Source organism: Dermacentor silvarum, chromosome 2, assembly GCF_013339745.2.
Source record: "Dermacentor silvarum isolate Dsil-2018 chromosome 2, BIME_Dsil_1.4, whole genome shotgun sequence".
Classification (NCBI taxonomy): domain Eukaryota; kingdom Metazoa; phylum Arthropoda; class Arachnida; order Ixodida; family Ixodidae; genus Dermacentor; species Dermacentor silvarum.
The window spans coordinates 245,831,613-246,119,970 of NC_051155.1; the positions used below are offsets into that span (position 1 = coordinate 245,831,613).

At 45.9% G+C, this 288,358-nt stretch overlaps 5 protein-coding genes across 6 annotated transcripts in view; 2 read left to right on the forward strand and 3 right to left on the reverse strand.

The window, feature by feature from the left end:
* Positions 1 to 495: 495 nt before the first annotated feature.
* Positions 496 to 124,436, reverse strand: LOC119440783 (uncharacterized). Its single transcript, XM_037705662.2, has 15 exons — positions 124,394 to 124,436; positions 122,331 to 122,971; positions 120,598 to 120,730; positions 98,218 to 98,358; positions 92,578 to 92,693; positions 84,733 to 84,898; positions 65,363 to 65,700; positions 44,194 to 44,487; positions 29,971 to 30,153; positions 27,956 to 28,201; positions 25,968 to 26,015; positions 23,058 to 23,123; positions 18,153 to 18,248; positions 8,610 to 8,694; positions 496 to 3,754 (listed from the first exon to the last, which is right to left on the reverse strand). Exons 1-15 carry the CDS (start codon positions 124,434 to 124,436, stop codon positions 3,636 to 3,638), a joined length of 2,715 nt encoding a protein of 904 aa, XP_037561590.1. The 3' UTR covers positions 496 to 3,635.
* Positions 124,437 to 148,289: 23,853 nt separating this feature from the next.
* Positions 148,290 to 190,541, reverse strand: LOC119443036 (exportin-2). Its single transcript, XM_037708162.2, has 2 exons — positions 190,536 to 190,541; positions 148,290 to 151,465 (listed from the first exon to the last, which is right to left on the reverse strand). The coding sequence occupies exon 2, from the start codon at positions 151,463 to 151,465 to the stop codon at positions 148,553 to 148,555; it is 2,913 nt and encodes a 970-aa protein (XP_037564090.1). The 5' UTR covers positions 190,536 to 190,541; the 3' UTR covers positions 148,290 to 148,552.
* On the forward strand, positions 151,718 to 216,747 carry LOC119443037 (integrator complex subunit 4-like). Its single transcript, XM_037708163.2, has 20 exons — positions 151,718 to 152,186; positions 152,258 to 152,407; positions 158,193 to 158,471; positions 163,379 to 163,537; positions 165,983 to 166,122; positions 166,806 to 166,926; positions 168,916 to 168,987; positions 173,961 to 174,135; positions 174,203 to 174,408; positions 179,279 to 179,421; positions 182,977 to 183,092; positions 183,174 to 183,307; positions 184,957 to 185,108; positions 187,128 to 187,221; positions 191,342 to 191,422; positions 195,278 to 195,462; positions 203,985 to 204,149; positions 207,764 to 207,932; positions 210,566 to 210,686; positions 216,537 to 216,747. The coding sequence occupies exons 1-20, from the start codon at positions 152,133 to 152,135 to the stop codon at positions 216,704 to 216,706; spliced, it is 2,886 nt and encodes a 961-aa protein (XP_037564091.1). The 5' UTR covers positions 151,718 to 152,132; the 3' UTR covers positions 216,707 to 216,747.
* A 2,005-nt stretch (positions 216,748 to 218,752) lies between these two features.
* LOC119443038 (putative lipoyltransferase 2, mitochondrial) lies at positions 218,753 to 220,193 on the reverse strand. The gene is made up of 2 exons (XM_037708165.2): positions 219,705 to 220,193; positions 218,753 to 218,999 (listed from the first exon to the last, which is right to left on the reverse strand). The coding sequence occupies exons 1-2, from the start codon at positions 220,168 to 220,170 to the stop codon at positions 218,773 to 218,775; spliced, it is 693 nt and encodes a 230-aa protein (XP_037564093.2). The 5' UTR covers positions 220,171 to 220,193; the 3' UTR covers positions 218,753 to 218,772.
* Positions 220,194 to 220,514: 321 nt separating this feature from the next.
* LOC119443039 (protein ECT2-like) overlaps positions 220,515 to 288,358 on the forward strand; it is a 72,980-nt gene continuing 5,136 nt past the window's right edge. Inside the window, exons 1-20 of one of the 2 annotated variants that reach the window (XM_037708166.2) lie at positions 220,515 to 220,818; positions 221,018 to 221,135; positions 221,221 to 221,309; positions 227,540 to 227,707; positions 236,811 to 236,900; positions 238,770 to 238,880; positions 239,194 to 239,295; positions 242,022 to 242,121; positions 244,324 to 244,445; positions 245,109 to 245,171; positions 246,793 to 247,030; positions 248,070 to 248,200; positions 255,586 to 255,888; positions 259,776 to 259,872; positions 262,240 to 262,321; positions 263,170 to 263,248; positions 264,525 to 264,804; positions 278,331 to 278,482; positions 280,002 to 280,084; positions 284,834 to 285,011. In XM_037708166.2, coding sequence (XP_037564094.1) covers positions 221,075 to 221,135; positions 221,221 to 221,309; positions 227,540 to 227,707; positions 236,811 to 236,900; positions 238,770 to 238,880; positions 239,194 to 239,295; positions 242,022 to 242,121; positions 244,324 to 244,445; positions 245,109 to 245,171; positions 246,793 to 247,030; positions 248,070 to 248,200; positions 255,586 to 255,888; positions 259,776 to 259,872; positions 262,240 to 262,321; positions 263,170 to 263,248; positions 264,525 to 264,804; positions 278,331 to 278,482; positions 280,002 to 280,084; positions 284,834 to 285,011 — 2,529 coding nt within the window. In that variant the 5' untranslated portion in view covers positions 220,515 to 220,818; positions 221,018 to 221,074. The remainder of the gene's footprint in view (positions 220,819 to 221,017; positions 221,136 to 221,220; positions 221,310 to 227,539; positions 227,708 to 236,810; positions 236,901 to 238,769; positions 238,881 to 239,193; positions 239,296 to 242,021; positions 242,122 to 244,323; positions 244,446 to 245,108; positions 245,172 to 246,792; positions 247,031 to 248,069; positions 248,201 to 255,585; positions 255,889 to 259,775; positions 259,873 to 262,239; positions 262,322 to 263,169; positions 263,249 to 264,524; positions 264,805 to 278,330; positions 278,483 to 280,001; positions 280,085 to 284,833; positions 285,012 to 288,358) is intronic. The other variant, XM_037708167.2, reaches the window with a different exon arrangement.

Sequence of the window (288,358 nt, forward strand, 5' to 3'; positions counted from 1 at the left end):
CGGTTACATTATAAGTGGTCTATACTGTATCATGAGCGGAGTACCACATGGACAACCGACAAAGCACGAAATGAAAATTGCACTGGAATAGTACATTATCCCGGCCCAGGTTGCATATAGTAACACAAGATTGTGTGTTAAAATGAGACGAGTTCTTTATGGGAGAAAAAAAAAATAACACCTTGACTGCTGTTAGACCAGCACGTAAAGCTACCTCAAGAAATGTGGTATTGGCACAGTCAAGTTGCGACCTTCACGTATTTGTTCGTATAATTTGCAAAAAAACTATAGTCACGCAAGACATTTATTTTCAGTGGCTTCTTGGAGACAACTGACTAATTTTGATGGGCACTGCATTCTTTAAATGCAGGTACAATACCTTTTCGAGCTGTTTTAGGCAAGCTAATGAGAGCAGTGAAAGACACCAAAAAGCACTGTGGCTATCATGTTCATTACTTATGATATAACAGTCAGGCAGCACAACAGGAGGAGAGCTCAATTACAAAGGCAACTTTATTTGTCTATGAGAAAAACAGCAAACTACACTGGAGCACAAGGGAGTGGAAAAAAGGAGGACGGCACGCCCTCGGCCAACTTCGTTGTGGCTGCCCAAAGCAGAGAGGCAAGCGTCTGGCTGCTGGCTCATTCCAGCTTGCTCTTGCAACAAAGTGGACATTCATCAGCATCAGAGGACACATTCACTCATCAAGCAAAAAAGTGCACGGGGCGCAAGCGCTTCCTAGACGGCCTGCCGAGGCAAAGCACCAAGGAAACATTTCCGAAGGCTGCTGCTGAGGCTGCGGCGGCGGTGGCGGCATGTTGAATTTGTAGACGACAAATTGCTATGCCATAACTGCATCTTCTTTTCTCTCTCATATATGTCGATATAATATATATATAATATATATATAATATATATATAAAAAGATATCACATTCTTTTTTTACACTCAACTAATAAAGTTAGAGGAAAGTTGTGTGCCTCAGACAAGGGGCATCGTGAAGAAGGGAAGTGCAGCCTGTGCCCCGACTAGACAGCCCTTCCAGGTGATGAAGCCTGAACACACGGTGGCAGGGCACTCGCCTATGTGTGGCGTCCTCCATCCAAAGTGCGGCCCCTTGAACACCACTCCACAAAAGTAGTACAACAACAGCCCGAGGATGCTACGAGGAAGTCCTCTGACCCAGCAAAACAGCACCGACAACCACATTATAGCAAAGAGTCGAGGGGACTGTACAGGTATATGACGAGTTTTCCTCACTGGCCTATGAGCCCAACAGCCAAACTACTGCCTGCTCACTTCTTTGAACAGGCTCCGAGACAAAACATGCAAGCCAGACGTGCACACACATATACCCAAAGGAGGAGAACTCAATAAAGCCTGCTACTGTGTAGTGAAGGAAATCTGCAACAATGGGGGTTAGCCAGGCGTAGCGATGACAAAGACTTCCTGCATATTACAAAAAAAGGCACTGTTTCACTGATGTTGCTTGGTTTTCCATTTCTTATACTTGATCTGGACTCGTCCGCTGACATTTTCGAGACTACTTTGACTGGCACGAGGCCCAAGTAGCCTCAAATCCTGTGGATGCGAGGGGCCAAAAGCGGATCAAACGGTGCCACGAAGTACACACTGCTAGTGAGGCTTTTGATTTGGACGTTTTGATTCCCAGGAAGAATGGACGACTGTTTTTCCCCTGAATAGGTGCCACACTGGGACGACCCTGTTCCTCGGCCAAATCAGGTTGCATCAGGCTAGGACAAAACTTGGTCCCATTTCGAGCTTCCCTTTCACGCCAGGCAAAACGCAGCCGTGGACAGCTGGACTGAATAAAGGATGGAATCCTGCCATTAGGTGTGCTGCTGCTCTTTGGGCGCCCAGAAAAATAAGTGCACTCATGCGGGACATTGAAATGTAGAAAGCAACAAACCTCCCTTCCCTGTGACAGCAACAACTTCACAGATTTCACAAGAGCATCTTGAAACAACTCTAAAATTTAAGAAAAGCACATACATAAACTGAAAACAATGATATGATAAAGAGTACACTTGCAATCATATAAACCTGTTACAAAAGAAAACAATATGGCACAGAACAGTAAAGTGTGTGTGTGTTTGCATAAAAATATAGGTGTACACAATATCTCTTTTGCTCGCATGCATATGCTATATATCAAGGACAATGAAGTTTCCATGCTACCAAGACGAAAATGAACAGTGAATGGGATACGCCTATGTACACAAGCAGTGCGATGAGAAGACCCCCACATAACAAGGACCGCTCCCACCCTGTCTATAGTATAGCACAGCTTTTCTGGTGTTACTGCTTGTGTGACCTTGTGGGCAAAGGCTAGGCCTGTTGCTTAGCATGGTCTCGGACCATGCCCAGTAGCACTGTCCTTAGATTAGCACCATCCCCGTGGGCAAAAAAGGCTGGAGGCCTCAGTCTAAGTAATGGCATTTAAGTCACCACCAAGGCCTGCTCAGAGAAGCAAGCCTTGTCGCCGCATGTCGAGACAAAAAAGAAAATTTGTTCAAAACGGAGTGTATTTGATCAGAGATGAAATAAATGCACCCATTCATGTTCTTGAGGCCAGCTACGGATGCAAAGGATGTTTTAATTCAACATGGTGTCTCTCTTGCACATTGTAGTCTCTAAGTTTTTTGCAAAGTGGTTAAAGGCCACAGCTGCATTCAGAAAGACCTTTTACCCCTATGGAAACAGTGTTCTCCATGCTACCGATGAAAGAGAGAATGGTGAACAAAATGCACAAGCTCTGTCAGAAGGTAGTCTGAACAGACAACAACCAAGTCTAACAAGGAAAGCAGCATACATAACAAATTTTGCTCCAAGAAGTTTCCTGTGCCTTGCTACTGCACAGACAGTGCATTTCAGAGATGTAATGTTTGCATAGGTGTGGGTTTGTCCACCCCTTCCTTGTTTCAAGCTTGTAAAGACTTTGGTCTTGGCATGTCAGTCACAAACAACAAAACTTGACAATAACGACAGCACTGTTCATCCTCGTTATTACTGAACCAGTGGTAAAAATTTTAGGCTATAAACAGCAGTAGCCTGTTAAGCAATGATCACTAAAACTACAATAAAAAAAAAACCTGCTTAGTAATTACTTGTATTTACACAACAAGATTTGTTAAGCGCATGATCTTGCAGTGGCCTATATAATCAAATATTCATCCACAATGAAAAATACATTGTTAAAATGTCTCATAAATTGTCTGCACTAAGGGTTCAAATAAGTGCTATAACAATTCATTAAAAATTTGTCAATTCATAGGACACTTTAAAAGCACGCTTGAAAACGGCCCTTCCTTAAAAGTTTGTCTCAAAACAAAACACTACATAAACACTTTACAGATATTACAAAAAATATAGATATATAATATATATATATATATATATTTATAAATGTGTATGTTCATGGTGGTGGTGGTGTGTGTATGTATGTCAAAAATCTGGAAAACAACAAACAAACAAAGGAAAAAAACTTGACAGAACAAATACTTTGCAGACTGGCATGTGTGCCACTTTCTTCCCCTGGGTTTTAAGAGTAGTCTTGTCAACACAGCGCCTCGAGCAACCAGGGGGGCCCCCAAGCCTGACTAGGGGGGCGCTGTCAGAGCGGGCTCAGGGACAGCGCCGGCACATGGTAGTACTTGCACAGAGGTCGTGCACAGCGACCCTTGGCAGCGTCGCGGCACACTGTCACCTTCCCTTCCACCACCTCGACAAACTCTGCAAGAGAGATGGGAGCTTTGCATTAATACTCCTGGTGTTGCTGAAAAAACAAGCCACTGCTGCCAAGCGCATTTCATCCAATATTATTAGTTTGACTTCTTGATCATGAATGTTCATGTTCTGTAGGTTTTTTTAGAATTATTTTTCCTATTATACAGTTTTAGTTTAGCGTATGCTATAAAATAGCGTGTCATCACTGCGCATGCGCAGAACGCTATCCGACCGATAGCGTATAGCGTACACACACTATTTCTCAGATATAGCGTTACCGTCTTTGCGTGGTTTGCGTAGTTTACGTAAAACATGGCGGCGGTCCCCGCTGCCCGCTTCGAATTGAATTTGGCGTGGCTTTTGTAGAATTCGCTTCGTTCGTAGCAAATGACTGCGTAAACGGCTTTCGCTTAGTCTCAAGCCGCTTCGACAACAGTGTATTATGGATAACCTTGTGGAGTTTTCGAGATCGCATCTTGTTTCGAACACGAAGCCTAACGAGGGAAACCTTCGAGATATGTCAGCGCCACCTGTCAGCGAAGTCGAGAGATAGGCGCGACGATGGCATATGGCCTCTGAGACCGGAAGATCTCGCCGGCCAACTAAAACTGTAATAAACGTGTGCTGTTTAGCGTACGCTGTACTACTATAGCGAATAGCGTACGCTATTAGTTGCGTACACTATACTAAAACTGTCTATTAATACTACAGTTGTTTGAGCTTTTCGCATCTGTTCATTCTGCATGAAAAATTCTCAGAATGCATATGTATTTCTCTGAGCTTATCAAGTGAGAAATGGCCTTGTATTTTGCATGTGCCGTATTTGCACTAATCTAACGCGCACCTTCTTTCCAAAAAATGGTTCCAATAATTGCCTGTGCGTTGCAATCGGATATGAAACTAAAACCACGTTTGCGCTATTGGCAACAGCCAACCATCAGAGCCATCGGAGTCATCATAAGATGGCGGCAGAGTATGTTTTCTTGAAGGTCGCTGTAGGTATTGGCCATGGGATCGAGCAGAGTCACTGCCTGGGCAACACTGGCTGAACGAGGATAGTGTAGACGGTGCATCGCATCATCTGCTAGCAGCTACTTGTTTACATGTGCACGTACAGCACACATATTCTTTAAGGTCCGTTTGTTCTGTAGTTGTTTCGCAGCTGTAAATGGTGATATGCACTTCTTTTACAATGTAGAGGCTCATTTGGCTTTGCACTGTAGCTTTTGCACTGCAATAATTAATTTTAATGACTGCACGAGTCGAGCGTGCAATGTGTAATTATCGTGCCTTCCGTTCATCACAATCATTTAAATTTTATTGCTGCATTGTGACTTAAGCACTTCACACCAGACATTTGGCGTTGATTTTAATTAAATAAAGTGGTCACTGCTATATCTGAAAGCAGTGCTTTAGGAATTCTTTGTAGTGATATGTTGATCATTCCGCAATCTTTGTGATACCATGACACATGAACGAGGCGGTGAGATATTACTCAGCAGAAGGAAAGAAAATCTTAAGCGCTCATACGATGTCACAGGCTACCATTGATTTTAGACGTATAATTGCATGACTACATGCTACAAAAGGGAAGCGGAAACAGGGTATTACAAGAGGATCACCTGTAACATTGCAGTCGCTAGGCACAGGATATCGTAAAACTGAGTTGCTGGCGGCTAATATAATGAACTCAGTGTGGTGTTGCTAGCTTGATGGTTGGTGGCAGCGATTATTTTCAAATATAACAAAAACAACGTAATGAGGTTGCCTCTTAAAATAAGTGAAAATTGTTCGCATCATTCTCATGCACGTAATAATTTAAAAACCTCCTTCATGCTAAAATGCTATGTTTTCCTGTTACCACGTTAAAAACATGCGAAGCCACATGGCAATCATGTCACAGCGCAGTCACTCTTAGTGGCGTACCTTGTTCAACTAAACTTAGTAACTATCTTGTATTTGACAGCTAATTGTAAAAAGAACTAAAGGTAGGCATACAAGTGGTGAAGTAGAGTCACAAGAACTAGCTACTTTCTTTAAGTTCATTGTACAGGAATACAGGCATCTTAATAACCAGTGCAAAAAAAAGCAGAAAGTTGAGTTGTGCAAATAGCAGCGAGAACAGAATGGGCAGAACGCAAGCCAAACACAGAGAAAAAGTAAACACACGCAAAAAGTACCATGGGTGTACCAAAAGAGCAACTGCGTTTTACGCTCCATTCACGTAGAGTAGGAATGTTCAGTGCATTTGGTGCGAAAATCTGACATTGAGGGCAACATATTATCACTTCACTGCAGTCGGCGCATTTTATTACCAAACAATTTGCCCAAATTATCCACAGTAAATCGCCGCCAACTACAACTGCCCAACCACACTAATGCACCGATGGTGCTGCCACCTATAGCCCGATCTCGCAGCCAATACTGTGGGTTCATTTTGTACCTGACTACGATCACTTTCAGAGATATCACTTCCGCAAGATTTCATGCGATTCGGCTCCGAATGTGTTGGCGTCTATGACCACCAGCGTTTCTGGCACTGTGCCAAGCTCACTATCTGTGCAGAGTACCACAAATGCTCTCGGCAGCACATTTCGACAAGTCTGATGCTGAGTCATGTAAAATCTCGTCAAAGTGATAGTAGTATCTCTAAAAGTGATCGCTTGAGGATACCACCTTGTTTGCTTGGTATCTGTGGCTAATGAAGCGCAAATGGCGATGACAACGTGCCGCTTTCTTTATGAAAGGTCAGTAACGAAAAAAATTCCCTTCCTGTGAAAATTCTGCTTATCTCGTTTTTTCTGATCACAAATGTGGGGACTTACTACGCTTTTATTTTAAAAATATGCTGCATATTACAATTAGGTGCGTGTTTCGAGTGCATTAAGCCCACGAAAATTGGGAGCACAATAAATTTGGGAGTGCATTAGAATTGTGCAAATACGGTATATGTGTTGATTTTATCATGTGCTTTGTCAGAGCAGTGTTTACCAGCAACTCAATTTTTATTCAAAAGAAAAAAGAAAAGTGACTGATTGATTGATTATTGATCGCAGTGGCTGCATTCTGGATGGAGGAGAGTCCAGAAGTGCCCATGTAGGATAAAGGGACACCAAAGAAAAGTATTAAATTAGTTTACACTTGCACAGCATTCTTTCAAAACTCTATTTACATTTCTTTGGCACAAACAGGTTAATTACTAGAGGGGAAAATTAAGGCCAAACTTTCCGTCTTTAAGTAGAAGTTAGTAAGATAGAAAATTGGGTGAGTTGGTGAAGCTTTATGATAGCTACAGTGCGACAGATGCAGACAAAAGGGATAGAAGGGGACACAATATGGAGCTGACTAACAACTGAAGTTTATTGGAATACAATACAGCCATTCTTGGTCATGTTGTTAGTCATGTGATGCGTGTTATATATTGGTTGTTTTCTTCCAATACACTTCCAATTGCATTCCAATAAACTTCAGTTGTTAGTCAGCGCCACATTGTGTCCCTTCTATACCTTTTGTCCACGTCTGTTGCACTGTAGCTACCATGTACAAGTTAGTGTGACGTTGCAGATTTCATAGCATTATCTGTGCAAGGAAATTAGACACAGCACAGAGTATTTGCTTAATTTTAAATGCAATGCAGTCCTTCTTAATAGACAGACACTTAAATAATCCTAAGCATACATTATCAAAACTAATTACATCATGAGGAGAGCTGCTTTGGGAACTTCAAAATGACATCTTTCGTTTGTGTATCCTTTCTGGATTACCAAACCTCCACTAACTGATTTGTTTAGAATTCCGGAAATGTAATCGATTAATATTACTCCATCTAATCAAAATTAGAGTAGTCTATAATCATCTAGTAAGTTGCCTCCAGTAGTCCAGATGTAGTGAGGGGAATTAAGGAAACCTCGGCAATCAATTTACATCGCAACTACTAGCACTGGTTTTGCTGACTATTGCAATGTCGTCACACATTGGGGTGACAGAATAAGGGGTCGAAGATAGCCAGCGCCACTAGGTCAACACCAGCCTACTTTTGCAGCCGACCTTCAAAAATGGCTGGAAGAGCAACAATACGACTTCCATCACCAAAATTAGTACTGTGACACATTATGGTATTAGGAAAGGCAAGCTACGACATTATATTTTATAAAACTTGCACCTTTGGTCTTTATTGAAAGTTATGACCTGTTTTTCATATTTGATGTTGCACAATTTGATGTAAGCAGTTTCTGAGAGATAATTATAAAAAGAATTAGGTCTTCTGTGCTGGCATTGAGAGTATTTCACCAAAAGGACAAACAGGTTGCTACACGTGGCAAAGACTATTAGGTACAAAACTACCAGGAAGTAGCACAATTTCAAGTATGCTACCAATATACACCTGAGCTGAAAGATCCATGTGCACTTGCAGTAGAGTTAAGGGTATCGGTAAGCAAAGACAAAATTAGAGAAACAGCCTTCCTCATGTGCACTATCTTAATGTCACTTTGCAAACAATGTAAGCTTTGAGAACCAGGCAGCATAGTCCTCCATATAAACATTGTTTAAAATGATTTGCTACAACACTGCCTTGGAACACCACTTGTATTCAAGAGGTTTTTTTTTTTTTTTGTATAGGACTTTTTGCTCATGTACTTTGCCAATTGCACTAGTGCAGCTGCAAGCACAGCTATGACAAAATGTAAGATAATAATTTCATTTCTGTGCTCATCTTTCTTTCCTACCAATGCTGAGCACTAATGTAGATAAAACCTAGTTTCGCTTGCAGCAAGAAATGCAGCAAGCTACTACCAGTAACACAGCTAAGGTGATTCAACAGGATCAACCAAACCCTGCTGTACATGCTTGGAAGGCTTACCTTCAACAAGGTGCACGTATCGACACTGGGGCCTCTTGCACTGCCCTGACTTAAAATCTCGGCACACCGGCAGGGTGTCCAGTAACTGGAACAAAAGCAAAAAAAGATAGTTTAGTCAAGTTTGTCATTTGACACAAGACAGCACATAAGTAAATATATTTGTGCCATGCAGTAAAGTACCAGGACCTTATAACCCCTAGCAGCACTAGCCATGTACACTCAGGTATGTGTGGAAATGGATGTGCCGGCAGGAGAGTCAAACTGCTGGTCTTAGTGCACAAAGAACTGCCCGCAGTTGAAATGAATGACAGCGTTAATCTATCAACTGGGAAGTATGAGTAAGTGGTGACTGCAAGATGGAAAAGGCATCTAAAAACATGCCATGGTTTTGTGGGTCATATGGGATGTTCCCTAAAGCACATTATTTAAGTCATTAATGACGATAAGTACATAACTGCTACTTATTTTGAATACTGAAAACTGTACTATGTTTTCAAAAGGCCAATATAAATGACTATCTGTGTTGTCTTTTTCATCTCCCTTGTGTCCAGGTCCTTTACACTTGCTTTTCAAAATCGCGATTCCTTGCCAACTTCTTCAGCTTTCTGCAGTGATAACTAGGTATAGCTCCAGCTATGTTCATTATGTGGCATGAAAGTGCCAACGAAAGCTCACAAGGAAAATATGTGCCAAAAGCCAGCAAGGCAGAGTCAATAATAAACCCACACGTTCTCATGCTACACCTAGGTGACTAATGCAATAGCATTGTGGTCCTCAATCATTTGATGACTGTCCACCGACATTCAATGAACTTCCTCTGTTCATAGTCACCATGAATTATCCCGATTTTAATCATATCCACTTCTTGACCAATTACGTCTACTCCTGCCCACTTCTTCCTCATGCTACCACCTCTCCCTTGCTCTTTTTTTCCTTCTCTCTTGTATCCTCTATATGCATAATGCTGGATTAAACAATGCCCGATTTCAATATACTAGTATGTTGTTTCTGTCTCGCTGAGTGCGATACTGTTTTCATGCTTCTATTCTTTTTTTTTTCTGCTGTTTTAGTAATTCATCACTTTGCTGTGCATTTTGCTACCAGTGAAATCAAAGCCTCCACCTTGAACAAAGCCTTCTTGGGGTATGGCATTTTGGTGAATGACAACGCTCTAGTGCAGTATTCCTATTTTGTTGATGTCAACCATATGCACGTGATTTCTCACTAGCCTGGGACCAAATGACAGAACATTGTGGGCATATTCCAACAAGCCCAGCGCACACCTCGTGTTTGTGTGATCAGCTGTCACAATTCAGAGCCAGTATTGTGCTCCTTCTCCACTCTCGCTTTCACCCCACCAGTAACTTCACCGCAAACATACTTCCTTATAAGGCTATGTTTTTATCTGTGCATTGCTATCATGTTAAAATTTTTACAAGGACACACTGCACTGGTATCAGAACCAGCTCATCGATGCCTCTGAGTACAGTGCCTCCGGGATCAGCCCAGGAGTATCATGTCAAAATTCAGAATGAAAACTGGCCACTGTCCTGCACAATGATATTACATTAGAAATTAATTCCCCAGGTAATGGGTGATGATGGCACACAAGTAGTAATGTGGTTAACTCAGAATATATGCACACCAAATCACTCCCACTGATACAAAACTCAGCTGAAAGATTTGAAATGTAAGTTCTCACTGGCTTGCCTTAAGGCTAAAGAAGAGAAAAATAACTAGGTTGAGAATGGTTCCTTTAGAATAGAACATACTTTTTCCTTACCAGAAAACAATTAGCTAATCAATGATGTCACAGAAAGCTGATGCAAGAAATTCAAGGCAGCGTCGCCACTAGTTTTTCTTTTTTTGCTTCTGCGTGGCCTACCAATACTCCACTCACAGCACCTGGTGTTGACACACGAGACTTCAGACAATCAGTGTGAGCACTAAGTATAACACGCTATCACAAGTAAAGCCTTTTCCTTTGGAAACTGAGCAATGAGTCCTGATTTGCTAAGTGGCCATTCGTGTGAGGAGTGATGATGATTTGTGTCTTTACTTATCACAAAATAACTGTATTGATTAGATGAGAGTAATGCGACGAGATTAGCGAGAGTAATGCACCCTCTGTCACAGCATGCAGTCTGTCGCACCCTTCCTACAGTTTTGGTGCAACTGAGAAGTTGATGATGCACCCACAGGCAGTTGTAAATTTGTTATTTCTGACAGCCTTATATACAAGCTTTATACAGGGGCAGGCTTGAAGCTTAAGAGAGTACCTCCTGTCTCACTAGTTTTCTTAAACCAACTTCTTTTAAAGCATGCCTGTCCAACGCAGGCAGTCTTTTCAATCAGTAGTGTAACAAACTTTCTGGCATGCAGCGCATGGATGTGATTGACAGGATGTTCACAGAATAAAATTGTCCGAGCACAATAATGTGGGCACATGCAAAGTGACTTGAGAGTAAGGTGAGCCTACTATGCGGTCCAGCATGATCGCCCAAGAAAGGCTGTGAGTACCTGACCATTGTCGTCACAGTACGCTACACTAGCAGCGTTAGGGGCAGCAGCAGCCACACCAGCGGATACCAGAGTGACAGAGGGCATCGTGGGTACTGGGGAGGGACCAGTGGTGGTGGTGGTGCACAGTGGTGGTGAGACAGGAGGGGGGCAGAGAGAAAGAGAGAAAGAGAGAGAGAGAGAGAGGAGCGGGTGCAGTTAGAGCCATGCATCCACAGCCAACAGTGCAGGTGTGTTCCTTGGCATCACATGGAGGAAGCAAACACAGCATAAATCTTTAACTCTTTTGTTACCGCAGGAAATGTAATTTTCTGCGCTTTTATGTCTGACAAAGTATACTGCAATATATAAATTATAGGCTGATCACTGGTGTTTTTAATGGATGCACAGCAGTAATGATTGCTCATACAATTTATGAACATTATTATGTGATATTTCAAAGTGTCTCAAGGAACTTGAATGAAAGTAATAATTTTCTATATTTAGTTAAGTACTGAGAGTAAAAAAAAAGTCTGAAATATAAAAAATGTGTGCCTGGCTTCCCAGTATAATAAACCCAAAAAGATTATTATGCAGATTTGTTGGCGTGAGTAGTAGCCATAGTGATGCCCATGCTAAGTGGGAAAGCAGTAGCTTCGCAAATGTGAGAACGGGCAAGTTCCTGTTCAGGGAGCATTTGTTTTTGCTCATTGCAACAGGCACATGGTTCCTGTTTTACAGCATCCTTTAGGATCGCCAAGCAATAGTTGTCACGCCAGGAAGCATGCGGAAGCCTCCTCAAACTTGATTATTGTGTTCGATCGACTTTTCTGGCCATCAAGTTGGTCTAGTTTGCATTCAGCTGGTGCTGGAGCCTCCACATGCATTGTTCAGTTCCTGAACAGTACTGTACAGTAATGAATAAGGGCACTTGAATAGGCAGTGTTCAAAATTTAAGAGCTTAGACAGCTAGTAAAGCTTCGGTCGAGGGTCGGTCTGTAATTGACTACGTGCTCTTGTGTAGGTGAAAACCATACAATAAGGGAAGGATTGCTCGTAATAATTTGTGCATACGCTGCCAAAGCGCTGATGGACAAAAGCAACTCAAGGGGGGTAAAATAAAGTTGCACTTGATATTACTCAAACACAATTATCAAAATAACATGCACCCATGAGCATCTACCGTTGTTTGAGACATCGTTAAAACAGCCTATATGTGATCAGAAAAATCAAGAAACCCGAGAGAAGCTTCTGCTCTTCACTGCTGCTGTCATTTAAAAATTATCTTGTTAAATCGACCGAAATGCAAATTTTGATTCTTTTTGTTGAACAAGTACTAGGAGCACCTAAGGCTAATCTGGATGATACCTCCAGTCAAAGTTCTTTTTTTTTTTCCAGACCCCCAATCAGCCAAAAATTGCCAAATCTGACAAATAGCTAAAGTTCAGTCATCATTTCAGGGAGCGCATGATCTTGCTAGTAGAAGAATCCTAACAGAAATGTATAACAATGCACATAAAAACTGTCGATCAATCTGATCGATTTCTATAGGTGTGGTAACGAAAGAGTTAATGCCAATGATGCTTCATGTAAGCACTTCTTGGGATTATAAATATAAACTTGCTGCCATACAGCTTGAACCGTGGGCACATTTGGCAATTTGTTAAATGTGCAAACTGAGCTATTGCTGCTATGTGCCACTAAGCATGCTTTTACATTATATATATATATATATATATATATATATATATATATATTAGATATGGAGGTGTGTGTATAAATTTAGGGTTTCCTGGTAACCGTTAAGACCACATTGAAAAAAAAGAACAATAGATTTATTGCGTGTTCAAATCTTGAAAATCGACACTAAGACTACCCATGCCAACATGGCAATTTGGAAACATATCTACATGCAACACATCTGGTATTTTAGGAGTACCTATAAAGAATATCCATAAACAATTTGAGATGATAACTTATGAGGAATGTGCAGTACTACTTGCAGAATTGCCAATTATCAAAGACCTATCCTTGATTCAAACACTACAGAAGAAAGAAAACATTCTGCTTGTCAGCAGCGACTAAGCATGAAAAAGCAGAAAGGAAGCCAGGAATACATGCAAGAACAGTGCAAAGATTAGCAGTCAGGCAACAGCAGTTCACATATATCGTTTTGTACTATTCTTAACTCCTTCCTTACAATGTTTTAAGTATCCAGAGTGCCAGCAAAGAAAAAGATTTGCGAACACAAAGATGTGCGAGGTCCCTTCAGTAACAGTGAACTGAACAACACCCCGCATCATTTGGGTAAATAATGGGTAGATGACTTGTCAGACATGTGCCCTTTGGTGAGACTGCTCAGTGGGACTTCCAGGTGGTGTAAATGGAAACCGTAGGTGGCTACAGCCACTAATTTTTGGGGGGTGGGAGCAGCACTAAGAGCTTAAGCTGGGTTGCATGCAGCACCTCACAAGTAACTAAGTGCTTAGCAAAAGCAGGACAAAACAGCGTGCTAGGCGACTACTCACACGAGACAGGCACGAAGGGCTGTTGCATCTGTAAAGCCAGGGCCTGCTGGTACGCTGTGGCACTGGGCTGGTACACAGGCACACCGCTCTTATCGAGGGCAGGGCGTTTTGTGTAAGGTACAAGACCGGGCAATGCCTGTGTGCAACAACACAAAAGACGGGCCGGGGGCAGGGGTCAGGTGCAGAAAATGCGCTGTGCCACAATGGCCGGGCGCGTGCACGCAGGTGAGCCAAGCACATAACAGAGTGCAACAAGGACTTGTGCACAGCCAGCGGCAAAGCCCATTATGCGCACACAGCTAGCTGGACAAGCGGGCCCCTGCCTGCAGCAAAGGCTTGTTTATTTGGACGCCCAGGTACGGTGCACTCGCCTGCGAATTCTTGTTTCAATCCAATCAAACATCACTACTAATCCCAGGAGACACCAATATTTTCTCGCCAAGCTGCTTTATGAGGCCAGTTTAGCCTATGTGAACAACTTAATATAACTTCAATGACTGTATCCAATTGTGCACTTATCAAACAAAATTGAGCTATAGCTATAAGACCCCATACACCAGAAAAGCCTGGGTCCAAATTTAGTAAAATTAATAACTCATGAATAGCCAACAAAGCATACAAGTTAGGCAACAAAACACACATCCACATCACTCTAGGCATCAGCAAGAAGCTACTAGTTGAATGAAGCCAGCAGTTCTCATTTACCTCCCAGTACTTTTTTTCCCTTTTTTTTATTTTTTAAATACAGCAAACAGCTTTCTTTGAAGAGATGTGACCCATGTCTGACTGCAAGTTGAAATGAATGTACAAGCCAGGCACATGATGTAGGTCTAAGTAAACCAAATAAGAGGTTGAGGCTGAGCTTGTTGGTTTTGATCAAGCATTTCTACAGGCAGAACTTGTAGAACATGGGCAGTGGCCGACTTGCAACATTTTATTGGAAGAAATTCAATATACAAAGCAATGAGATTGACAGTTTTCTCATGCCACAAGCAAGAGACAATAAGCAAGAGGATCAACTACAATGAAGACCACCAGAAGGCAGCGCTAGGGGGGCTGACCAGGAATATGTGGGCTGTTGAATGTAAATTGGAGGGCTGGGTAATATGGGCAAGCAAGAATAAAAAGTAGATATAAACAAGACAAAGGTTTTTTAGATAATAATAAAAGAGTGTGGCATTTAGCTCTTGAGTCTTTTTTACCATTAAGAAAACCAAAACATTGCTGACAAAAATGTAAGTAACCTTCTGCAACATTTTGAACGATATCATGGCTACATTTAAGCATCCTGATATAGAAAAAGGACCAATTCAGCCACAAAATTGTCGAAGCCTTTGCAATAGATAACCATTATGTGTCCTGCACATTTATTTTGTTAAGAAAAAAATGAGAAGACAGAGTTAAGTTGACACACCTTCGCTATCACTAACTCATCTTTCCAATTCATATCTGCACACTATTCTTACTTGCATTGCAACCCCCCCCCCCTTCTTTCGATATCACCAGCCCTCTGGTGCTGCCTCCTGGCGACCATAATAGCAGTCCATCCTCCTGCTTCGCATGCTTTTTTTTTTTTTGAAAGCTTGTCCTGAGCATACATCTTTTCAGAGGTACATAAGCACTTGAGTAACAAGGTTGTTAACTTGACACAGCACATCGTGCAGTAGCAGCAAACTTCTAGGACAGCAAATAATGACAAGCAAGAAACTGTTTCTAGACCACAGTGACCTTTTTAGCTACTGAGCTGTTGCCAATTTCACCTGCTTCAAGAACTTGTTTGTATAAAATTCCTTGAAGTGAGTATCCCTCTTGCATCCTTTCACCATCATAAGACTTGCAACGGGAGGCACGGAGACTGACGTGCAATACATTTTCGCAAACAGGAATAATTTTTCGTAAAACTTGACGCAACATTCTTAAAATGCAAGAGGGTTTCAACTTGCAACAGGCCTAGATTTGTAAACATTACGAAAAATTTGGGAGACTTGGCAGGTATGTAAGTGATGCAGTTTACGGTACTGTGATACCCATTTTCACTGTGAATTATGATATTGTTACTTCCAATTTCTGGCATTTTCATAAAATTCAGGACATGAATAAAGAACCTGTTCTTACCAGTTGGTAGATTTTAGTTTCTCTTTTAAATGCAACAAACCTAATTAAACTTAGTTCAATTGATGTGGAGCAAAGCTTGCGTATTAATAGAGACAATTCCAAGGCAATGTTTCCTCTCAACAACTTCGAGTAAAATGTTACAAGTCGGGCACTGTATCATCTACTTACTGATGCCTGTTCTACAAGTTCTGGCGGAGTGTAAAAAATTTGTTTGCTACAAACTGATGTACCTGGCATGTTTCCTGGCTACATTGTGGATGTTCCATTATAAGTTCCAAAGTTTTTCAAAACAGGTTTCATACTACTTTTTTAAAATACCCTGCCATATGGTCTTAACTATGAGCAAGTTAGGCACGCTGCTGCACTATATGAAGCTAGAAGTATTGCATGTAGTAAAAGATGTGCATGCACACATGTGTATGTTGCATGTGTGCATGTGCATGTGCCTGTGCATTTGAGTGCTCCAGTGGTACTGGGTAGTGTAGCCATAACATATATTGCATACACAATGCAAGCAGTACTTCAGGCACATCATAGGTATATCATAAGCCCCTACTGCAGATTGCCTCTAACAATTAGAAAAATCTTTCTGCTAAGTAATGTGCAAAAACATTCGCATGGGCACTTTTTACAAGCCTCCAACAAGGCTTTGATGCTTCACGGCACTGCTTTTACGCATAGATTAGCATGAACTTCAAATTTAATAAATGCTGCAAGCAGCTCTTCCCTCCCCCCCCCCCCCTCCCACTCCCCCTGAAAAAAAAAAGAAAACTGGGCAGACACCATTGTCAAGCAATAGCTTTCTTGCTGTATTAAATGTGTTGAGATGTCCATAGTTACCACGGAATTTTGTTTTGGTGTACGATGCCATTGTTGTATGCTCTGTATATTGTGGTTGCACAGTGGTTGAGCCTCACAGTGCAACCACACTCACGTGCGTGCGTGCACATGATTATGTGTGTGTGTATGTGCGTGTGCATGTGTGCACACAACACTCAGGCAGGTGCAACAATCTAGTGTTGACTCCACTGTGTGATGCTAACGATCACATCATGCTACCCGGCAACCTAATGGGTGTGCCAAGCAGGTGCTGTCTCCACTCCACTATGACTGTATCACTCGCACCATCAGACATGAACCGATCTTTCTCCTCCCTAGTGCATGTGCACTGCCTCATTTAGGTTCCCTTTTCTAATTTTTAAGTTCCCTTTTGTAAGGCCCAGTATCAATGCATACTGTGTTGTTATCACCAGAGAGATTAACAATGTCCTCATCAAATATCTACTACTTTAAATGAATTGGATTCACGCACTGATATTGCCGTCATTTATTCAGCTGAGACATGATCTACATGCTCCTACACAAACTCTGTGCAAGCTACATTGGAAACTACTTGCCTTTAACAGATAGCACAATGCAGCAAGGTTGCAGTGACAATCCTGGTTTGGGTTGGATGTTTCACAGCTAATAATTAAAAGAGTGGCACAAGGAAGGGCAAGGACATAGTTACAAAGGCACAGTTGAAGACGCGAACGTTTGTGAACTACAAATAATTTTATCTTCAGACAAAGGTGGAATACATGCAGGTCTTGCGTAAGATGAAATTACAAAAGCTGGAAAAGCAAGAAGCCATTTAAGGAGAACGAGGTGTACGGAAACAAAATAAATTCTTAAAGTTCGTCAACGAACTCGGTAGCTTATGAACACTAGCAATGGCAAACGCAGAAGGACTATCTAGCTACAGCAAAAAATACAGCACATCTGCATAACAGCTCAAACCACAGGATGAAAACTAAACATAATAATATGAATATCACTTTAAAACAATGTCTATACAATAAAGATGTAAATTCAAAGGAGATTGTAAGACAGTCTAGTATAGAAATAGTTCCTTTGATAAATATGTTCTAAAACTAGGACAAATTAAGATCTCTGTCTATCCATATCCTGTGACCTAGGAGACTGCAGCTTCGAGATCAGATCCAGGGACCTCAACCATGAAGTTTTAGTGTGTAATGTGGACACGATGGTTGCACTGACTGAACAGGACGCTAGCAATCTGCGCCTGAATGAATTCGTAGTGCGAGGTGCGGTGGTGGCACGTGACGCATCAATGCGCAGTTTCCAGGCACCTGAAGGTTGCACTAGAAGGCGCAAGAGGCATGAACCATACATGTGGCATGACACCTGCCCACATGTGCACAACACGGAATGATGACTGGCCTAAAAAAATATGCGACACCCTCGGGCCTATTATTCGTTGCTGCTCAAGAGGACATCTAAATGAAAAAAAGAGCACTTTGGCCACAAGAAGCCACAAGAGGCTTTGGACATATTGTGAGCAAGCACACTGCAGCTGATTATCATGCATGAGAAAATTGAAATAAATCTGATTACTTGCCACAATGTTAGGCCTAAACACCTCATAGACAGTCTGTTGGGTGTCAAACAAGTCTTGTGCAAGCAGATGTGGTAATGATGACTCAGGGCAGCAACACTGTGACAGAAGCATAGCAACCACATCATTTACAGTGGTCCTGATATTATCCTTCTAAATTTATTATTTTTTTAAAGGAGAGGAGGGAGGGGGAGGGATGGAGCAACATTTTGGTATAATGTTTATGCCTATAATTTGATGTCGCTTTTCATCCTGTGGTTTTGGCTTCCATACACATGTGCTGCTTTTATTATGGGTCAGCCTTCTGCATTTGTTGCTGCTTGTGTACACTAGTATCCAAGTTCAGTTGTGGCACATAAGCACCCACATTACCTCCTAGTCAGTTTCATTCTTAATTTTTTTTTTTTTTTTTTTCTGTTAGAGCTGCAGCATACTTACTGTATTTGAACCTGGTCTGAAAATTAAAGTGCTGGTACCCAGTGCTTGTGTGCGTGCCTTTACGACTGTGCATTTGTAACTGTGCCCTTGCTCTTCTTTGAGTCTTGTTTCCTAATTATTAGCAGCAACACTGCACAGACTGACTCCACTGTGTTCTGGTGTACCATTCTCACGTTCCATTACAAAGAGAAATACCAGACAATGAAGCTTGTTTAGAATGTAAACCTGAAAGTTAGCTACAGCTTTCACAGGCTTTGCCGAATTAAGCCGAGCAACTGCTCCTGTCAGAACGGGTAAGTGAAGGTTTGTCTTTTTCCTAAGTATTAAAAGGCTTCAGCATGCGTCTTTGGGCAAGACAATTGCCGGCCGAATACCTGCCCGTGCATTTGTCCTCTCATCAACCCAAACTATTCTTGCCACAAGAGCCATGCAAAGGAAGTCCTACATAGCCATTTTCATGGAAATGAACACATTCAAAATGTAACACAAGAAGGCAATACAAGCAGTAGAGAATTAAAAGTGCTGAAAGAATGCCACAAGGACAAAGACAGGATTCTCTCATCTAACCAGCCCGTGCAAGTACTTTTTTTCATACTTGGCTATTGATCTAACAACTTTTAGCTACTCATGATTCTGTATAAGCATACTGACCGGTTAACCTGGCATGGGCAATGTGCACGGTTAATGTGTATGATTGCCACATTTAAAGCTATGCCAATCATAAGTATGCATCAAAGCAACCTCCTGCTGACTGATGTGAAAGTGGTGCAACCCAACTATGTTAAAGGTTGTCAAGAATATGCACATGCATTAGTGTTTTGAGTGCAAAATTTGACCTCAAGTAGTTGTCATGTTTACACAACAAGCACCTCAAGGAAGAATGAACTTGATTTACAAGTCTTGCATTAGTGAGCTGCATGCCCCACAACAAATTGTGCCGTGTGTTCATTTGCCTCATGAACAGGCAGCTCAATGCGGGCACTATGACATCTACACTGATTTTAGCTTTTATCTGCACACAGTTATTCATAGGTATTAATAAGTTTCTCTCTTTGTGCCTTCACGTATATGCTGCATGAGCACAGCAGCCAGTGATGCCCAGTCAAAAAAAAAACAATTGACTCCAATAGGCTTATCCAATAGGAATCAACTGGAACCAATAAGAACCAATTAAAAATTCTTTACTTCCAACTGGTTACAATTGGGTCACAGGAGAAACTAATTGGAGTTGCCATTCAGAATGAACTGGACCCAATTGGAAAATCCCTAGTCCCAACTGGTTACGACTGAATCAAAGTGAAACCAACTGAGTCAATTGGACTTGCCAATTGGAAACAACCAGGCCCATTTGGGGCCAATTGGGAAAACCTCCAATTGGTTACGATTGAGTCAGTGATGCAGCCAATTGAGTTCAATTGGACTGGCCACTTTGAACGAACTAGGCCCACCTTACATTCCCAACAGTCTAACTGGACTACCAATAGCAATAAACTAGAATGTAACTAACTGGGAAATCATACTTCCAGTTTATGAACCCATTCAAAGAAACTGGAATGAGTTATAGCTATATATGCATGCAGTACTAAGGCTATAGCAAACCTGTTTCTGACAGCTGGAATTCTATTCAGGTTTGCCTTGTGGGGTATATATGTGTATTGGTATTGTCCATTGGTGCAATTTGTCATTCCAACCAATTGGTACCCATTGGGTACAATTGGTCACTCCAACAAAAGCCAATTTGTCACGTTCCAGTTGGTCCAATTACTATGTACTAATTTACGATTGGAAATTTTCCAACTGGTATCAATTGGAAATTTCCCAATTGGAGTCAATTGTTTTTCCTGACAGGGTGCCTTGGCAGGTGTCCTGCATGCATGCTACATGATATTACAAGATGTGCATGAAATGAAGCCGTGCTACATTCTATTTCATTGCTAAGCTGTTTCTCAACTGTTAATGGGCAAATATAAGTTCAAGACATTTTGATTATTAGCCAATATCCGATGCAGGCACAGCACTGGTTTGCTACCAGTGGAAAAAAAGGAAAAGACAAGCTATGACCAAAAATATTGTTTTTGAATTGAAAGGGGCCCCTAAAAGGAATATTAAGATAAGCTGTAGTTATAAATTGTGATTTTGCAATAGCAAAACAGCAACTCTTTCTATGAGACAAGGTTTGATAAGCCAGAATAGATGCAAAAACAAAAAGATGGGTGGCCACACCGCCCTGACTTTCCCAAACTAGCTTGCTGTGCGGTCAGGAGTTTTGACAGCACCTGCTCCGGTCTAGCCAATTTTTTATTGGAAAAGAAGTACTACATTCCATTCTATGGGAACCATAGATGGGAACCATTTTCCACCCTAGCTTTTATTGGGGGAAACTGCCAAAGTGCCAAAAATACTATTAAATTTATGATATCACATTGAAGTTCAAACACTGAGGTTCCGGCACACAATTCGAGAAAGGGAGGAATTTTTTTTTTTTTTGCCTTCATTTTTCTTTTTTGATAACCACCTTCATCAGCTGAGCTGATAAAATTAGGGTTTAGAAAGCATGCTTAACCAGTCTAAACTGATTTAGTGTTGTGTGTTAGTGTCCCTTTAAGTGTTCTAGTGATTTCTAACCACCAAATCAGAGGCATACAGAACAGTAGAATGCAACATACACACGGAAGAAATATGAGTGTAGAAGCTACACATAGCTTGCTCTGCATTTTCTTATGTGACTGGAAAACCTTGCACAAAGCGTAAATTTTGCATAAAGGAATGCTCATGATCCATAACAATGTTATGTTGTCATTTTCTCTATATTCCAAATCAGTAATTTACAAATGAGTTGCTGGTTGCTGATGATCTCAGTTCAAGTTAGCACTAGATGAAGCAGTGAGAACTGAAAGGCCTTTCTCTTCCCTGCTTACCAAAGAGTAAGGTCTGTTGTTATGCATTCATGCTGGCTTGATTCATGGAGCTCTCTTAATGGCACTGTTAGAACCACTTGTTATTTAATTCCAGAGAACTAGCATAAGAATATGAAAAAAACTTATAGCAATTATTAAAATAATGCAAGCATTTGATAGTCAGTTCAGCCAACATATCGAACCAAAACTAAGAGATGATAAAAAAGAGAACTACAACTGCCACTAACTTACACAGAGCAAGGCATGTCTGCAAAAAGGCAAAACCTGCGTGCACAGCGCCCTCACAACAACACAGTCACTCCAACATGGTTGAACACAACAACCGACACACTGTGTTCAGCTACTTGGCAGACACCTTTGAACTATACAATGGCACGTTTCTGCTGCCCCAGTGTACAGACTTGACCAGGTATAAGCTTAAGTCAGCGTCCTTATTATATGTACGATAGTGCAAGACAAGACAAGGACAAGAAAGGAAACCAGACAGGCGCCTGCTCTGTTTCCATCCTTGTCTTGTCTTGTGCTACCGTACTCATAATAAATCATTGCCAACTAGCCTGGTTGTCATGTCAGCATCCTCAGTGCCAAAAAAAAAAAAAAATTGAAAATGTTATGCCTACCATGGCAATAACCACCAACATTCACATTTTCCAATATTACAAGTTGCTCCTATCGTGCTCAGTGCAAGTGTCATTCACAGGACCAGCAGAAGCATGCCCCTGTCAATGTGCAAGTTACTGCAAGGTGTTCACCAGGCAGATGGCTCGCGTGTGGTTGCATCCAAAACCAAAGAGGGCGACAGAGGGAATGCAGTAGCAGCACACAATTTTGAAAAGGCACACTACTCAGTATGACAAGAAAACAGCCTACATCTTTGCAATGCAAATCAAGCATGAATTGCTAGTTAGCACAGACCTTCGTAAATGATAAACCTCTCTCAACAAGTGATTTGGAATAAGAGCTGCTAACACAGAATGGGAGCTGAGCAAGATCTAAGCATGTGTTTCTTATGATGGACTCCGATTTAAGTACAAGCACATGTAACTTAAGCAGATCTTCTGCTAATGCTTTGAGGTTGCCACAAAGCCTGCCTCAAGGTTTCCCAAAGCCTTGCTGCACTTCATTACACCACAGCTGATGGCTCTGAGCAAAAAGCTACAGCATCAAATATCTCATTTAGTATAGCTGCTTGATTTAAAGAAGCAAAACATGATGCCGATGAAACACTGTTCCCTTCGAGGCCCGGCCAGAAGGACAGTGTGCTGGGGAGGAGTCGAGCAGAATGCACCCAAGTGAGAGCAGCCAATGCAGCACACAGACACAATGCAAGTGGTGCCATGGGTTAATCACACACAACCCCAAGCCTGTGCGTGGGTGCATGGGCTGCAGCCGTGCAAGCAGCCCCTGGCACATGGGCCCATGCACGTTCTGCTGTCCCTTGTCGCCCTCTTTGGTCCTCGCAAACACGTCACAAAACCAGCCCTCCACATCATCTCTCTGTAGGAGAGGCCAAGAAAAGACACGCATGCAGAAGCTCTAAGGGGGAGAGTACCAGGACAACTTCATCTGCAGACTCTCGGGGACGCTTCTTGCTCGCGGAAGGATCTCCCAGGCCCGGCTAAATTAGTATGCAGAGGCAGATGGTTTTGTTTTTGGATGGCGGGTAGGCACAGCGCATGGCAGCAAGCAGCAATGCGTTGAAAAGGAACCAAAAATGAGGAAGGAAGGAGTAAAAAAAAAAAAGAAACAAAGAGAGCAATCATTAAAAGGTCGGCCAAAACAGCATTCTTGTTTGTACACGCACCCGCCCGCCGGCAGAGCACCCCTCCCCCTGCTGGCCGAGGTGGCACCCATGCCAGCCCAGGGACACGGCATGCAGGTACCGCATTTATGCACATCCAATGCCACCTCCCTGCTCTGGCCAACAATGTGTGCCCATCAAGATGCACAGAAGTTGGCATAACATATGCATAGATACGGTACAACACCAAAGAACAGCATCACTCCTACGAATGGCAAGCCTGACAGCTCGTACCGCTGTACAAGCCAAACATTGAGATCTTAGGTAACACTGGCCATTAGGACGGAACAAGGAGGAAAAAGAAGCAAGCATGAGCCTAACCAAAGTGGGCAATCAAAGCAAAACAGAACCTTTCATTTCAAGACATTGACAAAGTTAACAGCCCAAGATGCTCAAGGTTAGAGAACACTTGCTGGGTGTGCTAGACTGGTAGCAATGTAGTATCATGCTGTGGAACTGCTGCTGTGTCAGTGCAACTGGATCAAAATGCTCGACTGTTCAAAAGATTATAATATCCTTTTTTCTTTTTTACATGTCAGCGCAAAAAGCCAAAGGGCATGAAGCAGTTCCTAGGAAGAATGACATATCAATGCTGTGCCTTGTCATTTGTACTGTTTTGCTAAACAAGCTGTTCTGCCATTTAAGTGTCCTAACAAGACTGGCTTGTGTCCACATCACATCCTGCCAAACATACAGGCCTGGATTTCAACACTAGTACTGTTGCATGGCACAGAAAATGTCAGCTCACCTTATTGAGGTGCCAATACAAAGCAGTGCAGCTGGTATGAAGAAAAATGACATATCTTTGCCCAAATGCTTAAATAACAAAGGTGTATCATTTCTTGGTGCAGATAAGGCATACAGCATATCCAGCTTCCTCTGAACTTTCGAGCAATATTTTTGTGCAGCCTGTCATATGCACCCCTAGACAATTTCCACCCCAAGCAAGTGTGCATCTGAAACAACTTTTCACTTCTGTGCTGGAGTCATAAACCAGGAGTCCAGGGGAAGGCTTCAGTGCTACCCAAGGCTGGCTGGGACTTTAGAACAGCAATTGACAGAATCATGCCAGTGAAAGAAAGCTTTGTCTGCACAAAACATTCAGTGGGTCACAGCACTCAAGTGACAGCAGCCAAGGTGCAAAATAAGAAGTGCAAATGCAACAACAACAAAAACAATAAGGAAGCTGCCAATCAAGGGCATAACACGGCCCATTGCAAAAAGCATGCAGCTTGATGCTCCACCAGGCTGGCTTGTGTCTAGCTAATTCTGTGTGCCCCACCCCCAGGTAACTGAAAATTCAGCATGAAGTAAATGGCACCACTAGCTGAATTATCTGCAAGTCCTCCTGGCATCCAACTCAACAGTTTCCATGGAACATGAAATAGTGCCAGTAAAATTTATTATCTGTAATAACAGTACCATTATGTTGCCTGCATGAATGTCCTATGAAGGACAATACAACTGTCATAGTTGTCCTATGTGTTGGAAACGCAGCCAGGCCCAGGCTTACATTCTTGTAGGGTGATAATATTGTCTATGCAAATGCAGTAAACTAGAGATTTTGTTGCACAGTGCGATGAGTGTTCACAACCCTCAGCCCACTTGTCACAAAATGTGAAAGAAATTCAAAGTGTTCCTCCTTGCTCCGTCCTCTTCCACAAGGCAGAGTGGCAATCTCAAGAGCTCAAAACTAACACTTCACAGCATTCTTGCTGCGGCAGAAAATGTATGGCCTTCCACAAATAACCACAAACAAACTCATGAAACCAGGTGCAACACAGAATACTTATCATGACTGCAGGACAACCAATCACAAATATCTATTTGACATGTAAGAAATGTGACAGCTACTAAAGCGACAGCTCAAATGACCCGCAGATCAAATCCAGCACACTACACAACAGCACCACTTATTTATCTGTAACACTTTAGGTAGTCTTCCCTGTCAGGTGCTTTTATCAGCCTTGTGCCTCTAGCAAGCATGGCATCATCTCCCTGGTCCTTACATGCACCATAAGCTAAAAAAAGTAAAGCAGCAAGTTGTCGAGCACAAGCACAAGTAAAAGCAAGGGAGATTCTGTGCATGCAGTGACACTACTGTTACAACTAGATGGAAAGTTAATGGCACAGAATGCTCTAATGTGCTTGTGTTGTTAGTTACTTTAAAATTGAAGAAAACATCAAACACAAAAATGTGGTATTAATACATATCCTCTTGAAAAAATAAAACAAATCTTCAAACCTCCATTTCTGTGCAACACCCAGCTATGAGGTGCTTGCCTTTACTCTAGTCATAAATGCTACACACAAACACACAACACATACACACACACACACAGGCACACGCACACTTCTGTATACTTAATTCCATGTGCTTTCCCAAATTTTCACATTACCCTACAAGTACAGTTATGTTTCTGCCATTTTTCCTGATAAGTCTAATAAGAAGATGATGTCATGACGCAGGATGCGAAAAAAATTCTATCACCCCTTTGCTTATGCTGTCAAAATGCGCTGCACGTTTTTCATGCTGTGACCCAAGCTCAAGTGGTCATGTGTGTTTTGCCAAAGTGAACAGAGAGAGAAAGGCAGCAGTAGGCCACCACACAATTGGCATGCCATCATCAGACAGGGAAAAAAAAAGGAGGGCTCAAATACCTGAGTGTACATTTGTAATCCGACATCGGTGCTTCCTCCCTCTGTCGCCTGGTGTGACAAACAGGGTTGGTTTGCTTAGTGCCACTGGGCTCGCCAAGCACAAGGCACAGCACTGCCAGGAGGGCAAGGCCCCAAGGCAGCCCCATACCGCTGTGCCCAACTCTGCGGCACGTGCACACTTTCTAACAGTACGCATGCACGCATGGTCACCACCACAACAAAGCAGCCAAACACAAATCACAGCTTCTGGTGGACATTCCCAGCCCATCCAGCACAAAGAAACATCACAAGCATTTCACATGGGCCTGATGCTTTCTTGCCTGCTATGTCGCCCTGACAAGCTCCCAAAACTGCTTGAACCCAAACTACTATGTAACAAAGAGTGACAATTTGTTGTTAACTGCCGAGTAATTTTCCAACAGAAAAAGGATGAAACCAATGGATGCCTGTCACAGCGCATAGCACTAAGGAATCAACCACTACAACTCCCTCATGATTAATACCTCCTTTCAAGGAACTTAAGGCTGACCACAAGTTATTTTTACGACATACTAAGACACACAAAAGGTCTGGCACTACAAGATGAATACCCATAACAGGTCACAAAATTTAAATTTTAGCATTACAAGGTATTTACTAAAAGTGTGTCACTTCCTTCAAGAAGCAATATTCACATCCACCATGGCGACTCACGGGAGCAGTCAGGTGCAGGTGACAAGTGGGCCCTCCAGTATGTCATTCTTTGGATTAAAAAAAGCCAGAAGGGAATTGCAATGAAAACAGCTAGAGAGACCTGCATCTTAGTTGTGAGAATCTGCTTGCAGTGAGACCAATGATAGATTTTAGAAAAATCTGGAGGCATGGCATTTTTATTTCCTGGTACAAATTCCTACAGCTGAACAATATTTTACTTCGAACTGGCAGCAGAGAGCAAAATTGGCAATTTGAATGCATCTCACCACTGCAATTGCATACTTTTCATAGTTCTGATTTTTGGAGAGTTACCAAACCAAATTTTCACCATTTCAGCATAGTAACATAACTAGTAAAGAAATGTTTCCCTGTGGTTCCAAGTCCATTATAATGCTTAACTGATGCTTGCTCAGTTGCTTTGATGCAAAGCCTTACAGAAGTATGTAATAGCACTACACCTGAAACACTCAAGTAGCCTATTTGTCCAGTTTTTATATATATATATATATATATATATATATATATATATATGCTCCAATGACAGCTGTTGTTTGACTTCTCAGTCAGTGTCACCAAGTCACAAGGTATCTTGGGCCTGTTACAGGCCTGTGTGTTGATGCATAGAGTGCGCAAGGCGGCTCGCCAATAAGCCACGCAAGCAAGCTCCTCTGCCTAAGGGCCAATGCAAAGGCAGCGTTTGCCGTGCAATGTGCAAAGACCATAAGCGTCCTGGCGCAATGGCCTTGACAGCAAGCTGGCCAGCAGGCCAAACAAAGCAAGGTGCTGCCCCCATCCCTTGCCCAACAGAGAGATAGGAAAATGTCAATGCAGTTGCTGCAAACGGGCCTCCACACAGGAATGACAATTAAATTCTTTTTTCCACAAAGAACTCACTGTTTCGCAACTTAAATTGCACTGTTTTGTTTACTCATACTGACCAGTGGTAAGCAAGGACACACTTTTTAAGCACTAGCACATCAAAAGCATGACGTTTTAAGCAGAGAAAGGATAAAAGTGATGTGAACATGGCCTCTGCATTACAAAATGAACGCTTGAACATAAATTTCCTCTGATTTTATAGATATCCCTTCTCTTTTAAGGAAGCAAGCGCTGCCTTTAAATATTTTACCACAAGTTATTGAGGCAGATCTTGCATTTCTACAGCAAACGCTATCTTCACTGGTTTCTTAAAAAGCGGCTAAGCAAGGTCATCCCGACGATGTCATTCCTGCGACCCCTTGGAAGCTGGGAGGAAGGGTGTGGTGCCAGAGACAGAGACAGCCTGCAGTGCCTACCATAGCAGCGGCAGCAGCAGCGGCGGCAGCGCCAGCCCGGCTCTGCGTGGCCTTGAGCTGCGCCTGCAGGTGCGGGGGAGGGTGGAAGTAGCGGCACTGGTCCCGAGAGCAGCGGCCCTTGACGAAGTCCATGCACACGGTGACTGCCCCGTCCCCGCTGTCCACCGCCACGTGCTCGGGCGGGTGCCCAAAGCGGCACTCCGTCTCGGGCCGCTTGCACGTGCCACGCTGGAACTCCCGGCACACCTGCCCCATGGTTGCCGCGAGAGGAGGAGGAGAAAGCTCATTGGGGGGCCACCAATGCAAGAGGACACGACGTGTTGCTGCTGCTGCTGCTGCAAGGCGCAGATCTCTTCAGGGTGCGCTTTCTTCAACCTGAGCTATGCTACAGTCGGGGCCAAAGAGCAAAATGGGACTTAAGTAGCCCCTTTCTTAACTGCGGGTGTGCCGGGCTTTACAAACTGCTGCTCTGGCCTTCCAATCTAGCCCATAGGAAAGATAAAAAAAGATTACTGCACAAGTTGGGGCTGAATAACTAAGCCAGAGAGTTGCAACTTGTGAACCACAAGGTTTAATATACACGTTCATGAACTGCAGACATGCAATAGAAATAATGATCGCATCAACTTGTTGGTTTAGCTAGACCTTTAACAGTCTTTATATAATCAAAATAAATTTTAATGCAGCAGTTATTTTAAATTAGTAGTTGAATCACTGGGGCGAACTGGCTCCAGACTTGCAGATAACTTGCTCATTTCCTCATCTGCCGTTGCTCCTGCACTAGTGGCTCATTAGAGTTGAAGACTTGTAAAAGCAACAGGATGTGACGCTCGAGTCACAAGCTAAAAGCGACAGCCCTATTCCTCAGGCACGTTGTTCCCCGGAGACAGAACTGAAGCACACACAGGAGCACTTGGCATAAGAGCTGGCTACGTCTCCACTCCACAGAAGCAAAAGCAGCGGCAGCAGCAGCGTGCAAGAAAGCCATGCACAACCTTTCTAAGTGAGACAAGCACAGTGAACACCAGCAAGTGCACAGTAGCTGACAGAGAGCCTGGTCTGTCAGAATCATTTGGAAGTGCCAATGCCACATCTACTACTAGAGCACAAACGGACACCTACATTTTCTGTGCGCATATGGTACTTCACCACCCTTTTTCGACAGCAGCCAAGAGCACCGTGAAAGCCAAAGTGTATTGAAAGCTATATCTCCCTAAATATTCTTGATAGTTGCAACAATGACTGGTATTTGCTCTGCTTCTGACTCCGTTTTGCTAATGTCAAAGTGTGTACTTTAAGTTAAAGGCACTGTTGGAGAAAACCAACGAAGTAGGCAAGATTTATCAATTTTCTGTTGTGGTAATGCATAGTGCCTGGAAGCAATGAGTTGTCCTCCAAGATTTTCGTAAGGACTCCAAAAACCATGGCACAACAAGTGCACTCACCACATTACAAGTATGAACGCACTTGAGTCATCACATTGGCAGACTTCGCATGCTCTTATGCAGAACATGACGTTTCTCATTTGAGAAATACACTCCTTTTTCATGCAATGTCCCACTATAATTTTTTTCTGTACAGAAATATATACAGAATATTTTCTGGATCACGTGGTGGTGTTTTTAATTATCCCACTGCATGTGTGCAAGGCCAGTAAGTTTTTCATTCAACCATCACATTTACCATAACTGACAGATGAACTGCTTGCTGAAGCGCAATTGTGCAAAGCTAATGTAACTTGAACTGTATTATGCTTAGCCTGCATACCTTTGTTAATTTCACAACTGAGACAGTTACTTTTATTTGTTCAGGGCTCGCTACATTTCAGGATAACTATGCAATGGCCTATTAACACTCCTACAGCTCTTTCTTTTAAGGTTACATCAAATGTTAGCAACTGCTATATATGCAAACAGTTCATCTCATGGCTGCAGAGGACACCCACGATGATCACGCAGTGTGGAATGAAGTAGAGCCACAGTTGAGAATTGAACAGGACACCCATCACGTCTCACCTCAAGTCTATCAGTGCGCGCCACTTTTTGTGGGGACACTAGTGAAGCTGGCACAACGCTTAGAGGGGCCGTCACAGCGTCCGCAGTCATCATGCCAGGCAAAACAGGACTAGGCGTCAAGTAATGTCCAAATGAAGATGCTGTTGCCATTGTTGTCAGTGCAGGCATATATGGGCTGGTAGCCTATAATGAATAAAAAACAAAGCAGAAGATAGTGCTCTCAGTTACAGGCACTGCTGTCTAAATTTTTAATTAGGATGGAAACACTGATGAGAACATCATGCATGAGCCACTTTTAAGCACCACATTTACACAATGCCTGGCACTATACATCTACCAGTCATGCTTAAAGAATTTGTGAAGTCAGAGCCCTAAAATTACAAGTGCAAAACATTGCAATTTTACTAAGAACTCAGTCTTTCATTTAACAATTGTTCTGTTTGCTAAAGCCAGTGCAATGGCTTCTATGGAAGCATGGGCAATGATTTCTATGGAAGCATGGGAAGTGGGGCAAAGACTTCTATGGAAGCATGGGAAGTGATGGAGCAAAGCAACAATGCCAGCCCATCCTCCAATGTAAATGGTCTAAAATTTCATCACAAAAAAAAAAAAAAAACTCTTGGGAAATCTTAAAATAGCTCTCTAAAACATAAAGCAGCAGCTATGTGCAGTGTCAAACAAGAGGGTGTCATAGTTCGCTAGACCATCAAAAGTATGCAGATCGATTCAATATTTATTATATTCAAAAGAAAGGAACCCAACAATCCCATTGTAATGATGACTTACGAATCCCTTTGTTCTATATGTAGACATTGTGCCCCTCACATGGCACACTCATTCAAAAAGCAGGATGGCAATTGATTCCACACTAACAAAGACAATACCACTTTCTTCACACATCTCCAGATAACAAATATGATTTTTTTAGTTACAGCATATGCATCAAACAACACAAATATACAGCTTAACAAGTAAGAGAAGCGAGGCCTCTCATAGCTTATTCATCCAAACAAAAATTCTAAAATGCCACCAACGTAAGCCCTTCGTACATACTGCTTATGTTTGCAACATATGTGACGATATGATGCAACCAATGCACATAGATAGATCTTTTGTCTGGCCTCCTTGTGCTAACAGTCACACTAATCCACAGATCCTGGTCATCATTTCTTTTCCATGAGGACCCTATATGCAAATTCATTCAGTGTTTGAGCAATATCAACAAATTACCAAATGTGTTATAGTAAAATAACAGTAGCAAGCAGTCGGTAAGACAGAATGATGACCTAACTTCATTAGGCAAGCATCATTGAGAAAGCTTGCATACGTTAACAATTATGCATACTACCTCACTAGGTTTAAGCTCTAGAAAGCTTGTAGCCATCACTTCCATGTGTTGTTGCATAAAAAATCTAAGCTGATATCAATGACACATACTCTGCTACATCAATTGTTACTGAACTTTGTACCAACTTCATTTACAATCTGAGAAGAAAGTTGCTCATGAACTCTGCCATGGAAGAAAGCACTAGTCCACTCATGTGCCTCAGCCAAAGAAAAAAGTACTGTTGAAACGCAAGACCACTTTTTTGCCTCTGTAGAGTACGAGGGATCTTTTATCAGTTTTGTGGTTTATTTTCTTTCTTTCAGCAAACCTGTAGCATATACTTTTTCCCACCTTCATGTATGGAAAATGTCATACTAATGATGCAGTACATTAGGATAAAAAAGACCTATACTGGTCGGTCGCAGGTGCAGATAGTCACTCATAGAATACTATAATATAATAGATAGTAATAATAGATAGTAATAATAGATAGTAATAATAGATAGTAATAATAGATAGCGATTCATAGTCGTAGAACTTGGCAAACGAAAAAATTAACACCGCGCAGTAGATCAGATATTTTAATGTTTTTTTTTTCTGTTTTTTTTTTTGCTGGCCATGGACTGTTTTGCATTGAGCCCTATTTGCAAAGTGCACCGACTTCAAACCACATTAAACAAAAAACTGCGACCAGAGGGCACTGCACATGATTAAGCACATAAAGACCAATTAGATCTGAAGCATTAAATAGTAAAAGATAACATGCAAGAATGAAACACTGAGACTCGTGCAGGCAGTTACAGCAGACTCACAACAATGACTGACAAAAGAGCCAGCAATCAGCTACAGCATCATTATTAAGGTGCAGCTACACTTAACAGGTAGAGAGTTAAATGTCCTAATGTGATAAGGTGTCAATCCATCACAATTGGCCATAGAAGGTACTGGCCTCTTTCAAAATGAAACAAAGACGATTCTTTTTCAACTCTGGAAGGAAAACATATTGCAGCCTAAAATATCAAAACACACAGCTGCAACACCAGACAGCAGCTGTGTTTCAATGCCTCTTGGATACAGCATCTTGTTTAAGCACACTAGCATATGGTCCACGAAAAATGTCCCTACCTTTGTCCTTGCCGGCAACCAAAGGGGTGCAGTGCAGATCCCAAACGAGCAAGACTGCTAAAGGCCAGCACACATTTGACAAGCAAGCATGGCTCGAGCATTGTGAAGGCACACATTTTACTCTGACCGTGCAAGCACATGTTACGCAGAACATTAGTGGAAACCACAAGCACTGTATGCTGACCAAGCAAAAAACATGCTTTTCAAGGAAATCAAACATTACCAAAGAAAACAAATTGCAGAACAGGCAACAGGAGGGGAAGAAAAAAAAGGGGTCCCTCATATGCCTTTCTCAATAACTGCCTCCTTTGAGTACTCTCTTGATACTGCACTGTCCAAACCCAAGATTAACAGCAAATGTGGACAGAGTCATAATGAAAGCTGCCATGATATAAGCTTGACATAAAGCTGATGCGTGAAACCACTTTTTACCAGGCGCAGCTTTGTTCTTCCATGACAGAGGGCAACAACAAGGTGCTTAAATACTCATACAAAGAACCTAATTTCAAGCCAGATTATTACATGACGGATGTACAAAAAATACATTTCAGCAAGTCTTAGAAATGATGGTGCAAAAAGGTACCATATATTAGGTTTACTAACTTAAGTTTCTTTTATGCCACAGGCAGAAATGCCAAAGAGTTTCTTTGGCTATTACCTAACATACTGTATAGGTATTAGCATCCCTATGCAAATACCATCCTTATGCAAACACCATTGAAGCTCACTGCCTCAACAGTCATACAACATACACAGTAGAACCTCATTGATATGTTCCCCTTTTTCCTGGCTCTTGTACACTGAAGCATCAATTTTGTTAGGTTCCATAGGGTCATGTGCATTAGCTTCCTGTTACATTTCTCTTCCTGGTTGTTATGTCCAAAAAATACAATGGCGCAATATCGATGTGTCACTGTTCGTCAGCAGCGTCAATGCTAACTGCCCCATGTCGTCGCTGAAAACAGTCGGTTCGCAGAACTTGTTATGCGGTGCAGAATAATCGCCAACGCTGAGTTCAGATCATCGATGGTCGCTGATATCATCACTGCTCATGAAGTTGAAAGCCAAAAAAAGGTGGACGGAAGCACGAGGGGTTGCCCCGCATGCACGTTTGCGAACCTTGTGAAATTTCACTTCGATATAAAAAGCTGTGCGAAAACTGAAAAGGGGCTGCAAGTGCTTGAAAAGAAGCCGTTACCAAAGGTTTGACAAAAGCACCAGATGAAAACTACGAGCTTCATATAGCAAGCTCTATGGTTACGACCACTCCCAAAAGTGTAACATTCCATCTAATCGCCAGGCAGCAATAACAAGCTTTACTCAGCAGGTTTACAATAATTTGTTGGCGTCCTATTCAACCTCAAATAAGGTTTTGTGTGAGAGTAGCTCTTTGTGTCTCATCAGTAGTGCTGCCACAAGCGTTATCGGATGTTGCATTTTCCTGGATCATGTGTTAATTTTTCTTGGTTCTAACTAACGACCTTCAGTCATTAGTTAGTATGTCGGCCACAGCATTTTAACTTGACGAGATTCCTAAATGAAAGAAACTAGTGTAGCTTCACTATAATAAATGGTAGCTGCAATGGTACTGGATGACTTAGCAAACTTTTATTTCAGTTGTTGCCAGTTAAGACTAGTAAAAAAATACATCACCTGATTGTACAGTAAAACCTCATCATAACAAAGTTGAAGGGGGAGCCAGAATTGTTTCATTATATACATTACTACATGTACTGCAATATGAATCAATGAATTAAAAGAACCTGGCACTCTTTGGCCATACTTGGCCATTGTGCCACAAAATTCCATATATTATCAATTAAGAGAATATGTTTCACAGCAGATTTCGAGGATCGATATCTCAAAATAGGTGCTAATCTCAGGATTTATGCTAAAAAATGTACACAATTATGTACTGCCCGACCTTATGGCACAATCAAAATATGTGCCAGGTTAATAATTTAAAAGCTAAAAGTTATTTAATGAGAATTAATTAGCCATATGTAAAATGTAGTTCATTATACCAGCACTATTCACCAATTTAGCTGAAGTGGCACAGTTTCCATATTTGCCGCAGCCAATTTTTTAAAACGTGTTTTCCTTAAAATAGATCATGACGTACTATATGCTGTTGTGTGTAATAAGATGCTTCAGTTGCTAGTCCAGCGCTTGTACTGTTCCTTTGGTCCTTGAACTGTGTTGTGGTGGCTTTCCACGTGACTATATTATTTAACATCAGTTGGACTGCTGCCTTGGTCAACTTCCCAATAGAAACAATTCACTTCGGCCCGTTCCTGCAATCTCCAAGCAGTGCCAAGTGGAAACGGAGTAAACAAGCAGTTGAGCTCACTTGGACATTTTTACTAACATGGTTGTTGCTTTGGTAACCGATTCATATCAAAGACTATAAGAAAAAAAAAATGTGCACTAAAACCTGCCTTTAATTAATATGCACGTCATGCCACATGTTGAAACAGAAGTATGTATCAAAGAATGGTTCAGCTGAAATTTGCCAGTGAAGTCAAGAGTAAGGGTTAATTGCGAACAGTACTATATTCCATTGCCAGCGGCACCTTCTGTTACCACTGGAAGCAGGTGACATATGAAGCAAGGAATGAAGGCCATCACATTGTTACCGTGCATCAAACATGGAGAGAACAGGAACTCATGGTTGGTTGCACTGATCTTAAAACACACCATTTGCATCTACAAGGCAATAAATGCAAAAGTGTGCAAAAATAATTAAGAGTGCAGATACAAGTGCGTAGTGCCATAAGGAAAGTGCCCCAATTGCTGGTCGGCAAACCCCACTGGTGAGGAGTGAAAAAAACTTCCTTGTTACACAAAAGATTAGCACATCAAGCAAGATGCAATTAGCATGCCAGCTAACATTAAAAAATGGCTCACATACCTTATGCTGCACTGCCTGAATAAAACACTAAAAGCAACCTGTGTGACATTTTACAAATTGTTGCATGAGGGCTTCTGGCTACAGGTGCCAATGCAACAAGTCGTTTTAATTAAAGCACCCTTTTTCACGCCTTCTATGTTCCAAACTTAGCATTCACTTGAGCTCAGTACTCAAACAAACATTTCTTGTCTTGCCTCATTACACTAATGTGAAGATATGACCCTAGCCCTCATGTTCTGCTCCTGGGAATAACGAACTATGGCACCAAAGACTGGCACAAGTGCAGTTGGTCGATTTAGGTAATTTTTCCATGGAGCTCCTAAATATGCACAGGATAATGGCTACTCTTTGCTACAACTGAAGGCACACCTGAGCAGCAGAGCCCTGCCAATGTGCCAAGGTCAGGGTGCACCACACAAGCTTGGGACTGCACCAAGAAGGAAGGCATGCCCACCTCACTGTTTGTACACTGCACATGCTGTGAAACTCAATAGAGGTCGTGCACACGTTTAAATAAAAACACACAGCACAAGAGAGGAGAGTAGAAGTGTGGCAGACAGGGCTCAGCATGGAAAAAGGGCAACAGGGAAGCTCCTCCTCAATGCAGGAATTTGGCCCTACATACTAATTCCCCGTCAAGCTGGCTCAGACAATACAGTGGGAGCAATTTTGGTCGACTCTGCAAGCCAATATTTATATAAGTAATATAGCTTTTGCCATACATATGGGGTCAATTCATCTCCTGAATACCTACTGCCAGATTCATTGCACTTTCTTTTGGATTACACATATTTAGCACAATTAAAATGTTCTGACTGTTTTCCCACATTGCAACATAATACTACCAGAAGTTGCTTGTCTGTAGATAAAGCCATCATGGTCCCACTGCCCATTACTAAAATAAGTAAGTAAAAATAATCTTAAGGCATGCTTTTAACAATACATACATTATTGAATAATTGCCTTGAATAATAAAGACTACCTAAAACTCTAAAGCAGCATACAATCACTGCAGCATTTATCAGGAATTGTGCTATCCAAACAGTAATAAGCCCATCAACTACCTAGAATCAGAAAATTTACCTCCAATGAGTAACTTCACCGTACATGTTGCAATCACAAAATTTAAGAAAGACAGTTTTCAAGCCATGTTCATTTTTTAGAAACTGAAGTGAGCTTGCACGTTTCCAACAGCTAACTTAGTGCCTTCCACACATCTCATACTCGTAATCTGGGTCCCTGCTGAGGTGAGAAATGATGGAATACAGGAGGCCTTACATTATTTTATACATAGGTACTCAATATTACCAATGTAGAAATACTAAAAATGAACACACTTAAGGAGTGATGCATGCACCTCAGAGCTCAGTTTCATTAATAAAGCTTATTGAGTGTAATTTATGAATAATATAGAGTTTATTATATTTTCAAATATGATTTTAAATATATTAATTGGTTATATTTCTGTGCCCCTTGGAAGTGCAAACAGTAGGGTGTCTTTTGCAAGGTTTGGGTTTCAGATCAAGCTTTGGAGAGTTAAAAATAGCCTCTCTTGCTCCTTATAAACAGGTAATTGCAGAAAAGCTAAACATTTATTTCATTTCGGCTTCTTTATTTAGAGAAAAATTTATATTATCAACTATAGTTATTGAGTTATCGAGAACTGGTGATTGGTTTCCTAAAATGCACATGACCAAAACTGCTGTAAATTGCAATAAAGCCTAGATACTTGCATGCTGTGCATGAGCATGGAAAATATGACCGAGATTAGGTCACACTAAAAACAATCTTTGGGTGTAATTAGTAGTAAAAATAGCGCAAGATTTAAAAATGACAAAGACAAAGTTGAAAGTTTCTAAACATGCTCTATCACAGAGGATTAATTTGCATGAAATTTGGCCAAAAAGCAGACCATTCAGAATGCAGACAACATGCTTTTGCATGTCAGCCTTCCACATGTAGGAAGCACAGCCTTCGCGTGAACACTGGTGAAAAGTAGAGAATCAGCTGGTGCCGACTCAGCCTGGGCTAGTGCTCGCATGTTACACCAGTAAAGCTCATTGTCTGCCAAAACCTCATCAGTGAGCCTCATCAGTAGAGCGCATAAATGAAAAAATGAAGACCCTACAGCTACCATGCATAATTTTGCAATCAAAACTTAAAACATTACCTTAAAAAAGTTATATTTTCTGACCTGCATCTCCCCTTAATAAAAACAATAAGGCAAAAGAAACTAAACAATCACTGCTTCCTTTATATCGCACTTCCTTGAGAGGCACGCTCCTGAAATCGAGTTCACGTGCAACAGAAACAAAAGGGACCTCATCTCCTGTGGTGCAAAAACAAGGTGTCCTGGGGTTGTATTAGCTCCCATTTGCCAAGCCAAGTTGGTAGCTACATCCCGTGTTTGTGGACACTATCCATTCAGCCAGGTACATGTAGTCTTTCTTCCCATCACTTGCGTTGCGGCGCGTTCCAAGAGTTGGAAGTCTATTCTGTCCTCTGTACAATGGTTGAAGCTCTCCACTGAAGATTGGAACAATGCCTTTTTCTCTCTCTCGTAACTATTCTTCCTCTTTCACAGATGCTGTTTCACTTCTCAGGCCGTTCTGCATCTTTCTCATGGGGTTAGTGAACATGGCTATTCAAATTGCATGCAACTGCCAGCTTCTTTTTGTCCACCTACATGTTCCCCATGTGCCTCCCAGCACCAGCATGTCCCCAGTTGAAGCAGCTCAATGCTGCCCTCGCAACAAATTGATGCTGCAGCCAAGGCTGCCGGCCACGACACAGTCCTATTGGCTGTTGATTACGAGCATGGTGAAACTGTTGAGTGTAGGTGAAAAGGTGTAGGTGTAGGTGAAGCTATTTTTTTCTTCTTTTGTTTTCTTTCTTTTCCTTACTTTTTTTTCACCCCTGTCTTCTGAGCTGGGCAGGAATAACGAGTGCAGCATCGAACTGTGCACCAAAGCGGACGAGCGAATTCTCAAAATTCACAGGAGCTGGGACTTGCTTGTTAGACAGCTTGTTTAATTTAGCTATTTCTTCATTAGTGCCCCTCAGGGTCATCACAGAACCTTGAGTTTGGTTAGTCAAGGTTTTAAAATGTCTGGTCACAATGTGCATCTCATATATTGGCGGTCTGCTTCATTGTCCCAAAGTGTACGAGAAAGTCTTCTTCTGAGTAGATGAATTTGTAGAACAGCAATGTATTTCAGTGCACATTTTGGGGGACAAATATCTCATAACAGGTGTTCCCTTCAGTTACTAATATGAAGTCAATTAGCAAATCTTAGGTAGTTAATGAGCTTATTACTGATTATCAGATTTTCTTATGCCCACTGCAGTGATTGATGATTTGCAACCCTCTAAAAAAAAGAAAAGAAGACAGTTTCTTTAGGATTACTACACTGTCCTCATAAATTCTGACCAGCATTCGCTGAAACACCTGGTGCACATAAGGTTCTTCACATTTGGGTAAAGCCTAAGTTTCCCAGAATTTCTCAGTCTGAATGAGTGTCTCGGCAAATAAAGTTAAACTCAATTTCCACCCAAAATAGCTGCCTTTTTAATAGTGTTGTCCTGAACTTCTTTGATGGTCAAGCTGTGACAGCTCATTATGGCGCAGTGTCATACAAGTAGTTTCAATGATTGCCGACTGGTATCACTATCGAACTCTTATAGGGGAACTTAAGAAGCCATAGCTGCAGAACCTCACTAGTATTTATTTTGCCAGTTTGGTGCTGTGGTAAGTAACACGTGCAGCACAGTAGCAGATAGCTTCGACAGCCTTCAACATGGCACCAGGATAGTGCTTTCCAAATAGCATCTTAATGCTTATTGAAGGTTTTGGTAATCTAAGTATGTGCAGACATCTAACCATTGAAGCATGAACTGATTAGACAAACGGACAAGTATATGAGCAAAGCATTATTGGAGAAAGCATGTTTAGAAAATGTTTCACAGGAGCAACCAATCTCTCATTTGTTGCATGTGAAAAATAAGAAATATGACATTAAACAAACGAAGGATGATGCTTACCACTAGGCATTCTGAGGTAACGATAACCTAACAGAATCCGAGGTTTAGCACTTCCAGGAAGTTTATACTTCTCATTCATTATTGACTAAAGAAAATGTGACATTTTGTTTTATCCGCTTCTGCAAAAATGCAAAACCTGAAATTGATGAGCTGTTTTTATATATAAACGTCAACATTCAGTTGGCATCAGCATAGCACTTAGCTTTAATAATAACAAATGCTGTTGTTCAATTTATCAGTGAAAATCAATGCTGTGAACACCCCGGCAAACTTGAGAATCAGTTATACATATAGGCCAGGGTTACCTAAAGACTGTGCCTGGCAAAAGTGCATCTTGATCTTCACACCAGAGTCAAGACAATTAGCAATGAAAGCTGGTCATCAGAAGGTGCAGTGGTTCCAGAGGGCTCACCCACTCAAATAAAAAAAATGCTGCAGACAAGCAAGAGCACAAAATGGCAACATGCAAAGTTTGCTTTAGTACCGAAAAGTGCAACTTCGTTTCAGGAAAACAAATTCCTACACACAGAGGAGGAAGCCATGCCAGTAACAGAATGGTAATCAGTTGCACTAATGATGAAAAGGGCAGAAGGAGGAAAATGCTCAAGGCAAGGTGGTCACCAACTTCAGCTCTGTCATTCCATCACTCCTGGGCATCGTGTGGTATGCACACTGCTCTTCTCAGAAACTCAAATCGCTCTTTTATGCCCTAAGCATCAAGCATGACAGCATCAAGTGCTAGGTGCAAGTGACGGAGTTTAAACCCTTGCAACTGCTAGTGCGTGTGTGTGTGCGTGTGTGTGTGCGTGTGCTTCACAGTTAAAAGATGACACTGCAGAGGCAGCCTGCATCAATCTGCATTCCACTGTTGATCACTAGCAGCACCATTGTACCCTGTTTGTCTAAAGAAATGGCGCATGATTGCTGCGGTTAGTGTGGAAAAACTCCCCTCAGTAAACACACTGCAGTTGAGCGATCCCCATTATATTGCACGCTCAGAGAACTTGTGAAGCCACCAGAGTGAGTGATGGTTGTAGTGCACACTGTGCAATGATTTTAATTGGGCATCAACTCATAACAATATGTTAAAACACAAGTACATGTGACAAAAACAACATCCATACGTTTAAATGAATAAAACAATGAGCAATAATGGCCGCCCTGCTTTGATCAGATGAAATCAGTTACAAGTTAAAAAACAATGGAATCTATTTAGCATGAGGCAGCTAATAGGGGCATTGTGGGAAAATAGTGATGCTAACCTAGTAGCTTAGCCCCTGACAATTCTTTTCACATTGGCCTGAGGGAAGAACAATATTATTAGCAAACAAAAGTGATGTTTGCATGTATACGACAAAGTTACGACATTGTAATTAGGTGTCACTACTCGTGGTAAAGCCTCCCACCAACCAACCCCCCCCAGGAAAAAGAAGAAAGGACAAGAAAGGAAGAATGAAAAAATGAAGGGAGACGAGTAGTTAAAAAAGGTTGTTCCCCCACTGTCGCTCTTCTCTGGTGGCTTAGCCACTTGGATGACTTGACCCCATTTCCACCATGTGATCACACTTATCATATAGCATGCAAGGTTGCTAAAAGCCTGTCTTTTTTTAAGCAAGTGAAGGTCACAGATTAAGCATTCTTTTACTGTGAAGCTGCAAATATGACTTCCTCTGTGGGCTGCATTCTTTAAAAAAAAAAAAAATCTCCTTACCGATTTTTTTTTTTTTTTTTTGCATAACTTGGTTGAAACGATTATTCAGTCTAACTGACATTTCCTTGACATTTTAATATTGTTATAAGTGAGTTCAACCATACGCTTTCAATTTCCCACTTTTGTCAGATAGTTTGCGCAATATTTTGCATAAGACATGATGTTTTTTCGTGATGAAATTTTAGAACCTAGTCCCAAGCAAGCTTGAGTAGGTACCAAAACATTTTTGTTTCCTTGATACTAGTTGCAAAGCATATGCAACCATATCCCACCTTGCTTGTTGTCATGCAACACTTTGTGGTGAGTGTTCCTTCTGTCTGTTTTTCACGCTGTTTCACAAGTTGGTGTAGTCTTTCCGAGCCCATTCACTCTGTGTGCCTTACATGTGTGCAGTCACCAACTATTCTAGTAACATTTACTTATTTCTTTTATAATATCTGTTAAGTGTAAATTTGCAACAAATAAAAATTACTTATGTCAAAAGAGCAATACAAGGGAGCATGCAGACTGCAAGGGCATAAAACAGCATGAGGACTACAATGGGTCACTGGTACCACTATGTCAGTGAGAGTGATGGGATCTTAGCAGCATTAAGGGCATATTGCAGGCACATTACAGCAGTCTTGCCTGTATAGGTCTGGAGCTCTCTTTAGTTATGGTTCAAACATGAAAGCCAGCAACCCCACCTGTGTGAACCCTACCTCTCCCCTACAGAAATCTGTTTCCATGCTGAAGACATTGTTGCAAACAATGGGCTTTTCATAGTCTTGCAGATTGCAATCTCTGAGATTGAGTGATGCCAGGCACAAGCCATGGTCCATAGAAGTAGCACGAAGATGCTTAGGTTGCCAACATCTTGAATATTTTTTGCAGTGTGGAATCATATTTTTGATGGTAAGTGCCCCCTGAGGTCCCCAAGTGAAAACAAAATATTCGAAATACTAAAACTCCATTATAGCATTGGGCCTGCGCAAAACTTATGTCTTATGCAAATATTCCTGAGATTCTCCTAGCTCTAAGCAAAGTGTGCTCGCTAAAATACTGATTTCTTAGGTCAACATAAAAGTTGTAGTGTGAACCTGATGGCTGTCTCACGAGAAGGGAATGAGGAATGAAACAGACACATATTGCTCATACCTATAGAGCAAACAGGAAAGCATGGCATACATTTGTTAAGGTGCTAAACATTCCGCACATTTCGAACAGAAAGGTAATGATGACAACTTTTTGGGATATGGATATTCTGCTGCTAAACCTTTCTCCTAACATACACACAAAACAGTTTTAACCTCATAACTCATGGTGATAAGAACTATAAAAAAAATGAAAAGATAATGTCAGGACCTATGCAGATGTATGAAAGCAATAACCGGGTGCTTATCTGGTCACATCAAGCTACGATGGACATAGCACGGTGACTAGTACTAAAGATATCTGCTGCTCCATGACTATGTCCCAGTCTGTGCTTTCTATCTAGCAGATGATTTTGTATAAAACTGATCACCTAGCCAAAGATTACTTGTTCATAATTCTAAGAAGCACCCTCAAAGATACAAATAGTAAGTACTTCAGTGACTGAGCAGAAATTGTAATAAAAAAGTAATTTCACAGACACAACATAACTTTCATCACCTGAAGACCATCTTAAGTGACTGATGTCCACTGGCAAATGCTGACATGCGAACAGAGACAGGTTCTCAAGAAAGTTCAAGGATTCCATGAAGACTACTCCAGATGCGCACTACTGACAAGCATCTCTCAAAAGTTCGAGCAAGGTGTCAGGTGAGGCATCTAAGATAACCTGTCTGGGTGAAGCTGTACTCTTCATATCGATCAAGAACTGAACTTACAAACTCAAGTGAACACAATGACAACACCCTTATTCCAAGCATGCAACACCACTTCATTAATTGGCACGCAGGCTGAGAATGACTACAAATCTCTCAATATCGGATGTAATAATTATTGAATTAACTGAATTTAACTGAAAAATATAATCCTGGCAGCAGCAAATGCGAGATTTATTCAGCTATTGCTGGTCTAATCTTGATGCAAGTTCTTTATGCATAACCTTGTGTAAAGACTCATGTTCAGGAAGCCTCCGGAATTATTATAATTTGATCAAGAATTTCAAGACGTAAATGTGTGAGAACAATTACAGCAGTTTGAAGACTTTTCATCTCAGTGGCAAGGTAAAATTCATTCAAATCTCCTTTGCACAGTGACTGTCACCAGTAGGTCTAATACACTCAAATGTCAGCAAGAGGCTTTCAACAGCGGAGCTGTTCTTAGTCAAGCGTGCGCCGGCGATGATGGCCGCCGTCACGCAGGAGCAGAGCCGAAGAGGTCACGTGACCAGCAGAGGAGAGGCGCGCTAGGGGGACGAGGCGACCACCGCGAAGCTGTGCATTCGCGGCTGCTTGGCTGGCCGGAACGGCGCTACTTGCGGGGGATGGGACGCGTCAGCGTCCACGGGCGACGGTGTTCCTAGCGCGTTGCGGTAGATGGGACGCGATCGGCTTCCACAGGCGATGGTGTTCCTAACGCGTTGTGGTGGAGGGGACGCGTCGCGTCGGCTTCCACAGGCGACGGCGTTCCTAATGCATTGCGGGGGATGGGACGCAATCTGTCGAAACAGTGGAGATGTGGTCGTTCCTTCAGTCTAAAACAAAGATCACCACAGAGGAAAAAAAGAAACATACGTGACAATCGCAGAAACAGAACAACCACAGCTCCGCTGTTTCGACAGATTTCACTTCGTGGAACTGGCTGCCTTTTTATCTGCCCAGATCGCACAATGTTCACCTAGTTTCGATATCAACCCCTGCTAGCATAGTAAGTGCAATGAATAAATCCACTCCATGATGTTTACACTTATCAAGTGTATCTGGCAAGGTGTTAGAACATAACATTATAAAAAACGGGTTTGTTTGGTTTGTACTTTCCACCGAATCTGATATTAGCTGTCCTTAAGTAAAAGCACTCATATGGAAATCACTTTCCTACTTTCTTAAGTGACCTGCTGGCCACGAAAGACCACCTGTGTCACAGTGTGGTGACCACCCTGGCAGAGAGCATTTTCCTCAACGGGCGCACTGCGCTGGTTACCTTGGCTGAAGCGAGGGAGCCGTTGAAGAGCGCGTAGCTTTGCTGCTGTTGCTGCTGTTGCTGCTGCTGTTGCTGCTGCAGTTGCTGCTGCCTCTGCATGTGTCCCAGGTACCAGTAGGGACTTACCACGGCCGCCGTCGGAAGCTGTCCGGGAAGCATGGCCTGCAGTGGCATCTGTTGGAGCAGTGCGTTCTTCAATGCCAGGTGGTTGCGTCCATTGATCAACAGCTGGTCTTTCAGATGCTGTGGCGGGTGGAAATACTTGCACGGGGGCTTCTCTCGATTACAGCGACCCTGCAGGAAAAGTCGAACGGTGTCTACCACAATTTGCTGCCACGTGGCACACACAGGGATGTCGCATACGCAAGAAGTCCCTGAAACACTTCCTGCACTGCGAGGTTTTAAAAATGCTTTGCTCCATGCTTTGTGGCACTCCTGCTGCACTCAATTCCCTTCCCACGACATCCCAGTTTCACTGCTGTTGTTCAATGTGACACATGTTTTAAGACATTTTTGTTATGTGATAGCTGTCACATAACACTATTAGTGACTTAAATTGCTTGATAACAAAAACCAGTAAACGTAAATGATCACTGACAATAGTAAGGGCTGCAGATATAAGTGTCTATAAAAGAAGAAAAATGCTGACTGAACGCAAATAGTAAGCCCACACCATGTGCCGTTTTATTTATATAAAAGTTATACCCCCTGAGGACCATGAGAAAATGTGACCCTAGCAAAATTTAGAAGCATGAGAATTCCTTTACAAAATGTGGTGTTGCTAGATGTGCACAGAATGCAGTTTTTGGTGCTGCATGTTACTTCAAAAGTAATGTTAACCAGCTATGAGGCACGGGCACCATCCCGTTTCTTCTTCTAAAACATATCTGCATGCAACACAAATGTCAGTGCTCCAATTTCAACTGAAGCCATATCACATAAAATGGTTGAAGTGCATGAGCCAGTCTGAATACAGTGCTTTCTTCGCATGAACACAGCCGTGTGCTTATGAGGAATTGAGCTGTGAATACCTATGCAACTATGTCTGCACCTTCTCATCTATCAAAGACACAAGCTCCCAAGTCGAACACTATATCACTCAGTTCTGGGAATGAGGCGAGGGCTGTGAACTAGCACTGAATGTATTAACATTACGGTGTTGTGGCTTCATAAATAACACAGCAACTCATAAAAATTGCAGCAAGCATGAGAATGTTGTCATCTTGTGTGTGTTCAATAAAGGTCTAAACTTGCTAAAGTCTAGAAAGAAATACCAGCAAGCACCTGAGCATTTTAAGTAATTTACCATGATACTTCTTCCAAAGAATAAGTTCCAGTTTTGGTACCCAGAAGGTAGACCCTTCATGATACATAAGCCCGCTCCATTTCTGTTGATCACTGCGGCTTCCACATGCAAGCACAACCAGCAAAAACACATACTGCACTACTTTTTAATAAGAAACAATCATATCGACATCTGCAATTCTTGTTCCGGGTCATAATGCAAAAGAGCATTTGAGAACTTTAATATCAACTTTAAAAGGGTCTGGACTTGAGCTTGTTGGTACGGCTTCATTACAGTAAACAGCATGAAAAATAATGTTACAAGAGAGACTAGACAGGTGCTGTTAAAAAGCATCTGTCTAGTTTTATTATTACTAAACAGTGCCTGCCTAGTCCTTCTTTCTTGTCTCATTTTTCGTTCTGTTTCCCATAATGAATTTAGCATCAAATTAAACCATATTATCTTTGTTTCCCAACTTTCATACTTGCTAAGTGTCGCCCTATCATGTGTAAGAAGCATGTGGTATATGTGTCAGTGGAGGAGGCTGCAAAACATGATGTGACTGATGTGCTTAATATGCATATTTTTTATGTAGTGCAGCCTAAAAAAAAAAAAAAAGGCGGGGGGGGGGGCTGCAATCCAGGAATGGTCCTATACTATGTGGCGCGACAAATGTTAAGCCACATCACGTTCGCGAACGTTGGGGACTGCGACAAAAGCTAGCTCGCCGCAGCAGACCAAGGGCCGGCTGTCGCCACGGCAACTGCAACACAACGCAGCTTGTCACGTTCGCGGGGTTGGTCGCTCGCGCGGAACCGCTAGGAATCGCCGTCAATCGAGCCGCCATTTTGGCGATTGTCTTTCCACATGCGCTAAGCAACCAAGGGGGCAAAGGCGCGAGCGTTCAGTCAATTTTTTCAAAAGCGCCAATTCGAAACCGGTATGAGCATCCTTGGAAGACCGTTTCCCCGCGCAACAAAACTATTTCACCATTGTAGGAAACTGATTTTACCAAGGCGGCACGAGCCGTATGGCCAGTCCAGCGACTGTAGCGCCGCCGCTCGGGAGAGACGCGACGCACACCGCCGGCGTGTATCTGTGCCAACGCCTAGGAGCCGTTGATCTGTGCATTGGTATCGGGCCATTTGGAATTTGCCCTGTGCTTACAACGCAAAGCGCATAGCATGCGAAGCCCCAGGATAGCACCTCAGATTATAATAAATAAAGCAGGCGGCGCAGGATCTTCAGGGTAACCGTGGGGCAGCGGGGCAATCAAAGTTGGAACCGCTGAGAACCGTAGGTTGGGCTACAAGCTGTACAAAGACTTAATATAACCAACTACTAACTCTACGCTGTGGTTGGAAGCCGTGCCGCAAGGGCCGGAGCGTACCGGGGGTTGTGTTCGCATAGAACATCAGACACATCCAGCACGCGGAGGCCCGCGGCGAGCCCACGGGCCAGTCAAGTGGACTTTTTTTGCTCCTTTGATCCAAATGCGAACGGGCGCGTGCTTTTTGGCGTAAGACCTCAGAACACAAGAACTATAACGATGCCTGATCTGTGCGGCGCCGCTTCAGTCGCCGGCTGTTCTGAGAGCAGGTTGACTGAGGTGGGCAAATACGTGGTCAGTAAACATATCCAGCACGTGCCCAACAATTACAAAAAAAAAAATGTATCCCTCTCTCTTACAGGACCTGTGCGGCGCTATGAGTATCAGAAGTTGGCAGAGCGAGGCATCGGAAAGCCGCGGCGTGGCTGCTGCGTGTGTGGCCTACGTCTACACCTTCTTCACGCTTGAACAAAAACTACTGTTGTGCCAAACGTTTGCTTCAGTTCATACGCTACGGCGTCCGCGCAATTAGCGGTTTTCGCGTTTCGCGTTACAGCAGATCCTACAACTACAACTGGTTTCGCAAAGGGCACTTGCCTGAGAAGTATGGAGAACCAGAACAGATATCTCCTCGTGCACTGCTATCGGGCGTTACTGATGATGACAATGCACCTCTTGATGATGATGATGATGGTCTCAAGCCATGGCGCATACCCACTAGGAGGAATGGCCAATTAAGCGGCACAGGCAAAGTGCAATAATTTCGAGGTAAGGTTGTGGTACATGGCACCAAGCTTGATTCTTTTATGCCATTAGCATTCTCAGGTTACTTAACGCACTTTCGGTATCCACCTATGTCCGTCTCTAAAATTTTTCATCGGCCCACGACAACTTTAGTCACTGGGTAGACCATGGTCTAATGGGATCCAGCTGCTGTGCTGAGGGAACCGGGTTCGGAATTAACCATTGGATCAACTTGGGTCCAACTTGGGAAGTGACCCAAGTTGGTCCGACGCGATAGCCGGCGCAATATTATGCGCAGCTAACTCTCGCGCGGTATCAGTTGAAGTGAACATTCGAAGGTGCGCGCGGAAAATTTCCTTTCGAGAAGACGACGAACAAGAAGTCTAAAAAAGTCGTCTTCGTCTGTGGCGGTCCCTGGTGGTGAAGTTGATAGACAAGATTATTCCTTGAACCCCCCCGCGTATCCTGCCTTTCGATTATTACTCCTGACTTCATTTAAATCTAGAAGGGCGTGCTTAGTCTCGAAGGCCATGACTGGAGTTTTCGTAACAAGCGCCGACCAGACGCCGCGAGCTGTCAGATTACGGCCCTGCGCGAGCGCGAATGGTCCGCACCGAGTGCAGACGCCAACAAAGTGCCAGGCTGGGGGTCGATTTTTCGTCGCCTACTTTTATCTGCTATACGTGCTCTAAAGATAACAGCAAGAGGTCGCATTCACAAATACCTAATCAATGCTATCTAAAGAACTGATAGTGTCACTGATCTTCACTACATATAGTAGAGAGCAGAGGATGTTGTCGCGTGGCAGCACGACCGAAAAGTTTCTCTCCACTCTAGCCTAATCCACCAGGGCGACGGACCTCAAAAGGAGCAAAATATTTTGGAACCTTGAGCTAGACCGTCATCTCGGCAGAAAACTGCGGCAAACGCTGCTGCGATCCTTGAAGGCAAGATTCCGCTATCGCCTCGGACACATGAGTGGCCACGCGCACTCTCATTTACGTTTACCAATGTGATTTGTCCATGCGGTGTGCGGCGTGGCAAGTTCGAGGTCGAGAGGGAGATGAAATATTTACAGTTACAAGAGCACGAAACGAGACATCAGGGTGACATGGCCTTGCTGTAGTGTGAGAAAAGTATATACATACCAACTAGTAGGAGCTCAGTCGTTACTCTAAACGACTGAATCCTTCAAAGAGGGAACCGTGCCCACCGTAAAGCGATATACGATAGCTTACTGCTCTACCTAACCTAATTAGGCACGAGCTCGCCGGGAAAGCCATTTTTTATATATATATGTGTAATTTTTTTTTCCAAGTAATAAACGTCTCTCCAACTAGTAGGTGGTAGGAGCTTCCAAAATTTGTAAACGATCGCTGCAAGAAAATGGAAATGCGCCTTGAAACGCTCAGTCCCCTTATATGTTCACAGTGGTTTCAAAATTTCGTTAGTCAGGAAGCGTTTGGTAGAGGTTTAAGCAGACTGAGGAAGGACGTCGGAAACCGGGACGGCGTAGGAGCGCGGGTCGAAGGCGCAACGCGAGGCGAGTCTGACGTCATGCCGACTCGCGTGCGAGGGGGCTTTTGTGGTGGCGTGATCCATAAGGACACGCTCGGGTATAAAAGACGCGCCCTTGACCGCTCCTTGTTCATTATGGCTTCGACAAGAACCTCACGTTGGCAAATAAAAATCGAAAAACCCGCTAGTCGAGCTTTCAAGAATCGTTTGAAACCCACAGTTTTAACGCTAAAGGAAGTCACTAAATCCAGATTACGGTGATAAATATAATCGGCGCGTGAATTTTGTTGCATCTGCGTATACCATAACACGGAGAAAATGGGTAGGACGCTTAAGCTTCGCTTTTAAGAGTGGAACGCGATAGCATTCAAAGATCACTGACTGCTACACATGGTTCCCGACGACTGCAGCTTATGCAACCGTAATGGCTACTGGTAAACACTGGCGGCGAACGCTATGCACGTAGGTACAGTGCCTAGAATATACTTACAAGTATATTCCAGGAATCCAGGCACTGTAACGTAGGCAAGCTTTCTGGTGGAAACGCGGCCGCGGCCTCTTGCGTGGGCCGATTCCAGAGACAGTGCACAACCGCGCCAAAGAAATTACATCATTTTCAGGTTTCCGTATTTGTTTCACACTTTTAATATTTCAGTCTGAGAAGATTTAACATAAAAGGCATGCGCTGTGGGTGTTTTGTTTCATGACATTTGTTTGTGGATTGTCATTCTCAAAATTCCGAGGAATAGCTTTGCCATGAATGCAAGACAAGGTATAAGCAACGTTAATGATAGAATGGTGCGGCATACCTAAACGTGGTTGGCCGGTTTTCGCGGGCGCCAATGCCGACGCCGGATTTTCTGCGACAACTCTATCGCGTTAAAAATGGCACTGGAGATAAATTTATCTTTGTTCTTCGCATGTAAACTAGTAAACAATAAACATATACATTATTAAGCGTTCTTTCATGAGGGACAACTTCGACCGTATGTTACCGAATTCGCTTTACTTCCAGAACATTCTTCAAAACGGGGCAATACTTCGCGCGTCTTACACAACTTGGAGCTCAGCACCAAGTTGTCCAACGCACCACCTCCGTCAGCACCACCTCCGTCCAACGTACGATACTGCGTTACTTGTACACTGCGTTGGAGTACGCGGTTCATTTTCGTATACTATTTTGTCCAGTTTCGCGCGTGAATGCCTCGTTCTACGGTATCATGGCTGACGTGTTACACCAAAGACACGGCAAAGAGATCACACCCGTTGCAATATCAACTGGTAGCGTTTGTGCGCTATGTGTTTCGGCTAGTCTTTGCTTTAGACAGGTCAATCGCCTGTTCTAGTCGTGTAAACGCGTGCGAATTTCATCTACCTCCGAGGAAGTAACAACTACAAACGCTAACTCGATTCGCCCGTGAGTAGCACCCACAGCGTTACAATTACACAAAAATAAAAAAATATATATTGTGGACCTTTCTTACCAAGCTGTGCCGTCGCTCGTGCTAACACGTCATAAACGCGTCCGAATCTATCAATTTATATAGGTTTTCATCTCGGTAGCGCAATTTGCTTGGTTCGATCAATGCGACGTAGCGCAACCAAATTTGGGAGATCTGTGATGTAAATAGTCAACATATCTTTTTCTGGCATTATATTCAGCAAATAGCGCATTTTCAGAACTACAGTCACCTCCTTTACCCAAGTTAACCCAGCAAACTCCTAATCGTTTCCGACTGTACATGTTCAACTTTGTCAAAGGCTAGTTAACAATTACATAAAATGACAATGTGTTTATACAGCAGGAAAAGCCAAAGTTTAGAAATGCTTTCAATGGAAATATATACCTGGCAAAAGAAAATAAAGCACAAGCTTTTAAGATAGCCACATCAGCCAAATGACGCCGCTAAAAAGCGTGCCATCTCGAAGGGGAGCACAGACACGAGCGGCTATCAGCTGTTTTGTTGCCTGAGCACGTCACCACTGTCATGTTTGTTCTACACAGCTATAGTGGCTAGCACAGCTGCATTCTTTTAGATGCGACGCACTTATGTTCGGGGCTATGTCCCTTCCTGAATCCGTCGTGCGGCGTCCACACCCGCACTGCGCATCCTCCTCCCCTTCCTCTCCTTGTCTGATCTCCTCTCCTCTCGGCATTTCTCTCCTCTCCGGATTGCACAACGAATGTCAACACCTGCGACTCCGTGCGCGATAATGCGAAGCAGCTTAGGTTAGAGGCGCGACGGTAGGCGCCCCAGAGGCACCGGCAACAGTCACCAACGCCGCGCGCGTTCGGTGCGAACGCGGGCAAAACGCCGACGGCGTCGACAACAGCTCTGAGCGTTGCTGGTGCTGCTGCATGTCCAAGTTTATACAGCTGATAAAACTACCTTGAGTCGACCCCATGGCTGCTTCGCATACTACTCAGGGTTCCCCTACGGGAAGATGGTGTAACTTTTAGGGGCGAAGCTCCTTAGGGTGTGGGTCTGTCCCTCCTCTGTAGTAGTAGTAGTCGTCGTAGTAGGTAGCCACGTCTACTTTTATGAGAAAAAAAAATTCCGACAGTTGTGGCCGTAGCGGAATCGAACCAGGGACCCCCTCGCTTCTGAACGCGTGGCGCTAACCACTACGCCACGAAGCGCACATGGACAGACGCACCACGATGGCAATAAATACACAACATTAACGAAAGACTGCGCGTTTCTAACGCGTTTGTGCTAGCGCGTTACGGCCCGTGCAAGAAGCTGGTGTAAGACGCTGTGGCCTCTCCGCCTTACCCCCGTATTCATAAACGCTGATGGCGTCGGCAAACGCGGTGCACGTTCCGGCATGTGTAAACGGCTGCGTAAGACGCTGTGGCCTCTTCCCCTTAGAGTACTGCACGTTTCTAACGCGTTTGTGCTAGCGTCCCCTTAAGCGGGAGATGGTGCAATTATAATGAAGGGCGCTGTTATAAAATAGGAATGACGTCACATATGGCGCGTGTCATTGGTGGAAGTCAATCGTTCGATTTAGTGCGGCGAGACTGGGCGAATTACACGGAAGATTCACGGTTTACCGATGATTCCCTCCGGAGCTTCGCCCACTCATCATCATGCACCCCGTGGATATGCGGTGTTTTTTTTTTTTTTTTTTTTTTTTTTTTACAGCGTAGCTGTTAAGGGCTCACCTTTTCGTACCATCGTCGCGTCCGGCAATAGAAATAAACTCTCATTAGCCGTATGCTGTATGTGCGAGAGAAAGCGCGCGAGGGCGAGGGACGCGAGCTTTCACATAGAGCGAACGCACGGCGGAGAGCAAACGCGACTTGGCAGTGGAAGGGGAGTGGTGGGCGAGGATGGCATCGAGGCACCCTAGACTGTGCGTGTGCTTGTCCGCTCTCCCACTGCGGCGCATGCGCGCAGCCCTGCCGGCCTCTGCCGCCGACTCTCTTTGGGCTCTCGCCCGCCTCTCCCCAAACAGTGTCGACAACGGCGTTTAGCCGTTCGTCACGTAGCCAGCGTTTTGACAGCGGTTGTGTGCGGTCACACAAACAACGTTCAGAACTGTTCCCGACGGCGGCGGCGTTTTGCCCGCGTTCGCATTGAACGCGCGCGGTTTTGGTGACGTGTTTATGAAGAACGTGCCAACCTTTGCCATACACCCTATGACGGTGTACCGTAGCGACCCTTGTGGTCACTAAATAAATGAAAACCACCAGGTCATATATATTTCTCATTCTTTAATAGTTCAATAACCAATTACACCGTCACATCTTAATAGACACAATTCCCACCATAGTACAGCTTCACCGGTCTTCCATCTCTACCCAAGTGGAAGGGCTGACAGGTTTTTTTTTTTTTTTCTTCTTTTTTACATTAGGTGCTCCACAGAATGAACGAACGGCCAGCGATTCTGATTAGTGCTCATATGCAGCTGGACAGTCTCATCTCATGCGGTGAGCTCCGTCGGTAAAACATTTAACAAAAAAAAAAAAAAAAAAATAGCTCGGCTTCGCACAACTCCCCAACGACTTGTACCTGTGAAGCCGGTGGACGCTTTGAAACTATGTACGACGCTATGCAACGTATACGATACAACACTATACATCCATTGCCATCGACAGAACGACAAGCAAGAACGGAATTGTTTAAGTGGGACAGCAAGCACCTAGCTTTTATCTCTTCCGCTGCCCCCTAATGCACAGCGCAGACACTCCGATAGCTTTCACGAACACCGTTCCAGGATGCACGAGCTGATCCCAGAGTCAGTGCAACACCGGTGTAGGAGTGAATACCTAAAGACCGGCGACACTGTCGTACGTCTGGTCTTACATTTAATGAAAGCATACAATTAAGCAAGAGAAAGCACAGGGACAGTTATGTATGCTTAATTTAAATGTAGAAACACAAAGGAAAATGCAAATGAAAGTAGACGAAAGCACAAATTTACGCAAGTGGGAGCAAAACCCATACCTTAGGCATTAAGCATGCGGTGCTTTACAAAGTACACGGCACGTTAATTGTTACGTTTAACTGAAATGCACAAATAACAACCAAAACGGAAATGAAAGTGGACGAACGGACAGGTAACATATATGGCAGGTAAAGCGTGCAAATGGCAAGAGCGTGTCATTGCTATTGGCGAACAAGCGTTGCATCAGCGTTTGATACGAATCTTGTCGAACGCTGGGACAAGGCGATATTTTTTTTACAAGCATCGCAATGGAAGTTAGCAAGACTGTTTATTATGAAAAAAAAAAAAAATGCGAAAACAAATGCAACTCGCCGATCCTGCCCTCCCAGACTCATTAATCGTGCCTCTGAGGTATGACAAATTAACAAAAACAGGCGCAAGCAAAATTTTCAGAAACTATCGACGGCATCTTACATGCCTTGAAAGGCGTATTTGCTGAAAACCCTGAAATATTTGACAAGAACAAATATATTTCAAGCTAAGCTCATTGTAACTAGCCAAAACGGGGACATACTTATTGCTACTGGCGCACCTGTGAAGCATTGCATTTTTGGGCCAGTGCCTCGTGAAGGGCAGTGATATTCGCTTCGGACAGGTAGTGCAATTTCACAGTTACGACGGCAGTATAAAATGTATGATGAACTGTTGAATTTCTGACGGAAAAATTAGACGTGGATGCCCCTGCATCCAACCTTCGCCGATACCGCCATGTGCACCATTTTGTCGTTTTTCCACACATTTATTTTAAAGGTTTGCGTGGCGCGCTCTTGATTCGTGCTTTTGAACCGCTCATTTATCTATTGGCCAGCGCATGCGTTCCTGCACGGCCGCTGGATTTAAAAAAAAGAAAGAAAAAGGTGCGGCCTGCTGTGTCACGCTGGCTGCAATGGGATAGAATGTCTGCGCCGTAGTTGAATTCTCGGCCGCTTGGCTGGGCCGAACGGCGCTAGCTGACGGGGTTGGGACGCGTCAGCTTCCACGGGCGACGCCGTTCCGTATGCTTTTCTTTCTTTCTTTTTTATGTCCCCAGCTGGTGGCGCCGCGGCGGACGACACCGTTTTCGATGCACGCGGCAGGCATGTCATGACATGCTGCACAGTTGCCTATAAAGGGCCCCCCTTGATGGCCCAATACTACAGCTGTTACGCGGAAAACACTGTCGACCGTCTTACATAGAAAATTGTCGATCTTCATGGATGAACTTGCTTATGTATAGCCTTTTGCTAGCAACAGTGATATACGAACGTGATAACGGCGCGACTGTACGCCGGGATGTGCCAGGAGAAGCCGACAAGCGCGGCCCAAGCGGTAAGAAATTAATCCTTTTGTTCGTCAAGGCAATCGACATGTGGCTCGTGCTTTTCTACAAACGCCTGCTCTTGCCGCCACGCAATGAGGAACGTCGTTCCCCTGTTTGTCCACTGCTGATCACTTCATCTCCATCTTCCTTTGAACTCCTTTGTTTTGTTTGGATGGCGACAAAGGCGTTTCAAGGGCGTTTTTGACGTCGCTCTCCCGCTCGCGAGGATGAGGAATAGCCTTTGCGTCCAGGAGAAGACATGCATTTGCACACACAAGCGCTCTGCAGTCATTCAGCAACACGGGTCTTTTTCTTTTCTTTTTTTTTTTTTTTGATAGAATGTAGAGTGGATTGAACTGTGACATTGTAACGCAGCGGGACTGAGAATCCCGAGTCTGAGCAAGTAGTGCGGGTAAGTAAAATGGAAAACGGAGCCACGCGTAGATTTATCAACACAAATTTATTTATTTATTTATTTATTTATTTATTTATTTATTTATTTATTTATTTATTTATTTATTTATTTATTTATTTATTTATTTATTTATTTATTTATTTATTTATTTATTTATTTATTTATTTATTTATTTATTTATTTATTTATTTATTTATTTAATCACAGATCTATCAGGAGAGAGGTATGCGATCACGCTCCGCGGTGGCGGTGGTTGTGGTTCTTGAAGCTAGATAAGAACTGTCCATCAAGCCGGTGTAACGCAGGTGGCCGGCACAACACCTCCTCTCGACACTGACTGGAATGGAACGTGGGCACCCCTCCCTCTTTAAGCTGCCCAGCAGTTGGGTCATGTCACTGTCTTTACGACACTGAGGCAGTGACATGACCAAATGCAGCGTTCCGGGTCGCCCACTTCGTTGCCACACCGGGCACTTCATATATATATATATATATATATATATATATATATATATATATATCACGAGTCACACGGGCGGAGCAAGGACGGCTTTCGAGGCCGCCTACATGGTGACACACAGCTCAGCTGTAGCGGCACCGAAGATGTTTATGCATGAAGGAACGACAACGGTTCGCTCGCAGACGTACGTCATTCAACGTATACACCTAAACCATGCCTAAATATACATCGCACATTTTTTGCCACCTGCCGGAAGTTTTCGGTACCACACGTCGTCACCTCGGTCAGCTGACACGAACGAATTTTAGTCGCCTAAAGCTGCCCAAAGGCCGCGGAATGAGCTTGCGATGTAGTTCAGCTCGTAGACGACCTGTTCCGCCCGCTTGAGGACAAGCAGCCAAGGGTGCTGTGCGCCAAAAAGAATCCGAGATTGCGTCGCTTCCCGCCGTGAGATAACAAAAAACGAGGAAAAACATTAAATACAAGGTAAAACGGCGCACCGCGATCTCGGAGGCCACGCTAATCTGCGCTCACAGAAGTAGCGTTATCAACTTTTACAATGCCATATCAAAATACAATGCTTGTTACGTCGCTTCCTGAAGAGTTTCGCTCTCACGTCACGGCACTATCCTCTCTCTTCTCGATGTTCACCGCTGTGGAAGCCGTAAGCTGATATTTGTTACCATAATGATTTGTCGTTGATGGTAAGAGGGAAACAATCCGGTTCGATGTGAAGACGCTTATTTGAGACGATTTTTCGCCGTGTGTCGTTGTTTTTGCAACGAAAATTGCGTTCCGCCAAAGCGCGGCTCGGCATCGATCCCCGTCGCTATGGCAGCCAGTCGCGCGCGCCGCCAACCTGCAGCGCCTCCGCACGAGCAGTCCGCGCACGCAGTGCACCGCTGCTGACACCGGGCCAGTGTTTGCTCTGTTTCCGAGGCGAGCACGCTATGACGAGTGTTGCTCTGTGACGTCAAGGACACACGCTGATACATCTTCGGTATGAATGTGCTCACCTGTGCGTTATCCAACTATAGGGAATGCCCCAAATAACGCGAACACGGTGAAGCAAATTATTATATATATATATATAATACGGACAACCATTTCTCATTGAGTGAGCGCGTGAGCAAGGTACCACTTTGCCTTATCCGACGACCCTTTTCCCTCGCCAAAGATAATGCTCAGCTTTTGCTGCGGGCCAGGCTTACACAGCTCAGGACCACCGCGTGCCTGAGATGAAATCGCTGCGAAAGGTGTCACTGCGCAAAGGACGCAACACCAGTTGTGTGTGGCACAGAGTCGCACGATGAGCCATTCTGGTGGGAGAAAATGAGAACGCACGCTGTAGAACCAAACGTCAGAAAGGCGAAACACGCCATCTATGTATGGGAAGGAGGCCGTGAACAAGGGAAGAAGGCACCCCCCTGCAGTAAAGTCGCTTACTCGCAGCGCGCATTCGGCACGCTGCATTCGGCGCTCATCCACGTACGTGGTCGGCATAGCAGAGAGCTGCATTTCTCCGTGTTTGAGCAACACCTGGACCAGTATGACGTAACGATTCATTGGCTAGATTTGCTAGGTCCACCGCACGCGACCACCCGATCATGGTGATAACGTACGTAGGCCTTTGACGAAGTGCGGCAAGACAAAAATTGAATATGATTGCTACATTACCCCGCGCTGCTGTCATCACTGAGATCGGCAACTAAGCACGATGTCCGACTTCACAAAAAAAAAAAAAATCGCCGACGATTACGATACTCCATAATGCGAAATTTGAGCGCAGCTCTATAAGTGTTTTTATTTCGCGATATAGTGGCTGGCGCGTGCAATCTGTCTCCTGCGGCACGTTGCAAACAGAGAGAGGTGTGGCGCGACTGCCTCGCTAATCGGGAAATCGCGAGAGGCGGCACGTTGGTGACGCGTGGGCGCGATTCACAGCAGCCGCCGCAGGCACGCCTCCGCTCATGCAGCGCTTTGTTTCTATATATGGTTTCGGTGTCGTCATCGGTGCATAGACAACGCGCGCTACTCTGGCGCCATCTCGTAGTCATCGTCACCGAAGAGCCCGTCTTGCGCGGCACTACGCTTTCCTTATCACGCTTTCGCCATACCCTCATCCTCCGCAGTCCGCATTCCTCCTCGCGCTCCTTTCGCTATCGTCTTTTATGCCCCGCTGCGCTCCCCGTTGGCTCTTTCATCCTTCGCTGTGCTCGTTCGCTCGGTTACGAGGGACGCCGACGCTCGCCGCAGGAACGGGGGCGCCCTCTAAAGAAATGAAACAATGTTACAAAATACGGGCCCTGCATGTCAAAACGGCATCGACCACTCTGCTTAAACATTGTTTAGTGACCGTTCGTAGGACCGAGGCCTCACGCAGTGTTTTATGGAATATCAGACCGGCTGCAAAAGATAAAAGTAGAGGATTCTCCGCAGTATCGGGCGGGAGAAGTGGAGCGTCAGCCGTTTATGCTGTGTTGCAATTTTTTCGCCACTTCGAGAAGCTTGGGCAAAGCTGCTCCTCCACCGCCCATTCACTTCGTACAGACACCCACATGTCATTACATGCTGGTTTGGCACACATACACTCAGTTTCTTTAAGTATAGTTGGGGAATTCAATGTACTCACAATGTCACACACAGCGCCAGCGATAGGTACGCGGGGTGAACACAGGGCGAGTCTGGAATGCATCAGAAATTGAAAGGCTTCGACGTTTAATCGGTCGTCTGTCGTCATTTTGGAACGCTCTGTTGGCTTTCGCTCGCGATCTATATGGCGAGCGAGACTCCTTGGTCTGTTTTCGATCGCCAGCATCGGCTGGCTTCCACAAAACAAGTACGCTGTTTATCGGATTCGATTGCAGAAGCGAACGGATATAGTTTCAGTGTACCGTCGTTTCCGTCCGAGTGCAGTTATTTCCGACGCTTTTCGAAAAGAATCGCACGCAGCGCGCGGGAGCGCACGTGCTCACAAATACGTGTCTCTCCGTGGGCTAGCTCCTTTGGCTGGCTCCTTTGGCTGGCTCCTTTTATCTGCTCTGCGGTACAGCGTACTAGAATTCTAGTACACTGTATCTGCGGCAACAGTGGGCCTCTTCGATTATCCGTCTCTGACAGTCCCGGACTACCCGAGACGGTGCTTTCAGCCAATGAGCGTTGTTGCGTATGCAGTCTTTCGGACAGTCCGGGACTGTCAGGAACGGATAATCGAAGATGCCCAGTGTGTTCAGAACCCTAGAAAACTCTATGTCCTGCATTTTTCAGTCAAGTTAACAAAAAAAAAGTATTTCGTCGCATATTGTACTGTAGGCACACATTCTTGGTGTGTTCAGGTATGAAGAACGCGCGCAGGCGTCGAGCTCACGTATGGGCTTGTTGTTGTTGTTGTACTTAATAAGAATTCACTTGTCGAACACTCCAACTCTACATCAAAACTGGTGCCAGCTGGAGAGTTAAATACGAGTAGGTATTCGTGACGCCACACTGGTACAACGCTGAGTAAATCTAGCTCGAAATTCAATAATGGGATATTTGACCTTTCAGGTAATTAATCTCTTACAACGAAAAAAAAAATAGACCTTTGAGAGAATACTTTGTCAGACTGAAGTTTTTCTCTTTAGTGTCCGTTTATAAGTGCGCTCTATGTCTCTGGCTCGCCGGTCGAACCTTGGGACTAACGGAAGCAGGGCTGGTAGTGACGTCACCCCGGCCAGGTTCCTTTCCCGTGGGAAAGCCCAGTCAATCTCGAAGACGCTTCAAAGTAATTGGCGCGGGTTGGGTTACGGTCCCTGGAATATTGAATAATTCTAGGGACCATAGTTGGGTTGCCTCGCACCGTTTTGTTGAGTGAAGACGAGAGCGCTCTCTTCTGTCCCCCTTCGCTTACTCTGTTGCGCTGATCGTCAGGACAATCGAGTTATGCTTTACCAAGGAGCCCAAGCCGGCACCCCTCCCGACACAAATTCGTTTCGCAGGAGAAATGAGGAGAAGTACTCATCGAATGGACAGTGCGACGAGCAGATGCTGCGGCACAGCGAGATGCAATTAACACGTGCCCTAAATTAAAAGTTGATTTGTGAAACACAATCTGTGCCCTGCGTCTTTCCGCGCAAATAATGTCCGCCTCTTGCAGTAGTCTACCGGAAGAGGCCGACTTGGACTAAATAAATGTCACAGGCTATATATATATATATATATATATATATATATATATATATATATATATATATATATATATATATATGTGTGTGTGTGTGTGTGTGTGTGTGTGTGTGTGTGTGTGTGTGTGTGTGTGTGTGTGTGTGTGTGTGTGTGTGTGTGTGTGTGTGTGTGTGTGTGTGTGTGTGTGTGTGTGTGTGTGTGTGTGTGTGTGTGTGTGTGTGTGTGTGTGTGTGTGTGTGTGTGTGTGTGTGTGTGTGTGTGTGTGTGTGTGTGTGTGTGTGTGTGTGTGTGTGTGTGTGTGTGTGTGTGTGTGTGTGTGTGTGTGTGTGTGTGTGTGTGTGTGTGTGTGTGTGTGTGTGTGTGTGTGTGTGTGTGTGTGTGTGTGTGTGTGTGTGTGTGTGTGTGTGTGTGTGTGTGTGTGTGTGTGTGTGTGTGTGTGTGTGTGTGTGTGTGTGTGTGTGTGTGTGTGTGTGTGTGTGTGTGTGTGTGTGTGTGTGTGTGTGTGTGTGTGTGCGCGTGAAATAACAACAATAGGTCGGGTTGCACATTATTACGAAAGAGGCAACAAGAAATGTAATGAAGCTAGTTGCAAGCCGCTCGAATTATGTATGGTGCCAATGTCGTCAAGCGAATTCATTTCATGTTTTCTCACTGGTAAGAGTGAAGAACAGAGCCGCAGCAGGATCAACGGTAAGTAAAAGCGCGATGTTTGTCGTCTCGAAATATGCGACTTCACTATGCGAGGCGTTCCTTTACAGGATAGGTGTTCGCATCAACGAATACTAGACAAATAATTTTATCACGCAACTGTCGGATCATTAGATGCGTGGCCATAACGTTAGGACACAAACACTCACGATGGTGAAATTCTTTCTGAGATTCCAAACAATGTACTCCATGGGACGTCCCGAAAAGAACATGGCGACTCGGAAGTCCCACTTGGCTCGTTGTTCTGGGAGCGGAGGATGCGCCAATTGAGAAACCTTGACTTCACATCATTCGCCCTTGGCCGGCACGCAAGATGCCAATGTACATGGCCGATATTTCCGACGTGCCGCCACAAGATGCGCGTGCCAACGTTTAATGTGAATTGCCACACATTTCTGACTATTCATTGCTGGTAATTCCGAGAACAGTCGGAAGCTCGATTGTAGTCGCAAACACCTGCGACTGCTACAACTGCCATCGCGACTTTGGTGCTGCCTAACTACAGTCGACACAACGTAATTTAAAAATGCAAGAGAACATGCCTGCTTTCGTCCAGCATGCTCATGCGGCGGCGATCGCTATACAACGGTCGACGAGAGCGCTGCCGCAGCGCGAACGCCGGCTCGTCGTAAATGTGGCGCGACTGGGGCAGCGGGGACCCGACGCTGCTGGGCGCGGTCGGGCGGCCACGCCCGAGTAGGGGCGCGCCGTAATGAAAGTGCTGCTATTAACTGGGCGCCGCCATTGTGGCATCCCCCCTCGCGGCGCCATTGTCGCCCCCTCCCGGATTAGTGGCGTTGCGCTTTCGACGCAACTTCTTCCCGTCAGGACGAGGAGTTCATTGATACGCGAGCCATTCATTGGCCCCGCGTGAAGGAGAGCCGATGAATAGCCCCGCTCCGAACGGACAATCGCCGTCCGCGGGAAGCGTCGACGGAGCCCGTTGAGAACGGGTTCGCTCACGGTCAAGACACGGCGATGGGAACACGAGAGGAGGGGGCCGTCCTCTTGGAGCCGTCCGTTTCATGCACGAACGGCAAGCGCTGGACTGCCTGCGCTTCTTCCGATACTGAAGCCGAGCCGCAACGTTTGGCGAGCCGCGTTTTTTGGATAAGAACAGCGATGTGGGCAGTGCTTCGCGCTGCAAAAATCACGCCACGAACCACGTTTTGTTTGCACACATCGCCCAGTCTGTAGGGCCGCCACTTACAGTGTGGAACGCGGTAGCACTGTTTCTTCGGCCGCGTCAGTCACCCCTTGAAGAGCGGACCGAGCCGGTCCCGAAACGTCCTTCAGGAGAAAAGCGAGTCGGCTGCTCGCGTGAATGGCGACGCTTTCGTGTGGGCTGGCTTCTCGCCGGCCTCTACGTGATGTCGCGTCCACTCTGTTTCCGCTGTCTCCGATAACGTGCGAACAACCTTCCGCATTTAGCTGCCACTTTCAAAAGGCGGCGATAGGACGCAGCAACCGCCGGCAATTCGATGCTAGATATCCGCCTACGGTCAATATCCCCGTCACAAACATCTGCAGTTATCTGTGTTGTAAGCATGGAATCAAGTTCATCAAGCAAACCGTGGGACACAAATGAAAGACACCATAGGGTATTGTAGGAGACATTGGAGGAAGTAGGGAAACAGTGCGCGATTTTTTATTCTCTTACTGCTAGCCCGGCAGCATTCAAATCTCGCGACGAAGGTCGCTCTTCGAAGTCTGCTTTGCATAACAGTACATTTGAAATGAGTATAGTAGAACTGCATTCCGCTCTCTCTGTCAACTTCTTGTTAAACAGCGCGAAAGGACACAAAGGACGACAAAAAAGGCGAGACGAAAACATGCGCTGGCCTTCATCCCGCCTTTTTTTTCTTTCCCCATCTCGTTTCGCGCTGTTTTAACAAGCACCAACTATAGCCCGGTCTCGTACCTTACTGTCAAGCTGAGGCCGGTAAACTCGTTCTAGCTGGCCCTCTTGCGTGATTCGTCGCGATGTGTCGATGTCTAGATATAGGTGCTCTCAGTAGATAGGCATCATCGATTAGGTGCTCGATTATTGGCGACTATGATCTATTACGCGCAGGTTCGTCAAGCTCGCTACTACATTCGCCCGTAGACTGAAGTATTCCATCCATTTTGTGCATCGGCGATTACATTTGTTTTCGCATTCCGCATTCAAAGTGTATATTTCACGTCATTCGCTCACCTTAAAATTTTAGGACCATGTGAAGGCTTCCTCAATATCCGGAAGTCAATTACATTTCTGTCATCTAAATTTCCTCTTAATATCTTAGAAAATTTCATTTAACATCCCGACACATAAAGCCATCGCCATTACATAACCTCGCAAACATTTGGTCGCGATGAGTTTAACACGCTGGAAGAGCGACGGTTTTACAGAAAGGTCATTTATTTGCGCAGTTGCTGTAACTAAGCCGGTGGTTTTGTTAATTCGGCAGTTTGATGAACCTATGCCAACAACAGCAAAATATTCTCCCTGCTCTGTTTCGAAATACGGCACCGAAGTGGAAGCTAGCTACGATCAGCGTGGGCCAATCAGGAGCACGTTAACAGTCCACATGTTTCTTCGCGTCAGAACAACCAGGCACTTTATGCCACGGACCCATGTCTATTTCTCTCTCCCTTGCCCCACCCCCAACCCATCTTTCTTCTGTGCCAACAGGCGGCAATAAATGCTTGTCGTCGGGGCAGCTATAGCTTTAAATAACGTGGTGTTGCTGGGCCAGTTGGCTCATACTTGCACGTTTAAACAAGCGCACACTTAGCACAAAGTTTCTTTCGTTATTGTGCAAAGTAAAGTTCTTTAGCTGGCCTTTCGCCGGATCGCCTGCTTGTGTGTCCGTGAGTTCACTAGCTCTGATAAACTTCTGCAGCGGCAACTCTTAAAAAAGACACCAGAGAGGTATGTATCAAGTTAATCCTTATTGGTGAATTACGCTTCTAGCAATACCGAGGCGATCACTCATGGCGTCGGACGAGGCTCGGTAAGAGCGAAAAGAAACGCAGGATGGGTGGCAACACCAACCTCAAGTTTCGACACCAGGTTGCCTGGCGTCATGGATTTTCAGAGAGTCTGTTCGGGTATAGTTATCTGTAAAGCCAAACTACATTGCATTTTAGAGAGATAAAGACAGAGAGGTTAACCACAGTAACTATACGGTTGGCTACTCTGCACTGCGGGAGGGAGTAAGGAGCAGAAAGGACAAAGAGAAAAGAAGATATGAAACTAATCTGTTCGCACAAGCACGAGGAAGGCGACTAACGACTACACTCTTTCATACACCCCCATGTTTTGCACACAAACAAATTAGGTTTTGTCGACAAATAACTTTCTTATTTAAACATAACCGAAAAGAAATATTTAAGATGATTGATGCATACGCGTCCTGGCGTGCCGGCCGGCGCGCCTAGCTCTAAAATGGGCTTGGTTTAAGAGCAAGACTAAATGGGTTACACTGTTCTTCCGAGACTTCATTCGCATTTATACGGCCATGAAATTACGGTGACTTGCAGAGCAAAGAAAGGTTTCCCACGAGCCGATCGATACGTGATGTCACCGATATCGAAGCATATTCAGAGGCTGATTTCGTGCACAAAAGCCCAATATAGCTGGGGCTGGTTACCATGCGACCCTCGTTCATCGATAAACTCAAAATCCAGGAGGGGCCTAGTGCAACAACATTCTGTCGCCAGATATATTTTCTTTTCTGGCTTATCAAAACACGGTAAAGACTCAATCACAAGCACGCGATTTCCGAGCGAAACGTTTTGCCGTCGCGGAGGGCAACTCGTCGCTTCTCCGGTTTCTGGCTGGCCAGCCAGAAAACTTCGCTTGTCGCCCGGAAGCCAGCGCGGCGGCTTCCGGATTGCGCAATAACATGGCATTAGCCTCCGCCGTGACAGCAGGTAGTAAGCGGTAAAATCAGCCTTCGCTTTTTTTTTTTTTTTTTTCCATCTCACAGTGAGGACGAAGTATAGGCAAGGTGTTGTCGTTTTTATTAAAATCATTGTTTGTTTAGGCACTGATAGGCCTGAGATGCGACCGAAAGCCGAGAAAGTGCTTTGATTTCTGATGTCACGCTTACGACGTGGAACGCATTCTTACAGGCGATGACGGCATATTTAGACTCTGGTTGAAATTTTATTAGGATGACAATAAACATTTGTCGCTATATTTTTTTTTCGCGATGTCGCGTCCATGTGGTTGCCGCGCGCCGCGACGCGACAGGATCTGCCTGTCGCTTGAATGTGGCGTTGAGTTTTGGTATTCAAGACGTGTAAAGTGGCGGAGACGAAGCGGGAAACGCAGGTGGTCGAAAACGACTGGCGTTCAGCCGCGCGCCAAGCAAGGAGGCGTTGTCGCGGGACCCGCATTATTTTGAAACAATGAGTGGGAGTTGGCTGCCGCCATTTCCTGCGCGCTCGCCTCGTAATGAGCGGACATCCTCGTCGCCAGCACGCGACAACGCGCTCAAGGGCGGCGGCCGGTTGCGCAAGTCGCGGGCGTCTGCGGGCGGCAACCGGATCAAGATGGCGCTCGTCGGCCAGTGGCTGCCGGACCAGGGTTTCCCGAAATACGAAAAGCGCCTCCCGGTCGAGCCAAAAAAGAGGCTTGGCTCGAGCAAGACTAAACAAGCTTGGGGCGCAAGAAAAAGGCGGCTCCCTCCCGGAATAGCAACCTCCTCCGCAGGCGACTCGGTGACACACCGCCGGGCTAAAAATGTATCCGCCGCCGCGCGCGCTCCCCGCGATACAGCGATCCGTTTTCTTTGGCTCACCTTGATGGAGTCGTAGCAGGCGATCACGCGTCCGTTCTGCACCTCCACGTTGGGCGGAGGGTGGGCGAACTTGCACTCGGCATCTTGGCGCGAGCACTTGTTCCGCTGGTACTCGCGGCACACCTCGAGCTGGAGCCACCGCGAGTCCTTGGCCGCCACCAGGCTGGACGGGGTGGCCAGCACGAGCGACGAGGCCTGCGGCGGCTGCTGCACAACGGCGGCGGCCGTCGGGCTCGGCGGACTGGGCGGCGTCGCCACGACGGCGGCTGGCGGTGCCACGGGGCCCAGGGCTGCTCGGTCGGCCGCTGCTGCTGCTGCTACGGTTGCTGCTACGGCTGCTGCGAGCCAAAAGAAACGTGTGCTTCTGCTAAGAGCGACGCGTGTGCGAATGCTTTATGCTAAACACTTATGACTCAACTGATTGAGGTAGCAACATGAATGCTATCAGCCGAGTCAGCGTTGTAATTAATTATGGCGACCTCCAGTGTTTCCCGTAATGTTTATAGAAAACTGGATCATTTCCACTAACGTCTGTGGAAATGTATTTTTCTAACTCAAACATGGTGCACTCTTTACTGCCGCCGCATAAGTGCCGCCATCTTTGAGCACGTGACTGGGCTTATATTCAGCGTCTTCTGGCAATTATCATTTCCAATAGCAGATTACGCACAGACGAATTCAGAAAAGCGCCGTTCTTGCTTTCTGGCTGCTATATTATTCGGCTTGTGACGGTCGAAAACGTTACTGCTAGTGATAATTTAAACAAGGACTGATTTTGGCCCGATGGCGGTGGGTAGGCACGTGTGAGTCCTCTGATGAAGCGATACCCAATCGCGCCTGCTTCACATATTTCATCGTAACAGCAGATAGCTCTTACCCCATCAGGACTTTGCAGTCTGTCGTGACCACAGGGTTTCATAAAGGAATTACTCGAGGGAACTGTGGTGCTAGTGCCTACGGGAGCTGCAAGCGGCCAGTTCATGCCAGCATGGGAATGATGCATAGCCCATGGATTAGCCTAAACTTCGTCCTTCTAGCTTTAAATGACTTTGCAAAGTGATCATTTGTAAGCAAGTGCTGCGTTATAAATAATTAAATAAACATTGTTAAAATTGTCCGACGGCAGGATTCGAGCACAGGATCTCTAGCACAGAAGCCTGATATTGAAACCACTACGCCACGGATGCATGTTCAAGCAGGACCATTGCAATTAGCAGCAGTTCGTGCTTGCAGGACCTTATTACCCTCAGCATTAAAAAAAAAGTCGCAGTTTCGCCCGAAAGGCGAAGTATCAATTGCGATAGCAAATTAGTAGAGAGCTATATATTCGCCTACTATCTGAATATATGAATATATGGTGTCAGCGCGCACAAGCAAACATGAATAGATCACACTCGATGATCGCAGACAACCACTGTCAAAACGCTGGCGTGAGCAAGCGCCACTGCAGCAGCGAGCGAAGGTTCGTGCGATCTTTCGCTTCAACGGAAACTGAGCGGCGAAAGCAGAGCGCATACAAAGGTAGGAGCCGTGTGGAGATCGCTTTTAAGATACGGTGCGCACGACAGCCCATAGCCGCGCAAAGTACAAGTACGCAGTTGCTGGCAGTGTACAAGCCGCACCCCTTCCCTCCCGCGCTGCCTTCCCGTTTTCCTCCTTTCGCGTGGGAGATTCAGTCGCCAGTTCCCCTTGCGCCCGGTCGCTAGATACGAATTTTGTGCCGCAGCTAAACGTCGCCTCCCCTCCCTCCCTCACATCCCCCCAAGGCCTTTCGCGTGACGGAAGACGTCGCGTTTGCTCTTCGCCAGCGTTCGCTCTCCATGAAAGCGCGCGGCGACGTTATCGCCCTTGGACTTTATACGGAACCTCACGGCGACGGCAGACATCCTCTTGGAGTGTCCAATTATAACAAGTATAAATTGCTTTGAAATGTTGACCAATTCAGGCACAGATAAAGGGTAATACAAACGAAGCCACAAGAACATCTGAAGCCCCAAGCACGAAGATTAGACAAATCCATGCATTTCCCATGGTGGCTGAACGATCGCAGCGCCAGAGTTCCCTCTAGTGGTTATTGCAAGAAACTGTATGGTCGTGACAGAGGTTAGGTGCACAGATTTTCATACAATAATTATTTTAGGAAACTCTATGGTTGTGTGCGACCAATACCAGGCCCCGGACACTGGGGGCAGCTTCGTATCCTCGCCAGTGATGGCGCCGCGGTCGTACATTGTTTCATGCCGACCACCAAGAGCGCTGCTTGCGTTAAAAACGTACGCTGCTGCCTCTACCGAGCCTCGTGAACATTTGTTACACAAAATTTAATCAAATATGAAATAAAAAGAACCAAGAATTAGCGCTTCATAACTTGGCGAATATGGAGCCACTACACAAAGCGGCGATCGCGAGCAGAAACAAGCCGCGTTCATATACGAGACAGTACTGGCTGTATTGTTTGTTTTTTGTTTAGCATAAACTGTGTTCTTGCCGAGTGCGGCTTCATGGCCCCTTTTTTTCTTCATCATGTTTGAATCGGAAGTGCGGCAGGCGTCATTTACTCGTGCTCTCATTGTTTTGTAAGAACGCAAGCGAAACAAAACTAGCCGCCGCGCTGCACAAGCGAGTGAATACCGAGAACATCTCCAGGTAAGATAAGACGTTGCTTAAGGCTCGAGTTTCACTTCGTGCAGGCTGCAGTGTACCATTTCTATTGCTTCAGTAGCTACGCCGCTGCTGCATTGAAAATAAATTGCACTGAGCTCTAGCAAACAATTTTGATACGCCTATGGCTATGAGAACGTTTATTTAATGACGGGAATTGTGTCTGTATTTATTGAGTGAAGAAGAGTAAAAAAAAAAAAATCGTGGGGGCCGCAGCATTCATATGGGGATGGATTACCAGCGAAGTTTTTAGGCTGCATAGATGGGCTGCATACATTATAAACAAGCGCCGCACCTCCCATGCATCTGCCGCAACCGCTGCTGCAGCCTCGCCAGCACCTCCGACGCGCGTGACGTTATAGCCACAGAAGCGTAGGCCACGTGCACAGGCGCCATCGCCACACTCTTTCCCCCTGCTCGTCTCCATTGCTGCAGCGCTGTCATATCACACTCTTCCCCCTCTCCCCACGAACGCACGTGGCGTTATAACCAGGGAAGCGCAGACCACGTGCGCAATCGCCTCCATTCCTGTCCAATCGTATCGTATCTATTCCTGTCTACGATACGGACGCAAGCCGCCCAGGGTAGTACCCCCTCTGGGAGCGCGTGCAGGGGATGTATACGGGGGCTAGAGGTAGTGTTCCCAATACGGCGATCGCAAGTGATCGCACAGCGATCAACATGCACAAAGCACTGATTTCAGCTATAGAACACGGGCACATGCTCGGTGAGTGATATAACTCATTCCGGTAATTTGTAGCTGCTGCCACACGTGGTTGCATTTCCGGCGCTTGTTGCGTGTCGTTAACGACATACGAGACGTTTACCTTTCGTATACATATCTCCTATGTGCTCCGAATGTTACATCGAACAAAACAACCCTTATTTCTGTGTTTTGTATATTCAGTGCGTTGTGAATAAATGCATAAAAAATGCTGTGAAATGACAGCATAACCGCGCATTGTTCCTGTTTGACAAAGCACGCAAATGTATGAAAACAAAACTTGTACGACTTTCTGGTGTTTCTATGAGACTGTCCACTTAATACATTTCTTTACACCACATTTTGCTTTTGAAAAATGTAAGATTGAAGTGTTCCAGATTATTTGTCACGCTATAGGGATCGAAACGAGGCCCTACATCCCATGGGACGTGTCGTGGGCTATAGCCGACATCTATCTACACGACCGTCCAGAATAGAAAGCAAGAAAAGCACTGATTTCTTTATTCTCCCGAGCGCGAGCCTCGAGGAGCCCGAGCATGGCGCAGGAGCGTGGCCAAGTGGGGCTGCAACCGAGGAAGACGAAGGAGACCCCAAGACAAAATGAAAAAAAAAAAAAAAAAAAACACAGAAGTCTACCGCTGGAAACACCGGACGGGTGCCCACATCTAAACCGTTTTCGAGGGGAGGGTGGTGATCTTAGATAGATAGATAGATAGATAGATAGATAGATAGATAGATAGATAGATAGATAGATATAGATAGATAGATAGATAGATAGATAGATAGATAGATAGATAGATAGATAGATAGATAGATAGATAGATAGATAGATAGATAGATAGATAGAGCGACCGCGCGGCAAGGCATTTCTCTCAAACACGCTTGATGAAGAAGAGTCCGAGCAGCCAACGCCGTACACAAGACAACCTGCGGCCATGCATGATGGTCTGCCCAATTAGTTGAACAGTTCGAATAGTATTAATAACGAGAACTGTAACATCACAAGTTCCAAAAGTCTAGAGCGAAGTTAGATGAGAGACTAAATTCTTTTCTCTAGCGTTTTTCTTATTATTATTATTATTATTATTATTATTATTATTATTATTATTATTATTATTATTATTATTATTATTATTATTATTGTTGTTGTTGTTGTTGTTGTTGTTGTTAAATTTCTCGGTTCTGCGGAAATTCCGGCAAGTATTAATAATAGGGCGTCGCTACGTGCTACGTGTTCGCACGTCTGGATTGTAGCGCTCTTACGTGTGCACATGTGTTCGACGAACGATGGCCGCGTGTTGGCCGCAACCCAAGCAGACAGAAGGGTTTCAATCGGCTCCCGGCGCTGCCCCATCGCTTATCAACTGCGACCGTAGTAGCTTTCTAATCTTCGCTGAGAAGATGCTGGCGTGGCTGTCTCGTTCACACTGGATGCTACCGGCTCATGCAGGCACGGCATACTGGTCTCTTTCTTTGAGAACACGTTCCAACGCGCTACATTTTAGACACGCAAACGCGTAGTGACTGAGAAGTACTTAAGAACGTCATTTTCGAAATCATTGCTGACCTTTCTCAATTCCTTCCTCCACCCCCTCCCCTTAAAAAGAAGAAAGTAATCCATCAAAAAAAAAAAAAGTAAGCAACAGCAGTAGTTAAGGATAGCATCAACTCGCCCAAAAACAAGCTTTGGTAAACATCGTGTAAATCTAATTCGCATTTGCGTGGATAGGCGGGATTAGCGCATAACCACTATGAGGGATACCCATAAACACACTCAACTTCAAAATAAGCTAAGTCGTACCTTTTTCTTTTTTTTTTTTTTGGGGGGGGGGGGGGGGGGGGCTCAAAAGAAAGATATTTTATATAATCAGACAACTAAGCGCCCTACAAAGATATTCTGAGCAATCCAAGGCGACTGCGAACACGTCCGTGAATTTATAAATGTTTGGCGTGAGGCATCTGGAACACATGTGAATCGCAAGTCTAGCACACTTACTCGACGAAGGCTTTTCGCGTCTGTTACTGTATAGGAAAATGGTTACCGTATCTGCAGAATCTTAAGGCACATGGGCGCAGTATATATTCCACTAGAATTGATAGATGACGATGTAGTGACCTGGCATATAAGCGCCGCCAGCGGTTCGTCCCGCTACGAGCAGCAACCAACGAGGCCCTTAGCAGTATAGAGTAATTCATCGCACTGGAGCGCTCAGTACTGTTGCGACGCTGCTTTCGGGCGTCTAAGCGTCATAAACTCCCTTTTATTGCTGTCAGGTTACATAGAAACCTTGGTCTCTCTCACCCGCTGTGGTGGCGCATTTGCTTTGGCGTTGCGCCGCTATGCCCGAGATCGAACCGCGAGATCGAAATGCAAAAACGCCCGTGTACAGTGCATTGGGTGCACGTTAAAGAACCCCGGGTGGTCAAAATTAATCCAGTGTCCTCTGCTACGGCAAGCCTATGAGGCACGCTGTAGCGGTTGGTTTAACTACGTTTGGTTTTGGCTTGGTATAGCTTGGTTTTGGCACGTAAAACCCATAATTTAATTTTTAATTTAGCGCTGGTCTCGACAGTAGCCATCTCATTGCCGAACTGAAAAGGCTATCTGCTGACCTAGCCACAACCGAAAATCAAGGCTTAAGAAGTAAGCGCTGGAGGGCCATTATTAAAATCTATGCAATCCGAGGTATTCATATTACGTTATTCTGAAGCTATCACTTGATCCCAAATAAATACAGCGAGCCATTCCGCTTTATGAAAAAATTAAAGGCACGGCTTCAGTACCAGGGTCATTAGCAATAATGAAAGTTGCTTTTGTAAGACGCAAGTTTGTGGCAGTCACCCCCTTCTTGCTTCTACTCAAAACTCTCTCTGCCGGTTCCAAGCGCTACATGCTTGATGACGCGTCTCAAACGGCGAAGGAACTAGTACCCTAGCAGCAGCTTATTCCGCACAATGGTTTTTATCGCCGCTGCCGAGCAATACCTATGTCACGCATTTTCCTTTCTGTAAATCCCGGCCGCGGCGGCCGCATTTCGATGGGGGCGAAATGCAAAAACGCCCGTGTACCGTGCATTGGGGGCACGTTAAAGATCCCCTCCCCTGGTGGTCAAAATTAATCCGGACACTGCGGCGTGTCTCATAATCAAATCGTGGTTTTAAACCCCAGAATTCAATTTCCTTTCTGTACTAACTTGCACTGTTTCATTCCAAAACTGCAACACGTGTCCGATCTTGTACTGTCATCCAACTCAACTTATTCAGTCAATCGATGAAGCGTGGCTCAGTAACGATCTCTGGGAAGTGACAGATGACTTGCCAATTGAAGCGCCAACTTTTCTAAAGGATCAGGCCGACGAGCAGGCGTCTATTCCTGTCAGTTATTATTCATGTCGCAATCGTTCTTTGTCGTGAACAATCGATGCTCTTGGGCGTCTGCTGCCTCGTTTCAGACTTGCAGCTCAGACTTTGCTGCATTTCCAGCACTGCAACGTCGATCCTAATGTAACAATAAGCCAAACAGAAGTCAGAAGATTTCTCGTTGCTTGTTTCACTGTTAACCAACACACTTCAATTCTTATCGAAACCAACACGTGCCACAGAAGGCGCTGCCATCAATTTGGATTGAATACTACTGTCCCACAGTTTGCCATCCATTACTATTCCTAGGAGAATCGGCAACAATAAGGCTGTCCATACTTCCTTTAACATTGCACGCAAAAATATAAAAATAATAATTAAAAAAGGACAATTTATTCGACGATTTTATAAGTAACAATTTATACAACTTGTTTTACTAATTCGAGGTCATCTTTTCCATCCACACAAAGCCTCCGAGATTTAGAGAGAGAGAGAGAGAGAGCAACTCTAGAAAGCCGCAAAAAAAGCCCCTCGTTCACCAAAGATGCGAAAACACAAAGAAATGCTTGTATAACAAAGTGCAGGACAAACAACAGTTATTCACGGGAACGCGAATACACAAGGCAACATCTTGTTCTGTAGTGCGATGGCCTACCAAGAATCCTAACGAACGAACAGTCCAAGAAAATTCCGGCAGGTGATAAATGCTCAGAAAGCGTGCAGTGTCGCACTCAACAACGAGAAATGTGAAACACTCGACGATAACGAGTGTGCCGCTGACCTCTTGCTTCAGGGTTTTCACCAAAGAAGCAAGCGCGCCCCTTCTTGTTTCAATTACCAGTACAAGAAGTATTATGCCAGCCGTAGTTGCGGATGACATTTCATCGTTAACAAAAAAATCTTAAGCTCACATCTTGAGCTAGCGTAGATAACTCCCACAACTGCTTTAATTATACTAAATATATAACCGCGGTATTACTTATATTTTCGCAATCACTTTTCGCTCGCAACATACCACATGACTGAAAGGCGGGAAAGGTTGCACCAGAATTATCCACTTAATTATTACCCCATCAAACAAACGTGGCCAGCAAGATCGCGGAACATGCCATCTATACGGAAATCAAGAAGTTTCGTGACTCAAGCAAGTACGCTTTTCTTTCTTTTTTCATTTGCCCAAGCACTGGTTTCGCAAAAGCTTCTCCTCCGATACTTAGCTGGTGATCTTGGCACAAATATTAGCGGAGAGAAGTTCGCATGGTGCTGCTTCCTTGCGATTGACGTCACGGCAAGAATGACGCTCGCTCTCTGCCGCTGCGGTCGCTCGCTCCGGTTGGAGTGGAGTAGGCGTGCGAGCCGTGCTTCCCGAAGTATGTGTCGGCTGCTTGATGCAGTCACGCTTAAACTGCACTTTGATTTTCTAAACCGCGTGACTCGCGACATTTGCATCTCGGATGTCGCAAGCTAGGTAGAGTTAATGAAGGGGCTTACTGATCTTGGCCACAGAGGCGCGTCACGTCTGCCGATTAATTTTCTTGAGAAAAAGAACATTTGTAAATTCAGCATGTAAGAATTTTGTACGATGTTTTGCTCAAAACATTCCTCTTATTACTTGGCCAATGCTAAGCAACCTTACGACGAAGTATTACAGGACAGGTGCTCTGCTATCCTTCCTTCTATGCACTTTGTTTGTGGTGCTTGCTTTACGACAGATCGTTGTCGGGTCGCCCAATTTTGTCACCCAAATAACGTCGCATTACAAGCAAGCCAGGCGGCAAAACCACGCCGCCATCTTGCTTAGCCAGCGTTTGCTTTGGTCTGTATTCCGAGATCTTAACGGGGAGTGTAACGCAGGAAAAGGTGCCTCTTGAAGGTGGGGGTGAACAGTCGCTAGGCTAGACGCGCGTCCTCGCTCAACGCCAGCAGCATGTCAGACTTCGTGTATCTCATTCCCCCGTTCACTCGAAAAGAGGGACGGACTGCCAGCGAAATAGAAAGCGCCCGTTCAGTCACCAAGGCGCGATCGATTGCACCACTGGCGAGCCCGCTGTGGCCGCACTGCGCACCCTGCCTAATCTATAGCGTCCGGGACAAGAGCGACGCCCGTCGGGGCAGGTGCTGGCACACCTCGCCGCTTCCGTGGCCACGCGACAGGGCAGGCCGAAGATTCCCTGCTCACGTGGCTGAGGAAGCGTAAGCGGAAAGGCCGAAACATTCTGGGCGAATGGCGCCTGCCCAAGTTTCTGTGGATGCGGGCTTTCGCGCTGCTGAAAGCGAATGTCACGGCTCGCGAAAGCTGGCTGCGTGACTTCACGCTCCCTTTTAGTTGTATTTCCTTCCTCCAGACCAAGACGGCGCTCCCCCGCGAAACTTGTGACGTCACGTGCGACCAAGGACTAGCGCAACAATACGGTGCACACAACCAACACTGCGCAGCGTGCGATCCCGCGGTGCGATTTGCGATGCGAAACCCGCGATCTCGTACCACCTCAGTACTGTGTCGTCTTTGGCAGTTTCGACGCGCAGTTTATAGTTGTCAGAGCCATTAAAAAAGGCTTCTTTCTTTGTATTCAGTGCCTCTCAAGTAGCCACAATTGGTTCTGAACATGCAGGAGGTTGATAACGCCCCGACATACATAATCAGCGAGTGTACAAAGTGGGCGAAGGTGTGCTCACTTCGTTATAATATGGTAACGTTAGCTCATCGGCCACCGAATTAGTCACTAGAGGGGAAAAAATATTTTTTTCACAACTGACTGAAATTCTTGCGCTGAAAGCGCTTTGGTGTTTAGTGCTTCATAGAAAGTGCAGTCGGCTGAGAATATTTTGGTGTGCTTTACGCGTGCTGAGCAAAATTTACAGTGAAACGCTTTTTTTTTTTTTTTCAATTCCTGTACTTGCCGTAACGTAGTGTGGAATATATGTTTACATGGAAAAAAGGGCGTTTTCGGTTTATCATCATAACAGTAAGCCCTGGCTACCACGATTAAGCACACACACGTGCTACTGTTAAAAAAGATGTGCATTACCAAACGTGCAAGATTCGTTAAGAAGCACGGCAGTGGGGCGACATAGAAAGTGAGCGAAAGGACACTCAATCGTTGTGTCACAATGCACTCACCTCGGTGCTGTGTATATATATATACATATATAATATTTCGAAGCCGAGCAGCTAACTTTACTGTGATAACAGTAGTCACGACGACAGAAATGGTGATCTTCGCACGACGCTAGGGAATTAGTTGTTATAAGGGAAGGCATTGCTAAGAAATACAATATTCTGCTCAGAAACCGCCCCGCTGCTTCGGTGGCAATGTGTGAGAGTATAACGGGTACCTATGGGACCACCCTGTTGCTAAAACATCGAAAGACTCGGTCTTGCCATGTGCGGAGGCTTGATAATTTGCTGTACAAGACGTGAAAACAAAACACGTGTACGATGTTGTGTCTCGTAATAGCCGACAGCATGGTGTTAGTGCCAACATCTCCTTATTTACTCATGACAATAAAAGAGAGAGAGAAGAAAAGAAAAAAAGAGAGACCGGGCGACGGCACCACCTTTAGGTTGTGTTGACGCTGGTAGGCCAAATAAAGGACGCCACCGTTGCCGCAAGACTGATTTAACTTCTGTCACCAGATGTCGCCATATAATTTTGTCTTGGCGACGCGGAACGTCGTCAGCTGGTATTGCTGGCATAAGCAATAAGGCATTGCTGGAAAGTAACCATTGGCACCAAGTGGCTTATCTTACAGAATGCGATCGTGGCGCAGAAACCGGCAAAGACCTTCTTGTTTTCTGGGAGGGGTTCTAGGTACAACTTCGCGCAAACATGGAGTGGGACTCGGATCATCACAAGTGGTGGATACAATAAACTGAAAGTGAATTCTATTTTCTTGGCACTAGCATGAAAGAAACTGAGAATTTTCGCGGCTAATACCGTAATACTCGGCTAAGGGCTGCACTCGTGTAAGAGCCGCAACCCCCAACTTGCCAGCCCAGAATTCGGAAAAACAATTGAAATAAACAATTCGAAGACTGAAGAGCGCGTCGCAGCTCGTGTACATGCTCTGGGATTCTGTGCGCGCGGCGTGCGCTGCGATCGGACATCGTTGTGAAAATCTTTGACGTCGGTCATACCTAACGCCATGGAGGGCTCTGATGACGACTGCATCCATGAGTGGTGCTATCGAACCGACTCTTAGCAGCGACAGTAGTGAGGACTATGGACGGGCAGCAGTTGTGTGGCGTGCTTGCGTGAACAAAAAATATATGCGTTATAATAGCAACAGCGTTTGCACCTTTTTTACACAAAGAAATAAAATCGTCCAGAAAAATTATTACACGCATGATGTTACATGAGGCCTCAAAAATTAGACCGCAATGGCTCACCTCCATGTGAAGGCCGCACCTCGTTGTTGAGATTGCGAGAAAGAAAAAAAAAAAGGAAAGAAAAAGGTGCTGCTCCTACAAAAGTAGTATATACGGTAACTCCTCGATGCAGTATGAAATGTCACTGCTTAGAAAACTGAAAGAACGGCAACGCGCCTGGGTGTGTTTGCGCATTTCTTGCGACACACGAAGAGTCGCCATCCTTTGAGATTTTCTTTATTATCATTTGCCTGGCAGGCAGTCTGCGGCGGATGCGTGCCAAAGTGTGCGACATGGCCGCACCCAGTTGTCAGCAACAACGTGGCGTCGAGAGTTGCTGCAGCCAGCCGTCTTTCCATGGCACTGAAGCAGCCGCGTACGAGAGCCTCGCGCAGCAGAACCAGTCCAATGTTGTTGCGGTAATGTGCACTGGATGGAAGGAAGCATACCAGCTCTTCATTCAATTAAGGCAGTTGCGAAAATAGGCTCCATGTTTCAGTAGCGAGACCTAATGATTCGCCAATGATTGAAGTATGTAGGGTGCCTCGATGCCAGCTCTGACGTGGTATTAAGCCACCATAAGACTCTGCTGATCGTCGCGTCACACGTGGACAATTCTCACTATAACACTCCCCTTTTCCGAACACCGAAACAAAATTATTACCCATAAAGCCAGTGCAGAAAATCAAAACGCATTTCCAATCAGTCCCTTCGTTAGGCCGTTTCAAGCACTTTTTAGCAGGTGATAAATTTTCTAAACCGAAGGGAATGTTCGTTTTGTCGCTCACTTAGTTTTCCGAACTAGTATTGATGCTCGAGCCTGTGACCAACATCGAGGAAGACACTCCCACGATATGGCGTCCACTGTAACATTTACGATGCTTTCTAATCGGGCGTCCTCTTCACTGAACTTCTTACTGCGAATGCGCGCTTCGAGTGATAGCTTTTGAAACGGGTTCGGTAAAGTTTATTTTTTAGAAGCATTGAGGTTCGGTGCTTGAGAGAGTTTAGAAGGGCAACAAAATACACCGACAAACGACGTCGCCGCGCCGACGTGGACGCGAGGCACTTAAATATTTCACCGTCATCCGGGCGTGGTTCAGAGTTGGGCTGCGAACGCGTGTGTTGTGTTGTGCAGTATGCCGCGCCACCTTGGGACGCCTCCTATGCATTTGTAAAATGCGGGATCCGCCGAATATGCGGGACATGCAGCGGGTGAGTCTTCGAACGGGTAGTCATTGTGACGGTGTACAGTAAAAAGCTGAGCGTTATCTCGATCCGCTGCCAGCACTGCGGTAGAAGTGAATATAACGGCGTCCGTGATGTATTCACTTGTACCTCAACGAGGTGGGAAAAGTTTCCAAGTGTGAATGAGCCAACCGCGGACGTGTGTACTGTGCTCATGAATAACGCCGTCACCCCGATGTGCTAATAAATTTATCACCGGGACGAACAAATCTTGCCAGCTGCGTTCATCCGAACCGGATGTATACCCCTGACGGTCGGTTCTCTAGCCCGGTGTTGCGCATTTATGCGAGTTGTGGAATATACTGGCATGTCAATGTTTGGATCAGTTATTTCTTATGTAATCAGTCGCATTGTTGACCCTAGCAATTCGTACCGCGCTAACTGACCGCATATAGCCCCATCGGAGCTTAGTCCGTCGGAATGCGCTCGGTTTTTATGCACGTCATAAAAAGATTTGCTGAAACTTGTCAGGACACGCCACACTTCTCTCGATGGCAGTCCAGTGTCTCTTTCCAGGGCATCTGTTTTCGCCGCCACCCCGCTTGAACCGAGGTGCGACAACCGACAAGGTACATTTCAAGAAATAACATTTTGACGAGCTTACGCGATGATGGGCTTGCGTACGCAATGGGCCGATGTTTGTGATAAGCTTGCGCCCAGCAAACGTACCAAGTGAAGATGTCTGTGCCAGAGCAGAACGTATGCTTAATGCACGCCGACGTGCGCCACAGAATCAGCCGGAACTGCCTGTGGTATATCGAGAATGCCCCTAGCGGACAACTAACTCAACGATTCCACTGCCTGTGGTACATCGAGAATGCCCCTAGCGGACAACTAACTCAACGATTCCATTAAACAAGTTTGTTTTATCTCTGAGCCGGTATGCGCCTGTCATCAGAGCCTCACACGGAGACCGGCGCTTGGAAGTTGTGCGTATACTTCAAAAACGCCCCGAGACTGGCCGGCGGACGCAGCTGGGACCCCCGAAAATTTCTGGAATCCCATTGTATGCTGGTTGTGTGCGAACCTCCTTTGTGTCCACTTACGAGCACTGAGATGATGCCTCCTGCACAGCACATTGTAAATTCGGCACATTCTCTCCATCATAACAATCAGAAGGGAACTCGGGCGGTAGAGCTGAATGTGTCGGTACTTCCGCGTGTGTACTACAATGCGGCTGGTGAGCAATCGTGCTGGTAGTCGCCCTTTCCAACAACTCTATGCTTTCCTCGGCCAGACGCGTGACTCACATGGTCTCGATACGCACGTTGAACGCTCTACTCCTCGTCGTCTGGCGGCTTTATCTGCGAGCCTTTCTTTGCATTATAGCCGTGGTACACAGCATAGCTGATCAAGAGCGTACGTCTAGGCTGTTTGGTGATAACATCAATTCTATCGCAGCAAAAATCGCGCTGTCGTGTTTGCTTCTGTGTGTTTTTTGAGAGCCGTAGTTTCATCCCAACATGTGCAATGCAGATTGGCCCGCGTTACAAACCACATTAAATCCCTCGCGATAACACATTGTGCACTGGTGCCAGGATCAGCCCACCAAATCACCGTTTTTTGATTACACAGTATTTGAGGTCAGCCCAGCTTACTATTACACTGTCCAACCCGGGCGTTCTAACCACTACGCCATGGCCGCTTTGCGTGCTGACAAACGCTGCCACGTTTCTGCCGATCGAGCCCACCTCATGCACAACGAGCGGCCATGCATAGCACGTTGATTGAGACGAGGTGATCGTGCCTTGCATGTCCTGCTCGATGGCGATGCTGCATGCTTTCTGAGAATGCGGCGGAGCCTCGGAGCGAGGTGTTCCTTCTAGTGGCACCCAATGTTTTCCAAGAGCTTCTTTTAGAGGCGGAAATCGAAGTCTCTGGCAATTTTCAAGAAAGGCTCGATGGGCGCCGTCTCGTGGTTGCACTGAAACAACAAGTAGCGGGCGCGGCAGTCTGGAAAGCAGCTGCACCGCCAGGGGTTTATTATCCTTATCTCGCGACTACCGAGTCCCGTATTGGCCGGTAGGCAGCGTCCCGAGGCAGTACGACGCAAGCGACTTCATAGCTGTTGACCAGTAGGCTAGGCTTTTCCACCCGTCCACGGGCAGGGTTTTGACAACCCCGTGGTCCATTTTGGCCTCCAGACATTTATTGTACCTGGCAGACCGTCTCATGCCCGTGACGTTTCTAATTATGGAATGCTTCTCAGTTAGTTATGCCAAGACATGCCCCGCAGTCGCACTAAGTGAAGTACTTACACTTGAAACATTCGAGGCGAAGAATTACCGAGCACAGTAAAAGCCACTCCGTTCAAATTGATTTCCAAAGCAGATCAACCAACACATCATCTCATCAGAGTTAAAGAGTTTTCAGCAATGGGGAGCGTGAAAGGAAGCCCGCGTCAAAGCTGCTAGCGGCCAACAGAGCAGTGTGACGCCGTTGGTATGACACGCCTCCTATTTAGGGCAGAAACGAAGATGACTTCGTTCCATGCGGAGGCAAGAGATTTCAGTAAGGATTTTAATTTTCGAGTGTCTTCTCAATGTCGTATCGTTGCCATATATTTTCAATATAAAATTTGGTATAATCAGATTTGGCGGAAAGGACCCACCTGGCTCATTTCATGATGGCACAGAGTAAACCACGCAACCAAGCTTCTTGCAGATGAACCGAGTCCTTACATCGTGCGTCAACCAAATTTCCGCCAAACGCTTGCGCAATCTTTGGTCGCGGCACGACGTCTCTGCTGCTATTCACGCACGAGCGCAACTCAAGCTGACGGGGTGTGGCTCAAAAATGGCGTCCTTCGGTGTGCGTGCGACGCTTTGCTAATAAGCAGGGCCCACGATCACAGAGCAGCGCGAACACCTCTAGCGGTTCCTAAGACTAACCGTCGGACGTCGTCGTATAATCGTCTGACTGTCATGGTCCTATCGTGATGAACTGTCATGGATTTAAAACACCTTAATGGGCCTTGCGGGCAAACAAAAAGCGAATGAGCTGTCTCGGTAAGCACCTCAGGAATGACTGTCAGCCTTTGTTTTCATGGTACATCGCCCTACAGGAATTGTTACTCAAGCTACACGTTCGCTCAATCACTACTTCGAATGAGCAGTCCGCGGATCCGTAGGCATTTTTGTGTTCAGTGGAGTCCGGCGAGGATCACCCAGTGAGCCTTTTGTAATCTTAAACGAGTTTCCCACGTTCATGCATATGGAGTCAAAAACAAGAAAAAGAAAGATGTCTGACCCAATTTAATGGCATTTGTTTTCGAATGGTTTCAGTAGCGTCCTCAATTTCGGCATAGCTCGAACTCTTCATTTATAATAAGCGTTAGGGACAGATATTGCATTTTAGCCGTGGTTATAAGAGCTGTGTAATCATAATGCATACTCTTTTTGCTTTTATGAACCTGACTTGATGCGTGCTTTGGCGTGTGGGCTTTATGTAGATATGTGGCGCTCTGTGAACGACCCGCCGGCGGCTGCAAAGTGGGGTGGAACATACACGAGGAACCTCGCATCAGGACCCATGTCAACAAATCTCTTACGCAAGAGTGTTACTCGTGTCACTGACGATCGCGGCAACGACGAAAGGGATCTGCTCCGGGTCGTTCCAGGAAACGCACAAAGCGTCACAACAGCATCAGGAAATCTTCCGAAAAGCACGAAAAGGGGCCCACGTCCCCGTCGCCCAACTTGTCGACGGGAAGTGTACAGAAGATGGCGACAATTCTCCTAGCCTGGAGTGAGGGCAAACGCCGTACGCGTCTCGGTGACACGACAGGCGGTGTTCAACCGAGCGTGTTATTCAATGCGCGACTGCGAAGCAACGTCCCTCAAGCTAGCAGCGCTCGACCGACTATCGCGCAGTTGCAGAACGGCGTCTGCGTTCCGGCAAACGACGTGGTCGACCACGGGCGGCAGCGCGACGGCGCTGGTGAGGACGTTTCGCCTTGACAGCTGTTTAGGAGGCCGATACACACGCTTCGTCAATTCCAGGGACGAGCCGGCGCTGGCTGCGTGCCAGGTGCGCCAACTCTCGGTAATGAGAGCTCCCTCTGGCGACAGCGTTAATGAACAACCCCCTTACCCGGCAGTTGAGGGACGGCCCACGTGGGCCGCCAAGATGGGATCAACAAATGCTCAGTTGAGTACAGCGGTCGGTGTCGCACAGTCTGCGCGGGACCCTATCCCCGATGCCTGATACTTTCCCTTCCGGGATCGCGCCTTCAGGCTGCCGCCATGGGCGCGTTTTGTCGGACCGGAATGACCTTGCGCATCTCGACGCCGACAGAGGGAGAGCGGATGGGGCAACCAGGCTTGCGAAAGCGGAAACGGCAACCGGTTCCCGGCCACAAAAACGGGGACAGCCGCTTCCCGGCGGCCGGTTCTTCTCGACGCAGCTGGCCACTTTCACCAGTACCGCAGTTCCGAGCGATAGTAGGCGTCCCAGGTATCGCGCCCTCACACGCAGACCAATCACGCTTCCCTGCTATGCACCACTGATTATCCTTAAGTCTCGTGCACGTGTGATTTCAAGACGTAGCAGAGGCCAACCGTGTCAACCATTTTTCTTTTACTCGTCGAGAACTGTAAAACGCAATGTTCTGTTTCGAGCGCGGCACCACAAGACGTCGCCGGCGTGGAGCAGTGACTGCGGCCTATGCTTAGGATGTTCAAATATTTGTCTCGCTGAAATCACTCAGCGTACTGGGGCTATAGTGGAGCGTGATTCAGGGTTGTCTGTCCGTAAGAAAGGTTCGCGACTGTCCAGCCAGGATATCTTCGACGTCGCGCGGGTGTTGATAAGGCATGTGGACGCAAGGTGTGGCCCGCGCGAAGCATTGCCAGGTTGAAAGCGCTTTCGAGCAACAGTTGGTCGTTTTTTTCCGTTACCATAGAAGACTGGCCATCAGTTTACCTAGCTCTGCACCAGGACATGCAACTTTCAAACAATCGAGCTGAGCTGCTCGTAATACACGACAATGAGCTGTCTACGTAGAACGACATAATCGCGAGCGTTACTTAAGCTGCCACCTCCTCTTGCACCTCTTTCGTCATTCAGTGAGTTTCCAGAGCTGCATACTCGACATACGTCCAGAGTCCGATGACTGTCTGGGAAAAGCGTGCAGTGGATGCCAAGCAGCACACTCGCAAGCGCCTGGGCTAGAAACAACGTTCGTGACTCGATCGCGCTAGTAAGCTCCACTAAACCTATTAAGTGTTTAGAAAGAGATCTTCATTATAAATTACCGTGCCTTTCAATAAAAGTACCAGTTGATAGTTCGTGCCTTCCTTTCCTGTCTGTGTGTTTCTCGGACAACCCGCAGTGAGAACCAGTATCCACTCGCCCTACTTTCAGTTCTTCCGTTGGGTATGGCAGCCGGTAATTCCGCTGCTGGCTTCAGCAGACTCCATGTGGCTTTCAACACCACTGTGACAACGGTGGTACGGATTTTCTGGCAACTGTGACTGTTCGCCCGCTACACAGCCTGCGCGAAATGAAACGGCGGCAAGAGGGGACGCAGAGTTCTCGCACTGTGATTTACTGACGCCATTGCACATGTATCCAGCTGTACTGTACAGAAGCTTGCATGATCGCGAACAAGTCTGTGGAGAGCATAAGGTTTCCTGTGTGTTCCTGCATGCACTCGGCCAGTTACACGGACAGGCAGCGTTCGACCGAGGCGCGCGGCAAGGAAGCTAGCGATCATGCAGAACAGCTCGGCCTTCGCAGCCAGCGCGCGGGCGGGAAACTGGATTGCCCACACGGGCGCTCGTTTCGCAACGATAGTAAAAACGGGACGGCGACGCATATGACGCACGCTGGGCGGAACGCAGCATTCCTCGGCGGTGGCTCGATTTCAGCTTCGCAAGCCTCGCCGATCCTAGTCCCAACAAAATGCATGGGAGGTGGGCAGAGCAGCGTGTCGCACTACAGATCTTTACAAACTGGCCGCACCATAACTCACCCTCCAGCAACGCTGAGCCTTCGTAGAAGTGCAAAAAAATGCCCCCTCTGTCGTACCGTAAAGCAGGTATCGCAAGGCACATTCGTTTCACGCGAACATGGTACCGTGTTAAAAGAAAGTGAAACCTTGTCAAGAGCCTCGTGTGGCTGTATGCGACAGCCCGACTGAGGTATTTGTGAGCAACGGCGTTATCGAGGCAGCATACCGCTTCCGCTAGCTTCTCCAAGTCAACAGATCGGTTAATGAGCGCTCTGAGGGCCGCAGTGAAACATGAACCAGTGCTGCGCGCTGCACTTTTTTTTTTTTTTTTTTTTTTTCTTTTTTAAGCGTCGACCACCGAAAGCGACGCTGGCGCCTCGGCTCGAAAGAGGCCACGCTGGGTTGCTACGCTCGTGGCGTGGGACCGCTGTCCATCGTGACCCACATTCGCGGCGCTGCTGCAAACGAGGGGGGCAACTCATTTTTGCACTTGGCCGGCGTTCAAGCTCGCGGGACGGAATCCCGCAGCAGCTGTCAATGCGAGGCCGGAAGCACACAGAAAGTGAGCGGCGGCGCTTTCTCCGCTGAGGCCGAGGGTAGCAACCCGTCCGGCGGGTCCCCCCACCACAGGCGGCGAATCGAGCACGACGGGCGATTAGCCCAGAAACGAAAGGCCAGCCCGCCGCGCTGCGATAAGGCCTTATCGGCGCCACGTTACGAACAGCCGTGCCGAACGCCCGCGCAGGAAGCCAGTTGTTCCGCACAGCCCTCGTCATTGGACAGGCGTCCGATGTCGGCTCAATTTCCTGCATGCCGGGCAGACGCCGCGGCGGCCGGAAGAGCCCACGCTCGCCAGCCACGCCCTGTGCGCCACGGAGGCAGCCTTGGGTCCAACGCGTGCGTGGCGGCTGGACGGTCGCGCCCTTTTTCCAGGAAGCGGCTGCCACGTGCTCATAAAAAAAGAAGAGCGCGGAGAGAGAGAGCGGAAGAACAGTGCTGCTGCACGAGCTGCGCATTTTTGCGGGGCGAGGAGGGGGGATCGCTTGCGCACTTACCCTCGGCGGGCGTCCTACTTGAGGCGCGCGGACATCCACAGCGAGGTCCTCTAATGTCCGCGCACAACGGAGCCACACCACACTGGCGAACGTCACACTGCTGTTCACCACCACTTGGCGACGGCGAGCTCCGTGCTGGTGCGGCGGCGTTCAGGCGGCGGCGGTGCTACGCAGCGGCGGGCCACAAGCGCAAGCTCTCGGCAGCGGCGCCCTCGACTACTGCTGCTGCTGGACCGAGGAGGTTTGGAGCGGCGGTCGGGTGGCGCTGCGGGCGCGCGCGCGGAGGAGGGAGACGAAGGGCGAGGAGAAAGGCCCGCCTGGGTGCAGTCGCGTCCCGCCGCTTGCGCCGAAAGGGGCCGCCTGCCGTTAGGTGCTGCTCGCGGGAGAGCTCCGAAATGATGCATTGCCGAAAAACTCGTACCACTTCAAAGAGGCAGAAACTTCGTGCACTGTCGCGGAAGTTCTGGTCACGTGGTGCGAAATGGTAGACCAAAAAAAAAAAGAACGAAATGAAATAACACAGACAGAGAAGAGGTGAACAGGAGAACACAAAAATTTACTTGTCAACTGATATGCCGCACCGTGGCGGAAAAGAAAGAAAACACGAGGCAGCGGCAACCCATCAACATGGACGCGCGTGTTGGCTCGCAGAGCTCTCGCTCTACGGGTCTCAACCAGGAATGAAAACCGACAGTGTGCCTCGCCCATCACCCCGTCACCGAATCGGGTTGACTAGAGATGCCTTGCAAGGTTTAGCCGCTAAGAATGGGAGAGTTCCCTGATTTGCCTATGCGACCCGCAGCCTTCGTTGCAGTGATTGAGACTTTGACAGAGACCGTTTACCGGACAAATGTGGTGAAAGTGTTGAAACAGGGACCTAAAGCCCTATCGCTCTGATCAGGTCACAAAATTCCCCTGTACTCATCAGTCAGAGCTTTAGTGAAGTCGGATTCCCAAGAAGCTACAGTGGCTACAAGTGCCATACATTCACCACAATATCGCATGTCTTGAGTGCATAACGCGAAGTTGAGCTAGTTGGTTTAGGCAACAAATAAAAAAAGAAAAACGTGCTCCAGCTTCCGGTCCTCAGGAGGACGAATGTCAACCACTGTTAAAGTTGTGCGAATGGCCACTGTACGCGAAGGAAAGCAATCATGAACGGCCTATTAAGACAAAGTCGTCATATTACAACAAGCAAGCAGGGAGTGAATGAGTGAGGTGAAACAAGCCGGCCTTCCGGGACATCCAGGCGTAGCGGAGACGGTTAGTATCAGTGGAGCAACCTCAAACTATCCGATTCGTTAGAAAATGGTTTAAACACCATTCGAGACATGATGGCGCGCAAAGATCGGGAAGCCAAAGCGTGCAGCCGAGCTGACGTGGCTTCGCACGCGTGCTCTGCTGACCTCGTGGAGCTACCTTAATCTTACAAGGTTTTAAACATTTCTTTTTTCCAGGTGCTGCTGACTGCATCCTCATTACCGCGAGGTGATAACTGAGCGCCTCCTGTCAGACTCGACAGATGCAGAGAATTTGGCGATTGGATGCGCCGCTTTCCTTTATGCAAAAAGGCTACGATACTTTGCGGCAGGAAGAAAAGTATAAAAAGATAAACACACACGCGAAAACTGAGCTTGAACTATCCGCAGCACTTAGGATCGATTTCCAGTGGACCGAGCCAAGAACAAAGATGAACTGATCGCGCTCGGCTCAACCGACGATAGAGAAAAATGGCGCCTGGACGCTGGTTTCATTAAATTCAGCCCCCAATAGAAGGTGCCCGATAACATTTCTGCACGACACGTACGAGACTGGAAGTCACAAGACAGCCAGAACAAGGAATTTAAATCTCGCAGTGAAAAAAAAATCATTCATGATGAAGCGGTCTATCGAGAATATTTAATCGCAAAGAATTAGAACATTTATTTATCAACAAAGCTCGCGATCAACACAAAAACTTCAAATTTTGGCCACTTATCCCTAAAATGCCCAAATTTCCGCCAACTCAATGCCAGATTCAGTTCTCCCAGGACAGTGGAAAACATCGCCGATAACGGCTGTATACTCTTTTTGGCACTTTCAGAAGTATACTAATGTATGTGCCAAGAAGAATTACACAGCCTAGAAAAGCCGCAATTAAGTCATCCACATTAAACCTTACGTACATATCATCCATAATTGGCCCCTCACTTCCCTAAAATTTGAACTCGGTGACAGTAATTGTCCTTCCAGGACAGCGGGCTTAATTCAGCACGCGATTCGCAAACACACTTAAAACGCTCTGGAATGGTTGCATGAGTAATTTTTTTTTTTTTTGTAAAGGCCATAATTAACCAACTTGCTTTACACTTTACCAGTACATAACCCGTATCCTGCCCTTTATTTCCACTATACAAACAAGGTTGGTTCCTCGTTTAGCACTTAAGTGATGACAGTGGGGAAACCCAGTACGTGCTTCACATTGCGCATGAAAATAGTGCTGCACACTAGTGTTGGGCTGAGCATGGCCCCATATTGGTAAGAACGGGCAACAACATCAGCCTAACATTGCAATATAGCGAAAGCGCTACCACCGTTATCCCAATGCTGGCAATGCTACGCTTCGGCCAACCATGCCCCAGTGTTGGTCATGTTAATGGTGTCTGAAGACTGACTGGTTTGATTATGTCTAAACGTTGTTGGGAAGTTATGTGCAGACGCTATTGGGAGCCATTTTTCCCTCCTCTGCTGGTACTGCGCAAATGTCAGTGAGCATTTATTGCGTGTATAATCCATTTACTAGTTGATGTTTTATCCTTGTACTGACGTGCTAATATGCCTTACACAGTAAGCAAACGAATTAACGGCTCTTTTATTTAATACTTTTTTATTTAAATCCCAATGCACTTGCGAGCGCTGCAGAGGTAGACATTTGTATGGGATAAATGCTTCCAATCCACGAAGGCGGCATTTGGGAAGGGTGAACCAAGTAACGGGGGGCGCAAACCCCGAACAGTGAGCGGTGCCTGAGGCAACCAGAGGGTTCGTTATCAGGCGCATTTCGAACGATACAGTTCACGTTGCTACAGCGGGCACTTGTTCCTGTCGCGGCCTCGGTGAGTTGATCCCGCAAGCCATGTAGCTTCGAACGAAATCCAGCGCTCTGTTCGGTTCACTGCTTGCTCGTCGCAGATGACAACTACCTGTAGGAGATGCTGGTGTTACGACGCGACACTTCAGTAGCATGGGGCACAACTGGGACACAAAGTCAGACAATAAATGTCACCTATTTGGCACTCTTGAGTTTTGAATTTACAGAGGCCTTCGGCATTGCCATAATTTTGCTTTGGGCTGTCCTCACACAGAATTTCTGCCCGCAAGAAGGTCAAGTCCCGGGAATGCTTTACAAAAAAAAAAGAAAAAGAAATAAAAATGCACACCGCAGTGCATTCAACGCTTTTTGTGATCTTGTAAACTCAGTTAAAATCGTTGTGAAACAGGCCGTCAATGCGCTAGAGGCATTCCGGATTGTGTCATGGTGTGTCGATCATCACAGATTGTGTCATCAATACAAGGTATGACCAGCCACTTAAAAGTTCTGTTGAGCTGAATATTTTAGTTAGTTCCGCAGGTTATACAAAGGGGCCAAACTGAATCTTAATCGCGATGCTACGGCGCGAAAAAGATGAGGACACGAAGAGACATGAAATGTACGCCACAAGCGCGAACTTCCAACCAAATTGATTCTGGAAACCGCCCGCACATATGTTCAAGCTATCTTACGGTATAACATAAAGCACACGCGCTTTTATATGCTTAAGCATTTATGTGCCTGCCCAACGACAAACATGTCTGTCCGTCACGTAAGACGAATGCAATGGCTCATACCCCCGTAAAGCTCATGCTACAAGCGCTTAGCAAAGTGAAGCGAACAGTGCATACATTAATTGAAATCATCCATACAAGCCACAGAAAGGAACAAGCTCAAAGCAAGCATCCGAACCATCAATAAAGCATTGCATACCCCTCTCAACAGTTGAAGCGGTGGTTTTGCAACAGCTTCGCTGGACATCCACTTTCGTAGGTTGATAACGACCGATAAGGGCTGATAAGGGTCGGATCGAGTCCGATAAGGGCTATAACAACCGATAAGGGTTGATAAAGGCCGGTGTAGACCGATAAGGTTTATCGAGAACGACCGATAACGCTTGATAAGTGTTTATGCTGGTCGGATCAAGTTTGATAAGATAGATAACGACACCGCGCTGCATGGAGATGAGCAAGTGGCACAATGCATACGCATACTTAGAGAACTCCAGTGGAGTTTCTGCGTGATTTGTTTTTAAAGCGGCGCTAGTCGCTACCGCGAGCACCAAAAATGGCTGCATATTACATCAGCAACGATACAATACATCCGTCGATAATAGTGTAGTCAGAATCTTGAGCACGAGCCTGACATTTACAGTTAAAATCTGAAACGGAGAGAAAAATATTGTTAGAATTAGAGTGGACCTCCAATCTGTAAATGTAGTCGAGCTGGTAAGTTATTTTGAAAATACAGCACTTTTTGGCTCTACTGAATCAGAGTTCTGCTTCCAAGACACGTTCATTCAGAACCTTCAGATACCACTGAATTAAACTTTTGGCCTCTGCTGCCGCCACACCATGCTGCAACAGATTCGCTAACAGTAGATCACAGTTTAGTGGAAGGAGGGAAGGAAGGAGGAATAGACGGAAAGACAGGGAGGTTAGCCAGTTCTCCGACCAACTGGCTACCCTGTGCTGGGGAAAGGGAGCAAGGGGAATAAAAGATAATAGAAAATAGATGTAAAAAATAGTGTAACAAAGAGCACAAAAATATGCAGAATACGGTACTGCTTAAAGTCTGTCTCTGAGACCAGTTCTCCGCAAGAAGCGCAACAACGCTTTCAAAGTCTTCTGTGCTGAGGACGGTCTCGGCCAGTGTCCCAGGACCCATTCCTCTGACAAAGGGTGTTTATCAAGTCCATCTAACACTCTTGAAAGTTCTTTCCTGGGCGCACTGAAGTGGGGACACTCACAGAGAAGATGGACGATTGTCTGTTTCCTTGCAGCTACAGTTGTCGCACGTAGAGCTGTTGGCCATTCCGATCCGAAATGAGTAGGCATTTGTGAAGGCCACGCCAAGCCACAAGCGGCACAGAAGCATCTCCTCAGCTCTAGATATTCCTGACGGAAGACGGAGCTGTAGATTCGGATCCAAGTTGTGAAGACGAGCGTTAGAAAATTCCGTCGAGTTCCATTGTTGAAGTGTAAGTTCACGTGCTTTCGAGCGAAGTCTTGTAGCTGCGTCTGTTCTGGATAGGGGTATAGCAGCACAGTGGAGACCATCATGAGCAGATCGGGCGGCCTCACCTGCACGGTCATTTCCGTAGATACCGCAATGGCCCTGTATCCACTGCTACACTATGTCGTGTTTTTTTCTCTATTGCGTGATGATGACGAAGTCTTATGTCAGCGACTAATTGTTCATTCGGTCCATGACGAAATGGCGACTTAATGCATTGGAGAGCGGCCTTGAAGTCGGAGAAGATTGACCATGCCTGAGGGGGTTCTTCAATTAAGAACTCTAGAGCAGCACGGAGGGCGGCGAGTTCTGAAGCCGTCGATGATGTAAAATGCGATATCTTGAATTTTATGGTGACGGACTTTGCGGGATCAACCACAGCTCCTGCTGATCTTGCAGAAGAAACTGAACGATCCATGTGAATGTGAAGGCGTCCGCCGTGTTTCTCACGCAGGAACAGCAGTGTGGCTTGTTGTTGGGCGAAATATGACGACTGTGGTTTCTTTTGGATTCCAGGAATGGCCAGGAGGGCTTCGAGGGGATGTAGACACCCCAACGGTAATGGTGGTCTTGCTGCATGAGTGAAGTTCAATGGAAGCACTGCACGATTCGAAGCAATAATATCACTGAACGCAGATTGTGGCCTAGAAGTAGGAAGTGAGGCGAAGTGGTGTGATGGAATCCGGGCGAAATACCTGACGTGCATTCTTAAGGCATCGACGCGAATATATGTTGTGATTGGGTGATCAGGCGCGATGACCACAGCCACTGCTGAAGATGCACATCTCGGAAGGCCAAGGCATATTCTCAGTGCTTGAGTTTGAATAGACTGGAGGACGTGTACATTTGTTCTTCGGGTCCTGCCCGAAGCGGACTCAGCGGACAAGTGTTCAGTGGACAAGTGTTCCCGCTGTGTCACATTTATTTACTCTGGGTTTTTACTTTCAATAACGGCAAGGTAACGCGCCCCGTTTCACTTCAATGGTTTACAGAACTTACAACACACAAGCACACCTGCTGTGGGCCCCAAGCATACACGGTACAATTTCAAGCAACAAGGAAAAGCACTGGTATCAAAAGCATTAGTATTAGTAAATTAAGTTCGCTGAAGCACACTTGTGTTTGAAGGTTCACCTTTTACCTGGCAGTTTTTTGGTTCACTTCATATGGTATCTTACACCATATTAAAGACTGAATCACAGGGTCCAAAACCCAAATTTACTTTGCTCTGTAAAAATATTGTAGTTTCCCCTGAGAAAAAGCTTCTAACCCTGCGCTCGCAACATTTTACAGGCGAAAAGGTAATCACGAGTGGTCGCCTACTTTCAAACGTGTACATAGCGCGAAGATTTCGCAAATGCACCGACAAAACTTGCAATCGGCCAGGTCTCGCCACTGGTACATGCGCTATGCATGCAAGTAACACGTGTAGAAGGCGGACAGAAGAGACTTGACCCTTCTGACCTCGCGTCTGGCTCGGTACTTCTGACGTCACGTGGCCTTTGGGCGACAGGTACAGTGGTACAAAAGGGACAAAAGGGCAGACGCTTCCGCTGTTCTGCGTGGCTGTGGGATGGGCGCGTCATCCACAGCCATAGGGTGCCTCGATGTGCTTACGCAGCCAAGGAAGTTTAAACCAAAGAAAAAAAAACTTTTTTTTAATCCTCTATACGCAGCCAAGGAAGTTTAAACCAAAGAAAAAAAAATCTTTTTTTTTTTTAATTCTCTATCCATAGCCGACACTGCAGGTCTGAAATAGAGAAAGAATAAAAAAAGAAAGAAACGGGAGGGGGAGCAAGTGCTCGGGGAAAGCAGCGGTAAAAATTGCTTTTCCTCTGCGCCACTTCACTGGACACGTTCGCACTGTGACGGTTTCAGCATGGCCTCCGTGATCATCTTTAGATAGTGCGTGTTCGCGTGGCACAACCATTAGCGCCGGAACGTGCGCTTAGTAAAACAAAATTACAATGAAACAGGCTGATAGTCGTTTCATGGCTCGAGATAGGGAGGCTAATAAAATCCAAAGATGTCTTCCCTTCTACAAGACAGGTTAGCTACTTAAAATGGACGTGATGGAGCCTTGATGCACCACAAGGTAAAATAAATAACGTCTACACTACGCTAGGGCAGGCAGCCGCCACACTTCACATCTGCTACATCAGCTCAGAACAGCCATCGATGAAAACATTAATTTATTTATTCAAGATTTGAACAGGCTCGAGATTGTACTGCTCTGTTCGTGCCGCGCGTTGATTGCACTAAAGTTCGAGTACTCAGCATTTATTACTGTGCAAGGGTATAAATTTATTAGGCACCGCTACGTTAGTGACCGAGCAAACCATTTAATTAATTAAAGAACGCAATAAGTATGATGTCGAACAGCGCGTACCCGTGACACGGTTTGACGGTTAAACAATGAAATGGGCAGTCATGTCGATATGACTGCGCAGTCATGCTGTGCAGTTATGTCGATATTAAACAATGAATTGGCAGTCGAGCTCATGTGGGCGTTATTAAAAAACCACTTGAGCTCGACTGACTGCCTGAATTTCGGGCCAGACGTCTGCATCAAACAACCTTTCATGCTCAGGATTCTCATCAGCGATGTGGAACGAAGAGTAGCCATCATGCTTTGCTTGCAGCTTGTGCACACGAACTTTTCGTTGCCCAGTACAGAAGTAACAACACTAGCCATGTCATCTACGGGTGTTGTAGGGTTCAGAAGATAGCGTTGTGCGTATCGCGATACGGCTCGTGAAGATAGCGGGCGCGGCTTGAGGTGCATGTACTCGCGGGCTACGTCCGCTCTTGTCAACAGGCGATAGATGCAGGCCGCCCGTCATTCCAGATAGATGTTCTTAGCGTAAATGATGATGTGAAGTGCTAGCAGTGCTAGCAGTGCCAAACGATGCTGTTGACGTGACCGCGCGTTGGTTTACCGTTCACAGGAGTCGGAGAGGCTTGGCCATTCTTGGCCAAGCCTTTTGGCTGGTATTCTTGAGAACGTTGCCTCGCGCCAGGAAACACAACTTCCGGAACACAAGTTTCTTCGCACTTCAACTGTGACTTTTGCTAAGAAGTTGGGTGTCTTTTGCCAGGTGAACGCGCAAGGACTCGTCATCATGTAACGCAGACTTCTTCGGTAAGGTAGTCTATTTTGGAGCAAAGGCCAGTACCGATTCGTGAAGTGTACCATCATTTGAGCACACGTTTCACAATAATTAACTAGCGTTACCCTGGGACAGCAAAGGCGTCTCCAGAACAGCGATGCGCCCAAGACAGCATTTTCAAGGTTATCCTGTTTGTGGATGAACGGCACTTGAAATAGCTAACGCCCTGTCCTTCAGTCGATGTCAGCCTCCAATACGCCCACGCAAAAGCTATGAAAGCAGCGCACAAGCATAAAAGCATACGATGAACCACTCCCGTCCTATCTTCCGGCAGCAGCTGCACATTGTGATGGAGTTTCCAAGAAGGTATCGATCCTGGAAACCACGAGAACCTCTTCATTGCCGCGATCTCACGCCAGGATCTGTCAACCAAGCGACGCTTTCTGAATATGATTTTTTGTAGAAGTTATCGAAAAAAAAGTATAAAATTATGACGCCAGCAAATGTCCTTTAGTGGAACGTCGTTCTTCAAGCCCTGGAAATTAACTATACCCATTTACGTGTATATACAACGAATATATGAATTGCGATATTTGAATTATTTGAATTGCGATATTTCTAATTATGGCCTCCGAGATAGTGCAATTATTGCTCAATCGTTTCGAGATATCCCCACTCATTGGAAGGTTGCAAAGGTTGCACCCATTCATAAATCAATTAAGTAGAAGGTTGTAGGCACATTGTCTCCTTGCTACGCTCCAGTGGCAATGCACCAGATCATCTTATGTGCTTATCCTTTCCAGAAATCAGCAAGTAACCAGTCATAGGTTTCGAACAGTTGAAAAACGAGCTATAAAGGAAAAGCCCCTGAGTATTGCATGAAAATATGCTCAGTTAGGATTAAAAGTGCCAATATGAAGAAAAAGCATTGCGTTCGAATGCATTTTGTGTTGATAGTTGACAGAAATGATATGACCGATTGTTCATTAGCGCCGCTGTGCTTCCGCTGCGACACTTTGAGAGGCATTGTAAAATCTAATCAGACCACATATAATGATGCTCCCTTACCTTTTCTTTCAGTTTATTTACAAGCCATGCATTTACTGATTCTCTCTTTTAATTCATCATAATCCTCCACTGAATGGACAATTGGCAAAATTCTGTAAGTCGGCAGCACGGTGAGATTTTTTTTTTTTCAACCAGAACTCAATAGCCCACAGACTACATTTCTGCGGCCCCTTGCAGGAGTAACTCCGAAAATTTCGTGTCGTCATAGTTGCGCCACGCCTGTTATGCCCATTGAGAGGGAATATATTGTTCCTATTCAATAGCTTTTACCATCGCCGAACCCCCTCAGCGTAGAGTGGTGCGCAGGGGTTAGGTGGTAGTAAAGGTTTCTTTGTCGCCTCTACTTTTTATAACCGGCACCCCCCTCCACTCTTACCCCACTCACTATTATATTTCCTCCTTTCCAATATTTCGCTCACACTCCCCTTACACTTTCAGATACCCCCACTTACATTCCTCGCCCCTGGGAGGAGGGCGACCTGCCAAGAGAATCAATTGTTGGCCTGACAAAGAAAAGTCCCCCTATGGAAACATTGTCTGCAGGTGACGCTTGTTTTGTAGCTGATCTTCCGAAATCTGGGCTGAGCTACGCTACACCAGAGTTTCTACCTTACTGGGGCTCCCCTTGTTCACAAAATGTGGATCACTTCCCGCCTTGACATTACAGTAAATCCTTTGGTTTGTTTGAAAGGGACATTCAACTCCTGATTGCTTCGAGGCATCTGCGAACAATCCGAGCTGTTCGGGTTGTTGACTGTTCCGGGAGGGGCAACCTGTCCTGTCATCCCTTTCACCAGTCCCAAAAGTTACCTGATCCATTGGAGAGGTGCCTCCCCATTGAGCAGTTGCGGGGTGGCCATCTCACTCGCTGAGACAATGTGCCTTGCTTCCTGATTGCTCCTCTCTGTACACAGGGAATGCTGTTCCGCTCGAAGGCTGAGTGGGCAAGAGTGAACTGAAGTAGCCCTACGACGACTTCGGATCATCGCATGCTTAGTCGCATCACAACGTTCCCTGGTCTACACATCTCGATGGTATTCAATGATGTCCCTTATGTGCTAGTAAAATAACGCAGTTGCTCTTCGTTTTATACATATACAGACCCGTACTTGTCAATTCAACTTTTGAGGGACGCACGACCCCACCTTCTACCCGCGTATGCTGGCACCTGGCGCCTACAACTGCTGATGAAATGCTAGAACTATTTGCTGATTTATTCGAAAACTAATGACGTGGAGCCCATGGTTCTGCAACTTTGCGAAAATCTCCACGACATAAACTACAGCTGCATAAAATTAATAAGGTGTACACAACGGGCCCAACACGAAACTTTAATCGAACCAGCTGATTTCATCAAAAGACGTTTCATCAAAGAGATTTCGTCGAACATTTGCTGCGCCTTTACACTTTGGCATAGAATATGATTTTAGCTTTTTGAAATGCATTAGAAGCATAATCACCTGATTTCCTGTAAAATGTTCAGAATTGCCTTTCTCTATTAGGGATATCTGGAAATCATCGTGGATGGCAACATGAACATTGAAGATTTTTTTTTTTTCACTGTTTGCATACTTTGATACCAAACCGGCGTTCTATGGCATTCCACTCATGGCAACCAGTAGGGTGCAGTTTGCTGCAGAACAGGATAGGAAGCCTACGTGCAAGCGCTGTTTTACAGCGCTTGCATGTAGGCTCCCTAGAACAGGAGGTGTTAGCAAAGCACGCGCATACCGGCAGCGGAAAGCGAAAGGCAGCCCTTCTTCTTCCTGGGGTTTTACGTGCGAAAACCAGTTCTGATTATGAGGCACGCCATAGTGAATCGTAACACTACCCAATCACCATGCAACTGAGGAGAGCGTGACGGTGCTTCAGTTGGGCTTCATTGTCATTTTGCAGCCAAGCTGGCCGCTCCACGCTCGTGTCTTTGCAACAAACCCTTATCAGAAACACGGTATCAAACTAGTTCTCTGCAGTGGCTGAGCGCGCAGAATATTGAGGGCAAAACGCACCGTAGCGACCTTGAGCATATATTTTTACCGAAGAAGGGGTTTATGATTAGAACTTCCGCAGACTTCAGGTATACGAATGGAAAACTACGTCAGATTCGACTTGTTGATGCTCAGCCTGCCAGCTTCAGACCAAACGCGTAGCCATTCCTGACCCGCTTGTCTCCTTCACGGTTATTGTAGACCATTTGTAGACTTTCTCTTCTCTAAATCTCATCTCGGCAGCGAAGTTTATTGTGCGTTCTCACGGCGGTCTTCTTAAAACTGGTTCTCATTATTGATTGATGGAGGCCTAGCCTATGGTAACATAGGTACAGGCGGCTAGCATGTCGCTGGCTTGGACTGGCGAAGCTTCAGTCAACACTCGCCAGCATACGCTATCTTTCGGATATATCATGCATCAAGCACATATTTTCATTATTCTATAAATTTGTGATAAGGTGCTGAGCAATACTGACGAAAATCTTAGGGCTGTAAAATTTCGCCGCACTACTGCGACTTGCCATTGTTTTTCACGCCCGCTCTATTTCTCTTTTGAAAACCAGAAGCTTGCCAAGTGTGTAAACAGCGAAATGGTCTATATTGCAGTAATTGTACTCTTTAATTAACTACGCGTTGTGTCTTGCACTGTTTCGGTTTGCAAGTTACGATAACTGTGTCTTCACGTCCTTTATATACGTGACAGCGAGGAATTAACGCATGCGATTTTGGCATGACTGTCTCGGCAGCTATAGCACGTTCGATGAAAGGGATATGGCTGCAGCATTTTCGATGAAACGAACACGGCTCTTTCGATGAAACAGCCCTCAATGAAACGACTTCCGTAATACTAGAATTCATCAAATGAAATGGCCTTCGACGAAATTTCGCGGACGCGAACTGTGCAGCGGCGCTATTTCTTCCTGTGTGTGTGTGTGTGTTTTCTCATTTTGGTTTCACTGTGCTATCAGACACACTTCATAGCAACAATGAAAAAAGTAAAAACACTTCTTTAACAGTGGTGCTACAGGCGGCGGTTGCAGTTATTGGGGCTCGATGAGCTGAAAGTGCACAATGGAGCGGTAACGATGGCCTGCGTGGCTTCCAACAATTGGGAGCGTATCACGAAATTTTTGGAGGCCTCACGCCATCCACTTCGCGTGGATGGAAGCTAAGCCGAACGAATGCAACTGAAGGAAGTGGGGGGGGGGGGTGCAACTCTATTCACATATTGTGTGCGCGATTGGTCGTAGTCTATAGGGGGCGGCTTGTTTCTTCCATTCAATGCGTATTGCTTTAATTAATAGCTGCCGACTCCACAGCGATAGTATGAAGCATTCTTTCCTCAAACGCGCAACAATCGTGGACTATTTTTTAATACGACCGATTCAAAGCGTGCGCCAAATTTAACGCGGCTGCGAGGACGAAAATTGCAGCTGGTGGTCACGTAATATTGCTGTTTTGCATGCTCGGGGGTCGCTCAGCCTGGTGCTGTGATCGCAAGCCGCAACGTGATCGTCTCGCCCAGCGGCGCAGAGAGAGTGTGTGTGTGTGTCACACGCACCGGGCACGTGCCTTTCATCCCCCCCCCCCTTCCCCTTCTGATATAGAGGTGCGCCGCGATACCTGACAAAAACTCCATACACGTTTTTGCCGACCAGGCGGCGGGGCTCGTCTATCGAGGGGCAAAAACGACGTGCGACAAAAGCAGCGTGCCCAGCTCCCCCTCCCTACCCGAAAAACTGAAAAACATTCCTAGCTATGCCAATGGCCTCGCCGAAACCTTTAGAGAAGGTGAGGAATACTCGGCGTTCTGAGAGAAGGGACTGCATAGGACCATGTTCATCCGTTGACGAATGCGGAGAAGCGCGCAGTGAAGACGATTCAAGGAAAGAATGAGCGATGGGAAGGGGGGTGGGGGCACAGTTCAACTTTCTGCGACACGGTCATAAATAGCTTTGCCATAGTGATAGGCTGATCGCGGGCGACGGACATCGTTGATGATAGAGATGCTCACCCTTGAAGTTCCGAAAGTACATATACGACTTGAGATTGTATACAGTCTTCTTCTCGCAGCTGCTGTCTAGCAAAATGTCAAGATGGTGCCGCAGGAAGCCCAGGAGCAGTGTACCGTTGACTCCACCAAACAAGTTTGTACCTGGGAAACCATACATGGCCCCAGAAAAGCACATGAACAATGAGAGACGACGTAGCAGAGCGCTACGGTATAATTTTGACCATCTGGCGTTCCCTAACATGCACGCCATGTTGGCACACGACGTTTTTGTATTCCGCCATCGTATCAGAATAGGACGCCACTGAACCACCGCAGCTGGTCTCCGATAAGAAGACACATCGTGACCAATAATTACTCTTCAGATGTGTTGTGTCTTCATACAGTTGTTTATCCTATAAGCCAAGGGAGTACGGTTGCATGATCTTGGTTCTGAAAGAAGAGCACTTTTCAGAAACCACTTCCAGGCCTCGTCCACAGAGGCGAGGCGTCCTGGTGTGCTTCGCATCGCTGGTAGCAGGCGCGAATGTTGAGGGCGTTGCGCCTCATCTCCACTCGATGAGCTCAGCATTCGGCGTTCGCAGCTTCTTAATTGGCAGAGAAACGTGGCGATGCTCGCAAAGCACGCCAACCGAAGTTTTATCGGATCGAACCTGGGACGGTTTCCGCGAAAAGTGTGTGGAACTGTACGCCCAAGGTTGCACGCTCACTCTGCATGTTCTCTCTCTCGCGTTTGTAAGGCATGATGGAAGGACGTAGTCGCCAACGAAGACCGTGATACGCGGCATGTGCGAAGAAGCACGCGCGGCTGCTGCCTCGGGTACTGTGGGTGCGATCCTTTGCCCATGCACGTGGGCCGCGATGTCAGTTGACTCGTTCAGCTGACATTCAGCCTTTAAGAGGTTACCAGAGCTTTCCCAAAGTCTGTTGAGCTCAATTTAACCACGCTTTCGGGGTGGCCACGCCACGCGCAAGCTCAAGTCCTCCTCGACCGACGTGTCCGCACCGTGCTACCCGGCCGGTGAGCAACATGCGTTCGAATGGAGCAGCGCTGCTGCAGCGAGCGCTCTGTCAGCGGGCGCATCATCTGCGGGACCGCCTGACACACACACTTCCTGCTCTCGGCGTCGGCCCCGCTCTGGCGGCGCCGTGGCGGGATCGACCCGGCGGTCGATAGGCGGCCGCCCCGCCGGCGCCCAGAGGCGCCGCCGCGCCCTGGGCGGCGCCGGCCATCGATTGACCCGGGGCCGCCACTGCGGCGCCGACCCCGCTCTCTGGCAGCGCTGCGGACTGACACACTTTTGCCGCGCCTTCATTGGACTTGAGCGAGAGCTGCTTTCAGCTGCTGCCCGCCATGCTAATGTCCGAAATCCGCCAATCTGGAGGCAGCAAAGGGCTGAGACCCGTTCGGCACCAACTTTGCGACACTGCAACGGGAAAATGTCCACCAAACTGAACAGCCTGCAATGCTTACGTTAGTATGACGGTGATCTTGAGGCGCCGTCGAAACTTCAGCAGTGCATGTCCGACGTATGGGCCGCTTGTGAACCTCTTCTGACGCCAAATGCTCGGTTCTCATTCTATTGATACGTTTGTTCGTACGCTTCGTGAGGATACACGCCTCCTGTTCTGAATTTTGTCCTTTCTCCGCGCGAGCATGTTCGAGCACGCTGCTCTTACTATTGTGCGTGACGTATGCAATAGTAATAATAATGATGATGATGATGATAATAATAATAATATAATTTAAAAACTATAGCAGGACAAAGGCCACTCCCAAATATCTCCAAGTATTCTATGCGTCAACCGAACCTGCCCATTGCTTGCAAACTTCGCAGTATCATTCCTCATGTAATGACTCACCCGCTGTGCTCATGGCACCGACTCTTTCACTCAACCGGTCACCTGCTTTACATGACTTCCCCAACTCCGCTTCTTCCTCTTAGTCTCAAACAGAACATTAAAAAATTATTAAATTCTGGGGTTATTACGTGCTAAAACCATGATCCGATTATGAGGCAAGCCGTGGTGAGGGGGTCCGGATTAATTCTGAACACCTGGGATTCTTTAACGTGCACGCAATGCACGGTACACGAGCGTCTTTTCGTTCCGCGCCCATCGGAATGCAGCCGCCGCAGCCGGGATCGTACCCGCCACCTCGACTCGAGCTCAGTAGTGCAACGCCATGGCCACTGGGCTAACGCGGTGAGTAAACAGAATATCAGCTACCCACATCTGCTGTGTAAACAGACAGCCACGAGATGGGGGAAAAGAAACGAAAATGATCGCTGAACTAGTTACTGTATAGGAACTCTAGACTAAACTATCCAGAGAACCCACTGTTAGGCCATTTCAACAGTATAGTCAGAAAGCCAGCGTCCCATACAGCCGGGCTGTTCGGTTTAAAAGAATACACGCTCCGATAGTAACGAGTTTGCTCGATACTCGTTACTGCGAAAAGTACTCGCGGAACAGAAGTACCATGACACAAATAATTGGTGACGCACGGACGCGTGCTGACAGTTTCGATCTCAGGAAGCTCCTTAATTTTGAGGGAAAGTACGCGCCGAACACACAAACAAATCTTAGAAAATTCTGCGATAATGATTCTGAAAAATGCATTGACACAGGACGAACGCACTAACAATATTTTCACAGTGAGCCTCTAGCGGCGAGACCGCCAAAAATACCATTGGGACTCTCGCTGGCGCGGCTTGACGTGTACGACCGCGTGTTTCCTTTAGTCGAGGTGGGCGTGCGAGTATGTTTCATGCGCTGTCACGTTTCGTGTGTGTGTGTGTGCTCTTTTGACTTTCTTCTTCGAACTGTGCACTTGTGGAGCGCTGTTTAGAAGAACGCCGTTATCCGTCAGTGCTGACGCTGCCTTCGTCTGGTATAGGCAGCGAACAATGCACGCGGACAGGAGTGATGGGCCACACGTAGAGCCAACTTTCAGCTGCTTCTTATTGTCTTCGTTTATTGCGAGCTACGCACATCACTGGTAGGGTCACATTTTCACAACATTCCCACTGCACCCACAAAGCTGGCAGAGCAGGCGATGCGGTCACGCATGCGCAAAAGGGAACCCTGCAATAGTTTTCTCTGGACGATCGCAAACTCTTCGCGACATCCTCGCTACGTCAAAAACTAGGCCTTCAGCAATAAACCCCGCAGTAAAGTGTGTACAACGAAATACTACTGTAGACGTGATCCAACATGATCTGCGCATGACCCGCTATGTCAGGGCTATGATCTCAAGAATAACGATAAAAACATTAATAATGATTTGTTCTCAACGTGAGCTGAGACTAAAATAAGGCTGATTTTGTCACTTATTTCTGGCTGAAACGATGGATTGCATACACTTTTAGGCCTCCGAAATGCTTGATGAAGATGATTGTCTACACGTTTTGGGTGGACAACTATGCAGCGCCTTAGCTGATACAGTATATATAAATAAATTATCATACAAGCTTGGTCGTGAGCAACAGCGCTCCAATTATTCATTTAACAAAGCTCCTTCAATACGCAGATTGATGCGGTGCGTCTGGTTAAACACGATCCGGAATGCGGGAGAAGCAGGGCACCCTTTTGCCTTTTGGAACGCCTGAGCGACAGCAGCGCTTAGCATAGCGCTGATCAATATACCCACCCGTCGCCCCAGCCGTTGTCGTCGATGCGTCGTCCTTGGGCGAATCGTACGCTAAACAGGAGACCATCCTCATCTACAAACGCAAACTTCGCCCAGGAGTGGATGACAAAGTGGTAGCCTGTGTTATTGGCGTAAACCCTCCCAAACTGTAGCTGGCCGCATTCCGCAGACATTTCACATACACATTTATCGCCTGCCCAGATGCACTGCATGGTGCCTTCCTTCTTACACTACACAAGCGAAAACTATTTCTTTTCTATTTCTTTCTTTCGTTCTTTTTTTTTTTTTGAGGGGGGGGGGGGGGGGGGCTTCTTCCTTTGGGACCACCATTGCTTCTAGGACACGAATCAATGAACGTCAGAAGACGTTGCCTGTCTGATTCCGCAGCGGCAATGACCTCTCCCCACTATTGGCTGCTAAGGATAGGAGGATTTGTAGTAATGCCAAAAGCACGGTATCAGGATGATAAGACTCAGGAAGCGGCGGAAATAAATTTTGTTCGTGTCATATGTGGATGTCAAAAGGAATCAGCGTTCGCGTCGGCCAGCTGCGGTCCACCGAAGGTTGCAAAATACAAACGCTGGTCGGCAGACATGACTCATTCCATACCTCATCGGCACAAGCGTCGTTTCAAAGTTGGCTCAACAGGTGTGCGTGCCTGAAAGCAAAGAGCTACTAGGACCACGCATTGCAGTTGGCCGGTCCATCTGATCAATGGCGGCGAAGGTAAGCCCTGGTACAGGGCCACGAGTGCGATTGTCATCGCTCGAACGTGTTTTCGCTTGTCTTGTCGAGAAGGCGCGAGAAGGAGCGTCTGCGCATTCTCAACGCTTGTCATAGCAGACATTTTTATATTTTTGTTCCCAAATGTTGCCATCTAGAAAACGCTGCCCTGTTTTCTGTCACGACGAGGATCGCACGTGTTTTTTTTTTTTTTTTTTTTTTTATTGCCTAGCGAATACGACATACTTTCCAAACTACATAATTTCTTACAACTATTTTTCTTTGGGTACGTGTACGCGAAACTTTACATATAGCGTAAACGTGGGCTGTGGTACACTGAACGCCTTTGCTCGAAGGACTTGGAAATTTCAGTGGAGTTCCACGCTTCTTCGTTTTTCGAAATGCCCGTGCGACACCGGCGAAACCGACAAAGCACGTTTCTGCTCGGCGTCCTTTATATACGAACACGTTCACCATGCGCGCCAGAAAGCGTCGCGGGCTCTCACTCAAGATCGTCACGAAAAGAAAGAAAACGCAGCTTGTCAAATGACGACGACCATAGTCGCGAGACCTCGTCTTGCAAGCGGTTCACCTCTCCTTGGCTCCCACAGTCCAGCTTCAAACGCCGTTCCGGCCTCCGTGAATGGGGCACGCCCGTTAGAGCCACCCTGCCCCCTAGCGCTCGGCTCAAACACCGCGTGCGCACCCCCCCCCCCCCCCCCCCCCCTTACGACTACGACCACACCCTGCACTAAGTCCTTATTTTTGTTGTTGAGACCACGTAAGTCTGGCGGAAAGAGCTCGCAAAAACGCGCAGCACCTTGCGTGATGCACCTGTTGTCGTTTACGCGTGCCACGACGCGCGCCGCCAACGCAGACAACAAATGAAGCGGCAAACAGCTACGTTCACACAATGGCCGCCGGCGCAACGGGACACCGCCGGGGGTGCGGCACGCCGTGGGAACGTGCCCGGGTCCACAATGGGACAGAGCGAGAAAAGAACCTGTCTGCGTCTCGCAACCGTCCTCTGTCACCGAAAATGGTGAAAAGAAGTAAGAGAGAGATGAGGGGGGGAGGTGTTTGTGTGCTGAAGAGATCTCGCTGCTTCCGCTCGACAATGCGAGGCCACATCTGCAAGAACCGAATAAGCGGTCTACTGTATACCTGGACGAACCGTTGCAGCCGCTGAGCAAACCGGCGGCGTTTCATCGCGTTTCAGCTGGCCGAAATCGTCTTTTGCGTCGAGTGGCGGTACGTGGATATTACTGTCGATATATTTCTCCCACCTTTGTCGTAACAGAGAGTGACCACTTCAGAAAGACTTTGGAAGTCACTTAACTTGTATAACAAGCTTATCTAGCTCGCTGCGAGGGCTGAAAATTGCGACGAAGGCTGAAGTAAAGGTAATTTTAGCGCCCCTAACAAGCTTGGTGGATTGAAGAGTGAATCAAGAACAAAACTTACAACAGCCCTGATCTAAGAAGCGTGCTCGTCGTTTTATTGAGCGTCGCACGCAGGTTGTATACGAGACAGCGCTCTCGTGCAATCGCAGTTACATCGGTCGAACGGTAATATGTATCAATGGCCGCCTACGTGAACATGCATGCGGCCTCACTTAACAGTCATCTCGATACCCATTACTATAGAGGTACCATTGCACCCCTATCTTTGAAAAAATTCCAAGAAGTACCGCGAACATTGCGCACGCGAGATTTTTTTAAAGCCTTTAGCATCATTACCCGCACGCGGGGACGCATGCATCCCTATCCCTATCCACAAAACAAATACAATATATTACATGGGGATCTTTATTTATTTTTCTTTCTTTTCGTGTCTGTACAGTCAACCACAAAAGTTTAAGGACCACGGGATTTCAGAATTCCCGGGCAGCCTGCAGCAGTAGCCAGTAAAGCTGCATACGACAATGTTGTTATCATGTTCTAGTCGAGGCCCGAAATGCAAATACCAGGCTGGGTTGTGAGGCTGCGGAGATACTCAGCTTTTTCACAAATTTCATGGTCCGTAATATTTTGTGGTTGACTGTACCTTCCTCTGTATCTTAATTTACCGCTCACTAAATAAAGTATTTGGTTGTTAGCGCTCTGTCCTACGGTTCTTTTGGTGTGTTGTGTCGCGCTCTTTAAGACTAAATATATTAATACGCTGTTGTGATCAGCCGTTCACCCCGCGAAACCAGTCGCTCATGGAGGACGCGACAATGGCGAACGAGCTTAGGACCTCGTCAGAGCCATCTCCAACTGCGATGATTCATGGCAAACAGCTGGGCTCCCCCAGCAAGGGTTTGAGCATTTTGCAATGGGACATTCCTTCACATCACCTGACATCAGCCCAAATTGCCACGTCAGACGGGGTGATTGTGCCTCCCTCTTTCCCTGTTCGTGCACAGGGATGTGCATGCGTTTTGGGCCAAGCTCTCGTCGGAGGAAAAGGGCTACCAACCTCCGGATTGGGGGGGGGGATGATGTCATCCGTCTCCTGACGTCTGATTGCGGGCAAGACGACGGGACCAGGACGACGGAGGGGTTAAATAAGGAGACGGACGCTTCGTGAAGAGAACGGCAGCCGGAACCTGAACGTGGTCATCTCACCTTCACCTTCAGTACACTCTAAGAAAAATCCCGGGGAAAACGGGAGTAACTGGGCTGTTAGTCCTAAAAAGGGCACTTTCGTCCTTCAAAGGACTAACCGCAGGAGTGTGCGTGTCGTGTGCAAATTTTGGAGAGTAAGTGTTTAGTCCCTGGTCGAAAAGAGAGTAAGGGCAGGATGAACGGCAACAGTTACTCCCCAAGCATTTCGCTGTTTTCGTCCGTGTCGTGGAGTGGTGCGCCGAAAACCGTATTGTCTATAAATCGTGAATATTTTGAAGTTCGTGCACTGTCTATTGAACTACATGCAAAGCAGCACTTTGTCTCTTCAAGAGAAAATTGTGTGAAATTTAAAATGTGGAGTGTGAAGACACATGCAAGTCATGTGCAAGCCATAAGTGAACGATACACATTAAACGCGCAAGTCATTGATGGACTGCCACATGTTCTTGGTCAATAGTACCTAAGTTCCAACCGTTCCAAGGAGATTACGAACTTAAGTGAAGCGATATGTAGCTCAAACGGGGCACGCTAAGTGACAGATAAGTTCGCCTTCTCTGTCGTCTTGCGTGCCCCGTATACGATAGCTACAGGTACGTACGTGCACCGCGTAATGTCTCATAGCGTTATCGGGCAAATTTCTTTTTGTAGTCGCATGGTTGCAAGTACACACAGCGTTAGACTCTCCCCGCATAGCATACACAAAATGCAGAGTCTCTTGCATTGGCACACCTGCGTTTCGATCCATAACCTAGTCGCAGTATCCTGCCTCGTCAAGCGAGTTGCCGTGGTATAGTGGTTAGGGTTCCCGACTTGTGAGCGAGAGGACGTGAGTTCGAATCCTGCTCTTGAAGCGCTTCTTTTTTTTCTGTTATCAGCGTGTAAATGGCTAATTTCGTCAATTGCATCTTTGCGAGCATCGGAAAAAATGACCGTACGTTACTCCCTTGAGGGGCATCGGAAAAGAGCAACTGTTAGTCCCCTTGATGGAGTAACCGCATGGGGAGTAACAGTTCGTCCCCTCGCAGTTACTCCCCAAAAGGACGAATGGTTGTGGCAAGTCAGTTCTCCCCAAAAGGACTAACCTCGATACCCCATTTCGTCCTTTTTTTTCTTAGAGTGTATTCATCATCATTCTTGCACAAGAGGCAAATTAAAACGTGTGTTTAAAGCGTCCTGGATGTCGGGCCCAGCCTCACGTTCCCTCACTCCTCCACGGTGAATGAGCATCTCACATCTTCGTACCTCCGGTCGCAACAACGCTAAATGTTAGAGATAAGTAAGAGGAAGTTGGGATGATTCGTGGTAAATGAAGGTGGAATAGGCCTCTCGGGGCGTAAAGGAAATGTGCGCCGCACAAATTACCCCTCATGACGAATGCAACTGAGCAAGTTCACTACATGGGCGAGCTCCGCCACTGGAGACACCGGCGCTGCAACAGTTCTTGAATAGAAAGCCACATCACGTGATTCCGCGTCATGCTAGCGGTACATTTACTGCTACAGCGCGCAGGGCGTCGGATCGCCAGTTTAACCGTTCCATTTTGTCGCTATTTCTATAGTGATGGGGATAAGAAGTTGGCAACAAAAGAGAGAGAGAAAATGTGTTTATACTACAGTCAAGATGGCGGATCAGCAACAACACGAGCGCCTTGCAGGTCGTCCGCTTCATCGCCTTGCCGAGCGCCTTCTGTGTGCAGGCATGGCCCCCGGTGGTTGGAGCGGAGTCTCGGCGCTTAGGGAAGGGCTGTTCAAATTTTTTGTTGAGTTGGAAGATCTGCCCCGTTGCATATTCTTGACTTCGATCAGGAAAGAAGCGACAACAATTAACTGAATGTTTTTTAATGAAATCGGGAGTTCCCTTTCATGTATTGGTCACCCCTGGTCTTCAAGGACGCGTGCAATTTGGAAAAATGAAGGCCTGCTACATCCATGGCTCTCGCTACTCGAACACCCCCTCCATCCCTCGTTGAACCACAAGGCTGTGAAGGCACTAATGTGTTTCATGTGGGCAAGTGGAACATGTGAGCGCCTTTGAATTAGTGGTGGGGACCACGCGAGTGCGCGATTTCACCGCGCCCATCCCCATTCCTTGTCAAAAACTTCGTTGGTGGGTTTCTTGCGATGCATTGTAAGACATGTGGCTGTCATCCGTTGTTTGACACCTGCAGAATTGTTGTCCGAAGCAAGATTAAGCTTACAAGAGAGATTATCGAAGCAGAAGAGAATGAAAACCTGGGTGAAATGTATGCAAGCATGCCACCAGTCCATGCTATCTATCTATCGCTCTAAAACAATTTGTATTTCTGCGTGTGCCAATGCGGATTACTTATAACAGATAGGTTGTCAAGGCTCTGTGTATTTTTTTTTTCAGTTCTGCGCACTGATTTGCTCAGATTATGTTACTGTCGGTTATATATAAAGTAGCAACAGGATCGCAAGAATAAATTGTTGGAAGTAGCGCCTGTGTGTGTGCCTTTCCTTCCGTCCGTGTCCAGTTCGCGCTTTTTAATGTTCTTACCAACTTGCCCAAACTGCTACTCTGATATGGCTCTAGCCGCATTTGGCGATATCGCGCGCGTATCAGGCTAACTGAACGAATCATTTGACGCTTTTACGACGATTTCTATACAACGTTCCAATATAAACTTGTGATGATGATGATCATTGGAGTTTAATGGCGCAAGGGCCGGATGTGGCCAAAGATCGCCAAAGCCATGATAATAGGCTGTCATTGGTATATGAATAATGAATATCGAGACGTGGATGAAAAACTATTCGCTGAAAAGTGCGTAAATATATATGCATTAAAATTAGGCAATGACATATGCTATGAGGAAACGATGTATTACAAAGAGGTGATCGATATACTAAAATACCGCAGCAGCAGCCTAGCTCTGGTGAAAGGATGTGCTACGAATCTCGTGGGCTTATAACGCGCAATAAATCGGCAGCTTACAAGCATTTTAAAACTAACTTGTGGTCAAAAATTGGTTCTGCTACAAGAAATAACACCACATGAAGCGGAATATGGCATCGGTGTGCTAGAGGAAAGTGCTTTTTCCGTTCCTTCACCAAGACGTGGAGAACGGTCAGCCTCTCACCACACCTACCACAGAGGGGAGGGGCGCTTTTGTTACTGAAGGCCAATTTCGTAGGTTCGGCTTAATTAAATGAAGTTTATTAGAGGTTTCACGGTCCCAGATGGATTGCCAAAAGTGCATGTCTCAGCTTTTTGCGCAAGAAAGGCTTCAAGTCTGGGGGAGGGATAGCTATGGTGGCGTCACAGCCTCTCGTTGTTGTGGATGAAGCAAGTTAATATAAACTTTTGCCGTAACGTTAGTACCTAGGAAGGTAATTAAGGCAATTAGTTTAATTAATAAATTAATTGCATTGGTTTTTCTTGCAAATTATGTCTGCCTGCGCAGATAATCAATCTGCGCTAACGTAATTCGAGTAACTTTTGTGGGCCTTTAAAAAAAGACTTGTAATAAAAATATGCGGATCCTACGCACTGTGGGAATCGATGTAAGCGAAGCTTTCTATGCTGTTTGCTTTGATTGACGAGAATTAGCGGTAATACCGACGGCGAATGTGTAATTTCTTCAGCGTTTATAGTCCAGTAGGAGAGTGGTGAGTTGCCTTGCGTGCACCACTGCTGTTTGTCACATAGTATACATAGAACACACATAGAGTTTGTTTGCTTAAGGCGTTGTTGGGCGCCATTGCTCAATCTCTTAGAGGGTTGAACATTATATCATTGCCTCACACTGCACATCGCATCGTAGCACAAGAGTGAAACTTTCATTGAATTATGGGGCTGTACGTGTCAAAACCACGATCGGATTACGAGACACGCCATAGTGGCGGACTCCGGATTAATTTTGACACCCTGTTGCTGTTTAATGTGCACTTATAAATCGATTAATTTTGACACCCTGGTGTTTTTTAATGTGCACTTATAAATCCAAGTCCACTAGTGTTTTTGTGTTTCCCTCCCGCCTAAATGTGGCTGCCAGGGTCGCATTGAACCCGCGACCTTGAACAATGCCATAGCCGTCAAGCTGCCGTGGCGGGCACAGAAGTGTTGATTTGACGTGCGACCGCTTCCGTAATGTCGCCTAGGACTTTGCGTCTGCGTACCGTACCGCACGTTCAGTTTTCTCGCAACCGCTGTTTCCTCGCCTTCTGACGTCACATTTTCCCTCTCCCCCTGTATGGTAACTGCGAGAGTGGCAAGGCTGTTACTCGTTTCGCGACTGTGTCCGTTCTGTCCTTTTCTGTCTCATCTCCCCCCTCCTCTTTACAGTTCTATCTACGTCCCCTTTGGACTTGCACGTTGGTAAGCGCTGCATTTTCTGCAGTGCTTTTGAGGGAGGTCACGGATAGTTACAGCTGTCAAGAGGCTAATGTGGTGACACCCAGAGAACTCCAGAGGGCATTGTGCACATGCCACGCGATGGAAAGGTCCAAACGAGTTTCGCTCCTGTGAGCAATACCCCGACGCGGCGTGCGAGGAGTGTGCGTGAGTGAGTGAGTGAGTGAGTGAGTGAGTGAGTGAGTGAGTGAGTGAGTGAGTGAGTGAGTGAGTGAGTGAGTGAGTGAGTGAGTGAGTGAGTGAGTGAGTGAGTGAGTGAGTGAGTGAGTGAGTGAGTGAGTGAGTGAGTGAGTGAGTGAGTGAATAAACTTTATTGTAAAAGCTGGCCTCATGCGAGGCTTATCTATGGTCGGGGCCCCTATTTCAGGGCTCCGCTGGCTTCCGCAAGCCTGTTAGGTCTTCTGACCAGGAGGATCTGGTCCTCTAGGTCTGAGCTAGCCAGCAGTGCCTCCCACTGATCTCAATTTGGATTTGGTATGTGAGGTTCGATTTTGTGTGATGTACACTCCCATGTTATGTGGTACAGGGTTGGTGTTGACCCGCACCATGGGTACATGTCTCTAAAGGCTGAGGGGTGTATCTTGTGTAGTTTATGTAAGCTGACGAAGGAGCCTGTCTGTAGCCTACGCAGATCGGTGGCCTCTTCAGTCCTTAGTTTTCTGTGGGGCGGTGGGTAGAACATACGATTCCCTCTATAGTAGTTTAATATAGTCGAGTAATCGGGATCGATGGGCGTTAGGTCCTCTACAGCGGATGTGTTGATGGCCCGGTAGTGAGCGTATCCTCGGGCTGCTCTATCCGCATGTAGATTCCCTGTGATCCCTTCGTGTCCCGGTACCCATGTAATCGGTTGGATAAATTCTTTTTGGCATTCTTCTTTGAGTTTGGTGAGAATTCGGTGTGCGTTCGTACCAACCCTTCCTCTTTGGAAATTCCTGCATGCTGTTTGCGAATCTGTTAGGATTGTCAGCGATTTCATTGATTTCCTTCCCTCTTGGATAGTGAGTGCGATGGCGACTTCCTCCGCTTCCGTGATGGAGCTGGGGGATATCGACCCGCTGGAGGTTATTGTTCCTCTGCAGTCAGTCACCACTGCTACTTTCTTCCACACCACCACTTTCTTAGCGTTGCCTGTGTAGAGTACGGCGTCGGTAAATCGTGCTGCATTCATAAAGCCGAATTTCCTTTCGATGTATCGGGCCCTTGCCTGCCTCCTGCCGGGGTGGAGGTTCGGGTCCATGTTTTTGGGAAGCGGGGTTACCTGGTACCAGCTTCTGATGGTGCGCGGTATTTCTTGTGTTTGTTTGTGGGCTTGGAGTTGGGAATTGTAACCAAGTCTCTCAAGTACGCTCCTGCCTGTGGGTGTTTGGAGGAGCCGGTTTTTCTGCGAGATGAGTTGAGCTTCGGCTAGTTCTTCAAAGGTGTTATGAAGTCCTAGGGCCAGAGGTTTCTCATTTGGAGTGTACTTTGGTAGGCGTAGGGCAGTTTTGTACGCCGTTTTTATGATTACATCTGCTTTTTCCTTCTCCGCTTTAGTTAGGTTGTAGTAGGGCAGGCTGTATGTTACCCTACTGACTACTAGGCTCCTTACTAGGCGGAGTGTGTCTCCCTCCTTCATGCCCCTTCTTCTGCTTTTGACTCGCGCTATCATTCGGGCGATTTGTTGGGCCGTTGTTTTGAGGAGGGTGAGGGCATGTTGACATCTTTGATTGGATTGGAGCCACATCCCTAGAATCCGTACAGTCGTTTTCTCCGGTATGTTACCTCCATCGATTTTTACTTCTATGCGTAGGTTTGGGTCCGTGGGTACCGCTCGGTTTCCTTTCCCTTTCCATATTCTTAAGATTTCAGATTTGTCGGGTGAGCACTGGAGTCCTCTTTGGCGGGCATATTGCTCTATTGTAGTGGCTGCTGTTTGGAGCTGTTCATTCTTATCGGCCAAGGGGCCTTGGTTGTCCATATCGTGATGTCATCCGCGTAAAAAGCATGTCTGATACCCTGGATGTCTTGGAGTTTTCTGGCCAGGCCAATCATGGCGATATTGAAAAGAGTGGGTGAGATGAGGAAACAGCAGCCGCAGCAGCGCCAAAGTCGAAGGAAGTGGCAAGGAAAGCGTCGCTATCAAGGCTGCCTTCCGTCAGGCTTACAGCAGCGGCCGCGATAATCATAGGTACGCCTAACGATTCCGGGATTACGAATAATTAAGGCGCGGTCATTTGTGAACGGTACATGTTATTCAACAGGGCGCATGGATGTACATTTGCACCGGATGGTATACAGTTCGCGAGCTCGCATGTGCCGGTGTCATCTCGGTCACACTTTTCACAATCAAGTTGAAATTGTCCTAGACGACGTCTGCGGTGACAAAACATGGTGATCTACGGGTTGGGCGGTGTTTTGTGACTCAGCCCTTCAGCGCTTGCAGTGAGACCTACGACGCAGCGAATCAGCTGCGACGAGTTTCACATCAAACCCTCTGAATGGAAATGACGTACTAGTACATCATCTTTAAGTGGCTGCCACGTGACAGTGGTTTCGTAGGTAACAGCCTCGTGGTTGATGCTGCCCGGACAGCTCCCTGACCCCCTGTCGAGAAAGGACGCTGCGAGGTGTCTTTTTCTTCACACCAAGGCGCAATTAAGCTTCCTGGGACGCCCCATGTGTCTCGGTAATGCGCTAGAAAGGCGCATCGCATTAATGCGCCAGGCGAGGGTAGATTTACGGGCGCTAGTCGACTCTCGCGGAGCATGTAAAGGCAGGATCGTCGAGAGCGGAGGCGGGGGTGCCTAACAAGACCTTCGATGACAACCGTGAAGCTACTGCATGAGAGGGGAGAACGGAGGCGGGGGCGCCTGACAATACCTTGGATGACAACCGCGAAGACACTACCGAGAAGCAAGGGAGAGCCGAGGGGGGCCTCTAACGACACCGTCGCTGCATGTAAACGGCGTCGCATCGCCTTTCCCAAATGCGCTTGGAAATGCGATGCGCCACTGTCGCATTCGTGTAAACGGGGCTATAGACTTTCTTTGAACCTGAAAATGCTATCACACATTCATTGGTGTAGTCAGGGTACAGTGCACTAGAATAGGTAGCCAGGGGGTGGCACGCCGGGCAAGTGCCCACCACCCCCACCGAAGCTTCTGTGTTAGCATGCGGCCTGCCCAGCTCCCTTTTCTCTCCCTCCACTCAAAAAAAAAAAAAAAAAAAAAAAAAAAAAAAAAAACTGCCCACGCCACTGTTGCCGCGCGACTGGCCGCTCGAGGCGTGTATTCGCGGGCTTCTTTCACGTTCAGAAAAAAAAAAAAAAAAAGAGAAAAACTTTTACTATGTAGCGCGTATTGAGCAACAGAAAGCTGTATCCGGAGTTTTTCGTGTTGCTCTACAATTTTCTCCTTGACGCTTTTCATCTAATTATAATACTTCAGAAGTTAATTAATTAATTATCACTAATAATGTAGTTAAGTGGAATCAGAATGCCAAAAATAATCTGAGTATCTCCAAGCGACGGCAAACAACATTACCTTGGTTCTATCCAGCTACGGGGTATTTGCATATTTTTTAAATCTTGGTGCATAACAGTTAGGACTCTCTCTCTCTCTCTCTATGTGTGTGTGTGTGTGTGTGTTCAATTAGGGGTTTAAGCTGAACCCGGAGAAAATATTGTGAAGGAAATGGTCAGACGTGTAACAACAAAAATACTATTATTTTAATGGCATTTTTGTTGTTAAAAGTGTGAGTATTTCATTCATTATATATATATATATATATATATATATATATATATATATATATATATATATATATATAGTGTGTGTGTGTGTGTGTGTGTGTGTGTGTGTGTGTGTGTGTGTGTGTGTGTGTGTGTGTGTGTGTGTGTGTGTGTGCGTGCGACGAGATACAAGGGAATTCCAGTTACTTTCGTGCTTCAATGCAATACAAGTAAGTAAGGGTACGACTTTATCATTCGGCGTCGGATTGTAATTTGAATGTACGAGAAATCCTAATTCTGCTACGAGGAAACTCAAACACAAACCCCTTTTCCAGTATTCCTACCAGACCTAAAGCCACGCGTTGCGATTCTAACGGGTCCCCATAACCACGGCCGCTGGATAAAAAAAAGGTGCGGCCTGCGACTATCGCGTTCTACTCTTAAAGGCGAAGCTTATGTATATGCATACGCCACGCCTTATGACGTGCGGTATATGCGGGTTTTATTGCCACACAATTCTATCACTAATGTTGCTCATACCTTGTCTCACATTCTTGACAAAGCTATTCCTCGGAATTTTGAGAATGACATTCCACAAACAAATGTCATAAAAGAAACACTCACAGCGCATGCCTGTTTATGTTAAATCTTCTCAGATTGAAATATTACAAGTGCGAAACAAACACGGGAACCTGAAAAAATTATGCAATTTCTTTGTTGCGGTTGTGCACTATCTCCGTGATCGGTCCACGCAAGAGGCTGCGTTTCTACCAGAAAGCTCGCCTATGTGCATAGCGTTCGCTGCCAGTGTTTGCCAGTAACCATTGTGGTTGCATAAGCTGCAGTCGTCGGGAACCGTGAGAAGCAGTCAGAGTTCTTTGAATGCTATCACGTTCCACTCTTAAAAGTGAAGCTTAAGCGACCTCACAATTTTTTTACCGCAAGTTTCAAGGTGCGCATCTCAAAACACGTGCGATTATTAGAATTCGTTCCAAGTGGATATGCCTTGTGAACTCGCAGGCTACAATTTATAAGTTGGAATATGTGCCCCGGAAAGTAATTAATTTAATGTTAATGAGTAATCTTTTCTTATTAGTCGAGTATGCATTTCGATTTCTCGTGTGAGTGATGTTGGCCGCTTCGCGTAACCCAGCCCATTTATGGACTACAATTACGCTGTCACAGGCGATTTTAAGATTTCTGTATGATCTAACAAACACAAACACACACACACACACGCGCGCGCGCGCGCGCACGCACGCATTGCGTCGATAGTTGAACACAGGATCCAAAATTCGACCACAAAAATATAGGCTTTCTTCCTCGGGTGTTGTTTCCTGCTCGCATCCGCATGAGGCTCTTATTGTCAATTTCCAGAAATTCCACGCCCAATACGCGGCATAAAAAAAAAAAATTGTTCGGTCAGCCTCTAGATAAAGTGCACGAAGTAACAGCGCCGACACAAAGAAGCAGGAGCAGGGCTAATCGAGTTAGCGGGCGAGCACGAGAAGCCCCTGAGCGCAGCTTCCCCGGTAGCCGCGAAGCCTGCACGCACCTGCGGACGCTGCAAGGACTCGCTGCTTTTGGAATAGAGAACGTTGTGCGCGAGCGAGAGAAACGGGGCGCACGCGGCGAAGGTAATGAATGAACAAAGCGTTATGAGATACAATTACCGGGGCGGGGAAGCATGGATTGGAGAGGCACATATTGGGAGGTTCTTGTTGAAAAATGTTGGGCAATATGCAACACAACTGTCTCTCGATAAAGGACACCTCAAGCGAATAAAGAGAGGGAGGTCGAATCGGGTCACATACGAGCGTATACATGGCGTATCACACTCTTCTCACGAACGAAAAGCGGCGTGCAGGGCCCGGAGGGACATCCTTCTGTACGTTGCGTTGGTTCAGTGGAAATACGGTGTTCTGTCGCCGAGCACGAAGTCACAGGTTCGATTCCTTGTCGCGTTCGGATGGTTGTGGAACGCAGAAACGCTCGTTTTTTTTTTTTTTTTTTTTTTTTTTTGAGCCTTTTGCATACTACGTAGCTTTGCGACACCGTCAATTTAATTTTGAGTGGTCTGCAATGCCTAAGTGCTCAATGGAAACGCGCTCCATGCTCTGAGCGGCATACGTGGCCTGGCACACAAGTCTTCTAGGGCCAGAGTTGTCGCATTCTCGATCTCAGTGGGATGACATCCATCGCATCCGTGTCATCTGAGCAGTTTTCGTATAAGCCTTGTAGTCTCGCGATCTGTTCAGACCTGCGGGAATGAAGCTGTGGGTGAGGAGGGATCGTGTCCTTGAACGGAGGAAAGAATCGTACGCGGGAGGAGGCACGCACTGAAACAGGACGTTCGAAGACTGCTGAGAAAATATGCTCTGCCGTTAGACCACTTCGAAAAATAAAGCATAATCCAGCTAGTGTGTTGCATTTGAAACCATATACAGACAGTTTTCTACAACATTATATATATATATATATATATATATATATATATATATTGTAAAGATGAAGAGATGCACTTGGGCTCGGGCGCTCGGGGAACGAAGGGAAGAGGAGGACGAAGCAGATGATAGAACAGCTTCAGGACCCTTCTTCTTCTTCTTTCTGGAGTTTTACGTGCCAAAACCAGTTCTGATTATGAGGCACGCCGTAGTGGAGGGCTCCGGATTAATTTTGACCACCTGGGGTTCTTTAACGTGCACTACAACGCAAGCACACGGGCGTTTTTGCATTTCGCCTCCATCGAAATGCGGCCGCCGGGGCCGGGATTCGATCCCGCGACCTCGTGCTCAGCAGCGCAACGCCTTAGCTGACTGAGCCACCCCGGCGGGTAGCTTCAGGACCCCTAATTAACAAACTTGGCCTCAGCATGAACGCCCCCGTCTTGCTTTGTTTGGAGCTTCCACATTGGGGTACAGCCACCAGAATGTTTGCACTGCAATGCAAAACTTTATCACTAATTCGAATTGACTGCCTTCCTAAAATAATCAATTATAATAATTAATTAGAACACCGACCAGAATTCATTTTCCTTTTTTCTTTCTTTCTATCTTTTTCTAATTTTTTAAAATCCATTTTCTCCAAACAGCCCAATTCTTGGCCAATCCCCCACGATGGGTATGTGCCATTTGTACAGAGGATCAGCATCAACAGCTTGGCTGGTCATTCTCCTTGAGACTGCCAGATTTTACTCCTGTATTTGAAGCTGAGCTCTTAGCAATGATTATAGCTCTGCGCAAACTCCCTTTAAATGAATCCAGTGCGGTTATTATAACAGACTCCCTTTCTGTCTGTACTGCGCTTACAGCTTCAACCAATTCACCAGCTCTAAAGACGTTTCTAACATTTATCCCCCCCCCCCCCCCCCCAGCTGAATCTTGTAAAATTATTGTGTACCAGGACACTGCGGATTACATTTCATTGAAATGGCCGATTCCTTAGCGCGAGCATCCCTGAATGGACCGATAATATCGGTCCTTCCAGTGGTGGCACACGCCTCCGGTTCGAGCATCTCTACGTCGGCGTCCTCCGCTTTCCATAGCGTACCCGGCAGCAAGGCCTCCAAGACAGCGGATGAAGCTGCATCCGCAGCGGCGGTGGATGCAGAGGCATGCGGCGACGACGCGGGCAATCTGCAGTACGGCTATGGTGCCTTCTAGCCACCATAGTACGGCGACCCTTGGGACACGGACCCAGCCGCAGTGGCTCTACGGCTGCTGAGGGCCGAGGAGCAGCGCAACAAAAGCCCCACTCCGGCACACGCCACCCCTGCCGCAAAGGGGGGGCCGTCCACCAACGAGATGGCCGACCAGCCCGTCTACGAGACGGCGTTAGACTTAAGTCTCAAGCAGCAAGAGCCCAACCAGGGCTTGGACCGATTGGCCCAGGGTCCTGTAATCATCCTCCCTGCAGGCTGCAGCAGCAGCCGCGTGCAGGCCCACTCTACCCGGTGCCGTCGTCGTTCTCGTCTTCGGGAGTGTCAGTTACACCAGGTCACAAGGGAAGCATCACAAGACAGCCTTCACTGCAGGATGCCTGTTGCCCGAAGCCACCACCGCACCAGGGGAGCAGTTGCAACACTTCGGTATCTTCTAGTATTCAGCAGCAACCAGCCCCAACGCCTTGTGGTTCCAGCAGCAGTGGCGGTGGCAATCCTTCAGTTCCGATTCCTGCTACCAGAGGTCATGATTTGGCGTTCAGGCAAGCGTCAGCGGCCATTGATCAGAGCCATCCATTACCACGGTCGCCTATTTCCGAGAACGCCCCTGCTGCACTTGTCGGCGCTGTCGCTGTTAAGCATATATAGCATCCATGCAGGTGTCAAGGTGCTTCCTTCAGGGGGGCCACTGTGCCCAAGGCACAGTGGCCACCGCAACGAAGCGCCACTTCAGAATGACTCCGACTGTGCCCTCCAGTCATTCAGAGCATCACCATCCGTGGACAGCCTCTCAAACTCTTATTTTGATGGTCCTCGAAAACCCGAGGAGAAGAGGGGAAGACTGGTAGCACCACTCACAATAATCGACGGAGCACCCTTTAAGGGAATCTCTTCAACTTCGCCTGGAATTGACAACGCTGAGCGGCAGGATAATCGTCGGCAAGACCTGCGACCAGCGCGCAACAGCCAGTGTCGCCCGCCAGAGAAGTGGACGGCTCACCAACGACGACTTCACACACTGAACAGGGTTGCCTCCATGTTAAGTGGCTTGTTTGCAAGCCATGCCGGAAACTTGCAGCGTGGCCGAGTGTAAAGATGAAGAGATGCACCGGGCTCTAGGGGGCGAACGAGGAGAAGACGAGGACGAAGCATATAATAGAACAGTCGGTACAGAACCGACTGCATTCTTTGAGAATCAATGGTCCAGACTGCATTGTCCCCAGGTAGTTTTTGTGCAGAAACTGTTAGAGCCATTAGAAATATCAATCCGTGATGTGGATTTTCAAAATTTCCCTACTGCGACAGTAAGCGTTGAATTCGATGATATATTTCATAATAACGCTAAACTCCTACCTATTCGATACCTAAAAAGTTTGCTAGATGACCACCTCGAGAACCTCCAAATAAATGCAGTAATAGCCACAGATGCTTCTGTCAGTGAAGAGAAGGCAGGAGTGGGTATTTTTTCGGCATCATTAAATTGGTCTTTCTCCCTTCGACTACCCGACTTTACGCCAATATTTCAGGCGGAGTTATTAGCGATCATCCTAGCTCTACGAAAACTTCCCACATCTATTACTTCAGCCGTAATCTTAACCGACTCCTTGTCTGTTTGCTCCGCTTTATCAGTGCCCAATTCATCTATCATTCTCCGAGAATTTCATTCATCCATCCCCCAACATTTACGCCTTATCCATCTGGTATGGGTGCCAGGGCACGTGGGGCTCACTTTAAACGAATCTGCAGACGCACTAGCAGCGGCATCTCTTAACGGCCCGGTACTGAGGATCCTAAGACCTTCGGCATACGTCACTTCTGCGAGATTTAAAAAAAATTTTCTGTCCAAGAAGAACAGGCCAAATCATGTGTACTCAATAACACCGATTTTCAGCACCTTAGGTTTCCTTGGCACAGCAGATGGAGTGTTCAACAAGAAAATTTGAAGTGTCGTTTACTAGAATGCGTTGCCGAATACCAAGGCTTAATTTCCATACCCATAGGTCTGGTTTGGCGCCTTCCCCTCAATGCTTTTATTGCAATGAACCCGAAACTATGGATCATTTCTTTATAGAGTGTCGTAGGTTCACCATGCATAGAAAACGACTTCTAGAAGGTCCCCTTCGCCAACTTGGATTGACCATTACGTTACCTATCATTCTATCTCTGGGGGCGTCGGCACTAGGACACTGTAATATGAACGTATGTGATGCCATATTTAATTTTGTAATGGAAACAAGGAGACTGCCATGCTAATTTTTTTTCACAAGACAACAAAAATATTTGCTTCAAATTTTAAGATGCTATAGCATGAAAATTAATATTAACGATTACAATTCATTTATTATCTCATTCTTAAGTAAGAAAATCCCATTTAGGTATCCTTCATTTTTCTTCCCACTGCCGCCCGATTCATGGTCAATCCCCCGTAGTGGGTTGTGCTATATCTATAGGCACCAAACCAAACCAAACCAAACCCAGGAACGGGTGCTGTGTCTGTGTCTCTGTTCCCTTTACAGTATATATATATATTTCAGAGCTATTCCACTCTGCGAAGGTGGATGACCAGCGGAGCTGTATATGAGGTCCATACACGACCGATGACGCGTAGTGGGCAGACTGATGTTTGTGTAACATTGAATGCCGAACCTTTCCAAGAGAAACGCCACCGACAACTTTCTGTCTGGCCGAGCCACGTCTATGTTGAAATCACCCACGATTACGATGGGAGTGGAGCCGGTTGAGGTGATCCAACCAAAGGTGCATACGCTTCGCGCTTGCGGCACGATCTTCGTCCGTAATGTTGGAGTTGGGAGTCGTGGTCTATCCGTGTTCGACGTCAAACTGCGGGTCTAGCCTACTCAGCCGCTGCTACCTGTTGTAGGAGCTGGGGTGTCGTGGCCTCGCCAGCAGTTGTAAGAGTTGGAGTCAGGGATATCCAAAGTGGTAGCTGGCCCATGCCGTCGTCCGCCTCATCCACGCTGACGCTGAAGACGTTGTTGAAGGGAGGGACAGGTTCTCATCGAGAACGAAGAGTACTGCGTTTATTTACATTATTTACAAGGGAAGTAGGAGAACGATACGTCTCCTCAGTCTAACATGACTGGATCGAAGCATACTGGCTACATCTCAGGGCAGATGGGAGAGCCCTCGGCAGATGGGAGAGCACTCCCGATGGCCCCCAAAGGTCTCCTTAAAACCCCTCTGTCGAAGCTGCGGTCCCACCATCCTCCAATCGGAGCGTCGAAAGTCACCGATGGTCTGCGTAGAAGGCGAGGGTGCGCATAATCCCCCGGCGCCTTCGTTGCCCGACCACATTCGGAGAAGTGCCCTCGGGCGCACACTGCTCATTTCCCCACATAAAGGAGGGGACACTCGTAGACAGGTGGCTTCGCACCTGACTGGAACTGACGCGTCTGTTCCTGGAATGGGCCAGCCATCGACGGATCTGTTTGGAGAGCGGCCTTGGCGGCCAGCTGGTCTGTCGAGCGGCCGTGAGAACGCGTCTACTTTTCCAAGAGTCTCCTCTTCCTATAGTGTCGAGACACTACTCTTTGAAAGGTGTAGAGACATGATGACGCCGCTGATCTTTCCCGGCGGGACGGCTTTTCAGCCTCCCGAAGCGATTCGTCGCAGGTAAACAGGAGTACGTTACTTCCAAGATCGCTGCCCCCGCTGGTCGCCGAACGTAACAGCTCCTCCGCGGCCCGGAAAATCTCGACCGGCCAGCGCTGACAACCGCTGGTCAGGAAGAGAATGGCTGGTGACCCAGAAGATGGCTCGGCATTCTGCAACAATTGCAATCTCGGAATTCCTCCAACCATCTCACAACAACCGGCACGGAAGAGTCGATCCCGGTAACACAGCAGACCTCAGCGTGCAAACGCCCGGAATCAGCTGTTTAATTCACCAGGCCTCACACCAAAATTTCAATATAAGCCGCTCAACTGAGTACTGCAAATTTCGACCCCAAAATTTTGTGCCGCCAAAGCGAACGCTCACGTTCCTTTGAGTTCAACGAAACCCGACTGTCGCGCTGCACGAGAGCAGAGGCATACGTAAAGCTGAACCAAAGGCTCTAAATAACCAACGCTTCAGCATAACTTCTGCAGCCTAACTTCGCGAGCAGTCTGTTCATACCCTTATCACAGTGGACTACTTATCGCACCTACTGGCGCCACTGCACAGCTTCGTGAACTCGAAGGATACATAATCGAAATCGCGCCAATTTTGAGCTCCGTAATCACAACGCATACTTGCGTCTCACGCAGACGTTTTCTTTCCCTATTGTTTTTTGCAGGACACGCCTTAAAGAACAAAAAACTAAACTTGCGTAATTTACGCACTCACACGAATTTTAGAAGAAAACGCGTCTGCCAATAACTGCTTCCACGCACGCTTAATAGAAAACAGAACACCGCCGTCCCGAACACACACGAGCGACCCAGTCTTAAATATGCCGTTTCTTTCAGTCCACACAGGACGCGCGCTAATGGAACGTACCTTTTCAGTGCAAATTATGCATTCACTGAAAACACCACGCGCTTAACCCTTAAAGAAAAATTTACAATTTTAACTAAGGTTAACTGATACCCGCGCGCGTTACAATAGGCTTTCAACAGATGACCTTGACGCTTCAAGTCATTCACAAAAAAAAAAAGAAAAGCCTAACTACTCATTAATGAACATTTCGCGAAACCAAAGCTTTACGGAAACCAAATCTTTCAAACCTCGGAGCTTCTCAAACGAAAAAAGTAAACAAAACTCAAAAATTACTTATTGAAAAATTCTAATCCCAAATCGCGAAACTTTTAGATGCTCAAAAATAACCAAACAAAACAATGTTTGCTTCTACGGAACCTTTCCTTTTTCCTGTCGTTCCGATTAATTACTACGAACTCGTACTTTTGAGCCGTACTCGAGGTGGTCGCGCCCTGAAAGCTATTCTAGGTAACCAGCGACAACAAAAGGCCTGACATTCCGTCAACTCTGTCGAGACTTCACAGTCCCCTGTCAATTTGTGCCCTGGCGACATGCTTTCATAGCGACCTCGGTTGACCGCGTCGCGTCTCCCTATCACTTCACCTCGTCCTGCGCCCTTGCGCTCTTTCACTCTGCATGCGGCACCCCGAAAAAAAACGACGGAACTACGGGGAACATAATTTCCCCGTGCCCTTTGTCCGCGTTCGTGCAGAGCATGCTCCGTTTAATGCTTTTAGGCCGGCGACTCGGACACGCTTTAATCGAAAACGCCGATCGCACCTTTCTTTTCTTGGCGCCCCGCTCATGCATCTTGACGCCTTTCATTTTGCTAGGCTGCGTCGGACTCCCTACCGCATTCCGATCCTTACGGCCCTTGCTTCTACGGTGCTTCTTCTTCGAACTCACTTTTGAGTCATCTGCTCGCGCCTCGTGCTGACCGTTACATATCTCCTCGGTCCGGATCACTATTTTGCCCACACAGTCTGAGTGATTTACTAATAAATCATCTCCCTCTTTGCCCCGACTGGCGGACAGCTCTACCGACTCTGGAACAATGCAGCAGTCTTTATTCGAGCTAGGCAACTCGCACTCCTGCGAACTGCCCTCTACTGCATTGTCCAGCTCACGCTGTGCATCGGCACACAGCTCGTCGGTCTCGATCGCTGTCTCACCCGCACAGTCCGAATGATTCGTGCCTAAATCATCCCTCTTTTGGCTTTCTAGACTGGCAGACAGCTTTACTGATCCCTGAACCATGCAGCTGTTTTCCTTTGAGCTACGCAGCTCACAATCCTGCGAACTGCCCACAACTGCATCGTCCAGCTCGCACTGCGCATCGGCACGCAGCCCTGACTCGACCTGGGTGCTCGTGTCTGTCGGGTCAGCAGTGACCTGTTCCTCGTTAACGACCTCGCTAACAATTTCTGCGACGCCCACACACGGTGACTGTGCCAATTCATTCACAGCTGGCCTAGCTGTCTCTACCGTGCTCTGTTGGCACAGCACCTCGTCGCTCTCACTACGGCCTTCAACGGCCGCTGTCGCCACTAAGGCATCGTTAGCAGCTAACACATTAAGTTCATCTTTGAACTCGCTGCTAACCTCAGAGGTACTAACCTCTTTGGCTCTTGACAAAACCCTGCTAGCGACTTCCTCCCACTTTCGCTGCCTCCAACCTACCGTTTTTTCAAGCCACCGTTCTCTTTCTTCGATTGACTGCTGCAAACGTCCAATGTCTCTCCCCACCGATGCTACATACTTCCTACTTGCTTCCCTTTCTTCCGGACTGCATTTCTCCTGCAATATTCTTTTCAATTCCTGCCTCTTTTCTTCCTGTTCCTGTCTCATTTTTTTCCTTTTCCTGCCTAATTGGTTCATGTTTCTGTTTCTTGCTTAGAATTTTGTTACCGAGATGTTCGATGATATACAAATCATTGTCGCTTTGGAGAATGGTTTTTCGAATCTCTGCTTCCGCTAAGTCCTCCTCTACGTCTACCTCGAGCTCTTCACACAACCACAACAGGCCAGCTCTCGTCAAACTCAACAGGACCATGGTCACTACATTTAAGCTTTGGCTCTGCTGTCACACAATACTTGCTGCGATACACTCGCAAATCAAAATTCCGAATCAGAATACAAGTAAAAGATCCCCAGCGATTCAATTCTACAAACACAGAGAAATTAAAGCCTGGTAAATCTTACAGCCAAAACCAAACGCTTACCCACAGAAGCAGCACCATATCACCAGTCCTTCTGCGCCGTATCCAGTCAGTTGCAAGAGGTGGTCATTCCCAAGTCGCCTCCAACTTGATCAGGATACCGGTCGGTCACCACGTCCATCCCAAGATCCGTGAGGTCAATCCCACCGCTGCCACCAGTTGTTGGAGTTGGGAGTCGTGGTCTATCCGAGTTCGACGTCAAACTGCAGGTCTAGCCTACACAGCCGCTGCTACCTGTTGTAGGAGTTGGGGTGTCGTGGCCTCGCCAGCAGTTGTAAGAGTTGGAGTCAGGCATATCCAAATTGGTAGCTGGCCCATGCCGTCGTCCGCTTCATCCACGATGACGCTGAAGACGTTGTTGAAGGGAGGAACAGGTTCTCATCGAGAACGAAGAGTACTGGGTTTATTTACATTATTTACAAGGGAAGTAGGAGAACGATACGTCTCCTCAGTCTAACATGACTGGATCGAAGCATACTAGATCGAAGCACTGGCTACATCTTAGGGCAGATGGGAGAGCACTCCCGATGGCCCCCAAAGGTCTCCTTAAAACCCCTCTGTCCAAGCTGCGGTCCCACCATCCTCCAATCGGAGCGTCGAAAGTCACCGATGGTCTGCGTAGAGGGCGAGGGTCCGCAAAATCCCCCGGCGCCTTCGTTGCCCGACCACATTCGGAGAAGTGCCCTCGGGCACACACTGCTCACTTCCCCACATAAAGGAGGGGACACTCGTAGACAGGTGGCTTCGCACCTGACTGGAACTGACGCGTCTGTTCCTGGAATGGGCCAGCCATCGACGGATCTGTTTGGAGAGCGGCCTTGGCGGCCAGCTTGTCTGTCGAGCGGCCGTGAGAACGCGTCTACTTTTCCAAGAGTCTCCTCTTCCTATAGTGTCGAGACACGTACTCTTTGAAAGGTGTAGAGACATGATGTCGCCGCGCCGCTGATCTTTCCCGGCGGGACGGCTTTTCAGCCTCCCGAAGCTATTCGTCGCAGGTAAACAGGAGTTACTTCCAAGATCGCTGCGCCCCTGGTCGCCGAACGCAACAGTACCCGCGCTCTTGCTCGGGGCGGTGCCGCCGCCTACGAGCAGAAAAGAGAAGTACTGCATTATGACACTAACGCGCACCGACAGTGAACGCTTCGGTGGTCTCAGCACTACGACGCCTCGATGCCAGCATTCGAAGGGACGCTGGCATCAAGAAGCACTACCAACGCCACCTAGGTGGCGTTCACCGTACTCAGCACAGCGGAGCATGGCCTCCGCAATTAGCTCTGAAAATGTTTCTGAAGTTGATCGCGGAGGCTGCAATTACGACGCGCTGTACGCGCTGATTTGACTCGGTGACGATTCAGTTACGTGCTTTGTCTTGCGCGTTGTATTAGTGTGTCAGTTACGTGCTTCGTCTTTCGCGTTGTGCTAGCGTGTGCAGCGTAGTGCAGCTTCCATATGCACGACGGTTGCTCATGGTCATCGACGTTGGTAGTCGTGATGGAGAAGACGTGCCACCAGGCGTCAGCGTGGGTGCATCAACGCCTAAGGGCGCTTTAGCCACAAAACACCAATAGACATTATATATCAATGTGCAATAAACATTACACTACTTCTGTGAAGACACGTTTCACTTTCGTGTTCTATACCGATTCCTATATAAGAGGGATCAACCACATTTTTTTGTAGAATTCACTTCGTTCGTAGCAAATGACTGCGTAAACGGCTTTTGCTTAGTCTCATGCCGCTTCGCCGAGAGAGTGTTATGACTAATCTTGAGGAATTTTCGAGATCGCTTCTCGTTTCGAACGCGTCTAAGCCTAACGAGAGACATTTTTTTGAGATGCGAGCGCCATCTGTCGCTAAAGTCGGGAGATAGGCGCGACGACGGCATATGGCCTCTGAGATGGGAGGATTTCGGAGGCTATGGTAGACAGCTTGTACTGCTTGTCTGTTTCGTTGCAGATCGACGGACATGTGAAGTAAAAATACAACGCGCTCCTGGCTTCCATTGCGCTGCCTATCGCACTTTCCGGACGCACACACAGATATAATTAGGTGCCCTGTGAATAAGTGCGGAGCACTTTAGGGACCCTGGATGTCGTCCCTCGTCGGTGGGTGTCACGCACAACACAAGCTATGCATAAGACATAAAATTCCTATAAAATTCCCCTAAAAGGGGTAAAATTAAGCCATATAAGTATAAAATAATATAAAATAAGGAAAACATAATGAATTAACGTATTCCTTAACCCAAATTAATAAAAACTCCATCGAAAAAATTAGCGTACATTGCACTGGAGGCGCAATTCTAAAGAGAGCGGAGCTGATGGGCACATAGCTAGTTATGGCTTTTGGGCTAGGCTAAGCACTACCTAGTCATCCCCAGCATTTCCCGGAATTTATTGATTATTAATCGATTATCTATTTATTGGCTACCGATTGGCATCGCAAGGTATTAGCCACGTATTTGGGCTAAGCTAAGCACTACCAAGTCATCCACAGCATTTTCAGGAATTTATTCATTATTGATCGATTATTGATTAGCTATTGATTGGCTATCGATTGGATATCGATGACTGACTAAGCTTAAGTAGTCCCAACCATGCTTATCTAGACTCATGCAGGCTCAGCTTCGCTAGTTCACACTCACAGGTGTATGTGCCATTGCGCTTGGACCCTTTCTGCACTACCGCTAGGATCGGCCCACATTGTTTTTCTAGGACAGATTGCGCTCGGCATAAACAGCTCCGCTGTTAAAACGCCACGCTGATACCGAAACTACTCAAGAGAGGGCGCCACAGCCTCACAGGTGCAAAGATTCCACTAGGGCGCGCCTAGAAAAGCCATTCCCGCGCTCCGGGGCGCTCTTTCCCGCCATGGACGCCAACAGCAAGCACTCTCGGTAGGTAGGTAGGTAGGTAGGTAGGTAGGTAGGTAGGTAGGTAGGTAGGTAGGTAGGTAGGTAGGTAGGTAGGTAGGTAGGTAGGTAGGTAGGTAGGTAGGTAGGTAGGGTAGGTAGGTAGGTTAGGTAGGTAGGTAGGTAGGTAGGTAGGTAGGTAGGTAGGTAGGTAGGTAGGTAGGTAGGTAGGTAGGTAGGTAGGTAGGTAGGTAGGTAGGTAGGTAGGTAGGTAGGTAGGTAGGTAGGTAGGTAGTTAGGTAGGTAGGTAGGTAGGTAGGTAGGTAGGTAGGTAGGTAGGTAGGTAGGTAGGTAGGTAGGTAGGTAGGTAGGTAGGTAGGTAGGTAGGTAGGTAGGTAGGTAGGTAGGTAGGTAGGTAGGTAGGTAGTAGGTAGGTAGGTAGGTAGGTAGGTAGGTAGGTAGGTAGGTAGGTAGGTAGGTAGGTAGGTAGGTAGGTAGGTAGGTAGGTAGGTAGGTAGGTAGGTAGGTAGGTAGGTAGGTAGGTAGGTAGGTAGGTAGGTAGGTAGGGAGGTAGGTAGGTAGGTAGGTAGGTAGGTAGGTAGTAGTAGGTAGGTAGGTAGGTAGGTAGGTAGGTAGGTAGGTAGGTAGGTAGGTAGGTAGGTAGGTAGGTAGGTAGGTAGGTAGGTAGGTAGGTAGGTAGGTAGGTAGGTAGGTAGGTAGGTAGGTAGGTAGGTAGGTAGGTAGGTAGGTAGGTAGGTAGGTAGGTAGGTAGGTAGGTAGGTAGGTAGGTAGGTAGGTAGGTAGGTAGGTAGGTAGGTAGGTAGGTAGGTAGGTAGGTAGGTAGGTAGGTAGGTAGGTAGGTAGGTAGGTAGGTAGGTAGTAGGTAGGTAGGTAGGTAGGTAGGTAGGTAGGTAGGTAGGTAGGTAGGTAGGTAGGTAGGTAGTAGGTAGGTAGGTAGGTAGGTAGGTAGGTAGGTAGGTAGGTAGGTAGGTAGGTAGGTAGGTAGGTAGGTAGGTAGGTAGGTAGGTAGGTAGGTAGGTAGGTAGGTAGTAGAGGTAGGTAGGTAGATAAGGTAGGTAGGTAGTAGGTAGGTAGATAGATAGATAGATAGATAGATAGATAGATAGATAGATAGATAGATAAACTTTAATGCAAAGATAGGGTTTTTTCTTGTCCCAATGGGGCATCGCTAATGGTCGGGGCCCCTAGTCCAGGGGTGCGATCTTGTACGCGTTCCAAAATGGAACGGAGGCGGTCCGCTCCATCGAGCCGCACACGATTGGTCAATTGGAACCGTGACGATCAAATTGACCAATCGTGTGCGGCTCGATGGAAGGAACCGCCTCCGTTCCATTTTGGAACGCGTACAAGATAGCCCCCCAGGGCTCCGCTGGCTCTTGCCATCTTCTTTGCTCTCTGGATCAGCTTGAGCTGGTTGTCGAGGGCCGAGCTGGACAGCAGTGCCTCCCATTGCTGCCTCGTGGTGTTCGTGTCAAGGTGTTCTATGTTGTTTAGCGTGCACTCCCACTCGGAGCAACAGTGGGCGCTCGCCCGTGAAAAGACAGCGCCGACACGGCTGATCAAGCGGTGCGCGCCCGACAGTGGCGCACCGAGGAGGGGGGGGAGGGGGGAGAGGGTTGTAACCCCACTTCCTCCCACGCGTCCAGCCCCACCAGTCCAACGTGTACCTTCAGTGCTCTGTTCACATTGTCATTACAATTCAGGAGGTGGCTTGAGGTCGAGTTTTCCTGATTAACAAAAACACTTTATCTTGTATTTATTCATTCACTCTTAAATTACTTTCAGTAAAACGCTGAAGAAATAAATATCGTAATCACCCTTGGTGTCATTATTATAATTATTTGGCATTTTATTTGCTGTTGGATTCATCTGGCTAAAGCAAGGAAATTTCATATTATGCAAAGTGTTTGCTCCCCCCCCCCCCACACACACACACAAAAATTCAACCCCCCCTGGCAGAGATCCTGGTGCGCTACTGGCGCTCGAGAAGCTAAAGTTGCTCGCCAGCGCAGGCAAGCTAATCCCAATATCGTGAAAAGATCTAATAGCTAAACACGAGATGAACACAAGGGAAACACCGGCGAATCACTGCTCCGCACTTCCCCAGCTTTCACGTTGAGTGGAACTGCATTACCGCCGAGTTTCTTAACGGGCCGCCCGCCGTCGCCGCGCACATTCCCGCTTCTGTTCACGACGGTGTTCTTTGTAGGCGCGCTGTTCTTCAGAAGTCCTTATCGCACGCGGCCTACCTATTACACGGCGGGAAGGGAATTGACATAAGGTTACGTGGTTTGCCTATAGAGCCAACACCACCTAAATAGCACAAGGCCTACGCACTCCGATCATGACGTGATGCTACCTGGCCCGACTGCCATATAATCTAATGGGGATGCTCCCGCGTAAGCAACAGTGATTTTGACGTCACCGCTTTCGTCACGCCAGCCTTGGCAATTGAAATTTCGGGCCAGGTAGCATGACGTCACAGATCGGAGTGCGTAGGCTTGTGCTATCTAGGTGGTGTTGATAGAGCCCGTGGTATCAAACCACAATCCATACTAAACAGTGTCTATTCCCGTTTTACTTTTTTTATTACAATATTTTTTTATCACAATGCGTTTTGACACTTCTCAGGATTAAACGTAGCTGGGGCATACCCGGCGATACGCTTTTATCATCGTTTTTATCACCGGAATCGGCTGGTCGTGAGCTCTGTGGTGGCCGCCATCTTTATTGCCTACGCACACAAACCGCCAGAACCTAGCGTATAACAGCTCCGCTGTAAAATATTACAGAAGGCCAGTGGCCTGAAGGTTTCCAAAGGAACACTATTTAAAGGAACATTTAAAGGAACCATATGCATGTGTATTACGGGGTGATCATTTTAAGTTTCCCGGAATTTTTTTTAATTGCCTGCCGCAGATAAACCGGTTCCAAACGGTTCAAATGGTTATTTTCTCCGTTCAGGAGACTGAAACCGAACCGAAATGTCTGAACCGTAACCTGAACCGAACAGATAAGGGTTCCGGGTCGACACCTAGGCATACTATACATGAATTCGTTTTCATCCGCGGGTGCTCGCTTCTGCGCCTGACATCGACTCACATCACAACTTATGATGAATTCCAGTAGGTGGTGTCCTAAACATGACGGCCATGGCAGACAAAAGATGACAAGTATCGCTGCCGCGCAAGGAATGCCGTGGACCGCTGTGGAAGAGTGCACCTCTGCTTGCTGCTGACTGTAGCGCGAGTGTTGCAGATTTGGAGCGAGTGCTCTCCGCCGGATGGCAGCGCTTTGCGGCTAGTGGACCGCTCTGGAACTGACCGCCCGCGTACAAGCGGCGCGATGGCATGGCGGAAGATACGATGACGAAGGCGCCACGAGATGCTGGTGGTGGTGGCATACTTTGCAGTTGTTCTGAGAAAGTGCTACACGTGATCGTCAGAGGTGGAAATTGTCTTGGCTATGAATGACCCGTACCATGTGCTAGCAGATGGATGGTGACTAGAGATGACGCATGCAGTACCTGTGCAATATATACGGGTTTATCATTTCTAAGTTTTACTGAATTTTGAAAAATTGCCAATTGCAGATAAAATAATTCTCGTCATTGAACTGTATAATTCGAAGAGGCTGACATTGCTTATACGAAAATTCGAAACACATAATTATCTAACTAACAGAAATGCACTTATTAATTTCCTAATTATCTATTTACGGCCCATTTTCCAATTTACGATGTCCAATCGAAAATGCATAAACGAAAGACAGGTGGCGACACTGTCTTCAAGTTCCCGCACTACAGCTCGCCGTGACATCACGGGTTTTGACGGCGTCTTCTCAGGCATAGTTAACGCTTCATCAGTAAAGCTGTACTACGTTATTGTGCCCTTAAAGAGCTAGAGACTCAACTTAGCGAGATTCAAAAACGTGTAACGAGCCCCACAACGGCCCAGGTACGAGCAAACACTTTGAAATCCATGACGTCACACTGACGTACCGGCGCTATGGGGTTTCAGCGCGAAATTTAGAAAATGGAAATCTCGAGATTATAACGAATATAGAGTTCTGAAAGACAACTTGATCAGTCTAAACTCATTTGGTGTTTCTCTTTAGTGTCCCTTTAAATTGTGTGCAGATAATGCAGACGACTATGTAACCTAAACAAGAACGGCGCGTATCAGGTGCAGAGTAGCAAGACTTATAGTAGCATGCTAGATCTTCTTTCGTCTTCGCTCACTTGGAATTGACAAATGCCTTAATTTTCCATTGTCGCAATGACTGTCTCATATACCAACCGTGTTTTAATTTTTTTACTGCACCAAATTTGTAAAGTTAGAGCAATATAAATAACAGTGACGTTATTGGTCACCATGCGAGTTCCAGATTAACAGCATCTATATAAGGAGTAATTTGATCAGTTATGTGCATAATTAACGAAATGATACGTTACCCTTTAATCATTGACCTTAGGTGGCTAAAGCAAAGGAGACGTTTGGAGCCCGTTCTCGACATTATCTAGCTGAGCGAATACATTTTAACTGAACAAGTTCCTAAAAAAGCTACAGACTCGAACAAATATTTCACATTCGATCTCCGAAACCGAAATTGACGCAGAAAAAGAGCGCCTATGACGTTGACCTCACCACCTACCGCATTTCGGTATGTTGTCATCTCTACCAATGACTAGATTTTGGGCCACTCTGGGACCGCTTTTCTTTCTTTTTCGTTGTTTTTTTTTTTTTTGGGGGGGGGGGGGGGGGGCGGCAAGCAGTTAGGTTTGTTAATGCTGGTATAACAGTGAACTCCTGCCTCTGAAAACTATGCCACGCCGTAGAAGGGATGCACGAAGGAATGGCGGTGCAGATTTAATGCACCGGTTCAGGATGGCGGTGCGTCTTCGTCCACAACTGGCGCGTTCGCACGCTCGTGCTCTGCGAGGTGAAGAAGATATTTTGCGCGCTATGAGAGAGAGAGAGAGAGAGAGAGAGAGAGACGCATTCACGGAGCGGGTCTGCTGGAACGCGTTGTCGGCATTGCAACGCGGTGGAACGCGGTGTCGGTGTTGCAAGCTGCGATATGCAACGCGCAGTGACGGCCGTAAGTCCGAGACGTGCGAAAAGATATTATAATCATCATGAGTAATAAGATGAAAAGTTCGCGCGCACTTCCGGAAAATACTGGGCTACTATCGCCCAGCTTCGCTGTTTGAAGCGTTGCGCGGCCGAGTGCAAGGTTAAGCGTTTTTTTTTTTTCTCGTCTTCCTCGCCTAACAACCACGGTTCAGATTTGTACAATAGTGCTTTCTGTGTATGACTTACACCCTTACGCCCTTAAGGACCCGTAAGGGTATAACTCGGTTTACATTGCACCGTTATAACGCTTCTCCCTCCTCCCAAAAGAGCGCGCGCAATAAACAACATGAAAGGAGAGCCTGATAAATGAAAAATAAGTCAATACGAACTTAGTCCAATGCCCCAAGATAGTTCTGTACAGTCATTTACAACTTTAAGCAAAAGTGCTGCAGTCCGGTGACGTACATCATATAGTTGAGGTGAGCGATACAGGCCTCGATCGTTGCGCTGCGGCCGAAATACAGGGTGTTCCACTTAACTTGGGCTAAACTTTAAACATATGCAAAGGCTACTCAACTGGACAGAACCAAGGTAATATTGTTTGCCGTCGCTTGTAAATACTCTAATTACGCAAAGTGCCTCGAGCGGCCAGTCGCGCGGCAATTCGGCCTGTATTCGCGGGCTTCTTTCACACTCGGAAAAACACATTTATGTAGCACGTATTGAGCAACAGAAAGCTGAATCGGGAGTTTTTCATGTTGATCTACAACTTTCTCATTGACACTTTGATAATTAGGACAGTACTTCTCGAGTTAAATTATTAATTACAAATACGTAATTAAATCTCAGTAACGAAAAAAATTACTGGCGGCTACTCACAGGAAGCAATACGCACTAGGTTTTCTTCGCGTAACGCCGTTCCTCATTTTTTAAATCGTGCTGCATGATATCTGGGGCACCTTGTATATGCCGGTGCTGAGAAAGAGGGCCATAGGAATAAAAAAGAAAAAAAGACATTGATATGCTTCGGACTTGTCTAAACTTGATCATGAATGCATCAGAAAGGCAGTTTTGGTAAACTAGGATAATGATTTCAAGCATGCCGTTCTACAATGCCTGACTTTCTGGCATCAATTGAGGCCCCTCCTATGCCGTCGTTCAAATCGCGCCCAAATTTTGTTCGCGCTGAGGCTGCTGTAAAGATCGTCTCTTTTCAACGAGTTAGTAGAGTGTACTAGAATGGGGATTTGGTGCTGGAAGTGCCGCCATTACTGCAGCGCTTCGAACTTGTCACTCGGTAGCACAAAAGTGAACTTGGTTTCTTTGGCAACTGGATAACTTAAGAGGGGAAAAAAATACCCAAGTTCTTCAGTGTGGAGGTGCCATTCGCATGCACCGGGCATTCCCCATGCACTCCGCTGTTTTCGTCCGTGTCGTGAAGTGATGCGGCGAAAAAGGTATTGTCTATAAATTGTGAATTGTTTGAAGTTCGTGCGCTGTCTATTGAACTACATGCAAAGCAGCACTTTTCCTCTTGGTGAGAAAATTGCGTGAAATTTAAACATTGGAATGTGAAGAGCCATGCACTTCGTGTGCGTGCACATCATAAGTGAACGATACACATTAAACGCGCAAGCCATTGATGGACTACCAGATTTTCTTGGCCAATAGTACCTAAGTTCCTTTCGTTCCATGCAGATTATAAACTTAACTGAAGCGATGTATAGCTCAAAAGGGGCACGCTAAGCGATAGAGAAGTTGGCCTTCTCTGTCGTCTTGCGTGCCCCGTTTGCGCTCGCTACACGAACATCACCGTAATGTCTCAGTTTAAATCATCGTAAGAATAATCGGGCTGCTTTCTTTACGTAGTCGCTAATAGTTGTAAGTATGCGCAACGTTAGACTCCCCCCGCATAGCATACACCAAATGCCAAGTATCTTCCGTATTGCCGTACCTGCGTTCAGGTGCACGATTAACATTGTCTCAGTAACCTGCCTTCGCCCAAGCGAACTTCCATGTTGAAGTGGTTAAAGTAGCCGATTTGTGAGCGAGAGGACGTGAGTTCTAATCCTTCATTTTTATTTTCAGCTCAGTCATTTTTTTTATCAGCGTATAAATGGCTAATTTCGTTAATTCCATCTTCGGGGAGCATCAGAAAGAATAACGGTTACTCCCTTGAGGAGCATCGGAAAAGAGCAATTGTTAGTCCTCGAAGGAGCAACCGCATTCAACTCCTCTCACTTACCCCCTAAAGGGAGGAATGGTTGTGACAAATCAGTTCCTCCTCTAAAGGAGTAACCTCAATACCCCCTTTCCTCCTTTTCTTCTTAGAGTGTACCATCCTTTCGGATTCGTCAGTGGTGCTCTAACAACTATCTCGTGCATTATCTACCAGCAAGTTCGGCTAACAGTCATCGATGTTGGTTGAGGAGTTCAGCAATAGCCATCTCAGTCTGAAATTTCAGTGGGTACCGTCACATATTGGACTTACTGGCAATGAAGCAGCAGATGCTCTCGCAACTGAAGAACTGTCAAGAGCGCTGAAATTAAGAGTGCCAATGAATCACCATTTATGTAAAGATAATGCAATTCTGAGCGCGTTGAGAGTCACTTGACGATCCAGGCGTGGTTCAAAGAATACACCATGTAGAAGGTGTACGCTGTTTCATATAATAAGAACCAGCGCTGCCAACACCTCAGCTTGGGCCTTCAATGAAGAATGGACAAACTTCTCCGCTCTGCGCTAACTGAGGAAATTGGCGACGCGGAACAGTTAATCTGGTCCTGCCAGTACTTCAATAAAAGGAGAAATGCGCTATTTGAGACTTTATAAAGAAGAGAATTTCCCAATGAGGGCATGGAACAGGTAGTATTTCCCAAAGGACCTAATTAATTCAGCAGAATGCGATGCTTGAAATGTGGTTCTGTCCCAAGAAAACTAAGAGGAAAGAAGAAGGCGCTCTTTGTGTCCCTTCTGTCCTCTTAGTTTTGTTGCGCCAGAACCACATTTCGACCCAATTAAGTTTCTCAGAGGGGAAGTGTCACGCTCTTTCTAGTTTTTATAAGAAACTGAACTTTCCTACATGTCGTGATCATTATTATATGGGGACATTGGACTTTCCGCTATGTAGCAATCTAAGGGCTTCATTTTTTATTTCCTCTTTAACGAGGTAGTACAGAGCAGAGCAATTGCTGGCACTGTGTGCCAGCTACCCTGCCCTAACCAACACCTTACCATCACCACCGCATCTTTGGTTCTTTTCTGACTGAACAATGACCAGTACGACATTTTGAGATAATATTAATAGAAAAAACAAATTACCTACAGTGCAAGCTACGCACATTTGCTGTTAAATAAATGAGCCATTCAGAGGTTGTTCTATTGGCGTGCCTTTATCTGTATGCAAGCGATTGAGTATTGTATACTAAACGCGCTTTTATACATGACTATTCATAAGGCCAAAACTGCCTTTCTGTTGCATTCGATCATGATCAAGTTTAGACAAGTCAGAAGCATATCAATGTTTTTTTTTTTGTTTTTTTTTTTATCCCGATGACCCTCTTTCGCAGCACCTTGCATACTGGCAAAGCTATCATTTCTATCGGCTATATTGTAATTGCAAACAAAATAATGCAACATGTTCTTTAATGTTCTTTCTTCGGTGTCCATGAACAGCTGTTTACGACACCGGAAATTCGAAAATTATTTACGTTTTTTTTTTCGTCAAAACTGGAAATTTCAGGCAAATTGTAAAACTGTTGATTTGTGATAGAGCGACGATATTCAGCACAATTGTTGAACAGCTAGGTTAGGTTCTCACAGCCCACCAAGTTTCAAAAGGCTACATACATTGCTTTAGCAGATAAAAATTCGTAAATGTAGAAACTTTTGAAAACTGTTGCAAATTAAGAAATTTTTCAAAAAGCACTTCCGCTTTGCACAGAAGTCTCAAACAGCGTTAGCTGACTCTCCTTTACGTGTGCGTCTTAACCAAAAACCAAAAACGTATTCTGTGTAGCCGTAATATTTCGTAATATTTCGCATTTTACATCTTGCACATTGCAGAGAATGCCCGGTGCATGTAAATGGCGCCTCCACACTGAAGAACTTGGGGTAGTTTCTTTAGCTCTCCAGTTATCCAGTCCCCCCCCCCCCTCCCCCTTAAAGCAAAGAGAGAGAGAGAGAGAATACGTTCACTTGTGTGCGTCCGATTGACAACTGCATAAAATACAAATTATACAATGGAATCTAAAGTTTGAAGTTTCGGACCCGTGTTGATCTCTTGTGGAATTACCCTTAGAGAAAACCATACATGGATAGTACGTAGTAGAGGCCAAACTACACGTGCGCTTGCCGGCACACCAGAGCCCGGTATCTGTCTGGCGCTTATATCCATGCTCGCGCCGTGCTTTGGCTAGAGTGATTCTAGGTCACTCTACTTTGGCGCGGACGATCTGTACCGCGCACCATCCGAGCATGCGTAGGCGCACTGGCGCGAGCTTTCGCGCGCTGGCAAGCGTACAGCTGCAGCGGAAAAAGATTCGCACAAGTGACCGATCACCCGATGAGACAAATTGCGGCACCCGACGCTGTTGTGCCCTAGCACACCGAAAACGAGAGTGCCTCTTTGAAACATGAATCATGTGGCACTTTAGATACCAGTGTGTACGGGAACAAGTGCGCCGCGAACCACAATTTCCCCTCTCCGCGGTCATCGGCCACTTGTGCTCATCTTTTTGCGCTGCAGCAGTACGTGTAGTTTGGACTTTAGCCCCCAGAAAGTGCGCGAGATACCCTAAGATTGTGCGAACGCATTAAATAAAATAAACGAAAGACAATTAATAATGTCATTGTTGGGAACATGGTGTGTTCTAAAATCTGGACATCTTGCTTGACCACCTGTGCTGGGCATCGTCAAGGACCGCCATAGTGCAAATTACCCTGCGGCGGCATTTTGAGCTAATCGGAGAGGTCGTGGCAGCCTTCTGTGCCAATCAGAGCTTACGATATATATATATATATATATATATATATATATATATATATATATATATATATATATATACGTTTATTCTTTTTAGACATTAATACATGAGCCGCAAGAGACGCCATAGAACATAAAGCGAATATTTTTCTTTCGCTCTTTTGCCCGTTTTTATACTCAATAATCAAGTTTTTTGTTTTTGTTTTTTTTTTTTTTTTTTTTTTTCCGATACAAAGGCGCCGATGCAAAGGACGCGAGCTCTTGCGTACAAGTTGCAGGGTTTTGCGCTCGTTCGATATGAACGTTGTTTTCACAAGTTAGATAGAATTTGCAACGGTAAAATAAATATTGCGTCAAATTTCATTAAACATCCAGCCTCCAGGGCTGTTGTGGGGATTGTGATTGTTGTAGATTTGTTTACTTTTAAAATCTCCCGCAAAAATAAAAGGGCGCATTGCAGACAAGCAGCGCCATCTAGTCATCTACACAAAAAATAAAGTTGACCGTTAGTTGGTTATTTTACATTCTAGTTGGTTAGCATCGCGTTTTTTGACGCGCGGCTCTAGGTGGGCAAGCCCTTCGATCGTTCTGCTGCTGATTTTCCCTACCAAAGCATAAGCGATGACTCGACTGACAATGTGGTGCCGTTAGATTTTAGTTCTGATGGCAACACTGCAGCTCAGCGGCCTGGAACAGGCGATCGAGTTTCGTTTTTGCGTGCGCATTGAAATTATACGAACACGCGCTTGATATTTGACGACTGGAATATTCTTTCCCCCTTTTTAGGATCTCTGCAACGTACAGCCAGGATGTTTCCAAATGCCCCGCGCTTTCCCAAATGCATTACGTTTTCGCCCTAGACAGTTCAGTGCCCACGACGACGTAGCGCTGCTGAGCGACTCGCGCTGGTACTCAAGATCGAGCTCTGGATTTTTTTTTTTTTTTTTTAATTTTCACCACTGAGGTGATAAAGACTTAGCGTGAAAAACAAATAAATATGCCTGGATGCACATTTTGAACCGACAGACGTACAGCCATGAGCAAAACTTACGGACCAGGGGTTGCGCGATAAAGCCGATTTTTTCCTCCGCCTGCGAACACAACTTGAAATTCAGGACTGCAGTTCAAAGTTGGCATTGCGAACTTTTCAACGTACTCATCAATTCCAGTTCATGCTTATTAATTACGAAGAAATTCAGTTTTTTCGGCGACATTGTGGTCCGCATACTTTTGCTCACGGGTGTACGTAGGACGTGGCGGCTTCTTGGAGAAAGCGCCTTTCCTTCTTAACGCGATAGGGCCCCGTGTCGCGCAAAATCCTGCGTCGGCGTCCGTCATGGAGGAAGGAAACCCCAGGAGAGGCCCTGGCCAGCACGAACGTATTGGAGAAGGTGTGGCGGAAGTCACGTGATGTTTTTCGCAAAGGAGCACTGGGATGGGTACCCCAAATGTCAACGTTGCCATGACAACCGCGCTCCTGAAGCTTCGCTGCTGCTCTCGGTCTCTGAAAAGTGAGATAAGATTTTTCCGCCGGTGTCTTTTCCGCAGCACCTTTTGTTCGCGAGAAAAGCTGACTTTGGAGTGTGGTGTGTGAGCTTGAAAGTTGTGTTTTGGGTCTGTGAGTGTGAGTGTCGGCCAGCAATAGATACACTCAAGCAATCACGGCGCGGGTCTTCGTCGTCTTCTTCAACGTGCCACGGAAAAACACAGGAGCGCGTCTGCTTCACTAAACCTGCTACAGAAGTGTCGCAAGCTTTGTTTTGACGCGCGTCGGCAGCAGACACTTCCTGCCGCTCGTAACAATTCAAGTTCAAAGTTCGCGCCCATCTGCTCCGGCGAGCTGCAGAACCCCTGATTGGAGGCGCAAAGAGAGGTGGCACACCAACATGGCTGCACTTCCGGCTTCAAAAAAGTGACGTCAGGGCCTCTCCTGTTTTGTTTCCTTCCTCCATGGCGTCCGTGGTGGAGAAAATTATCCCGAACCACCTCGACCGCGCAGGCCATCCGCGTGGTGCAAGGTGTTAGTGAACAAAAATTAATTTCTCACAGTGGAATCCGTCAGAAAAATGGTAAAGTACGACTTAACTACAACCTACAGACATGGTGACGTCGGACTGTTATTTGAATGTACGCGAAAACATGATTCTGTTACGAGGAAACTCAAACACCAACCTCTTTTGCCAGCATTTCTACATTACCAACAGCGGCGCGCTCGGGTAGGCTACTTGCGAAAAGCTTATCCAGATGGCGCTCGCATCCTCGGCAGGTTAAAGCCCCTTACGGCAGGTTAGAGTTACTGAATATGCTCCCTACGGGAGCAGCATAGGCGGAAAGTTTTCATTTTTCCGGGGTGGGGGGGGCTGGGGCCCAATTAGCTTTCCGAAACCTACCCATATATATATATATATATATATATATATATATATATATATATATATATATATATATATATATATATATATATTGTGAGGTGCCTCCGAGACTCCCACGTCCACTTCGCCAGTCGCCCGACAGATGGCAACACCTGTCTGGCGTTCTCCCCTGCTTTCCCGCCTTTAGTTTGGAGTGGAGAGCTGGGAGAGTCTGCCCCGCTGCCATGGAGGGCTGTTGTGTTGAGTCGCGCTGGCGCGCGCTAGCCCTTGTATTGTTCAGTATGCCTTGCCAACATTAATAAAGACGTCGACCTGCGTCGACGTTACTACCTTCGTGTTAAGCCTCAAGCATCTCGCCCCAGCCTCGCCCTCACAATATATATTATATATATACCCTTTGCTAACAATTTTCTATTGCTAGCTTTATAGCAAAAGCAATTATATCGACACTTCAGGCAAATTGTCGCGGTTGTCGTCGCCGTGATGTTCCGCATTAAATCCGAAAGCCATATACATGAGCAAACTATACCCTGTGGGTGCGGGAAAAAGCACCTAACAGTGAGCCGAACAGGATGGCGGCTTGATGGGCATTATTTCCCTCTAGCCCAGCCGTAGCTGTGAATGACTGTGCGCGGCTGATGCTTATGGGGCCCGCGTGCCATATTTAATTGCTGGTAATCATTGGTGGGTGCAATGATAAAGGGCGACCAGGGATGGCTGCTAACTTCATGCGCGTTGTCTTCCTTGCCGGGCTGTCTTTCTGCGCCCCTAGTGTTGCAGAGTTAAAAGACAGAGGTCATCGCAGATCACTCACAGAGGCCGTCAGGAGTGGATATAAAAATAGGCCAATAATGATGATGAATCTAATTTTCAGAGTTGCGGTGAATCGCGTGGCCGTACGAACCGTTCGCCTTTGCTGCCGGCGTTCTTCACAATGCTTGCGTTGTGAAAGCGAGTACTCGAGGTCATCCAGTGAGGTATTTACAGGTTTGCATGGTCCGTGCTTACTATGTCCACTATGTTCACTATGCTTACTATTTTAATTTTAGGTGAATGTTTACTACAATTTACATGGCCACTATAATTAATGCATCGTGTAAGGGCCACACTTTTCTGTCGCAATTTTGACGAGCCTTTCATGGGACCGGCCCATTTGACCTCATTTTTTCAACTACTAGTATGAAATCCGCCGTGAACCTGCGCGATCGCCTCCTCTCGACATCCAGTAGCGACGCGCGAAAGTACGCTGCACGCGACAATCGCTGTTGAGCCCGATCAGAATCAGCGTACGAAACGCAATTGCTTCTCGGTTGGATGTCTTTTTTTTTTTTTTTTTAAGATTGGCTGTCAAGTTATGGGTGCGGGCCTTACACGGGTGTGATCCTTACACGGATTTACACGGTAAGAATCTTCCTTCGTGTAATCGTGTAATTGTCTTCTACTTCGCTATCACTGATACTGCTTCGCCTTCCCGGCCAAACTGCAGTCTTTTTTTTTAGTACTTTGAGTCCGAGTATAAGCGCTGCTGCGCATGACTGCTAGACTTCTATTTATTCTGATTTTGAGTGAATCCGGCTTGGCATCATTTCGGTTACTGAGTGAATTCTATATACAAGGTGTTTCAGCGAACAGTTGCCAAAATTTTTAAAGGTGGTCTGTGGCAGGTAGTACAATTCTAGTTCATGAGCTCGTCTACTCGAAGAGGCGGGCATTACTGGCACAATAAAATTGAAATGCATAATCGACTAATTAACAAAATTAAACAATTAAGTTTTAAGCTAATTACGTTATGGCCCATGTTGCAATTTACAAATTCTAGCCGTGGAGTACGGATCCATTTTGAACTAAATCTCAGGCTGACACCAGTGTCGAGGTATTGTCTAACTTTGCGGAGAAATATATTGGCGTGCCAGTCACTTTCTCAACAAAACTTCATTTTATGCATCAAAGCACAAAAGTATGAAAAGAGCAAATTATGGGATTTTACATACCAAAACCACGATCTGATTATGAGGCACGCCGTAGTGAAGGACTCTGGAATAATTTAGACCACCTGGGGTTCTTTAACGTGCACCTAAATATAAGTATACGGGTGTTCTAGCATTTCGCCCCATCGAAATGCAGCCGCCGTGGCCGTGATTTGATCCCGTGACCTCATGCTTAGCAGAAGACCATAGCCACTAAACAACCATGGCGGGTAAGCGCAAAAGTAACTGGAACGCCAATGCATTTCTCCGCAATGTTCGGGAATTAATATCTCGAAACTGGCGCCATCCTGAGAATTAGTTTCTAGTGCATCCGCCTTGCGAATTCCATGGCTAGAATTTGTAAATTGCAACACGGGCCATAAGTTAATATGTTAAAAACCTAATTTGTGATTTTCTTAATTAGTCGATTATGCATTTCAATTTTTTGTGCAAGTAATGTACACCTCTTTAAGTAGACCAGCTCATGAACTAGAATTGTGCTATCTGCCACAGGCAACCTTTAAAAATTTTTTGAAAGTGTTTGCTGAACCCCGTATTTATGGCCTCTGCATGCAAGAGGCGATGTTTTCATCCCTAATGCGTAAATGTTGTAAATAATTAGAAGACCTTTTTATTCTTTTATTTTGTCGCCAGTCGTTAGCATTGCCTACTGGAAAGAGAATCAATATTGAGACACATATCACTCACATGCTTTTCCCACGCCGTTGATAGAAAACTCTGCCGAAGGGGCCACTGAAGTCTGCAGGTTTTTTTCGGGGTCAAAAAAGCACGGAAAGTAATTTGAAGTGAGGTGAACGTACATCAACATATTCATTCTCTAGGTATAGGCTATCCATTTAGTTGGCTACCTCCTTCTCTTTAAAAATATAATAAACTTTGTCCTGTGTATATATTAAAATATATTGCGTCCGTGCATGGTGTTCTCAGCGGAAAAAAAAAAAAAAAAAAAAAAAAAAAAAACATGTTGAAGTGAGGAAACACGGATGAGGTAGCCGCCGCTGGTGCTTCTAATGCGCTTGTCCTCCCATTGTCAGGCTTTGCCGAAATAGAGCGAAAGTACAAATTAAAAGCCGTGCACGTCCGCGTCAACAATGGTGCCGTAAGCTTTTATCCACAACAAAAGTGAAAATGTGGAGGCAACGCAAGAGAATCCTAAAATTATGTGGGTAACAGAACTCCGGTAATGACATTTTAGGGGCGGGGGTGTAGGCTACGGATCTCCAGGGGGGGGGGGGGGGGGGGGGGGAAAATTCCGGAGCGGCTCGAGTCCCGGAGGCCCCCCCGTAGTTCGGTGCCTATGGGGAGCAGCATACATACAGTAACTCTACGGCAGGTAAAATTGGGACTTGGCCTGCCTAATGCGTTTTGGACACGCGCGCGCGTCGGGGCAATAACAAACAATTAACAAAATAATAAAAAAAAGGTCCTAGGGCCTTCACATTTTAATATAAGACGACTTATATTGCCCCTAGAGAAACGCCTTCCCAGCAATGCATTTCTGTTTGAAAGTGAAGCCGACTTAAAGGGGAGCGGTGTAAGCTTGGTCATAGTCCCTTAAGTATTGAGGGACTATGGCTTGGTCTTTGTAAGCTGGCTTTCTCATGTTCTGTGTTGCAGTGAAGCCTACTCAAAGAAAAATGCGATGCGAACGGGTCCCGATAACGCTATCGCGTTCCACTCTTAAAGGCCTCCAATTTTTTACATGTAGTGGACCCGGATAACCTTGCAGCTGCTGCAACTGTTGGCAAGACCTGGGAGGTATCCTGGATTCAGAAGCACATAAATCAGGAATCAGTAAATTCATTGCAGCCACAGCGTTGCATCTCCGCCGTCTGAAATGCCCGATCAGGAATAAGGCAATACATCCGAGACAAAACTCTGGGTGCTGGCAGACTCTAGAAGTGGGTAGACTTTCTCTTCATTTTTTTTATACGCTAGAAAGGGTGTGGCACCAGGACCACATAGCCCAACTTTTGACATAGTCGGGAAGCTTTGCAAAGAGTGACTTGACCAGGGGTACAAGATTTACATGGATACCTTTCAGTAGCGTACCCAGGATCTCTGCCAGGGGGGGGTTGACAGTTTGCCAATACCATCTAAATAGCACTAATTTCAATTTCTTCACGGGAAATTGTCAAAAAATGCGCTTTTTGTGAGTGTGCAGACAATTGCGCGTCTTACATCTTAGTTGCAGTACTCAAATGCGCAAGGAAAGAAAAGGGGTTAAACAAAAGAGGGGGGTTAAGTCGGCCTCAGGGGGGGGTTACAACCCCCGAAACACCCCACGTCGGTACGCCACTGATACCTTTTATACTTCAATTAAATGTTTTGACCATCTCCATGAGCACAAGACACTTGCATGCAGGACAACTCGCAAAAATTATCGTTGCATTCCAGCAGAGTTGGATACCATTCGCATACGCATACAATTCACACAGCAAATGAGCATGTTCCTGTCCAACAAATTAGAGAGAGAAAAGAGGGGACAGATGGGCTCTGAGAAGCCTCAGAAAGTCAATTGCCGTCAACAAATACAATGCTGGAATGTTGGGTGTGGACAAATCTGATCAAATGATTGGCACGTACAACGTCCTCAGAAAATGTGTACACTGGTGGAAGGCTTTATCTGTGTGGACATGGCACATCTAAATAGCTTTATAATTTTCCAGGAACACTGAAATGAAAACCCAAATATCCCAGAACAGCAATAAAAAAAATAAAAAAGCCCTCAAATGCCCCAGAACTTTCCTGAAGTGTCTACTTTGATGATCAGCTGGCATTTAGAGAAGAGCTAATTCAGCATATCATCATCATCATCAGCCTATATTTATGTCCACTACAGGACGAAGGGGGCAGCGCATTGTCACCCATGGAGCCTGTTCGCCACCAACTTAATAGAATGGACATGAGAAGAAACTGCAAGATCTGCTATGAATACACGAAAGCTCAAAAGTGGACAAACGTCTCCTGCTCGGCTTGCAAACTTTACCTGTGCTTCCTACATTTGCATGACTGCTTTGCCAAGTGGCAGATCTGTCAAGGCCGCCAACTTGATAGGCCACAAAAAATACATTGTGTATAGGACTGAAACGTACTGAAATAATAGCCTAGGGCACTAGCAGCGATGCGTATATTTCAGAATTAAAAAATAATTTTCTGGCACAGTACAGCCACTTCATTTCTCTTTGTATTTTTTATGCACCTTTCTTGTTCATTTGATAAATAAATTCTTCCAAATTCCTGCACACACACAGCACTACCTTTATTTAAAAAGGATCAACTGATAAGCTATGATTCCAGGTATAATAATGTTGAATGTGTTTAGTAGTTTCAAAGAAAAAAAAATTTATAGAAGCACTGAAAGTTGCAGATTTTTCCACGGGAACAAAACAGTTAAGCGAAGAACGTGCTGCAGTGTGGGAGCTTTTCTGAAGGTTTCAGATGCTGTTGTGGAGCGCTTGGGAAGGACAGCTCTCTTCTCCCGATGCCATCTCTCCCTATGGTGACAGCAGGAGAGGGCTCCAGCACTGGCACAAATGTACTGGTCAATGGCTTTGTACTCTACAGACTTGCGTAATGAAACAACAGATGCTACCTAAATATCCTCAGTACAACAAATATACGACTCAAAGTGCTTCATTCCTTAAACAAAGTGAATAGCTTTCTAGAAGCGTTCGGCTATTCACTTGCATTGACAATCATCATCTATATTTTCTGTAGAATTTTCAACAACATGGGTTCTTTGACCTGCAACCAAAGCTTGGTACAAAAGCGTCTTTGCATTCAACTGCTGCCAGTTTTAAGCGATGGAAACTATTTTGGGTTGTTTAATGCCGTCATAATATACACCACTAAAACATGAATATACCTTGCATGCAGGATTTTAGTGCATATCAGCACAAACAAATCTACAGTACAAGGTATAAACTATAATCTCAATCAAATTAGTAAATAAATGGTTAATTTCTTGTGGCTGGTGCTGCTTTTATTTTTGGTTTCTCGCGAGTTTGCCATTGCTTTTGTGCCCACACATTACTGCTTCGAGCATCGGACTTCACGAATGCAAGTGTCCACAAATAGTTTCTGCTTCAATTTCCAAGGTGTTTCCCGTGCAACCAATGCATAATTGGACACTGAAGACACACTGACAGACAGACACACAACACACAAAAAAAAAAAAAAAAAAAAACCAGGACTCCAAACACTCTTCTACAGCCTTAACTCAACGACTGCACACAGTCCTTCTATACTCCTTACCATACAAATCACAAACATACAATAGTGAAGGCACTGTACTAATTTACCAGGCACAAACACTTGCACTACCCAATAATGCTATCCAGCACCACATTGAGCATCACGTGGCAAACCGTTGTGTCAAGTATGTGCCAAATTACCTTTGCCGCTCCATACTCACTTGGAATGCCCAAGTTTTTTAGTTCATTTTAATTAGCTCAAACATCCCACCTTCCCTACCCTACACTTGGGAGAGCTGGACCGCTCCACCGCAAGAGCTGCACACTAAACTATGGCCACTACAGGTGGTCCACATTAAATACATCAATAGATTCAGACAAATGGACTCACCACCAAAACCGAGGAGTCAGCTGGTATCCAACATGAACGCTAAGAGTTGTTAGGAAATAAAGTTGCTCGCCTTGATGCATTGAAAGATTCCCCAAGAGATGTGAATTCTGTGTGATCATTGTCTTAGATGTCAGTCAAAGAAGCATTGTCGTCATGTCACCGTTGTTTTCGCGGTTGTATTGTCATGCCAGCCACTTTGTTGTAGTCATGCTACTGTCATTGCCATGTTGTTAGCTGCTCCATTATGTATCTTTTCTACATGCCATGCCTGAACCATAGTGTGACACCAGCTGATTTCTTAGCTTATAACTGCTGCTCAAAGTGTTACGTTTCGCGCATTAACCGGAGGGCGGATGCCATCATCATTAATAATGACATGAACTGAAATCCGTTGAGCCGGCGTGAACACTGAGGTGTTGACAAATTAAGCACTCCTACAGAAGGGTGTGTCTGTTCTACACAAACGACTCACCCACAATGTCAATGTGAAGCTCGTCTTTCATAGCCTAAGCGTCATTCAGTACAAGTCAATTGGCGGCATTTGTAATTAGAACGAGACGACGGGAGGTTTCCCTAGACTGCTGTGAAAGATTCCACCACAAGGAATGGTAAAATGGGTACGTGCATGTTGAGCAAGCAGAACAAGCCTACCACATCCAAGAGGCTGCTAATTGACATCGCCAAGTGTTGTGCATCATGCAAACTCATTCAACCAGTCAAGAAGTGGCTGGGCATTTTGGGGCAGTGGCTTGCAAGCATGTGTTGTTGACCTCTCCCCTGTCATTACTGGAACAATGTTCGGTGTACTATCTTCCCCCTTTCCACGAGCGCTTTGCGCTGACCTTCTTTGCCTACAGACCACTGGATTTGGCTGATGACATCACCCGTTTCCCCAGCAAGTGGTCTAGGGAAGACTGATGATTTTTAAGGAGAAATCTTGCATGCTAGCAGGTGCGCTCAGACATGTAGTGTGCACACAGAACAATGTAATGGTTACTGTGCTCGCTAATCCTGCAAATCAGTGTGCCTTAGCCTGTAAGTATGTTTCACCTTTTTAGGCATATGTGCTCAATTGTGCAAGTGAAGATAGTGCATCAAAACAGTGATATTTAAAATGTGTTGCAAGCATGTTAAAACACTTGACTGAACCTGTGCTGCAAGTTTGAATAAGTGTAAAGTGTTTTAGTAAAATGACTTGAATGGTCAATGGGCTGAATGTTTGCCCTTGCAATGTCAGTTTGTCTTCATGTAGCGGGTTCACTTTTTTTTTTTTTAGTTTTGTTGTCAAAATGTTTTACATCAGACATACATTTCAAGTACCTAGATAGGTGCTTTCCAAGTACGCTAGACATGAAACAGTTCTCATATCTGACATTCCTGTAAAGAGTTCTCGCACGGAGTTCGCATTCTGTAAGCTGGACAAAACTCATATAAGAATTTAAGATTCCTAAATTGTTCTGCAGCTGTATGGTTTTCATTTTTCTGAAGGTACAAGAAATGTGATGAAACTAAATTTTCAGTGGACATGATGATGAATTGGCACCTGTATGGGTTAAACTAAATTGTCTTCTACCAATGTGAATAAACTCCCCCCTGTTCATTTCCTTCAATTTCATGTCCTCACGACTCCTCACCAAGCAAGCAACTGTCGTCATGAAGGCATAAACGATGGCGTAGGCCCACTTTGCCTCTGTGCGACACCCCGGTAGCGTTGGCCAGCTACCCATTTTGAGACACACCGACGGCGTAAGCTAAGAGTGATCCTCTTTGCGACACCCAACTTCCAGACTACGGAACCCAGTCGCAACAGTAATAGTTAAGAAGTTGCTGATGGCCAAATTTAAGTCATTGCTTAGTGTTTTACCTTTATCGAAACGCCATTCACGTGCTGCCACATGGTGAATATTAATGACACTAAAACTTAAAGGTGGTGTCCAAAAATATAGGTGGTGCTGTATTATAGCTTTATTACAACACCAATTTCTAAAGACTTGGTGCACCAGCAAATGCATGCTCTTATTACAGATGTTTGTTTATAAGCATGCTTAGGTAACTGAACTAATATGCAACCATTGAAAGAAGTAATTTTTTTATATTAGAAGCCACTAGAGTTGAAATTTTCAAAACTACACACCCTCAAAACTACACATGCCATCAACATTATTCTACACACACAAGCATGCACAGGCAAATACATTTGAGAAAGAAGCCTCCCCCTATTTAAAATATACACTCATTCTTTTTCATGTCATCATTCACGTTTTAAACAGTTTATTTTACAAAGTTAAATACGAAACTTGCCATAAGCATCGTCATCATGGCATTTAATGGCACCAAATATGCAGTTGTGGCACTAGCTCCAAAAATGATAGAATTGGGTAACTCGTGTAGAAAGAAAACTTTCTTGTTGCACACTTTCTTTCGATGGTATTAGTGCTTTTGTCTGGAGCATAGCCAATTCTAGGCACTTCGTGCTGCACTCATTTGCCGACTTGTAGCAGTCACAAAATGGCAGACAATTCAGATGCAATTCATACTGCCTGCATCTCTAAGTGTTTGCTTTTAGTCTACCACAAAACTGGTTCATTTACATCTGGCCAGACATAGTTCTTTCCTTCTGCTATGGGCTACACTACTTGAAAGCCGCATTGTTCTCTGCATTCTGTCATCAGATTCTCATTTTCATTAATGAAAACTTATGATTTTCATAAGTAGATTTTGCAATGTTGCGTGTGTTTCATTTACAAATTAAGCACAAACTAAACGAAAATGTTTGGACACTTTCTATTTCATACAGAAAAAAAAAAAGTAAAGTTCTTACATTATTAACAAGCAGTCCAGCCCAATGAAGTACACGGTTATGCACATTCACAAGTGGAAATTGGGCTTCACATATTTTGCATGAGGGCTGTCAGCACTTTGGCAAACTCTGCTAAGCTGCAGTCAGTGCTAAGCAGGTCACATTCCAGTTGACATAGCTAACCTGCAATTCTTGTGTAGAAGCCACACATATCAAGGGAAGGCTAACGCTCACAGGAGCTGCACATTGGCCATCTGAAAGTAGCGCTGCAGAAAGTTGTTGGCTGCTGGCTGCAGTGAGCTGTTGATGAGGGGTGCCAAGCGGCCAGGACAGGCGGCTGAAAGTTTCTGTAGGCTCTGCACAAGATGCAACCGTGCATCTGGGATACTTCCCTTGAACGGGTCATGCTCCTTCTTGCCTGCAAAGATCAGTTGTGAGTAAGCTGTTTGGTAGCCAGGAGTGTCCTCAATCTCGACAAAGTGTTCATCATCTGGCACGCTGTCATCTTCAGGCAGTTCAAAGAGGTCAATCAGTGCCTGTAGCAGGGGGCCCCAAAAGTGTGAGTACTCCCCATCAATGAGAGCGGGGGCCTCTGTAAGGAGCTTGGTGATGCCTACAGCACAGATCTTTCGTTCCAACTGGCCTGTGACTTTCTGGACATCACTGATGACGAGCCTCTCAAGAACCATGCCAAACATCTTGGCTTGTATGCTGTCCACAGTGGAGATGAGGGCAGGTGCGCCATACCGGTACACATACAAGCTAAAGAAGACAAGCAGGCCTCGCACAAATTTCGTCGTCTTAGAGCTTTGTAGACGCTGGAAGAGCAGCAGGAAAATTTGCTTTATGTACTGGCCCACGGCATCTGTGCTCATGTGCTCCAGAATACTCTGCACAATGTAGAATCCTTCATGATCATTGGTCTTGGAGGCAATAAGCTTCTGGAAGACCCCCAGTACACCCATCAGACGATCAGCAGCCAGAATTTGTGCAGCACCCCGCTCAATGAACGCCTGCAGCAGACGAACCAGTGGGTGGATGTTTCCTGGCCGTTCCCAAAGCACTGGAGCAAGCAAGCAGGGGAATAGTGCCATGTATGGGTCAGGCACAGGTGAACTGTGACATTCCAGCATGAGGGAGAGCAGCTGAAAAACATAGGGGACAAATTCTTGCACATCCTGCTGAAGAATATCCTGGAACACAGGAAACAGGCTGCTCTCAAAGCCTGTCACTGCCGACGGGTCTTTTCCACAGGCAATCCTGATGGACAAACTGAGTGTCTCAAAGAGGAAGTGGTTGAAATGGGGTTTTGAGGGATTCTTGCTAGCCTGCACGAGTTTGGCTGTAAGCATTGGAAGCAGCTGACTGAGGTAAGGCAACACATTCTCTTGCAGAAGGGAGAATGTGCGCATTACTGCTTTCATTATGTACTCATTCTCAGCAGAGCCTGGATGAGCGAAAGACTGGAAAAGGTTTTTCAATAGCTGTTCAGAGATGTGCCCCACGTCAGCGGCAGCAATCACAGCCTTCCCATGTGGATCTTTCATGGTGAAGAACTTGTCAACAGCACTAGCAGCATAAGTGTGAACCACATAACTTGGTGCAAGAAACAAGCGGACCACATGGGGCAGACTCTGAAGAATCATATGCTTAGGCAGCTGGTTCCGGAACACCATTAAGTACTTGATTGCATCCGCTTTCAGTACTGGAAACTCAGTCAGGTTCTCATTGTGAAGGTCAGGAGCAATAAATTCCTGGTAGAAGTCAACCACATTGACAAGTGAGCTGGTCTGTGTGGTACCCAGTTTTGCTGTTTGCGCCTTGACAGCCATTGAGGTGACAAGGTAGATAGCAACATCTTTGTTCTTCCAGTTTCGTGCTGGTTCTTTAGCAAAAAGTTGCAGCATGGCTGTAATATATTGGGAGAATGTCTCGGTGATCTTCTGTTCAAAGTGTTTTGACAGTGCACGAACTAAGTCGCAGGCAGCACGACGACGTGTGTCGATGTCAGACCCTTCAATGTCTTTGCGGACATACTCTTCTGGATTATCTTCAAACAACTCTTCATCACTTGTGCGGAACTCCATGTTTGGTATGATCACTTTCTCGCAAATTGAGCCAAGAACATTAGCATCTTCAAAGAGCTGCTTGTAGTGGGGCCTCTCAGCAACAGCTGAAAGAAAGTGGATGGCATTGCTAACAAGAATGTCATATTTGGCCTGAGGTCCGGTTGTCGTCAGAAGGTGCCAAACAGCTGTTACAAAGCCAGGCAAATAGGTCTGGAACTCTTCGTCATATTTCTGGGCATAGAGACCAACATTGTCACAGATCTGGGACTTCAGCTGTTCCAGCAGCCCTGCCTCTTCATCTTCATCAGTCTGCAGCACCTTGTTATCAGCAGTCAGCAGGGTGAGGAAATGTGACATCCAGATATTCATGTTGTCCTCAAATATCTCTGGCAGGTCTTGATAGTTAAGGCTGTAGAATACTTTCGCTATCAGCACCAGAGAGCTAAATATGACCTTGAGCGCAGTCGGGTTGTTGGCATGAGTCTTGGCCAGCTCCATGGTAGCCACGAACAGGTCTGTAAACGGCTTTGCAAAGTTGTCCAAGACATGCTTGATTTCTGTCCATAACTCCTGCGACTTGAACTCGTAGCGGTAGCGCTTGAAGAGAGAATGTGCAGTTCGCAGCACCCCGTTAATGACGTGGAATTCGCCGCTCTGGAAATGGGTAATCATTTCGGGCAGCAGGTTCGGCCAACGAGCTGGGAAATCTTCACGACCGATGATACTGACGGCGTCGCTGAGCTGTTTCTGCAGCTGCTCGGGGCTGCGCAGCATCAGGCCCACGATCATCTCTTTGACGGCACTGCGGTCACTAGGGTGCACTCGGTCAGCGCCGTCCTCAGGAACCGCCCAGTGACGCTTCACATAATTCTTGAACGCAATCGCACCGGCCACACGGATCACCATGTCGATGTCAGCTTTGTCCACGAGGTGCAGCAACAAAACAGGGTAATTTTGGTTCACCTCTATCGTCTCAAGAAATTTTTCCGCATTACGACGAGTCGTAACGTCCACCTGAAGCGTTTGCTGGAGGTATGAGGCGAGCGTGCTCAAATTGTTGTCGGTTATTTCCATCTTGTATCAGGTTGTAGGCACTCACTTGCCGGCGAACCTCACTTTAAATGACGGATTTAAACTCTCGTCCTCAGGTCCATCCTAAAAATACGTTACCCACGTGCCCTCATGCAGTTTTTATGTTTGACGCAAGAGAGCAGCACGCTAGCTAGCCTTCTTTATTTTGGAGTGATTTTTGCATGCTTGCCTAATCAGTCTGCTAGTCGTGAGAGCCAGTGGTGGTGGGGAACTGCGGCGGCGCCACATTCTCATACATTCGCTAAATTTTGATAATAGGGCAATGACAACTTTCGCCAGGCGTTGTCACTCCGTGCCTGTCCGTGCTCGCACCTTTGAATCCGCATGCGCATGCAATGTAGGAAAGGTAGCTGACATGGCCCTAACCGTTCACCTAAAACCATGAGTTATTGAGACAATAGCGCCCTCTTAAAGCTTCACGGTCTTGTCGTCATTGGGCAGGCATTTAAAAAATTATAGGTCATGTAGGTTTCTTCAATCAACGCCATGGAGGAAGGAAATTTTTTACCTCCATGATCAACGCCAATGGATGTAGGCACTGGCTGGATATATGACATTACCTCTGTTGTGATGGCTGCGAAGGAAAGTTGCGAGCGTGGCTGTGAGGTTCTGACTTGAAAACCTGAAAACTGCGCGAAAACCAAGGACCATGGCCGCCGTGTTGAAGAAACGGGCATTAGCGGAGTTTAGTCAAGTTTTGCAGGTAAGCTGAATGTGTGGGTTTCGGGCGGAAGGGAATGTTGTGCTTGACATCGTCTTTTCACTTTTGTTCAGGAGGAGCCGCCTAAACCACTAAAAAAGTTATGCATATCCAAGAAGCCGGCACCCCAAAGGACTGTCGATGTCGCCGAAGTTCTGCAGTCAGGCAGCTCGTCGGATGTGATCATGATGCTGATCCAGTTATCGGAGTGCCTGCCGACACAGGTATACTACAAACCACCAGAGCTAAAGCAACTGGTTGCAGTACACGTGCTGTACGTTTCCGTAACAACTGGCTTCGCGTCGCAGTAACGTTTTGTGCTCACACCGGCAAGTGTAAAACAGCAGCTCGAAGATCGCGCGTCTTGTTTTTTGAATATATACCGCATGCTGAGTGCGCATTCGAAAATGACGCATGACGTATTCGTCGCCTGAATCAAACTACTTAACTGTTCCAGTCTGAATGGTCTGTAAAAGTAATTTCCAGTCGTAGCTCAGCTGGGATCTGTTGAAACTGGATCCCAGTCTGAACGGTTTATAATAGTTATTTCCAGTCGTAGCTCAGATGGGATCAGTTGGAACTGGTTGAAATTGTGGCGTGCCTTCCAAAGGTTTCCAGTAGCGTACAGCAGTAGCCGCAAGTGGTGCTGCAAGAAATTCTAGTGTCACGGCGGCACTTCTATCGGCGTGATGCGCTGCACAGGCGGCGCTGTGGTAACGCCGGTTAACAGAGCCCTCCATGCCGCGCTTATCGGTTTCGGGTAGTACGAAACGCGAGGCCCTGCTGGGGAGTGCGAGGCGTTCAGGTATATCTGCTTGTCGGAGGAGGGGAGACTTTGCAGCATGATTTCCGTTGCCAATGAAGAGAAGTGCTGTGCCGCTTTCGAGTATGTACTGTTTGAATTACATGATGCCAAGCTGCAACAGCAGACTGTTGCAATGTGTGTCTATTTGCTTAACACGCATAAACTAGGAGCCATGACTCGGAACAATGATGTAAATAACTAAGCAAACTAATAAAAGAATAAATAAGCTACTAGCGTTTGCACCATGACTGAGCTTGTCTGGTTCTGGTACATGTTGAATGCCGGCCACAAACACGCTTATTCAGCAAAAGCACATTTCCAGACATTACCACTGGTAAATAGTGTGATTGAGTGTCTGTAGCCTTTGTGTTCACACGCAGTTATTTTGCTTATAGAGACAATGATCGGCAGCAATAGTTTCGTCACCTCTGTGGACACACCATTAGCGGGAACTGACCTTGGGGCCTTTCGCCATGGGTGGCCACAAGTTCATTTCACTTTCAGAAAGTTGACTGCATGGCCAAGTACATCTGTGCAGCAGTGATTAACAGTGGTCGAACAACGAATGTTGTTGAAGCCAACGTTTCCACGAGGGGACTTGTATTCATCAGGGCAGCAACTGTGCCCTGATCAAGACAAGTCTCCTTGTCGAAATGTTGGCTTCAGCGACATTCCTTGTTCTACTGTTGTTAATCATTTCAAGCCTCCAACATCCTGTGAACCTGTCTCTTGTTTTGGATATTTATGTAGCAGTGTGTGTTTGTGGCATGTTTACGAGTTGGATCACTGAATTTCACCAACCGTGCATACAGAAAAACTGTAAAACATGCTATGTCACTCTGCAAACGTTGACGGAAGAGTTGTCATTCCAAGCATGGCTGATCATATTCACTTTCAAGAATAGGCAAGAAATATCATATAGGAGGACCTCAGCATGTAGCATTGATCGAAATTGCAAGAACATTCAAACATCTCAAGTGGTGAACTTGTGATCGGTTGGTGTGAGCGGTTGGTGCCTACTGAGACTGTGCGCTGATGTTCCTTTGTACTTGACAAAGTCTGTCCTGAAACAAAAGAAAAAGACGTTATGAGCAACTACATACCCCAACAATTACGCGCAGATAGAGAGAAAGAAAATCACCAGCCCTTCCCCTGTCGAGAAAATTGGGGTAAGCAAAGGTTGTCTGTGTGTTCTTGACCTACTCCTTTCCCTGCCCTTTCCTACTACTTTTCGTTCCCTTTCCTTCTACTTTTGTTTCCCTTTCGTGCAACATTTCCTTTCATTGCGTTGTATGTTTCCTTCCCTCGATGCATAGATTTAATAAACGTTTATGTTTTATTACCATGACATGTCGTGAATTTGAATGCCCTGACGAAGGTCATATACACACACGACAAGCTTCGCTTACCCCCATTTTCTCGACAGGCGATGGGCTGGTGAATTTTATTCACTTTTCACTTCTCTGTTTCTGATGTCTTCGTTTCTGGGCTCTGGTTGCCCTGGGTCCCACGAGACAGGTAGCGTGCAACATTTGGCTAGTTGATGTTGCAGGGCTTCTGAAGGGCGAGACAGTGCAGCAAGATGAAGACAGATAAAAAGAAGGAGGAGGGAAAGAAGGAAGGAAAGGTAGGGAGGTCAACGAGACGCACGTTGGCCTTGCTGCCCAACACGGGGAAGGGGTTTAAGAGATGAAAAGAAAGAAAGGAGAGGGAGGGAAGAAGGTACTCTCAGTGTGAACACGTGCAGTTGTCCATCACTGCACGCCTACAATCGGTCACTAAGGCAAGTTGATTTCGTGAATCGTGGCAATACCCGCGTCGCTTTGAAAGCCTGCGATGCATGGGGCCATGGGTGCAAGAATCTTTGTCTCTGAAAACGCTCTGCTGTCTAATCAGTTTAACACATTCTGAAGAACATTGTGTTCGATGTTATAAAGGTTACAAAAACACAACACGTGCTCGTTCGTCTCTCCATAGTTGCATGGGTCACAGATAGGTATGTTGGACATTCCAGTAGGGAATTAGTAGGCTTTCGTTAAAGCCACCCCAAATGAGAGGATAGGAAGAAGATAACACAAGCGCTTATGTTGTAGGCAGTGCACTAGTAGGGGTGGAATTGGTAGTGGGTCGTGTGACAGTTGGCAATGTGCTTGTGTATTTCAGAAACCCAGGGCCCAGCACCCACAAAGGGGGGGGAATAGGCAACGAAAGCTTCGGTTTAAAAGCAGTGCTGCACTTAAAGGGACACTAAAGCAAAACAATAAATCAACTTAGACTGATAAAGTATTGTTTGAAAACTCTGCTGTCTTTAATTACACTGCAATAGGTCAATTATTAGAAGAAAAAATGAAGCTCAAAGTAAATTTTTTTGAATTTCGCACGGCAACCGAACGTCAGCACTTCAGTGTGACGTCACGACTTCTAAAGTAAATTTTCGTATTTGGGCCACGTTAGCTCAGTAAAAGTTCGCGAAACTTGCCATATTCAGTCTTGGGCTCCTTTAGAACACAATGCAGTCAATCTTTACTGCTAAAGAATGAACTGAGACCTAGAAGACGCTCTCAAAATCCATGACGTCACGGTGAGCTAGTGCGGGAACTTCAAGGTGGTGTTGCCACTCGCCTTCTGTGTTTTTAGTTTTTTCTAGCTTACCAAGCGACTTTTCGCGGTAAGAGTGGGGTTTTCGGTATTGTGGAAGGGTAATCGACTGATACAGAAGAAATCATTTTTCCCCTTTAGTGTCCCTTTAACGTGAAGGTGGTATGTTCTGCGCATAATAAGCTTCAGGGGCTATGCTGTCTCACCAGGTTTTCTTGTTCCACTGGTTGTGACAAAGCTTACAAAAACTAGTTTTTATGTTGTGCAGAGCATGTCATTTATTATGTGCTGTTATCATGTGGCCGTGCCTGTGTGGGCCAAACAGGTAGGCGCATGAACATTCATCTTGGAGAGCATTGCAACATCTTCGACAAAATGAGTGGTAGCTTTTGTATCTTCATTGCAGAGTGTGCATTTGTCGACCAAATTTTGATAAAACCAGTATTATTGGAAAAGCTGTAATATCTCATCAGAGAGATCGAGGTGAAAATGATAGCTAGGCTTAGTGACTTCTGTGGAGTATGTTAGAATGGAACGAAAACCAGAAGGAGAAAAAAAAAACGATATTTTTCAGCAGAATGAAAACGTAACCGAAACGTTATTAACCGAAACGTTATTTATTATTTTGTTTCGGAGTGAAACCGAAATATTTTTATCGGTTTTCGCTTTTAGGGGAAAGTCGACAATCCGAAACAACAGACATCAGACAACGTCAGTATTAGCGCATGTCACGGGTAGGGATAGTGCGAGCGATAGCCGGTCGAGCGCTCCACTAATCCAAGCCTGTTGCTCAATGCACTAGCTGATCGGCATCGTTACAAAACCCAGGGCTTGTGCGCAGAAGAGCTTATCGTTTCTTTTTCTACGGGTACAACGCTTTGTTACCGAAGCTTTATCGTTCGTTTATGTTCAAGTTCGTTTTATCAGAACAGCTGTCTCGCATTTACGCGAGTATACTCGATGACTTGCTACTTCTGAGATCATGCCTTGACTCAAGGCACTGAGCATGATCTCAGAACTCATAATTCACTTATCTAGAAAAATAAATACTATGTTTTTACAGCGAAGCTGTTAAGGGTTAAGTTCCAGTAGATGGCGTCCGTAGACCGACCGGCGTGTACAACAATTGTGGCTCCATGTGCTTGGCGGTTTCCCGTCAGTCGTGCCTTAGCACAGGTGTCAAAACGGATGGTGGATGGCCCATTGTTATTCCCCTCGCCACCGCCGATGCCTCTTTCAGAAGTGTCGTGATACTCGGCGGTGGCACGTCCCACCAATCGTTGTGCCCCTTTGTCTCGTGACTTAGAGATCGCGCTAGCGCTGTTACCAGCAGTTGCCCTTTGGACTCGCTATGGGATGGATGCTCGTTTAACCACATCTTCCAGGATCCTGACGATAACGTGCAGTGTGCCGTCGCTATGAACACTGTGGTTCATACGCTAGTCTATGACGATAGGGCGGACTTGGCACAGCAAACACACTATTTGGCCATCTTGCCGGGTGAAAACAAGACGCCGGTGTCCTTGCTCTTTCGATGAACATGCCGAAGACGCTCAATATAGCAAATAATGATAATATATGAATTCTTTATATCAATATTCGCTATACCAGGCCCACCATAGTCATAGCTTCGCTGGCTTCCATCTTCACAGTAGTGGAAGGGCTCTGAATTTTTCGTTAATTCTTCGACAATTTTTGCATGCAAACAAAAACCATTATGAACCGTTACGGATCATTTTTCTTTTTTCGTTCCAGAGCAAAACCGGAAAGGAACTTTTTTCAGTGGAACGAAACTAAAACGGGAACAAAATGTTGCCCTGCTTTTATGTGTCTGAGCCACGAATTTCACTATCAGAAAAAGAAGTGTAACTTTGGAGAGGTTGATGTGTGAATGTGTTGAGGGTGTGATGGTGACCCTATATAATGCAAGGTTCATGTCAATAATAAAGCAGGGAAAAGTTAGTGCTACATGTCTCGCCATCTCCTCTCTTTGTCCTCGCTTGAACTAAGGAAAGAGACGGAGATTTGGAGTGTTCCCTGCGCATTGACTTGAATAACTCACTCTGTGTAGAAGGAGCTGTTTGAGTGAAAGCAGTGAGAGGCACGGGGAAATTGGAGTTTGTATGTGTTGTACGTGTACAATCAAGAACTCGGGTTACCTTGCATGGTTACCGTGCTGTTCATGAACATGCTTAGCAAACAAGATATATGGAGGGATAACTCATGTGAGTGTGCTTGCTTAGCAGATGCACAATGCATACATCGTAAATCACATGCATCGAGTGAAGGACTACTCTGCACACAACCCTGAAAAAGCACTCATTTTCATGGCTCAATGGTGATTAAATGTTAATGTGTAAAGGTACACTGCTCACCAAAGCACTTGTTTTCTAGCAGGCTCTAGATATATTGATGTGCATATGGTTTGATCTCCTTGTTGAAGCACTGCATTTTTTTTAAAAGGAAAGCTATGCAATTTGTTAAGATGGGCACTGATGATGATGATGACCCCAGGCCAATCCAGGCCTGCATTCCATTCCAATTAAGACATATTCAGGGCAATTAGGAATGTGCAATTGCTGTAAAATAACCCTTTGTTGCCGCAGTCAGAAGAGGTGCAGAGTGTGTACAAGTCTTTGCTGGAGCACTTCTCTAACGAGAAGGAGACAACAGCTCGTGCCAAGCTGTCTTCAGTGCTGGGCCAGCTGGTGTGTCGGCAGGGTGCACCCGAACCTGCAGCAGCGCTTGAGGACCTTGCTGCACTGCTTCGCACTGAGACGTCACATGCCGTGTTAGCTGCCCTGGTTGATTCACTGCACTGCGTTGGGCTACAGGCACCCAGCGACAAGCGTGTCCAGCACAAGGCCAGCCAGCTGGCCAGGCAGGTAGGCAGTGTCTGGAATTGCTTGGGAGAGAATAGGTGTATGGACATAATTATTAGCTTTGCTGATGTCAACAACCATCTCTTGTGCCAAATATGTTTTGAGTTTATGCAGCGACATTGTTGAGGCAAAAGCCGTAAGATTGACCGTCCGGCGTTATTGCACCAAAATTCAATGGCATCAAAACTGATGGTGCCTCCATTGATGGTTGAACCCACGACCATTGGTGTTAATTGAGGCGAAGTTAATTAAGATAAAGTTAATTAAATCATGTGAACCTGCAGCATCAAAATTCAATGGCACTAAAATTGATGGTGCCACCATTGATGGCCGAGCCCACAACCATTAGTGGGGGTCAAACCCACGACCTTTGGTGTTAATTATGGCAAAGTTAGTTAAGACAAAGTTAATTGATATAAGGTTCATTAAGGCAGTCGAACCTGCGACCTTTGGTGGCACTTGAACCCTCGACCTTTGGTGTTAATTAAGGCAATGTAAATAATGCACAGTTAAGATTTATTTAATTAAGGCACTCAAACCCACGACAGTTCGGGAGAGTTTGACCTTTGGTGTTAATTATGGCACAGTTAATTAAGGCAGAGGTGATTAAAGCACTTGTACCCATGACATTTGGTGGGAGAAAACAAGTAATAGCAAGTAACAACGCATTCGAATGAGTATGTCAAGTAATTAAATTAATGTCTCGTGAGCGCACAGGCTTTCGCCTTCATCCTTTTTTAGCCTGTGTTAAAGTGACTGTCAACTTTTTTATTTATTTTAAATTTGTGCCAGGGACCTCAGAGCCAGTATGTCAGTGTGATGTCACAAATTTCAATGTATTTTCTCAAATTTATTTTGTTGTTGAAACGTTGTTGTGATTCAGTGAAAGTACTTTAAACTTGCAAAGTTCAGTCAAGGTCAATTGACGGGTGAGGCTGAAGTGAAGTTCCAAACTAATGGGCATTGACATCAATTATGGTCGTGTTATTGAAGCGCAACTACATCTCGCGGGGCAAAACACCAGTTTGCCCCACGAGACGTAGGCCAGGTAATTCATTACCTGGTCTATGTGTGACCATCAGCCGTTTGATGTGTGCACGGGTGTATGTTCTTCTGTCAAGCCTTGTTCACTCTTGCACTACATATGCTAGCCTTCACTTCCCTGCGCCCCTTGAGCACACAGATAAGATGTCTGGTAAGCAGGGTTCATCCCTCTATTACTCATAGCAGCCACTTCTCTCCCATCCTTCCACATGGCTGTTTTACATGCCACAAATCCATCATCTGCTGTCAAAAGCAGGAACACTGCAGAGCTGTCACTGACCTGCAAGGAGTTTATCGTACAAATTCTAAAGCTCAGGGGTTTCAGTCTGCAATGACATGCTAACATGAATAGACCGAAAACGGCAAATCTATTCTCAGATCGTCCTTCTTCCATGACTTGTTACGTGGTGTACACCGTTGCATGCGCGCTCGTTTCACGCTCTTTAAAAGCGGAACTGTCCTAGCTAACCGTAAAAAGTGCCGCCTGCCGCAAAACCTCGCTGAGCTATGGCGTCACTGCGTTGCCTAGCAACCACCTTGCGGAGCGGCGTGTGCCTTGCCTCCTCTCTGTGCTGTGCACATGTTGCCTTGACATGGGACGTTAAGGAGAGGAAAGGAGAGCATGCGCGTGGTGTGCGCAATGCTCGGGAGAGGAAAAGAGAAAATGAGAGCGAGATAGAGAGAGAAAGAAATTGTAGCAGCACCAACGGGGCAACGCACCGGCAAGTGTAGAGGTGCAGCTTGGCTGTGACGTCACCGGGGAGATAAAGCTCAAAGCCTGCCGCGACGGTGGCACAACTCTCGTTGACTCTGTGGCGAGTACATGTAGCCTTGACATGGGATGACCAAAGAAGATCCGGACACTCGAAGAAGCCGCCGCTCATCTTGAAGCGTGCCGCGCGGCCACGTGACAATCTGCGCGTCGGCGGCGAGCCGATTCTGAATACCGTGCCTAGCAGCGCTTTGCATTTCCTAGCAAAACTTAGCCGAACCTAGTAAAACCTGGAAGAAGCTAGACCAATCACCAGCTCCGCTGTTTACTCCAGCCTTGCACCACTAGTGCAAGCTGCCCGCGTTTTTACTTCTTCCAGTCCCACCTGGCCGCAACAACAGCCAGGAGAGCACGTTCTAGATAACACAGCTGAACAAAACACGGAGACTAATGCCATGCTGCACACACCACACCTTTGCCACCGTACGAGACTTACGGGGCAGCACATGCATGAGCACACACCACCATAACACAACCGCCATTGTGCCCCCACAACATGACTGCTACAGCGAAAAACACCATGTGACTTTCTTTGCACTGTTCTCCTAACGAGCGGAGTGGGTAGGGCCTCTCCTCAGTTTTTTTTTCTTCCTCCATATCTCGTGGCGATGCATGCTGAGATATTCAGAGATGGTATCGCCGTATTTAACACTGTAATGCCGTTAAAACTCTCTTATGCATAGCTATGATAAGTAATGGCAATATAGTATGTAATATTAACCTTATAAGATTTGATCGGTAACTTTATTTTAGAACTGCCTTTTTACTAATAAATATGTTTTAGCTATGTCTTCAGTACCAGAGAAAAACTACAGGTGGTATGTGGGCTGTGTTAATGAAAATGAAAGTGAAGTTGGCTCCGCGAAATGTAGGTGGCTTTGCTGTGCCTCCACAAGCCGCCTTTGTAGGACGTATGTGCTTCTATGGGAGTTGCGCTACCATGCATGTACATATACATTGGTTCAGTCTCTGGCTCTTTTAGAATAAAATATACTGTATTTTCTGTTGTATAAAATGCAGTTTCTTTCCGAAAATTTAATTGGTGCGTCTTATACAATGGTACACTTTACATATGCATATGACCTCCGAAATCACCCCGGTGCAGTGTCGAGGATCACGCGCAAGCCTGTGCAAGTCGCGCCATGCTGCGCGGCTACGCGCATCAGTGCGCAAGATTAGTGCATGCCCTTCTCTCTTTCTCTACGGCTCGCCGTGCAAGCAGCTGCAGGTGGGCCTGGCCTCATAGGCCTCCCCGGCGCAATCTTGGGGTCATGTCCAGGCCGTGCATTCACTTCTCCCTTTTCCTGCAGCGCGCCGCGCGAGTTGGCAGCTGGGCGTGACCTCCGAGATTGCATTGACAGTCATGCAATCTCGGAGGCCACGAGCCGGCCGAGCCTAACAGACCCGAGCAGACTCTGCCAAAATGCATGAGGCCATGGTGAGCTGGTGCAGAAACTTGAAGGCAGCGTCGCCACCCATCTTTTGTATTTGCACCTTTTCTGGCCTATCAAGCTACTTCTCATGGCAAGAGTTGCTCACAGTAAGAGTGATGTGGGCCCATTTCTGGCCAATGCCCCAGAATAGGTATGTGCCACTGGGTACACACAAGCAGAACAAGTGACAAGAAGTGAAGAAGTTGGCAATAAATGCAGCTCAGTGTGAGGAAGTAGTGAAGGGAACAAACCAGTACCTGAGCATGCATTTAATGAGGAGCATTTGAGCTTGAGAGAACGGAGGAAGTCGGCAACAGAAGTTGCGGAGCGCGTAAAAAAAGATTTCGGGGTAGCTTGCACTAGTGGTGCAAGGCTAAAGACGCAGCGGAGCTGATCGGTTCCTAGCTGGTCGCGGCTATACGAAGTGATGCTAAGTTATACGAAGTGTATAAGCATTTCCTCATGGTCCATGGCATCAGGGAACACCTCGTGAAGCACTTGAAGTCCGAGCACACGTAGGGGAAGTGGGGCGAAAACTATGCGCAGTGTACGGGTGGCGTGCAGCTGGCGGGAGCTTGGCGGAGCCGTGTCTGTGTCGGGTGAAGCGAGCGCGTACCTGTGCCTGTGGTTACCAGGCAACGCGAGGTGACGTCATCGCTACTGCTTCAACGCATGCGCGGCTAGGCGAGGTTGGGCCAGGTGGTGCTGGGCAATGGCGTGGTTGGCCAGGTTGTTGCTGAGCAACGACGTGGAGTTTTCTGCGGACTTCGGATGTTTCTCCTCCAGCTTTAACAGCTTCGCTGTTTTTAAAATCAAGTCAACAAATCTCATGAATAAGAAAAAATATTTTATAAGGACCATTTCACGGTATTGGATTGAATGTTTCCATTCCTAATATTCTGTCTTTGGATCCCTTCTCTTTAAAACATTGTTATAGGGATGTCTGTGCAGCCGCTGAGAAATTTCATTTTGAATGAGGATGATTTTATGGATAAATTCTTAAGACATTGTTATTTTACTATTCTTTTGATATTATCAAAATTTTCTCATTAGCATCTTTTTTTTTTTTATTTGGACAGTGTTCTTTGTTGTAACCCATGTGGTTCTTGGCCAATCTTTCATAGTGGGTATGAGCCACTCATAAAGTCAAACCAACTAACCAACCAAATTGGGCCAAAACATAGTGGTGTAGCCAGAGGAGGGGGCACACCAAACACGAGCCCCCCCCCCCCCCCCCCATTTTTTTAATGTACCGGGATATCTGGCATAGCACGACATGTAACAACACCCACCTGCCCTCTTCCCTTTTCCCTTGGTCAAGTACGAGCAGGCCCGAAAAAAATGCTTGGCTACGCCCCACTGCAAAGCATGCATTGATTGCGGAAGAGAGGGAGGCCCAAAAGAAGCGTCGAGAGGAACAGGGATGTATTTATTATACTGTGAAGCATGGTGCAGAATGTGAACAAGCTAACTATGCTAATGGAGGTAATGTTGGGGAAAGAAAGAATACTGTGTTCTACTTTGGTGTCTCTTTAGTGTTTACCGGCTCGCATTTGTGGGTAGTCTCGCTTCCTCCATTGACATACTCATTCTGGACTGATGTTTATCAGCTGCTGTGATGCCTTGTTATGCGCTCCACTGAGCCTTGCCTGATGTTGCAGGCACTGTTGGACGGAAACCACAGAGTGCAGTGCAAGTGCTTGCGCCTGCTGAGTGACCTGCTCCCTACGGATGGTCGACCTGAGGCCCTGTCGTCATTGCTCAGCGATTACAGCCGCCATCAGGATCCTCGTGTTCGCACAGCAGCCTTCCAGGCCATGGTAAGGGCATAATTCAGCTGGCTTCAGTGATGCCCAAACTTGAGGTTGTTTACCCAATTGACTGAGCCAGCAGAATGGACATGACATACAAAATATTGGGGGGAAACACATCCTACCTACTTCATTTGCATGTCACATATAGTTCTCGAGAGAACTTAAAGGGTGAGCAGTAGCAGTGTCGCAAGGCTACCAAATTTTTGTCTGTAAATTTGGTTGTTCAAAAGTATTGCGGAGAGTGACCAATGGACAATACAGCTCTGCTGACAAACCTACTGCCAGGGATGCTCTGCTGGCCACAGCTAGAAGGCTTGCCCAGAGAAATTCTCACCGAGCATGAAGGTAGGAGCATTTGAGCTTCTTTAAAAAAAGTCCTGTGTTGTTTCATTCACATTGTGTTTTTATTGACATGTCCCCATTTTACACAGACTTTGGTCAATACACTTACAAGAAATCGGAGAGGTGTTCCACAGCTGCATGCGCTTTCATCATGTCTAAAGCAATCGGTTTACCTTTTTTATGTGGTGCCCTCAGAAATTGATACAGTCGCTTGGGCTGGAGCAAAGCAAGAGCATGTAATTGAAAGAATAGTGCATAATTTATTCTCTGGTGTTTGCTTGTACCAATAATTACTGTCTCAACCGTCCTGAAATTCCTGAATATCTCAGCTACAAAAGAAAGATGTCTACTCGTGCACTAATGTTGCCTTTTTATTCCACCACCAAATTGGGGGCATAACCTTTAAAGAAAGACTCTCTCAGCACATACTTTGGTTCATTGTGATGGCTTTTATCACAGTGCTCCTAAATCTTGTCACCTGTTGGCAGACTTGCTTTTAGCAGGATTAATCAGCATACAGCTTGTGTGGTCTCACAGGTGCTCTTGGGACAAAGGAACGACAACACAGTACACTAATGCTTGCTAGCCAAATTACTATGCACAGAACATGCCGATTGGCGCGTGACAAATCGAGGAAGTTCAACTCACCGTGTGGGGGTCTTCCCCAACCCGTAGCGCATATAATCGCAGCTACGTAGGGTTCGGGCGCATAAGGCAACAAGCGAGTCAACTCAGCAACGTTTATTGCTGCGGGCAATAAAACACACTTGCAGAGGGAAGTCCGCTCTGTATAATAAGTAATAAATAGGCTTGCCTCGTCGCGTGTGATAGTCACGCAAGCGAGGTCACTCACGGGTTGCAGCGGGTATATCCATAGGGGAAGGTCAGGTGTAGCGAGGTCAGAAAGCCCCGGGGGTCTCTCAGTCACGCTCTTTTATACTTTTTTACCTTTTCGCGAGGGGAATGTCCTCCTCGCCCGTTGGATACTGTCCCTCTTCCCACGCGGGTACGCACGTCGCGAGAGGCGAGCGAGAATCGGGAGAGGGCAAAGTGTATCTCTCCCATGTCCGCCCAAAACAGTATCATGCTGGCAGAGTGAACAATATAACTGTACAATTAACTTTAAGGGAGGCCACAGTACAGATTCATATTGAATACCCTACTTTTGTTCTTGCTATGAAAGCAAGAACAAAAGTAGGGTATTCAATATGAATCTGTTATATATTATATATTAGTTATATTGTTCATATTGTGGCCTCCCTCAAAGTTAATTGTACCATTATATCGTTCACTCTGCCATCATGATACTGTTTTCTGAAAAGCAAAAGGTATTCGTGCTACTAAATGAACCAGGAGAGTGTGATCATCTTCCACCAACAGCATTAATTCTGCATAGACCCACTGCACAGTGACCAAATGGCACACTGATCTGGCACCAAGCCACCAAGAAGTGAAAAGAGCAAGCATGAAATATGTTACAAAGTGAATTGCATGAGAATTTCATGAACTGTAAACAATTTGCTCCAGTTCCTTGACCACCCAGGGTTGCAGTGTGGCCATTATAAATTTCAATACAGTTAAACCTCGATATAGCAAACTTCAGTATAACGTAATTTTCAATATAACAATGTAGTTAACTTTTTATAACTTCTTATCCATAGAACATCATGTATATTGAGCCTCAATATAAAAAAAGTGTGCTTATTTCAATAAGCACACTTTCATTTCAATATAACCAAATTGAAACGTGATTTCAACATAACGAAATTGCACTGCTGCCGTGAAGGAATACCAAGACAATAAATGGTCACCTGTCGTGGTGGTGTAGTGGCTTCAGCTTTGTGCTGCTAAACCCGAGGTCACGGGATCAAATGCCTGGCACGGCATCCGCATTTAGATGGGGGCAAAATGCAAAAACGCCTGTTTACTATGCATTGGGGGCAAGTAAAAGAACCCCAGGTGGCCAAAATTAATCTGGAGTTGCCACTACGTCTTGCCTCATAATCATATCGTGTTTGGGGTGACCACTGAACAAGTGTCATAGCAGCCACACCAAGATGCTTCTCATCTAACGATAGCTTCCTGTGCTGTTTATTTTTAATTCTCCAGTACCGTCTTCATGACCGGGGCCTGAAGCTGGATGTGAGCCTGTATGAACATGTGACGACTGCATTGACTGATGACTATGAAAGTGTGCGGATAGCTGCCCTGAAGCTGGTGCAAGTGATAAGCCATGCGTACGGAAATAAGTGAGTGTTTGCCTGAGGCAGTTCTTATCCTTGTGCCGGACACTCCACTTACTTTTGGTGCACATCACTATGCAGTTTGCTAACTAGTGTGACCCTGACATGAAGTACTGTTTCTGTTGGCAGTGGTCACCAAAATTACTTTTCCTGACTACTAGTGAAAAAGTTCCTGCTGCACTCTAAGCCGAGGTTGCTTACCAGCAGAGTATGAAATGTGTTGTGGTACACTTGTAGCCCACATGCAATGAATTGTGAGGTTGAACACTGGAAAGACTGGAAAGCTTTTGGTGACATACATCACTGAGTAGACTTTCAATGGGTTATCTTTATTTGTATAATGTCCATAAAGTGTTATCCCTCTCATAAGTTGCATAAGGCAAATGGTAGGGTACCTGAAAATGACAGCACTGATTACATGGGCACTGCTGCATAATAAAAATATTGCTAAGAAAGGTCCTTAGATAAGATTTTAATTCAACTGCAACATAATTTAACGAATAACAATGCCTGATGCAAATTGAGTGCTATTTTGTCTCACAAGCTGGCTTTGCCTTTTTGTTGAGCTAGAGATTGCCAGATTGCCTTGTAGGCTTGAAGTGTAAAGCAACAAGCCATTGACGTGATAGATGGGGAGCACTGCTTTCGTGTCGTGTGGCATTTGATCGAGTGTGATTTCTGTGGGGCAGCCTTGTGCAGGTACGAAACAGCCAGGAGCAAATCCGACTAGCAGATGATGCTTTTGCCAAGATCTGCCAGATGGTCGGCGATCTCTCCATGAGTGTGCGCATTGAAGCAGCCTCGCTGATGGTGAGGAATCTTGGGCTTCTCATGAAATCAGCAGGGCAAGCAGTGCTGTGAAAGCAGTGCTGTTCAGGAAATTTATTTACTGTGTAAAACAACCAGTGTTTGTGCATTATTTATAATATATGGGAGAACGTCTGTCTTTTGTTTTTTACCCTGAGAAAATCTTGCAAATTCTAGAGCTTATTGTGAAACATTTTTTTACTAGTATTGAGGAACAAGACATCAGCACAACACCTGCCCAACATTTTGTCTTACAAGTCATAAGTCACCTAAGTCACAAGTCATAAGTGGCCTTAGCACTGCTAGAGATGCTTCATGTTTGTCTTATTCAAGTAGCATACCTTTCAGCTTTGTGCACTTGTCTCACTGGCTGCTTTCAGCACATCATGAGATTGGCCACTTGTTCTGCGTCCTTGGTGATACCTCGTTACAGTAAAACTTCATTACTTCGAATTTTGTGAGACAGGAAAAAAATGCCTGAATTAACCAAATGTTGAATTTTTTAATGTGTCAACAAATAAATAAATAAACCTGCCGTGGTAGCGTAATGGCTGTGGCATTGCGCTGCTAAGCCAGAGGGCATGGGATCAAATCCCAGTCGCGGTGGCCGCATTTTGATGGGGGCGAAGTGCAACACCTGTGTACCGTGCATATGGTGTACATTAACAAACCCTAGGGGGTCAAAATTAATCCATAGTACCCCATTACGGCGGCCTTATACTCATACCGAGGTATTGGCACGGAAAACCCTGAAATTTAATTTGAATTTAATTTTAACAGAAAATAAATGCTTACTACATCGACATGCCTTCATTTATTGAAGAAATCTGCAACCCTCATTTCTATTTTGTACAAAATCTGCGCAAAAGCTACTGCTGTTATCTCACGACTGATAATTGCTCGCAGCGGCAAGAGCCTCACAACTTCCTTCGCAGTGCGACAGCGACGCGAGACGAGTGTCTTCATCCGGGTAGATGTGCTCTTTAACTACTGTGTTCACATCCAGATTATTTTGTTACTCAGGGAGTCCGTTAGGAACTGATCATCCATGGACCTCAGTGTAGCTGGCAGGTTTGAAACCAGTGCACGGGCTGCAGTAGAATTGCTTTTCATCCTCAAGATGAGAGCTGTATTAAAAAATTTCTTGCTGAAGGAGATCTATGTGGCAGCGCCCCTTCATAACAAAGGCATTGTAAAAGCTGGTTGAAGAGTGCTGCAGGACTCCTTAAATCTTATTGGTAGTTAAACCTTATTAGTCTTGTCCTAGTATGCATAGAAGTAGCAGTTTTACATTCACAGTTCGCTTATTCCGCATGTCATAATTTTACGAATAAGTGGAAATTAACAGTTTCATGCAGCAAGCCCAGGAGAAAGAACTGTTACTCCTTTATTAGTAGAGTCCTTTATCGCATAAATACCTTTGTTGGCAAGTTGTGCTCATATTGATTGGTTCATACAGACTTAAAAATAAACAGTGCTTATACATCAGTTAGAGCAAAGGAGTGCACACACGGACTTACCATTGGAATATGTGCATATCCCAGTCAATAGTTCGTTGGATTGTTTGTCTGCTTTTCTTAACATAGCTAGGCATACATGCAGCTGAACAGGGAGACAAAAAAAAAAAAAAAAGTCTTACAATCATGCGACTAATGGCAACTTCAAGACGACAGATACGATGACTAATTTTGATGCAAGTTCTGTGTTCTTTCCGATTATTTTTGCATGAATACTTTGTTATGGATGCTTATATGTGGTAGACAAGCAGTCAATCCAGTGGTGGCTAGACGGTGCTTGGTGCATATTTTTTTCCTGTCTGGGCCATCTTCAAACAGTCGTTTCATAAGCGTTCAGTGGAATCTTTGTCTGTGCAGTCATAAAGAGTGCCGAAAATGCATAGAGTGCAGTTGCCTTTGAGCATTCATGTTATTTTGAATAGCAAAATCTTAAGGCACATTTCTAGAAATGGGCTCACCAGACTTGGTTTTGCAGGGTACCATGAGCCATGTGAGCCTGCAGTTCCTGGAGCAGACTCTTGACAAGAAACTCATGTCGAATCTCAGGGTGGGTTTTGTTTCTTCCTCTTCTTTTTTGACACAATATATCATCAGTCTAGCTCTTTATTTTGTCATTTGCCTCTGCTTGGCTTTCTGCACCAGAGTCAGGATGCAAGCTGTTTACCACACCAAAAACGATTATTTGAATAGGTAGTACAGAACACTGTTATCATGCTTTGGGTTTAGGAAATTCATTGTTATGAAACAGCACCAGCCCCCATAAATCATTACGATTTCAATGGCAAAAAAATATGGTAAATCCCAAAACCAGATAAATTTGTTTAGCATCAGCAGACTGAACAACTCTCTTCACTGCCAGAACAACCATCTTGAGATGATCACCAGCTTCAGTTTACGTGTAGGCTGTCAGTGCACTAGAGTTTGCAGTAGATTTCCGGTGAATCTTGTCTCTTACTTTGTGCTTTTGCACTTTCTGTACAAGCACTGGTGTAGCACAACGAATCTGTGTGACCATTGTGGTCAACTAGTGCACGAATAAACATAAGGATGGAAGGATGAAAAGGCAGGCACAGGCGAAGCACTTTGTCTGTATTTTTGTATTTATCTCATTGTGCATACGTGTACTTGCTGACCATGATGGATAATGAACTTCCCCAAATGATCATATTATCACTTGCGATCAGCTTCCTTTCTTCTATGCAATAGATGCTGCTATGTTTTACTGTCTGTTGTTTTACTGTCTAATAAACAAGCTTGTGAATGTTTAAATACATTTTGGTGGCTAAGTCATGTGTTTTGAGTGGCTGTTTTTATAGTGAACTCCCGCTAACTGGTTTCCTACAGTCGGAGCATAAGTTGAGAAAGGCTGCAAAGCCAACAAAAACCCTGAGGTGCAAGCTCTGCAGTGGCATTCAAAGTGTCTCACTTGGTAAACCGTTGAAGCTAGAGATGAGGCAAGCCATTGAAGTCATGGTCGTTGGGCATATTCATAGAAAATTATGGTTTTGAGAATGTGTACTCGATGACACATTACCTGGTATGGTGGCTGAGGGGCTATGATGTGATGGTGTTGGTGTACCTGCGCTTTATATCGGGTCACCGTAGTTGACCGTGTCCAAACCGGCATGACCACATCAAAAAAAAAAAAAAAACACTTAAAAATTTTTTCGTGAACTTCAAAAAATGTTCGCATAGTCATTGGCGCAGCGCTCCATGCTGCCACCAAAACTCGAGGCGTCTCTTGGTCACTTCCGCGGCCCCCACCTCTTCCGTCTTGAACCCAAGGGCGGTAGGCAGCACCTGTGTGCAGGTTGGCGGAAAGATGCTACCGCACTCCAGTACCACTTGATGCAGTGTCTCGTCCGACCTCCCACAGAGGGCGCACATTGTCGAAACCTCCTCGGTGAAGCGCGCTCTCCAAAGGCGACTGTGCAGCACATCCAGCTCTCTCCACCAGCAGCGCGCTTCCCTTCGAGTTGTCATAGCAGCAGTCGGTGCGGATTTTGAGCTACTCACTACGATACAACTCGAGGGACAACTTTTATTCTATGGCTTTCCTCCGCGCAGCTGCCTCTGTCTGTTGCACCTGCAGCCGTGTTTCCTTGCCCATTCGGTCCCTCGGCTCCTTCACCGCCTCCTCCAGACAGACAAAATGTCAACGCAGTGCAGCTGTCCTTCTCGTCCATTTCGTCGACTTGTCGGTGAAAATGGTGTGTACCAGCACCTGTTGTGCGACATTCTCTCCCGGAAGCCTCAGGAGCCGATTTTCAGATGTCGCCTTTGCCACCGCCTCTCTCGCGGCAAAGGAGGACCATCCCATCTCCCCCTGTACCGCCTCCACGTGTGTGAACCTGTGTACTCCCAGCGCCTCTTCAGGAGGAGGAGGAGGAGAAAAACATTTATTAAGAAAAAAAAGAAAAAAACAAGCAGGTGTCTTCCTGCTTGTGTTGGGAGGTGCCCTCAGTCCAGGGCTCCTGTGGCTCTTGCTGTCTCCCGGGCCCGCCGCACAAGTTGTTGCTGGTCACGAGGGTCCGAGCTAGTCAGCACGGCTTCCCACTGCTCGGGTGTGCGAACTCCCGCACCCGAGCAGTAATGGGAGTTCCTGAAGAGGGAACTCCCTCTTCAGGAACTCCCGCACTCTCGAGGAGAGGCACAGTATGGCGTTAGCATAGGTAAGACCCGGCACTGCTACCATCTTCCACAGCGCTCGCATCACCTCATATCTACTGTATGACCACAAGGACCTCTGGCACAGAATTCCCCTATGTCTGGCTGCTTTTCCTCTCATATCTCTCTCATATGCTGAGAGGTAGTCTGGGCTCATTGTCAGTCTGATGCCCAAATATTTTGTGCTGGTGCTCCTGAGGATTGGGTTGCCCTGTAGGCTCCATGTTGTGTCGAGCCGCACGTCTTGTGTCCCCCAAACCAACACCGCACACTTTGTGGAGCTGAAACTCGGTCACAGTTGCCCCATCTCCCTGCCACATATGTCTAACAATTTCTGCAGCTCCTCTGGAGAGCCTGGAAGGAGTGCAAAATCGTCGGCATACACCAGAGCTGGGATCCATCTCTGTACCAGCTGCCTGCTCTCCCTGTGCCTGAAAGTGAAGCCACAATCCAAAGCCTCAAGACATTGGACCACCCCTGGAACACGCACCATAAACAGAAGTGGGAATAGCGGACAACCCTGCCGGAGGCCTCGAGGCATTTCTACCTGTGCAGTCTTATGGCCATCCCACTCCACCTCTGCCACCATATCACTGTAGATGGCCTGAAGCACTACGTGATCGTCAGCCAGGCCCATCTCTGCCAGTATCCTCCAGAGGATTTCTCGGTCCACACAATCATAGGCCTTAGCTCTGTCCAAGAAATCCACATACCATGGGTCCCCGGCCTGGAGGGCCAGCTCAATGCTTTGCGTGATGACAAAGAGGCTGTCCTCTATGCGACGTCCCTGCCGGAAACCTATCTGAAGCTCCCCAAGGATTCCCATGGCCTCCATCCACTGCTGGAGTTGTGCATTCACCACTTGCATAGTCACTTGATATAGGACCGGGGTTATGGCGATCGGTCTATAGTTCCTGAGGTCTTGTTTATCACCTGACCCTTTGTACAGAGGTCTCAGCTTGCTCCTCTTCCAATCTCCAGGTACCCCCGCTGATCCCAGCACCTCTGCCACAAACTTCTTGATCCTAGCCTGTGCTTTGGGACCTCGCGTCTCGATCAGGCTCATCGGTATCTCGTCGCACCCTGCTGCTGTCCCTGCATCCACCCTGCTCACCGCTCTCTGAAATTTTCTCTCAGTTGGTGCCAATCATAGATCGGCGTCGGCTTGCTCCTCAGGTGTAAGCAGCATGTACGAGCCAGCCATGTCTTCTGACAGGGTGTCCAAGGCACGCTGCCGCTGCAGTGATCGCACCCACTTTTCCAGCAATAAGATACATTCCTCCCCTATCATTTCCTCCCTGTCCGGCGACCCCCGCAGTGCCACTTGGGATATTTGCCGGTTCGACTTGTGTATGTATCGCCAGAAGCGCTGTGGTGCCTGCCTTCCTGCTGCCTTCAAATCCTCCATGAACTTCCTTGTCCAATCATGCCCCGAACACGTCCCCTGCACCAGCACAACTGCATCCTGTTTCAGCCTCCTGTAGGTCTCCCAGGCAACCAGAACTTCTTCTTTCTGGGGTTTTACGTGCCAAAAGCAGTTCTGATTATGAGGCACGCCATAGTTTAGGGCTCTGGATAAATTTTGACCACCTGGGGCTCTTTAACGTGCACTACAACGCAAGCGCATGGGCGTTTTTGCATTTCGCCTCCATTGAAATGCCGCCGCTGCGGCCGGGATTCGATCCCGCGATCTCGTGCTCAGCAGCGCAACGCCTTAGTTGACAGCCACCGCGGCGGGTGGCAACCAGAACAGCTTCTGGATCCCCGTATTTGCTCAGATGCCTGTGGGCACGGCTCGCTTCTTGCCTGCGCTGTATAGCTTCTGCCATTTCTCTGCTCCACCATGGCTTGAGTCCACGCCGACCTCGTGACCGCTGAGCCCACTGCCTCATGGCCTCTTTGATTTCTGATACCAGGTGATCGTTGGATTCCAGCATATCGGCCTTTGTTTTCAGCTTGGCTGCCATCTCAAGTAGGGCCCTTTCATTTGGGCGAGTAACAGCCACCGAAAGTTGCGGTCGATTGCACCAAAAGCCGGTTTCGAAAACCTGGCGTAACCGGTTGTATTCACTTTCCAGGTTGCCTGCTCCATCTTCATCTGCCACCATCCTGTTGAGGCCTTCGTACAGTAGTTCGGTCATGAGGCAGTAAACTATGCTGGACTGGTGATCCCGTGTGGACCAGGTCATTGCCCCACAGCACTTCTTCGTCACATTAGTGATCACTAATTTAGCCGATTCATCCTGCTGCTAAGAACAAGGTTCTGAGTTTTGATTCCTGTCCACTGCAGCTGCATTCTGATTGGGCAAATAAATGCAACAGAGCTTCTGTACTGAACTTTGGGTGCAGGGTAAGGAACTCCAGATGATCAATTATTCTGAAGCCTTCCAGATTTACTGTGTTACTCATAGCCCCATTATGAAAGGGAGAAATGAGGTCCACCCGTCTTGTAACACGAAGGTACAAAGGAAACCCACACGGGTTTCTCAGAAAGAAAGCTTCGCAGTTGAAGAAAAATTTGTCCTGGTCCAGCACAAATTTTTCTTCCACTGCGAAGCTTTTTCTCAGAAACCCATATTGGTTTCCTTTGTAGCTTCGAGTTACAAGACGGGTGGATGTCATTTTTCCTTTCATAAAGTTTCCTCCACCTTGTGGGCTTCTGCAGAAGTGATTTGTTACAGCCCCTTTGTTTCTTTGGGATGTTAGACCAAACCAGTCTATCAGTCCATTTATACATCCATCGATCCACCTGCCATTCTATCAGTCACACCTTGTAGTTTTTCCTAGAGTTGGCCGCAGGTGGAAGAGATGGGAAACCAGCTAAGGTTGCCTTTTTCTCCTCCTACTGTGCAGCGTAAGCGGTCAGCACATGAGCGACAGCGGGAGAGCTATGAGAGTGGCGAGTGGTCCTCAGGCCAGCGGTGGGCAGACGATGCGCCTCGCGAGGAAGTGGATGCCCAGAGTGTAAGCCTCATGGGCTCAGGTGCCTGTGGGGCCTTTGTGCATGGCCTCGAAGATGAGTTCCTCGGTGAGTATGGGCAAGGGAGCCCCAGGGCAGCAGGGGGACTAGCTGCGCTCTCTCTGGTGCTGTGCAGAGGTACGGCTGGCATCCCTGGACTCCCTGTGCCGGCTGGCACTGCAGTTCCCATCATTTGCGGCACAGTCTCTGGACTTCATCGTGGACATGTTCAATGACGAGATTGAAGAGGTGCGGCTGAAGGCCATTCAGTGCTTGGGCCGCATCAGCAACCAGATCGTGCTGCGTGAGGACCAGCTGGAGACCGTCCTTGCTGTGCTTGAGGTGAGCCAACCTGCTTGAGGCCACATGCTCGAATCCTTCTTTTAAGAGCTTATCAGTTGGTCTAAGTGCTTCAACAATTGTTACATCTTATGATAAACGCTGTGTGTGCACTAGGCATGATGCCCATTACCTCCAGAGAGAGAGTGAAAATAATCTCGCCACTTTCTTTTTAATATGTTGAAATCAGCCTGTTCTGCCTTAATTTGGCTTTGTATTCCCATTGCTATTCTGCATCAAGAACTTCCTTGTCACTTGCCTTACAGATGTGCACTTCTGGATAAATGCTCTTGTGTATATAATGTTTTGTAAATGTTTTGTGTAAAGCCTGGTGCTTTATGCTGTAACAACTCTTTCCATATTTTAATTCTTTTTGCCTTCGTTACTAGCTCACTTCGCCCCCACCATTGAAGGGACTGGCCACTTGGCATGGCAGATAAGAAATGAATAAAAATTGAGGAAAAGAATCTTTACAAAATGCGCCCCTAGCTGGGGAAGTTATAAAATAAGATGCAAGGCTTATTGCAAGTGCTTAGTGTCCCCAAATATGTGGTGGAGGTCGTGATATTAGATTTCTTTATTGAGGTGGAAGCCTTAAGTGGCTCATTGCAATGGCTCGTACCCCAAAAACGCGTCATCCGGTCCAATGGTACAAAAACTGTAGCTCATACCCGCGTCGTCCCCTCCAATAATACAAAAACTATCATCATCAGCAATGGCTCATACCGCCCTAAACAAGCAAAAAATGCAAGGCTCATCCCTCTCGTAATGCAGAGGCTACAAGCCCTCAGCAATGTGAAGCGTACAGTGCATACGTTCATAAGAATCACGCATACAATGTTACACCTCATTATCAAGAATGGCTGATACCCTCGTAAGCAAGCAAACATGCAATAGTTGAATATGAATGAAGAAACAAAAGAAAGGCCATTATTAACAGGTGTGCACAGGTCCTTGAAATCTTTGAAAATCCTTGAAATTGAAAGTTCCGTTTTCAAGGCCTTGAAAGTCCTGGAATTTCTGTTCCGTCCTTGAGAACCCTTGAATTCTTGGGGTTTTCACGGGGTCCGACAGTGTGACTCACATTATATGGCAGTTGAGGGTGGTCCTGGCAAACTTCATTGCTTTCTGCAACGCCGGGACCGCGAAGTCAAACTTGTCTGCGTCCGCCGCGCAATTTTTTTTTTTTTTCACTCTGGCTTGCTTTGACTTCGGGTTTGGCCAAAAGCAATAAGTTGCTGGCCACAATGAGGCTAGAGCGTCTCGACCTCCTCAGAAAAAAAAAATAGTTGTGCGATCATGCTTATTTGTAACGAAAGCGCAGTTACATGAATTTTAACAATTGAATTTGGTAGTATTTCACTTTTTTGGGGGGTTCACCTTGGGCTGGATTTATTGGCAACCCACTAACAACAGGTACAGCCTCATAGCCTGAGCGTTGTCTGTTGGCCACAATGTGCTTAGTTTATCTGTGTGCGCGCACTCCGGTGCTGTCGACACTTTGTTTGCTTCTTCCCCTGTTTCAGTTGTGGTGTGCATAGTTAAGAATAATGCCTGGGAAATGTAAATTCCAAAGCGCCTGGCTCAGCAACAACGATTATAAACTTTTGGGTTGCGCCGGATACATCGGACCCCCACCGCACGAAATGCTTGTCCTGCAGAAAAACCTTCGACACCGCTTCTATGGGCGAATCTGCTCTCAAAGTGCAAAGCACTGCGAAATCGTGCAAATGGCTGCTGGAAACTCTATACAGAACTACCTGGCACCAAGCACAAGCAAGCGGTCCACTGGGTTGGCTCCATCGCAGGCGACTCATCTAAAGAGCGCCTGCAAGTCACACGAGGTGGTTACCGATGCAGAAATTCTGTGGACAATGAAAGTGATTACTTCCCACTACTCGTACAGATCATCCGCACAAACCGGCGACTTGTTCAAGCGGATGTTTACTGTCAGTGACGTGGCTAAATCGTTTTCCTGCGGAGAAAGAAAAATGCGTGTATGTTGCATGCCATGGGCTCAGGCCATTTTTTTTTATCGTCCTTGCAACAAGAGGTACAGAAGAGTGACTATTACGTCGTGCTTTTTGACGAGTCAGCGAATGACTTCCTGCAAGAGAAGCAAATGGACGTGCATGTGCGCTATTGCGACTTGTCACACAAGGTCGCCACCAGATATTACACATCCGATTTTATGGGGCATTCCATGGCAGAGGACATTCAGGAAATACTTCTAAGGGCTTTGGAGCCTTTGCCACTTGGAAAAGTTCTTCAGATCTCGATGGATGGGCCGACCATGAACCTGAAGTTCTTTAGGAATATGCAAGTGCACTTGCAGGAAGACCATCAGGTCCAATGTGTTGACTTGGGGACGTGTGGCCTTCATACGATCCACAATGCATACAGGGCAGACGTGGGAGCCAGCAAGTGGAGCATTGACGTTCTGCTGTCAAGCTTGAATGCACTCTTCCGAGACTCAACAGCACGAAGGGAAGATTTTTCAACTGTGACTAACCAGGAAACATTTCCACTTCAGTTTGTGTCTCATCGATGTGTGGAAAACGTAATTGTCATTGAAAGAGCATTGCTTCTTTGGAATGACATAAAGAAATATGTGGAGTCTGCAAGGAGTAAGCAGGTGAGCTTACCAAAGTATGCATCATTTGAAAATGCATACAGCTTTTGTTGTGATTCCTTGACGCTGGCAAAACTGAACTTTGCTCTCAGTGTTGCTTCCATTCTTCAGCCATTCTTGAAAGACTACCAGTCCAACAAGCCAATGATCTTCTTTCTTGCTAGAGACCTTGAGAGTGCTGTGCGGAAGCTCCTTCTGAAATTCATGAAGGCTTCAGTGTTGTCTTCATTGGCAGGGATTGGTGGTTTGCTCAGGGTAGACGTTGATAATCCTGCTAACAACACTCCGCTTGAAAAAGTGGATATCGGCCCCAAATGTGAACAAGCACTGACAGATTCAAGGGCAAGTGCGAAGGATACATTTAAATTCAGAATGGAGTGTGAACTATCTTTGGCAGCTGTGACCAAGAAAATACTGGAATGAAGGGAACGAAGTACCCTTAAATCATTAATGGTTAGAAACCTGGCCTCTCTAGGCCCCCGGCTCATGTGCTCGAAGCCGGATCAGTGCCTTGTGCGCCTAAGGAAGGTGTCGGACGTCTTGACCATGGCAGGAAGACTGAGTCACTGCCAAAGGGAATGTGTAATGGCAGAATACACTGAGCTACTGCAAGACTTACCGCCGTATTCAGAAATGCAACTTAGCTTGAAGCCCGTACTTGACTTGATTTAAAGGACGCCTGGCGCAAACATGCCCAGGATGCTCATTTGCTTTGGTACGTTCACAATAGGCGTCACTTTAACCAAGTCAAGCACGGACTTGAAGCGAAGTTGCATTTCTGAATACGGGGGTTAAAGCACGAGCTTCACCTGTTTGAGAGGAGCCTTAGCAGACTGGATGAGTTTTTTCATGACCTCCTGAGCTTCAATCCCTCCTACAAAGAGCTGTGGAAAGCAGTCAGGCTGTTGCTTGCTTTGAGCCATGAGCAAGCAACTCTCGAACGGGGGTTTAGCGTCGACCGCCAGATCTCCATAGAGAATCTGAAAGGTTTGTCAGACATTTCACAGGCGTATCATATGTGACGCAATGGACAGGGCAGGTGGAGTTTTGAATCAAAATAACGAAAGTTTGGGCCCATAGAAACATATGGGCGCCAGCAGGGACCTTCACCATCCTTTTATTGTGTCTGTAAACAGATGCTGTGAAGGGTGGAGTCAAAGCAAGTTTTTGAATATGTTCACTGAGAAGGGAGCAGTAAGGTAAAATGAGTTTTTAGACATGTGCTTTTAGACTTTGACTTTAGGCTTTAGAGTTTTCAAAATACTCAGTGGCTGTTTGCCATTGCTTAGCTTATACAGTTAGTTGACTTCCGTTATTTCGATCCTGACGGGACCGACGAAACCAGTCGAATTATCCGACGGTTCTAATATAACAAAATGTAGAAAAAAATGCTGGAACACGCTGTTGAATCACTTCATAATTAAAGCTCACAATTAAATTCACAATTAAATAAAGTTAGCTTCACTACAATGCAGCCTTGTTATGCGGTGAATTATACTATGCCAGGGAAAGGTGCCACTGTTTCAGGACGTAGCATATTGTTCCTTAATTTACACACGCGCATGTGCCGTCTCCACTCACAGTACGAGTACCAAGGCACCTAATAAGTTCATTGGAAGGAGATAGACCCCGGCTCTTTCATTGGCTTTGAACATCCCCTCGACGAGTTTCTCACTTTACCGCCTCTCTTTTTGCTAGCTTTCCCAAAACACAGATGGCCTTTCTCCGCATCTCGGTGCACGGCGCGTGCGTGTACATGTTAAGCAACGCATACTAGGCCCCATTAATAGTATCATGTACGAGACGCACGACGAGCGAAACAGGGGCTCAAATTGGCACAGCAGCATCTCAAACAGCTCTGAATGGCTGCCAGTATGCTTACTAGACCTCTAGGTGCATGTACTGTGACCAAAGGTGGCACGTGCACACCTGTATAATTAAGAAACATTTGCTATGTCCTGTGACAGTGGCCCATTTCCATTCGTGATATGCTTCACCGCAATATAGTATGTATCCTTCACTGCATAACTCGGCTGTATTGCGGCGAAGCTGATCATTCAAGCTCTAATTATTCGGTAAGGCCAATTTTGTGATCAAAATAACGAAAGTTTGGGCCCATAGAAACATATGGGCGCCAGCAGGGACCTTCGGTCAGGATCGAATTAACAAAAAATCGAATTAACCGAAACTCTACTGTAGAACTGAGCCGTCGAAGTGCAAACCCTACGAGTACCTATGCAGGACTCATCAATGGACATCCGGGAAGCCCTGCATGAAGTGCTGGGTGGCTGTTGTCTGTCAACAAAGGCAGGCCTCAAGGCATGTGTGGACGCCCTCCTGGACAATCTCAAGCGCTACCCGCAGGACAAGCGCTCCCTCTGGAGGTAGTCCACTTTCAGATTTTCATGATTGCCTTAAAGAGACCCTGAAACGGTTTTGACGATTTTGTACAAAGGTACTGAGTCGTTAGGTTAGGTCTTTCTGATCATTAATTGACACATTTAAGTGCTCTGCGTAAAGCATGTAATTTATTACAAGGTTTTAAAAAGGCACATCGCTACCAATTGCAGCACGCCACTTAGATGAATTTTAAGCAGCCCCTGACCATTAGATGCTATTTGACCATATCGGGTCAGTAGGGCAAGCTATCCGATTGGCTGTCCAGGGTGCATCATCGATAATTTTTCCAACGTCATGATGATGCAAACGTTCGTAATAGTTGAAATGTTAGGTAATTTGTTTCTATAAGAAAGAAAGTATCAGAAAAAGAATGCACAAGAACAGTACAGTGTAGACCGCTTATAACGAAAATCGCCGGAGTCGCGAATATCCGCACTATAAGCGGTACCGCACTGTAACCAAAGCAATCATTTTCAAGGCCCGCACATATGCAAAACATGTGCACCGAGCCGCCACGCGTATGCGACAGTCGAGGAATGCGGCTAGAACGTTTGCATTCAATTTACAGTCGAATCTCGTTAATTTGAACCAAATCACGCGGCGGCGCCTCCGACCGGCATTGCTCCGGCACCACCATATAGGAGGGGGACCCCTCAATGTCGCGCGCGAACAAACCAAAAAACAAAAAAAACAAAAAAAAAAACTCGGCGGACATTTTCCCCTCTCTCAAATGGCAAGGTCGCCGATACTGCGTTGCGCCGGAACATGCGTGTACGTGCCGACGTCTCAGCCACGCTACCGTAGCCACGCGTACAAAACGGCAGTGAACCCTTCTTTCTCCTTTATGCTTCCTCTACTTTCTAGTCACGTGTTGACCTTGCACGCTGCGGCTACGGCGCAGAGGGAAGCAGCGGCGCTGTCCCAGGCCGGCCAACAAAACAACCCACGCCGGCAAACGCCCGCTTCCCGATAACGGCAGAAAACGAAACTTCGGGGAGCTGGCGCCGGGCCCCGGCTGCGTATTTATATTTGCGCCCACCCTCGGCGAAAGCAACCACCTAGAAACGCGGTACGCATGAGTGGCGCAGCGTGGCACCAGCGGTCGAGCGCTGTACGTGGGCGCAAATAGAAATACGCGGCCCGGCTGTAGCGACGGCGCCTGCACGGCGGCGCGCACGGTGACAGTCGAAAGTGAGGGAGCCACGAGGGAGGGCGAGGGGAGCAACCGAAGCGGCGGAGTTGCCGAGGCGAAATCCGCCTCCCTGCCGCCCTCCTCCCACACATTCCACGGTCTCCGCGTGCGCCCTTCGCCGTGCCGTGCCGGTGCCGCCCGCTCGCTCGCTGAAGTTTTGTTCGTTTACTGCCGTTATCGTGAAGCGAGCGTTGGCTGTTTCGTGGCCCTCGCTCGCTATGCGCGCCGTGATATTTCACGACTCGCACTCAAGATTCTGGTTACAGCCTCACTGGCTGTTCGTTCGCACCACGTGCCCTTCTCCACTTCGTCTCTTTCTTCCTCGAGCACTCCTTGGGGCGCCTGTTTGAGGGGAGCGTTCGCCGTCTCCGCTGACTTCCATACCCCCAGGCAGCTGCACTGTAACCGGTATTTCGTTTCCCGCAACTGCACTATAAACGATACGTGTATACATGGAGTGCTATGGGAAAATTAATGGGAGTCTGAAAAGACCACACTATATCCGGTCCTGCACTATAAGCGGTTACGTTATAAGTGGTCTATACTGTATATCACTACACTCTTGAAAGCATTTCCGGCACACAGCAAGTGTCGTCTGCTTGTGTTACAATGTGCGCCGTGTTGATGCGAGCTGCGCGGTCTGTGTTGGTCTCAATCTGTCTTTTCGCAAGCACCGTGGTTCACCCTCGCATTGTGGGCTGCAAACGTAGTGATCGGGGACATGTCAATCTGTGACATCGTGTCCTTCTGCAAGGCAAATATGCGAGCAAAGTGGCTGCAGCGCTGGTTGTGTGTATCCGATCAACACCGGCATCTACGCGTTTGCAGCCGTCACTTCACGTCGAAGGATTACTTTACGGCACAGTAGTGATTCGCATGTCCGGTATTTGGGTAAACGCAAGCGCAAGCTGACTGCACAGGCGTTTTACGGGATGAGCGGAGGCGCAAACGTGAATGGACTGGACGGTGCAGCCACCTGGTGGCACACAGCTCAACCAAACACAGAACTAATATAGCAGTAATCAAGTGTATTCTACTTTGCTGCTGGTGTAAATTTTTGGAAGGAATGTAATCATGAACACATTGTTTTTCTAGATGTCCAAAATGTTGTATACTTGGTTACAGCAATATTAGCTATTTGTTTGGCTGGTTAAGCTTGTGGGGATGCGTGACTCTCACGCGTCCCCTAATGTTATTTTCCCCGCACGTCTCCTCCGGCTTCTCCGCGTGGCTAAGCCCGGCGGCGGTCGTGGTGGTTGCGGCGCATTGCGGGAGATGGCACGAGTGTCGCGATGCTAACACCGCCGAACGGCGGGGTGACTTGGGGGAGAAAGGTCGAGGGCGCTTCTCTTTGGGTTGGGATCGGTGAGCGATGCGGACGTCCCGCGCGTGCGCCGATCCACGCTTCGCCAGACATCTCGCGTGGCCCGGAGTGGGGCACCGGTATGGATGAACACGGATCGTTAGAACGCACCACCGTTCGCGTGACCGTACACGTGAACGACTAGGCGATGGTATCATAGCATGGGGTGAACATATTCACTCGCTATCCGGTCGCGGCGAGTCGGACTTCCTTGATTTGTCGCGCGCCCATGTAAATGTTCTATTGGTAGTAATTCGGCTAGGGTGCATTGGTGTATGAAAGGCGCAATAAATGCCCTTGTGATTGTTTGCACTACTGGGTTGTCGCTCCTTTGTCCCAAGAGCACATGTGAGACCCCACATCTGGCGCCCAACGTGGGATGTGAGACCCCACAAGCTCTGCCCCACCAGGTGGCTGGACCATGCAGCCCGATTTTAGACTGATCAGGCCGCTCACTCGGCTCACTGACGTCTGCGCTGACTGAAGCTCCATTATCACAGCAATGGTAGTATGGAGGGGCTTTAGTTTACGCTTCCACCCATCCGTCAAAATGCCCAGCTTGACTGTGGTTACCGGAATACCGGACGTGCTCGGTGCTGTGACAGAATGCTCACAGCGCACGCTACTTCGAAGCTCTCGCTTGGGATCGAGTGCCTGGTGGCTGGCGAAGAGGTTGGAGAGGCTTCGCATGCTGGCTCCAAGAAAACTGGAAGTAGATAACACGACATCATATCATGACGTAGAGCCAGTGAAGGCGTAGCTTAGCCCCGATCACTCGGCGAACGAGTTGAGGAGAAAAAGCATAGCTAAAGAGAAGGGTAACTTGTAATCGTCCATAGGTCTCTTAAAATATGAGACGCTTCACACAAATTGTTGTGCAAATGTTTTACTGTAGCTGTACCCTACACGTCTACAAAATTTGTGCGAATCGTTTCAGGGGCCCTATAAGAACAGCTCTTCTAATTCCGCTACTGATAACTGCAGGTGCCTTCGGTTGCTGGGGCTGCGACACCCATATCTGGCACTGCCGTTGGTTCCAGAACTCCTGGGCATTCATGCATACTTTGACCTGCCAGAGCCTGACGTGGAAGATCCAGCTTGTATCCTTGAAATTACTCTGATGCTTTGAGGATGTGTGGCCTTTAGCGAGACCCATTATTCACCTTGACCTGCCATTTCAGACATGAGCACACTGATACTGGTGTTCAATGCAGCAGCAGGGTGCCCAACCATGGTGCCACTGTTTGAGGAGCACACACTGCGGCACTACTCGTACCTCAAAGACTCCTTCCCCAGCTTGGTGCCGCAGCTTAGGGTTGGTGCTCTTTACTGGCTCTTCCCATTTGTGTCGATTCACTTTATGTTAATTCCGTTTACTGATGCAATCTGTGCAGAAGAGTAATTCTGTACTGTACTTGTGACCTCTCTAACAGGGACCAGTGCCTCTTGTCCATTACCTGCACCTCACCAGAACACTGCCTTTAGATCTGAGCAAAATGTGCAATCTGTTTGGTCTTTTGGGAGCTGATTATTTACAATGGATGATTGGAATGGTCTTTCATTGCCACCTTACTTTGCTGTGTCACTGTCTGTAATTTTTCTGCCATCTCATAGCTCTGTTGTGCCACGTTGCAAGTGCTTTATTCAGAATAAAGTACACACTAGTACACAGTAGCACTACTGGTAGCCCACCAGCTGTGGTCACTTTTATTTAGGTATATGAGCCTCCTTTGGCTAGCTGCTTGGCTTTGTATACCATTTGGTAGAGCAGCTATGTGGTACTTGTGGCTAAATCATAATCTGTAGAAATGGGAACTCCTAGCTCTTTGCATAGCCACTTCTGCAGGACATGCACTGCCCTGTGTTCAGGCTCAACTTACAGCGGTGGCTGGACAGATTTAGAAAGATGATTCTGCTACATTGCATTGAGAACGCAATTGTGCATCGGATCAGCCGATTATGTGATGTGGAGGTCATGGTTGGTATTATTACATTTCGCTGCATAGCCACCTACAGAGCACTCTGTTTTGGTGCGATTAGGATTCTTTAGGAACTTCACGCACCTTTAGTGTACTATTTTTCTGCCTATCTTTCTGTCTGCCTGGGTCGCTAACTGTCTTCATGCTGACTTGGTTTACTGGGTAGTCCATGGTCTAATGGGTACAGCCTTGGGCTGCTGTGCTGAGGCAACAGGGTTTGAAACCAACGGTCAGACCAACTTAGCTCACTGGGTATGTGCCACTGGGTATGTGCCACTCTTCTGTGACAAAAAATTGTTTCAAATTTCTCCGGTGCTGGGTGGAATCGAACATCTGACAAACGTACTGAGACAATCTTGTCCGAATATATATGTTACACTAGTGCCACGTGCGGATTTGATGAAGCCGCCACTAGATGCCTTTTCGTGTTCAGTGATAAGCACGAGAGAGAATCCCTGCTGCATATGCTCCTCATACAGGACTCATTTCAGTGGTACCAATATGGTGTGTCGCTTTATTGCTTCAATGCTAATCACAACAACAACATTTAATGTGGGATGGGTTTTGCTGAAAATTTGTTGTCCCTCAACGAGTAACAAATATCTTTGCATGTTCTAGGAACAAAACAGTATCAAAACAAATATAGTGACTCCACTCTAACTACGAACTACCATTGTACCTTGGCTGATTTTAGCCAGCTGGAGTTGGTGGCTAAATGGCCTAGCAGTGGGGTGGTGGTGGCTGCATGTCCTCTGGAGCAGTCATAAGCTGAAAATTAAAAAGGAAGACAGAGAGTAAGACTGCTTACAACCCTGAGATGTGTGGCCATAACAGTGCCCGCAATAGCTCTGGGAAAAGCTACAAAGCAAGTAAGGGTTAATTACACCTCATGCCTGGGCACCAGTTTGATATTTTTGCATGACAGCTGTGCATTCTACTGGAGCTGACCTACCAAGACTAACGTTGGAGCACATTTCTGTTGCAGCTTCCAAATCAGCAGAGTAGCCCTTCAGAAGGATTGGCATCTTGCTCCCTGGCACAGTCACACAGCTTCCTGCACCAGGCACTTGAGCGGGCGTCTGCAGCTGAACTCCGACATCCTGCTGCCAGGCAGGGGTGGCTCGAGACATCCATTCGGTCAGTGCTTCTCTCCAGTCTAGCTTGCTCAACATTGGTCCATGCTGTTGCTGGTGCTGCGTAGGGGCTGCCGTTGGTGACACATTTTATATAACAATGCAGGATCTATTCAACATTGAACACAGTGTTCATAACAAAATAAGAAACAGACACAGATGCAAGGCATGCATGTCTCATCCTTGTCCCATTGTCTATACCCTTTGCCATGTTGAACACAAACCATCTAGCCTGGCTTCGTACTCTTTAACAGGATGCTTCACATTAGAGAAGAGAACTGTTTGACAGGAGGGCAGTGCTTCTGCTGCCTTCCTGCCAACACTTTAGACTACTATCTACCCATAATTTCTTGTTGTCTTTTCTGTATCTGTTGGTCTTCCCATTATTGTGCACGGCAACAATTATCTAAAAGCAGTTGTAAAGAGTAGTGTATCAAGACCGTACAATTTCACTGGTGCCTGAAACCAAAGATAACATTAAGGCAGATGACATAGAAACATGAGTGGCTCATGAAGTGTTGACATGGTCTCAGTAAAAATTAAAGTACCTGCTTACCTCATTGTCACAGGACTTAGTCCTCATGGAAATGTGTCAGGACATCGAATGCCATAGTGCAGTCAGGTACCAGAATTTTAGTTACGTCACATGAAGTTGCATGCAGTACGAATGCATGGTGTAAAATTGTGCTAAAGAAGCAAGGACACAGAAGAAGAGTGAACGACAATAGTGTCTACTCTTTATCCAATTCAGGTATCATGTCATAATCTCAGAAGCATCCTTCATTTGTAAGATGACAGGCACATGCCGTATTTTCGCGCGTACAACCTGCACCCAAAATTCCAAAACGTGAACAGTAAAGTTGGAGTGCGGGTTCTACGCGAATTTTACTTGTGTGGCTTCACGGTAGAGCGGCACGCGCTGCCTTGTAGCCACACCTCAAGGCAAAGTTCTCCGCCATTTAGTTTCGTTATCTCCTAGGGAATCCCACCCTCTCCCTACCACTGCATGTTAAAGCTTCCTTCTCACTTCCTTCATGGTCGTCCATTCTCCTCCTCTTTACAGGTCGGCATTTTGTGAATAGTGCATGTGGCGCCGGCGAACTTGTAGGTCACCCGTTCCCGCGGCACTCCCTTGGTCCACGCGAAACGCTTCGCGATACGGCGGAGAGAGCAATCGCCATTGCCCACGCGAGGGCTGCTCTGGCCGCACTGTCATCCTCTGTCGTGTGAATGCTAGCTGCACCTGCTAAGCGATCCGATTCACGTCGGATGTCACATGATTGATTCGTCCGCGGTCACATCCGTCGTATGTTAGTCCAGCTTTATCAGCATCGCCGAAGAGGGTGGAACAAAGCCACTGGCTGACGATACTACGTGGACGAGTTGTGCATCCGTGGATGGACTGTTTTTACAAATATTTGAGCTTTGTTGCATGCAGTTATACGGGCGGATACTTTTTTTTCCTTCTCAGCTGTATTAATTGGGGGTGCGGGTTATACGCAGTGGCAGGTTATATGCGGAAAAATATGGTGGGTTTCTCAGCCTTCTCTGGCTATACTAGAAAATAAGATATACAGTCGAATCCCCCTACAACGAACGCTGCTACAACGAAATTTCTGCCACAACCAAGTCGGAGTCGGTGTGTCTTGTGGATTGTCATTTCCCCCAGATGACGAGACGAGACGGCATCGTGTTGACAACAGCGGCTGTGGCGTAGCCACACGGGCGCCATATCTTGAAAGCAATCTGCGACGTGCACAAAGTGCGCGCGAAATTCACAGGACACGCGAAAAATTTCGTTGTAGTGGGACTCGACTGCACTCCATTAACTGGCTTTCAGTGGCACTAAATGTACTTTTCATTAACATTTTCTTGTGTTATACTGTGTTTTTTTGCAGTAAACCTTTAGTTGGCAGCTAGTCCTGATGTTTTCCAATCTTGACATCTTCTTTATCATGTTTGAATTATGTAGGCAACTTGGAGGTGAGCATTTGTTCAAGGTGTGCTTTACTTAACCAAACAGGGACCTCCAGAGGCTTGCAGAGATTGAGCCCCAGCTTACGGCTGCCGCCAGTTGTGCCAGTTTGTACTTGCGATGCCAGCTGCTGTTTGCCAAGGTGTGTCTGTGTTTGGAACTACACAATTTTGTTCACAATATCCCGTCTGCCCTTTTCACGAAAGTAAGAAGTAGTCTGCTGCTATGGCTGTCAGTACTTCTGTAGTCCAACCCAAAATTTCGAGTTGTGGTGATCCAAAGTACTCACAGCAGTATGGCCTCTTCAGGGTTGACCTTAGTGAGCTACAGGGTCGTGTGAGCCATCGCAGTGCATAATCCAGTGCAAACATGTTCAGCTTTCACGAGGCACTGAACGTCACAAGCCACAAGAAACACAGTAGTGCCCAAGTTAGCAAAAGGACCAGTTTGCTGTAAAATCTTGCTATATTGAAGTTGAAGGGCGAGCCAAAATCACTTTATGTCGTTTAATGTCATGGCCAACATTGCCCGCCTGTGGTGGGCTGCAGTGAGTTTCCACTGCTGTGAGTTGCCATGAGTTGCCACTGGGTAAGCCAAAGCTGATGAAAAAGGCCACAGCATACCACTGAGGACCACTAAACATTGTTTTTCTGCTGTATCTTCATCACTGGGATCAGAGGTTTGCAGCACTCCACTGACATGTTCACGAAATGCTGATAAGCTATGTGGCCACTGAGAACATGGGAGTAGAGATATTTTGTAATGATCCATTTAATTTCCTATTCTTGTCATTCAGTGCACTGAGTGCTTGATTCTGGAGATAACAGCGACGCGGCTTCCTCTGAGCCCATCACAAAAGGCAGAAAGAGTGGGAAATGACGTGGCCCATTATAAAATAAAGTCCCAGGACGTGAAATATCACTTAAATGTGCATGTGTAGCAGTTTATTGTGGCCACTGTGCAACAGTGGCCAACAGGCACCAAAAAAAACTTTCCCCCACATACCATAAAGCCACATGCTTGGCGGTTTGCATTTCATTTTGGCATTATAGCTCAAGTACAGGTAAGAAAGAGTACACGAGGTATAACCCTAAACCAATGTGGTGTGTTGTGTACATAGGCCTATGCACAGAGTTCAGGCCGAAGGTGAGTGCAGAAGTCACGGCATTGTTAGAGCGCGGTGGCAATGCATCGGTGGTAAAGTGCAGATGTGGCTGGAGACGTGGCAGCACACTTCGTTTGGTGCATTGCTAGGTAGCCAACTGCTTGTGGTAGTGTTGAACTCTTGCATCACGTGTGTCTTTAATATGAATTTAAAAAAGTTTGTTATATCCATTTAAAGGAAATTCTTGCATCATTAAGACAAAGTTTTATAGGCATGGGCTGTTATAGAAATGGTAAAGGGAATTATGGTTACTTCAGTTAACTCCAGTTCATTACAGTGTAGACCGCTTATAACGTAAGTCGCCGGAGTCGCGAATATCTGCACTATAAGCGGTACAGCACTATAACCAAAACAACGATTTTCAAGCCCTGCATGTATGCAAACATGTAGACCAAGCATGTAGAGAGAGAGAGAAGAAACTTTAATCCAAAGAGCACGCGAGCGTAGGTAGATCCTCCGCTCTGCAGTGGGTGGTCCCCTCAGTCCAGGAGTCCAGCAGCCTTAGCTGCCCTTCTCGCTCGATTGACCAGGTTGAGCTGGTCCGTCGAGTCGGAGCTGGACAGCGCTGCCTCCCATTGCCGTGTGGTGGGGTGTGTTATGGGTGTGAGCTGTGGTGTGTTTGTGCAAGCCCATACCATGTGGTAAAGCGTTGCACATTGATCACAGTGTGGACATTTATAGGAATACAGCGCAGTGTGTATGGCATAGTAAAGACTCAAATGTGGATATGTGTTTGTTTGGAGTTTTCGCCATATAGCATGTAGACACGCTTTGTACTATCACGCGTACATCGCGATTACGTTTTCGCCAGTAAGCTGGCGAAAACATAATCGCGATGTAGCCGGTGCTCTTTAAGTTCGCCAGCTTTGCACCGAGTCAAAACGAAACAAGAGTTTGCTGCAACCGGTGCGGAAAAAAAAACGTGACCGCTATCGACGCGATTATGAATGGCGACTTTGCGGTGCTGCAGGCACGTGCCCGACGCACGCACCAAGTCTGTACGAATTAACTACCATTCGTTGCAACAACTGGCGGTCGAAACCGCGGTCGCTATTTATGCGATCATCGATGGCGACTACGCAGTTTTTTAGGCACGCGGCCGACGCGCATGTCGAGTAAAAACAAAACTACTGTTCGCCGCAACCGCTGCGGAGAAAACCGCGGCCGCTATCGACGCGATCGTGGATGACGACTACGCAGTTACGAAAGCCCGCGGCCAACGCAGTGTTATGTGCAGCGGTAAACGCAAGAATACAGGCTTTAAAGACACAAATAGGCTCGAAGCGTTCCGGCGTTGCTGTCATTCACATACCTTTTCAACTGATGGCTGTGGCGATGCGGACTCTGCCACTTCGTTTCAGTTGGACGCTAGCGCCGTTCTTGCTCTTTTGCGTCGCACCATTGCGGTGCTCCTCGAGCTCCGAAAGTAGTCCGAATTAACCGATGTGCGGCCAAATAAGTCCGAATTAAGGAGTTTGATTGCATTGAATAATGCACACGCCGGACGAGAGCACGCACCTTGTTGAGAAGCGTGCTCGCTGCCGCCCATGTCGGTGAGATTTTCCCGCGGAAGCCGCATTATAACCGGTATTTCGTCTCACGCGGCTGCACTGTAAGCGGTATGCGTATGCATGGAGTGCTATGAGAAAATTAACGGGAGTCTGAAAAGACCGTACTATATCTAGTCCTGCACTATAAACGGTTACGTTATAAGTGGTCTATACTGTATAATGTTTCACTGTAAATGCTTCCAGCAACACCCACGGCTGTATTAACACCCTGCCGTGGCCAGAACAGAAAGCAAGTGCCCTTGTACCAAGGGCAATTTAGCAGAATTGGTGCTACTAGCATATCGCTGTGGGAAGAAAGCTCCCCACAACACACCACTAAAAGAGGAATTCTCCCTGCCTCAATGCTGTACACTTTTGCAGTTACCAAAGGGCCTAGCCAGGAGATGGTAGGGCAATGTCTGTAAGCATTCACATCTGATGAGATTGGCCCTGCCCAGTAGGGCCACGCACAAGCACTAGGCACAGATCTTTGTCTTCATGTTCACCCACGCTGACGCTCCACCTCGCTGTAGCAGGTGTGGGGGTCTGCTCTGCGTGAGGCTAGAGCTGAAGGCGAGCTCCGAATCTAGCCAAACACAGTCGTTCTGCAGTACTCCCCAACCTGTAGTGCATTTAATTGCAGTTACGTTCGGTTTGAATGCATAATGCAACTAGCGGCGTCAGCTTTAACAATGTTTATTGCTGCAAGCAATAAGTAACACTTGCAGAGGGAATGTCCACTTTGTATTAAGTAATAAATAGGCTTGCCTCATTGTGCATGACAGTCATGCAGCGAGGTCACTCACGGGTCGCGGCAGGTATTCCTTTGGTCGCTGGTCGGATTCAAGGTCGGATCGCCAGAGAAAGAGAGTCTTCCCCGGTGACACTCTTTTATACCTTTTTACCTTTGCGAGAAGAATGTCCTCCTCGCGTGTCGGGTACCTTTTCCTTTCCCGCGAGTCAGGAGGGAAAGGGTGTGTATACGTCGTGAGAGTGAGGGAGATGTGGGAGAGGGTGTAGTGCACCTCCGTCGTGTCTATGCTGGCTCTCGACGCGTCCGCAATGTGTGAGCACAACAATGTGAGTGCACAGGAGGAAAGGGAAAGGAGCAGGGACGAAATAATAGGCGAGCATCTGCACAAAGGTGACAGGGACACAGGTGACAATCCCCACAGTGTTTCGTTCCTGGCTGGTGTCAGTGGTGAAAGGGAAAACACATGTGCTAACACTTTGTTGCACACTAAAAACCTTCTCAATAAATTGAAATCCACCTTTTATCCTTATAGCTGTGTGCTTTAGCATCTCTCGCAACAGTTTTACTTGGTTTTTCAAGTAAAATGTCCAACATTAAAAATGTTATTGGCTATAGTGGCCAGGTCACTGCTTTGTTCCTTCCTATACTTTCTGGCATCGTCTGCATACTTTACGCGAGCCATTAGGAAGATGCTAGGAATGAAATTTATTTAGCCCCCTTAATTTATATGACTCATTAAACCCTGCAAGGGACATCTTGAGCCCCGAGATGAAGCCAGTGCCTGTTTCTGCAGATCCTGTCCAACAAAAGCTGGCTCAACCTGTCCGCTGCCTCACCCTTGCAGAGCTGTGCCCTGAAATCCCTGCTGGAACAGGCAAGTGAACATAATGAATTAATCTGAATATATGTGGCACCCTTATGACTTTTTAATGGTGTAAGAGTTCATTTTACTGCTTTTGAAAAGAAATGTGTGTAGTGTGTCAATTCTTTCGCTGGTGTTAGCCAGTTAGTGGTATTACTCTGCCTCAGAGTCTTTCTGTGAAAAACGCTCACTGCCTGCAGGAATGGCACAGCAACGAATGCTGTGTGTTGTTGAATAAGCTCGCATTTCTTCAAGCGGAGCTCTCATTTCTACAATGTGTAGGTTGCCAATGCTAGGCATTAGTTATGTCTCCTTTACAGATCCTGGCAATTCTGGCAACTAACAGGTGCCTTATTTTTTAACATTAAAATACATTTGTATCAAAATGCAGCAGCATATATTTTCTGTATAACCTCTACTAGTTTTCAAATGAAAGAAATCCAAAATTAGGCTAATGGTGCAATTTAGTGTTACTGCTTAGCCTTCTTTTTCGGAAACTATTAGAGGCAGGACAATGAAACTTGCTGAAACATAGAGTAATGTTTTCTGTGTCTGTGGTATGGAATTCATATTCATAGCAACCATTTCACTTATAGAAAGTCCTGTTCAGATGTACACAAGTAGGCAAAAATAGAAAGACAAGCTTGAAAATGACAATATTTTTAAATAAAGAATTCATGAGCCATTCCACTCTGTGAATGTGGATGACCAACGAAGCTGTTTACCGCACGACACAGAGGTGACACAGAATTTTGAACAAAGATACGAACATATTTATTTTCCTTATCTGTGTTCATCATGACGATAGGTATGCACACATACTGTATTTGCGTATCACCTCTGTTATTAAATCTGTGCGTCACGCAAGATAATGAATGGCTCATACTCCCTTAAGCAATGGCTCATACCCCTGTAAATGTGGCCTCCCCATTACGAAGACAGAAGAGAAGTGAAATTCTACACTAGAATGATGAGCGGCAACGGAGCCAGCTCTGGAAGAAGATGACAATGATGAACGCGTGAGCAGTGGCACAAGCGTGTTCGCGCAGTTGCGCCGAGAGGCGCCAACCCTTTCCCCTTGGCCGCCTTATCAGGCACACACTACGTCACGCACTACGTCACACATTCATAGAGACACGCCGTTTTAGACACAGGTGGCCGTTAAACCAAGCTCTGATGCCAGCGGTGATATGCGTTTGCTTTTGTTGTTGTCTCTTTCACTCTCACTTTTTAGGGGAGAGTTTTTCCACACGGACGCCATAAAATCCCGGATCCTAGCCTTAGACAGCTTCGCTGTAAAAGTCATGTTCTATGTTTTTTCAACAAGATCCGGTATTAATAAACACCCATGGCTTGTTCTATGAAAATATGCAAAGGCATGTTGCACCATCTAGTTATGTTGGCAGCATATGTTGTGTTGTGGCAGCATATGTTATGTTGTGACTGGCAGCAACGCCGGAACGATTCGTGTCTAATTGTGCCCTGAAAGCCTTCATTCTTGCGTTATTCGCCACGCGTAACACCGCGTTGGCGGTTAGGCGTGTGCCTTCACAAGTGCATAGTCGCCATCTATGGTCGTGTCGATAGCCACCACAGTTTCGTCCGCAGCGGTTGCGGCAAACAGTAGTTTCGTTTTGACTCGGTGCGCACGTCGGCTGCATACCTTCGCCATCCATGATCACGTCGATAGCGACTGCGGTTTCATGCGCACTTGTTGCAGCAAACGGCAGTTTCGTTTTGACTTGGTGCGTGTGCCGGCCGCCTGCCTTTTGAACCGCAAGGTCGCTGTCTATGATCGCGTCGATAACGGCCGCGGTTTCGTCCGCAGTGGTTGCGGCAAGCAGTAGTTTCGCTTTGACTCAGTGCAAAGCTCTCGAAGATGAAGAGCACCGGCTACATCGCGATGGACGGACAATTTGTTGGCGACCAGCTCACTAGCGAAAAAATAATCGGGATGTGCGCGCGGTAGTGAAAAGCGTCTCAGATGAAAACCCGCGCCGCGGCCGCTCTGCGAAGGACATCGCGAGGCCTTTGCCGCTGCTAGCTCTAATCAGTCATGAGATGAGAATTTCAGCTTCCGCACTGCTCTTGTGCGAAATAGAAGCAAGACTTGCTGATTGATTCAGTAAATAAAAGCATGTATTGCCGCTGGACTCCTGGACTGAGGAGAACACCCATTGCAGAGTGGAGGAGCTACCTACGCTCGTGTGCTCTTTTGCATAAATTTATTCTCTCTCTCTCTGTCAAATAGAAGTGAGTGCGTTTTTCCCTCTGAAGCTGAGGAAGTAGCAAAGTGCTTAATGGCAATCGTCTGTATCTTAGGAAGTATTGCTTTCCAGTTTTCTTCCAGGAAACAGGTGGGCTTTTCCATCTTTACGACAGGTGGTTTCTGTAGGTTACGTTAGCTCTTAAGGCCAACTTGCACGGCAGACAAAAGTGGGGAATGTGCATCACGTCACCCTGCATTGCTCTGCGCGGTCATCGGCGCCACATGTGTTAACCATGGTCGACGCCATGGTTAAAGAATTTTCATATTGGGAGGCCCAAGGCAAGTTGGTGCGATGCCCCCCCCCCCCCCCCACGTCACATTTTTTTTTTTTTTTTGTCCGGGTCCATCTGCCACCTGGAGTAAATGTGTCTGCAGCCGGGCGTCTACGCACTGTCACGTGATATTTTCGAGCCTGCCAATGTAAATTCAAAGCTAGTCTTGTGATAGGTTACTCGAAGCTACGAAAAAAGACCATTGTGCGTCTACGATCGGCGTTCGAACGAGGGACCACCGTACAGTATTTCGCCAAGATGCCGGCCATGAACATGCAACGGTCATGCCTTGCACTCGTTTTCGTTGGGGAGGCGGTTTGTCGGCTTTCTGAGGGTCGTGCAACCGCTGTGAATAGATCTGCATTGATTTGGTAATCGTAACCTCAGTCGCCGACGTCCGACGACACAGCTCCGATTAGGCCTAACGGGCTAGACAGTGTTGCCAATGATGTGGCCGTGATGAAAATTCACAGCCAGCCAATGTGATAACAGACAGCAAACCGTAGCGGAAAGCTTGTCGCTAATATGTTCCTGCGGGTGGCTCATCATTGATCGGTCTCAAGATAATGCGTACGGGTTAGATTGGTGGCCATTGAAGTGGCGTTTAGGTTCGCGGTCGCCCAGCCAGCAACTAACGCGAGTATGCGTGCCAAGTTAGTCTGTGTGCTCGCATTTGGGTAGATAGCACCCAACTGTGCGAATCTGCAAGCATGAACACTGAACTCTTGTATTCAATGCAATCAGTGTGCCTTCCGGTGGCTAATCAGCCCGATCTTCACACATGCTTCCATGCTTTCCACATGCGCTGCTTTTGTTGTTCCCACTTTTAGCATAGCATTAATCGTTTTGATTGGCCCTGTTGTCCCGGTCGAACTCTGTACCAACAAAGACCAGGAACGCTGCATGCATCAAGGCACCGACTATCGGGTCATTCACAGAAGGTATACCGATATTCGAGAAATTGAATATTAGATATTCGATTCATGAATCAAATTATTCGAACATTCACTATTCGATTCGAAATCGAGTATTAGCTCACGCCTAATGTTTGATGCTGTACATTGAAAAACTACCCATTTTTCACATTTCTTATGTGCAAGTGTTGAGTCCTGCCTTGCACATATCATTGCGAACATCAGTCTTAGTTTTTTGCTGCCATTATTCTTCAGTGGTAGCTTATTGCAAATTTCTGTAATGTTAAATTCAGTCAAGTGCCCTCTCTATTCGTTATGGCAAGTGGGGATAATTCAGGATTACCATAATGATGTGTGCTTTGTGTTGGAGAGGATTTCAGAGTGATGCACTGACTGTTGGGTGTGTCTGCAGCTGCTGCAGCAGACGTTTGTGCTGCAACACCAATTCTTGGGCCTTGAGCGAGCGGAAGAGGGGTCCCTGCGGCAGCTGCGCCTGCGTGCACTTGCCTTGCAGCTGGTTGTTGTCATCCGGGGCAGCAATGCCTCAGCGTTGGGGCTCTGCGAGGCCTTCATCGAACAGCTGGAAAACCTCCAGGGGTAAGCACAGGTGCACAACACCCATTTTCATATTTTGTTCATTTGTTTTCTATATTGTGGTAGTCCCCTGAACAGGGTTCGCACAGCCCCTTGAAATCCTTGAATATCCTTGATATTGATAGTATAAGTTCAAGGGCCCTTGAAACTACTTGAATACCCGTGAGCTCCTTGTAATCCTGGAAAATCCCGTGGGATTTGTTCCGCTAGAGGAAATTAACGACGTACCTCCGCGAGTCACACTGATTTTTAAGGCCCTTTCGCTTACGAATGCCCATGAAAACAAGCTGTGTTGACTAAAGGGCAACATCAGGAAATTTCGGTTTTAAATTTCGCAGCCCCTACGTCGTCTAGCAACTAATATGCATTGAAAATCCAATCCAATCCAATGCGAGGCATATCGCTCGCTCTGCTACAGTGTACTAGTACACTGTAGCTCTGCTTGTGTATAGTGTCTAGAATATACTCTAGTGTGCCGTCCACCGAGCGTCTCCAACGCGGGACGGTGGCGCGGGCAGTGATGCCTGCCGCCACGGGCCACCAGACGGCGATGCCTGTCAGCACCATGCTAAACCCTGCGGTGTTCGACTCGCGTTCATTTGCGATGCGTTGATTGCTACGTGTCGATTGCAATGCGTAGCTCATTTCTCGCCTTGCTGCCGCTTTCGTTGCAGTCTTTTCTTCTTGTGAGTGGGTATTTTGCATCTATGTGTGCACTCGTCTGTCTAAAGAAACTTTGAACAGGTCGCGAAACCGCGATTTCCCAGACAGACGCGGAAAGAAACAGCTCATCTCATTACCCAGCGCGTCCGCAGACCCCGAACGTATCGCGGATTGGGACAAGACCATAAGAGGCAGATCGCCGGGCAAATTGGGAGACTCGCGTCGTGTCTCGCCTGAAGTCCGCCCATGTCTCAGCATGGTCCGGCACAGTCTCGAAGTGCAGCGCACCAAGCGGCCGGCAGCGGCAGGCATCACACTCGGTGCTACCGCGACACCCGCTTTCGGCACACTAGTAAGTGTCTTTTAGGTAATATAGTCGGGCTGTTTGTCGGCCACATGCGCGTCATTTCAGCGAAGTTCGCATTTGCGTTGTGTGTTTACTTTGACAAGATGCCAGGCGGGAAGTGCAAGTTTCAGCCTGCGTGGCTGCAACATACGGACTATCGTCACTGGGTGAGACCGGAACCAAGCGATCCTTATCGAGCAATGTGCGCATTATGTCAGAAGACGGTCGACATTGCAACGATGGGGTGAATCTGCCTTGAAGAGCCACCAGAAAGGTGCGAAGCACCGACCCAAAGCTGCAGCAGGTGAGGGCTGCTCATCCGTCGCAAGTTTCATGCAAGCGGCAAATCTGTCATCGGAGGCTGCTTGTCAGCGTGAAAGCACGGCAACTTCCTCTCGGGCTGCGACACTTGACGAAGACTGCAGAAAGCATGATTCCGTGATCGAAGCCGAGATTTTGTGGACGATGAAAGTTGTGTCATCACACTACTCCTACAGCTCCAGTGGATACATTTCCCAGCTATTCCAAAAGATGTTTCCGGATAGTGAGGTCGCTAAAAGCTTCACTTGCTCTGAGAAAAAGTGCGCGTACGTTGCGTGCCATGGTCTGCGCCCATTTTTCACTTCGCAAGTACAACAAATGATGTCTGACAATATTGTTGTGCTTTTTGACGAAACCTTGAATGAATACCTGGAAAGAAAACAACTTGATGTTCACGTCAGATTGTGGAATAACTGTGAGGTGACAACCAGATATCTGACTTTGACATTCATGGGTCACAGCACAGCGGACGACCTTATGCAGAAGTTGACAGAAACACTCGCGTCCTTTCCCCTGAGCAGGATTGTGCAGCTCTCGATGGACGGCCCGAATGTCAACTGGAGTCTTTTCAACAAGTTGCAGCAGCACATGAAGAATGACTTTCAAGTTCAGTGCTTGGATATTGGTTCATGTGGCTTGCACACAGTGCATAATGCTTACAAAGCAGGAATGCATGCGACAAGCTGGCCAGTTGACACCTTTCTGTCGAGCTTATTCTCATTCTTCCATGATGCACTGGCCCGCCGTGAAGATTTTGCTGAAGAAACAGGGAGCAAGCTGTTTCCACTTCCTTTCGTACCCCACCGTTGCGTTGAGAACGTGCCCGTACTGGAGAGAGCCCTGGCTATGTGGGAGCATTTGAGGCACTACACCGAAGCAGTGAGCGACCATAGGCTACCCTTGCCGAAATGTAGAGCGTATGAGAACGTCAGTGCTTTTCTAAAGGACCAGCTTGCACTTGCGAAACTGAACTTTTCCCTAAACGTTGCAATGGTTGTGCAGCCTTTCTTGACTGTTTTTCAGAGTGATTCTCCAAAGACATTTTCTTTAGCAAAAGAGCTTGAAACTGTCTTGAGGAGCCTCCTTGCAAGGTTCGTGAAGCGCTCGGTATTGACAGAAGCCACGAGCATCACGAAACTGCTGCGAATTGATGTTCGTAATACTGCCAATTACACGTCACTTGAGAAGGTGGACGTTGGACGTGTGGCTGAGAAGATCTTAAAGAGCGGAAAAGTGAGTACCAAGTGTGTTTTTGAATTTAGGGGGGAGTGTCGGAAGTTCATTGTGAACATGATCCTGAAAATCATGGAGAGAAGTCCTCTTAGGTACCCTCTGGTTCGAGGGTTGTCATGTTTCGACCCCAGAGAGATGGCGAAGACAGAAATGTACCTTGGGAAGCTGAAAGTTGTTCTTAACTGTTTAATTGACAGTAAGCTTCTTTCTGAGCACAAGAGAGATATTGTGTGTGCACAGTACGTTCAGTTCTGCCAAGAAAAACGGCATGAACTGCAAAACTATGAAAGAGACCATGAACGCCTTGACGTTCTCTTTGTGCGCCTTTTGAAGCATGACCCGGCGTTCTCGATGTTATGGGAAGTACTGAAGGTCCTTCTCTTGCTTAGCCATGGGCAGGCTTCAGTAGAAAGAGGTTTCAGTGTAAACAAGCAGATCGCGGTCGAAAATATGGCAGAGCTCTCGTATATCTCGCAACGAGTCATCTGCGAGGCCGTGAAAACCCACGGTGGGCTGCTTAACGTTCCACTGTCGAGAGAACTGAAGTCATCAGTGCGCCAAGCCAGGCATAGGTATGCGCTATACGTGGACGAACAGAAGCAAGCTGTAGCACAACAGGTAACCTTGAAGAGAAAAGCACTCGAGCTAGAGCTACAGAGCATGCAAGAGAAGAAGACAAATCTCCAAAAAACTCTGAAGTGCTTGCAGGAGTCAGCGGATCGCTTTTCAGAAGACGCCGAAGCAAAAAACGACCTGACTTATCTTGTCAAGGCAAGCAGTTTCCGTCGAACAGCCAAAGAAAAAGAAGCGGAGATAACAGCTCTTGAAAGAGAAATTAATGCGAAAATAGGGCTCCTTTCCTAAGGCATGTGAGGAAATAAAATTACGCTAACACTCCTTGAATTCTGCCTTTTTGCATCCTTGAAATCCTTGAAATGTCCTTGAATTTCCAGCCATATATTGTGTACGAACCCTGCCCCTGAAGGTGTGCATGTTTCCAAGTAAACAGTGTTTGGAAGACAGCACTGTGTCTTAGTGTTTTTCTTTTTTCATTACTCTCCGTTCAGCATCCATACGTAAGTTGTCTTCCATGGATTTGAAATTCCAGCTCTGCTTAATTGCCATCATATCCAGCTGCTTGTTGAACTTTAAAGCTAGCTTGTTGCACCTTTTTTTTATGCCTCTATGCTTACAGTATTTTGAAGCATAGAAGTTGTCAAGCTGTGTGGCACAGTACAAGCGTAGACACTTTTGCCTATGCCTGGAGGTTGTTGCTCATTCTAATCATTTGGCATTGCATTTTTGTACTGCCAGATATTCACTTTCCATTTAAAATGACCGGCTTGTTTATTTGTACCTATTGGACATGGAGAAATGATGAGCTCAAGGACACAAATAGCTCCAGGTGTATTATTGGTGCTGTACGCGGCATGTACATTTATGCAGTGCTGCCCAAAGTCTGATTAATGGTAGTACTGGTAGAACTCCTTGTGCCCCCTACCTGTCAAGCAGAATTACTGAACCATTGTTTAAAATTGACGAGTGTAGCAGATTTAATGCGCCAAAATTTAAATTGAATTACTATTACTCCAGCATGCCCTATAGTGAAACCATACGCGCCCACCACAAACTCACATCTGAGAACAGCTTCATCTTTGAGCAGCGTGATATCAGCGTAATGCATAGTGGCAATGCATAACGGCTTGTAGTCACATTTTTCCCCCAGTGTGTACACATTCATGCAATGCATGTACCGTATTTTTTCAAATATAAGGCGAGTTGCTTTTGCAAAATTCTTAGCCTTTGTAAAGGCATTTATTGCACGCAAACGTTGGGGCTGACTGTCCGATCAGTTCAGGGAACCGCGAGCGGTGTAGTATGAGCGATACGCTGGAGACACTGCCCCACTAGACAGCGCTGGTAAGGATGCCCCACTGCATCGTCCCTCTTCTTCACTACAATTACCCCGGGGACGAAAAAGGGAGCCGTCCGGCGACCGAACAGTTTGTCACTATTTGGGGATCATAATATGGCTTGAGGCGCTCGACGTTGACAATGTCGCGTCCGCGACGGCGCATGTCCGAAGATGGTTCAACGGGCTCAATCACATAGTTGACGGGTGATGCACGCTCGATGATGCGGTAAGGACCTTCATACTTGGGCATTACCTTGGAAGACAGACCAGGTGCAGCGGAAGGAACTGAGAGCCACACAAGCGCTCCAGGAAGAAAGGTGGGCGCAGAGGTGGTGTCACCGCGAGTGTTTTTCTGGCGCTCTTGGTCATTGGAGGCAAAGGCCCGGGCGAGGTCGCGGCACTGTTCGGCATGTCTCACTGTATCAGAAATGGGCGCACATTCAGATGCGTCGGGCCGGTATGGTAGCATTGTGTCGATGGTGTGCGATGGGTGCCGGCCGTACAATAAGAAATATGGCGAAAAACCAGTAGTGCTCTGCGTAGCGGTATTGTACGCGTAGGTGACGAAGGGCAGAATGGCGTCCCAGTTCGTGTGGTCGGAGGAGACGTACATTGAAAGCATGTCGCTGAGCGTACGGTTGAATCGTTCCGTGAGTCCATTGGTTTGAGGATGGTACGCTGTTGTTGTGCGATGAACAACGTGGCACTCTTTGTGAACAGCTTCAACTACTTCCGAGAGGAAGACACATCCGCGGTCACTGAGCAGCTCCTGGGGTGGCCCATGACGTAGAATGAACCGACGAAGCAGGAAGGAGGCAACATCGCGCACAGTAGCTGCCGGAAGTGCTGCAGTTTCAGCGTATCGCGTAAGGTGGTCAACTGCCACAATAGCCCAGCGGTTTCCAGCCGATGTCATGGGAAGGGGCCCGTACAAATCTATACCAATGCGCCCAAAAGGGCCGGGTGGGGCAAGGTAAAGGGTGCAGCCCAGCTGGCGAGAGGCGGGGTGAAGATTTCTTCACTACACCTCAAAGGATTTTGGATATGCGAAGCTCCACGGGTTCACTTACTGTTTCACTATGGTGGCAGCAGAGCCATATTACTGCCGATCCAGTTTCAACACAAGTTATAACGAATAATAAACTTTGCCAGTCAAAGTAGTAGTTGCCATCACACCGATACACGAGGAATGCCTATGCATTGTTGTCATCATTGAGATATCGAAAGAACAAAGCAAAGCACCGGCTCAACAGCAGGTGGAGATCCATTGTGGAACATCCAGAAGATAATGTACCAGGTTGAGCTAATTTTATTACTTTTTTTTTTTCATACGTTAGTATTTTACTAAATTTTTTGAATCGGTAGCATTCGCCGACTAATTTTTCTGGCATAAAAAGTTTAGATTTGCAGAAAGTTTAGATGTGCTTGATTATTCTGTCGGTGTTGCGGTTCCACCACAAACACCTATTGCGAATGACAAAAGACCGACACGTTCGCCGCAAACATTCTTATCTCACTCCGTGACTCATCCCTCATGCTGTTCACATGCTGTCATCCGTGCACACCACACACAATACACACACTTTGTGCCACCGCGTCTTCCGTCCTCTGTCGCCACCGCACTCACGCCACCTGGTCCTCCCCTTGGTAACTACAGTCAACTGTGCACACGGCCTCCGAGGACTGCGCCTTGCCTTACCTGGAGCTCTCGGTCTGCTTACGCTGCTTCTCTCTTCTCACACACCCTTATATGTAATGTATAACAATGACTAAAATTTCAGACACCCTACAGCCCCACGGTGCACCGTTCAATCCTTCGGACTACACCTGCACGACGTTGTGAAAACACAGGTGCCACTGTGAGCAGAAAGAGAGAGTTGTTTTGTTTAGCTACTTGAAACTGGAAATACACTTCCCGCCTAGAGAATTCAGTAGTAACTGGCTAACCCAATGGAATAAATGCAGCCAAGCTGGGGCTGCTGGGCCAGCACATTATCATGTATGCAATAAATATCAACATGGTCTTGGGCGGCCTTGTTGTCTTCTCTTATGACTTTTTGTCACCGAGAATCATCACCCCCTCCCCACTTAGTGTCTAACGTGAGCTGCAATGAAGAGAGAGAAGTGCTGCACATAGAAAGTGGGCGAACCAGCGATCTTTCTGCAAGCGGAAATTGTTACATGTAAACATGTGCATGCAGCACCGCATTCACAACCTTTCTTGGCCATTTGATAAATAAAGACATTCTTTTTTTTTTCCCCTGCTAGTAAATTTGTCTTTACAGACTTCAGAATAATTGTTCGTTGTGGCTTGAAAATCTTGAGCTATTCCTGCTTAGTCTAAATAATTCGACGGTCAACTGTATATTAGTGATAATACTTATTTTCTTTTTCTTATGTTCCCCAACTGCATTTTCGCCTTATAATTGAATAAATGCAATAAGCCACTTTCTGTAGGCAAGCGCGTGCTGCTGCACTTTATCCTGGTTGTGTGTGCATTGCACATGATCTACACTGTACATTCTGCACATGTTTGTGTAGTGAGCTTTTGTCACTCCCACACTGCACTCAACTATCTTGCCAAGTGTTGTGTGTCTACAAACAACTGCACATAAATCCACCATATGATCACTACAACCCAAAGTACATTTCCCATATAAGTAAAACCTCGTTCATACTATCTCCTTATGTACGATTTCCCGACGCCAATGTTCGTAATCAAAAACACAAAATATGACCCAATTGAATTATGCTTATTTTTTACCAGTTAATATGTTCCCAGAAAACACAATCTTTCGGAACCAACGTTCAATACATCGCCAAACTGTGATCGTATGGTACGTTTTCCGACTACTAGAATCCATGTAAACAAGAAAATGTGAGAGGCATGCGCCATAGAGAACAGTAGCCACCCACCACGGCAGCTTCACCACAATACGTGCCCGCCCATCTCATGAAAACACCGGCACGCACTCAGTTTCTCATTCCAGTACCGGCAAATCTCCTCCCGGGTCGTTGCACGCCACATTCACAGCTATCGCCACCAACCCTATTGCGATATGTATCTTCCCCTATCTGTTTCGCAGCGCGTGGTGCCGTTGGAAGTGTACTGCACGCGTATAATAGGTGATAACCCAAATGCTCCACCGTTGCCTGCTGCAGAGTCTGATTGTATGAAATGTTTTCTGGCCGCTAGATCCAATTAAACAAGAAAAGGCGCCAGTTGCACGCAATCGAGAACAGTAGCCACCTGCCGCATCAGCTTCCTCGCAATAGCCCGCCCACCTCATCTGAAAACGCCGGTGCGCACACAGTTTATTATTCTGGTACCAGCAAATCTCCTGCTGGTGCCGGGTCATCGCACGCCACATTCACAGCTATCACTGCTAACCCTATTATGATTAGTATCTTCAGCTATCCATTTTACAGCGTGTGAGACGTAGTGCCATTGGAAGTGTACTGCACGCTTTTAGTAGGCGATAACCCAAATGCGTTGGCGTTTTTTGTTGCAGGTGACGCGATGAGAGTGTCACGTTTGGCTTCAGAGGCATCTGGCATTGCCCACCAGCTCGATTTTGTTTCGGTTTCCCTTCGCCGTCTTAAAGCACTATGTAATAGGAAAACAACAGAACGCGTCTCGGGCTGCCAAAGCCCCACCGGCTTGATGCACGTCTACGTCTCGTGCCTCGTGCCACAACGATTCATGCGACGCTTCACATTGTGTAGGTATCAACGTTTTACCAGTTTGTACGTTCTTGCTCATGCTTTTTTCGAAAACATATGAACGAGGTTCTACTGTATTGCCTCTATTTTTTTCCAGCAGGGGTGAAAACTTTAGTTACATTGGAATCGCAGGTAAACACACATTGTTATATTGAGGCTACAGATACATGAAGTTCTATGGACATCATTATTAAAAGTAAAACAATTTCGTTATGTCAAGGATTTTCGTACATTGAGTTAGTTGCATCAAGGTTGAACTGTGTCATTTAGATGGTGGCTATGCAGTGGCCTGACTGCAGCACATGGGTGCTGCTTTCTGTGCAGGTTCCTGGAGGAGCACAACCTGCAGCCAGATGCATTCACGGCTGCCATGCTTCGCGAGGTGGACGCACTGGAGGAGCCCAAGCCAGGAGCTGTGGCGCGTGTGCTACAGCCCCTGCTACAGGCGCACGCCTGCCCCACACTGCGCTTCTGCTCTGCTCAGACTGGGTCAGTCATGCTTGTGCTCCGTTGCATGTGCTTTGTTGGTGTGATACTTGCAGCAGAAAGACTCCTTTTGTTCAAAAATTATATCAGGATGCAAACTGTAAGCACCAGAGCTATCTAGACAATTGAGTCAAACCACTCGTAGATATTGATGCCGAGCCCTTTGATGCAAGGTTCTGCCAGCGCAGAAAGTGTGTACTATGGGCAAGGACGGTGTTGGAGAAAGATAGGAAACTCTCAGTGTCGACACCTGTTGATGGCAAAGGAGGCTGTATGTGTTCACCTTTAGCTGCTGACTGAATGCCATTGAGGCATGTTTATGTGCAGCTCTAGGCCCTTCGCATTTTCTTGAGAACATGAACGTACCAAATTAATCTATTTCTTTTAGAAACTACAGAATAAAGTAGTTCTACAGTGGCACAGATTTTTCAAAGAGTATTCTCGGGAGATACCCTCCACGTTGGAAGTCGATGCAGCTCTTTGAGGTGATAGAGTAACCAGTTGCCGCCGTTACTGCATGTGCACTGCATAACCCTCATTGTAACCATTTCTACAGTGTAGACCGATTATAACGTAAGTCGCTAGAGTCACGAATGTCCACGCTATAAGCGGTACCACACTATTTTATTGCGATAATTGACGCTCCAGGTGCATTTCTGCCGTCGCTGTCACCGTGCTCTAGGTTCCGTATTTGCTTCCTAAATAAGCACGGTGGCACGCACACACAAGCAAACATGAACACATCTCGCTCGAGTGACGAAGCGCGGCGAGCGAATTGACCTTCGTGCTATCATGCCTCTCGCTTCAACGCGACCTATAAGTGGCGAAAACACGGTGCGCGGCGGCCTTTCCCCGTCACAGATTGCTTTCAAGATAGGGCCAAGGCAATCGTATCGCCGAAGTGGATCGTTGCAGATTACGTCTTGCTTATCCTGCCGATTACGTCCTGTGGCCCGATTTCCGTCCGTCTCCGCACACATGATCACTTTCCTTTTAAATGCGGCATCATGATGAATTCAGTACTTCACGCTGATAGAGCAGACGCAGAGAATGTGAAGACAGACAGTAGATGTGTGTACTGCACTGTGAAGACAGACTAAGCATGTGTACTGCACCACATGGAGGAAGCTACGGTAGCTAGGCTCGAGAGTAGCTAGGCTCGACGCGTGTGCGAGGCGGCCATCTTAAAATGCCGACGGCTATATGGTAACGCAGATTTAGGGTCGTACTTGATTCTAACGCGCACGCAATTTTTGGACCTGTTTTATCGGAAAAACAAATGCGTGTTAGATTCGAGTAAATACGGTATTTGTGGCTTGAGGGGAGCGTTTGCCGTCTAGGTTGACTGCCGAACTTCCAGGCAGCCACACTGTAACCGGTATTTCGTGTCCCGGAACTGCACTATAAGCGATAGGCGTATACATAGAGTGCTATGGGAAAATTAACGGCAGTCTGAAAAGACCGTATTATATCCGGTCCTGCACTATAAGCGGTTACGCTATAAGTGGTCTATACTGTATTTGGCCACATAGTGTTCGGTGTGTGGTTGTGTTGTGCTGTTGTACGCTCTGCCGCGCTAGGCCAAGCTGCCTCGATGTTGGCTACAAAGCTGTATGCTATTCACTGCCGTGTTTTTCATTGAAAGGATTTGCTGGTGTCAGCAATAGCACCGACTACTCCTTCATCATCTTTGCCGATGAATTCGAAGTGCAGAAAGTGCTAATGTAGGTTGACAACTTAAGAAAAGGCGTCATCGTCAATCAAGTTGAGAGCGGCCAGTCACAAGCTGACATGAGCGTGAAGTATGGCATTTCCATGCAGACAATCTTATTTTTCCTCAAAAATAAGGCGAACGTCTTGAAAGCGGAAGAAGTTGCGATGTTGATCTTAGGTCTGCTGTTGGCATGCTTTCAGATGTGTGGAAGGCGGTGACAAGACATGCTTCGAACCTGTTTTTGCCATGCGGGCTTCATACTCACTACTGAGATGGCAATCTCATCTCAAGATAATGACAGTGTGCCTGATCAGTCCCCTTCTATGGACTTTGTGATCAATGCCCTGCACACGGCTTGTATTGCGATTCCCACTGAGATAACAATTGGGTCGATCTCTGCGAAGAATTCATCGAATATAGAATAACTTGTCAGGTGATGCCCGATGATCAAGTTTTGCTTGACGATACATTTGGACGACTCTGAAAATGAAGAACCAGCACTTGTACTGGCTCTTCACGAGCTCTGAATTGACGTGAGCGCTGATGACGCTGCCATCAGTTTACAGTGCTGACATGACCCTAGCCGAAATTCAGGAGACATTATTGCGTGCAAGTGGTACACTGTGCAGAAGCAAATTGACAAATGTATCAAGCCACTAGGGTATTAAAAGGCAATGTTCTGACGAGCATTGAAGACCCCAGTTGAAGACAGCGCTGGCTACCTTGACGGCACCTGCTGTTGGCATATATATACATATATGCCAACAGAGCAGTCTTAACTATGCATTGGCAGAGTTGCGGTGATCTGCTACTCCGTCCTTGACCCTCTCCGTCCGAGAAATACCTATAAAATGGTGCATTTTGTGCATGCATTCATTTTTTCAGACTGCTTGATTTTTCAGATGTTTTCGGACTCCCTAAAGAGTCAGAAAAATCATACATTGACTGTATAAGTGAAAAACTGCTATCTCATTTAGGTGGCTTTCACTTTTATTTATGGCTAATTGTGATGATTGTGGCAACCTTCTGGTGCTTTGGGCCATGTTGGCCCCTGTATCTGACATACCTAACTTGCTGGCAAAACTTGTAACTTCTTATTATTGGACATGCAGGTTAAAAGGACTTCAATATTTCCAGCAAAAAAATAATCTTATATACTCCAAATGTCAGTGTCAGTGTTCCAAACTTGCTTGCAGTGGTGGCCAGTGCATATACAACTTCAACCACCAATGTGCTCAGTGTTGTGTGATTGGCATTGCCTTCTAGCTCAAGAACTGTTCTGCTGGCTTTTCTTTCAGCTTTCACTTCATTTCTAAGCCAATTAGGCCAAGACACATTAGAGACATTAGGGCAAGACTGGCAGCGAACTTTCTACTAGCTGCAGTACAAGTTCTATTGAGAATTGAAGATTGACACACATAAATCATCCTTAGTATTATGCCTCACTTAGCACCTCTAGCATGACCAGTAGCACTTACAATTTACCTGTCAGCTACTCCTAATTCAAACGATTCAGTTGACATATTTAGCTTGAAGCAATTGGCTTTTTCCTCAATAGAAAAAATGTGCACTGATTGCAGCATTTGAATATTGTGGCGCTAAATGACTAGACAAATTAAGCAATATGTAACTCATCAAGGTTGACTGTGCACAGAATTCGAGATCAAGCAAAGATAATAAAGAATTCAGCAAACCATTTGTACTTACAAGACAAGTTCAGGATTAGTAGCTTGTCTATGCTTACAATAAGCATTCCTTGGAGTGCTGAGTGATTGCTGACTTGTTGTATGACATCCTACCACTTATTGCTTTTGTTAGAAGGTCAAGAGTCTGACTGGTACTGCTGTCCAAAATGACAGCTGTGAAATGATTGCGTCACCAAGAATACTGATCTGTTGCCCAGGGCCCAACCAAATGCGGGACTGGAGCGCATCAAGCAAACACGTGCTGTCCTGTATGAACCTGCTGGAGAAACTGACCTGCCACAGAAGTTCACAGCAGGCCTTGTGCTGGCTATCACCTTGGATGCCGAGATAGAGAGTGTCCAGGACATCAGGAATGTTCGGGTAAAGGTGAGTGGGCACAAAAACAAGGCAGGGAAATGCCTGGGAATTTGGTAGTTATGTAAACAATCAAGTACAGCGGAATCTCATTGACACGATTCTGCATAATATGTTTTTCAGAGAATACATTTTTTTCTTATCTAACATTTCTTTTTCTTATATACGATTATGCTCAGATAATACGATTTTTGGATTATACGTTTTATTTTCCATTTCCCATGAAGATTGTATCAACGAGATTCTACTGTAACATTTTGGAGTCTTGGTCACTCTTAATCAGGGAAATTTAACTACTGTGCTTGTGGCAAAACCAGCTGTCATAACAGCCTTTGTGACTAAATGCTTTACACAAGATGTTTATCACTCTCTTTCCTAAACCGCAATAAGCTTTTTCTTCTCTAATGTGAAAACTCGCCAAGCACAAGCCGTGCGAGTTCACATTCTCTGGTGGGGAATGTAGTAGTTTGCTTGCTCCATTACCTTCATGGCATCCTAGAAAAAATGGTAAATATTGTGACGGGGCGTCAAATAGATAAAAGCAGGACAGGATTTATAAACAGGGACTGTTGACCGAGATGTTTTCGCAGAATGTTTTCACGTAGCGTGGTGTGCTCACACAAGAGTGTCTGTGCATTGCACCATGCCTACCGACAGAACTGTAGTGCTCATGTGCACTGGGGCATTAACACAGTTGAGGGCACAAGAAGGCATCGCAGCAGTGCAACTGCCCTTCATTCTGCTTCCTTGTAAATATGGCCCCTCCCATGCATGTGTGTCCATTAGCTCCCTACGACACCAGCAGGCTGGCTTTCCTATACATCTTGTTCGTCAACCAGTTGAGCTACTTCCCCTATGCTTTTTTGGCTTCATTGTTTGTTTGCTTCATATGGTTGCAAGTAACAAAAACATAAACACCTCGAATCACCATATTCTTCTCACTCGCTTGGTACCAGACATACCACAAGGTACTTCATCAAGCCAGTAATCTCACATACATGAAAAAGAAAGAATCACCAGCCCTCCCTCTGTCGAGAAAATGGCGGTAAGCGAAGCTTGTGGCAAGACAACGCTGTCACAGGTGTTCCGCTTCGATTGCCCTAAAGTTAGGGTCGGCGGCCCTTAGCTTACGTTTCGCCTCAACATCGCGCTCTCACTACTTGTGGTTCGCGGCTCTTGGCTGACGTTTCACCTGGGCTTCGAAAGCCCTCACGCTAGAATCGGCACGTCACTGACGAGCCCTTTCCTGAGCGAGTTTGCGGCGCCGTTGCTCAAACGCAGCGCGAGCCTCGGCAGGACGCACCATGCGCGGCCTTCCCGTCCAGTCGCCAAAACTGATCTGAGCCGAGGGAAGCCTGGCGGAGCGTGTGCCAGCCCCCCTTTCCTTCCCTTTCCCTCCCCGCAATACACCAAATGACCCTGATTGGTCATACACGTCAGATGATTCGGTGCCGGCGCAGTTTTCCCCACACCTGCTCTACTCTGGGAGCAGCCGGGTTTTTTAGCGTGACACCATCACCACTACACTTGTGAGGCAATACAAGGTTGCTTTAAAAAATGGCCGTGTTATACGACGTTCAAGAATCACAACCTGAATTCCAAAAACGCTCAGTGCACTCCTTATTATAGCCTTGTAGCATTTTCTCAACAAAGAGGTTTCTGGTTCCTCTGGAACATTTTCACAGCCTTTGCGCCCCCCTCCCCAACGCTTTGGCATGCCACGCCGCAGCTGTTGTGCCATTGCTGACGGTGTGACCACATTCCCCTTAAGCTCTGAAATTAACATTTCTCCTATCTTTTCATGGCTATGGTGACATTGCAACGTCTGCAGTTGAAAAGGCGTTCACATCTGCCTCCATGACCATGAATGGTGCTGGCTTGTGGCTGAACTTCGTGCAATCTCACCTTCACACACACAAATACTGCAGATAGCCTTTGCCGTAGCTCGATTAGTAGAGCATCGCACATGTCATTTGGACGCGAGTTTGGTTCCCACCAGTGGCAAGTTGTCTTTTCTTTCACTTTAATTTTTGTTTTCCTTAATGTTTTTACATTTCAATCAAGAAATACAGTTAATTTTTCATTATGCTTTCCTTGCCTTCATTGCCTGCAAGCATCATGTGGGTATCTTATTTTGTTTAAAAAATCGAACCCTTTGATTCTTACCATTCGTTCCTAAGTTGTATTTAATATGTTCATTATGTCTTAAATGATGCACTTTTGCACTGTCGAATACCTCACAGAGTCTCAATGCTGAGGTAACAAACCTTTGGTAATTTCCTATAATGTGCCTAATCACCCCACACACTTCTAACGTTACCCTCGACATGCCCACCATTATTTTGAAATTTTATTGCGCTAGATTCAATGGTTGTGTCAATGAATATTTGTAAACATTTAGAGCGAGAATTTTCCACTGCATCTAGTCTCAACAACAGCTTTGCTGTAAAAAGGTTATTGTGCTATACTTGTGCAGATACAGTTACTGTGTTCTTGGGCTAGTCAGGATCTGTGTGAAGACTCATGCTCATGAATTCAGCGTAGGCAGCTTCCTTCTTGCTGGGTGTTCCATGTGGTGGAACAGTTACGGAAAGGAAGGCATGTTGTGTGATAAGGTTCAATAGTGCCATACTGTTTCCTTGCAGGTGAGGTACCCAGACAAACAGGTGCAGCTCATCCTACCTCGGCTTGCAGACTTCAGGCAGCTGGAAGACCTCAAGTACCGTCTCTATACAACTGTGTTACTCTCGCATGGTGTCTGGTCAGGTGAGACCAAAGGGCATAACTTTTTTGCACTTGTTACTTTTTCTTCTTTATTTATATAATGGATGCACTTACTATTTAACAGAAAATACTACATATTCCCACTTAAAGGAAACTCTTTTTCTTTTATATTTGTGTCCGAATGGAAAAACAGACACGCTTGCTACCATGTGCAACAACCTTGGGAAGCTCTTATTTTAGCTTCTTTTTCCTGGTCATTCATCGAAACTATGCTGTTCAATGGCCTAGCCATCCTCAGACAGAGGCTCTGGCATTGTGCTGTGCTATTAAGTGACTACAGTGAAAGCTTGTTGATTTGAGGCATGCCGTTAGTTTGAATTTCAGAATAACTTGAACAATCGCTTCACGGTCTGTCCCTTCTTCTATTGCAACTTCATATTTAGCGCTAAAATTTGCTCCACCACCTATACTTTGGAGTGCGTGCCGCCATGCCTGCCCATTTTGAGCAGCTGAACTACCACCCCGCAGTGCATCAGAGCACGTCCAGGACTATCACAGGCGATGTAGCATGCTTTGCTGGCACCACAGCCTCTGATATCTGTGAACTTATAAGCACACTTAGGAGCTCTTGTCGTCGAATCTCGGTGGTTATAGTCGTGTGTGAGATGACAGTGTTTTACGCAGCAGAGTAGAGCTTTTCAATGTCAGAGATATTGCATAGCTTGTGGGGTCTCACAGATGTGCTCTTGGGACAAAGGAACGACAACACAGTAGTGCAAACAATCAAAAGGGCATTTATTACACCTTTCATACACTAATACACGCTAGCCGAATTACTATGCATAGAACACGAGGAATAAGGATTATAAACAGGGATAAGGTGCCTCAGAAAGGCTGGCCAACGTTTCGATAGGAGGACCTATCTTCGTCAAAGGCGAAGATAGCCTTTGACGAAGATAGGTCCTCCTATCAAAACGTTGGCCAGCCTTTCTGAGGCACCTTATCCCTGTTTATAATCCTTATTCCTCGTGTGCTACTCCATTAGTCAGCCATCTTTTTTTAATTATGCATAGAACAGTCACATGGGCGCGCGACAAATCAAGGAAGTCCGACTCACCGCGACCCGATAGCGAGCGAATGTGTTTGCCCCATGCTGTGACACCATCGCCTAGTCGTTCACATGTACGGTCACGCGAACGGTGGCGCGTCCAAACAATCCGTGTTCGTCCACACCGGTGTCCTGCTCTTAGCCTCGCGAGACGGTCTCGCAAAGCGTGGATCGACGCACGCGCGGTACGTCCGCATCGCTCACCGACCCCAACCCGAAGAGAGCGAGCCTTTGACCTTTTTCCCCCAAGTCACCCCGCCGTTCGGTGGCGTTAGTATCACGACACTTGCGCCATCTCTCGCAATGCACCGCAACCACTACGACCGCCTCCGGCGCTTAGCCACGCGGAGAAGCCAGACTACAGGACACGCGAGCTATGCGGAGAAAACATCAGGGTACGCACGAGAGTCACGCATCCCCACAAGCTTTGGAAGTGTCATTAGGAGTTGGCTGTTGCACCCTTGAGTTCTTGCACACTTCAGCAACGTTGTTTTGTGGTACCATGCTGAAAGTAAAGATTCAAATTTTGCACTCAGTTGATGCCAGAAATTCAAGGAAGCAGAAGGTCACCAGAAATGACAACATACCTAAGACCACATTGTTGATGTACATGAAAAAAAAAAAAAATGATGGAAAGAGTCTATGCAGTCAAATCTTCCAAACACTAGAATAGACTTTGAAATGCCAAGTATGCCTAGCCCTGAAAAAAGTTTTGGTTGCGTGAATAAAACAAGACTGGGCTAGCATACCGCGGTTTTTACACATAGCATAAACAGAATATTGCTGTTGATAGTGACTGCGTTTGTTTAAAAGGCATGGAAGCAACAAAAGCTCACTGCATAAACATGCAGTTAATTAGAAAAAACAGAAAGTCTTGGGTTTTTGTGTGCAATGTGCACATGCTCACAGCGAGACCCTGTTTCCTGGGGTCACTAACTTAGCACTTCTTTCTTCTGGGCATCAAGCAACTGTGCTTTCGGATGTACACATCTGTTTGAACACGATCACTCAAGCTCAATATAAGATCAAACTTCGAGCACACTGATACAAATGCCCTTACACATGTTGCAAGAGAAGGCATAAGCACACAGGAGCTGCACAGTGTATAAAAGCTTGAGCCACCGATGTGCTTGCCTTGTCTTAAAAACAAGTTTGTGTTTTGTGCTGAGCATATAGCGTAGCAACATCATATGGGTGCAGCTGTATTGACCAAACATGTTATTGCTATTATTGTTATTGCCCATCAAAAGTGTGCTGAAGTTAAGCAAGGACTTATCGCAGCGCGAGAAAACGGCGATAACCACCAGGATTACCCGAATGCTGGCGCTCGACCTTCAGCCTTACATCTGTGTCGAAAATAGAGTTTTCAAAGAGCTAATGAACCACATAGAGCCGTTGTACAAGATACCCAGCCGCACGATGTTTTTGAGGACAATCATCCCCGAGTTGTACAAAGACACAGTCACGGCTGTCAAGGAGAGAATGCATGCGGACTTCCAAGAAGGCATAGAGTCGATCCCGTTTTCAAGTGACATGTGAACGTCGACGTCTAACCAAAGTTACATCAGCCTCACCTGCCACTACTTAACCTCCAACTTCGAGATGAGAAGCTTTGCATTGGACAACTGGTGTGTGACCGAGAGCCACACTGCTTGCAACATCCTGGAGCACCTGCAAGCAATGATGGATTACTGGGAGCTGCCACTGCGGAAAGTGCCAGTCTATGTGGTGACGGACAATGCACGAAACTTCGGTGCAGGCCCTTAGGGGCATTTATTGCGTCCCAATGCAGTGTATGGGCCATACGCGGCAACTAGCTATAAAAGATGCCAAGGAAGAAACAGCAGGAGTTCCTGCCATTCTCAAGAAGTGTCGCGCAATTGTTGGCCATTACAAACACAGTGCCCAAGCTGCGGCAAGACTGCAGGATTGCCAGTGACGGATGGAGCTCTCAGTTTTGGAACTTATTCAAGACATGGAAACAAAATTGAACAGTTAGCATGACATGCTCTCGCGTCTTGTGAAGCTGAAAGAAGCTGTCTGTTTAGAGCTTGGACACCTCTGAGACAACTGTGCCCAACCTGACACCGCTGGAGTCAAAAGCAGTGGCTGGGCTCGTCAAAGCTCTTGAACCAATCGCATCGGCAACCAAGGATCTTAGTGGCCAGAAGCATGCAACTTTGTCGTCAGTAGTACCATTTCTCTATGGAACACAAATGGTCCTGAAAGACTGCATTGCAGCTGATGACGACACTTCAGAGTTTGCAAGAAACTTTCTGATAAGCATGAGGGCAAAGTTTCCAGGGCAGGACGAGCAAAAGGAGTATGTGTTGGCAAACGCCTGTGACCCAAAGTTTAAGAACCTCTTTTGTGCTCAAACGTTCCAGGAAACAAGGCTCTTGGAGCTTGCAAGAACTGAGTTGCAGAGCTCTCCAGGAGAAGCATCAAGTGACTGTACTGAAGTGAACATCTACAGCTCACAAGGAGCGCATCAGTAGTATCTGGGACAGCATTGAGAAGCTGGCAGCGTCATCAGAAAGAAGACACTCCTCCAAAACAGCCAACATCGAGGAGTTTCAGCAGTACCTTCGAGAGTCAACTTGCAGTAAGGACCAAGACCCTCTAGCATTCTGGAAAGAAACAGGCAAGCAACACTTCCGAGGGCTGTGCAAGATGGCCATGGAGTACATGGGCATTCCAACGAGTGTACCAAGTGAAAAGTTGTTTTTGACGGCTGGCAACATTGTTACGGCCCAGAGGGACAAGTTGACCCCAGATCACGTACAACAGCTGCTTTTTTTGCATGAGAATTTGTAAATATGCGAGCTTCTGTTAAATAATTTTGTTATTCGATATTTGATTCAGTATTTGGATTGTTTTTCTTGATTCAATTCGGTATTCGATTTGAGACTTACTATTTGGTATTTGCACATCCCTATTTAAAAATCTTAATTCATGATGAACCAATTAGCCTATTCCAAGATTCTTCTACTGCAACATTTGGTTGGTAATTCAGGGAACTCAAACATCAGCTGCAAAAAAATCTCGACTGTGGTGACTAGTAAACCCTTATAGCGTACACCAGGAGTGCAGAGCAGATACGCTTTTGGAGGGAATGTGGCAAGCCAAGCGCTGCATCATAATCCTTCTGTCAGACTGCTGGTGCAAGTAAGTGTCACTGTCCGAAAACTCCAAGCACTAATGTCAACATGGATGTAGGTTGGACCACCATGGGTACGTCATGCAATAACTTCCATGGAGGACAGCTCCAAATAAGTTATGAACCGAAAGAAAAAGTGTTGTGCAGCACACATATATTAATGCTTGTGTTCACCACATCGATTTCCAGTTGCTCATCCAGGTTTTTAATTTTAAATAATGTCCTTTGCGTGGCTACTCATACTGCCGCTGCTATCACTATCTCATAATTGTTTCATCTGCTTATTGAGCCTGTTTGCAATACTGGACTGCTACTTCTTTTTTAACTTTGCCGTGACATCAGCTTCAACATTAATATAGTCTTATGTTTGAAAACAATGGGCATGTTTACGTTTGCATATATATATTTTTTCAGTCTCGTTCATCATGAGAAAAGTGAAGGATTTGATTTTGAATAGCAAAGAAAAAATGCTACTTCTACTCGTTTTGCACTTCCTTACCAAAAATCAAGCAATACACAAAGCAAAAAGAAAATTAAGTGCCCGTGCTGTGGTGTGCTAACAAGGCAAGAAGTTGTGCTCAACTCGCGCCGGAAACAGGGTGCCTTTTTCACCATCTTTGTTTTGCATGCACACATGGACACACGAAGATCCATTATATTATTGAAGTGTAGACAGGCAAAATGCATGTTTTATTGCAGCAGTGTTATGCTTGTAATGCATCAATTCCGCCAAGGCCGAGCCACCAGTGACAACCTACAACTAAGATGCAGCTGCTAATGTTGCTCACATCGCCACATAACTTCACGCTTCAGTGTATTGGTGTTTTGTTTCCTCATGGCCCTCATCTTCTGTGCTGTGCCTATTTGATGCTTTGTGTGTTTAGCTATATTGTGTGTGGCATGTGAAAAAAAAAAAAAATGTTGTGACTGGCAGGATCAGTGCAGTTATCATCCACCAAAATGAACCAGGGCCATGTGAACCAGGGTCAATGACAACTTTTGATGCACACTGAATAGAGTTGACAAGAGTTGTGTGTAGTTGCACCTTCTTGTCCACACTGTTTTCAAATTGGCTAGGGTTTTGAAAGGTTGGACGGCAGCAACATTGCAGTGTCAGCCAAAGCCTATCAGTGCAGTAAGGCGTCACATTTTCTAATGCCTAAGAGAAAGAATGGTCAGATCAGATATGATAGGGACAGAAGAACTGTCAGAAGTGATAGTAAATGGTCCCATGACCAACAAAACAGTTAAACATATGTACCGTCATGACTAGGAAGCACAAACTGTAACAGGCCATGAAAAGAGCAACCAAAGACAACTGCTGAATATTTAGCTGCCTGCCATGAATACGGACCAGTTTCCTGCATTAGTTGGTACTTTCATGTCAAAAGCCACAGTTATTTTTACGTATACAGTCTTCTGTTGCATTACCACACCTCTTGCAATATGCGGATAAACAACTAGACCTCTTTTTACTCTTTAGACATTTGTAGTGCTGCTAACACTGCATAAGGCCTACTGCACAATTGTAAAGCTGTCACTGATGGAGTGGCCTTGCAAGTGACAGTATACATACATGTAGCATAGTCCATATCCAGGACTGAAATGGCATGTCTCTTTGCAGAGGCGCTGCATGTCGAGATGGGTCTGGTGCTCGACTTTGCAGACACCGAGGTCCACAGCAAGGGGGCCCAACGGTCAGGTCTCGGGCTTCGCTCTGAGGACCACACCATTGAGCTGTGCAAGCCTGTGCGTGTGTATATTGCACCCAAGCCTATCAAGAGGGGACTGTGACTCACTGTACAGATTGTAGATAAAGAATCTTCTTATGTAAATCACTGCTTGACTTTTTCCACAGCTCTTCATTGTTGTGGAAGAGAACATGCATTGCAATGGTGCCACCAGGTGTGTGTAGCTTGGTTCGTCTGTAGTAAAGTTGAATTCTGCACTGGCACTACCTTGTTCCATCACATGTTTAGTCTTGTTACTTCCAAAGTTACTTGCAGAATTTGTTTGCTTCTCGCAGGTAGCCCTGACGGAAGCATTCACTTAGAACACCAACCTAGAACTTATTGCTATCGTTGCTGAGCACTGACTGCATAGCCATTACGATCAAGGATTACATTTTACAGATTCAGCTATTTGTGAAAGCATGTATGAAAGCAATGCACATTGTAATTTTCATTCGAATTAGCCACACTTTTAGATTCTTTGGTTGAAATTATTTCTTGTCGTACAGTAGACTTCCGTTAATTCGATTTTTCGGTCAATTCGATTCTGACCGAAGGTCCCGTCCAGTGCCGGTGGACATACATTTCTATGGGCCCAGACCTCTGTTATTTCGATCTCAAAATTGTCCTTTGTCGGATAATTTGAACTTGACTGGTCCACTACGCCGTAATACAGCTGTTATGCAGTGAAGCATTCTAAGAATGGAAAGGGGCCACTGTAACGGGACAAAGAATGCATTTTTTTTTATTTATATGTGCGCGCACGCATCATGCACCAAGAAGCGGAGAAAAACTATCTGTGTTTAGGGAAAGCTAGCGAAAAGGAAGGCGGTAAGACGAAAAAGCTCAGAGAGTCGAGGGGAGGCTTAAAGCCAGCGAAAGAGCAGGGGCTTATCTAAATCTCTGAAGGCGTGCCAGTAAACTTATTAGGCGTCTCGTTGCTCGTACTGTGACTGGAAATGGCGCATGTGCGTGTGTAAATTGAGGAACACGTGCTGTCCCGTCTGCAACGGTGGCACCTTTCCTCGTTTGCTATGCTTCACCGCATAACACAGCTGTATTGTGGCGAAACTTCAAAGGCAAGCACTGCCAAGTAAACGGCGTGTTTAGGCGTTTTTTCTGCCATTTGTTTTCTTTGACCAGTTTCGTTGGTCCCGTCAGAATTTAATTAACGGAAGTCGACAGTAATTCATTTTTGGACAAGCTCTTCATTGAGTTTGTCCCGAAAGGGTTATCTGCTTGTTCATTTGAATACCTTCACTCATGGGCCCATAGGGCAATTGACACACGAAATTTGTCTGGTCACTGCATTGCATCTCATTCACAATTGTACTTCTCTCTTGAAAGCGCACTGCAAATGTTTTTTTCATATTCAAGTTGTACAAAAAAATGTTGCCGTCTCATACTATGGAATAACATTCCTATTGTAGAGCAACATATGCCGCAGCGTACAAAGGCATAACAAACACAACACTTCCATACAAAGATAGTGTCCGTGCGATTCGGAAGGCCTTGACATCAAAATGGCAACACAAATGGAACCATTGTGCAAACAACAAGCTACATCATGCAAAACCCGTACTTGGCGAGTGAGAGTCATGTAATCACCAGGAACGCCTCTTTGAAATAGTTTTATGCCGACTACGGATTGGGCAAACGCACCTCACACACAATCTTTTACTTACAAAAGAAGACCCACCAACATGCGAGAAGTGGCAAGAACACTTATGCATATATTACTGACATGCACACATTGAAATACACAAACTTTTGCACAATTTATACTTTAATTTTAGATGATCCACTAGTTCCATTACTTGACGTGCGTAAATTTCTAGACGACACCGGCTTTTTACACAAAATATAGATAAACACAACCTTTGTTGTTTTTAAATTGGATTTTATATAACATCTTGTGTATGGCACAGCATAGCCTTAGCCGCTTTTGCGCCACTAAACCACATTTAACTGACTAGCAACATATGCTGGGATGACCTGTTCTCTTGGCCAGTTGTCAACTCTGCCTGGATGGGTGTGCTGTGAAATGGAACAGTGTGCACAACCTGCTTGGTGCAGGATGCACAATTCAGTCAACGTTATGCTAGGCACATTGTGAGAGGAAATAAGTCATTAACCATTTATTTCTCCAATAGCAGTGCATTTAAATTGCTGCTCGAAGGCAGCCACAAGAACGGGATAGGCCTCGTGGATCGTGACAAGTCGCCCAAGTTCCCGACTCAGCGATGTCACTCCCTTGTCTGCAATGCCACAAGGCACAATGTGATCAAACCAGCCAAGGTCTGGGTTGCAGTTGATAGCAATGCCATGTGTTGTGATGTACCTGCTGCCATGGACACCTGAAAGGAACATCGTGAAAGGTATCCCAAGGGCTCAGTGCATGCAAGCTGGCAAACTAAGTAAAGTACAAAGAGTAAATATAAATGCATTTCTGGTGATCTGGCCTCATTCTAAGCAGCAGCATATCCTAGTTTCACAGTTGAAAGCTTGGGTTGCTGTAATGCCACTGGCATCGGGCTATTGGCGGTATTGCGTGTTCCTGCAAGCTAATTTAACACCTAGATTCTTTTTATACGGCCTGAATTTCGTGTCAGCTCCCAACCTAACAGCATGCGCGGGACTAGGCTGATGGAACAGATTTCCAGTAGCCTATGGTAAGCTCCACACAAAGGGCGCGTTCTTTTTGTCAGGTATACATCTTGCAAACAAGTGACCGTGAGCGCCACTCGCGGAAAACAGCTGGCACAATACAGGTTTTCGTAGCGCTTCTAAACTTCGCATAGCGACACATTTAATCTAATTTGGCATGTGAACGGCTGTTTGCAGATGCCGACTAGATGAAATCTGGCCCGACACTCAGCTGTATTTAAAATAGCCTTTCATTTGAAACGTGCAAAGGGCAGATGTGGACCATTTTCCAGATGATTTTCATGTCTCCCTCATGAATCATTTTCTCTCTTCACAAAGCTAAAAAGAGTACATCGGTGGCCAGGACGTGAAGTTCTGTTGCACTGAGCAAAACTGTGCTAATAAAATTTATTTACCTATAGCCGCAATTTTATTGTCTCCGATCCAAACGCCCGTGTTCTCTGTCGTCTTTGCATCAAGCTGGAAACGTGCACAGAAATTGATTATCATCCTTTCGAGGCTGTGAACATACGACCGCATGCTCTTGTCTTTGAAGAACGAGCCGAGGTAGAGGACAGGATAGGCAACAAGCTGACCTGGCCCGTGAAACGTCACCAGACCGCCACGATTTGTTCGCACAAAGTCTGCTCGCAATTTTTTCAGTCTTTCTTCAACATCAGTCGAGTACTGCTTTGATCGGATTCCGACGGTGTACACTGGGTCGTGCTCGACAACAAGAACTGTGTTTCTCGTCACCGTGCCGTGACTATTACTGGCAACTTCTTCCAGTAAAGTACGCGCCACTTCGCGCTGTATCTCATAAGCTTGAGCGAAGGCCATGCGGCCAAGATTTTTAAACTTGACGAAAGGCTGTGAAGTCATGCTTTGATTCGAGGTTGCCGCAATGTTACCTCTCATCTTGACCAGGCTTGTGGATGTTGAACGGTAGTGAAGTCGGTGTGGCAGCCATCAAGTAATGCGTGGCCCCGATGACGTAAATCTATTTTTAACGCGAACTGTGAGCATAAATATAGCTTTCGAGACTAGTTTTTGCAGTAGGTGGTGTACAAATTTACACTTCTTAAAATGACCTTTTTTTGAATTTTTAAAATACAAATCTTAAAGGCTATGCTTTTGCTGGTTGAATGCGACGGAAGCGATTTTGGGAGCGGAAACACGTCATAACCGTCGGATTTTGGACACTACCGATCACTGTGCCATCGATGCCTTTCTGAAAGGGAGCCGTCAGAGGTGCAGTGTACTTTGGACATCATTAATCAGAAATGCGCAAAGTGTTTAGTGCTTCAGGTTCAGGTTACTCCTACTATCAGTGTGCACGCACCCAGTGATATTGCCATACTTTCCTACACGCTGCCTGGGGCAACGTTTATAAAACGTTGGCCGGGAGTGCGTGTGAAGCGAAGCCTGGCAAAGCGTCCGGCAGAGGACGCATAGGCTGCATTTAACTCCATTTAACTGTACCCCTCCCGCCGCGTTTGAACGGATCCAGCAATAGTTCTGAAAAGTCGGGTGAGTAAATAAATGTAATTTACCTCACAGTTGAATACTTTTCTGTTTTTGCTTTAGCTGTAGCACCTTGCTAAGCTGCGTGTTCCAAGATGCAGTTGCAGCTATGTTTGATACTAGCTCTTCCCCGTTTGCGATCCATTTTAGAAACGCATAAACTGACATTTTTGGTTGTTTGATTGCTTGTTTTTGCACTTTTCAGTGTGCAAGCAATGTTTTAGGCCTGCCCAGCAGCGAAAAAAGCCTTTCTGCCGCCACAATGGCCAACGAAAGCTCTATTGTGGGCGGCTCCTTTGCGTCGAACGGTTTCAATGCCAACGGTGAGCCCAGAAACAGTGTCGGGTGCGACGACTGTTCCGCACTTGGATCCTCGCCGCTCATTCTCTGCCATTTCTTTTCATTCAGAGACATTGAGCTGTCGAGGATACACCAAACAGAGGATATGTCTTGTGGGTTCACTCAAGGATAACGAAAAAGTCGTGCAAGCCGCGAAGGTAATTTGGATTTAGAGTTTCATTTCTATCAGTCTTGTGTGCCAATGCTCACGCTGCTAAACTGAATTTTTGTAAACGCTTTCAACAACGTGATGTAGTTTCTCTGCTTACGCTAATTATGGATAACTGTACAGGCTGTTTCCAGTGGATACTGTCCGGATCCAGAACTTCTTGACAAATTACGCTGCGCGAAAGATCTCGCAGCCGCTGTTGTCAGTCACTCCGCTGGTGACAGAAGACCAGCAATTCTACGCGCCATGTAAAAAGTAGTGGTCATGGACACTACATCGAAGTGGCCAAGCCCGGTTGTGGCCGCGAAAAGAAGTGAAGCCCGTTTCACATGGTGCGAATTTGACTGCGTTTTCGCACTTGCGAATTCGCAGATGCGGCAAATGGGCCGTCCGACCCTTCATGAGTGCTATTTTTCGATGTTCGGAGTGCTGAACTTCTCTGCGAAAACGCACATGCGGCAAGTCGCAATCGCAATGTGGATCGTAGACGCGTCATTGTGGCCTGCCGGCTTAATTTTTGGTTTGATAAAGTAACGCAGTCGAACCCAAACAACTGTCATGAAAAGAGTTGCTAAGTTGTTTTACTTTGTTTTCACCGGAGCAAACTGACGCCAAGAATAATTCAGTCCTCCGCTAGGTGCTCGTAAATGTGAAAATCGCAGCTGCCGCGCTCGGTACATGTGAAACAGCGATGCGAAGTTCGCATTTGCGGAAATCTTAGCTGCGAAAAACGCAGTGCAATATCGTACCATGTGAATCGGGCTTTAGACGACATGTTTTTGCAGAATAATGCCACTTATTGCTTGAATTTTATCCGTCGATACTTTTCGTAAACAGGGGCTTCACTCCCAGCCATCAAGTGAGACCGCTAACAACCGAATCTTGTGGCAAAGTTGGCGACGAAAGTTGGCAATATTTCTGATATTATCTAATAAATCATATCAAACCACTGATGCTTAGCATTGCTATCTACTTATGTGAGACTTTTTAATGCGAAGCATTCGTGTTAAATGTAGACCAGTATTTTTTTTTTGGGTATCTGATCTTCCTCATGGGCAGATCCTGAAGGCAGTGCACCCTAACTGCGTCACCAACATTCACTTAGGTCTACATTTGACCTAAGAGTGCACAGTTATCAGACGCCCAGATGTTGCTCAATGTGACCTTCAGACCCGGTAGAGCGCTGATGAAACAATGTACAATCATTTATCGCTTGACACAACCGCTCCCGGATTCTAGGCATAGCATAGCTGGGTTCTTCCACAAGTGCGCATAAACGTCAGCAATGACACACAATACCTGGGAATTGGGGACATACGGGACGAGTTTCCAAAACTTCCACCATGGCGGGGCGGCCGCACACCCTACAATAACTGAATGGGGAACAAAAGAAAAAAAAAATCAATCTTACGAACAAAATAACGTGTCAAAAATGACTCGTGGTTATACATGCTAGAGACCCACTGCAACATTCTGGTGAAATTCCAGTATCGTGCCACAAAACACATGCATTCTTAAGAAACTTCAATATTATACAACACAGCTTAAGAGTCTCATAGGTTGTTTTGTAAAATATTCAAATGTCCTGGTAACCTACATACTTTGTGGCAGGCTACTGAAATTTCGCCACAATGTTGCAGTGTCTTTCTTGGCCCTACGTTGGGCACCAATGTAGTCTCGGGGCCATGGCTTCTGAGCCAGACGGCCGGCTGAGGCTTTCATAGACTGCCACAAGCAGCAAAGCATAGAGCACCACCTTTACTTGGCCACGTCCAAGTACCAACTGCTGCAGCTACTATCCAACTCCCCGGAGCTGGCATCGTGATGGTGATGACCATGGTTGATGGCTGTGCCCCACACATGTAAAACCATGAGTAATTTTCAATGACTAATTTTGTCCATAAGATATGATTTTTTTTCTTCAGATTGCCATTCAGTTACGGCGGAGCGTGCAGCTGCCAAAAGATGGTGCAACGTGTAGATGTCCCGAAATCCTAGTGATCGTTCGGCTTGCTTTGCCATAAGCGGTGAATCCACCAGTGAAACCACCAGTGACGTCTCCAGAGAAGACACTGTCGAAACCACAATTAGTGAACCGATGGACATTAAATAATTTTGTCGTTATGTACATATGCATAATTGTACAAATTCTTAACAATGTAAAATGTACATAATCATCTCTAACTATGTGATATCATGAACATTTGTGTATTTTCAGAAGATTGCCGTCGTTTGTACGCGCCCTTCCATTGCCAAACAACAATGCTATGCATTATGTAGTGCTGAGCTGGAGTTGTGGCTGCCATAGTTTTGTCTGATATCTGATCCTAGCAGAAGGCAGACCAGCAAAGCCATATTGCTGAAGCTGTGCTCTATCAACCACTGGCAAATCCAGACGATGGAAGCCCTTTCTTTACAGATTGTTTTTCTTTTGGCTTTATTTTCTCATTTCTACTGTACTTTTTATCTGCTTGTTGCTTGAGTACATGCTGGAATAGTAATGGCATACCTGCCAACTTTTACGATTTTATCGTAAACTGCCAGATTTCTTGAGTTTGTTTATGATACACCAATAATTTAAATATTTTTCATTTGTGTCCTATTTATGGCTGAACTGATGCAAATATATAGTCGTCTAGCGATTTTTCAGAGCCTTAATTTTTGGATCCGCTCAATCATTGTGGCCTTCCGGCATCAGCGCCACCACTAAAATGGCATGTGAAATTTTGGCCGCCATTACATAGATATTTCCTAAATAAACATCATGGACACGTGCATATTTCTTTGAAGCGAATAATTTTTTGTTGCGAATATAGAAAAGGATGTCCACAGAACAAAGAAATAAGTTTTTGAAAAAATAGTGTCTTGACTAATGAAACAACTATAAGTATTTTTCATAAAATTGTAGTATTTCTTGCCTTCGGGTGTATTTTTTACGCTTTAGAGTTGGCAGCGGTGCTCAGTCAGGGAGGTCCCAGGAAGGCCTGCCCCCCCCCCCCCCCCCCCCCCCGTCTCCATTTTTTAAGGAGGGGGCTTGGCCCCCCCTCAGCAGGTCAACTGTATCACTGTGGCACCCATTCGACAAGTGCTGGAGGTGATTTTATTACCAGTAGTGCCTTGTGCAGGGCAATGCTAGCTCTCCAAGTTTTCTATTAATCAGTTGGTGTGGCATCAGGGGGAAAACAGGTATTGTCGTACTTGTTTATGCACTTCCCCGAAGCACTGCGCATGATGTTCACCACCCTTGTTTGACTAAGATTCTTGCCACAGCATACTGTTTTATGAGCCACCTGAACGTGGAGCTACCTGCTCGTAAATTAGTGAAGGTTCACCTTTGTTTCATTAGGTTACTAGTTAATTTTCATTCGTTTAGTTGTGCATTATGAGTGCTGTGTTATACCAAAGACACATGCATTTTGTCCACTTTTGTAGGTAAGTAGGTGTGAAACCATAAAATATATTGGTGTAGTACTTGAGGTTGTCAATGCAGCAAGGCAAGTAATGTTCTGTGTTCCAGCTAGACTTCCTTTACATTCACATATCTTCAACCCTTTACCTCCCTAGTTAATTTTGAAAAAACGTTTCAAGTAAGATGCATTCATTGAGTAAGATATGTTTCCTGTGCGTGCGACACCATGATTGGTAACTTCTTTTGTAAGCGAATGTTTACTGGAATTTATATGACGGACCCGCTGTGGTTGCTCAGTGGTTATGGTGTTGGGCTGCTGAGCATGAGGTCGCGGGATCGAATCCTGGCCACGGTGGCCGCATTTCGATGGGGGCGAAATGCAGAAAACACCCGTGTACTTAGATTCAGGTGCACGTTAAAGATCCCCAAGTGGTCCAAATTAATCCGTAGTCCCCCACTAGGCGTGCCTCATAATCATATGGTAGTTTTGGCTTGTAAAATTCCATAAATAAATTGGAATTTGGAATTGAAAATTGGAATAGAACTGCTAACCTCACTTCTTATAGCTCTTTGGTAATTTGCTATTGCGATCAATGCTTCGATTTTTGTGCAACACTGCAATTTTTTCTCTATGTGCTTTTTGTCTTTCTTTCCTCCTCTACTGCGGCAATCCATTGATCCTGTACTTCACTTTATATGGGCAATATATCACGACAATTGGCAGTGCAACGCTCGCATAATGCGGAGGTTGTAGGTTCGGACCTATTGGCAGCATGTTATCTTTTCATCCACATTTCATTTCCCATTCTTCGTTCCTTTCTAGATTTCAATTTCAACCACAGCAGCTGATTTCATCTACACTTTCCTTGGCTACATTGTCTGTTGGCTTTTATGGTCGTGATTAACAAGATTCAAGCCCCTTGATTTTCCTTCATCTCGTGCACACACACACACACATATATATATATATATATATATATATATATATATACACACACACACACACACACAGTGTCCCAGCTAAAAGTAGCCAGTGTTTTAAGGATGACGGAGTGTGCTAGGACAATCAAACCAACCCAATGGAGCTCAGGATCGTGTGTCGTAGTCTGCAGTATTTTTTTTTTTTTTTTTCGATTCGCAAAGTCAATTAATTAGTATACACTGATTGCCTAACTTTTGAAATATTGGCTTCACCAAGCAAGTGCCAATACGAAAGCTGTAGATCACATAAAAATGGCCTTCAGGTTCGAATTAAATTTGGCAATGAAAAAAATTATCTTGACATCATTTTCGGGTCTTCATGCTTCAATAAAAGAGCCATTAAAAGATGATTACATAAATTTTATTTTTTCATTGTTCCCCGTGGTGTCCGCATTTGTGGACAAGGGCGCCTTAACCCGGAAAAAATGATGCACTGTTTGCTTAGCTACGTAAGTGGGGCAAAACATTTTTCCTGTGATTCTTCCTTGATTTTCTAAACATTTGCAATCTAGTTTGTGTGGTAAACATGAAAGCAATGATTCTGAGCCGACAGGCACAAGAACACATGATATTTTCGGCAGAAAATTCGTTTCTTCACTGCGCATCTCTCACGGCGGCAATGCTGTGCATTTGGTGTGTGCACGTGCCAGCGATTGATACCTGTCATACCTAATGGCACCGGTTGGAAGTGACTGCGGTGTCGCCTTCTTGACAATGGGTTTAGAGCTGTCATTGCTTGGCCTACCGCGCTTTTTTTGGAGCATTTATGTTGCAACTGATCAGGTTAGTTGCATTGTCTGCTTGGAACGCCATCATGTACATTTGACCAGATAAACCATCAACCTATTGACTACATTGTAAGATTTTTCATTTAATTTAATGAACAAATATTTTGATGTGAAACCGTCAAATGGCTCATTGAGCAAAAAAGGCCGTGTCCAGCATCTGTAGCATCGAAACGGCACTTAAACTCCCATTGGCTGCGATGCCACGTCACGAGTGTGCGCTTCGACGGTGTTCCCCTTGGCTGCTATGCCACGGCACGAATCCGCCTCGATGGAGCAGAGTGGTCAAAAGGGAACACCTGCTGCCACTGTAGTGCTCCGGGTGTTGCTTGAGGGTAGAGAGCATCGCAGCGTCAGTGGCATGCGGCATCGGCACAGCAGGCTGCTGCTGGCTAGGGCAGCACGTACCGCTATGGTACATTACTCACAGCGGAAAACTCGAAGGACCGCTCAACGGGGGGGTATTCAATAAGGCATAAGTGCTTTCGCATTCACAACACATCAGAAGTGCTTAGTGTCCGCAGCTTTTTTTTTTTTTTTTTTCAAATGCCTTATAATATGTAAAGAATTGAGTATCACAGCTCTTTGCTCCTTTCTTCGTTGTCATTGACTCGATGTAAAAAAAAAAAATGCTTGCCGCTGAGTACTTGCTTGTTGTGAATATTATCGCACACTAATAATTCAGCAGATTATTGTGGCAGTAGGGGTTGAAGTGCTTGCAGGTTTGTCTAGATGGCTAAAATACAATGCATTTATGGTGAGCAGCACAGCCATTCTTCTTCACAGTAAACCAGGCCTGATGTCTGTCTTGTCTTCAACATATAGATAAGAGCAACATTGTTTTATTGCAGCTGTACTAACTGTATTCAGCTCCAATGCAGAAGAGTACTACAGTTGTATGTTCTAATTTATCCATGTGTTTGTCCATCTCAGTTCTTTCCTCTTGTGGAAGTCATGTATTGCTTAGTGACAAGCTGTTGTGTCATAGGGCGTGGAGGGCACTATATTCCGTATGACAATGTGTTGCTGTGTGTGTATTTACAGTGCCAGGGTCTGCCGGTGGTGCATAGCGAGTCGGGAGCAGAATACGCTGGTGATCGAGGCACAGTCTTTGTTGTCGAGCGCTTCGAGGGGCCCCTGTTTGAGCAGTTGAAGCAGCGCTCCCTGGTGCTTAGCTCTCTCCTAATTGTCCAGTGTGCTGAAAGAAGCATGGTAAGTGTGTTGTCGGCTAACTGTTCTGTTTTAACATGTGTTTGGGTTTGTTCTTTCCCACAACTCACTAGTATGATTCTCCAGTCGTGTGATGGCTTTTGTTCTTGGTCATGTTTATGCCTTTCTTTTTTTATGTGGAAATTTTATTTCCTCATGCCTTTCATGTGTCCTCACTTTGTGGCTATCAGGTTTAAGTGCATATCTGTCATTAAAAGTGTAAATCACTCAAAAAAAGTTGTAACGTGGTGTGTTGTTTGTACGGTGGTACTCAACTGTCAGCCCCCACTTCTTTTTTCCCTTTGTATCAGTCAGGTTTGGGCATCTTCTAAAACATACTAAGCACATTGGGCTTCTGTTTAAAGGGGCCCTAAAACACTTTTTTAACATATTAAGGAAATGTTACCAATCTGTACAAGAGGCTCCTGTGAACATGTGTGCCAAGTACTATTGCACTGCATGCAGCAGGGAATTTACAATCTCGTGTCGAGAACACCAAAAAATCGCTTGCTCTCGCTTTCGCTGTGCAGTCACGCAGCGTCATTGCTAAAAGCAGCTGTCCATATGATAGCCCAGCTTCAATAGTCTACCCTGGTGAGGGGAGCTGCTACTTAGTTTCTCTTTGCAAGCATGAGCGGTGACCATTATGACTGCTTAAACCTTTGCTGTGGTATTTATTGTGTGTGGCTGGAGATACCATATCCAATACTTGGGCCTGGAATTTGGGAAATGACCATTGTTCCTGCACGAGCTGTTTGTAATGAAACAGGAAAATTACAAATTGTTTGTGACACAGTAGCACAGCTGTGTTCAGTTGTTTGTGCACATCACTGTGAAGGTTTTCTGGAAACTTGGCTTCAGAGCATGTTAAAATGCTGGAAAAAATTCAGAGAAAAGAGGTTCATTGCAATAGAAGCTTTGATCAAGAAGTGGCCAGCTCAGTGATGTGTTCATTTTGGCTGCTTATTTTCCGAGACTTGGTGAAATATAATTCAAACCTTGTGCTTTGCTTGCTCAAACAAATTTGGTTTACAGTGCATAATCTTTAACTTCTAACTGAGGAGCATATCCTCGGACTTTTGACTACAACATAGAAAGCATGTCTAGATATACAGAGCTCTTTCAGTATATACACTACTTTCTTATGCTTAAGTATTTGCTGCCTACTAGGAGTAATAAACATCGTGTTTATCTTCTGCTATTCGCTATAGGTGATGATGAACCGAATGCTTTTGATGGAAAACATCAATCCAGTGGAATTTGGTTGATACAATCTTCACAGGAACCGGAAAATAAAGCGTATCACCTGAAAATCGTATTGTCCAATGTATTATCCTACGAAATTGTATTATCGGGAAAAGAAAAAGAAACATATTATCCCAAAAAACTTATTATGCAGAATTGTATCAATGAGATTCCACTGTATTGCAGTAGGTACACAAGATAAAGCAGCCCAGGCCCCTTCTTTAATTGTGTTATTGTCATTGTGTTAATTGTTAATTTTGTTAGTAGGTTCATGAAAGGTGTGGTTACAGCAATTATTGCGGGTCACCCGGGCCTCATTCTTTTCTTTTGAGTGCAATGGTTTCTGCTGGTCTGCTGGGAGTTGTGACGAAGTCACTGGCCTTACGTTTTTCATCTGCGCCACCAATGTTGATGGCAGCGTCACAGGTTGTCTTTTTATTGACACTCCAAGCGGATTTCTGCCGTCGGCGTCTCCATCACCGTAAGGTTCCGTATAAAGTCCAGCGGCAATAAAATCGACGCCACGCGCCGTATGCTGTATGTGCGAGTGAAAGCACTCGCGCTTTCACGGGGAGCAAACGCACGGTGGAGAGCAAACACGACTTCTTCCGTCGCGCGAAAGGCCGTGGGGGGACGGGACGGGAGCGGAGGCGACGTTTAGCTGCGCCACCAAATGTGTATCTTGTGACCGGGCGCAAGGGGAACTGGCAACTCAATCACTCAGGCGAAAAGAGGAAAGCGGGAAGGGCAGCGCGGGAGGGAGGGGTTGCGGCTTCTGCTCTGCGAGCAACTGCATACTTGTACTTTGTGCGGCGCCGGTCGGCCGCACGCAGCATATCTTGCAAGCGATCTGCAACATGACTCCTACCTTTGTATGCGCTGTGCTTTCGCCGCTCAGTTTCCGTTGAAGCGATAGACCGCACGAACCTTCGCTCGCTACTGCTGGCGTGCTTGCTCACACCAGCGTTTTGACAGCGATTGTCTGCGGATTGAGTGTGATCTATTCATGTTTGCTTGTGTGCACTCACACCATGCTCGCTAATTCAGTTAGTAAGCGAATGTGTCCAACTTTATACAGGCGATAAAACTACTATCCTTACTCCGTATGGCTCGCTACTAATTTGCCATCGCAATTGATGCTTCGCCTTTCGGGCGAAACTGCGTCTTTTTTTATGAAAATACGATAGAACTTTGGCCATCAGTTGGATTAATCTGCTGGCTCAGCCATGCTGTGCTTGTAGCACATCACACTTGTTCTTTTAAAGCAAAGCTTTCTTTGCCTCTTCCTTCGACTTTTCCACTGCTGCTGCTGTTGCTGTCTGGCACAGCAGGTCAGGGGTTGGTTCATAGCGTGTGTATACATGGCAGGAGCGCAACAGAGAAAAACTTGTTCGGACCTTTCCACCGAGTCGTCACAACGTCCTCTGGAGCTCCGTGGGCGTCGCTTCAATACCCTCTGGACAGCTGCAATTATCCGGGGGCCCCTCGCTATAACATTTTAGAAGTTGGAGCACTTACCTTTGTACTAATGTGCAACATTCCAGAGAGGAGGTAGATATAAATAGAATGTTGGAGAAGGGGCCGAGAGGGAAGGCAGAAAGTGAATAGAACCGATAGAGCTGACGCAGTCACGAAACGAGTGAATAACAGCCTTGCCACTGCTTCCTTGTGGCAGCTCACATACATGGGGATAGAACTAGAGAGGGAAAGGCTACGTAAAAAATGCAAGGAAGTGCCACTACTAGACATGGTAGCAGTTATGGACAAATGGGATAAATATAAGTTCGAGGTACAGCATGGTATGTTTTTGCATTTACTGAAAAATAAATTCCGTGCAAACTTGTAAAGCAGACAACTTACGGGGGCGTGCAGACACAATGCTGCATTAAAGCACCGCTGTATCTAGACGGTACTATACTGAAGCGGTTCTGTACCCATCGCGTTAGCTTTGTCTCTATGGCTTTGCTCGAGTTCGCAGGTACGACGCCTACTATGGCAGCTGCATTTCAACAGGGCGAACTGCAAGAATGGTCGTGTACTTTGATTTAACTGCACGTTAAAAAATACCAGCTGGTCAAAATTAATCTGGAATCCACCACTACGGCATGCCTCTTAATTCAATCGTGGTTTTGGCCACATCCAGCCCCATTATTCAAATAAAATTTAACATTTTTCACCTGATGTGATCTGCCATGTGAGGCAATGACAACACTAACCTTCTCGGAGGTTATTTATTTATTTATTTTTATTTTATACCTCAAGGGTCCCGTTACGGACATTACATGAGGGGTGGGTGCAGGGGATAGAACATAATTACAGTAAAAATTGGTGAATACAGGTTAAATAAATACAAATCAGTTAGCGAATACACGGCAGGAATAAATAAAATATTAATGATGCGCAGCAGTGTACACGATAATCCTATGGGTTAGCGTCGATGTGTGCGATTTCTTCAACGGCGGATTTGAATGCTGCATGGTCGGTGATCGTAGCGATATGGCCGGGAAGGCGATTCCAGTCACGCACAGTACGAATAAAGAATGATTGATGAAATGTTGTGGTGTGGGTACGTGGAGGGATGACGGCGTTTGGATGGGTGTTGCGTGACATGCGATGGACGGGAACGATGAGCTCGTTTTTAGGTGGCAAACAGTGAAAGAACTTGTGATACAGATTTAGTCGAGAATTTCTGCGGCGATGAGCCAGGGCGGGTAGATCAAGTTGCGATTTCAGCGCTGTGATACTAGAGTTGTAGGAATAATCACTCAAGATGAATCTAGTAGCTTGGTTCTGGACTGCTTCGAGTGTCTTAATTAGGTTTAATTGGAAAGGGTCATATATTGCACTTGCATACTCAAGTTTTGGACGACGAGTGTGTTGTATGTTAATAGTTTAACAGAGGAAGGTGCAAGGGGGAGATTGCGACGGATGTAGCCCAAGACACGGTTTGCAGAATTAGTAATTTGATTAACATGGTTGGCCCATGTAAAGTCGTGGGAGATATTAACCCCGAGGTATTTCAACGAGTCGCTGAGACTTATAGGACAGTTGTTAATGGTGTATTCAGGAGTTGAAAAGTTGCGACGACGGTGAAATGAAATTAGTATAGTTTTATTAACGTTGAGAGACATCAACCAAATTTTACACCACTCTTCTATATGATGAAGGTCGTTCTGGAGGATTGAGATATCGGAAGAGTCTGTTATAGGGCGGTACAGAATACAATCATCAGCGAAGAGGCGCATTTTCGATGACACATGAAGGGGTAAGTCGTTAATATATATTAAAAACAGAAGAGGCCCGAGGACCGTGCCCTGGGGGACACCGGATAAGACTTGCGTAAACGAAGATGAATATGTATTTGCATAGACGAACTGATGACGGTCGGTTAAAAATGCGTGAATCCAATTAAGAACTGATTGGTGCAGATTTAATCGTGAGAGTGAGTAGCAAACGAGCATGAGGTACTTTATCGAACGCTTTTTCGAAATCAAGGCCAAATGCATGGACAGGTACGTTACTATCAAGCGATGATTGAATGTCGTGCAAGAATAGAGCGAGCTGTGTCTTGCAGGAATGGCCTTTACGGAAACCGTGTTGGTTAGGATGAAAAAAGTTGATGGACGATAGAAATTTCGCTACACTAGAGAAAATGACATGTTCTATTAATTTGGAGCAGACGCTTGTGATTGAAATAGGGCGATAGTTCTTGGGACAAGACTTAGTACCTTTTTTAAAAACTGGGATTACCTTGCCAATGCGCCAGTCAACCGGTATAGTACCCGTGTTAAGAGATTGCTGAAAAATTTTGGAGAGAATGATGCTGGAATGATGCTTAGTGTTCTTTAGTACTTAGCATTGATTCCATCAATTCCGGTTGACGATGAATTTTTTTGTGAATCAATTATTTCAACAATGCCAGGCGGGTCAAACGTAATGCTACTCATGTGGGCATCAGTGTATGGTAAGATATCGGGCATATTGTCAGTTGATTCATTAGTAAAAACCGAAGAGAATGTCATGTTTAGGACATTAGCGACTTCGATGTCTGGTATAATACTGCCCATGTCATCACAAAGGGAAATGATGCTCTCCTGATGAGGGTTCATGGTTCGCCAGAAGCGTTTTGGATTGTTGTGTAACATCGAGGGTAGTGTAATGGAAAAGAAATTGCGTTTGCTTATGGTTGAAAGCAAGTTGTAATGCTTCGCTGCAGCGTGATACTTTTGCCATGCTGATGAGGATCTCAAGGATGAACCCAAGGCCTTAGCTGAGCGGAATAGACGTTTTTTCTTATTGTTTAATCTTTTCAAAGTGTTATTGAACCATGGGGAGTTTGCGCGCTCAGTTATTTTTATAGTGGGAATGTGTAGTTTTATCAGACGCAGCATTTCAGATTTGAATAGTTGCCAATTTGACTCGATGGTCCGTGAATGAAAAACAGATGTAAAGCGATTGCAGAACTTTGATAGTTCATTATTTATACTCAAGTAGTCGCCTTTATTGTAAAGGGTGAACAATAGCGCACAATAACGCCTCAAGCAAACACGTTTCTCTGTGTGTTCTGTGTACTTCACAGACAAACAGCAGTGGTGCACGCAAGGCAACGTTTAACATCAACTTAACACTCTGGTATTCAACACTTAACCACTTCAGGAAGCGCAGCAACAGGCAGTGGACCTGGAAAAGCCCTAATAGAGAAACAAGGAATGAAATACAGATTTCATACTCTCTGCCGGTCCCAGCAGAGTTCAGGATGTAGAAGTGTTAGGTAGGGTAAAGTGCAGTGACCTTAGGTTAGTGAGGTCTAGTATTTATCTCAATTTGAAGAGAGACAGAGTAAAATTAGTCAAGGAAGAAACAGGCCAACCTAGACGCAGTAAGGGTAAAAGCAGACCAATTCAGGCTGGTGCTCGCCAACAAATATGTAGCTTTAGAACAGGAAAATGAAGACAACATAGAGGTAATGAATGAAACGGTAACTAGATTGATCTCAGAAGCAGCAATTGAAGTGGGAGGTAAGGCACCAAGGCAACCAGTGGGTAAGCTCTCCCAAGTAACAAAGGACCTAATAAAAAACGACAAAACGTGAAAGTGGCAAACTCGAGAGACCAGATAGAAATTGCTGAACTGTCAAAACCTATCAACAAGAAGAAAGTAAGGGATATTTGGAATTATAACGTGGAAAAGATTGAGGAAGCAGTGAAATATGGACGCAGCATAATATTGGTGAGAAGAAAACTTGGCATAGGACAAGGCAAGACGTATGCACTGAAAGATAAGCAGGGTAATATCATCAGCGATTTCAAAGACAAAGTAAAAGCAGCAGAAGAATTCTATACTAACCTGTACAGTTCCCAGAGCAGCCAACCTACTTTCATTCGAAGTAGTGATGAACAGGATAGAGAGGCTCCTTCTATAAATAGCGATAAAGTTAGAAGGGCCTTGAGAGATATGACCAGGGGAAAAGCTGCTGGAGAAGATGGAATAACAGTCTATTTGATCAAAGATGGAGGAGATATCATGCTTGAAAAGCTTGCGGGCCTTTATACACAATGCCTCACGACTTCAAGTGTACCAGAAAGTTGGAAGAACGCCAACATTATACTCACCCACAAGAAGGGAAACAAAGAATTTTAGAATTATAGACCCATTAGCTTGCTCTCAGTATTGTATAAAATATTCACCAAGGTAATTTCCAATAGAATCAGGGCAACACTTGACTTCAGTCAACCAAGAGAACAGGCTGGCTTCAGGAAGGCATATTCTATGATGGATCACATCCATGTCATCAATCAGGTAATCGAGAAATCTGCGGAGTACAATCAACCTCTCTATATGGCTTTCATAGATTACGAAAAGGCATTTGAGTCAGTAGAGATACCAGCAGTCATAGAGTCATTGCGTAATCAAGGAGTGCAGGAGGCATACGTGAACATCTTGGCAAATATCTACAAGGATTCCACAGCTACCTTGGTTCTCCACAAGAAAAGTAGAAAGTTACCTATCAAGGAAGGGGTCAAACAGGGAGACACAATCTCTCCAATGCTATTCACGGCATGCTTAGAAGAAGTATTCAAGCTCTTAGACTGGGAAAGCTTAGGAGTGAGGATCAACAGTGAATATCTCGGCAACCTTCGGTTTGCAGATAACATTGTCCTATTCAGCAACAATGGGGATGAATTACAAGAAATGATTGAGGACCTTAACCGAGAAAGTGTAAGAGTGGGATTGAAGATTAATGTGCAGAAGACAAAAATAATGTTCAATAACCTGGCAAGGGAACAAGAATTCAGGATTGCCAGTCAGCCTCTAGAATCTGTAAAGGAGTATGTTTATCTAGGTCAATTACTGACAGGGGACCCTGATCATGAGAAGGAAGTTTACAGACGAATAAAATTGGGTTGGAGTGCATACGGCAGGCATTACCAAATCCTGACTGGGAGTTTACCACTGTCGTTGAAAAGAAAAGTGTACAATCATTGCATTCTACCTGTGCTAACATACGGGGCAGAAACTTGGAGGTTAACAAAGAAGCTAAGGACCCCACAAAGAGCGATGGAACGAAATATGTTAGACCTAACGTTAAGAGACAGGAAGAGGGCGGTGTGTATCAGAGAGCAAACGGGGATAGCCGATATTCTAGTTGACATTAAGCGGAAAAAATGGAGCTGGGCAGGCCATGTAGTGCGTAGGATGGATAACGGGTGGACCATTAGAGTTACAGAATGGATACCAAGAGAAGGGAGGCGCAATCGAGGATGGCAGAAAACTAGGTGGGGTGATGAAGTTAGGAAATTTTCAGGGACAAGTTGGAATCAGCTAGCACAAGACAGGGGTAATTGGAGATCGCAGGGAGAGGCCTTCGTCTTGGAGTGGACATAAATATAGGGTGATGATGATTCACCGTAAACATCACTGTCGGTTATCGTCAATGCATACAGCACAGAAAGCTTCGCTTGCATCGATTCCCACAGTGCGTGAGATCCACATTATTTTTTTATTTATTTTTTCTTTAATATTCCACTTTAGTTACTAGCACTGGTTTAAGAGCATGGCATACTCTGGACCCGCCGTGGTTGCTCAGTGGCTGTGGTGTTGGGCTGCTGAGCACGAGGTCGCGGGATCGAATCCCGGCCACGGCGGCTGCATTTCGATGCAGGCGAAATGCGAAAACACCCGTGTACTTAGATTTAGGTGCACGCTAAAGAACCCCAGGTGGTCCAAATTTCTGGAGTCCCCCACTACGATGTGCCTCATAATCAGAACTGGTTTTCGCACGTAAAACCCCATATTTTTTTTTTTTTTTTGTATGGCATACTGTGTGTGCTCAGTTTGCTTTTTTCCATAACTTTGCTCTAAATGGCTTTTTATGGTTGTAGTGGCATGTTAAATGTTCCAGCCTACAGCAGCTGTAAATGAAGCCACTGAACCTGGTAAAGGTGACAGTGATTTCAGAAAGTGCTGGTAGAACAATATAAACATTGAGTGATGTTGCAGGTCTGCTCCTACAGGTACAAGAGCAGCATTTGGATCTGGTGTTTGTGACTTCATGCTGTATTGTTCAAGCTAGTTTGCTTACAACTATGAAGAAGTATTTCTGGGCTACCTAAAAGCTCTTGCTGACATTATAGCTGTATTTCCATGGCATCCGTGGATCAACTATATAATATGCAAGCGAGGTGGCATGCTTGAATTTACTTTTGAGCGACTAGAGTATGTAAAGACAGCACTTCAAGCATCAGGAACATATTTTGAATTGCTGTATCGCTTCTCGGCCTTTTGGCTAATAGCAAATGCTGTCACGTTTCCTTTCATTGTGTGCTAACTCACCAGCTGTGCATGCTCTGCTGTCATGCAGCCTTTTCCTGATAAAGGCCGGCCCGTCTACAACCTTGCCATGGATGGCTTGGTCATCGTCTTTACTGGCTTCAAGTCCCGGACTGAACTGGTGCGTACCCTGGAGAAATCTTCGTTCTTTGAAAACTGTAAAGCAGTATGCTTTATTTTAGCAGCCTCACAGTTTAAGTATACAGTAGACTTCCCTTAATTAGTCTACGGTTAATTTGATCTTAACTGGATGTCTCAGCCAGTGCCTATACATTTCTATGGGCCATGACTTTTGTTGTTTTGATCCTGATATTGTTTCTCTCTGGATAATTAGAACTTGACTGGTCATTACTCGTGTCCGGGATCCCAATGGCTACCCCAATGGTTGCAGTGTCTTGGTGTCGCTAGCTACAATAATTATTAGCTCCCTCTGAAAACAGCGATTTTCAGCCTGCACACAGCATAGTTTCAAGCGAAAACAGTAGCTCACAATGAATGATTGCCATGTTAACACCGACTTTCTCTCTCCCCCCCTCCCCCCCTCCTTTTTTCCCTGAAAATATGTTTAGAAATTGCCTGCGCCATTACAGTTATATACAAAACCATGTTTATGGTGTTGGCAATAGCCTACCAACAGAGCCATGGTAATCACAATATGGCGATATAACAAGTTCTTGCGTAGGCTTGGCGACGACCACAACAACGATGTGCCACTTTTGTTGCAGGTTATTTTACATGCTAAGATAGCGGAAACTGAGTTGAGTCGTGTTCTTCATGGGTTGGTCTTGTGTGCATCCGAGTATGAACTGACAAAGTGTTTAGTGTAGGTGTGAGCCACATTTCATTAGCGATGGCTGCGGAGTCTTGAATTAAAATATACAAAGGCAGTGGACCGTACAGAAGACATGTGACCTGCACTGATGTGCTGCCTGATTGATGACAGTAGACATCAAGTGTAAATATATGTCCCCTCTGTGCAGTTAAACTCTGCTGGTTCTATTTTTTATGATTGCCAGAATCAGAGGCACGCTACATTTTTCTTGTCATAAAATTGAATGCCGTTAGATTTGTTTTCTAATTTGAACCCGTAAATTCTGGACGCAGATTAGATTCGGGTGCTCGCTCATTCGGGTAGATACTGCCAAATAAAGGCAGCGTCATGTTGGACATTTTATCTGCCTCTTTTTTTAATTCAACAGGGATAATATTGAATAATCAATTGTGGGGGTCTCATCAAGATAAAATTAACGAAAATTTGCAGTATATGAAGCACACGTCAGGATTATTTTAGGTTGCAACGTGCTAACATCAGCGCTTATATGTATATGGCTTTATCATGCTTCATGTGACAAAATACCACATATTGAAAACTCTCACCCAGTGTAGGCTGTGAAGAGCTTAGCCAATTGTTTGTTACAATCCTTCATGAACTTTTTTGTAAAAGAAAGAAAAATAAAGAAAACTGGATTTTTTTCATGCTTCACTTAATTCATTGAAATGCAATAGCATTATAAAAGCCTATCATTTCATCTCCTACGTCACAGTCATCGGTCACTTTCTATGACCTCATGATGTACTTCTGCTGTCTACTTTCTACTGCATAGGGAAGAGAATGGAATGAATGATCCTTCCAAGGGGGGGGGGGGGCTTGAGTGTACCTGGAGTGCTATGAAATTATCCAGATGCCATGGCTGGTTTTCGACGTCACCATTCTTTTATTGACAATCTCATCAATCGACTTAATCTCCACATTACAAAATGTGTAAACAGTTATCCATTGCTATGTTCTGTTGTAAAATGAGCAAATTATAAATTTATCCCTCATGCCATACTTGATGCTTTTTAATCGGTTGACCTTGGCAATCGAGTTTATCACTTGACCTGCAACTGCTTAGAGGAACACTAAAGAGCAACGCTGAATCAGTTTAGAATAAATATATTCTTTCAAGACCCTGTTTGACTTATTGATGTGTCGCCTGCCTTTGTGCAGTGTGAGCTGCTCCTGCTGTCACACTACATGGGAGCCAGTGTGCGGGACAAGTTCTCCAGCAGGAATGTAACACATTGTGTGGCTGATTCTGTGACCAGCGCCAAATACGAGGTATGTTGACTTATTGCTGCTGTAATCATGGTTAAGTCATTACAACAAAATGAGACAAATGGACAGTCCTAGTTGTGCGGGCTCGTCAAAAAGCTGTTTCTGGTCTGTAATTCGTAACTTTTTTTTTCTCCAGTTTTATTCATTTATCTGTTGCACATTGCACCACTTAGTGCTGTGCAATGTGCTTGTGTCACATTAGAGCAAGTAAAAAATAAAAATGCAGTACAAAATAAAAATCACGGGTGGAAAAAAATTGCAACACAAACAGCACCCTCTCCTAAGTACCCTGGTTCTGATACTGTTTCTTGTGCAGCTGTGTGATGCTCTGGACATTCCCATCATGAAGAAGGAGTGGTTGCTTGAAGCATGGGCCCACCGGGATGAGAAGGATTTCTCAGTTACATCAGAGTCCATGGTAAGTACATACCAGAGACTGCTTGCTGCTGATCTCCTATGCCTTAAAGGGGCCCTGAACCACTCATCAGGCTTGGTGAAATAACATAGTCCGTGGGTAGTATACGCTGCTGTGAACATCTCAGCCAAGTTTTGCTGTCGTACGCGGTGCGTGGAGCTTGCAGGCGGAGCACGAAGTCACCTTTCTCTAAAACACTCTCATTTCAACAGAAGCCATGATCCTCACTCTTTTGTGCGTGCTTTATTTCATAATAAAGCACATTCCTATACGCGGCTGCTATTGGTTGCTGCGGTTGGCTACACCACGGCTGCCGCGGGGTGCTGCCACGGGGAGCCGCCACGAGTCCACTGGCTAAGCACACTGCGGCTCGCTGAGGACAACCGCGTTTGGCTTACATTTAGCTCGTTGTAGGCACCAAAATCTGAAGTCGTGGCGTCTACGTTAACATCCAGAAATGAAATTTGAACTGGCTGCCACGGTGACATTTCGAAGGCGGAGCGTATTGGCCACGCCTCGCTGTAGCCTTCACAGTGCAAGGCATTGAAGGAGGAAGGGGAGCGCAGCGGATGATGTGTTTGATTGCCAATAACTCCGCTTCTGCTGAACGCATTGAAGTACTTTTTGAGGCAAAGTATTTCTGAAATAGCCTATTTCTCTTCAAATGTCTTTTTCCACTTCAATAAAAACTGGTTGAGTGCCCCTTCAATGAATCAGTGTACAAAGACACCAAAAAAATTAGGAAATAATCAAAATTGCCATCCAAAAATACGAAGTGCCATACTTCATCTAGTTGATGGCATGGCAAAAGAAAACGGCTCGCTCGACAGCATGTCTACAAACAGCTGCTGCTTTCACCCTTGTTCTGGAGTGTCCTACCACTACTGTTCGCTGTTATAAGTGAAGCAATAGATCCGTGGCAACACCATTAACCTCGGGCTGTTTGTGTGTGTGCGTTTTTTGGAGGGCAAAGTGGGCACAACAAAATGATTGACTAAAATAAAATCTGCATGCTAAACAGAGGCCGACACTGACGATGTTGCAGACCGGGTGCTGCTGCTAGCATGTAAGAGTATAGCATTTAATTTGTATCGAAGTCCCTTGTGTTTTTACTGTGACTAGCACTATAGCCTCCCTTCCCTCCCCCCCTTCCAAGGGCAAATTCTGTATTTTTGTTATTGGCCATTGACTATATTATGTAGTCATTGGAACAAAAAAGACACCGTAAATAAAGAGTAAAGTCTGAGAAACTACATCTTAAAGGGACACTAAAGGCAAATAATAACTCCAGCTAAAGTGATGGATTAATGCTCGAGAATCTCTAAGGCGTCAATATTATCACGAACAGAGCCTTAGTAATCGAGAAATTTAGTTAAATGCAGGAGAGAGAGAGAGTAAACTTTATGCAAAAGCGCACACGAGCGTAGGTAGCTCCTCTGCTCTGCAGTGTGTGGTCCCCTCAGTCCACGGGTCCAGCGATCTTAGCTGCCCTTCTCGCTTGGTTGATCACGATGATCTGGTCCGTCGAGTCGGAGCGTGACAGCGCTGCCTCCCATTGCCGTGTGGTGCGGTGTGTTAAGGGTGTGAGCTGTGGTGTTTGCGCAAGCCCATACCATGTGGTAAAGCGTTGCACATTGATCACAATGTGGGCATTTATAGGAATACAGTGCAGGGTGTATGGCGTGGTAGAGACTCAAATGTGGATATGTGTTTGTTTGGAGTTTTCACCATATTACGGCTTCTTCTCGCGGCAGAGCATTATTAGGCGGCGGTAGCGTTCTTCGTGAAAGGTGATAGTGTTGTAGGATGTGCGTGTAGATTAAATGGTATGGGCTCGGGATGGAACTGCTCAGCACGGCGCTCTCGCACACAGGGTTAGAGACTCCCCTGGTACATTCAAATACTTGCCCAATGACGAAGGCACTCCTCATTTAAATTCTGTCATTTGTACTCAACCACTCGTTGTAAAAACATCATTGTCTTGCATTATAAGATGAAAGAAAATGCTACTTGTCCTGTTCTATTTCATTTTTAGAAATAAAATGAATGACATTACCCTTGACAGCGGCACGGGCGGTCGAAAGGTTTTGTTTTCACTCAATTCTGCGCTGCCTGCGCTTTTGCATTTCAGTAGTTTCGTTATTGCATAATACTACGCTGGTTTTGCTGATTTTGCTGGCTCGCAAAACTCGCACAAACTGCAAGCAGCAGAGAATTCCACTTCCATGTGATGTCGCGGAATGCCCGAACAATCTACACCACTTGACCAGAAGCAGCTGCAGCGACGAATCCACCTCTCTGTCTTGGCTCGGTTTCTCCATGGCCGCGCGTTTGCTTTTTTGCAAGAAACCGTACTCCCATCTGTCGGGCGCCATTTTACTCACAGACGGCAGCAAAGGGCGGTGATGGCGTATGCAAAGTCGCCACTCCTCTGGTTCGTTGGCGGGAGATTTGAATTGCGATAAAGGTATTCGGACCCTTCAGATGGAATTTTCTCATAAACTAAGCCTTTTCTTGGCAAGTACTGCACCCAAAGTATCAAACAAATTAACTAGTGATTTAGCCAGAACTGTTTATACGTGGCTCTCTTACTGACATAAGTACCAACCCTTCTGCACAGTTCCCTGACGGCAACATAGCACAGTTGTCTCAGAAGTCTGGTAGATGCCAGCATCTTGAAAAATGCCAGGATGTGTATGCTGCTGGGCTAATATGCCCCTTGTTTTCAGATGAAGCTTCGCCTGGAAGCCTTCAGGGGTCTCCAGCTGGCCTTCCTTGGTTTTGCTGACGATGAGCGCCAACACATGGAAGAAGTGGCCCTCGCAAATGGTAAGGTGCCACTGCCACATGTTGCAAACTGAAGCTGCAATGTTCTGGCAAACACTAATGGTGGCACTAGCCGTGATTGATTGGCTGTATGCACAAACGAAACTGGACTCCCTCCACTTTGACAGCGCTGCTCGGTGTTTCCCGAGCGGCGAATTCATAACTAGGCATTTTAGTTGCACTTGTTTCTCGGTCAACTCTTCATCACCGAGATTGACATGTGCTTTAGTGAAGCTCATTGTTGCTGACAAAGAATGGCACTGTTCTCCTTGTAGTGCACGTTAAAGAACCCCAGGTGGTCAAAATTAATCCAGAGCCCTCCACTACAGCGTGCCTCATAATCAGAAGTGGTTTTGGCACGTAAAACCCCAGAAAGAAGAAGAAGAATGGCACTGTTCTGCTCTTGACAGAATTAGGAGGGTATGTTGAGTCACTATAGGAACAGTTGTCTGTCTTTTTACAAGAAATCATTTTTACATAGTTCATTGCACATCTACACCTGATAACTTTTGCATACCTTGCTAATAGTGCTTCTTAAATGGTCTTTAAGGAGAGATATGCTGGAGAAATCTAGCTTTGATTATATATTGAGGGTTATGGAACCTTAAGCAATGGTATTGGGCATATTATGGTAGAGCCTAATGTGAAAATTTGTGTATTGAGATTGCTTAGCACATTTAAACAACTCCGGACTGAAGGTCCGGGGTTCTTTAATTAGTCAAGGGGGACCCTCTAATAATTGCCATAGTAGAGGGGGACCATCTACTGTTGCATCCCTCATAGCCCAGGCAACAATAAATTTCATTAATCAATTGAACAAACCTCTGGCAATAGTGCTGTTTGGCCTTTGCAAAGCTATCATTTCCTTCTGTATAATTTTTGTTTCTTGTTTTATATGGTGTATAGTTCTAAAAGGCTGTTTTGAGAGTGCAATATTCTACATACTGATGCGCAGATTGTCATGCACCAGCTTGTTGGGGTCTCTGATAGGTTACTACACAGAAAGCTGAGCTAGGTTGGTAGGTTGTCTTCTAGAACAAATAGGGGTGTGTGAATATTCAAAACTTTTGAATGGCTGATTGAATTTTCTCCTATTTGACTTGGCCCTCTAATCGAAAGTCACTATTTCCAAATTCAAATATTTTTCAAATATTTTTCAAACACTTGACATAATTAGCTGTGCATAATCAAACATAAAACTGGAAAAAAAATGCAATAACTTTAACCTCAGTGGCTATAATGGGCATAAAGAGCTAGATATTGGGTAGTAGAGCATGCAACATTGCTCCCTAATTTGGAATTTGGAACATGGAATTCAGCAGTAAACACAACTTAACAAAATTTATGTATGCTGCACCGGTGTTTTCTCCAGATTAACTTGGAATACACTTCATTGCAGCATTATTTGATGTAGTGGCACCATCAGCCACAACCAATAAACAGAGAAAAAGGCTGCTTTTCCATGCGGCCATTGCTGCAGACAATGCCCATTTCTGATTTTGTCTCAAAATATATACGCAAAGGCTAACTGGCCCACAACACTGCTTTTTCAAACATGATTCTGATAAGTTTTCATCATGCATTCTCGAAGAGTCCCTAATATGCAAACAAACGGCTTATTTGTTCCTAGTGCTCTATTTGTTTTTTTTAATAAGGCATGCTTCTTAATGTGATATGTAATGACATAAACCTGCTATCCTTGTGAATACCAAAATGTGAAGATCTTTTATAATAGTCAAAAAGGCTGTTTGTTTTTCAATAACTACTTGAAAGTTATTCAACATTCAATTCGCACTAGTATTGGATTTGTGTACGATGCAGTTTCAAAAGTAACTATTTCCACACCCTTTAGAAATAGGTTACCATACTACACTGCTCAGAGGTGAATAGTAGTAACTTGCTTGTAATCTTAGATGAAGTCGTGGAAGCCAAGTGTTTTGTTAAGGTCGTTGCACATAACTGTAGAAGGGACACACATTAAACCACATGGGAAATGCATTGGATGGTGCATTCATTTTGCACCACGTCATAGTGGTCATATTGAAAATGCTTATTATGGCTTATCTGCTGTCACTGCATTTAGCATTTTTTAGCCAAAATTTCTAGTAGTCGCAAAACAACAGTGTGCCAACACTGGTTGATGGCAAATGAAAATGCATTGAAAGAGATTCTATGGCTGAATTTGGGTCTGGGTTTGGGTTGCAGGGGCTCACGTGGTGGAGCCAACAGACGCTGGCTGCCACTTCCTTGTGGTCGACGACTCCAATCCTGTAGCACCTGTAGTGCCATCGGACATCAGCCCCAAGGTGCAAGTAGTCAAGTCTGAGGTGAGCAGAATATTTTACAGGGGGTAAGCGTGGCACCTATGGTTGCCATGATACTGATGGTTGCCTTGTCGCGTCATTTAGGTGCTTTTTGCTATGACAGACTGCATAGGTTTTATTTAGACCCTCTTAATGGTTTGCATTCTTAGTATTCACAACTCTGGAATGTTTTGACTGGCTCTAATCACATATTAGTTTTCCTCATAACTATTGTTGCTTATATTTTTGAGTATGACATAAGATGAGTTGATTTGTTTAGATAGACATGTACATGAAACTAAACTTGGAAAGGTAGTTGCAATGCGAGAAGTATCAGCGTTCAGCTTCATTTTTGAGTTTTCAGAAAGTGTAACTTCAACATTGTTTTATTGAAGTGAATATTTATTTAGCTCCTGCCTAGAAGTCTAACTGGGGAAAAAAAAAAGAAAAATCTTCCTGACCAGTCACACGGCCACATATATAAGCCCCGTAATTGAACAAGGAATGCTGCAAAAGTTAGCTGAGAACAGGTGGGTCACTAAGTTGCTACACTGTTCATGAAGTGGGAGCAGAAGAGAATGTCCTATGTGTAATATAAATGCTTATGACAGTTGCAGCCTTTCAGCTGAATGTTTTTACAGATGTGTTGTTTTGGTACTGACAAATCCTATGTCTCTTTCTCTGCAGTGGTTTTGGGCAAGCATTCAACATGCCCGGTGTTTCATGGCTGGAGCTTACTATTATGAGCACGTGAGTTTGCCCTTTTGTGTTGCGGCTCTCATGTTGTGTTCTGATGACACATGAAGACGCTTTCCGAAAGACATGCTAAAAAGTGATCACTTAACTTACCAGCAAAGTGATAAGCGCAATGTGCAGGCATTTCTGTGGCCATTACATTTGTACAGGAGGAGAGTAATTGAGAAAAACCAGAAAGCCTTCTGCACACCTGTGGCACTTTGACCATCTACCTGCAGTTTGGCCCACTTGAAGTCCCTGTCATGCTAAACTGTGGAATTGTAGTACCGTATTTTCCAGTGTATAAGTCACCCTTTCTATGAATTTTTCATCCGTGCGTCTTATGAAAGGACTTATGTACTTTTTTTTTTTTTTTTTTTTAGAAAAACTTGTCAAAAGTGGATTGGGGGCTATGGCGATGCTAGGCGCGCTGAGTTGACCTCCTCTGCCACTTAATTGCTACGGGTTTTGTGTGCGCTATCGAGGTACCAGGTTCATCTCGTTATCGAGTTGCCGAGCGCCTTGTGAGGATGGAGCAGCAATGCAAGTGATGGCAGGCCGACCGCGAGTCAACGGCGCCGCTACGCAAACTGCGCAGTTGCTACAGTACAAGCCCCCCCCCCCCCCCCGTGCCTTCCCGCTTTCCTCTGTTGTGCGCGATTCGGCTCACCGTCACACGCTTTCACTCGCACATACAGCATACGGTGTGCTGTTATCGCCTTTGGACTTCATACGGAACATCGCGGTGAACATGACTGCAGAAATGTGCCTGGAGTGTCCATATTATTGCTATCGCAATTATAGGAATGGCAACCATACACTTGAGCATGACCCGCGTTCACGGAGTAAAACGTAACATTTTTTTTTTTTTTTTATCGTTTACCAAACGAACGTGCGTCTTATACACCGGTGCGACTTATATACATTTCTTGGGGGGAAAAGTGCTGTTTTGAAAGGGCTGCGACTTATACAAAGGTGCGACTTATAGCCCGGAAAATACGGTAGTTGGGCTCACATGAGTGTGGCTACTTTCAAAGGGTTACCGTGTCTACTGCATGAGGCTGAAACTGGAGTAGTCACATGCATGAATGCACTCAACCTCCGTGGTGTAAATGACTGGCACTGGCTGCAGCTTGCCAAGTAAACGTGAGCAATAATCAAGTTGTTTTTTAAATTTATTTTTTCTTCTTTGCCTGGTGTAGTAACCGACACCAGTTTCCTTTAGACGGCAGAGACCACTCCCTTGGCAGCAGCACATTGCAATTCATTGCTGATGCATTTTCACTTTAAACTAGTGAAAGAGCCCAGTGTGTGGTATAGCCTGTAGGTCACTGTGGGTGTTCTGCCATGGTAGTTGCACATGTGTGAATCGCATTCTGTCGTGCCCTCCATACATGGCATAATTTGGGGCTGCTCTTGAGTACCCCTGCATAAGCAGTGAAGTTTTCTTCAGTCTTGATCGATGGGGCCAGCGCTCCTGTCTCACTCTATAATGCTATAATAAGACAATGGAACTATTATGAATAAATTAATCTTCAAAAATGACATGCCGTCCTGTGAAATTCAATGGCCACCAATTGTCCTAAAACTGGGCCAACCACATGAACTTGAGTTGTTTACTGGAAGTTGCATGCAGCAGGCCCCCATGGTAGCAGCGACTCCATTGCGGCCCTCCCTTGGCGCCCCCCGTTCGGAGAGCAAGCGGCGGAAGTTGCGCGAGAGCCTTGCCCAGCAGCTGGCCCAGGAAGCTGAGCAGAGCGTGCTCGTCGACCCCTTCTCCCCCGAGAGCCCCCGGCACCGCAGGCGGGTCTCGGCCAACAAGTCCGTCTCTGTCCTTGACATCAGCCTCACGCCTGAAAAACAACTCGCCACAGGTAAGAAATCATTTATAGCTGGCTCAGCTGGCATGGAATTCTTCAAAATAGCTTTAAAACAAGCTGGATATCTAGTGGCATTGACTTAGAGCTAAAAATTTGTGTCCTCTTTTTTTTGAAGCAAGATTTCATGACGTGTTCAAGGTTCTCAAGAGAATTGGTTGCAGTATATCTGAAAAACAGGGGACCTCTAGTGCATAAAAGAAAAGCTTCTCCAAATGAACACATAGGACTCGCCAGAACCTAAAAACATCTTGTTTGAAAGTTTGATTCTTCCTAAATTAAAAAATTTAGTTAGGGAAATACCGTATTTATTCGATTATAAGGTGGTCATGATTATAAGGTGAGGGTGCAATTGGGAAGACCCAAGAAAAAACTTGAATATGCACACCGATATAAGGCGATAGAGGGTAGCCAACGGATTATCAAGACTCGGCGAGGATCGCTTGAAATACTGAACGTTTGTTTGCCAATGCGGTGAACCAGCATTCATCTCTCTCTGTGCTAGAAGAATGGCCAGAAAGTGTGCTGCAGCGACTCCATGCTGTAGGAGATGCAGGCGATGTACGTAAAGTTCATTTAGAGGCCACCATCACCATAGTAACCAGAAAGAATACTTGAGAAAAAAATGGGAGCACACTTCATTAAAACCAACCGAAAATAGACTAAATTCGCATCACCTGACAACATAGTGTCCATGGAGGTGGGACATAGCCATGGCCTCGTGGAAAGTGAGTTGAAGGTGAGTGTAAGGGGAGGTGGAGGGGCTTGAGAAGGGGGTAAGTTCTGTAGCTCTTGTAATACAGCCTGCTGTCTGTTTTTTTGTAAGAAAGCATTCTGGGAGAGATAATTTCTATGTTTCAACAATGCTCCTAAATGTGATTGAAATAATTTCGGGTACCCTTTTTATGATCACTTTGTTCTCTTGTCTGATGCTTCCACTTTCATGGTTTGCTTTTTGAAACCATTGTGCATAGGTCAGATCATAGCACAACAGTTGAATTTCCAAAGACCTTCAGCCTTATAATGCCCGCTGCAGTGCTCGACACAGAGGGCCAGGAGAACAAAGAGCCATCTGACATGACCCGCATGTCCAAGCGGCAGCAGGTCTGCTTGGAGCTACTGCAGACCGAGACCAACTACGTCGCCATTCTGCACTCCATCCTCACGGTATGGCAACTAACTTCTGCATTAGCTTTGGCCTCTCGGAAAACTGAAAAGATTGACTGATGGGATTTTATAACCTGAGGCAACACAGAATTTATAAGAGATGGCATAGCGAAGGGCTCTGGATTAAATTCAACTATCTGGAATTGTTCTCTGTGCACCCAAAGTATGATATTGCAAATCAGTTCTGCAGAATTCTGCAAGGTGGAGGTAGGTTCATGAAAGGAAAAATTGACATCCACCCATATGTAGCACGAAGCTACAGAGGAAAGCCATACTGTTTTCTCAGAAACAAAGCTTTGTAGTTAAAGAAAAATGCATCCTGGACCGAAATCCTTGTCCAGGACGAATTTTTCTTCAACTACGAAGCTTTTTCTGAGAAAGCCGTGTGGGTTTCCTCTGTAGCTTCATTCTACATATGGGTGGATGTGAATTTTTTCTTTCAAAGTGTGGTATACGAGCATTTTTGCATTCCATCCCCCTTGGAAAGCGGCTGCTACAGGCAGGAATCACACCCGCAACCTCGTGTTCAGCCGCAGTATGCCACACCCCCTAAACCTCACTGCAGAGGCCAAAACTGGAAAAGTCACACGTATTGTTTTGATAAAATACCGTATTTTCGCGCATATAACCCGCCCTTGCATATAACCCGCACCCCTAACTTTGAACTTATCGACAAAGAAAAAAATAACCTCGCGTATAACCCGCACGCGTATCCGAAAAAAGTGAGGACTAGGAAGTTACAACTACATGCAGTCATCATTTCATTTTCAAAACAAATTTATTTCAAAAAAACTGCCGCAACGTTCTCAGTGCTGTCGTCCGATTCACTGCTGCCATCCGAGGCTTCATCGCCGCTCTCAAAGACGTAATCGTCTTCGGAACCATCTCGCAGCAGCTCTGTTGCCGATTTCTTCAGCAGCGGCTACGATCTTCAGTTTCTGTTTCACTGTAAAAGACTGCCGCCGAGACACACTCGTGATGCCTAAACAAGGCTGGCCAACTGTGCAAACTGGGCTTACAAGAAACGGCACCTGACTCATGCAAAAACGTGTCGATAGGCATGCGGACAACACGGACTCTGCACGGTAGGCCGTGAAGCCGACCCCCACCCCCTCCCTTTGCAAATCTTCGCAGATAACCCGCACTCCCACTTTTTAAGCAATTTTTTCCAATTTTTGGTGCAGGTTATATGCGAGAAAGTACGGTACTCACCAATGTTAGCTGACTAGTTGTACACCTCATTCAAGGTTGAAGCAGGAATGCTGCAATGGGCAGTGGTATACCTAACTTTCTAGTGTGTAGACCACTTATAATGTATGTCACTAGGGTTGCAAGTATCTGTATATACAGTAGAACTCCGCTGTTACGTTCCTGGGTGCTGCGTTTTCACGGCTTTTACGTCGTTTTCGGCCGGTCCCGGCACAGCTCCCATAGAACCCAATGCATTAATAACCCCACTGTTAATAACCCCACTGCGCGCTGTTCACGACCGAGAAGAAGCCCTCACAGGACACGCACACACACACACAGCTTCAAATTGTGCGCCGCCACTCGTATCGCATCGTCTCGCAATGCGGAACGGTGTATTAGAACATTAGAAAATGCTAGAAGTAATGAAATCCGAAGATCACCGTAGTCAGTTGGCTGAGTGAGGTAAAAGTCCTGAAATGCCCACATTGGCGGCGATGGCGGTGAGTGCTCATCGCTTCTCCTTGTCGTCTGCTAGCCAGAGAGCTTCTAGAGAGCATCCAGACCAAAATCGTCCTGGCTGGTTCTGGCAGCCCACGGGTAGCCAGAACCGTCCAGTTCAAGTAAAACGAACATGTGGCAGAAGTGCGTTATGCAGTGGGTGGAGCAACCAGAGAAAAATGAAGGCGCTCTGGCTGGGTATGGAAGCCTGCAGGTAGCCAAAAGTGGAAAATCGAAGACGCCTTTTGTGAGCTACCGTTTTTGCTTGAAAATCTTTCCAGGGCAGGTTGAAAACAGGGATTTTTGATCCTAAGTACTGTACTCTAAGCTTCGCTGAGATATGCTGCCACTATTGGGGTCACCATAGGGGTCGGGCACGTGCATGCTGACTGGTCAAGTTCGAATTATTCGGTGAACGCCAATTTTAAGGTTGAAATAATGAAAGTTTGGGCCCGTTGAAATGCGTGGGTGCTAGCCGGGACCTTCGGTTGGGATCGAATTAACTGGAGTCAAATTAGTGGAGGTATTAACATTAGTGGACATTAGTCGAATTAACATTAGTGGACATTAACATTAGTATTAGTGGAAGTATTATTAGTGGTAGTATGTAACATGTAAAAAATGTGTAGTGCGTATGTAACATGTGAAAGTGTGCTACCCACAAACTAAGTGGTGTGGTTTCTCTTTTTAACCTTTCAATATATCGAGCACCACTCTGCTCTTTCAAATTATTTTGGCACCACTGTAGTACAGTATAGACCACTTATAACGTAACCGCTTATAGTGCAGGGCCGGATATAGTACGGTCTTTTCAGACTTCCGTTAATTTTCCCATAGCACTCCATGTATACGCATACCGCTTACAGTGCAGCCGCGTGAGACAAAATGCCGGTTATAATGCGGCTTCCACGGGAAAATCTCGCTGACAAGGGCGATAGCGAGCACGCTTCTCAACGAGGTGCTCCCACCGATGGGAGAGGAGATCAACGAGGGCGATGCGGAGCATGAGACGTGGAGCATGAGTCCAAGGGCTCGTCGCCACGCGCCGTATATGCGAGTGAAAGCGCGCGGGGGACGCACGCCTTCACGGAGAGCGAACGCACAGTGGAGGGCAAACGCGACTTCTATCGCGCGAAAGGCCGTGGGGATATAGGAGGGAGGGAGGGAGGGAGGGGAGGGGAGGGGGGCGACGCTTCGCTGCAGCACCAATGCGTATCTTGCAACGTATCTTGCAACCGGGCGCAAGGGGAACTGGCGACGCAATCTCCCACGCGAAAGGAGCAAAGCGGGAAGGCAGCACGGGAGGGAGGGAGGGGAGGGGGGCGACTTCCACTTTGCCAACAAATGCGTTCGCGCCTGTGCCGGCTGTCGGTGTTGTCGCACGCACCGTATCTTGAAAGCCATCTCCACACGGCTCTGACCTTTGTATGCGCTGTGCTTACGCCGTTCAGTTTCCATTGAAGCGATAGACCGCATGAACCTTTGCTCACTGCGGCGGCCACGTTTCCCCATGCCCACGTTTTGACCGTGGTTGTCTGCGGTCATCGAGTCTATTCATGTTTGCTTGTACGCGTTGACACCACACTTGTTAATTCAGTTAGTAAGCAAATGTGTCAAGTTTATGCAGCCGATAAAACTACTATCCCTACTCCTTATAGCTCTCTACCAATTTGCTATCGCAATTGATGCTTCACCTTTCGGGCGAAACTGAGACATTTTTTTTTTATTATTATTACTTTGTCTGCTTCATGCGAAGATCATGGGTACTTGGACATTAACCTTTCAACGTTGGTAAATTTAATTGGATGCAAAACTCCCAGTCGCACGCTTCGATTCTCGGATACGCGCGGCTGCTTGGTCTACATGTTTTGCATACGTGCAGGGCTTGATAATCGCAGTTTTGGTTATAGTGTGGTACCGCTTATAGTGCAAATATTCACGACTCCGGCGACTTACGTTTATAAGCGGTCTACACTGTATTGTAAATACATTCTGTCTATACTGCCAACAACCCTGGCACAGTATTTTATAAGCTGATGATACTACAATTTTCGCTGCAAATAAATCTCAATTTTACTCAAGAAAAACTTAACATCGATCTTCGTCATGTCCATTCCTGGTGTAAATCGAACTTGTCGCATGTTTATCCTTGTAAAACCCCATTTACGGTAATCCATTCTCCCAAATTATGTATTACCTCTAGTTTAGCAGTATCGCTTGACAATCATTCTCTATCTCTAACAGTACAATGTTTCTTGATATAACCCTTTATAGGCACCTCAAATTATATCATGCCACATCAATGTTTAAGGAAATTTGTTTAAGAATGTATGTAGTTTTTAACACTCATTCCTTCTTCCAGACCCACATTAGTTTATCACTATATTACGCTTACGTTCATTGTCATCTTTCTTACTGTGTATCGTCTTGGGGCAACACATATTACACACCTCAATCCTTTTCAACACTTACAAACTCAGGCTGTAAGACTTATGACATTCAGCCCAATTATACAGTAGAACCCCGTTGATACGTTTTAAAGGGACTGCGGAAAAAAAATGTAACAGCCCGTGCTCGGAGCATTCAGAGCTGTTTGTGACGTTGCTTTGGCAAATCATCACATTTCACATATGCTTCGCCGCATAACACGGTTCTCTTGCGGCGGAGCTGACCAAAGAGACCTGGTGATTATGTACCCTTGCTGGCCTTACGTTATAAGCCGTCTACACTGTAATTAGTTTTCCGGAGTGGCGCTGAACACATTAATCCTCGAGCTATGACTGCCATTTTAAAGAAAAATGTGTAGTGCGTATGTAACATGTGAATACTGTGAAATAAATTGCATACTCATAATTACTAACACACTTTGCTGCTAGAAAGTTGAAAGAAAATGGAGACTGCACCCCCCTCAGGAAACAGATTCATGTCCATCCTTCACAAATTGTGGCCCATTTGTTTGCGTTCTTCCCTAACTTGGGCTTGCCTTAACGCAGTCTGTTACCAGCATATGTGTAAAGGGTTACTGGAGTTAATAGCGGTGCATAGTAGATATTCTATCTGGTCAGTCGAGAGTGAAGGTGACCTCAGTTGACCTTCACTTCCAGGTGACCTCATTTGCAAACTCAACATAAAGAGAATGACTCCTTTGGTACATTTTGGTAAATGCTACGGGTTTAATTTACTCCCTCATGATTGCTGCTCGACATATTCGCTTCTAATGTTGCCACATGGATGATTTTTGCTGCTGCACCAGAAGTGCCACGTTTTCAAAGAGATAATTGCTACACAGTGAAAGGAAGTCTCCGAGCTTATGCATCCATGGCGTATATTTGGTATTTATTTACACGATAGATAACTTACGTTTAAGGGCTCTCGATTGAGTGAAGAGTAAATAAATACGATATGCGCAAAGAACACGTAACTTATTAGCATGATCACAATGCAGCCACGAGATCGGATTCCTGGGCCTAATCTGGATTACCGCATTACCAAACATGATGACTGCTAGCATAGTACACCTCATGCTTGGATCTTGCGCATAGAGCACTGTAGAAAGGTGGTGATCTTTAACTGGTACAGACATTTTAAGACAGTTTCTCCCGCAATCTTCAATCACGCTAAACACGCACAGGAATCGGCTCGCATGAACCTCTTGATATAGCCAAGAGGTCTCTGACTTATATGGCGGCACCTTTTGGTAAAAAGAAAAAAAGCAGGTCCTGGATTTCTATTGCTCCTGAGGCATCGTTGCTCCATCTGAAAACCTTTCCAACACCGTGGCCTAGGTCACAGTGGTAGCCAAGGCAAACTTTGTGCATTCGCATAGCGAATTATCCTAGGATATACAGCACAGTGCCACGGCGGCTTTCTTCTTTTTCCTTTTTTCGACATCTTCGGCATTACGCATGTCATGCTCTAGCATCGACCTACCATCAATTGCCATCCTCCTGTACGCTTTCTTGTGTATATGGTGTTGTGACACAGCTTCCCTCTTCCTATTTGTATGCAGTATGTGCATTGTAATGAAGCGCCATACGACCATGGTGAGTTTGAGCATGCCAAGCACCATAGGGTGCCGGGTCTGCACCTGCTCTAAGCCTTGTATCACCACGCCACTGCGCCTGTGGTCAACCCTCCCAAGCCAGGGAAAGGCGAGCCCGCACATGCACCTAGGGAGACTTTAGGCGATATTCCAAGGGGATATTTATTAATCGGGTCTTGAACACAACACTACTGTTTACAATTAAACTAAATGCTATCACATATAATGGCCAAATAATCGTCAGTGACAAATAATCGTCAGTGACGAAATAGACGGGTGCGATTGCAGGTTGCTGCCTCAAGAAATCAAACAACGTAAGGGTGCGTGCGCAAGCCTGCGAAGGCTGGGAGCCATGACGAGCCGAAGTTACAGCCGATCGGCTATGAACAAAGGGCCACCTCTGGCCAAAGAGTCCAACTTGTATGCACCTTCTGACGTCCTGACGTGGTCTCCTCATGCCCTGTATCACGCATGTATGCAAGGCAGGCGCAAGCAAAGGCTCTAGTCTTCCCATAACTTGGCGAATGGGTTGGCCAGTTGACAGTGTTTTATGACTTGCTGCCACCTCTTCCAGGCAGGAGGTAATGGATGTGGAGGTTCCCTGAAATGCAATGGCGTCGCATCACACAACTGCACTGTGACCGCTCAAACTCCCACACAACGGCTTGAGTTGCACCAATACTGGGCCAATGGGGCAACCCGCTGACCCTCCGTGGGTAGGGTGGCAGCCGGGTGACTGTATTTTATGACCTGCTACCACCCCATCCAGCCAGGAGGTGCGAGAAATGGAGGTTCCCCAAAGCACAATGGCGTTGCGCAACTACACTGTGAATGCCCAACCTCCTACAATTTGTATGTGTACTACATGAACCCTGGGGAGTGTTAGCCAGCACTACTCACAACCATGGTGGTGAAAATGGAACATCCTGTCAACCATAGGCGTCCTTGATGTCATAAAGTAGGATACAAGGGTTTGTTAGCCAGTTGTCTACTTCTAAATTCACGTAGCATGTGACACCTACAGTGGAAAGAATGTTGGACCTCTTAAGAGTTGTTTGTTATTCCTAAAGCAGTGTTTCAGAAGGCATTCCAAAATGCATTCTAAAGTTGGGAACAATGTATTGCTAGCAAAGGGAAATACTTTGAAAGCAAAAACTTATGTTCTACCTACCAAGACAAAAATTTTTTTGAGACAGTCCAGTCTTTGGGCAATAACTGTAGGGTAACACTCAACATAACTAAATGGCTTCATGTTCGAAATACATGTATCAAAATTTTTTGATGAATGATTTTATCTGCACTAGATCTGAAAAGTGTTGAATGATATTACTCCCAAGCTAAATTAAAGTTTGCCTCATGATGAAATTGTGTTGTCAGATAAGCTCTAATAAGGCAACTATAAATGTTGACAAAGGTGTTAAAAAAAAAAAAAACTATTTCACACTGGTAAACAAGCAATTGTAACAGATAGCTGCACCAATTTTCAAGCTATGCCATTACACTGCTGAGAAAGTGATCACAGGTATGGTTCCTGGCTGTAGCAACTGCACTTCATGTGCATGGAATGCGTCAACACTTGTGCACTTAGATGTAGGTTGTAGCTGGTTGAAATAAATCTGGAGCCATCAATCGATCATAAGACTTGTGGTTGCAGCTATTCAAGGCACCCCTGGAGGACCCAAGCAGCATGCCGGGGGAGCCGCTGCTGGACTCTGCTGAGGTGCGGCTCATTTTTGGCCACCTGCCACCCATTTACGAGGTGCACCGCAGCCTACAGCTCCAGCTGCAGGCAATGCTGCGCACCTGGTCTGACGATCACGCAGTAGGCGAAGCCGTGTTGGCACACCGTGAGGCGTTTGAGAAGGCCTACCCACCCTTCGTCAACTCCTTCGAGCGTGCCAAAGAAACCCTCGCCCAGTGCGACCGGCAGCGGCCTAGGTTTCACGCCTTCCTCAAGGTCTGTGGCTTTTTTACATTTACAGTCAAACCTCAGTACAGTAGACTTCCGGTAATTCGACTTCGGGTAATTAGATGTTTCAGTTAATTCAATCCTGACTGAAAGTCCCAACCCTTCCGTTATTTCGATCCTAAAATTGGTCTTCACTGGATAATTTGAACTTGACCAGTCAGCGCGCACGCGCCTGGCCCCCGATGGTGACCCCGATAGCGACCCTTTTAATGGCAGCGTAACTCTCATCGAAGCTTAGGGGTCAGAGAATGCGTTGAGCAGACGGCATCTCTCGTCGAAAATGCCTATTTTCGGCTCGCCCGAGGAAGATGTTCAAGCGAAGATTTACCATAGCTCACAATTTCTGATTAAGGTATTTACTCAATTCTAACGAACACTTTTTTTTCCTGAAAGAAAATTGGCTTGAAAATTGCCTGTGCAATCGAACACGAAACCAAACCTCTTTCACAACGTTGCATGATTTGCTGCATAACATGAATGTAGTGCGGTAAAGCTGACTTTGAAATACCGTGCGGCAAAGCTAACTCTAGAAAACTGGCTGCCATTGTGCAATAATCGTGCTTGCTGAAAAATCAAGGGCACAATATATTTCTACTTTGTTTAGGAGCTTTAATGTAATTTCTACGTTAGTTTGCTACTTTGGAGGCATAGAAAGTGGGTTTGTGTTTGATTCAGAGGAGTGTTAGAATAGAGCAAATACTGCCAAATGAATCAAAAGTGTGTTTTGGCATTATTTCTGCATCGTGTTTAATTCAATCCGCCCGATAATTTGACCAGTTTCGTCGGTCCCGTCAGGGTCAAATTAATATAAGCCGACTCTATAAAAAATTATCCATATCCAACATCCATGTTAGAATTTGTGTAGCATTTAATTGAAGGCTATAAAACATGTGATGCATACAGTTACAGTGAAATCCCATTGATATGTTCCTCACTGTTGCATTTGACCGGCTGCTACTTTGCATTTTCGTGGTCTTAACTGAAACCTCATCAACTCCCATGTATTATGTTCCCATTTGATGCTTCACCATTGTGTAATGTTCCCGCATCTTACATTGAGTTTGAACACAGCAGTCACATAAATTTAGCAGTGCAGAGGCAAATTTGCTCTAGCAACTGATTCGTTGTAACAAGCGATCAATATGTTGTAACAAGTGACCGTTACCAAATCCGCCAAGTGCACGGCTACATTTATATTGTGGCCTGCAAGGGCCTCATATGCATTGCATAATCACCGGTTCTCTTTAGTCAGCTTCACTGTAATAGAGCTGTGTTATGCAATAAAGGAAGGAAGGAAAATAAGAGGTGAAAGGCAGAGAGGTTAACCAGGTTAAGTGTCCAGTTGGCTACTCTGCACAGGGGGATGGGGTAAGGGCAAAAAAAATGAGACAAGAGATTAAAAAGAAAAGAAAAAGAGACGCATCAGTCCGCACATTCTATAGTTTTTCACTAAGTCCTGTTTCTTTTAAAAGGCGTACTAGCGCTTTTAAAGCAGTTCGTTCCGACATCGGCTGGGACCAGGGACCAAGAATTCTGGCTTCCGTAAAGGGGCGGCTGACTATCTTGTCAAGCGTAGTGCTGAGGACTTTCCTTTGTGCACTAAAATGACGATAGTCACACAGAAGATGTGCTGTCGTCTCTTTGCACTCGCAAGTTTCACAATCTGGACTTGTGGCCATTCCGATAAGGTAGGAGTACGCGTTGGTAAAAGATACTCCAAGCCATAGGCGACAAATAAAGTTACCTCCCATCGTGGTAAGCCATGTGGAAGGCGGAGCTTCAGATTAGGATCTAGGGAACAGAGGCACTGGTATTTAAAGTCCGTTGAATTCCAGTGGGCTAACGTAAGCTCGCGAGCAAGATCACGGAGCTTTCCTGCTGCGTCTGTTCTGGACATATAGATTGCGACGAAATCAGCACTGGTATGTGAAGATCGAGCGGCTGCGTCTGCTTGCTCGTTTCCAAAGATACCACAGTGACTTGGCAGCCATTGAAAGACGATGTCATGTCCTTTGTCAACTGCTAGATGGTAAATTTCGCGTGTGTCCGCGACAAGTCGTTCGTGGGGTCCATGGCGTAGTGCAGAGAGCAAACTCTGGAGGGCGGCTTGGAATCGCAGAAGATAGACCATTCCTTAGGTGGTTCCTGATCGATAAATTCCATTGCTGCACACAGAGCTGTAAGTTTGACAGCCGTCGTCGATGTCAAGTGCGATGTCTGGAATTTTATCAGTGTAGATTTTGCTGGGACAAATTATGCAATAAAACATATCAAGAGTGGAAAGGGGCCACCGTCACAGAACATTGTACAGGTTTTTACCGTAGATGTATGACACCAATCTTGCGTTTAATATTTCACACATATTTGACACGATTGGTTGTTGAGAGGTACTGCTATCTATGTGGAATCGCCTAAAGTCATCTGAAATTTTTTCCACTCACTGGTGCACACAGCTTGATTTGTTAACCTCCGAGCGCTCGATCACAGCTGCCGCTATTGTGTTTCCGGTAGTGCAGTGTGGCCAATGCTCAGAGATGCTAATTAGTTTTATCTTTGCCTTTGGATGCAGTTCCCCTTTCAGTTGCGGTTTACGTATTCCCATACACTGGAGTGCTTAAGTTAGTCACGATTTCAGTATGGCCGCTCGCAGTGCCTCTGCTCGCTACTTAAGCATTTCTTCTTCTGACTTGTTTTTTCTTCTGATGAAACATGCTTTTGAGGCAACAAATTGATAGCCATAAATTTTGCTATACATTTTTCTCTATCTCTTACTGTATAGCGTATTTGTGTGTATACCATTGATGCGAGCAAAGCATTTTTCAAAGAAAATATTGCTTGCAATAAATTTTTACTTTATTCATTAATTTTCAATAACTTCCTTCTACTGGAATCTGCTATAAAGAAAATGACCACAGGTGCACGACTTTGCAAAAATATTCATCCCTCAAAGGGGGAAGCACAGGCACACCATCCGCTGTCATGGTATGAGTGCCGAGACATCTATTAGCTGTACTGGCAGCCATTCAGAGCTGTTTCTGACGTTGCTTTGGCGATATACAGCCTTCTTCACTGTGAAGTTTTTTGTTAAGTCACTGTTAATACAGACAGGGGCACCTATAGCATGTCGCTGCGAGAGCACAGGCTAAAGCGGGGACACGCCGCTGGGAAAAGTCATGGCGGCTATGCTACTTGCTCTCGCGATAACCAATGGGCCAACTCGCGAGAGCTCGGGCAATCTCCTTCGGCTTGGGCCTTCGGCAAGTGCGGCTCGGCGTGCTACGACCTGGCGCGAGCACTAGGCACTCTCTTCAGCTTTAGTGTCTGGAAAGTATCAACACAAGGTACGCTCTCCCCACATGGGCAAAGACACCATGCGCAAGCTCAAGTCCTAGTCACAAAGGTGTCGGCGGACGAGAGGGAAGCATGTACGTACCCAGTGCTGGTCTCGGAGATAAGAGAGTCACGCTCAGCCGTCAGCAGCCGAACGCAGCCGCGTCTTGACTTCAACCCCCCCCCCCCCGCAAATCGTCGCAAGTGGAGTGCCACCGCTGAAACCGGTTGCAAGTGGAACGGGGGAGGGGGGGGGGGGGGGGGCAGGCGTAGGGACAACAGAACTGGTGAAGCCCGCACAACAACGCCGGCACATTCCTCAATCCCCACAAGCTTGACATAAGTGCTCATGATATTCACAGGCCTCTGCATGCAATTCATAGTGCGGGGATGGCAGTCTCCTTCCAACACTCTGTTTGACAGTATGGTAGCGACGTTTTTTATCTTCCAAGGGGCTGTTTGTGAATGTCGTGGAGACCAGTGGATTTAAAGTGGTTGAGCCCTTGGAGTAGTGCATGTCATATCATAAATGTCTGGTATTTCAGAGGTGTCAGACCAAGCCTGAGTGTGGCCGGCAGACTCTGGCAGAGCTGATGATTCGCCCTATTCAGAGGCTGGGAAGCATGATCCTGCTACTCAAAGGTGCGCTGTTTTCGCAGATTTGATCACTAGTTAGCATTGCCACGCTGTCTCCTTCACATGCGCCTTTTGAGGCCCAAAGCTGTTTGAATGTAAAAACCTGGCTGTGCAAACAACTTCAGCACCGAGCATAATGGGTCCCCTACACTGAACCACCTGTTTTGAAGTTTAGTCATTGCCTCATTTGGGATATGCCCGTTGCACAGAAAGACTTCTTCCCTTGTCTCCCACTTTCAGAAAGCTTCCTGGAAACCTTCTTCTCAAAGTGTGTTGAGCAAATTTTACAGTTTACACTGAATGTTTTTGACGGTGGCATGAGCCTTGTTGATCCTAAGTGTCAGTTTTTTGAAGATAGAAAAAAAACATGCGGGGCTCACTTCATCAAATAAGGTAATTACATGTATGAGATGGTGCTTTTTTATGTGTATATGCCATGCTGCATAGTAATAGTCAATTTTTTATTCCTGCGAAATTTATGCTGCCCGTTGTTGGTACTACTACTACACTAGTAAGGCCTCATTCACACAGCCGTCAAACGCTCCGTCACGTCACCGTCACAGCATCCGTTTTCGTCAGGGGAGAGGGTTTCCGAGTCGTTTTCCCCTCAAAAACGGCTCGCCGGCGACGCAGAGCGGTGCTCTACGTTTTCGTCGCCAGCACGGTGACGGATCCCCGCCCCTCAAATATCGACCAATCAGAAATTAAGAAGCCGACGCTAAATACAGCCATATTACAAAGCTGAAGCTGGCAACAGCAGCGGCGGCTGGTTTGTTTACATGCGTGCCAGCATTGGTTCCACGTGCGGCACGTCGAAAACTCAGCTGTGCGTTTCGGTGGTGCTCAAATGTGCGACATGGACCACGCCAATGGCCGAACTTGCGATTCCTGCACATTTTTTGCCCCCAGGTACTTGTTCGTCGCCGAGCTTTGCGCCCTTCTTGCGGTCTCCGCTTGCAAATCAAGAACAGCAGCAGAAAACCGCTCGGCATTGCGAAAGTCGCCTATTCGTACACTGCTCCGTCGCGCCTGCTGTGCGTTTTTTTGACGTGACGGTGACGTGACGGAGCGTTTGACGGCTGTGTGAATGAGGCCTAAGCCACCTCTGCAACTTAGTCACATTCTCTTCCAATGTGAGATGACAGAATGGCTTTCGTTCTACTGGTACAAGCCATTGTGCAGGATGAGCTCAAATCAGTCCTGTGCACAAGACACTTATTGCCTTGTGAAAATGGTGCCACTGAGCAGCTTATCGTTGGTGCAGCATGTGGTTGCTCACATTCGTTTGCATGAATAGCTTACTAGTATAAGTGCAGCATACATACCTGTCAAGTTATGTAATCTCGTCATAAAATGACCAACCTTTAGGGCTTGTTTACTACTGCTGTAATGACATCAGTAATTTATTTGCACCCAGTTTGAGGCAACAGTGCAATAGTCAAGCTAAGATGAATCGGCAAACATTATAGTGCAGTTCGCAGCCTTCAAAATGTGGACAGCACTTTTAACTACAATTAAGTTTGTGGTGATTAACGTTTACGGCTCTATCGTAAAAGTCCAGATTTTCAAACCTTTGTTACTAGAACGTAAGTGGTATACCTATATACGCTACTTGAAAGAATAAACATGTAATTGTTAGTCAGCGCTGTTCACTGTCCCTTTCTCACATCCTTTTTGTGCTGTTTCCGCTCCAGTCGTGAACCAACCAGGGCAAATGCGTGTACTTGTGCATTTGTTACTAGGCTTTTAGAAATATTCAATATTTTATAATATTGAATAGAATATTGTGCTTTTTAATATACGCTTCAGTGCAAATTTCAGTACCTGATGTTTCCGAAGTATTTGAAACGAATTAATACATATTTAAATATATGTAAAGAATAGTTTCATTTGCCATAACATGGCTCATAGCCAAAACAAGCCAAAGACGAAGGATTTGATTACAGTCGCTGATTGATTTTCGCACCTGCTCGATTCCAACATCGATCTTGTGGCACCAACACATTCGTTATTCAATCAGTGTATGATGGCAGTCGAAGGTTCGGACACTGAAAGGTGTCTGGCTCAATTTTTCAGATGTGATCTGTTCATGTGATGTTGTTAAAAATGGTGGTAGGTGAAGGAAGTTGGCGCCATTCAGGTTGTCCCCCATGCTTTCAATTTCGCTGATGATAAGGTTTCTCAGCCTTTTGAAAGCCGTAAGACTACTGCGAATATATTTGCATTGTCTCAGCACTAAACGATAACTTTGGTCAGCAATAACTTTGGTCACCAAACATTTTGCAACCTGTTTGTGGTTGGTATCAGCTATGGCAGGCACAAAGTAGTTCATTAATAGTAGCTTTATTAATATTTTTTTTTTTTCTATTTCAGAAATTCAGAAGCGTACACCCAAAAATAACAAGGACTCTGAAGCACTGGAAAAAGCTGTGGCTGCGCTCAACCAAATTATGCTGTAAGTAGTGTAAAAGCAGTTTTTTTGCTGCCAAGTGTATGTGTGAAAGGCATCTGTCATGCCTGGAGAGCATGAACTAAACTGTGTGGCTTGATATTTATTCAAGCCAAGTTAATGAAGCTTGCTTGCCTGCTGTGCAAATGCCACCAGGATGCACGCACGAGCACTCATTGTGCTCATAATCACTGCAGCAAAAATTCCTATCTAGCACTTATAAGTGCAAGCCCGCGTGATCTAGATTTGACTGTTTCAATTCCACCTTGTAGAAGTCTAAATACAGCTCACATTACCATGGTCTGGAGGTACATCTTATGCTTTACATTCTTCTGACCTCACATTTTTATGAATGGTTCAAATCATTGAATAAGACTAATTACTATATTTTCACTTTTCTAATGCACCCTCGAGTCTCACGTGTATGCATTTTCTATGGTCAGAAAAAAAAATTGAGACCTTAACACACACTCTTGACTTGTGAATGAAAATTCATTGTTTTTGCTTATGTGAACCATTTACAAGCGTGGCCTGTTATTGCATGCAAAGCCCACATATGCGCTGGTTCCAGTTGAGTCACGTTTCCATGTGAGCATGGAAGTTTTTGGCATCAGCAGCATCTTAAGCTTCCAAAAATTGCAGAGTGTAGATGCCAGAGCTAAAGCTACTTGATTCTGGCAAGTGAAGACACTCTCCTCAGATTTCATTCCTGGTGGCAAAGAATCGGGGAGCTCACTAGTCTTGGCTGTTCCAGGGATTTTCCAGTATATACTGAATATTTTTATTACTGTCTGGGCTTTTCACCCAGAGACAGCTGCAAAGCCATCAAGAATGAACCAAACTTTCTTTTGCAGCGACATCAATGAAGGAAAACGCAAGACGGAGAGCCAAGTGGCCATGTTTGACATATTCAATGACATTGAGAAGTGCCCGGTAAGTAAGGACAGGTTTTGCATTCAATGTCATAGTCACTGTCATATTCATAGGCTGTGCTGCAGTATAGTACTTCTATGCGTGCATGCATTGCACTTACAATTCAGTTATGTGGACCATTTTAAGAAGCTTCACCTCAGGAGCTCCTACATACAGCAGAATCTCGGTGATACGATCACATCTGATACAAATTTTGGAATGGTACAAATTTTTCAAAACTCCCAGCCCAAGTCCATTAGCTTACAACATGCTAAATTTAGAATTTTACGAAACACATTTTTGTGCCACTGTGCAATCCTCGGCCGGGCTGGCCTCAGCACACCGGTAAGTTTGTAAATTTAACATAAATAAGGTATACAATTACAAAGTAAACACTTTTGGAACCCAGCAAATTTGTTATCGCCAATTTGGTAGCGCCAGACAGTGGCTATTGTCAGGTTGGCAGAGCGGCCGTGCCAATGTGTCAGTCGCATTCATGTTGCCAGGGGGACCTACGTCACTCTGCCTCCAGCCTCCATGTCTTGAATCCAGCCGCCATGTTAAAAAAAAAAAATTTTTAATTGTGCAAGGATCATGCAACGCATCGATCGTTTTCAAATACCTTTTAACTTTATCAGAAGCTGGCAATCGCACGGAATCACACAATCTGACACATTAGGAAAAACGTGGTTGTGAAGCAGTGTTCCACAACTATAATTTTGTCACAAAAACAGATAAAGATGCCCGTGATGTTATCGAGCGTTTCCATATTAAGATTGGGGGATATATGCTCTAGCAGGTCCTCCTTCAGCATGCACAATAAAGAATTTTTCTATCTTGAAAGAAGCTGCTATTGACTTGTGCACTTGTGATTTTTTAAGTGTTCAGTTATTGTATCCTTTTGGTTTTGTCGCCTAGGGTTATCTCGACTTGGTTTTGCTGCATGGGATAACCTTGACTTGTGAAGTGCACACCACTCGGCATCTACCTCGCAATTCTTTTATTTATAAGTTCCTTGGTTTTTGTGAACTGTCATCCTTTTTTCTTGGTCTGTGCACTTGTGCAGTGGTTTTCATGATGCAATCATACCAACGTGCCCAGCTTACTGTGCTTCTACAAAGGTAACTGTGCTCGTCACAGCAACTAGTTCCTTTTACTGCACAAATACCATAGACCGCACTTGAAAAACCAATATCAGTCATTCTTATCAATTTGATTGGGTTCAATGAGCAAATAGCTTGCACTTTGTGAGAATTACTAGGTGAGTGAGATGTACTAATCTTTGCATGCAATGCAGCCCAACATCCTGTCTGGCCACCGGTACTTTGTGACTAGCCTGGATGTGGTGGAGATAGGTGAAGGGGGCCTAAGCCGCAAGGGCGATGCAGTCTCCCTGTTCCTCTTCTCGGATATCTTGGAGGTGTGTCGGCGTCGAAGTCGGGCTGGGCTGACATCACGCAGCCCGGCCTCTTCCACACTGGGCCGTTCAGGTTTTCCCAAGACCTACAAGCACATAGTCATGGTCCACCTGTACGATGTCAAGCGAGTGGTTGAGCTCACATCGGCTGAGGACAGTGGTCAGTCCACCCATCAACATTGCTTTGACTTCTTGGCATTCTTCGGATTGATAAAAGCACTGGGTTTGAGATAATTGCTGTGTTTTTATTGTCGCGAATGTGTGCTTGAAAACGAAAATAATTATTACTAGGGATCTGCAAATATCGAATAGATTTCAAATCGAATATCGTATATTAGAAAATTTATCGCAAAATTAAATGCTTACAAATCTTGGGCTAGAAGATGCGGTGCTGCACATGCTTAGGAGTCTCCTAGCATTGCGTAACAAGAATGTAGCAAACTATCAGCAACTTAGGTACACAGAAATTAGTATATACAGTACAGTTTATTCTTATTGAAAGGAATACCAAAATAATATGCCAGCACTAATTATAGCTCATTTCTAGTATATGAAGGTCTGGAAAATTGTTTTATCAATAGAAATTCTTTTGAATAGAATAAAGTACTGGGCTTTTTTTTCCCTCTGAAGCTAATGAATTAGTGACATTTTGTTATACTGAATACCAATGAGGTTCTCAGTTTAATAATCGAACTGTGTCTTGCGGCAATCTTTAATTTGTTGCATAGGAAGTTTTGCTCTCCAGTTTTTCTTCAGAATACAAAAGGGCTATCCCAACTTTGCGGCAGGTGGGTTATCGTTAGGCCAACATGCGCAACTGACGAAAGGACCGCACATCACGTCACTCGATGGCCGCTCCACGCGTAGCCGGTGCCAACAATAAGGAGCAGGTGCCGAACACGCCGTTTCATTGTCAGGGTTGACGTGATTTGCCACATGTAAAAAATTCTGAAACCTGGAGGGTTAGGGCAACTTAGCGTGATGCTCGCTCCCCCTCCCCATCCCGGCGTTATCCGCCATCTGTGCAAATGCATGCAACCGCCATGACACTGTCACGCCTTAATCCAAAGCTAATTTTGTCATGGGTTGCTCAAAGCTACAAAAATAGACCGATGTGCGTCTACAAACGGCATTGGAAAGGAGAGGCTGTCGTATGGTGTGTCGCAAAGATGGCGGCTGTAAACAATTTTGTTGCCATCCCGTACACTTTCTTTCATTTGCGAGGTGGCATGTCGTCCTTCTGAGTGTTGTGTGGCTGCTGCGAATGGATCTGCATTGATTTGGCATCAAACCGTAACTTTAGTCGCCGAATCCCGACGAAGCAGCGCCGATTAGACCTAATGGCCTAGGCAGTGTGGCCGTGACAAAAATTTGCTGCTGGCTGATGTAGTAATGTCTATTATGTTCATGTGGGTGACTTATCAGTGATTGGTCCTGAGATCAGGCGTGTGGATTAGATTGATGGCTGTGGAAGCGCCATGAAGTTCGTCACCCTGTATCCAACACAATCTGCGTGCCGGTCTATGGCTAATCGGCCTTGATCTTTGCACATGCTTTCGCACTTTACAAAATACACATTGCTTTTGTTGCCATTCCCTCTGTCTGCGTCACGTGATTATTTCAATTGGTCCTGTCAACCTGGTCGAACTTTGTATGAAGTTAAGCTCACTTGGGTTGCCACCCAAGTGAGCTTAACTTCATACAAAGTTTGACCAGTTCGATCACAAGGGGCTCCGCAGCACACGTAACATGTGGCACTGCGCGGGTCTCTGCACTGAATATATTGAATAGTATTCGAAAATTCAGATACGTAGTAGATATTCGATACACAAATTGAATTATTTAACACTCACCATTTGATTTGATTCGGTGATATTCGAGTATTGGCACACCCCTAATTACTACCGGTGCTCTGAAGGACATGGACACGCACCATTGTCCACATTCTTGGGCGCATCGGTCATAATTATGCCCGCATATCAACTAGTCCATCTTTCCGACACTGTACTGTCACGCTTGAATGATATGCAAACATGAGAAAACAAATTTTCCTTTCCATATTTGTCAGTATGTGTGATACTGGTGTGATTCATTCATAGTCTCAAGACTAGAGCAGATTTAGTGTCTGTGTACCTCTTCTTTTTTGTTTCTGGTAATCAGTAGTGTTCTGCTTTGTTTGTTTTTGTTAAAATTTAATTCTGTTGTGACTGTGTATAGGTGCTTGTGGAACGTAGACATATTATTGTCGGAGCAGCAAAGATGCAGTGGCATGATCTTGTTTTAACAGCGAAGGTTTTCTAGCTAACCATAAAAAGTGGCACCTGCTGTCGTAAAAGCTCGCCGAGCTATGACGTCACTGCGTTGCCTAGCAACCACCTTGTGGAGCGGCGAGTGCCTCGCCTCCTCTCCGTGCCATGCACATGTTGCCTTGACATGGGACGTTGTCATGTACAAAAGACTTATGTGCGCGTGTCTGGTGCGGCGGACCATCAGTAACCATAAAAGAAGAAAAAGAATGGCGGGATTCGGCGCGTGCTCGCCTGACGCGGCACCTCGGCCAACAGCGAATCACGAAGACACACGATTGCTGGAGGAGGGAGCAGAAGAAGAAGAGAAGGAAGGGAGGGTTCGAAAAAAGAAGGCCGGTGTGCGGAGTGGTCGAGGCAAGGTTGTCGGGCTCTGGGTCCGAACCTCAAGACCTCAAGAGCACCCGTCGGAGAAGTGAGGCTGTCTGACTGTGGGTCCGAGTCTCAAAGACTTCAGGAGCGCCGGGCGGAGGAGCGAAGCTGTCGGGCTGCGGGCCCGAGTTTCATAACTTCAGCGACGATCCGGCCTCTGTTCTACCTCCAGCCTTTGGTGTCCGTGGGTCCTGCAGTGACATGGTGCTGAAGGCAAGCCATATCTACTTTCCTCCTGTGACTTCTTGGCCGAGCTGCGGACGATCGTCAAGACACAAGTAGTGTCTTATCGTCCTATACTCACGCGACCGACGCACTGCATCTGACGCCGTCGCAACGCCGCCCCGTACAACGCTGCACCGACGCTACCAAGTAATGGTGACCGGTCACGAACTTTAATTATGTTATATATAATTCTTTATTGTGAGAGAACATTTAAAAATGCATGAACTTTAATATTAGTCTTAGTACCTTGGTTAATTAGTGTGTGTGTTACAGTTTGTGTTAATTATATGTTCATGTCTTGTTAACAATCGGCTTCGTTGTTTCTTTTCCCCACTGCGAATTAGTCTCAGTGGTGGCCACAATAATTCGAACCGTGCAAATACCAATACATTCCCGGGTAAACAACCCCTCGTTTACTTAGGAAGACCAAATCATCACAAATTGGCGTCCACGCGACAGGACGAAGCCGGTTGTTCACAGTTGCTTTAGCGACAAGTGAATATGAGTTTGGCAGAATTTATTACGTTGGGTGAGCGCTTGGGGCTGCAGGGCGTGGAGCTGAGAAATTGGGCGGACGAGCAAGTCACCAAAGCTCGGGAGGAAGATGTGAAGGCGCGTGAGGAACGGGCAGCGGAAAGAGAGGCGACCAAACAGCGCCTTGAGCTAGAAGAAAAGAATTTGCAGTTGCGTCTGAGGCTCGCTGAGGTGGGAGAAAGCAGTGGGAGTGGGAATGGTGCAAGTCACACGAACCAAGCGGAAGTCTTGGCCCCCATCAACCCACATAATCTGATCCCCATGTTCAATGATTCTCGAGATGACCTCGACGCATATTTAAAGCGCTTTGAACATGTAGCCACGGGACAGGGCTGGCCAAAAGAAAAGTGGGCCACCGCTCTCAGCTTGTGCCTCGGTGGGGAAGCACTGAAAGTGTTTGGTCGTTTATCGCCCGAAGACTCCCTGGATTACAACAAAGCAAAACTAGCATTGTTAAAACGATTTCGGTTTACTGCTGAGGGATACCGAGAGAGATTCCGGCAAAGTAAACCACAGGATGGAGAAACCGGCAAGCAGTATGCTACTCGGCTTTTCAGCTACTTCGACCGTTGGGTGGAGATGGCAAACCAGGGGAAGACGTTCAATGCGGTTCGAGACTTGATAGTCGCAGAACAATTCTTGAATAACTGCCATAGTTGCTTGGCGCTTTTTCTTCGTGAGAGAAACTGCAAGACTGTGGATGAGGCCTCGGAAGCGGCCGATCACTATTTGGAGGCACAGAGGCAGCATAATTTGCTGGTGTTCAAGGAGAGGCTAGAACAAAATCCTGGCAAAGAAACGAATGAGAAACCAGGTGTGAAGTCTCAAGTCCGTTGCTTCATATGTGATAAGATAGGACACAAGACATCAGATTGCCGTGTGAAGACAAAACAGCCATATTGTGAATATTGCTGCAGATATGGACACGATGTGCAATCATGCAGACGAAATGAACCAGGTGCCAAAGGCTCATCAGCATGCTGCATACTACCTCCCGACCAGCAAAAAGATGCACGGGAATGCTTTGAACGTAGTACCAAGCAGCAAGATGAGACATTTTCTAATGCTTTGGGAGTCTGGTCTAGCAAGTCTTTTGACATGCCGGTGTTGAAAGGAGAGCTTTTTGGACAGACTGTTTGGGTTCTGCGAGATACAGGAAGCAATAGTATAGTCGTACGACGAGATCTTGTACCGGACGCAGCAATGATAGGCACTGAGTCTATCATACTACTGGCTGATGGTAGCTCTATTAACGTTCCGGAAGCGGAAGTCAACATTTGATCACCGTACTTCTCCGGTGTTACGGTCGCAAACTGCATGGAGAGACCATTGTATGATGTGATCATTGGTAACGTTCGTGGAGCACGCCAACCCATGGAGCCAGATCCCAATTGGAAAGCATCCTCGTTTACTTCTGTAGCAAGTAAATCACGCGAGATGAGCACTACGAAAGAAGACAGTGGTTCTCTGCAGGTTATAGTGGGTGCCAAGATCTCGAAACCATGTTCCCCGGTGAGCGTTGGAGCCTTACAATTGTCAAGAGAAATGTTTCGGACAAAGCAGCAGGAAGACACAACACTTCAAGTTTGTAGAAGCAAAATCGGGAAAAATATTCCGGGAAAAGGTACAACCGCCCATTCGTTCTACCTGAATGAAGGCGTGTTGTACAGATGCTATCAAATATGCCCAGGAAAAATAATCGATCAAGCAGTGGTACCGAAATGCCTACGCCTCGAAGTCCTTAATATGGCACATGACAACTCCTTGTCTGGGCATCAAGGCATACGGAAAACCACGGAACGGGTCCTTGAATCATTTTATTGGCCCGGCGTCCAAGAGGACGTTAAAAGATTTGTGAGATTGTGCGATGTATGTCAAAGAACCTTCCCAAAAGGTAGAGTGGGCAAGGCTCCACTGGGACGAATGCCGCTTATAGATACCCCATTCGAACGGGTAGCGGTAGATATCATCGGTCCCTTGACTCCAACATCGAGTAAGGGCAGCCGATATATAGTCACTCTTGTGGACTTTGCAACTCGCTTCCCGGACGCCATCCCTTTACCTTCTATTGACTCAGCAACTGTAGTCGAAGGGTTGGTTGAGATGTTCTCAAGGATCGGTTTCCCACACGAGATCCTTTGTGACCAGGCATCTTGTTTTACATCAGAGTTGGTGAAAGAAATCAATGATTTACTCGCCATCAAGCATCTCAGTTCAACGCCTTATCATCCAATGTGTAATGGAATGGTGGAGCGCTTCAACGGAACCCTTAAGATGATGCTGCGGAAACTATGCCAAGAGAAACCAAAAGCCTGGGATCGATATTTTGCTCCTCTTCTTTTTGCGTACCGTGAGGTGCCACAAACCAGCCTCGGTTTTTCGCCATTTGAATTGATATACGGACGACAAGTACGAGGACCCTTGGCCATACTCAAGGATCTCTGGACAAGAGACAGGCTCAAGGAAGATGTTAAGACGACATATGCATATGTCCTCGACCTCAAAAACCGACTAGAAGAGACTTTGAAGTTAGCTCACCAGAACTTGTGCAAAGCTCAGAAGACTCAAAAGGGGTACTACGACCGAAACAGTTGTCGTCGACAGCTGAAGATAGGAGATCGTGCACTCATACTCCTCCCAACCAGTGATAACAAACTCATGATGCAATGGAAGGGACCATTTGTAGTCACTGGAAAGAAAAACAACTTTGACTACTGGTTGGACGTAGGCCATACCACTAAATTATTCCACATCAACATGCTGAAGCGGTATGAAGAGCGCCAACCACTAGCTAGGTTCCAAACTTCCTCGTTTATAGTGATTGACGAACCAGAAAATGAAGCCCCTTACCACGCTTTAAAGCTGAAGCAGGTGGGGGTATCAAAGGCATTCCTCAGAAAAGGTTGGAGCTGATTATTTAAGTAGGTCAGGATCAGCTATTGAATCTTGCACTTTGGGAGTTCATGCTTCTGTATGCTTTCTTGTTTCTTTTATTGTTTTTTGGGGTTGAAGTCTGCATGTCGCTCAATCTGTTAGTACATGCACTGTATAAAGTCTCACGAGACCACGCGCATCACCACAGTTTTTTTTATTATTTTCGCTTCATCAAAAAAAAAAAAAAAACTTTTCGAAAAGGGGGACTTTTTGTCATGTACAAAAGACTTATGTGCGCGTGTCTGGTGCGGCGGACGATCAGTAACCATAAAAGAAGAAAAAGAATGGCGGGATTCGGCGCGTGCTCGCCTGACGCGGCACCTCGGCCAACAGCGAATCACGAAGACACACGATTGCTGGAGGAGGGAGCAGAAGAAGAAGAGAAGGAAGGGAGGGTTCGAAAAAAGAAGGCCGGTGTGCGGAGTGGTCGAGGCAAGGTTGTCGGGCTCTGGGTCCGAACCTCAAGACCTCAAGAGCACCCGTCGGAGAAGTGAGGCTGTCTGACTGTGGGTCCGAGTCTCAAAGACTTCAGGAGCGCCGGGCGGAGGAGCGAAGCTGTCGGGCTGCGGGCCCGAGTTTCATAACTTCAGCGACGATCCGGCCTCTGTTCTACCTCCAGCCTTTGGTGTCCGTGGGTCCTGCAGTGACATGGTGCTGAAGGCAAGCCATATCTACTTTCCTCCTGTGACTTCTTGGCCGAGCTGCGGACGATCGTCAAGACACAAGTAATGTCTTATCGTCCTATACTCACGCGACCGACGCACTGCATCTGACGCCGTCGCAACGCCGCCCTGTACAACGCTGCACCGACGCTACCAAGTAATGGTGACCGGTCACGAACTTTAATTATGTTATATATAATTCTTTATTGTGAGAGAACATTTAAAAATGCATGAACTTTAATATTAATCTTAGTACCTTGGTTAATTAGTGTGTGTGTTACAGTTTGTGTTAATTATATGTTCATGTCTTGTTAACAATCGGCTTCGTTGTTTCTTTTCCCCACTGCGAATTAGTCTCAGTGGTGGCCACAATAATTCGAACCGTGCAAATACCAATACATTCCCGGGTAAACAACCCCTCGTTTACTTAGGAAGACCAAATCATCACAAATTGGCGTCCACGCGACAGGACGAAGCCGGTTGTTCACAGTTGCTTTAGCGACAAGTGAATATGAGTTTGGCAGAATTTATTACGTTGGGTGAGCGCTTGGGGCTGCAGGGCGTGGAGCTGAGAAATTGGGCGGACGAGCAAGTCACCAAAGCTCGGGAGGAAGATGTGAAGGCGCGTGAGGAACGGGCAGCGGAAAGAGAGGCGACCAAACAGCGCCTTGAGCTAGAAGAAAAGAATTTGCAGTTGCGTCTGAGGCTCGCTGAGGTGGGAGAAAGCAGTGGGAGTGGGAATGGTGCAAGTCACACGAACCAAGCGGAAGTCTTGGCCCCCATCAACCCACATAATCTGATCCCCATGTTCAATGATTCTCGAGATGACCTCGACGCATATTTAAAGCGCTTTGAACATGTAGCCACGGGACAGGGCTGGCCAAAAGAAAAGTGGGCCACCGCTCTCAGCTTGTGCCTCGGTGGGGAAGCACTGAAAGTGTTTGGTCGTTTATCGCCCGAAGACTCCCTGGATTACAACAAAGCAAAACTAGCATTGTTAAAACGATTTCGGTTTACTGCTGAGGGATACCGAGAGAGATTCCGGCAAAGTAAACCACAGGATGGAGAAACCGGCAAGCAGTATGCTACTCGGCTTTTCAGCTACTTCGACCGTTGGGTGGAGATGGCAAACCAGGGGAAGACGTTCAATGCGGTTCGAGACTTGATAGTCGCAGAACAATTCTTGAATAACTGCCATAGTTGCTTGGCGCTTTTTCTTCGTGAGAGAAACTGCAAGACTGTGGATGAGGCCTCGGAAGCGGCCGATCACTATTTGGAGGCACAGAGGCAGCATAATTTGCTGGTGTTCAAGGAGAGGCTAGAACAAAATCCTGGCAAAGAAACGAATGAGAAACCAGGTGTGAAGTCTCAAGTCCGTTGCTTCATATGTGATAAGATAGGACACAAGACATCAGATTGCCGTGTGAAGACAAAACAGCCATATTGTGAATATTGCTGCAGATATGGACACGATGTGCAATCATGCAGACGAAATGAACCAGGTGCCAAAGGCTCATCAGCATGCTGCATACTACCTCCCGACCAGCAAAAAGATGCACGGGAATGCTTTGAACGTAGTACCAAGCAGCAAGATGAGACATTTTCTAATGCTTTGGGAGTCTGGTCTAGCAAGTCTTTTGACATGCCGGTGTTGAAAGGAGAGCTTTTTGGACAGACTGTTTGGGTTCTGCGAGATACAGGAAGCAATAGTATAGTCGTACGACGAGATCTTGTACCGGACGCAGCAATGATAGGCACTGAGTCTATCATACTACTGGCTGATGGTAGCTCTATTAACGTTCCGGAAGCGGAAGTCAACATTTGATCACCGTACTTCTCCGGTGTTACGGTCGCAAACTGCATGGAGAGACCATTGTATGATGTGATCATTGGTAACGTTCGTGGAGCACGCCAACCCATGGAGCCAGATCCCAATTGGAAAGCATCCTCGTTTACTTCTGTAGCAAGTAAATCACGCGAGATGAGCACTACGAAAGAAGACAGTGGTTCTCTGCAGGTTATAGTGGGTGCCAAGATCTCGAAACCATGTTCCCCGGTGAGCGTTGGAGCCTTACAATTGTCAAGAGAAATGTTTCGGACAAAGCAGCAGGAAGACACAACACTTCAAGTTTGTAGAAGCAAAATCGGGAAAAATATTCCGGGAAAAGGTACAACCGCCCATTCGTTCTACCTGAATGAAGGCGTGTTGTACAGATGCTATCAAATATGCCCAGGAAAAATAATCGATCAAGCAGTGGTACCGAAATGCCTACGCCTCGAAGTCCTTAATATGGCACATGACAACTCCTTGTCTGGGCATCAAGGCATACGGAAAACCACGGAACGGGTCCTTGAATCATTTTATTGGCCCGGCGTCCAAGAGGACGTTAAAAGATTTGTGAGATTGTGCGATGTATGTCAAAGAACCTTCCCAAAAGGTAGAGTGGGCAAGGCTCCACTGGGACGAATGCCGCTTATAGATACCCCATTCGAACGGGTAGCGGTAGATATCATCGGTCCCTTGACTCCAACATCGAGTAAGGGCAGCCGATATATAGTCACTCTTGTGGACTTTGCAACTCGCTTCCCGGACGCCATCCCTTTACCTTCTATTGACTCAGCAACTGTAGTCGAAGGGTTGGTTGAGATGTTCTCAAGGATCGGTTTCCCACACGAGATCCTTTGTGACCAGGCATCTTGTTTTACATCAGAGTTGGTGAAAGAAATCAATGATTTACTCGCCATCAAGCATCTCAGTTCAACGCCTTATCATCCAATGTGTAATGGAATGGTGGAGCGCTTCAACGGAACCCTTAAGATGATGCTGCGGAAACTATGCCAAGAGAAACCAAAAGCCTGGGATCGATATTTTGCTCCTCTTCTTTTTGCGTACCGTGAGGTGCCACAAACCAGCCTCGGTTTTTCGCCATTTGAATTGATATACGGACGACAAGTACGAGGACCCTTGGCCATACTCAAGGATCTCTGGACAAGAGACAGGCTCAAGGAAGATGTTAAGACGACATATGCATATGTCCTCGACCTCAAAAACCGACTAGAAGAGACTTTGAAGTTAGCTCACCAGAACTTGTGCAAAGCTCAGAAGACTCAAAAGGGGTACTACGACCGAAACAGTTGTCGTCGACAGCTGAAGATAGGAGATCGTGCACTCATACTCCTCCCAACCAGTGATAACAAACTCATGATGCAATGGAAGGGACCATTTGTAGTCACTGGAAAGAAAAACAACTTTGACTACTGGTTGGACGTAGGCCATACCACTAAATTATTCCACATCAACATGCTGAAGCGGTATGAAGAGCGCCAACCACTAGCTAGGTTCCAAACTTCCTCGTTTATAGTGATTGACGAACCAGAAAATGAAGCCCCTTACCACGCTTTAAAGCTGAAGCAGGTGGGGGTATCAAAGGCATTCCTCAGAAAAGGTTGGAGCTGATTATTTAAGTAGGTCAGGATCAGCTATTGAATCTTGCACTTTGGGAGTTCATGCTTCTGTATGCTTTCTTGTTTCTTTTATTGTTTTTTGGGGTTGAAGTCTGCATGTCGCTCAATCTGTTAGTACATGCACTGTATAAAGTCTCACGAGACCACGCGCATCGCCACAGTTTTTTTTATTATTTTCGCTTCATCAAAAAAAAAAAAAAAACTTTTCGAAAAGGGGGACTTTTTGTCATGTACAAAAGACTTATGTGCGCGTGTCTGGTGCGGCGGACGATCAGTAACCATAAAAGAAGAAAAAGAATGGCGGGATTCGGCGCGTGCTCGCCTGACGCGGCACCTCGGCCAACAGCGAATCACGAAGACACACGATTGCTGGAGGAGGGAGCAGAAGAAGAAGAGAAGGAAGGGAGGGTTCGAAAAAAGAAGGCCGGTGTGCGGAGTGGTCGAGGCAAGGTTGTCGGGCTCTGGGTCCGAACCTCAAGACCTCAAGAGCACCCGTCGGAGAAGTGAGGCTGTCTGACTGTGGGTCCGAGTCTCAAAGACTTCAGGAGCGCCGGGCGGAGGAGCGAAGCTGTCGGGCTGCGGGCCCGAGTTTCATAACTTCAGCGACGATCCGGCCTCTGTTCTACCTCCAGCCTTTGGTGTCCGTGGGTCCTGCAGTGACATGGTGCTGAAGGCAAGCCATATCTACTTTCCTCCTGTGACTTCTTGGCCGAGCTGCGGACGATCGTCAAGACACAAGTAGTGTCTTATCGTCCTATACTCACGCGACCGACGCACTGCATCTGACGCCGTCGCAACGCCGCCCCGTACAACGCTGCACCGACGCTACCAAGTAATGGTGACCGGTCACGAACTTTAATTATGTTATATATAATTCTTTATTGTGAGAGAACATTTAAAAATGCATGAACTTTAATATTAGTCTTAGTACCTTGGTTAATTAGTGTGTGTGTTACAGTTTGTGTTAATTATATGTTCATGTCTTGTTAACAATCGGCTTCGTTGTTTCTTTTCCCCACTGCGAATTAGTCTCAGTGGTGGCCACAATAATTCGAACCGTGCAAATACCAATACATTCCCGGGTAAACAACCCCTCGTTTACTTAGGAAGACCAAATCATCACAGACGTCAAGGAGAGCATGCGTGCGGTGCGCAGAATGCTCGGGAGAGGGAAAGAAAAAATGAAAACGAGATAAAGAAATTGTAGCAGCACCAACAAGGCAACGTGCAGAGCTGCTGGCGACGCCGCCCGCGTTGCCTAGCCCTGCATGCGCTGAAGCAGTAGTGATGACATCACCTCGCGTTTCCTAGTAACCGCCGGCGCAGGTGCGCGCTCGCTTAGCCCGACACAGACACGGCTCCTGCCTGCCTGCCTGCCTGCCTGCCTGCGTTTGTGGCATGCCAGGGATGCTGTCGCACGTAGGCGCCGACGCGTCCAGTGCTAGTCACGCGAAATGTCGCGAAAGGGAAGGTACCTCCGAAAATGATCGCTCGAGAATACCTTTCCTACATGCGTAGTTAAGTTAAACTAGGTTAAGACGTAGCAGCAACCAAGTTAATACCTAGCAATAGCAGCCAGTAAAACTTTAGGATTGACACTTTCACTGTGCCTAAGCTTTGCACGACCAAGTGCAAACTTGCCCTCTTTTTTTTTTTTTTTTTAATTATAGTAAACATTGTGGATGGTGTACATTGTTGGTGACTGAAATCTCTATTCCCACCAATTGTAGGTTGTACTGTGTTGATTCCGTCCATCCTCTTTATTTTGTTAAAGCTGCTACATGTTGCTATTAAATTTTCATCTACAAAATTTTGCTCTTAGTGCATAAAAGTGCAATTTTGAGCTCAAAAAGGAGAAAATGCGGCATAGTGCAAGCTACTACCCAAACTAAGTCAATGACTTGGCCTAATTCATAGAGAATATGAACTGTCTGCATGTGGACATGCTTCACTTTTACCACACACAGGTCGAGCCATTCTGTCTTCAGTAACTAGTACATGCACATTTTGCTCATGCTGGTTTGAAGTAACCCAGTGAGCATAAAAGTTGTATTACACCAGTACAACTGTGGACAAATTACTATGATATGCATTTTTATGTAACTGAAACAATTTTTATATAAATTTAGTCTGCTATTTGTTGTCTCATGTAAAAGAAGCAATCATTGATGGATTGCAGCAAGAGTGCACCAGCCTTAAAGTTTTTTTTTTTTTCTTGCTAACATTGTCACTTGTAACTCATGCGTTGGGTCACTAAACACTAGCAGCATGTTTTCGTACGCTCGTGTGTCTAGAAAGGGGTTAAGCAGCCACTCTTATCGGATCTAGTTTGCAGGCTTCACTATCTTTAATGCATAAACTTGGTTGTTGAATGCCACTTTAGTCAAACCCGTGCTGTCCTATATAAGTTTAGGCCTTCTCTGGCTAGAGGGCATCTGGCCGAATTATCTTGCCCTCCAAAGAATGCAACTGTGCTAGTTTAGACATCGTCACATTCCTTAAAGGGCCCCTCACCAAGCCACATTACAAATGTTTATTATATACTGGAAGTTGTTACGTGCCCTCTAGGGAGTGTTCTACCGCAAGAATTTTTGAAATTGGTTCATTAACAGCCGAGATAGAAATATTTCAGTGCTGCGAATCCATGATTTCAGGAGACAAGCTTCACTGCCAACATACTTTCTCCACTTGCCCCGTCTAGCCTCATCACATTGTTCTAAAGACACAATAATGTCATCACTCTTGTGAAGAAATGCCCGCCTGGTCAGAAGGAACAAGTAGAATCAAAGTACAACCTGTTATATTTTTTTTTTTTTTTGCATCATGTTGACATCACATTTTGCGGTTGCAAGAAGGGGTGAGCTCAAAGCTGTGACCTTGTAATCTATATATATATTGCACCACCTGTGCCAGTGAATCTGGTACAGGAATTTTTTGGCCACTGAGCAAGCATCTTACACTATGCCAGTAGAAGTGCGACCATAAAATGGTATGCGGCCACCTGAACCTCAAGGTATTGCGGAGTTGGTGGTTTGGAGTACAGAAAGCAATTCGTAGAGCCCTGGCTCAACCAGATTTTATGCATAGAAATAAATGCATAGAAAAGAAACATTGCTTGTTCTTGTTGTCATGATCTTATTTTCAGCACACTGCGGACAGTTCATGTTGCCACGGGGTTGCTTGTGCAGATGTGAAAGATGCATTTGGCCTGGTGCTGCGGCTGCCTACGGAACCACGCGAGAACCTGTACACATTTGTGGCAGAGCAATCAGCGCCCTGGAGGGATTTCCTGTGCACCCTGTGCCAGCACATGGGAAAGGTCTACAATGTTCCAGACCATGTGAGCTCCTTCTCTTAGTAGGAGTGTGCGTGCAGAGCAGCATTTTGTTTAGCCATGTTTCACAAGCTGTCTTCTGGTCAGAGTGGAGTGATGCAAAAAAAAGCTTGTGGCAAAACAAGTCAATTCACAAGTAAGGCTGCAGCAACTCAAGTATGTAGTATAGTAGTCCTTCATTAATTCTACTCCGGTTAATGCAATTTTTCGGTTAAGTCCATCTCGACCGACAGTCTCGACCAGCGCCCAAGCATTTCTATGGGCCCAAACTTTAGTTATTTCAGTCCTAAAATTGGTCTTTGCCAGATAATTCAAACGTGACCAATTGGCATGCACGCACCTGACCCCTATGGTGACCACAAAAGTGACCTCCTTACTGGTAGCGTACGTCTCGGGGACAGTGAATGTGAACACACGTCATATGCCATCGAAAACACCTACTGTCAGACTGCCCTAGAAAGATTTTCAAGTAAGAACTGTAGGTCACAATGTCTGATTACGGCATTTACCCGATTCTAATGTGCTTTTTTTTTTTTTTTTTTTTTTTTTTTTTTGTCATGAAAATGAGCCGGAAACTGTGTTTGAGGTGTTTGTAAGCTTTGCCACATATTATGGCTGTATAGTGGCAAGGCTGACTTTAAAGCAGCGAGGCTGACTTTAGGAAACATGCCGCCATCATTCTTATTAGAGAGGTTTAGCTTGTCCAGTAATTGGGTAAACGCAGGTGGACCGAGCCGGGCGTTGGGGCCCGAGGCATAAACATGAGCGGCCTGTATGGCGCTGCCACCTGGTGGTGCAGAGCTCAAACAGACAAAGACAGCTAATATTGCAGTAACCAAGGTTATTCTACTTCGCTGCTGGTGTAAATTTTCGGCAGCAACACGATTACGCCACTGCCGAAAATTTACACCAGCAGCGAAGTAGAATACACCTGGTTACTACAATATTAGCCGTTTTTGTCTGAGCACTGCGCCACCAGGTGGCAGCACCACACTGCTCGCTCACGTTTACGCTTCCGCCCCAACACTAGGTCCGCCTACGTTTACCCAATTACCAGACAAGCTAAACCTCTCTATTAAAAAATCAGGTGCGCAATATATTTTTACTTTTTTTTTTTGTAGGAGCTTTAATGTTATCACTATGTTAGTGTTCTACTTTGGACACAGAAAGCAGGCGCGCATTTGTATCAGGAGCATGTTAGAATCGGGCAGAGACTGCCAAATGAATCAGTGGTGTTTGTTTTGACATTATTTCTTTATCTTATTTGATCCACCAGATATGTCAATCAATTTCGTCAGTCCCATAAGGGTTCAACTAGCGAATGTCGACTGTAGTATTGCCATGCACCAGTGAGTGCCCTTCATAGTAATGAACCGGCCCAGTGTCTCGTTATACAACAGCATTAACTTGCTGAGCTCAGGCTGCTGCTTCATGTTTTTATTTCTTAGCTATTGCACACAGCAGATGGTCATATAAAAATTACTCTTTTTATCTGAGTGATGTGTGTCCATATTCTTGTTTTCAGTCTGCCTTCATGAAGAAGATGTCTGTACAGGAGCTTGGCTTGGACCCCAGTTCCCTCCAGACAACCCTGGCAAAAGCACTCAAGTAAGTGTCAGTGTGCTCATGTTACGCTCAGCAGCATCTTGGAACACACTGATAGCTGAGCAGCATCAGAGAAAACAGCTACCATGCTTTCCTGGAAAGCATGGTAGCTGTAGCGAGCGTGGTTGTCTGCCAACAACCGCGCTCGTCGCTCGTCCGCACAGTCTCTTATCTCTCCCACGCGCAAGCAAGGAAGCGGGAAGATAGCGCCGGAGGGAGCGGGGGGGGGGGGGGGGGGGGGGCGCACTTCTACGCTGCCAACAACCGCGCTCGTCGTTCGTGCGACCGCACCGTCTCTTATCTCCACACGGCTCTGACCTTTATGCGCCGTGCATTCGCCGCTCAGTTTCCGTTGAAGCGATAGACCGCACGTACCTTCGCCCTCTGCGCGGCGTATGCGCTCGCTGCCAGCGTTTTGACAGCCGTTGGCTGCAGTCATTCAGTGTGATCTATTCATGTTTGTTTGTGCGCGCTCACACCACGCTTGTTCATTCAGTTAGTAATAGTCGGGCCACATTTTCCAACGCACGCTACACATGCAATGCTGCCCAGATCGGCAGTGCAGCACTACAGGTGTGTCCCTTCGCACGCGCTGCCCACGGTAAGCGCTTCTCATCAACACCACCGTTTCACACGCGCCTTCTCGTGGTCATCGAGTCTCTCTTCATGTCGGTCTACTTACGCCGCAGCACACCTGCTTACTTAATCAGCTCATGTTTACTACAATTCATATTGCTACCAAGGCCGCTCACCTTACTTCGTATGACATTGCTGTGTTGCTATCGCATTCATTGCTTCGCCCTTAGGGCGAAACTGTGACATTTTTTTCCGTGTAGCCGACTACTTGAAGTAATCACTGATGTGGGATTACTTGGTATGGTAGTTCGCTGCTCCAAGGGTCATGTTCTCTAACCCCACTAATCATGCGTAGCATCTCAATCACCACCGCTACACTCAACAAAACAGCAGACGACGTTCAGGGACTTGATAACTGTCACTAAAGTGGGCACACGAGTGGGCTTATTATTGTCCCCGCCATCACCTACTGGCACACTGTCAGTGACTTCGTCTTCCACATTAGTGTACAATGTCTGCACGTCTGCTTCTATGTTGAAATATAGTCGGCAAAGCCTAGTCCGTCACTCTCGTCACCGTCTTTGTACACTAGTGAAACTGCTTACGTGGCCGAGATTTCTCACACAATTGGGAATAGTATGCACACAAGGTGCTAGCGGTGGAAAAAAACATCAGAACACATGCAATGCAGCAAGTTATGTACTCAGGGGGAAAAAAAGGAAAAAGAAAGCAAGGGTGCTACGTTTATTGATGATGATGCTCTGTCTCTTCTTTGTAGTGGTTTGTAGCGAGCGAATAGTGCGCTACTCACGTGAAATAAACGCACAAATTTAATGCAGACTGCCACACGATGTAAGTACTTGGCACAGCTGCACGGCTCGTGAGCACCCTCATCACAGAATCTAGCGCTTGCTTACCGTAATCTGTGGTGTCCAAAGTGCAGCCCCAGTGAAGGCTCCCTCGGAGTATGATTTTAAAGGCCGTACATTTATGTACTGCAAGCGCCAGACTTAACTGCAGGAGCTGGAAACACGTCATGGCTGCCATATTCCTGATATCACATTCAGGATATGTGAAGCTGGAATCGTGTTCAAGCATGCCGGTCTCGGCGGCCACAACCGGAAACTACGAATTATCTGGATTGATGCGCGCGGGCTTTTCAAATTATTCCGTTTAATTTGCATTGCAAATTGCGGGACTGCACAAATTCTATGAATGAACCGAATTTCCAAATAAGCCAAGTTCTAATTTTGAGGTCTTAATGTGCATTGTGATTGGTGTGCTGCAGATTTCATGCCCTGCTTCCTGCTTTTGGTAATGCATCTGTGCTGTTTTGAAAGCTTCATAATAAACAAAAAGCTTTTTGTTTTTAAGAAGGAGTGTGAAAATATGAAAAATCTTTCAGGAAAATTAACAAATAGTGTGTCACATATGTATATTAGACAAAGTGAAGTTGAAAACAGTGCAATAGTATAATATGAAGTAAAACAAACACAGCACTGTATTGTTCATTCCCTTGCTTGCCCCATGATTTCTTGCTGTTTTCATTGTACTATACACCAGCTAGCTTGCATCCTCGCTCTCATTGATACCCAAGAGAAACCTAGTTTACATTATCTTAGCAGCAACACACCACAGCGCATTGTACTTCTTCCAGAGCCACGTTATTAGAGGACCATGAAGCTTCTTAAAGGGTCCCTGAAACGGTCTGAACAAATTTTGTAGACACGTAGGGTACAGCTATTCGCACCACAATTTATGCAGCCGTGTACATGCTACGACTTGAACCTGTATGCAGCTATTCCAATACACGGAACCCGTTAAATGAAGCGTCTCATATTAAGAGAGCTACGGACAATTACAAGTTAACCTCCTCCCTAGCCATGCTTTTTCACCTCAATTTGTTCGCCGAGTGATCGGGGCCAAGCTCCACCTTCACTGGCTCTGCATCATGATGCGACGTTGTGTCGTCTACTTCTGGTTGTGTGGAGCCAGCGTGCGAAGCCTATCCAACCTCTCCATTAGCCGCCTGGCTGCCGATCCCTCGCGAGAGTTATCCAAGCAGAGTACATTAAATTTAAGCGGCCTGAGTGCATCCACCTGAGGCACGGTCTGAGATCGTTGTTCGCAGCGTGTGTTCGGTTACACCGCATGCGATTGGCCTAGGCCGCGCCGACGTCTTCCGCGGGGCACGGCCACGTTTTTGGTGACGTCAAAATGACGACCCGCTCCTGTCAATCATTTTGATTACAAGCACGTCGTCTGCTAGGAGCAGAACGCAACGAGAGGTGTGAAGTTCGAGTGGTCATGCACTCGCTAAGAGACCGGCTTCACATGGCATGTCTGGTGGATTGTATTGGATCGAAACGGTGGCTGCAGCTACGGAATGGCACATTGTGATCCAATTCATAGTCTAATTCGAGAAAATGGCGCTTGCAATGGGAGCTTCGATTGTTGCATTGGTGTTGCTCGAGGAGGAAGTAGAGCGGTTGGATGTGCGAACTGCGTTTGATGAGATGGGAGAAAGCGAATTTTGGCATTGCTTTCGTTTCTTGAAACGAGCAGTGCGTTGGTTGTGCGGTGAACTCGACCCCATCATCGGGTGCCTCGAGCCAGTGGAATGTTGCTGTTGCTGAAAGAGCGCCACTGTTCCCATCTTTTTTTTTTTTTTTTTTTTTTCACTGTGCGTGACACCATCTAGCGACCATGCAGAGAAGCTAATAGTATAAATTGTAGTAGTTATCCATATTACTAATTGAGAATGTGTTTAAGCTTGAGAAGAAAAATACATGTTTATTTATAAAGATTTTATTTATTGGCAGGCAAGAAACATTTCGTTTTGTAGTATATTGTCTGCAAGCAGACAACAAACGAGGCACGTAAACTTCCGGCGAGTTCACTGCTTGCCGATTGGCTGCTCTCTCCTTCCCGTTTTCACAAATTTTACATACTGCCACTTTGTGATGTTGCAGCAACTGAACAGAAAGGCGGGTAGGAAGCGTGCCATTTTCCATTGCACGCAAGGCACCAGGGACTGCTGCATATGGCGCAGTTGAGCGCGGCTCCGTGGGCTCTATCTTGAAAGCGATCTGCGGTGGGGAGAGAGTCTAGGTGCACCTCTGTGTAGAGTGTAGTTCGCGTTGAAGTGTGAGGCAGCATGAAGGTTGATCTGCCCCCGCTGCCGCCGCCCGCCGCCGCCGCTGCTGCTGCTGCTGCTTCCTCACGCCAGCGTTTGTCAGCAAGTGTCCACTGTCATCGAGTGAAATGTGTTTTGCTTAGGAAAGCATTCCTAGGGAGTCCCAAGGAATGCTAAACCCTAGGGAGTCCCTAAAATCGGACGTTGACTGTATTAGCTCTGTGTTTGTCTGGTTGAGCTCTGTGCCACCAGGTGGCTGTGCCCTGTAGGCCATTCACATTTGCGCATCCAATTATTCAATAAAATGCCCAGTCGTAGGCGTCTCTTTTCTCCTTTACAATCACCATATATGTAGAGCAAACGCACCTTCTTCCGACGCGCGAGAAGCCGTGGGGGAGGGGGAGGGAAGGGAGGCGACGTTTAGCTGCGGCACCAAGTGCCTATTTATATCACAGGCTCCGGCAACAGTCACCAACGCCGCACGCATTTTGAGCGAACGCGGGCAAAACGCCGATGGCGTCGACAACAGTTCTGCGTGTTGCCGATGCTGCTGCATGTCCAAGTTTACACAGCTGATAAAGCTAATATCATTACTCCGTATAGCTCTCTACAAGTTTGCTATCGCAATTGATGCTTCGCCTTTCAGGTGAAACTGCGACCACTTTTTTTTTTATAAAAGCAAATTAACCAACATTCCAACTATTACAAAGAACATTTGTTAACCATAAAGTTGAAAAAATTATTGACGCAACCTGGGTAGCCAGTTGGGCTAACTGTCAATTGTGAGGGGGCGGCTGAAAACTCAGGGGAACGGCGCTGCTGTGGTCAGTAGCGATGCACATTGTTAAAACCCTATAATAAATTAAATGCCTTATGCGGAGCGCTTAAATGCTTTACTTAATGATCAGAAGGACCTACCTTAACAACTCAGTACATTTGTACAAAATCGTCAAAATTGTTTCAGGGTCCCTTTAATGGGATAATTGACCCCCCACATTTGTAAGCAGATTTAGGTCCTCACTCAATTTCATTCCTTGCAGGTATGCCGCCAAGAAAGGAGAGAAGCTTTCCCGTGCACTGTCCATCACACGGCGAGCGGCGACACCACGGCACCGGTTAAGTCGTGCAGTCTCAACATTCATCAGCCCACTCAAATCTGTAACCAACCAGTCCTCACCACTGCACGGTATGCGGCTAGCCTCCAGTTCAAACCTCAACGTGAGTAGCCTGGTCCTGCCACAGCCCAGTGAAAGCACCAACGATGTCTTCTTGATGCCGCGCAGCATGAGGTAGTACCACTTAGTGTCAGACTCGGCAACACACAGCTCCTGGTCATGGGTGCTGCTGCGAAGTTCTGTAAGAGCAGCTCACAATCCTTTGTTTTACAGATGTGACACTGCTGTCCATGTTACAGCTTATGCTGAAGGTATAGCTTCAAGCTGCTTTCCATAAGGATATGTTCATATTATATAAGGAAGGTTGTGGTGCATAACTCCTGTGAGCATAAGTGTACTCGCTTGTGCAAAAGCCGTCGAGTAAGAGCCATTCGTAGAGCACCATATACAGTGCTTAATGCCAGAAGTTTGGCAGCAGTACACACCACGTGCATGGATGTGTGTGTGTATTAATAGCCTTTTGTTTATTATGAACATTTGGCATTTTACCAATTTGAAAAGAAAAGCAGCATCAGCACTTTGATGTGTGCAGTTTTTGAAGATTAGAATAATAAAAGGTCTTCTGAATGTAGATGAGCCCTGCCATTGGGTTTCATGCTGCGATTACTATATGGACACTCAAGTCTTTCAGCAACTGTAAGAAAATCCTGGGTAGTACATAGATTTTGGTATGACTTGGCTTTGTGTTGTTGAAAAAACACATTTACAACTTCTGTATTGTTCTTTGAGCTGTGTTTTCATTGTGTGCTTGCTTTGAAACATTTCTCTAGAGCAGCTGTCTATGTTAAGCCTAAATGGCATTTGGACGTCAACATTTGGCACGGCCAAGTCTTTATTTCGAAGAATTTCCTTTGGGATGTTCTGAAAACAATGCAGTGGTGGCAGTTACAGACTGAATGAGACTGATCTTTTATATATAACAACTATTTACTACTATAGATTAGCTTCAAGAATGCCTAAATGACAACCCACAAGAATCGAGTTCAGAACAAAGCTTCCACATCGACTGTGCCTACTGCTAGTGGTCACCATCACATGGCACCATTTGTGTACATATATCATCGCAGCCCATCAACATCATGGAGTTAGTATATGGCCAACACTAGACTGCCGTTTCGTTTGTTTACAGTGTTGTAGTAAGTTGCAAGGCTAAGATCGCCGTCATAGCCAAGGCGTCCGTAAGCTCACTTTTGATTGGCCTTTTTTATTTTGTTCCAAACAGCTGCTAATGCCTTTAGAAGCATATTCGCAAGCTTGAGTGGGGTGTGTCCAGTACACTTTCTGTACAGGCATAACAGATGGTGAAGCAGTGCCTTCCATCATCCACATAATGCTTGCAGCTTTTCACTACCTGATGCAATATTTGCACTCAAAAGGACATGCACACGTGAAAAACTCGCATTCAGGCACTTTTTTTTTTTTTTCTGTTGCATGCCACAAAGGCTGATATACTATGCACAGGAGCTTAATTGCACCCACAGAACAAAATTACTTCACTAAATAGCAGGAAAAAATGCCTGCCATTCAATGCAACTAAGACAGGATTTCATTATATTGAGGTTTGACATATGACGGTTCAACTCTAATGCACAATCACTCCCACGCTTGCTTAAATCACATTCTGAGGATTAATTCTGATGTGCTTTTAATTCTAATACACACCCAGTTTTTATGGTCAGAAAAGAGGAAAACACAACTTTGACTCAATGCATCTGACTTGCTTGTGGAAATATTTATTCTATCGACCTCTGCAAGACATGCGAGCGTGGCTCATATTTGTGAGTGTGAGTCAGACCAAGTTTTCACGTTGGCCTGTGTGTTTTCATATGTTTCTAGCACAGCCGGAAAAAAAAAAAAAAAGTGTGATGCTTGTCAGAACTCGCCCACTGATGGCCCTACGCCACACGTGTTTCATTTGATCATTATTATTATGCAGAGTCTGACTCTGGCAGGCTGCAAAGCCTAGCAATAATACTGCAAGTCATAAAGCAGGTTTTCAATAACTGCCCTCAACTACTGTCCATATAATAACCAGTCATTGTGTTTGCATGGAAGAATAAATTATATCATTGACACACTCTGGTATTGCCAACATCTCATTTTCGGTGAGAATGCCACAGTAGCAGCAATGGCACAACACACCTCAGTTTTATGTGTCTAATTACAATGCACTTCTGTTGTCCTGATGTGAGGGCAGCACATGACTGTTTCTCACATGCAAATCCATGTAGAAACCACTTCATTCAAGACAGGCTTGACACCGATGACGATAAGGTGCGGCTAGTGTAACCTAATATTTGCACTATTCCAACGTGCATATCAAATTTAGTAAATCTTTTTAACGATGTTCTGCACGTTATAAAAGAGTATGTGTGGTAACTACCCAGGTGGTTATGCAAGCAGACACTAAAGCCTTTTTCCATCTAGTAATCCTAGTATGAATGTCAATGCTTATTATTGGACCCCAGTGAAACGAAGTATTCATGCATACATACATATGAAGCATTTCTTACTTCATATGTGCGGTCAGGTTTTGATCATTGCTTTTATGACTTCCATGTCATCAAGTAGCTTTTAGCCATGAAGAGAGAGAGAAGCAGCTGTAATAGCAATGTGAACATGAAATGACACTTGAACCTGTACAGTGTTGTTCGCTCTATCCTGTCTTCACCTGTTGTCAAACTTTTACAACTCCTGTAACCTTCGGTAACATACTAGTAACAACTTGTAATAGCACCTAAAACTTGCTTCAGACTTGCTGAAGCTTCAACATTTGTTTGTATAATAATGTCTTGAAATCTGGGGGTAGGACGAGTGTTGCAATGGCCTGTCCTTTAGAGAACACTTTTCTGAAGAAATAGGGTGCTAGGCACATCACTTTCAGAAATCATCCGACACCTAAGTGAAAACACTAAAGAACTAACCGTTTTAATGCAGTTGAGTGTTTGCACTACTTGAGCTTTTCATCTCTGTGTGTTCTTGTATCAAAACTACAAATAGTTATCATGAATACAAATACAAATAGCCATCATGAAGCCAGCAAGGCATTTTTCACCATAGGCATCCTGAGGGGCACCTAATCGCCAGACAGCTCACTCACCGCCTTCCTCAGCACCGTGATCATTTGACATTTGTTGGACTAGCTTACATTCCTTAATAGCTAGCTGCAAATTTGCGCTGATTATATTGCACAGTTAACTTCACCAGTGCGTATGACAACGTTCTGAACTACCTGCCTTTGATGGCCATAATGTGAGCTCTATGGGAGAGTAGACACTATTAGGCTAACCTGTGCCCACTTCAGTAAACTCAGAATGGCCACTGTCACCACTCACACCCTCATGTTTTCTAACAAAATAATGGAAATTGCTGTTTTGTCTTGAGATAACA

Bases quoted from the DNA above. Each gene is read 5' to 3' on its own strand.
- LOC119440783 (XM_037705662.2), bottom strand. From the start codon at position 124,436: ATGGCTGGCCCATTCCAGGAACAGACGCGTCAGTTCCAGTCAG. The intron at 98,359-120,597 runs GTAACGTACTCC...ATGGTTTCCCAG, and splicing joins CGGGGGCAGCGATCTTGGAA to GTACAAACTTGTTTGGTGGA. The intron at 30,154-44,193 runs GTAACCAGCGCA...TATTCATTATAG, and splicing joins GCTCCCTCGCTTCAGCCAAG to GCTACCAGCCCATATATGCC.
- LOC119443036 (XM_037708162.2), bottom strand. From the start codon at position 151,465: ATGGAAATAACCGACAACAATTTGAGCACGCTCGCCTCATACCTCCAG.
- LOC119443037 (XM_037708163.2), top strand. From the start codon at position 152,133: ATGGCCGCCGTGTTGAAGAAACGGGCATTAGCGGAGTTTAGTCAAGTT. The intron at 168,988-173,960 runs GTGGGTTTTGTT...CCTACTGTGCAG, and splicing joins AACTCATGTCGAATCTCAGG to CGTAAGCGGTCAGCACATGA. The intron at 185,109-187,127 runs GTCAGTGCTTCT...TTAACCAAACAG, and splicing joins TGGCTCGAGACATCCATTCG to GGACCTCCAGAGGCTTGCAG.
- LOC119443038 (XM_037708165.2), bottom strand. From the start codon at position 220,170: ATGACTTCACAGCCTTTCGTCAAGTTTAAAAATCTTGGCCGCATGGCC. The intron at 219,000-219,704 runs GTAAATAAATTT...TGTTCCTTTCAG, and splicing joins CAATAAAATTGCGGCTATAG to GTGTCCATGGCAGCAGGTAC.